We start from the raw sequence: 280,355 nt of genomic DNA, 5'->3' as shown, positions 1-280,355 counted from the left end.
TATAATTTCTAGGTCCATCCCTATCACTGAAAATGGCATTATTTTATTCTTTGTCATGCCTGAGTATAATTCTATTGTACACATATACATTTTCTTCATTCATTCATCTGTTAATGGAGATTTAGGTTGGTTTCCATGTCTTGGCTGTTGTGAATATTGCTGCAGCCAACACTGAGGTGCAGTATCCTTTCAAATTATGTTTTTCTCCAGATACATTACCAGGAGTGGAGTGGCATTGTTGGATCATATGATAGCTCAATTTTTAGTTTTTCAAAGAACCTCCATCCTGTTCTCCATAGTGGCTGTACCAGTTTATATTCCCACCAACAGTGTAGGAGGGTTCCCTTTTCTCCACACCCCTCTCCAGCATTTATTGCTTGTAGACTTTTTGATGATGGCCATTCTGACTGGTGTGAGGTAATACATCATTGTAGTTTTGATTTATATTTATCTAATAATTAGAGATATTGAGCATCTTTGCGTATGCTTTTTGGCCATCTGTGTGTCTTTTTGTTTTGTTTTTGATATTGAACTGCATGAGCTGTTTATATTTTGGAGATTCATTCCTTGTTGGTCACATCACTTGTAAATATTTTCTCCCATTCTGTGGGTTGTGTTTTTGTTTTGTGTATGGTTTCCTTTGCTGTGCAAAAGTTGTTAAGTTTAACTGGGTTCCATTTGCTTATTTTTGTTTTTATTTTCATTACTATAGGAGATGGATCCAAAAAGATATTGCTGCAATTTATGTCAGAGTCTTCCACCCATGTTCTTTCTCTGAGGTTTTTTTTTTTTAATATTTATTTATTTGGCTATACCAGGTCTTTTTTTTAATTTATTTATTTTTAATTGAAGGATAATTGCTTTACAATATTGTGTTTGTTTCTGACATACAGCAACATGAATCAGCCATAGGTATACATATTTCCCCTCTCTCTTGAACCTCCCTCTCACCTCCCATGCCATCCCACCCCTCTAGGTTGTCACAGAGCCCCGGTGTGAGTTCCCTGAGTCATACAGCAAATTCCCCTTGGCTATCTATTTTACATGTGGTAATGTGTATGTTTCTATGCTACTCTCTCCATTCATCTCATCCTCTCCTTCCTCCTGCTAACCCATGTTCACAAGTCTGTTCTGTATGCCTACATCTCCATTGCTGCCCTGCAAATAGGTACATCAGTACCCTCTTTCTAGATTCCACATGTGTACATTAATATATGATATTTGTTTTTCTCTTTCTGACTTACTTAACTCTGTATAATAGGCTCTAAGTTCATCTACCTCATTAGAACTGACTCAAATGCATCCCTTTTATGGCTGAGTAATATTCCATTATATATATGTACCACAGCTTTGTGCCTGGTCTTAGTTGCAGCACATGGAATCTTCAGTCTTCCCTGCAGCATGCAAACTTAGTTGCAGCATGTGGAATCTAGTTCCCTGACCAGGATCGAACCTGGGGCCCTTTTATTGGGAGCACAGAATCTTAGCCACTGGACCACCAGGGAAGTCTTCTTCTCTCCTCTAAAAGTTTTATAGTGTCCAGTTTTACATTTAGGTCTTTAATCCATTTTAAGTTTATTTTTCTGGATGGTGTTAGAGAATGTTCTAGTTTCATTCTTTTACATTAGCTGTCCAGTTTTCCCAGCACTATTTCTCTGTTGTGTCTTCTTGCCTCCTTCATTGTAGATTAATTGACCATAGGCACATGGGTTTATTTCTGAGCTTTCTATTCTGTTCCATTGATCTATAATATAAGAAGTATAAGATATAGACAGAAAAGTACACAATTCATAAGTGTACAAATTTTCACAAAGTGAAAACACTTATGAGACCTTGTTTTGGAAAAAAAGATTCCTGTTTCTCAAGGGTGGAATTTTGGGCAGAACAAATTTTTTGTGAACTGTCATAGATAAACACAGCTGGACATTAGTTAAATTTGTGAAAACAGATTTATTCAGAAACTGACAGTAGAGGGAAAGCTGAGCACAAGTTCTATTTATGCAGAGGGAATGGAGGAGAGGGAAGGAGGCAGTGAGGAAGGAAAAACTACAAAAAACTGGACAAAGGCGTTAGTCCACATGAAAGCCATCTAATTTGCTAACTGGCTTATTGACTGAAGCTTATTAATTATCAATTGAAAGTTAGGCCCCTACCCTCCCACAGAGACTGAGAGACAGGGCCCTATCGTCACGTGTTGCTGAAGCAAACAGTAAATGATTCTGGCAGCCTTGGGTTTTTATCAGGCAGACACTTTTAAGTTGCCCTTGAACTGTTAGAAACTGTTAGTATTAGTTCAAGACTTTATAGTCAAAGTTGAGGCCTTGCATCAAAAAAGGGCTCAAGGATTTATCTGGTGGTCCTGTAGCTAAGACTCCATGCTCCCTATGCAGGAGGCTGGGTTTAATCCTTGGTGTTGGAACCAGATCCCACATGCCACAGCTAAGAAAGAGTTCATGTGCCACAACTAATGATAGCTCAGTTGCTCAGTCATATCCGACTCTTTGCAACCCCATGAACTGTAGCACTCCTGGCTTTCCTGTCCATCACCAACTCCCAGAGCTTGCTCAAACTGATGTCCATCGAGTCGGTGATACCATTCAACCATCTCATCCTCTGTCATCCCCTTCTTCTTCTGCCCTCAGTCTTTCCCAGCATCAGGATCTTTTCTAATGAGTCAGTTCTTCATATCAGGTGGCCAAAGTACTGGAGCTTCAGCTTCAGCATCAGTCCTTCCAATGAATATTCAGGACTGATTTCCTTTAAGATGGACTGGTTGGATCTCCTTGCAGTCCAAGGGACTCTCAAGCGTCTTCTCCAACACCGCAGTTCAAAAGCATCAGTTCTTCAGCACTCAGCTTTCATGTATGGCCCAACTCTCACATCCATACATGACTACTGGAAAAACTATAGCTTTGACTAGATGGACCTTTGTCGGCAAAGTAATATCTCTGCTTTTTAATAGGCTGTCTAGGTTTGTCATAGCTTTTCTTTCAAGGAGCGTCTTTTAATTTCTTGACTTCAGTCACCATCTGCAGTGATTTTGGAGCCCCCCAAAATAAAGTCTGTCACTGTTTCCATTGTTTCCCCATCTGTTTGCCATGAAGTGATGGGACCAGATGCCATGATCTTCATTTTTTGAATGTTGAGTTTTAAGCCAGCTAAAGATCAACTAAAGATCCCATATGCCAAAACAAAAATCAATGATCCCACATGTTGCAACTGAGACCCAGGGCAGCCAAATAAATAAAAAAGAAGGCACACAGCTCCTTTTAAAAATAGTAAATAAATAAAAGAAGAAGGCTCAGAGGATGCTGGCTAGAGTTTGGTCAAGAAGAGAATCTTTGTCAGCACAACTGTCCCACAGATTGAGGACTTTAAAAATCATCCCCACCACCACATTATGCAAAGTAATTAGCTTTGTGCATTTCCAAATGCCCTATCCCACAAAAACCACACTAGGTAACATCTAATATGCCTACCAGCTTTGAAATCCTACAGTAATGTCACTGGCTATTTAGTCTCCATTTGAAGATAGAGATAAAGAAACAGGCTGAAAAGACAGTACACAGAGTGCTGGACAGGGGGTTGGAAGCTGTAGGAGGTTATGACCTTCCTCTGCAAATTTTCATATGAATGCACATTCCCGTGCCTGAATTACTTTGCACAGATTCCCAGGAAGACCAGGCAAGGAAAGTGGGCAGACCATGGAGTTAACCCTAATTAAAATTCTGTTTATGCCATTTAACTTTATTTCCATGAGCCACTTAGCTTCTCCTGGACTTGCTGAGCTTTGCAAAGCCAGTCTTTGGTGGTTCCTGCTCAAGGTACACAGGCAGCCATACCCTCTAGAGCCAGTTCTCTAGGGCTCTGCCAGCTGCATGGCCCAGCAACTGAGAACCTGTACCAACCAGCATTCTCCAGTCTACTCCCTTTCCCCACATCTGCTCCTGACAGTGAGTGTGGGCCTGAAGGACTAGAAGGAAAGGAATCAGCAGATGAAAGAAAGCAAGCAGACAACTTGATTAAAAAGCAACAAACTGCACAACTGCCATTCAAGCTTTGCCAGGGCCTCCATGCAAGAGGCATCCTGTCCAACTCCAGGAGAGAGGGCATTAAAATGGACTTGGCAGAGGAAGAAAGTACCTAACACAACTGAATATTCCCTAGGAAACACACTATTTTAATAACTAGATAAGGCTTAGAAGGTTTTGGACCAAGAAGAGATGTCATTAAAGTTCCCTTATACCCAGTAGGAAAGGGATTTGGCTGAGCCAATTAGATAGCTAGGAAAGACAAACCCTTCTCTGTTTATACTTCGTTGGTTTGAAACCTCTCAAAGGACTAGTTATAGTTGTTAACTACCTTCTGGTGGTGTAAGGAAAGCCCAGACCTTCAGGACCCAGAGGTCTGGCTACCATCTTGGCTAGGGAGAAAATGTGGTTCACTCTTTTGTGGAATTCTTCCCCCTAAGAAAAAAAAAAAAATAGTTTTTCTCAATAGTTATCCACATGCCTAACCACAGGAGGCTGGACTTTCTCCTGTTGGTAAAGGGAGCTTTAAAGCATTTCACATGGTGGATAGATATGATTGAGTTTCAAAATATTCATCCTGGTCCCTAACACACCTTTTATTGTTTTAGAAAATTTTTTGTTTTTTTTTCTTTTACTTTTAAATAAGCTTTTTTATTTTGAGATAACTGTAGATTCACATGCAATTCTAAAAAATAAGACAGAAAAATCCTATGTACTTCTTTTTCAATTTCCTCTTGGTAACAGTCTTGGAAAACTGTGCTACATTAATCACAACCCGGATACTGACAATTGATGCAGTGAAAAAATAGAAAAGCTCCTTCACTGCAAGGATCTCTCATGTTGCCCTTTTAAAGCAACATCTTCTTCCCTCTCACTTCTACCCCCTCCTTAACCCTTGGCAAACTCTAATCCATTTTCCATTTCTTTACTTTTGTCATTTCAAGCATGTTATATAAATGGAATCATACAGACCTGTGCCTTAGGGAATTGCTGTTATCACTCTGAAAAATTCTCTGGAGATCCATCCAGATTGTTGTGTGTATCAATAGTTTGTTCCTTTTTTGGCTGAGTAGTAATCTATCGTATGGATGTACCCAGGGTTTTTTTGTTTGTATATATATTTTTTTAACTATTCACCTGTTTGAAGGACATTTGGACTATTGTGAATACAGGTGGTATAAATAATCATGTACAGGCTTTTGTCTGAATATAAGTCCTATTTCTCTGAGCTAAATGCTCAAAATTGCAAATACTAGGGCATGTGATAGTTGCATGTTTAGTTTTTTTAAATAACCTTGAATCCTTGGAATAAATCTCATTTAGTCATGGAGTATATTTCCCTTTACATATTGCTGAATTTTATTTGATATGTTTTGTTAGAAGTTTTTGTATCCATTTTCCTAAGAGATATTGTGCTATAATTTTTTGTAATACTTTTATCTAGTTTTGATATCAAGATTTTTCAGTTCAGTCTCTCAGTTGTGTCTGACTCTTTGCAACTCCAGGAACTGCAGCACACCAGGCTTCCGTATCCATCACCATCTCCTGGAACTTACTCAAACTCATGTCCATTGAGTTGGTGATGCCATCCAACTATCGCACCCTCTGTCGTCCTTTTCTCCTCCCACCTTCAGTCTTTCCCAGCATCAGGGTCTTTTCCAGTGAGTCGGCTCTTCACATGAGGTGGCCAAAGTTTTGGAGTTTCAGCTTCAGCACCAGTCCTTCCAATGAATATTCAGGACTGATTTCCTTTAGGATGGACTGCTTGGATCTCCTTACTGTCCAAGGGACTCTCAAAAGTCTTCAACACCACAGTTCAAAAACATCAATTCTTCGGTGCTCAGCTTTCTTTATAGTCCAACTCTCACATCCATACATGACTACTGGAAGAACCATAGCCTTGACTAGATGGACCTTTGTTGGCAAAGTAATGTCTCTGCTTTTTAATATGCTGTCTAGGTTGGTCAAGGTGGTACTACTATATAAAATGAATTCCCTTCTCTTCTATTTTCTGAAAGAGATTCTATAGAATTGGGGCTAATTCTTATTTAAACATTCAGTAGAACTCTCCAGTGAAACTATCTGGGCTTGGAGATTTTGCTTGGGAGAGTATTTAAATTATATGTTAAATACTACCTTATAAAATTAAAAAATACTACACTATACCAGACCACCTGACCTGCCTCTTGAGAAACCTGTATGCAGGTCAGGAAGCAACAGTTAGAACTGGACATGGAACAACAGACTGGTTCCAAATAGGAAAAGGAGTACGTCAGGCTGTATATTGTCACCCTGCTTATTTAACTTATATGCAGAGTAAATCATGAGAAATGCCGGGCTGGAAGAAGCTCAAGCTGAAATCAAGATTACCGGGAGAAATATCAATAACCTCAGATATGCAGATGACACCACCCTTATGGCAGAAAGTGAAGAGGAACTAAAAAGCCTCTTGATGAAAGTGAAAGAGGAGAGTGAAAAAGTTGGCTTAAAGCTCAACATTCAGAAAACTAAGATCATGGCATCTGGTCCCATCACTTCATGGGAAATGTATGGGGAAGCAGTGGAAACAGTGTCAGACTTTATTTTTTTGGGCTCCAAAATCGCTGCAGATGGTGATTGCAGCCATGAAATTAAAAGATGCTTACTCCTTGGAAGGAAAGTTATGACCAACCTAGATAGCATATTAAAAAGCAAGAGACATTACTTTGCCAACAAAGGTCCATCTAGTCAAGACTATGGTTTTTTCCAGTAGTCATGTATGGATGTGAGAGTTGGACGGTGAAGAAAGCTGAGCGCCAAAGAATTGATGCTTTTGAACTGTGGTGTTGGAGAAGACTCTTGAGAGTCCCTTGGACTGCAAGGAGATCCAACCAGTCCATCCTAAAGGAAACCAGTCCTGGGTGTTCATTGGAAGGACTGATGTTGAAGCTGAAACTCCAATACTTTGGCCACCTCATGCGAAAAGTTGACTCATTGGAAAAGACCCTGATGCTGGGAAGGATTGAGGATAAGGGGACGACAGAGGATGAGATGGCTGAATGGCATCACCGACTCAATGGACATGAGTTTGGGTAAACTCCGGGAGTTGGTGATGGACAGGGAGGCCTGGCGTGCTGCAATTCATGGGGTTGCAAAGAGTCGGACACGACTGAGTGACTGAACTGAACTGAACACTATAACTATTATCCTAACAGTAGTTCGTTAGTCATTCAGTTGTGTCTGACTCTTTGCAACCCCAGGGACTGTAGCCCACCAGGCTCCTCTTCCATGGGATTTCCCAGGCAAGAATACTGGAGTGGGTAGCCATTCCCTTCTCCAGGGGATCTTTATTCAAATTATGCTTTGGGTAAATTGTGTCAACTTTGTTGATATTTTCAAAGAGCCAGGCCTTTTTTCATTTATTTTCTCTCTCTCATTTTTATTTTCAATCTCATTGATATATATTCTTTATTATTCCCTTCCTTCTGATGATTTGGGCTTCTTTTGCTTTTCTTTTTTTAGGTAGGCGCTTAGATTATTGATTTGATACATTGACTCTTTCCTAAAGTATAGCAGCTCCCAATTTATAGGGAGTAGTTCTATAAATTTCCCTGTCAGCACAACTTTATCTCTGTTCCACAAATTTTGATATATTGTATTTCACTTTCATTCACTTGAATGTATTTTTTAAATTTTTCTTGAGGTTCGTCTTTGGCCTATACATTATTTAGAAGTAGAAAAATGTCAAAACAGAGCAAGCGAATATGAAATTCTAAACTGTCGAAGTGATTCCCTTGTATAAGACTTTATTCATACAGGGTGTTGTTCCAGACATTCGGAGGAATGGTGTGTATCTTGATTCCAAAGATAGATTTGCAGGTCCTGGCATGAAGGAATAGGTTGCCACCTCATGTAGGAGACATGCTTTGTGATGGTTGGTGCTGTAGTAAAGGATTCTTTGATTGAAAGTTAACAGAAACCTGTCAGACTAATTTTGGGGAAAAAAGAAAACAAAAGAAAGAATTGGGGAGATTATTGGAAAATTTAAAGGAATTCCTGTAGACATCCCCGCAAACACTGAGAGTCATGGTAAGCTGGAAGCTGAGCCATCAAACTAAAGCAGCTCCTGTTCTCAGTTGTCTAACTAACAAAGAAACTCCTCTTTCCAGACAAATTTTCTCTATTTTTCAGTGCATGAGGGAAAAGGTAGCTATCTGGTCCTCCTGAATCTGCCAGCCCAACTACTCAAGAAAGACTGACCAGAATTTCTGTACCACAGTTACACAGTTCTGGTACAAAAAATCTTATCTGGCCTACCTTGGGTAAGGATTTACCTGTCATCCCATCACTTGTAACAAGTACACAGGCACATGGACTTCTGTCTTCTGCTCAGTAAAAGTTTCTGAAGCAAGCTCTCTGGAACGGATTTTGTGAGTGAGTATAGGGATGGGATGAACATGAATGACAGTTCTGACACAGTATGTGAGCCCTGCATCCACCTGTTGATCACGAGAAGGTCCACTGGGAGGTGTGCATGTTCCCGGATCCAAAATTGGTTAAGTCCCACCAACCACTACCCTCTTCTCTGATAAACAAGGAACTCCATGATGCAGTAAGAAAAAACAGCCTGGAATTTCTTGCTAGAGACTTTGAAGATATGGGTTAGGACTTAGAGACTAAAATTATGGGAACTTGGTAAAGGATTAAGCACTCTTAGCAGCTAGTACAGTGCATAGAGTACAGTACATACAGTACACAGCAGTCTTCACTAAATGTGATTGAGTGAATGACAGAATCTTCATAACGACCTGAAAGAACATTGTCAAGAAGAGACTCATCCAGAAATGAGCTGCTAGTGAAATTTGTTTTAAGTTTTTTAATTTCACAGAATACATATAAATATTTTTTACCTGAGAACCTAACAGATAAAACTAATATCCTCTCTGACTACCACTTTGAATTACTGCCTCCTTTTCCACTCTCCAAGAATAGTCACTGGTATAAGTTAGATGTATATACCTTGCTAATATTTTCACAAACGTATGTACCCACCAGAAATATGTAATACTGTATAGGTTTAAAAAAATATATGAATGGTATTAGTCTTACCAATTGCTCTTCAGTTTCCTTTTTTCATTAAAAAAAAAAAAAGTTTTTTATTTTTTCTTGTTGACCTAGAAAGAGACCTAGCTCATTCCTTTCAGTGAATACATAGGCTGCTTTGGTATGTATGTGCCACAGTTTGATCATCTCCTTACTGAAGGATATTTAAGTTGTTTTCATTGTTTTGTTATCATCAGAAATGCTGCAATAAACAGCCTTATGTTGTTTCTATATGCACATGTGTAGAAGATGGCAAAAAAAAAAAGTCACAGTCTCTACCCTCCTTGTGTCCACACAGTTTGCAATGTGATGCAAACCAGTTTGCAGCTCTTCCCAACAGATAAAGTCTTTTTCTCCTCCACTTGAATCTAGGATGACCTTGGACTTAATTCAGCCAGTGGAATGCAGCAGGTGTGTCAGTATGCCAATTTCAAGCCTAGACCTCAAGAGGCCTTGAATGCTTCTGCTTTCTATCTCTTGGAGCTTTGTCCAAGCACCAGGTGAATGCACAAACCCAGACCAGCCTGTTGGTGAAAGAGAGACCACACGGAACAGAGTTGAGCCTTGTCAGCCGAGAGCATCCTACACCAGCCAGCCCCCAGCTATCTCAGCACTGGACTGAGCCACAGGAAATCGGAACCTGCCTAGCTGAGTCTAGCCCACGGTGCCAACCTGGAGACCTGTGAGCTAAATAAATGCTTGCTCTAACAGTGAAAGTTATCTGATACAATGTGTGCAGATATTTCTTTAGAGTAGATTTTTTTCAAACTTTAGCTTGTATCAGTATCAGCTGGTAGGATTTTAAACTCACTGATTTGCTGGGTACCACTCATCACTCTGAATTAGTAGATCTGAGTGGGACTTGAGCATTTGCATTTCTAACAAGTTCTCAGGCAATGATAATAATGCTAGGGCTATACTTGGGAAGTCACTGCTCTAGAATATATAACCTAAATATGGTGTTGCTAGATCATGAATTATAAGCATGATTAATAGCTAATAGGTACTCCCAAGCTACCATCCAAAGTGGATATATCCTCAGGGTGTCCCTGGTGGCTCGGTGATAAAGAACCTACCTGCCAATGCAGGGGACTCAGGTTTGATCCCTGGTCTGGGAAGATCCCACATACCAATGGACAACTAAGTCTGTGCGCCACAGCTACTGAGCCCATGTGACTCAACTAGAAGCCCACGCACTTAGAGCCCATGCTCTGCAACAAGAGAAACCACTGCAATGAGAAGCCTGCACACTGCAACTGGAGAGTAGCCCCCGCTCGCCGCACCTGACCCGTGTACAGCAATGAAGACCCAGCACAGCCATAAATAAATAAATTTTTTAAAAAACACTTAAAAAAACCAAAGTGTATCCTTACAGAAAATTTAAGGGGTAAAAGAAAAAGCCACTGAAACAAAACTTGTAAACCGGATAATATGAAGAACAAATGTGAAAAAGAAAGTATCAGTGTGAAGGAGGAAGTAACTCAGTAATTCTTGGGGTTGGAAGGTGGAACAGGAAGCTGATTAACAGTAATATTTATGACTAAAGCACAGAATATGAATGATGAAGTAAACCTGAAATGTTAACCCAAGAAAATAAATAGTATTTCATAATACTACATATTAGAGTATATGCTAGAGCAGGACTAGAAGCTGCTCTAGAAGAGTATTCCTTTATCGAAGGAAGTGACGGAGGGAGAGAGATAAGATCCTGAGTGGTCACTCCGCAGCCTCATCCCTCACCTCACTTTCCTTAGTTCTCCATGCCAGTTTCCATGGTTATCTTTTACTTCCTTGCATGAAACCTCCTCTCTCCCACCACAGGGCCTTTGTACTTACTGATTCCTGTGTATGGAACGCTTCCTCTTTCTTTCTGCCTATATTCAACCAAGTTAATTTCTATTTAACGTTTTAGACCTAATTTCACTTAATCGGGAAAGCCTAATCTCCCAGACTAGATGAAATTTCACCATTATAAACTCTCAACACACTGCATTTCTCCTACATGGCACTTAATATAGTTGGGATTTTACCTTTATTTTTGTGTTTACGTGGCTAACGGCTGCCTTACCCTCCAGCCTGTGAGTTTCAGGAGGGCTGAGACTATGTCTCTTCTCATCACCATTGTAATCTCAATATTAACTTTGGCAAAGAGCAGATACCCATAAATATGTGTTGTATGAGTAAAATAGGGCTTGCAAAAAGCTTTTAGTGAACATGAGGTCAAGAGTACAATGAGAAACATTCAGAAGAGGGGAAAAAAAGGAGGAAACAGAAGTATTATCTTCAGGATACCACACAGTAGTGGGTCACAGAATAGCAATGATGAGCTCCCGTTTGTTTGAACAGCCATATCAAAAGAGTACTGGCCAGTGGACCTCTGATCCCCTGGAGAGAAGTTTCCCTTGGTGTACTAGTGGATTCTATCTAAGGTCGAGCCTTTTTCAGTATTTTTGAATTAGAAAGTTTGCCTATACCATGTTTGCAGATAATATGAGAGCCAAAAGGTTTATTTTGCCATAATTTAGATGAAAAATAATACCCGGAACTACAAAGCCAAAACCAAGAAAATAAAGGTCAGTAAAGATACATATTAAATCAATCTGGCAAGTACCTGATTATGGAAGAGAAGCTGGGTTTGATTACCTGGTTTATATAAAGACTTGATTGCTGACAACAAATTCATAATGAACAAATGCTGTGAGACAACTGGTAAGAATGGTAACTGTCCAGAGAATGGGAACTGATGGTCTCACTTTACTGGTAGATTTTTGAGTACTGTATCCAGTTCTTAGAGCCAGTTTGAGGCCTGGAAAGCTTGAGATAGGAAGAATAGCATCTGGAGACAATTAGCCTGCAAAAATAAACACTAGAGGAAAAACAAAAACTGACCTCGGATAGAGACAACTCACCAAATGTGTACCGCCAGCTCAGGAAGAGATACTCTTTCTAAAGCTCTCATGATGTTTTATTTTTAAGATTTCTGATAAGTTCTTTTTCATCTTATGTTCTTGTTTCACTTCTTATTTCATAATTCCTTGTTTGTTTTGTGAATATTGTAATTCATTTCTCTGAGAATTCTTTGAAAAAAACTTTTGTTTTCTATTAATCCATGTTTAACCAGTGAATGGCTTCTTTTCTTTTAATTTAAATATTTCTTACTTGGCTGTGTCAGGTCTTAGTTGCAGCATGCAGGATCTTTCCTTGTAGCACTCGGGCTTCTCTCTAGTTGTGGCATGTGGGCTCAGTAGTTGCAGTCAGTGGGCTTAGTTGCCCCACAGCATGTGAGATCTTAGTTCCCTGGCTAGGGATCAAACCTGTGTCTCCTGCATTGGAAGGCAGATTCTTAGCCACTGGACCACCAGAGAGGTCTCCCCTTTTTTCTCTTTTCCTGCAGATTATTTTAATGCTTTCATTTGCCTGAGCTGATTTCTTCACTTCTTGATTACTGATTTTGGTGCCAGTCTGTCTTAAAAATATTTTCCTTATGTGTTTCAGAAATTTGGTTTGCAGGTTTACTTTTAGTGGAAAAATTTCCTTCTTCTTTTGTCATCCTCTCCTTTTCCTATCATCCCACTCCTCTTCCGTCTCATGGTTTACTTTTCTTCTATTTGGTTTCCGCAGCTTCCAATCCAGAGACAGCTGAAATATTGGAGCTCTAGGCTTCTGCCTCACAGTGATAGTAAAAATCCTACCACCATGTCTGCCAGCTGCTTGATTAAGTTGCCTCCTAGGCCCTTAATTTCATGGAGAACATCTATTCTTCATTACCTTCACAGAAGCCATACTTTGAGTGGCCTCTGTACTTCTAAAACAGTAGAAGTCCATCAGGATCTTGGTTTTTGCTCTCTATATGGCTTTGTGCTTCTGATTCGAGAAGAGGTGAAGAGTGTATAACATACATAGTATAGTTTTTAAAAGAATGATAAAATGAGAATTTATTGTAACCACTCTTGGCTATGTCTTTTACTTTCTTTATACTTTTCTCTCTCAACTGAGATGTCCTTGGAGTAGTGGGGTCTCCTATAACAGGAACCTCCAATACCATCGTGCCAGAGTACACCCTGTCCACTCTGACAGCAGGTGGTGCTCCAGGGTCCTCAGTGAGTTTCACTGCAAAAACCTTTGGGTCCTAGGATACCCTGGTCTCTTCAGGGTTGTAGGCTTTATAAACAGCCCATCACTGTATAATTATTTAGCTCTAGTATCTTCTGACTAGATGTGATTACCATTATTGCCTTTTCCTTAAAATTAAATAATAGCTCAAGATGTTTGGGCTTCCCCAGTGGCTCAGAAGGTGAAGAATCTGCCTGCAATGTGGGAGACCTAGGTTTGATCCCTGCATCAGGAAGCTCCATGGAGAAGGAAATGGCAACCCACTTCAGTATTCTTACCTGGAGAATTCCATGGACAGAGGAGCCTAGTGGGCTGCAGTCCATGGGGTCGCAGAATCAGACGTGACTGAGCGACTAACACTTAAACTTTTTCAAGATGTTCACAAATTTTTCTCTTGACAGTAGCTTGTCAAGTCTGAATTCTCTCTACAAATTCCACGTGTAAGGAAAGACAGGCTCATTTTATACATTGTGTATGCTGCCCCAGTGCTAAGGCTTACAAGCTTTCAGAAATCTTTGGGAAATATATAAATATATTTATTGTTTATTTAAATAATTTGACTTAATACATAAAATAATATTAAATAGATTTAATACATAATATTAAATATTTTTATTTTAAAAAATACAATATTTAAAATATACTATATATAATATGTACTATATAAAAGTACATATAATATATATATAGTACATATATAGTATTATATACTATATTATAGTATAGTATTATATATACTATATATATAATATGTACTATATATATAAAATATATCCCGAAGTAATGAATGTTTAATTATCTTCAAAATTAACATCTCATTAACTGTTCAGTTAGGATTATATAACTTTTACATTTTATGGTCACTTGAGGTTAGGTTTCTTATTTCCACAAGAACCTCTGATCATCTACAGCTGTCAGAGATCATAGCTAACTACAAATTACATGATACTTTTGGATTAAAAGTTTTAAGTGCAAATTTTATTCACAGCATTTTTTTAAATTTATTTATTTATTTTAGTTGGGGGCTAATTACTTTACAATATTGTAGTGGTTTTTGCCATACACTGACATGAATCAGCCATGGGTTTACATGTGTTCCCCATCCTGAACCCCCCTTCCACCTCCCTCCCCATCCCATCCCTCTGGGTCATCCCATTGCCCCAGCCCTGAGCATTTGTCTCATGCATCGAACCTGGAATGGTGTTCTGTTTCACATATGATAATATACATGTTTCAATGCTATTCTCTCAGAACGTCCCACCCTCACCTTCTCCCTCAGAGTCCATAAGACTGTTCTATGCATCCGTTTCTCTTATTCTGTCTCGCACATAGGGTTATCGTTACCATCTTTCAAATTCCATATATATGCATTAGTATACTGTATTGGTGTTTTTCTTTCTGGCTTACTTCACTCTGTATAATGGGCTCCAGTTTCATCCATCTCAATAGAACCGATTCAAATGTATTTTTTTTAATGGCTGAGTAATATTCCATTGTGTATATGTACCACAGCTTCTTTATCCATTCGTCTGCTGATGGACATCTAGGTTGCTTCCATGTCCTGGCTATTGTAAACAGTGCTGCAATGAACATTGGGGTACACGCGTCTCTTTCAATTCTGGTTTCCTCGGTGTGTATGCCCAGCAGTGGGATTGCTGGGTCATATGGCAGTTCGATTCCCAGTTTTTTAAGGAATCTCCCCACTGTTCTCCATAGTGGCTGTACTACTTTGCATTCCCACCAACAGCGTAAGAGGGTTCCCTTTTCTTCACACTCTCTCCAGCATTTATTGCTTGTAGACTTTTGGATAGCAGCCATTCTGACTGGCGTATTCACAGCATTTTTAACAGCATTTTTTTTAATATGAGGCCTAGATATAGCAATATTGTTATATGTTTGATGTGGTGTGAAGCTAGACTTTCAGAAGTAAGGATTTTAAAGAGCTTCAGAGAAATGGAAGAAGCTGAAATGAGACATAAAGAATAGACATGACGAGAGAAAAAGGGTCCTGGGGAAAGGAGCTGCCTATTGAGCGGCTGCTGTGTGCCAAGCGCTGTTGCAGGAGCTAAAGATCCAAAGTTAAGTCGGCCTGGTAAGAAATCAGATTAGTTGGGTGAAACAAAGTGTTAAGTGTTACTAAGATGTGCGCATTGGGGCTCCAGGTGTGGCGAGAGCTCCTAGGGATGGGGCCTACGAACGCTTCTCTGAGGAGGCGACTCCGGGTCTAAAAGGAGGCAGAGGAAGGGAAACTGGACGGGAGGGAGAAAGATAAAGAAATATAGAGATAGAGACAAAGTTAAAAATGGGAAAGGGGAAAGACTCGATGCTATCGGCGCTCCGCCCATCGGGCCTTGACTGCTAGGGCCTGAGCGCAGTCACCGCCCCCTCCTTTCCCCTCCCCTCCCATCCCTTCCTTGAGCCTCAGTCGCCAGCCCGGCCTGCGGGAGCTCTGAAGCTGCCGGCTCGCTAGAGACACCATGCACCGGCTCCTGTCAGCCGTGACGGCCAGGGCCGCGACTACCGGGGGCTGCGCCTGGGGCTGTGGGCGGCGTGCGGCTCATCAGCGCGCCGGGCTGCCGCCACTCGGCTCCGGGTGGGTCGGGGGCCTCGGGCTGGGGCTGGGGCTGGCACTTGGGGTGAAGCTGGCCGGCGGGCTGAAGGGCGCATCCCCCGCGCCACCCGCCGCAGCCCCCGACCCCGAGGCGCCGCCTCAGGCCGAGCCGCTGCAGCCGCAGGAACTGCCCCTCGCCCCATGGTCTCCGCAGACCCCGGCGCCGCCGCACGCCAGGCACTTCGCCAGAGCCATCGACAGCAGCCGCGACCTCCTGCACAGGATAAAGGTGGAGCGGCCGGGGGCGTAGGCAGCCGGGAACCCGGCGCCCCACCCCCGGCGTCACCCCGGAATAATGAGGCCCCTTGGTGGTTATCCTTCGGGGCAAGCGGACCCCATCCCGGGCGGCGGGATGCCGGCTGGTGGCGAGAAAGACTTCCCGTTTTCCGTTCTCCCGGCCTTGGTCAGAAGCTGTTGGGAGGTTGCCCCAGTCGGGGCGGAGGTCAAGGTCCGCCTCGGGGACCGCCCCTTCCCCTTCAGGGTGCCCAGCAGGCACACCCCTCACCGTTCGCGCCCGGCCGGCCCGAGCCGAGGTGGGCGGGGCCCGGACCGAGGGGGCGTGGTGGGGCGGGGCCGAGGGAAGCCCTCGGGGAAGGCGCAGGCGGATCTGCGGCGGATTTCGGCCTGTCTTTGAACTGTGCTCTTGAACTGTGCTTTCCCCTTGGCTCTTAGGATGAGGTGGGCGCACCGGGCATCGTAGTTGGAGTCTCTGTAGATGGAAAAGAAATCTGGTCAGAAGGTAGGCTCAGAATAGCTTTATTTATTGGCTTGTTTTCTGCCAGTCGGTGAATGAAATGATGTGTTACTGTTCAGAATGAATCCCACGAAGTGGGATACATACTTTAGAGAAAAGTGTCTAACAGAATAAAGAATTGGACTTTATTCTGTGTTGGAATAGAATAGCAAGGTTTAAAATGTGACTCTGATGAATAAATTGGAGTCTCAAAGATGGCTTGTTTCTACCCCCACTTTCTTAAAAGACTGAATTTATTGCTTTCAAAGTTGTGTATAAAACAGCCTGTTAACTGCACGTTTGTAGATAACCCTTATGATTAAATAAAACATCAGAATGTAGTGTTTTTCTTTTTTAATTCAGTCAACAATTTATTGACTGTTGTGTAAAATGCACAGTACTAAGAACTGGGGATATACATGATTCCTTTTCCTCAATGAGTTTACAATCTACTTTATTTGTTTTTGTTTTTGACTATACAGGGCTGTCAGCTATATTTTCAGACAAAAAGCTAGCAACTTGGGAAGAGAGATTTCTAATCATTTTATGATACTTTTATCAAAGAATTTTGTAATTTGATTTACTTTTCCCTTGTGCACAAATTGGCCCAACTCATCACAGCAGGTTTTTAGAAACCCAGCTTTTAGGAAATGTTTCGGACATCATTTAAAGGAAGGAGTACTTTTAGAAGTTGATAGGAGCAGTAAGGTTTTGAATTTAAAGAAAAATGATTCTTTGTCCAAGTTTAAGTGTAGCCCAATCAACATTTATGAAAGATATTATAATAAAAATTATATAAATGTAAGCTCTGTAGGTGAGGGCTTTGTTTTTATGCAAGTATTTTTCTGCATAATCCACACTTACAGGTGAAAATAATTACACCTTTTCATTCTTTTAAGATCTAAGTTCTTTGTATATCTTAGATTGCCACACTTTTATCCTACAGAAGATGAAACCAAACTTAAAATATTTTCTAGAAGGAGCTTTATTTAAACTAGTTGTTGTTCAGTCAGTCGTATCTGACCCTTTGCGACCCCATGAGTCCTTGAGTTTTCTTCTGACCTGCAGCTGAATTTAATTGATGATTAGCTTGATTGGTTTCCTGGGGCATCTTTTCACATTTGTTTTATTAGTTGTTTTAAGGGATTTTGTATAAACTTGCTAAAAAATCAAGAGTAAATATAATCTGAAGAACGATGTTTTCCTTAAAGAATGTTATTTATTTAAAATATGGAATAACCAAATTGTTTAGATAAGCTAAGCATTAGTAACTGAATCATAACAATACTGTTTTGCACAGGGTACAATTTCAGTCTTGTTATAAGGTTAAATTGTTAGGCCTACTGTTGTCAGTATTGCTAAGGCTCATCCCTTATATGTTCAGTTTTGATTAATTATGCAAGTGGAATAGCTTTTTCTTTTGATAAGCACACAGAATGTTTTAAGATAGTATTATTTAAGTTTTTTAACATTCCTTTGACCGTGAGACCTATTACGACTTTTTGCTTTTTTCTCCCAAAGGTTTAGGTTATGCTGACGTTGAGAACCGTGTACCATGCAAGCCAGAGACAGTTATGAGAATTGCCAGTATCAGCAAAAGCCTCACCATGGTTGCTATTGCCAAACTGTGGGAAGCAGGGAAACTGGATCTTGATATTCCAATACAACATTATGTTCCTGAATTCCCAGAAAAAGAATATGAAGGTGAAAAGGTAATGAAACTCATAGTTCGTTTTTCTAATGACTAAGTGGTTTTCTAATGTCTAAGTGGTTTCAAAGGTTTCATAAGATTCTTTGATTTGTTTTTAAATTTTATTAATGGATTAAAGTTTTATTTTATCCTGATAATAACTGAGTGGATATTTTTCTGAAATTTGAGGCTAAAGATGTGTATATGACAACAGCAGCTTAAAGTGGAAAATATTGCTGAAACATTATTCCAAGGCTACTGACTTTTTATTATGCAGTTTAATACTGTAGTTGAATTTTCATGTTTTTACTGTTAGGTGTCTGTCACAACAAGATTATTGATTTCCCACTTAAGTGGAATTCGTCATTATGAAAAGGACATGAAAAAGGTGAAAGAAGAGAAAGCTTATAAAGCCTTAAAGATGATGAAAGGGATGATGGAATCTGACCAAGAAAAAGAGTTAAAAGAAAAAGGAGGCAAAAGTAATGAAAAGAATGACTTTGCTAAAGCTAAGGTAGAGCAAGATAATGAAACCAAAGGCCGAAATTCAAAACCTTGCAAGAAAAAGAATGATTTTGAACAAGGTGAATTATATTTGAAAGAAAAATTTGAAAATTCAATTGAATCTCTAAGATTATTTAAAAATGACCCTTTGTTCTTCAAACCTGGTGAGTGTTAATTTCTTAAAGTCATCATTATTGAATGATTAATTTTCAGAAACTCCAAAATGATACCATCCTTAGTGCATTCAATGTGATTGATGACGGCATGGTTTTGTTAGATGCTTGCCTTTGTTGTCTATAGTTCTTAACAAAGCCTAGCTTCAGGCAGTTAGTTGTTTGCTTTAACTTCACTGGAGGCTACCTGGACATTTAATGGGTTCTCAGTATCAAGATATTCATGGAAAAAATTAGGTATTGGAATAGCCCTCCAAGTAAAATTTGGACCAAAGTTTGCATGATGAAGCACTGCTGATTTTTTGTATTTTGTTAGTATTTAATATTTAAATTGTTCAATTTGTTTTGTGGGTTCATTTCTTAAAGAAATTAGCATACCCCAGCTTAATTTTATTTCCCAAAAAGCTGCTCTATAAAAATAATTTTTTGTGTATTTTTTGGTATGATGCCTGCTAAAACCACTTTATCTTTAAATATACTGCAGGCTTATGTCCTTGTATTCCATTTTCATTTTAAAAGTGGTTTGTGGAAATTCCCTAGAGGTCCAGTGGTTAGGACTCCACCCTTCCATGGCAAGGGGCATGGTCGGGGCATGGCGAAGAAATCAAAAAACAAACAAAAAAACTAATAAATATATTGGTCATTTTATTAATATTCTTGTGTTTGAGACATGGAATAAGCAGGGCCATTGCAAAGTTGGCTAAATTCGTTAACATATCATCCATGATCTTCACTTAAATGCTTCAGTAAAATATTCTAGTTTTAAAAGTATGCCAGTTTTCAGTAGGAAAATATTTTGCATGTTTTTGAATAATAATGAAGCATTTTCTTTTTTTTTTCCCCTTTGCAATGATGTCTCAAGGTAGTCAGTTTTTGTATTCAACTTTTGGCTATACCCTACTGGCAGCCATAGTAGAAAGAGCTTCAGGATATAAATATTTGGACTATATGCAGAAAATATTCCATGACTTGGATATGCTGACAACTGTGCAGGAGGAAAATGAGCCAGTGATTTACAATAGAGCAAGGTAAATGATTACCTCTGATATGTCTAGCTATCTTGCATCTTCACACTATGTTATCAATTTAAAGTCACACTTTGCTTGTCTCCATTCCATAATCAACTTGCCACATTTTGGGAGCTTTTCTTCATGTCTCTTTTTCCACCTATAATGTAAGTAAAATAAAATATATTTTATTTTTCATATATATATTCATATATATATATGAAATAGCCCAAGGTCCTTGGATAAAAGTTAGCAATAATAATTTAAGCACATGAATAATTAAACTAAAATTGTACCCATCATGGGTGTCTATAATTTGATCTTCCATCATCCTTTATATTTTAATTAATGTTTTATTTACCTTTTATTATTTTTAATTATTTTTTTAATTTTGAAATTATCTTACACTTATAGATAAGTTACACAAACTGGTACAAAGAATTTTCATATACTCTTCAACTAGATTCCCCACATGTTAGTTATTTTACCACATTTGCTTTATCTGTCTGTCTCTATGTTATTTTTTTCTCAGCCATTTGGAAATCAGTTGGCAATATGGTACCCCTTATACTTAAGTGGTACCCATAAATACTTAAATATATATTTTCTAAAACTAAGGGCATTCAGTGAATTAACATCAACATAATGCTTATATGAAATCTACAGACATTATTCAGATTTTATCACTTGCCCCAATAATGTTCTTTATAACACAAGGAAAAACTTTTTCTTTCTGGTGCAGGATCTAATCTAGGATCACACATTACATTTAGTCATCAGATCTCTCAGAAGTCACATGAATTCATTGTATTCCTTTACTGGTGCTGGTAATTTGAAGTGGTATATACCAGTTTTCTCCCCTGTAAAACTTTGAAAATCATTTTATTGGGATAATCAAGCTAAAATTTTGTCATAATTTTTACTAGTAATATATAAAAAAGGCAGTGAAAGAAAATCTTGTGACTAAAGACTAATACGAGTTTTACAGTTAACGGTGTTTTCCATTTCACTCTTATTATTTGGTTGGTTAGAAAGGTAACAACACATTTAACAAATCAGCTGTTACTTTTACCTTTTAAGTTTCCATTAGAGAACATGCTTTACAAATGACTTAATGATACTTGACTGGATGAAATGGTAGATGTTTTTAGCTTTATCTTCCCACACTAGCTTTGTTCAGTTTTCTGTTGTATTTAGTTAAATTACCAGCTTATTTAAAAGGATCAAATATGCATTGCAAATCAGCCTGAAAGAGATTTTTTTGAACCTAAAAGAAATTACGTTAGCAGCAAGCAATGAATTTTAATTTTTGAATGACCTGTAGTTTTTTTTTGTTGTTTTGTCCTGTTTTTTTTTTTTTTTTAATTGAAGTGTAGTTGATTTACAATGTTGTGCTAATTTCTGCTGTATAGCAAAGACGCTCAGTTATACACATATACACATTCTTTATTTAATATTCTTTTCTATTATGGTGTATCCCAGGAGATGGGATATATTTCTCTGTGCTGTGTTAGTAGGACATTGTTTATCCATTCTAAATGTAACAGTTTGCATCAACTAACCCCAAGCTCCCAGTTCACCCCTCTGCCTCCTCACCTCCCCTTTGGCAACCACAAGCCCATTCTCTATGTCTGTGAGTCTGTTTCTGATTTGTAGATAGGTTCATGTGTGCAGTATTTTAGATTCCACATGTCAGTGATATCATATGGTATTTGTCTTTCTCTTCCTGACTTACTTTACTTAGTATGATAATCTCTAGTTACATCCATGTTGCTACAAATGACATTATTTCTTTTTTTATGGCTGAGTATACATCGTGTGTGTGTGTGTGTGTGTGTGTGTATACACACCACATCTTTCTTTATTCGTCAGTGGACATTCAGATTGCTTCCATGTCTTGGCTATTGCACACAGTGCTTCTATGAACATAGGGCTGCATGTATCTCTTTGAATTATGGTTTTGTCCGAGTATATGCCCAAGAGTGGGATTGCTGGATCATATGGCAATTCTGTTTTTAATTTTTTGAGGAACCTCCTTACTCTTCTCCATAGCGGCTACACTAACTTATATTTCCACCAACAGTGTAGGAGGGTTCCCTTTTCTCCATACCCTCTCCAGCATTTGTTATTTGTAGACACTTTAATGATGGAGATGACCTGTAGTTTTCAGACAATGCTTATTATATCTAGGTCCACATTATATTCTACTGAAAAAAATAACACCTGAAGTTGTCAGTTGAATCTAGAAAAGATTCTCTAATAATGTTGGCATAGATGCATAACCTTATTCTGAGTTAAATCTAGGCATTTGATAACAAATACCTACTCTTCTATATAAGGGAGAATCACTGAACCTCTTTTCTCAACTGAAAATTAAGTCTCCATGAATGTGCAGACTGCACATCAGTTGTTGTTTATTGTCTTCTTGGTAAGTAATGCACAAATATCAAAACATGGCATGTGACCGTGAGTTAATTTCATCTTATCGCCCATTCTTTGAGAAAAGGCAGTGGGTGTCTGTTTCTACCGTTAAAGGTTTCCATCAGCTCTGGGTTTTTCTTTAGATTTTGCTTGTGCCCAGTGTTGCTAAAGGAGTAAGTGAGTCATTTTAGGTAGATTAAATAGGCTACAGAAATAAAGTAGGACACTAAAAGAAGAAGGAATGGTTACAAAGGAAAATGTTCTGTCTGTTTTCTTTGTTTTTATTTTACTTGATAGAATTTCTATTTGGGCCTCTAGAGCTCAACTCTAGAGGTGTGGATTCTTTTTTATTTTTGTAATAATTATTTCAAAAGGGCTTAGAGGCACCAGCTTCAAGTGGAAGTGCAGGGAGTAAAAGAAATCTTCTCAAAGATGTATGTTTAAGAAAAACAAAAAACCTTAAAGTAAAACTTAGTAATTGCATATGTTTCTATTTGTTTTATGGTACAGTTTTACAAGAAATAAAATTTCAAGCAAAAGTTTGCAGCTTTGTTATCTAGTCTACTGACCCCTTGGTATAATCATAAATATTATCTTGACCTAGGCTTTTTAGAGTTACTGTGTCCCAAAAGTAAATATTTACCATCTTTATCACTTCTCTATGTGAATGTGTGTGTGTTTTTAAAATAGCACCTCATAGTATCTGTCACCTGTTTGAGGTATTTTCCGAGAATCCCACCCTGAAATACTACCTACATTTCTTTGGCCAGAATTTTAGTGTCAGGCCACATTCAGCTGTAAGGAATGCAGATAAATCAGTTTTCAGCTGGGTGCATGGTTGTCCTGAATAAAACTAGAGTTTCTTAAAGAATAGGAACATTGATTCTGTATATGCAAATAGATATATTGATTCTGTATTTCAAATATACTCTGTATAAGCAAGTAAACTAACTAACCCTTTAAGCAAAGACCTACGGGGAATGGAGTGAATGTTCTTGCCATTGAAGGACACTGTTGATGGGAGAATCCTTAGTTAATGTATTAGCTTATTATTAGACTCCATTCATATTTCCTCTGTGTTTGGTATAATACTTGCAACAAAGATCACTTTCATAATTGATAGGACCAAAATCAAATGTTTTCTGAAGTGTTTGCTGTATTTTGACAGTATAAATATGGTCTTTACCTTCTCTTATTGACTTTATTATTAATTACCTTTATTTTCACAAGTATCTTCTAAGATTAAGCATTGTTCCTTGTGAAGCTCTCTTTTATGCCTTTAGCTGATGGACTCTCTCGTAGTAGGTTCAGCCCATGTTAATGCTAAATGTTAGAGTGGGATTGGTTTGTATAATAAGCATGTTAAATTCTATGGGTTTTTTAACTTCTTAAAGCAATAAAATACAAAGTGATGCATAGTTATTTGTAAAGGCATTTAAAAAGGATTTAAAATTATTTTGCATTTATAAGCTTCTAGATGTAGATTTCTACAGTACTATAATGTTGTTGTACAGAAACTATAGAGATTCTTCAGGATGACTGTTTTGTCATCTGGCATCATTCCATCAATTATTCAGTTACAAAGATATTCCAGTAATTGAAGAACTCGTGTCCATAATTCCATTCTTTTAGTGCAGAAATCCCTTGAGAATTTGAAATAGTGAAGTTATCATTCAGCTGATCAAGATTATTTTCATGAGAAGTCATTAATTTGTCCTCTGTAAAAAGGAATCAAAAGATTAAAGCTTAGAATTTATTTTAAAAGAGGAGTGATCCTAATTTCCAGCCTTGATATAAGTGCTTTGAAACGCTTCATTAAAGGTTGTATAATGCAAAGCTGATTATTAACCAAAATAGTTTTGTAGGTCTCTCCTAGTTTACAAACTTGGAGTTCACTCTAACAAATATATTTTTCAATGAGAAACCTATTTTTATTATTCTATCATGTTATTTTTTTTGAAATTTGATTGACTGGAAATACAGGTGTAATCAGAGTTCAGGCAAAAAGTAACGAGGACCTAAAATACAAGAGTGGCTATAGGAATGAAAGGAAGGGAGAAAGATTAGACAGAAAGCTAAGGTTGAATGATGGGATTTGTCATTACTGAATGTGAGAGAGTTGAGGGCAAGAGAGGCAGGAAAGGTCTTAATGGAGAGGAGAAATATGAGAAGGTTCGGAAGAGACCACTTCTGGACACGTTCATTTTGCAAAATGAGAAGACTAATGTATCAAATCATTGGCTCTGAGGGGAGCATATTTAGATCCTCTGTAGACTTTTTTAATCTTCAGAGCACATACCTGTGGTCACTCCTGCTTCACCCAATATTATGACTTGGACTTTTGGGGGACATATAAGAATCATGACAGAAGAAAAGGAGTCATTTTTCAAATTATGTGCCCACTATCCTTCAGAGTTATGAATTTTGAAGGGAGGGATGAGGCCCACTACTCATTCTGGTAAACAACATTGAGAAACAAATTTGAGAATCATTAATGCTAGTAGAAAATCCGGTGGTAAATTTGGAACAGGGATTGTGGTACAGCTGCAGTTTTGTAGTTAATTCCTATAGAAAAGAAGACCTGGGACCCTGGAACCCCTGGTGATGGGAGGGATCTGGGGAATCATGGGACTGAGAGCTAGAAGAGAGAGCGCAAAGTGGCCTGTGGGGAGTGTCAGTGATGTGGTGGGTCACAGTGCTACAGGGGAAGCTAGAATGAGGGGAATTAGAAGATCCTTGATAACATGCAAGAGAGCTGTCTAGTAGAGATGAGGAAACAGAAGCCATGTTCTAAGGAACTGAATGAATGGAGAGGGTGAGTGCATGGAAACAGCGGATGTGGACTGTTTCGTGTAGTTTGGCAATACATGAGAGTGAAGAGACTGGAAACGGGAAGCTGTAACGAGGATAAGGAAAAAAAAGTGTGGTTTTTTTTTTTCCCTTAGCATATAGAAAACTAGAGCATTTTGTGAACTAAGGTGAAGGCGTCAAAATTCCTATCATGGCAAGGAAAGCCTTTGTGACATGTACCCTGTCCCCGTGTCTACTCCTCTGGCATCACCTTTTGAAGAGCTCTCTGCTTCAGTCAAACTGAACTCTCTTGCTCCCCAGCAGAGTGAGGAACCATTTCAACAAGTCTTGCTCTCACTAGTGCTCAGGATTCCTCACATCCATCTTGCTAGTCATCCCACAACCTGTTACTCAAAGCAATATTGGCATCACTTTAGAACTGCAGGATTTGGGGCCCTCCCGAGACCTACTGAAGCAGAATCTGTGCTTTAACAAAATCTTCAGGCAATTCATATGGTGCTCTAAAATTTAAGAACTGTCCAACAAGACTGTTTGCCCTTGAGAGCAGCCACAGTGTATGGTTTCTCCTTTCTCTCAAATGCCTTGCAAGGAGTCTCCATTAAATGCTTGGCCAACAAATGATGCTTTCACGTGTTCAACATATTTCACAGTACTCAGTGAATGTCCAGTACTGTTCTAGATGGGGGAAATATCAATGAACCAGGTAGATAAGATTCCCGCCCTTATGAAACTTACCTTCTATGGAAATGTAAACTAAGAATCGCCTATATTGGTATGAAGAAAATAGAACAGAGCAGTGGGATATTCAGGAAGAGGCTGTTAAGGGGAGGTCTGTTTAAAATATATTGGTTTTAGGCCATGTCAGTTGAATTGAAACATGAATAATAAGGAAAGCTATGAAGGAAGACAAGATGTTGTAAGTGATGAGGTCAGAGAGGTAAGCAAGGGCTAAATTATATTGGACAGTGAGTATCAGTGCCATTAGACCCACTGCCCCTTACTTTAACAATATGTTTTAACACTTCCCTTACTATCTGAAATGAAAAGAGGAAATCATATAACCTATATTCAATACTCTAACTAAAATGTAAAAAAAAGAAATAAGAGGAATATTATATAATAGACAAATATGGTATATAATAGTCGTTTTCTATATGATAACGTTTACTTACCACAACATGCGAAGATGTAACAAAGTCAGCTGCAAGTTAATATGTAAAATTATTTTAAATGTGACAAGTAAATGCAGACCAGTACAGGTTTATTGCATTTGGTGCTTCAACTCATGTCCTTAGTGGCTAACTCTGGCTAAAGTTTTGAGCAAAATACAGTGTGGTCTTCAATTTTCACAAAGGCTGCATTCAAGAATTCATCTTAGAGTAAAAATGTGCAAAAAGTAGTTTGTATTTACATATAAAATGGAGGAGGTTCTAGGCTCAACTAGTTATAAACAGATTTTATTTTTGCTTACATGAACATCTGGTAGGATGGTTGATCTCACAGGATATAGATATAGGAGAATGCACCGTGGTATGGGACTTTCCCATACGCCACAGGGCATTTAGGACCCTTAGGCCCCACCCCCTAAGTCTCAGTAATAGCCTTCCAATAATTGTGACAGCTAAAAAAATGCCTCTCACAATTCCCCTTGGGGAGTTAGTACTGCCTCTACTGAAGGCCATTGACTGTGTCATAGACCATTGTGAGAAATTTGGGTTTTATTCTCATTACATTCATAACCATTGGAGGGTTTTTTATGGCTGGGAAAAGGAGGAGGCACAATCTGTGGCTTCTGCCTGGAGGACAAACTGCAAGGAGATACTACAATCTAGGAAGTATAACTGGTGAAACAAGGTTGTAGAGGTGATAGGAGGTGGTCAAAGATGCAGGTAGGAGAATTAGTCTTGAAAACAATAGGAAATTTTTTTTTATAGATTGCATGATGATGTAAATGCATTTTAAGATGAAGATGGGCGTTTCTAGCTCACTTTGGATGGTCTCAATCTTCTCAGTAAAACAAAGAATGTAGTTATCTGCTGACTAAGCCTGAAGTAGGATAGAGGGCTGAGAGTGGAAGAGATTGGGAGCCCCAGCTATGAAGAGTACACCAGGGAGGGGGCTTCCCTGCTGGCTCAGTGGTAAAGCGTCTGCCTGCCAATGCAAGAGACACGGGTTTGATCCCTGGGTTGGGAACATCCCCTGGAGAAGGAAATGGCAACCCACTCCAATGTTCTTGCCTGGGAAATCTCATGGACAGAGGAGCCTGGTAGGCTATATAGCCCATGGGGTTGCAAAGAGTTGGACACAACTTAGTGACTACAGCAACAACAGCAATACCAGAGAGTACCCAGGAAAAGAACAAAAGGATTTGAGAACAACAGCAAAGACCCTTAGGAAGAGTATGAATTTATAGCAGTCAGCTTTGTTATATGAATTCCTGCAACCTTTCTTAGTAGATACGGCGTACCTAGGTTTATTCAGGATTGATGGATTGGTATCGTGTAAGTTCAGAACAGTGAGGAACCGAAAGATGTGGTCTCACTAAAGACCACAATCAAAATAGTTGAAATGACTGATGATGTAGTTCAGCCTAGAAGAGAAAATCAGGGGAAACTAGTAGAAACTAAAAGACCTGGGAAAATTGAGAAGACTCAATGGGCATGGATGAAGGTTCCATTGAGGGCAGAGAGCAGGTTCATTTGGAGAGCTGGAAGGATTGGAAGTCATAGTCATAGGAAGAAATTTCTGAGTTTGAGACCCTAGTGATAAAACAGTTTACAGTGACGGTGAGATTCAGGTCTAACTGTGCTTAGGAATAGTCAAGGATGGATGAAGATGAGAGTCATTACAGGTGAGACAACTGTCAGCAAACTGAAAACCCAAGAATACCATTTTATTATGAATCTTGAAAGGCAGGAGCCTCAAGAGTTGTGTCCTTTATTTATTTTGTGATTTCATTTTACGTACCTAATGTTTATGGTACAGTCTCCTCATATTAGAATGGAAACCTCATGAGGTTAGTCTCTTTTGTTTTACACTTTATCCCAGCATCCAAACAGTGCCTGGCACATAGTACGTGTTCCTTGAATAACCATTGAATACTTAAGTGAGTAAACGTTTATTAAGTACCTATTATAAATATGCAGAGTGCTTTATACATTTATTTCTAACTCTGCAAAGTAGATGTTTTTGTCCCCATTTTACAAATTAGGACGGAAGCAGAGAGGCAACAGATTGCCTAGATGTTAATCCATTTCTGCTACATATAAACTATGTGGCTTTGGACAAGTTATGTATATTCTCTGTGCCTTAGGAATTGTAATAGTACCTATCTCCTAACATTGTTACAGGAATAAATTAATTCATATGTATGCAGTTCTTAGAACAATACCTGGAACATAGTAAGAAGTATATACGTGTTTATTAATCAAATAAAATAAACATAGCTATTAAGGGTGAGAGTTGGGATTCAGGCTGAGATTTGCTAACTTCTGCTGCTTCCACTACACCAAGAAAGTACCACATCCCATTATTATACATAGTATTTCTATGTTATTTTTAACCAGGAGATGTAGTCTTCTTATAAATATTAACCTTATTCCTGAACATCCCAATGGTACGTTTTTAGTTGTAAAATTTACATATAACACATGGTTCACTGAACCCAGGAACTGGAAATATCTAACAAACATTAGGTGTTTCTGCATCTGCACAGGGCAAATATATATCACGTGTACTAATCAGTACATCTTTTAACGGTATTAGAAGTTTCATACACTCAGCATGGGCAAGCCTTGCCAATAGAAAAAACAATCTGCTTTCTATACTTAGTAACTTGTGTTTAATTTTATTTGAATCATACTGAAAATTAGTGGTTACTTTTTGAGAAAATACATTCACTACAATGGAATACAATCTGTCTCATGTATACATTTTTCTATTCATCTTCATGTATGAAGTCAATACTAGACTATCACATTTTTAATGACTATTCTTATTTCATTTTAGATTTTATGTTTACAATAAAAAGAAACGCCTTGTCAACACACCTTACGTGGATAACTCCTATAAATGGGCTGGTGGTGGATTTCTGTCTACAGTGGGTGACCTTCTGAAATTTGGGAATGCAATGCTGTATGGTTACCAAGTCGGGCTGTTTAAGAACTCAAATGAAAATCTTTTACCTGGATATCTTAAACCAGAAACAATGCTTATGATTTGGACACCAGTCCCTAACACAGAGATGTCTTGGGATAAAGAGGGTAAATATGCAATGGCATGGGGCGTGGTGGAAAAGAAGCAAACATACGGTTCTTGCAGGAAGCAGCGTCATTATGCCTCACACACTGGAGGCGCAGTGGGTGCCAGTAGTGTCCTGCTGGTCCTTCCTGAAGAACTGGATGCAGAAGCTCTAAATAACAAGGTCCCCCCAAGAGGAATAGTTGTTTCTATCATATGTAACATGCAGTCTGTTGGCCTCAACAGCACTGCTTTAAAGATTGCTCTGGAATTTGATAAAGACAGATCAGACGTACCTTAACATCACAGGTGCAAAACAAGCTGTTACGGTTTTGTTTTTGTTTGTTTGGTTTTTGTTTTGTTTTGAAACATTGAAGTCCCAAAATATATGCAATTTTAAAGAATAAATTTGTAATAGGCTACAATTGAATGCAGAGAATTATGTACCTCTAATTGCTTACTTTTGTAATTGTCTTTTATTGGAGGATGAGTTCTTTATACTCAGGGAAGTAACTATATTTTTACTTTTTGAAAAAACTGTTAACTCTTGAAATAAAATATTCTGATAAAAATGTACTTTCTGAATGTGTAATACAGAGGAAATCTCATTCAACAGCAGACTCAAAATACTGTTCTTTTAATATGACAGCAGATGGTACTTCCCTGGTGGTCCAGTGGCTAAGACTTCATGCTCCCAGTGCAGGAGATCCAGGTTCAATCCCTGGTCAGGGAAATAGATCCCACATACTACAACTAAAGATCCTGCATGCCACAACCAAGAACTGCCACAACCAAATAAATATGTTTTAAAAAGAAAAAAAAAAATGACAGCAGAAACAAGATTGTGAGAAATGGTATATTAGTTCTCTATTGCAGCTTAAAAGAACTCACATTTATTATCCCATGGTTTCTGAAGCTCAAGAATTCAGGAGTAGTTTGACTGGATGGATCTGGCACCACAGTCTCTAATAAGGGTGCAGACAATATGTTGTAGTCATCTAAAGGCTTCTCTGGTCCCAGAGGAAATGTTTCCCAAATGCTCATTCACTCACAAATTTTAAGATCTGTGAACTAAAGATGTTATTTGCTCCCCAGCCAGACACAGGTTGGCAGCTGCTTGGTAAGTGCTCAAGGCCTAAGAATAGTTCTTGGCTCTTGGCTGTGTTCTCTAAACTCTTGGCTCTGCCCTCTGAATTACTCTTTTCATGAAAGACAACATGTGTTTGCATCTAAGTAGCTTTCTCAGCCTGCTTTCGTTTTTGGCCACACCAAGTCACATGTGGAATCTTAACTCCTGACCAGGGATCCAACCCATGCCCCCAGCAGAGGAAGCAGAGATTCTTAATGACTGGACCACCAGGGAAGTCCTACAACCTGCTTTCCTACTTGTACAAGTTTGAGGGTCCAAAGGCCTCTTTGATATTCTCCTTGCAGCCTAACTTAACAGTTTTCCTGCTCATGTAATTTTTTAAAGCTCTGTGAGTCCCTTACAAATCTCACTGGGGTTCATGCTAATAAACAGGAGCTGTGCCCCCAAATCTCTTCAAACTAGACCCCTCTCTAACTTGAGATTCTGCTAAGACAATTGGAGAAAACACTGTTAAGCTTCTATTAAAACCTATTGTTAAAATAGCTCTCAAGACACCATCTTCCTTCTTTCCACAGTCATAAAGGATTTTATATATCATACCCTCAATTTCATCTTTAGACTGTTTTTTGTTTTATTTTCTGGAAGTGCCCTAAATTTTATCTTTGCCTTGAAGCCATTTCTTAATTTTAGCATCTTTTGTCATTTGGAAAGTCTGGGAAATTTCTAAATCATCAGTTATTGATGCATTTTTTTGTTTAGTAGCCCTTCGTTTAGCTTCTCTCTATCCTGCATTGAAATATGAGCAACAAGAAGAAGCCAAGAGTCAATACTGGGTCTGGAAATCTCAGCTAGATTACCTAGTTCATTAGGCACACTGTCTACTTTCTGTGGTCTTGCAGGCAATAGTGTTGCAATAGTGTTGCTAAACTTCCTGCCACTTCACAACAGTAATCCTCTTTCTTCCAATTTCCAGTAACATTTTCTTACTCTCCTTTAAGTCCACACCTGCAGCCTCCTCAAAGGCTATCATACTTCTAAACAGTTGCTTCAAGGCTCCTCAGGCATTCACGGACACTCTTCAAAATCCTTCCAACTTCTAGTCACTGTTCTAAATTTACTCCCCCATTTTGGGCTTTTGTTATAGCTGTACTCTGCTTCCAGGTATCAAAATCTACAATGTAAAAAATAAGTATTTCAGCTATAATTCACTATTCACATACCTTAAAGTCAACCTTTAAAGTGTACAATTTAATGGTTTTAGTATATTCACAAGATTGTGTGCCCATTTAATTCCAGAACATCTTCACCCAAAAAAGGAATCTTAAACCCATTAACATTGCATTCCTCTCTACTCCCAGGCCCTGACAACCACCGATCTAGTCTGTGTCTCTTTGGATTTGCCTATTATGGGTATTTCGTATAAGTGGAAGTATATGTGGCCTTCTGTGTCTGGCTTCTTTAACTGTATTGTGCATTAATTATCTATTGCTGCATAACAAACTACTATATTTCAAAAATTCTCTGTTTTATAAGTTTGGGAGCATTTTAGCTGAGCAGTTCTAGCTCAGGGTCTCTCCTGTGGCTGCAGACAAGATGTCAGCAGGACTTTCAGTCACCTGAAGGCTAGAGTGAGGCTAGAGGATCTAATTCCAAGATAGTTCAGCCATGTGGCTATCGGCAAGAAGCTTCCGTCACTTGCTGCCTTTTTGGGAAGAGGTCTCAGTGTCTCACTACATGGACTTCTCCATAGGTCTGCTTGACTGTCCTATGCTTCCCTCAGATTGAGTGATTAAAAGAGAGAAGGCAAAAGCCACAGTGTCTTTTATAATCTAGCCTTGAAGGCCATACAGTAACAGTACTACTTATGCCAATTTCTCCTGATCACACAGACCAACCCTGGTTCAGTGTGGGAGAGAGCTACACAAAGGCTGAATAAATACCAGAAGGTAAGGCTCATTGGGAGCCAACTGGGGAGACCGGCTCCATGGATGGCTTATTATAGTGTTGACATACTGGGAAATTTTGTTGTAACAGTCATAGATGATCAGTATTGTAGACTACACTGAATTTGGGAAAATTCAAAACACAATGGAAGTTTTTTTATTCTCAAATAAAAGAGGCTTATTCTATAGTTCTGAGCTCTCACCCTGTTTCTTCACTCCACTTTGATCCATAAAGGTAAGTAGATGGATATTCCTGAGAGGTCAAAATACAGACAGCAACTCCCTACAACAGATCCATTTCATCTCCTTATTTCTTTCTGGCTTCTGACTTCTAGGTCTTCTATTCCTATTTGTCAAATTTTTCAACCCATGCTTCTTTGATAAATAGAAAATGCCTTCCTTTAATGTTATTCTTTAAATTTTAAACATCAATTATTGTGACAAAAGGGAAATAAAATTAACAGCAATTTAAAAAAATATTTCTAATAAAAATATCATGTTTTTGGACTTCCTGGTGGTCCAGTAGTTAAGAATCCACTTTGCAATGCAGGGGGTGTGCTTTCAATCCCTTTTCTGGGAACTAAGATCACATATGCTGCGCGCCACAGACAGAAACAAATTTTTTTTTAATAATCATGTTTTCAGTTTGATCATGTGATACCAGTGTGAGCTTTGAACCTTAACACAGACCATAGTGCGAAACGCTGGGACCTGCCAAGGAGGTGACATTTACACTGGGAGAGGAGGAAAGCGCGTTGTCTGAGTGTTCGGGAGAAGTGCGATGTGACTGGACTGGCCAACGGGCTACAGCCACGAAGTGTGAAGAGGTCTGTGAAGGTGGTTAATGTGTACTATGAACAGGGCACTTGCCTTAGACTAGTTTTTCACTTTTTAGGATTCTTGTTGACACTATGAGAAAGAGCTGGGAACTTTCTCAAAGTGAACCAGTGTACAAACGTCAGGGGTTCACTGACCCCACATTGAGAATTCCTATTTACCATAATAACTTATTTTCTTACTTAATGCTTTGATAAATGCTAGATAGAAACGTTAGAAATGCTTTGATAAATTTCCTTATCTCCCAAAGTGGTAATTGTGGTGTGGCTGATCCTTTAGGGAAAAAGAACTCAGGAGAATTTGACACAAGTTGCTTGCATTTTTGTTGTTGTTTTTTTTTCCTGAAATTTACAACTTGTCGAGGTGGTTATTGGCTACAAATGATTTGCTTTACCTTCCTATGGTAGAATAAAAAATTTCAAAATTTTGCTCCAGATTTGAAAGTTGAGGATCTGGAAATACGTCTTTGTAGTTTTTATAGAAAAAATGTAAATCTTCATTTAGATGGGTTAGAGTTTATTATTGCATTTTATTAAGAAAGAAGTTACTTTTGTAGGATAATAACCTCTCCTTGTAACCTTTAGGATTTTACAGCTACATTTTCACAACTATACGCATAAAGAATTATATTGTTATTTGCTATTGATTCAGGTTCAAATAGTCTGAGTTCTATTCTTAGGAGATACTGGAATAGCTACTTGATATTTTGTTTTGCCTTGGCTGTGCCATGAGGCTTTTGGATCTCAGTTCCCCAACCAGGGATTGAACCTGGGCCCTTGGCAGTGAGAGCACCGAGTCCTAACCACTGGACCACCAGGGAGTTCCCCTGATCTTTTATTTTTGTGGAAAAAAAATACTAGAAAGCATAAAAGTTTCACATGGCAAATACCCATGTAATCCCAATACCTAGAATTAAAAATGCTAACATTTAGTCAAATTTTCTTCATTTAAAAATAATAATGAGTAAAACTTAATAGATAAAACTGAAGACCCCTAGAACCATCACCCAAAGCCCCACTACTTTTGCCCTGCAGGGACCTGCTGTCAGGAGTTGGTGTATATTCATCCACTCCCTTGTTTAATACTTTCACAGCCAAGTATATACATATATACTATGTGTATACTATGTATACTATGGTGCTATTTGTATAAATGTAAATAATACATTTTCTACATTCCCTTTTTAAATTCAACATTGTTTGTTGTGATCTGCTGAAGTTGATAAATATAAATCCAGTTTATTTTAACTGCTATAAAATATGATATTGTATGACTGTATCACATTATATGGGCTTCCCTGGTGGCTCAGCAGTAAAGAATCTGCCTGCCAATGCAGGAGATGTAAGAGACAAGTTTAATCCGTGGTTCAGGAAGATCCCTTGGAGAAGGAAATGGCAACCCACTCTAGTATTCTTGCCTGGGAAATCCCATGGACAGAGGAGCCTGGTGGGCTACAATCCACTAGGGTCGCAGAGTTGGACACAACTTAGCGACTAAGTAACAACAACAACAACATAATCACATTATACTCTCCATTTTTTAACTGATTTTTTTTTTTTTTTACTATTATATAAAGAGCTGTAAGGAACATCCTTTTCTTTGAGTTGAACCATATGAAATTGTTATTTTTCCAGATCAAAAGATGCTTGAATATAGACAGTTTTATGTAGCTGAACCTAATTCTGTTGTTTGTATGCCAACACTGACTTTTAATTTTTGACTGAGCAATGGATAGGAAATGATATTGGATTATTTTTACTTGCATTTACCTATTGTTAGTGAAGTTAAACCTATTTGCATGCATTCATTGGCCACCTGGATTTCCTCTAATGTAAATTTCCTACATATGTTTGTGCCCATCCAGAATAGGGGAAATGAATAAAGCATTTCTTTAAAAATTGATCCTGGACATGCTCATGGGGTTGGAGAATGAATAGCCTTGATAAGTATTGGAGTTCTCCCAAAATGTGGTAAAATTTTTAATGGCCACAAAGTCCTCCCATTCGATTTTGCATGCTCCTATGCAATGTGATTTTGCCTCTCTTCTCAGCCAAAGGTGGTGTCTGTTTTCTTCACTCCCTTGAACCTGGGCTGGCCTTGTTTTGACCTATGGAATGTTGTGGAAATGATGTTGCATAAGTTCCAGAGCTTAGGCTTCAATAGATCTTCAAACTTCCATCTTCACCCTCTGAGAACTCTGCCTCCAAGACTTCCATGTAAGAAAACCAGACTAGCTTACTACATACCTCAGCTGACAGCCAGCACCAGACATGTGACTGAAGTCATCTTGGACCGTCCAGTCCAGTTGAGCCTCCAGATGAAGACAGCCACATGATGAGCCCAGGTAAGATCAACCCACAGAATCATGAAAAAGAATGTTGTCATTATTTTAAGCCACTAAATTTTGGGGTGGCTCGCTTTGCAGCAGTAGTTAACACAACTATGCTCAAGTGTGGTAATGAGGTGGGTAAATAATTTGAAAGAAAAAAATAGAACTTGAAAGTTCTTGATTTTGAGACAGGATCCTTTTTTATTTAAAAGAATACTATTAGCAGAGTGCTCACTATGTGTCAGGCATTGTGCTAAGAACTTTATATATGTTAACTCATTTTATCTTCAAAACAACCCCATTAAGTAGAAATTATTATAGTTGTTTTGCCCAAAGTCACATAACCATTAACCATTAGAACTCATATCAAATCCAGGCTTATCTGACTCAAAAAGGCTGTTCTAAAATTATCTTGTCTTCCCATAAAAAAAAAACTCTAAAAATTTACAGACCCAATAAAAGGACATTCTGTAGCATGCAACTTTATAGATGAAATATTTAGTAATAAAAAAAAATTGCCATATAAATTGAATAAAAATAAATAAATATTGGGATTTTAATTAGTAAATCTGGCTGCAAATAAAGAATATACACAACTTCTGTTATTATTATGCAAATTAAAGACAAAAATGGCACAGTAGTCATGCTTTTAAACACCACCTCTCTTATATACATAGCATTATATATAAAATGTGAAATGAGAAAATGAAAAAGATGCACATGGACTTAAGAATACAACCACAAAACAAGTGAGCAGGGCTGAAACTAGTGTCTCCTGAACTCTGGGTGCAGATGGCAGTGGCAGCTCCAATATTATGTTCCTGTAGAATAATCAAAACTAACTTGCTTCCCTAAGAAAAATTTAAATTGAGAATTTTTCCTATGTTGTTTTCTTCTCAAGAGAGAGACTCTAAAGAGAGTCTTAACCACTGGGCCACTGGGGAATTCCTAGTCCTTAAGCCATTTTGAGTTTATTTTTGTGTGTTCCAGCTTCATTGATTCACATGCAGTTGTTCAGCTTTCACAACACCACTTACTGAAGAAACTGTTGTTTCTCCATTATATATTTTTGCCTCTTTTGTCAAAGATTAATTGGCCATTGGTATGGGTTTATTTCTGAGTGCCCTACTCTGTTTCATTGATCCATATGTCTGTTTTTGTCCCAATACCATGCTGCTTTATTATTGTAGTTTTGTAGTATTATCTAAAGGATGGGAGCAGTATACCTTCAGCTTTGTTCTTTTCCCTCAGGGATTGCTTTGGCAATTCTCTTTTATGGTTCCATATAAATTTTAGAATTATTTCTTCTAGTTCTGTGGAAAATGTCATTGGTAATTTTATAGGGATTGCATTAAATCTGTAGATTGATTTGTGTAGTATAGCCATTTTAACAATATTAGTTCTTCCAATTCAAAAGCATAGGGTTTCTTTACATTTCTTTGAATCATTTTCAGTTTTCTTGATCAATTTGTTATATAGTTCTCAGCATATAAGTCTTTCACCTCCTTGGTCACGATTATTCCTACATTTTTTTAAGTGACTTTTTTAAACTTTCCCTAATATTTCACTGTTCATGTAAAGAAATGCAATAGACTATATTAATCTTGTATCTTGGTATACCTTGATGGCCTCATTTATCAGTTCTAATAGTTTTTGTGTGGAGTCTTCAGGGTTTTCTATATATAGTATTATGTCATCTGCATATACAGACAATTTTCTCTCTTCCAACTTGATACATTTCTTTTTTTGTCTGATTGCTATGGCTGGGACATCCAGTATTATGTTGAAGAGAAGTGGTAAGAGTGGGCATCCTTATCTTATTCCAGACTTTAGTGGGAGGACTTTCAGCGTTTCACTATTATTATGTTGGCTGTGGGTTCATCATAAATAGCTTTTATTATGTTGAGATATGTTCCCTCTATACCTACTTTAGTAAGAGTTTTTAATCATAAGTGGATTTTGAATCTTACCAGATGCTTTTTCTGCATCTATTGAGATGATGTAGTTTTTGTCTTTTCTTTTGTTGATGTGGTTTATCACATTGGTTGTGTATGTTGAACCATCCTTGTGACCCTAGGATGAATCCAACTTGATCATGGTATATGATCTTTTTTATGTGTTGCTGGATTCGATTTACTAATACTTTGTTGAGAATTTTTGCATCTATATTAATCAACAATATTGACCTATGATCTTCTTTTTTAGTGTTGTCTTTGTTCTGATTTTGGTACCAGCGCAGTAGTAGCTTCACAGAATGATTTTAGGAATGTTCCCTCCTCGTAAACCCTTTGGAAGAGTTTGAGAAGGATTGGTTTAACTTCTTTTTATGTTTGGCAGAATTCCCCAGTGAAGCCATTTGGTCCTGGACTTTTTTTTTCAGGGAGTTTTTATTATTATTACTATAGACAGAATCTCAATTTTCAAATTTCAACTTTGTATTCTATGACAGGTAGAATAATGGCCCCCTAAAATGTCCACATCCTTATCTCCAGAATATGTGAATGTTACCTTAGATAGCAAAAGGAATTTTGCTGGTGTAATTAAATAAAGGATCCTGAAATAAGTAGATTTTCCTGGATTATCCAGGTGAATGCAGTGTAACCACAAAGGTCTTTATAAGAGGAAGGTGGGAGGTTAGAGTCAGAGATGTGATGATAGAAGTAAAGGATGGAGTAATCTGGGACCAGTAACCAAGAAATACAGGTGGCCTCTAGAAACTGTAAAAGACCAGGAAACAGATTCTCCCTTTAGAGCCTCCAGAAGAAACAAGACACCTTGACCTCAGGTTCAGGAGACCCATTTTGGGCCTCTGATCTCCAAAACTGGAGGATAATAAATTCATGTTTTTTTTTTTTAAGCCACCAAGTTTGTTGTAGTTTGTTACAGCATCAGTAGGAAACTATATTCCTACTATTTTTAACCAAAATTTTAATATGAAGAATTTGTTATTGTTGTTGAAAAAAAAAATGAGAATGAATCCTAGGAAGATAGTAGCTTATTCTGGCTTCTTTCCACTTCTAAACTCATCCGTAATCTAGATATAAAAATTAAAGTGTGTTAGTCGCTCAGTCGTGTCTGACTTTTTGCAACCCATGGACTGTAGCCTTCCAGGTTCCTTTGTCCATGGAATTCTCCAAGCAAGAATACTGGAGTGGGTTGCCATTCCCTTCTCCAGGGAATCTTCTCAACCCAGGGATTGAACTCAGGTCTCCTGCATTGCAAGAATATTCTCTACCATCTGAGCTACCAGGGAAGCCCACAAGTTAGATTAACAATGATAAATAACCTTACAATCACCAAAGTGGCAAAAAAAAAAAAAGAGGGTTCCATTTATTTATGGAAGATGGGGAAAGGGGGAAAATACTCTCATATATTGCTGATAGAAAGCAGTCGGGCATCACTTGATTAAAAATATATCTTTCTAACCAGCAGTCTTACTCCTGTAAATCTAATCCACAGAAATAAAAGTGCTATTATTAAGGAATACTTAAATATATTTATGGCATTGATTATAGTGGGAAAAAACTAGAAACAAATTGCCCACCAATAATACTGAGTAAATTATGGTACTTCCACACCATGGACTGTTGTGCAGCCATTAAAAAGAATTAGAGAATGAAGTTGGATCCCTGCTTCCCTTTCCCATATACAGAATTCATTCAAAGCAGATCAAACCTAAATGTAAGAATGAAGACTATAAATCTCTTAGAAGAAAACAGGCACAAATCTCTGTGACCTAGGAATAGGGAATAATTAGATGTGGCACCAAAGCACAAAAAACAAACAAAAAAAAAATTAGATAAATTAGACTTGAGATAAATTAAAAATGTTTGTGTTTCTAAGGACAAAAGATGAAGAAACAAGCAACAGAATGGGAGAAAATATTTGCAAACCATATATATATGGGATGTGTATCTAAAATATGTAAGAACTCTTACAACTCAAAAATAAAAAGGCAACCCAGTTAACAATGGACAAAGAATCTGAATAGACATTTCTCCAAAGAAGATATACAAATAGCCAATAAGGATATTTAAATATGGTCAACATCATTAGTCATCAAGGAAATGCACATTAAAACCCTAATAAGGTAACTCTTCACAAACACTGAGATGGCTATAATTAAAAAACAAACAAAAACAGACAAGAATGTAGAGAAATTAGAACCTTTGTACTTTGTTGCTAGTAGGAATAAAATGGTGCAGGCACTTTAGAAAACAGGCAATTCCTCAAAAAGCTCAACAATTACCATCTGATCTAGCAATTCCACTTCTAGGTATATATATCTGAGAGAATTTAAAATATGTCTACACAAAAACTTGTACACATAAAATTCATAGCAGCATTATTCATAGTAGCCAAAAAGTGAAAAAACCTAAATGTCCATTGACTGATTAATGGGTAAACAAAATGTATATTCTTACAACATATTATTCAGTCAAAAAGGGAATGAAGTACTGATACATGCATGAATGGCCATGATATATATTTATGTTAGTGAAAGCCAGACACAATAGGCCATGTATTGTATAATTCCATTTATATAAAATGTCCAGACAGGCAAATCCAAGGAGATAGAAAATATATTAGTGGTTGCCAGGATCTGGGAGGAGAAAGCAATGGGGAGTGAATGCTAGTGAGTATGGAGTTTCTTTTTCTCATAATGAAAACTGCCTGGAATTATCAGATATTGGCAGTGGTTGAACAACACTGTGAATATAATAAAAACCACTGAAATTTACATTGTAAAGTGTTGAGTTTTATGGTATACATTATATCTGAAACAAAACAAAAACTAAACTTTATCAGATGACTTACAGAGGCAACCAGATAAGAAACCATTTGTTATCTGATCAAATCAGAAGCCAAGAATTTAACTTTAAGTTATTTTTATGTAATTTTTTTTCTAATTTATGGGATAGGTTAACCTTTCTTTACATTAAAAAATGACGACAGTGGTTAAGACTCTGCACTTCTGTTGCAGGTGGCATGGTGTTCCATCCCTGGTCAGGAAAACTAAGGTTCCACATGCCCTGTGGCAAGGCCAAAAAAAAATGAGAATATAAATGATAATATTAAAGAAAAACACTCAGTAAATAATAATGTATGTGGGAAACCTTTAAGTTTGGAAAAGTCTGAGTGTTCTCTTCTGAGCATTTTTCAAATCAAGTAATACTGTTTAATAATGAAATAAAACTTAATATACCGTTCAGTTCCCAGTGCCAAATATGTCTTTAAATTAACTCTTAGATAGGTTCTTTAAAGTACAATACTTTCTTTTGATACTATTTCCAAGAAAATTTGCAAGAATTTGCTCCCTGTTTATCACAGGTTTTGCCAAAGTTCCTAAACTGTGCAAGCTGAGGTGCCTTGGAGCAAACATCAACACCTGACATCTTTTGGAGACACCTGACATCTTTTGGAGACCACAGAAACTTCCCGTTCCAGGTAATTATGTTACATTTAGATAGCACCACATTTCCTTTGGTGATACATCTTTGTGAAGCTGGGTTTTGGGTCACTGCTGTGATAAAAATCTAATACTATGCAAAAATCAAAGTGGAAAAAATGAAGATGGCAGTGTCCAATGTGATCCAAATTTTGAAAAATATTCAGTACCCAGAAGGCACACTCATTCCATTAGCAGGTCATTTAAGAATACCAAGTATTACTTTGGTTCTAATTTACATGTAGTTTTTTTAATGGATACTAAAGTTGCTATAATTTAACTACTTAATAAATTTAACCATTAGGTGTTTCTTTTGGCCAAGGGACTCCATGAAAAAAATTACTGAAACTAAAGAGGCTATATACCAAGAAAGTTTGGGAAGCCCTGAGTTACCTGCTTCTCATACAATACACTCCAGTACTCTTGCCTGGAAAATCCCATGGACGGAGGAGCCTGGTAGGCTACAGTCCATGGCGTTGCTAAGAGTCAGACACGACTGAGCAACTTCACTTTCACTTTTCCCTTTCATGCACTGGAGAAGGAAATGGCAACCCACTCCAGTATTCTTGCCTGGAGAATCCTAGGATGGCGGAGCCTGGTGGGCTGCCGTCTATGGGGTCGCAGAGTCAGACACGACTGAAGCGACTTAGCAGCAGAAGCAGCATAAAATACACCCCAAACTTTCCACAGTTCTTCAGTTCTCATGCAACATCCCTCTGATATACCAATAAGTATTGTTAATGGATCAGTCTCTAGGATTAGGGATGTATATATAGGAACACCTCTTGGTTGAAAATGCCTGTCTTAAGTGCCTGGCTTAAAGATAACAGGTAAAACAGAAGCAGTTATCTTCCCAGTCTAATGGGCAGTCAAGGGCTAGAAAGGGAGAGATATACTCTACTTCCTAAGTCCCAAGGGTCACTTTATAAACCGTAAGAAAGACAATGAGACTACAGAGCCACTTAACATATTTTGCAGTCACCAGTGCTCACCTGTCTGGACCAGAGAACGCAGTACCATCTACTGCCCCCTGCCAGGACATCCTGGGAAAATCAGGATACTCTTGATTCCTCCTCTCAAATTTTCTACCCCTAAAGAGCTTTCTATTAAGTACAGCTCAGATGCCAGATATAGTTACTGTACTAAATTATGCAGAATGTTATGGGCACATAAATCCAAGGCATTACGCTGTGATTGTTACTGCATTAACTACATACGTCTATACATGTTTCCATAGTTACAAAACCAAACTACATTTAGAATTAATAAATAATGAACTTTCCATTTGTAAGCTTCCCTGGTGGCTCAGATGGTAAAGAATCTGCCTGCAATGCCAGAGACCTGGGTTTCATCCCTAGGTTGGGAAAATCCCCTGGAGGAGGGCATGGCAAACCACTCTAGTATTCTTGCCTGGAGAATCGCCATGGACAGAGGAGCCTGATGGGCTACAGTCCATGAGGTCGAAAAGAGTCAGACAAGACTGAGCAACTAAGCAGAGCACAGCACAACCCCTTCAGAGTAATCTGAAGAAGGACATAAAATAAATATTGAGTTTCTATTCCTGAAGTGAGACACAAACTAATCAGAATATGCTTTTAAAAATGTTTAAACCAAACCCACATACACAGTATATATAAATGTGTAGCATACTCACACATACTTTTAAAAAAGCAAAGAAGTAATTTGCCCATAATCAAAACTTTATTGAAAAACTGACACCAAAATAGGAGAGTGCTGCTGTATACCTTACAAAATTAAATGTAATTACATTATCTTGGTAGATTAACTGGAATTACTGAACTGATAAGGCTTTCTGCGATAGAACACAAATTCAAGAAGTTGTGTGGATCATTAGTGTTGCTTCCTTCTAAATGAACAGCCTGCAAAAGAATCACAAGAGCATATTAAACACAAGTCTGTTCTATCTCTGGTATAGAGTTTTAAGGATAAAAAGTACTTTTTATATAAAAACTTAGCCTTTAGAAATTTTAGATTAAAGACTCCATTAAGTCCTCTCAAATGTTATAATGAAATTTATTTATTTAAGACCATGGGTTAAAACTTTAATACAAGCTGTCAGAAGATACAAACTTAATTTTTAAGAACTATTCTGAATTCTTTTCTCCATAAACTAATTTTCATTAGCATTCATCTCAGATCTTTTAGGAAAACTCTGGCACATATGTACCCTTTTAATCATCTGTCAGCATGTAGGCACAAATTCTAAGATCATGGCATGAGATGCAGGTTTTGGCAATCTTGCAAGTACATTTTTAAGCAGAATACTGCACTTAAATATTGTGCTGACTTCAAAGTTAGATCTCACCAGGTCACACTAACTAGATCTTGAATTTGTTGCCAAATCACTTATAACTCTTCCAGTGAGAATAACATGGAATTCACAGCTACCAAAAATATCACAAGCCAATTTTAAATATCATTATTGAGTTGTAAATATCTAAATACTACTATGGAAAATTATATACATATGTATTATTTCTTCTCACTGCACAAAAGTGAAAGAATTAAAAGTAAGACTATTTTAATCATAAGTTGCTCATAGAAATCAAACCTCTAAGATATTAACTATAGTTATCTGTTGCTTAGCTAGCAATGATAAAAACTATCTTAACTCATATGTATCAAATACATAGGAAACAAAATATTTATATGTATTTATTCTTTTACTCCATTCTGATTTATGTCTACTATTCCAAGTTAAGCAAATTGACTAAATATAATACAACAAAATTAGATGTTCTAAACTAAGACAAATAACAGATTATGGAATTCTTTGCAAGGTCAAGAGTACAAACTTATCTAATTTAAAAGGGCACTCTTTACTAAAAAAGGGACACAATGAAAGATAAAAACTATTTTGGTAACTATGAATCTATGATTCCTTTTAAACTGATTTTTGTAAAAAGACTCTAAAATCATAAAATCTCATCACTGGGTTAGAAAATGCCAAATGAGTTACCTTCTGTGAGCCTGGCCTTTCCTCCTGTTGGCTGGCACAGCACTGTTGAACAGCCTACACAAAGCACTACTGTCTGAGCATGGCTGAAAACCGTGGTAATCTTATAGCAACCTAAAAAAAGGCAGTGTTAGAAATGAAAAGCAGAAGAAAACACAGCACCTGTTCAATGTACTTCTAGTAGAGACCTTGTAAAAGATTAGGAACTTCAGTGCTGTGCAAACCACATACGTAACAAACTTTTCTAGTAGCCACATTAAAAACAAGTTTTTTTTTTTTAAGATGAAATTAATAATACAATCTAGGGGAGTCTGTATTTCCAAACTATTATTGCAATGTGTAATCAAAGCCTTTTTTTTTTCCTATATCTTCAAAAATCTGGTGTGTATTTCACACTTTAAAGATACAGCATGAAAAAAAGAAAAAAGATACAGCCTAGTGACTACAGTTAATAATACCATACTGAATATTTGAAAGTTACTAACAGAGTATATCTGAAAAGTTCTTATCACAAGAAAAAAAATTGTAACAATGTATGGTGATAGGTATTAATTAGACTTATTGTGATCATTTCCCAGTATATACAAATGTCAAATCATGACATGGTACACTTGAAACTATAATGTTTTATGTCAGTTATACTTCAAGAAAAAAAAGAATGAAAAAGAATTTTTCCATTCCGACTAGCCACATGTCAAGTGCTCACTAGCGACATATGGCTAATGACCACCATACTGGATCCCACAGCTTTACACTGAAGAATCAATATACTTTTCATTGAACCATGAAAAAGAAAACTTACCATCTGAGCAGCTTAAAGACTTAATAAGTTCGATGCCATGTCCCTTGTGGAAATCCTATCTTCACAACCCCCTACCCAAATGTTTCTTAAGTGGATTATTATGAAAATAACTCTATGACATTCCAATTCTGTAATCCCACTTCTACTCCAACAGAGGGTCCTAATATCTAAATGTACACAACACACCATGAGCAGTCCTTATAGAAATTCTGTAAGTAGTCCTTTAGAGAAATTTTCCTTAAGAAAGGAATTAAAGTTTGAAATTTCACCTGGACATTTTACATCCATGAAGTAAGAATTTGGACTTTGAACCAGACGTTTCTTTTTATGTTTTTTCTTCTCCTCGTCCAAGGAAGGATGCAGTAAATCTCTAGCTAACTGAATAAAAAAAAAAGCAGAGTATGAGAACTAGAATGACACAACTCTGGCAGATTTAACCATATGTAAAATATACATGCAAAAATAGGAATAACAGTCATACTCAGCACAGACACACTTTAGTGTTTTTTTGTTTTTTTTTAAGCCTGTTAACTTTCATCAACACTTTTTATAATACTTGCGTTCTCGAGGTCCCAGTTAAGGGGCTTTACAACGATCCGGAAACAGATGGTAAGGTTAACTCCGTTCTTCGTAACTAATAACAGTCGCCAGAGAAAATAAAACTGTGGTGCTAATGATCCTGACCCTGGTGGACCCGCTGAGAGAAGAAATTGCTGAGGTAGACCCGGAGAATGTCAACAGCGAGGTGATTTCTGTTCCCTGGGTTCAACATCTGATCTGACAAGAACTCTTAAGTGGCTGACGCTTGACTGCCCCTGATCGAGTTAATTTGTATGGCAACTGCGAAGACAGTTTTTAAAAAGGAAACAAACAGAAAATCGCTTCCAAGAGGAGGCAGAGTGGGGCAAGAGCCACAAAAATAAAGGAAAGCAAGAAGACGTAAACGATCATAGCCTCGCGGGTGCCCACCGAAACTCAGCAGGGCTGAGTAAGGTACCCAGGGAGCAATCCCCTGCCAACCAGCAACTCCAGACTGCAGCCCAGGGCGGCGCCGGGCTTCCAGTTCCACGCCCTGGCAGGGCCCGGCTGGCCGCGCCGCCCGGGCAAGTCCCAACAAGTCCGCCACGCGCAAAAGAGCCGCGCCATCCCAGGCGCCGAGCGGCGTTCGGCAGGAAGCCCCGAGGCCCAGCGGAGCCATGGATCTAGCCTGTCCTTGGGGCCCTTCGGGCGACAGAGAAGGCCGACACAAACGCGAAGCCCGAAAGTAAACAACTCACAGGCATGTTGATCCTTTCGCAAGCCCAGCCCGTGCAGATCTCTGAGGCGACACCCCCAGCGAGCAGCACGCGACGAAGCGCGCGGCGTCAACTTCCGGGATAGAGGAGGCTGGGAGGAGCGAAGCGGCGGGCTCGTCCACTCTAGGCGCACCTCTCGGTGGTAGGGGCGGGCTCCGGCTGGGATCCGCGAGTGCCGCGAGAGGGGAGGTGCTGAGGCGCGCGCCCATCCGACACCGCAAAGCCGAGGATCTTAACATGCTTCAGGGCTAGGGCCGCCGGCCTCAGGTCTCTACTTTGGGCCCAGTGGTGCTTAAGGTCGGGCTCAGGCGGCTCACTGTCGGCTGGGAAGCTGCCTCGGGCTTCGGGAGCGCCGGCAGCGAGCTTCGGGAGCGGACCAGGGTGGGCGCGCTGGGTCCTGTCAGCGGTCCCGCCGGCAAGACACTCTCCGCTCTCCGCCGCTCACGGGGCAGGCACACGGGCGATGCCTATGTTCTGTTCTTTTATGTATTAAAAACAGTATTATTAATTAAAACCATTAACACGTGCCAGCGAGATTATGAAAGAGGCTCGTTTACTTGTGCATCCGGCTCCGAATTACTGGTTATTAAGTTCTTTGCGGGGTGTGGCTGTGCTTTGGGTTTGCTTGGCCTCGAAAAAGTTTTTAAGAACACCTATTTGCTGCTTAGTTCATTGTGTGGCTCCTTCCTATCCTCCGTGAGTCACACTTTCCAGAGTGAACAGCTAGGACTTGAAAAAAACAGCGAGTGTCACCGATGGCCAGACTTGAAACATTTTTGATGAAGAGCACCATCCTGTAGATTGAGCGAGTGCTGTCAAAAGCTAAAAAAATACTTGATCAGAAAATTGTCCTAGGTAGACGTTCTCGATCAGCTTTTATTTTTCTTCGAAAACATGATGTATGTGTAACGTATATTTTGGAAAAAAGCAAAAGAAATTTAAAATCACCATCCGGAGATAAATATTGTTAATATTTTGACCTATATTACTCCGATTTTTTTCACTTGCATATAGGTTTGTTTGGGGATTTGGTTTTACATAATTGGTATCATCTTGTGCATATTCTTTTATAGACGAATCCCCACACACACAACTTACTGTATAGTGAACGTCACTCCATGTTACTATATATTCTCCTACATTATGACTTTCAATGGGCACATAGCATTCATCCCGTGAATATATATCCTATGTCATCCATACACTAAAAAGACATTAGGGCTGGTTTTTAAATGCTTAATATTTAAAATATTAATGTTAAATAGTTTCAGACAGATTCATGTATGGAATAATACAACTGTGTATGCAGAATCATGGCCCCAAAGACTTCTTAATCCCCAGGACCTGTGCTTATATGGCAGGTGGAATTAAGTTTGCTAATTAACTGGCTTTAAGCTAGGAAAATTATCCTGGATTATCTGGGTAGACCCAATGTCATAACAATGGCCCTTAAATATGGAAGAGAAAGACAGAGAAATGTGGTGATGAAAGAGGAGTCTGAGAGATCCCATGTTGTTGGCTTTGAAGATGGAGTAAGGGGGTGGCGAGTGGAGGATTGTGGTTTCCTCTAGGAGCTGGGAAAGACAGGAAAAGGACTCTCCTCTAGGCCTTCCTTGCTGCTAAGTAGCTTCAGTCGTGTCCGATTCTGTGCGACCCCATAGACGGCAGCCCACCAGGCTCCCCCGTCCCTGGGATTCTCCAGGCAAGAACACTGGAGTGGGTTGCCATTTCCTTCTCCAGTGCATGAAAGGGAAAAGTGAAAGTGAAGTTGCTCAGTCGTGTCAGACTCTTTGCGACCCCATGGACTGCAGCCTACCAGGCTCCTCCGTCCATGGGATTTTCCAGGCAAGAGTACTGGAGTGGGGTGCCATTGATCAGCTAAATATTTGCCTAAGTTTTCATTCTTTTGTTGTAGTATTTATAAGTTTTTAATTAACCTGGGAATTTGCAGGGGTGAGGGTGGGTGGCTGCATCACACAGCTTGCAGAATTGCAGTTAACCCCTGGTCAGGAATTGAACATGGAGCACAGCAGTGAAAGCCTGGAATCCTAATCACTAGACTACCAGGGAACTCCCTGACCTGGAATTTCTTTCAGCACTTGGTGTGTAGTGGGTCTCAGAACAATGTCTAACGAGCAGGCCTAGTTATTGCTTCAGCTTCTTAACCAATGCCCAGTACAGTGTCAAAACCCTTTCACTTCTGAGATACTGTAACAGTGTGAGAAATAAAACTCAAGGTCAAGAAGATCTGGACTCTATGTATGACTCTGCCTGCTTGTCCAAAGCTCAGTGTCTCCTAACATGTCCCCACGCCCTTGCACTGATGACAGATAAAGAGACATGTAGGCAGGTGCAAGGGTGCAGAGTCCCTTGGCCTTGGCAGCCTACTCAGGGATCCTGCACAAGGAACTCCTGCCTGGCTTCCTAAAGGACTCTGAAGTGCCAGATGAAATTCCGTATGCTGCCTGAGAACTTTCCAGCTGTTCTCTCTAGCCAGGTCTGAGAAGGTGCTACTGAACCCTCCATTCAGCATCCAGCCCCCTTCACCTTAGAAGTGTGAGGCCATCTCCAGCCCCTTCCTCCTTTCCAAACTTCAAAGGCTGGGAGAACCCACAGGTGTTCACCTTAAACCAAATCAGAACCCACTGATGCTAAACTTCAAGCCAGCCAAAATCAGCTCTAAACAGATTGGTTCCCCACTTTCACCTGGGCTGGAGTTCCTCAGGCTTATGCTCTTCTCTTCCTAGAAAGACGATAAGAGGTTTAGTTTAGTCTCAGCTTTAAGAAATTCAGGGCGTGAGGTGGGGCTCTAATGTTAATGTTTGTTACCACTGCCTCTCTAAGTATTTTTCTGAGAAGTTCAGGGAAATCCATATTGTCAGCAAACTTTAACCAAGACAGCATTATTTTTCTCTTCCTTCGTTTGTCCACCTGTGGGCAGGTTGCAAAGCACGTGTGGCTCATTCTCAACACATTCTTGAAAGCAGCAGCGACTTCTGAAACCCACCTCTTTTCTGCACATCAGTTCTCCAACAGGGACACAAACACTGTCCCCAAGGCTCTGCTGTTGGGGTTGCAGTCCATCTGCCACTCATGAGGATGTTTGACACTTCAGGTAAGCTCCCAGCTCTAAGGGGTAAGAGTCTCAGATGCAAGCTCTAACGTCATTTTCTTTATTTTTCATACCAACAATTTCTGACTGAGGCGGAGCTCCCATAGGGCTAGTTCTATAGTGTGAAAGTAAGTGTTAGTTGCTCAGTCGTGTCTGACTCTGCTACCCCAGGGACAATAAATAGCCCGCCAGGCTCCTCTGTCCGTGGAATTCTCCAGGCAGGAATACTGAAGTGGGGTGCCATTTCCCTCTCCAGGGGATCTTCCCAACCCAGGGATCAAACCTGTCTCTCCTGCATTGCAGGCGGATTCTTTATCATCGGAGCCATCATGTTTATGTCCCCATAAAATTTGTATGTTGAATCCTAATCCCTAATGTGATGGTATTGGAGGGTGGGGCCTTTGGGACGTGATTAAGTCATTAGGATGGAGCCCTCATGTTGGAATTGTTGTCAAACCTAAAATCATGTGCCCAACACAGTGAGGCCAAACAAACTGAAACGCTGGAGTTGGGAACAGAGAGAGGTTTACTGCGCAGCCTAGCAAGGAGAACAGGCAGCTCCTGCTCAAAAGACCTGAACTCCCCAATGGGTTTCAGGGAAGTATTTTTAAAGGTGAGGGCAGGGAGTGACAAGGTATGTGAATCAAAGGATTGTGGTTGCTGGTGAAGTAACAGGGTGGTGTCAACAGAGGTCAACATTATCAATCCTCAGGCTTTGGGGGCTAAGTCTTCATGGTCATCAGGTAGTTAACTTCTTCCATTCTGTGGAGGGTTTTAGTATCTGTAAAACAATGCAGGAAATGTGCATCAGACACTGTTATCCAGGTACTTCAGGGAGGGACTAAAAATTCTGTGACTGCTGTATGGCTGATTTACTATTTAAATTCTTAGCAAGTCTCCTGGACCAACTGCTATTTTTGTCACTACATATTCACATCCTTTCAATAGTTAATTCTTGAGCCAGGCTTTTGTGACTCAGGGGAGGCCTGGAGACTACAGCTTTTCCACAAACAAGGGGCAGGCAGGCCGAGGACAGGAGGGGAGAGGTCTGTTCCAGGAAGGCCCCATAGGGCTCTGGTCCATTACAGAATTAGTACCACTAAAAAAGATGCCCCAGAGAGCTCCCTCACCACTTCTACCATGCAAGGATGCAGTGAGAAGAATGCCATCTGTAAACTGAGAAGCTCTCACTAGACACCAAATCTGTTGATGCCTTGGTCTTGGACTTTCCAGCCTCCAAAACTATAAGAAATAAATGTGTTTAAGCTAGCCAGTCTAGAGTGTTAATATTTTGTTATAGCAGCCCAAGCAGACTAAAGATAGCTGGCCTAGCAGAACATTTCACCTCATTCTTTTCTTTCTTTCTTTCTTTTTTTGGCACTCTATGGCATGTAGGATCTTAGTTTCCTGACTTGGGATCAAACCTGTGCCCCCCTGCAGTGGAAGCATGGAGTCTTAACCACTGGACCACCAGGGAAGTCCCAGTATTTTGTTACAGCAGTCACACAGACCGAGATAGCTGGCCTGGCAGAACATTTCACCTCATTCTTGGGGATTATGCCAGGTTATCTGTAACATACAGATATGTTGTTATCTGGGTCTGCTCTCCATCCCTCACCCTGCTCTTTGCCCAGGAGGCTGACTTTGGGCTGTATCAGCTGACTTCTCTTGCCCTCTGATTTCTAGACCCCTTTTGAGTGAGTCATCTGTGACCTGTCAGGATCCCCTGCCAGGATATGCTCCCCTTTTAGTGTAGAAAGCTTTGCAGATGGGGACCATCTGCTTTTCAGTCATAAGTCTAAACAGGTCACTGCACAGCTGTCCACTGTCCCTGTCTGTGGAACCCTTCAGGTCTGACAGATTGTGACTCCTCCTATTCCATGTTTGAGATGGATGTGGGAATCTTAAGGGAGATGGCCTAGAGTCATGGCCATGCAGCTCTCTGCCACTTTGTGGACCAGCAGCACTGGGGTCACCTAGGAACTTTTTGGAAATGCAGACTCTCAGGTCTCATTCAGACCTACTGAGTCAGAATCTACCTTTTAACAAGATCCCCTGGTGATTTGTGTGTGTATCCCAGGGTGAGGGGAGTCTTTCTACCTTCCCTGTGGGGCTGTGGGGAAGCCAGATTCCTACTACTCCAGGATAGAGAATCAAGCTTATTTCTCTAGATTGGAGCAGGGAAGCTCCCCACCTCCTCTGTTTCTCCAAGATACTTTTGTTCATTCTAGCAAGTCTCACTCTCTCTTATCATGTCTAGGAACCCTTTAAATACTCAAACTTGATTGCACATTAGAATCACCAAGGAGCATCCTAGGTCAATTCAATTAGAGTATTGGGTGTGGGACCCAGGTGGCAGTCTTAAAAATTCCCCAGGTGATTCCAAGAGGAGCCAGGGTTGAGAACCACTGCTTTAAGTTCTCTGAAGGGCTTCAAAATGTCAAAAGCAAAGCCCAAAAAGGACTCCAGGCTACTCTTGCTTAAAGGTAGAAAGAGGGAAAAATACAGAGAGAGAAACCTCATTAACTAATAATTCATAATACCCAGGCTCAGTAGCAAGGGGAGTTGTCACAGCACTGTCTTATGGGTCTTGATGATAAGGTCTCTGGTCTTCTCAGGGAAGAAACGGAGCTCCTTGGAAGCCAGGTGCTCTCTCAAACTTCATTGTCTTCCTACAACTCATAGTAAAGAGGTTTTGTGAAGGTACTGAGGTCAGCATAAATTTATACAAATATAATCACTCCCTCTTCTGAACTTACTGCCTACATTAGCCATTTCTCAATAACCACCGCTATCCTGCATGCTTTTTCTTTTTTACACTCTCATACTGAGTATTCATTTTCCTTATGTCTGTGTGTCTTTGTCTTCTCTTCCATAAAAGCGCAGAGGTTTCTCAAAATCAGTATTTGGTGTCATCTCCCCCACGCCTAGTATACTGCTTAGTAAGCATAGAACTCTGTCCATTGAGTGACATACTCAACAGAACTGACCTGTGGTCATTCTTTGAGGACAGTTTCCTTCCTAGTTTATCTTGAGCCATTTTTTCTAGTCATAACTTTACTAGGTTCTTCTTTTTAACATTTCTTTTAAGTTCAAGCTCATTTTTTAAAAAAAGTTTATTTTATTGAAGTACTCTTGATACAACATAAATTAACATTTATGTTGTTAATTTTTACTGTATGGCATAGTGATTTAACTATACATATATATCCATTATTTTTTATATTTTTTCTATTATGGTTTATCACAGAATATTAAATAGAGCTCCCTGTGGCTATACAGTAGGAACTAGATTCTTCTTTTTTGAAAAAATATTTTATTTATTTGGCTGCACCTGGTCTTAGTTGCAACATGCAGAATCTTTAGTTGTAGTATGTGAACTCTTAGTTGCCACATGTGGGATCTAGTTCCCTGACCAGGGATTGAACCCATGCCCCCTGCATTGGGAGCTCAGAGTCCTAGCCACTGGATCACCAGGGAAATCCCAGAACTAGGTTCTTCTTAAAGCATGCCTTTGGTCTTTCCTCTGCCTTGACTTGGTGTGATAAAAACATCAAATATGAATTCCAGCTAAGCCTTCATTAACTTGTTTCTAAAATTGGGAAAATAATTGTGTCACTGTAGGGTTAATGAGATATTAGAGTGAGATATGCCCCTGGAATGTGTGTAGAAGCAAAATAAATGGAAATCATTCTGATTTTCCATTAGATAAAAGCTGCTTAAAATACTAATAGGTCAAAGGGCTCAAAGTATTAGGAAGAATGGTACTCTATTTATTCACATTAAAAAACTGATTGAACTATTTATGGAATGTCTGCTATATCCAAAGCAGCAGACAATGTAAATCTGTTTCCTAGGAGCACAGACACTTTTTAACTCCAATAGTTGCTTAAACACTTAAAGTTGTTTCCCCATCTGTAAAATGAAAATATTTATACCTATTAGATAAGGTTAATTGAAGATAAAATAAGACAATGCATATAAAGTACATAGTATACTACACATGCTCAATAAATGCCAGCTGTAATTCCTAGATCTTGTTGATGATAAATCAGTTGGACGACTTCCCTGGTAGTCTAGTGGTTAAGACTTTGCTTCCACTGAAGGGGAACGGGTTTGATCCCTGGTCAGGGAGCTGAGATCCTACAACCCTCATGGCATGGCCAAAAAATAAAAACTAAAAATCAGTTGACTATGGGAATCTTCGACTGATGGTGATTTCCCTCATGACAATGTGTACAGGGCAAAGTTTGTACAATAGTTCTGCTTTAAAGGAGATTATGAATATGTTCCATCTGCAGAAAATACTTGCTGGAGTCTCACCTTTGAATTGAGGCTGAGAGATTGTTCTTTCAAAATCCAATAGGGGGCACAAGGAGCCACTTGTGCAGGACAAGCACTGGCCAACAGAGTGCTTTATCGCTCCACTTCCAGGGGCCTTCATCTGGCACATGTCTTCCCAGTCTGTTACATGGTCACTCCATAAGTAGCTGTGCAGAATAGACTATTCAAATATACAGACCATGGTGATTATGAGTTTTCCTTAAAGAAAAAGAGATGTGGCCTAGAAGGCACTTAAGAATGAGCCCAGTCTTCCCCAGATATTTCCCCCTAAATATTCTACTCATCTGAAACTAATTACAATAAATTACTTAAATTCCAGATTGCCCTTATATGGAAGTTAAATACCATTATCTGTAAATATATTTCTTATAGAGACACATGGTCAAGAAATCTAGTAGAAGGTCTATTGTCGTTATTAACAGTGCCAGCTCTGTCATCATTGGGTAGCGTGGATGCTAAAGCAGTGGGCACTGGTCGATGAGCTGGAGGAGTAGGGGAAGATGATTTGCTATGTTTGCTGATTTCTGTAGCTGTTTCCACCATGGCCAGTTTCAAGTACTAAAGTGAAGTCCCTTAACACAGAGTGGGGAAGAGATGAGCACAATATCCTAACTAGGTAATGCCAAAGTCTTATTTTATAAATATTTCCATTATCATCGAAAGTGCTAAAAAAAATCCATATTGACGATTTGGGGCTTCCTTTTCTCTTTCCTCTAATTAAAAAACAGAGAGTCAGAATGAGAAGTGGGAGGAAGAATGGACATGTGTATCAGCATGGCCCAATGTCACTTAAGATTTTTTGGCAACACAATGGCATCACAATCTTGATTTACAAAAAATCATAGCTGATTAAAATCTAAGCCTTTTTAGCTGTTATTAATCCTCATAGCCTTTATGCTATAATTCCATTTTAAGAAATATAAATTCAGTGAATATACTAAAAACCATTGAATTATACCCTTTAAATCAGTACATTGAATGATTTGTAGATTTTATCTCAATAAAGCTATTAGAAATACAAGTTCGAGAAAGAAAGACATGTGTTTTATTAAATACTGAATTTGATTGAATTTGATGGGGACTTCCCTGGCGGTACAGTGGTTAAAACCCCATGCTTCCACCGCAGGGGACATGGGTTCGATCCCTGCTTGGGGAACTAAGATCCCAAACGTTGTGCTGTGCATCCGAAAAGAAAAAAATTTGGTATTTTATTACATAACTACTAAAATTTAACAGATATATTACCTCATATAATTCTTTCAACACCTTTGAGTCCTACAGTCATTAAGGAACTGGGGCAAGTGGAGGAGTGAGGATACAAACTCAGGTCTGCCCAGGATGCCTGTGTTCATGTTGTGGTCTTTGCACCATGCCACACCATCTCCCTATCCCCTGCTATGTGTGAGGCTTTGTGAGTGGTGCCCAGTTGAAGTCAGTAGAGGAGTCTGCCAGGCAGGCAGACCAGCAGGACCACATGAATCCTGAGAGTAGTAACAGGTGACATAATAATTGAGAGAGATTCAATTAGAATCAATTGAAATTAGAAAGATCTAGAAGGTAGCAAAATGTAGGTGTCCTATACACAGAACAAATTTGATTATTGGCAGTGGTGAAAGTACGGGTGGTGGCATGGGGGAGGAACAGTGTGAGTGACCCAGACTGGCAGTGTCAGTCAGGGCAAGCGGCAGTTTAGTGAGTTCCCAGCTTGGTCCGCATTTCAGGTGTGATACCTGGAGAAAATAGACATAAACAAGGTAAGAGTCCTGATTTTGAAAAGGCCAGGGTCCTGGTCAGGTTATGGAAGAGGAGCTAAAACATGGGGAGTCAAGGACTCAGACTCTACAACAGGGAATTAGAACAAGGACTCAATACCAGCTTGAAAGCAAAAGCCATGAGGCCAGAACCAGGGCATCTGATCAGGATATCCTAATTATATCCTGAACTACCAAAACAAGGCTGTTTAAGGCCTTCAGTTAGAGACAGGATTTGACCCTGAATCTGGGGAAGGGCCAAAGCTACAGATGAGTGTCCAGCGGCCCAGTGATGGGGACTTACAGCTCCTTAGAAGAGACCAGTGCCTATCCAGCTGTGCCTTGTTTTGTCTCCTGCAACATGTATGACCAATGACAGCTGTAGGTACATGTACCCCTTTAAAAATATTCAGGGTTAGACACAATTCTGGGCGGGGCATCTACAATGCCAGCTGCTTCCTACTACACAAGAAAGCATTTCAGGAAGTGACTAAGAGAGAACATTGTTTTGGAATAACTATGAATCTGTTCTATTCAGTTTTATCATCAGCAAAAATCGCTTGTATGCATGTCTGATTTTGGCAGACCCGTGTGATGGGACCACCCCACCCCCACAGGGGCATCCCCATGTGGACCCTGCCTGTGCAACCAGAATGCCTGGCTTGGCCTCTCTTTCTGTGCCAGCCCACTTGCTTAGCCAGGGCTCCTTGGGTTTCATGTAACAGATACAGCTCAAGCTTGCCTGAGCTAAAATGGAGAGTGGGCTGGACATGGGCCAGGGCCGGAAGGGCAGCTGGGCCTCATGGGGGTCAGAACAAAGCCCTGAGAGGCCCCTGGGAATGTACACAGCTATTCTCTTGCACCCTCCCCTTTTCTTCCAGTGGCAACCTGGTTTCTCATCTCTACTTTTTTCTCCCTGACGCTGTTTGAGTCATCTTTCTCTACATTCCAGTTTTTCCTGCCTCCCAGAGCACATAGTAAAAATGACCATGCCAGCCCTTAATTGTATGCTGTCCTAGATCTGGGGCCAATAGTGACTGACCAGAAGGCCTGTGTCCCCATTCCAGATGTCCTGCAGAGAGAATCTGGCTGTCTCGGTTTAGGTCAGGAGTGTCTCCTCTAATCAGCTGTGGGCCCTTGGGGTGGTGTTGACTCCTGGAGCCCACCCCTGAGGGAGCAGATGGCATAGAAGCTCTTAAAACAGGAGACCCAGACTGAACGAAGACCCCCTAAGGTGCCTACTCCCTCCAAACTGTCATTAAGACAGCCAGTGGCTCTAAGACCCCCTCCACCCTATTCCAGCTGCCTCGCTGTAACTCTGCCTTCTCCCTGAAACGCTGAACAATACCTAAACATAGTTTGTTAACTGACAAGACCTTCATCACAAACTTCACCAAACTGATGATGAAGGTTTGCAAGTAAAACATGGTTTTTCATGTAGAATAATCTAGGAACTATACATTAAGGGGCAAAACCAATTTAAACTAAAGACCTACCAAGTACAGTGGAACTGAGCCTGTTTTACAAGGATCTACATTGCCTAACAGTTTATTTTTTACAGGTAACAGAATTACTTAGGTATATGTACAAGCAATTCATTTGCAAAGTGCCTTTTAAAACAGCCCTCATATTATATCTGAATGAAAAGTATCATGTTTATACTTCTCTAGGTGTCCAAAGAATAAAACCTGAAATCAGAGATTAGAAGCAGAAAACCTGGAGGTTCTAACATAAATGAATTTGTGCCTCAGATTAATAAGGTGGCATTAAGGGAACTATGGAGCAGGTGATTAAATCTGAAGGCTTTAAAAGAAACTTTATTTGGCTGCACAGGGAGGATCTTCATTGCGGCATGCAGAATCTTTGGTATTTTTTGCTGAGGGATGCCAACTCTTAGTTGTGGCATGTGGGATATAGTTTCCCAACCAGGAACATGGAGTCTTGGGAGCATGGAGTCTTAGCCATTGAACATCCAGGGAGGTCCCTGAAGGCTATACTTTTAGGCTCAGAAAGCAACCAAGATTTCTTCCTTACAATCTCCAATGATTATGATGATGATGATGATGATGGTATTATCTGAGCACTAATTTTGTGCCAGGCACTGTGCTAAGCATTTTACATAGATTATCTCATTTAATATTTATAACATCTTAATGAGATGGATAGTATTATTTTCCACATTTTACAGATGAAGAAACTAAGGCACCATGCTAGTTAAGTTCCCATAAATGGTAATTTGCAGAACCAAGATAGAAGCCCAAGTCTGGCTGAAGCTGAAGAACTTAACCAATATAAAATGTTTAGATCTTCCAGCAAGAAATATTTTTTATTGAAAATGAAGTTCCCTAATGGACAGAAGGAGTTCCTATCATTTTTTATCTCATGAGGAGTTTTCATTTTCAATGCATCTAAGAAAGTTTGTTTCTTTTGCTTTTGATCAGAGTACATCATGAGAAAAGCTGGGTTGGATGAAGCACAAGCTGGAATCAAGATTGCTGGGAGAAATATCAATAACCTCAGATATGCAGATAACACCACCCTTATGGCAGAAAGCGAAGAAGAACTAGAGAGCCTCTTGATGAAAGTGAAAGAGGAGAGTGAAAAAGTTGGCTTACAGCTCAACATTCAGAAAACTAAGAGCATGCCATCTGATCCCATCACTTCATGGCAAATAGATGGGGAAACAATGGAAACAGTGACAGACTTTGTTTTTTTGGGCTCCAAAATCACTGTAGATGGTGACTGCAACTGTGAAATTAAAAGACGCTTACTCCTTGGAAAAAAGTTATAACCAACCTAGACAGCATATTAAAAAGCAGAGACATTACTTTGCCAACAAAGGTCTGTCTAGTCAAAGCTAAGATTTTTTCAGTAGTCATATATGGATGTGAGAGTTGGACTGTAAAGAAAGCTGAGCACCGAAGAATTGATGCTTTTGAACTGTGGTGTTGGAGAAGACTCTTGAGAGTCCCTTGGACTGCAAGGAGATCCAACCAGTCCCTCCTAAAGGAAATCAGTCCTGAATATTCATTGGAAGGACTGATGTTGAAGCTGAAACTCCAATACTTTGGCCACCTGATGCGAAGAACTGACTCATTTGAAAAGACCCTGATGCTGGAAAAGATTGAAGGCAGGAGGTGAAGGGGATGACAGGATGAGATGGTTGGATGGCATCACCGACTCAATGGACATGCGTTTGAGTAAACTCTGGGAGTTGGTGATGGAGAGGGAAGCCTGGCATGCTGCAGTCCATGGGGTCGCAAAGAGTCAGACACGACTGAGCGACTGAACTGAACTGAAGAAAGGCACTGATGTCGAGGGGAATGTAAAAATGTTTAAGACCCTCTTGGGGTTTTCAAGGAGCTCAAGGTCACCTAATATTGAGCAAGAGGATATACAAATAGTTATAATAGAACACTGAATATGAGGTGCCATCCCAGTAACATCTTAGCTCCAGGAGATTAAGGGAAAGAACAATCATGTCTACCAAGTATATAAAAGTTACGATTTGCTGCATGTGAATGTTGTTAGCTGAATCATGTGAGGGACAGAAATCCCTTGTTAGCCAAAGTAATCAACTATTCTCAGGTGTGATTCTCAGCAGGCCCACTATGACTTCTGGTTAATCATGTACCTGTGTCTTTAAGTGAACTGTGAGTTGTGACTCTTTGTAATAAGATATAAGACTAAAAGAACGAATGGATCTTCCGTTTGATCCTTGTTGCCTGTTCTCAGTAAACAAGCACTGTCCCTAAAGAAAGCACCTCTACCGTGAGGTGTCAGCCAGCAAACCTGGGACAACAGGGAGAAGTGCAAAAAAAAAAAAAAAAGCTCTCCCCTCCACACGAAACTTTCAGTCTCAAGATCTTTCCAAAACAGCCCCAGGAATAAATGAGTACACCTGTTCTTTGTCCTTTGATTGCAGAAACAGACCACCATCTGCAGCCAGCTGGACCCAGTGGGTCTCGGTGCTGCCTGCCATCAGAAATCTGAACCGTGCACTGACCGCTTGCTCTGCGCTCCACTGCCAAGACCAAACCCGCTTTTTGTTCAGGTAAGGCGAGCCCAGCTGTGCTTTGCTTCACCCCTGAAGTCGGCAGTGGTCTGTGAACAGAACTTAGAGGCTTAACTGTGGCAGTAGAAAGCGGGATGAACTCCAGACTCTGGATAAAATAGTTCTAATGCTCCTTTTCATTTGTATACAACTTTACATGACAAAGGCCATCACAATCACCATTAATTAAACCTACCACTCAGTGCTCTCTGAGCCAGGTCTGAAGTAGTCTGCTCATTTTACAGCTGACAAAACAGATAGTAAGGCTTAGGGATTTGTTGAGGTGAAGTGGTGCTCAGCCAAGGAACCCTGCCCCAGTTCCCTTTCGAGTTCATTTTTTTTTTTTTTTTTTGGCCTGGAAAAGGCCTTCAAAGTGCCCAGTTCTTAACTCCAAGCACCTTAAGGACATCAGCTGGCAAGAGCTGCTTGGCAGTGGAATGACAGCTGTTATGATTGGAGCACAGTGTGTGGCTTGAATTATTTGAAAACAGCCAACTCTTATTTTTCTGGCTCTCAGTGGATGTTCAACACATATGCACATAAAGTTTCTCCCATCAGGCTAGAGAGCAGACCAGGACATGTGGGCAGTTGTAGCAATGCTGCCTTTGACATTTGACCTGGTAGAAAGCAGCCTGCTCGCTACCCACTCTTCACCCCTCTTACCAGATTCTTTACATTAAAATTTCAAATGAACTCAGACGTGAACCTATTCCAAGAGCAGGCCTAGTCCCTTATTGGTGGGATGTGGGGAAGAGGAAAACCGGAGGCCCACATACCATATGTCCATATAAAAATTATAGCTGAAGCTAACAAGCTAGTTAGCCTTGACACGCAGGTTAACTTTCCCTATCTTGACAGACTTGTCTTTATAATGACCTGTAAAAGTAGTTTGACTGATGCAGAACTTCTCAGAGCTCCACATCAGAATGGTCTGGTTCCAGGAGAGCAGTTCTGACCTGATGTCCTTCCCCACCCACAGGGCTGGCCCACATCAGAAAGGGCCTCATATACATTCAATGATGATCCCACCCCACATCCGTGCAAGTTCCTGCCACATCAGCACCCCCTCATGACCACCACCTTGGGCCTGTGGTACCACAATCAATGGCACAATCTACCCTTGAAAGGATAGATCAGGAAAAGAGGTTCATACTAGTTGAAGAAGCAGGGACTTGGGTAGGGAATTCTGGGCCTAAAAGCAGGGCAGGGCTCTGAGTGAATAAATCACTTGGCCTGTGGATTCCTTGCCTAGTGAAGAGCAGTGACCAGAAGAGAACAAGAGGAGGGCTCTCTAAAAAGTGGGCCCTAGAGAGGGGCCTCTTGCCAAGACCTAAGAGCAAATGATATCTGGCCAAAGAATAAGTCATCCAGAAGTGTGAGTTAATATTGGAGTCTATACAAATCTGGTTACCATAAATAATTTCATTTCAGCTATAAGACCCAGAGGCATGAGCTCTTTCAAATGTTATGTCTGCTGCCTTCCACAAATAACTTACTTACTCTGCACAATAGGCATGGTCTTCAGTAGGTATAAGGGCCAGAAACCAAATGAATCAGCTCTGTAATTAAGTATTTTACTAGAGAGGCTGAGCTCCCATAAAAATAACCAGGTGTCAGAACTCTAGGTGGTGACACTAAGTCAGGTACCCCTGCTACTGCCACCCCAAAATGAACAAACTAGGAAGAAAAAGAGAAGCATGACTCCCTGGTCCCCTGGAAATGTGCTGCCATGCTCTTTGTGGAGGGGTCCTTAGGTCAGTCAAGGTTGCTAGGACCCTGGGGACAAAACAGATCCCTCTGTCCACATCATTTTCCATAGAATCAGAGTCATAACCCCATTCCTGGGGCTTGAGATGAAAAGAGGTTGACATCACAGGCTTTCTTATTAACTCATATCTCTATTTTGTTTCAATTAATGATTTACAACATTTAATTTTAAGGGAACTATATCCACATATAAAAAGTATTTTTATCACCAAATTCTGAAGGCAGGACTTCCCTGGTGGCGCAGTGGATAAGAATCCACCTGCCAGCGCAGGGGACACAAGTTTGATCCCTGGTCCAGGAAGATTCCACAACTACGCCCGTGCACAGTACTGAGCCTGTGAGCCGCAACTACTGAGCTCACATGCTGCAACTACTGAAGCCTATGCGCTCTCAGGCCTGCTGGCTGCAACTGCTGAGCCTGTGTGCTGCAGCTACTGAAGCTCATGTGCCTAGAGCCCATGCTCTACAAGAGAAGCCACCGCACTGAGAAGCATTGTGTGGCACCACAATGAAGAGCCCCTGCTCGTGGCAACTAGAGAAAGCCTGTGCAAAGCAATAAAGACCCAGTCAGCCAAAAATAAATGATTAAATAAACGTATAAAAAAATTCTTAAGGCAAAAGATATAAGGAAATGTATAAGATGTATATTTTGATGCTAATTTGTGGCTGCTGTGTATGTCAGTGCCAACAGCATTGAATTCTGGATTCTTTTGTTTTTTAAAGAATGAGATTTAAAAATATATATATTTATTTGGTTGCATTGGGTCTTAGTTGCAACATGTGGGATCTTTAATCTGATATTTGAACTCTTAGTTGTGGCATGTGGGATCTAGTTCCCTGACCAGGGATCCAACCCGAGCTTCCTAAATTGGGAGCATGGAGTGTTAGCCACTGGACCACCAGGGAAGTCCCTGAATTCTAAAGTCTTGATTCAAAGGCCTTCTCCTCCTACAGTTTTGTTCCTAATGTATGAAGGATGTATCTCCTTAATGATCTTTAGATAGTGTTTATATACATTAATTCATTATTATTATTTTGCTTTTAAAATGGAGATAAAAATACAGTCCAAATCAGAATAAAACAGTCAATTCACACCATCAGATAGTGGTCACATCTGCAGTATGGACAGATACATTCTCTTCCTGCCCTCATAGACTTCTCCGCCAAAGATCCTCTATCTGTTCATACAGACTCTTTCTGCAGAGCCAGGGACAGTTTGTGTGCCTATACTGACCCCATTTCTGGTTGTCACTTGATAACATGACCCATCTACTTTTGTGTTGCCACCCACACAACTGTCCTACTTCCTGAAAGCATGCCCTCTGCCTCCCCACCACAGTTTAAATTCCCATGTTATCTGATTCATCCTCCTTGCCCTTCCAGTTCAGGTGAATTATAGGTCCAAAGAAGGTGACTTGGTGCTGTCAATAAGACCTTGCTGGAATGCTGCAGTTCTGTCATCGAATGACAAGCATGACTCTCAGATGATGTTGATAGCTGCTGATAATATCTGATGTCACTGATACGAGGAATGTAACTTTTCATTTATCCAGAATAGTTAGGGAACAGGTAGTTCTAATAAACTGCAATCTGCTTAACTATAGACTACCAGTTTTGAAAGAAAAATAAACCAATTTGGAAAGAACTATAAATAACACAACAGCACATTACTGGCAGATCATAATTTTACCTGGCATTGTAATTATTTATGTGTGTGCTCCACCTCCCCTGCAAGGCCATTGAGTTCTTAAAGGATGATTTGTATCGGTTTCGTCTTTATTCCCCTTATTGTATGTAGAGAGTTGCTTTATATATTGTATATACTAGAAAAAGTTTTTATTAAATGAATGAAAATATAGTTGATCCTTGAACAATGTGAGGAAAGGGTGCCTACCCCACACATCAAAAATCTGCATATAACTTTTCATTTCTCAAAACTTAACTGCTAGTAGGCTACTATTGAATGGAAGCCTTACCAATGACATAACAGTCCATTAACATATATTTTGTATGTTAATATGTAGTGTACATAGTATATTCTTATAATGAAATAAGCTACAGAAAATTTTATTAGGAAAATCATAAGGAAGAAAAAACATTTACAGTACTATACTGTATTTATTGATACTGTTTAAGTTATTTGTTTACAAGATGAATCTTCTGTCAGTACCTGCATCCATGTTATCTTACATGATACAAAACACTGTAGATGTCACACTTTTACCCAAAAACTTGGTTTACCTCTTGGTGGGTGTTGAGCCAAAAGACACAACCAAGCCAAAGATCAGGAAGAGGAAGTATTTATTACTTGCAGCAAGTAAAGACCATGCTGGAGATCTTTCCCATAGAAGTGTCTCCCCAAACAGCAAAACTAGAGGTGTTTTAAGCTAAAGGTACATGCATGTTTACGTAGGAGCTTGAGCAGAGAAGAATTCAGTACAAAATTGAGGCAGATGTCAACAGAGTCCAAACTTTAGTTGATTGAAGTCACATGGGTCAGAAAAGGTCAACATCATCATTCCTTAGATTCAGGTTGATCTGGTAATTTAAGTGCTTCAGGCTTTTCTTTACCATTGAAATACAACTGGGAGTCTTTACAGCTGATTTTTTATCTTTGCTATTGTTACTTATCTTGCCTGATGACAGTCATTTGTTCCTGCATTCTTTTGTTCCCTTAAGATTATTAATTACTGAGATCTGTCCAAGGACAAGCGCTGTGGCCAGGCTTAGATTACAAAATGACTTAGGCCAAAAGCAGCTTCTCTTTGTCAAGAAAGTCATGCCTCGTTTTCTTTCTCTGGGGACCTTCTACCCAATCTGCTTACAAAATCCCCCTTTAAGAAATTTCGGTCTTCAGTTTTGAGAGATATGGGACTGAAGGTAAGACTTTTGTAATTGCTTCCTGCTGAGAATGGATGTTTCCGTTTCATGAGTTAGAGGAGTGAAATTCTCTTGTTGCTAGAGCTAGGTCAGTTTTGGGGTCCACCAAAGTAGTGTCTGAACCTTGATTCAGTAGCATTATTCTAGCAAGTGTAGAAGAGGCACAGTGGGAGAGACAATTAACAGCAACATAGCGACATCATTAGCAGAGACTTGAGCCAAGAGCCCCCTAAACCAAACCATTTTTCTAATATTTTCACTAAACTGGGAAGGGAAACTTCGGAGAGGAGGTTTGATTTTTTCATGTGGATCATAAGGTGAGTCACATTAGAAAATTCATCAGGAATTAAAAACAGCGTTTGGTATATATTATAGCATAAGTTCCTCCTTGAGAGGCTGTTAAAATATCAAGGGCCAAATTTTCATCATAGAAACTTCTGAGTTCATTAGACAGACAGCCTGATTACTGTTGTTAAGGCTTTCTGGGTAAATTTTGCTAAAGCCTCTATGAGAGTGATGATGTCCTCTATGTTTGATTTCTTTCTTTCTTTCTCTCTTTCTTTCGGCCATGCCATGCATTTTGTGAGATCTTAGTTCCCTGACCAGAGATTGAACCCTAGACCCAGTGCAGTGAAATTTGAAAGTGCCGAGTCCTAAACACTGGACTACTAGGGAGTTTCCTTTAATGTTCGATTTTCTAAAAGCTTTCCTCTCCTTAGTGGCCGAAGCAGATGTACAATGCATGTTCTATAGGCCACAAAACAGGCCACTCTGGTCAGTAAAGTTTAAGTTAAACCATGTATAAGCCAGCATGACTTACCCCATACCTCAATGAGAAGATTTTTGTCATTTCCGCTCTTGATCTCAAGTCTTTCAATGCGCAAAAATATTTGTCCCTTGATGCTAGGGTGGTTGCAACCTGTCCTGGGTCCATCATGTCCCTTGGTGCTAGGCCTCCTTTTTGTTAATATAGAAATATTTGTGAGGTATCCACACTGGGGTAGAATTTATCAGGTATCTGTGAAGAGGCTCAGAGGTATGTTAGTGGGGAAACATTTTGTAGGTTACACATTTATCAATTGTATCAAATTATAATACAAACATTGTATATGTGCTTTTAGCTGTAGACTTAAAGCAAGCAGAGATACATGTCATGAGTAGTTATACTCTGTGACAACTTCACTAGATAATTTTCTTTTCCTCCTGAACATCAGGGCAAATGTATGGCTAACACAATAACTTTCAATTTTGATAGGGCCTTAACATGGGGTATTGGATCTTCATCTAAAAATAGATTGTCGTTGTAAGCTTCAGAAATAAACTTAAGAGTGTCCCTTTAACAATTCATTTAAACCTTATAATTATGTAACTTAACAATAAGTAGCTATCTGGAAGTTGAGTCTCAGACAGTAAATACAGACTTCAATTAACAAAACTAGATTTTAATATCCACTGAAACATAAATTTTTTTCTCTAAAGTTAACCTCACTTTTACCAAATGTAGCCAAATTAAGACCAATTTGTTTGCAGAATAAGTCTGAGTGACTGATCACTTAGCCTCTTTTAAGTTGGTTGAGTTGGAGCTTTTCATAAGGGATCTCAGATTGAAATGTTGAAAGTTTTCTCAAAGCCAGAAAAGCCATTCTGTGGGCCTGTCACAGATTTCACCTGCAACATCTACAGATTTGAGTGAATTCCACCATTTTCAAGGTCTCCAAAATATCTTGAGTTTCCTGCATCTGTTAGGAGGTGGCTTTCCTTATTTACCTGATAAAGCTGCTGGAAACTTAAGGATTTCTAATTTTTGGAGGAATCAGGTGGAGAGAAAAGATAAATGCTTCCGTTTTACTTCCAAATGTGTAATTTACCAAATTGCTGTTAGTCATAATTAGCTTGAGAGGGAGTGTATCATTATGTCTGGAAAACACAGATTAATATTTTAGACAAAAACCCTAAAAATTATAACCATATTCATCAGTTCACTCAGTAACTGATCCTTTTTGTTAAGAGTTTTATGAAGCCATCAGGTTTTCATTCAGTTTAGTTCACTTCAGTCACTTAGTCGTGTCCAACTCTTTGCGATCCCATGGACTGCAGCACACCAGGCCGCCCTGTCCATCACCAACTCCAGGAGTTTACCCAAACTCACGTCCGTTGAGTCAGTGATGCCATCAAACCATCTCATCCTCTACTGTCCCCTTCTCCTCCCGCCTTTAGTCTTTCCCAGTATCAGGGTCTTTTCAAATGAGTCAGCTCTTTGCATCAGGTGGCCAAAGTATTGGAGTTTCAGCTTCAACATCAGGCCTTCCAATGAACACCCAGGACTGATCTCCTTTAGGATGGACTGGTTGGGTCTCCTTGCTGTCCAAGGGACTCTCAAGAGTCTTCTCCAACACCACAGTTCGAAAGCATCAATTCTTCAGCTCTCAGCTTTCTTTATAGTCCAACTCTCACATCCATACATGACGACTGGAAAAACCATAGCCTTGACTAGATGGACCTTTGTTGGCAAAGTAATGTCTCTGCTTTTTAATATGCTGTCTAGAACTAGGTAAGAAATTAAAGAATCTTAATGAAAACCTGTCAACCTAAACCTAGACAGGTTTTCATTAGGATTCTTTAATTTCCTACCTAGTTCAATGGTATGATCTGAAATTTATCAGAGACCTATATTTTTCAAAAATTTCTTCCTAAGAATCTTCTTGAAGATGAAGCACTTTTGCAAAATATCAAAGGATAACAATAACTGTTTATAAATGGCAAAGGACTTAAAAAGATGTGAGTCACACCTGATTACAATGTAATTGACAAAGAATCTTGGTTACTGTTTTGACATAAAACATTTTAAGATAGCAATTAAAGTTATAACAGATATACCAGGACATATCCAAAGTTCAGAAATGTATAATTTCTAGAATGTCTAGGTTAATAACATATTGATAATATTTATTCCTACGATATGGTAAAGAATCCACCTGCCAATGCAGGAGACACAGGAGACTCAAGCTCGATCCCTGGGTTGAGAAGATCCCCTGGAGGAGGAAATGGCAATCCTCTCCAGTATTCTTCCCTGGAGAATCCCATGGACAGAGAAGCCTAGAGAGCTACAGTCCACAGGATCACAAAGAGTCAGAAATGACTGAGCAATTGAGCACATTCCTATGGTATAACCTCAAATGGCTTATCACTTATTTGACAGCACTTCCCATGTAATTTAACATATCAGATTATCCTGTTTAATTTAATGTCTCTCTCTAAGATTCTTCAGGATACTTCTGAAACATAACAGTTAGCCAGAGGTCAAAAGAACTTCAGTTAGAATTTAATATTTGGGGGGCTTTCCCTGGAAGTCCAGTGGTTAAGGCTCTGCATTTCCACCTCAGGGGACACAGGTTTGATCCCTGGTTGGGGAACTAAGATCCTGAAAGCCCAGCAGCATGGACAAAAAAAAAGAAATTGATATTTGGTGATTTTATAAAAATATCAGAAAGGTTTCAAGACACTTGGTCAAATAGGATCACAGATCACTGTGAAGCAGTACTTATTCACTTAACTAAAATGACAAAGGACTTCAAAAGCAAATACACGCCACTTAAAGGCCATAGGAAGCATCACTACAAACAAAGCTAGTGGAGGTGATGGAATTCCATTTGAGCTATTTCAAATCCTAAAAGGTGATGCTGTGAAAGTGCTACACTCAATATGCCAGCAAAGTTGGAAAACTCAGCCCTGGCCACGAGACTGGAAAAGGTCCGTTTTCATTCCAATCCCAAAGAAAGGCAATGCCAAAGAATGTTCAAACTACTGCACAATTGCACTTATCTCACACACTAGCACAGTAATGCTCAAAATTCTCCAAGCCAGGCTTCAGCAATACATGAACTGTGAACTTCCAGATGTTCAAGCTGGTTTTAGAAAAAGCAGAGGAACCAGAGATCAAATTGCCAACATCTGCTAGATCATCGAAAAAGCAAGAGAGTTCCAGAAAAACATCTATTTCTGCTTTATTGACTATGCCAAAGCTTTTGACTGTGTGGATGACAATAAACTGTGGAAAATTCTGAAAGAGATGGGAATACCAGACCATCTGACCTGCCTCTTAAAAAACCTGTATGCAGGTCAGGAAGCAACAGTTAGAACTGGACATGGAACAACGGACTGGTTCCATATAGGAAAAGGAGTAGGTCAAGGCTGTATATTGTCACCCTGCTTATTTAACTTATATGCAGAGTACATCATGAGAAACGCTGGGCTGGAAGAAGCACAAGCTGGAATCAAGATTGCCGGGAGAAATATCAGTAATCTCAAATATGCAGATGATACCACCCTTATGACAGAAAGTGAAGAAGAACTAAAGAGCCTCTTGATGAAAGTGAAAGAGGAGAGTGAAAAAGTTGGCTTAAAGCTCAACGTTCAGAAAACTAAGATCATGGCATCTGGTCCCATCACTTCATGGCAAATAGATGGGGAAACAGTGGCTGACTTTATTTTAGGAGGCTCCAAAATCACTGCAGATGGTGACTGCAGCCATGAAATTAAAAGATGCTTACTCCTTAGAAGAAAAGTTGTGACCAACCTAGACAGCATATTAAAAAGCAGTGACAATACTTTGTCCACAAAGATCCGTCTAGTCAAGGCTATGGTTTCCCCAGTGGTCATGTATGGATGTGAGAGTTGGACTGTAAAGAAAGCTGAGAGCCAAAGAATTGATGCTTTTGAACTGTGGTGTTGGAGAGGTCTCTTGAGAGTCCCTTGGACTGCAAGGAGACCCAACCAATCCATCCTAAAGGAGATCAGTCCTGGGTGTTCATTGGAAGGCCTGATGTTGAAGCTGAAACTCTAATACTTTGGCCACCTGATGCAAAGAGCTGACTCATTTGAAAAGACCCTGATGCTGGGAAAGATTGAGGGTAGGAGGAGAAGGGGACGACAGAGGATGAGATGGTTGGATGGCATCACTGACTCAATGGACATGAGTTTGGGTAAACTCCAGGAGTTGGTGATGGACAGGGAGGCCTGGTGTGCTGCAGTCCATGGAGTTGCAAAGAGTCGGACATGACTGAGCGACTGAATTGAACTGAACTGAAAGGCAAAGAACCTCACATAATCTGTTATCAAAAGCGGCATTTCAGGAAAACTTTGGTCTCTTAATAAAGGGCACAATACTCCAGTCCTATACCAGTCTATAGAATCTTTTTACCTAATTAAATTTAATCCAGTCTAAGCCAGTCCTGAGCATGTACAAAATTCTTTTCTCAGTGTTCCTTTTCCATAAACCTACAACTTTCTGTATTCATATTATTTTGTCCCTTATTTTGTTTTCTGTTAAAAAAGAAAAAACTTCTGGGCAAAACTACCTTTTTAAAAAATGTATTTACTTATTTATTTGGCTGCACCACATCTGAGTTGTGGCATACAGGTTATTTGTTGCTGCCTCAGGTTTCCTTTTAGTTGTGGCGTTCAGGCTCTTAGTTGTGTCATGCAGGATCTAGTTCCCTCACTGGGAATCAAACCTGAGCTCTCTGCATTGGGACCACAGAGTCTTAGCCACTGGACAACCAGGGAAATCCCCTCCCCTTTTTTTTTCTTTTAATAAAATGCATTTCCATTCCTCACACTTCTTTTACTGAAAACACACATCCTACTGTCCTGGCCTACTGAACTGTTTTCTTTATTATCTTAGTAGCTTTAATTACATATATTATAATATTAACCCTTAAAAACCTTAATCTCCAGTGAAAACCAAGAAGCAAGCAATTATAAATTGTCTATCATACTAGTATTTCCCACTTGGAAAACTTCTGAACACAATCCATAGTCTCTGCAAACACATTTTCTCATAAAGAAATTTCTTTCACCAATGTGGTACAGAATATGTGTTTAATAAACCCAAGCATCTTCAGTTTCTCTTTGATAAGAAGTAGGTAAACTTAGACCTGCCAGCAGTTACTGTTCCAGTATTTATCCTATTTGAAATGACCTAGGTAGTCAATGAATTCTCATCATTTAACTTATTTTAGTTTCAAATGAAACTAAGGTTCATTTAACTTAATTTAGTTGTTAAGCCAAACTTAAATTGGCTTCAATACCAGACATTCATATTATAGAAACTATTTCCTAGATCATGTGAACCTGAAATTCATTCTGACCAGTTTCCTTAACATCTGTGAGATTTTTCTAAGTGCTTAATTTGCTTTAAGCCAAACACATAGAGCTCATCCACAAATTACTTTTGATAATACGGTCTGGAGGTAGAGATATCATATCTATAATGAACATATATATACATTCATATAGACACAAAGATGTCATAGTTTTCTTCTTAAGTTTAAAAAGCTGCTTTTTTTTCTCTCTTTCAGTCCCAGGAATTAAAAATGGTCTAGATAAAAGTTCCTGAGAGCCTGGGTAGAACATTTACATCTCAAAGAAACAAGTTCCTTATAGAATGTTGGTGTTTTTACTATCTGCCTATGTATAGCCCAGTTTTAGGATGTCAAAAGAGCCCTATGTTGGCCATTTTTAGGACGATATTTCCTGGTATCTTTCCTCTTTGATGTTGCATTCCCTATTGAGGTTGTCAACTTTGACAATCTGGCTCCAGTATCTAACAAAAATTCAATCTGCTCTCCTGATACTTCTAAAGTAACCCTGGACTTCTCAGGGGAGATTAGGATGGTGTTTTGTGGAACCAGATGAGGAGCCCTTAGGCCCCATCAATTTCTGTTTTGGTTACCAGGAGCTGAAACAAAGAGGGTTAAGCTTGGGCCTTCCTTCTCCTGAGATGGGGCATCCCTTCTTCTGATGTCCTTCCCCTTTGCATGTGGGATCTTTCTCAGCTGCAGCATGCAGACTCTTAACTGCAGCATGTGGGATCTAATTTTGTGACCAGGGATCAAATCCAGACCCCCTGCATTGGGAATGTGTCGTCTTGGCCACCTATCTACCAGAGAAGTCCCAATATGAAAACAAAACAAACAAAACAAAAAACACTTACCTGTGGTGATAGGCTGATGTGCAATTTCTCCAGTAACAAGAGAGAGACAGACAGAGAAAGAGGGAGGGAAAGAGAGGCATACTATACGGTCCTGTAATTCTTTGAAAGCAAAATTATAAAATAGTAAGAAGGGACTTCCCTGGTGGTCCAGTGGCTAGGACTCCATGCTACCAGTGCAGGGAACCTGGGTTTGACCCCTGGTCAGGGAACTAGATCCCACCTGCCACTACTAAAGATCTCACACGCCTCAACTAAGAGTTTGCATGCTGCAACTAAAAAGTAAAAAAGTAAAATTAAATAAAACCAAAAACTAACGTCAGTAACTATCATTCACCTCATGCTTATGTAAGGATTGGCTGTTCTCTTCAAGTCTTGCACAGGATATTCTACATATATATTTTTGGATACTTATTGAAAAAAATCCACATGTAAGTGGACCCATGCAGTTCAAGCCCATGTTGTTCAAGGGTCAACTGTATAGAACACAGACTATAATTTACCAACATGACTTAATCCTTCTTTGATGACTCAGAAGACCCTCTGGGATCACACATTTCTTCAGGCTTGTTATTATGTGTATTTTCTCTGGAGATGTTTAATATGGGCCAAGTAACCGAAAGCAGAATTCAGTAATGACTGGAAGACAGAACTTGATGTCTACTGACTCATTCCAGTTCTAAGTCTGTGTGCATATGTCTCAAAGTCAAATACAGAAGAGATCACATTTACTACTGCCTAAAAGAAGCATCACATCACAGTGCAACTGTTTATGAAAATAGAAGGTTACAAATAAGGAGTGTTAACTAGCTTCTGTTCATCAACCTTAACCAGGACAAGGAAATGTTTGAAAAGTAGGACATCATTAGTACCATTAATATATTATTACCATTATTTTATTAAAGCCTAATCATCAGATTATAATTTACTAATTAACACAGACATATTCATCATTATGTGCCTAGTATATGCCAACCCCTGTGGTAGTCATTAGGGATACAATGTGAATATAATTCATGCCCTAGAGAAGTGTAAGTAATTCATCTTTAAAACCATTTTATTGTGCAGATCATTTTACAGAACTTTAGATGTCACTGTAATAAATTAGCTTGGGAGTGATGTGACAGTCTAACACATCCTATAACTCACTAAAAATATAGAATAACAGAAAAGAAAGAATGTGAGAATGTTAGCTTAATTACTTGATATTTGCCTTCCCTCCCCCCGCCCCGCCCCGGTCACTGCAAAACAGCATCCAGAATGTTCCTTTAAGGATCTAGGTTTTTGCACTTTCAGAATCCTGGGTGGATTTGGTCCTGCACCTAAGATGATTTTTATTTCAGTTACTACAGTATCTGCCAGTCCCCACAGGACTTGAGGGTAACACAACAGCCCAAGGCAGGGAGGGAACAGCCACTGCAGTGCCCCCACCCTTGGCTGACCTTTCTGTGGGTGTGATGGTGACAGAGGAGGCATGAGAGGGCCCTGCCCTGGAGTCAGGAGAAACCCAGGAGGCAGGGCAGTGTTCTCAGTCCAGTGTGTCGGACACTCTGGTAATGGACACTGCGTCCTTTCTTGATAGCTTTCTGTAAACATGCTGATTTTCATCACTAAAACTAAGGGTTTTGATTATATCAGAGTTTCCCAAATTATATTCTGCAAACCATATAGGTCTCATAAGTTGTTGTTTAGTTGCTCAGTCGTGTCCAACTCTTTGCAACCCTATGGACTGTAGCCTGCCAGGCTCCTCTGTCCGTGGGATTTCCCAGGCAAGAATACTGGAGTGGGTAGCCATTTCCTTCTCCAGGGGATCTTTCTGACCCAGGAATCAAACCCATATCTCCTGTATTGCAGGCAGATTCTTTACTGTTGAGCCACCAGGGAAGCCCATGGGTCCCATAAGACACTTCTTCAAAAAGTGGCCTGGAGCAGCACAACAGGGCAAGCTGCCCACCACACCCAGTGGTGCAGAGTCACAGGGCCCCTCAGCCTAGGAAGGGTTCTGACAAGCTGTACCTTCCAAACACTTGATAGCATTTCTCAAACGAGCATTTCTCAAACTCTCTCTTCTAGTTTCACCTACTAACATCTGCTGATTCACTTAGTATTCTGAGGTACAAACTTTGGAAACATTAGAATAAACAATCTCTTAAACTCACTGATTTTATAGCAATTTAAAGCAGAAAATAGCCTTAGAAATCAGAGGTCCTATGAGTTTAGGATCTCATAGCAAGCAGTGGCCAAAGGAGGTCCCTTTCATTTGCCAGTTTTCCACATTCTATATGCTAAAAACCACAGTGAATGAAATTTTACTGTGAGAAGGATTAGAAAAAGGATCAGTCATTGAAATCTACAAGTAACCTGGAAGCTCCAGGGTTTCCAGTTTGGTTAAACTCTGTTGTTTGAAGTTACTCTTGATTAAGCAAAACTAATGGTGTGCATCCATAGGCCAGTGGAAATACTACTGAGCAGACAATTATCACAATTCAAGAAGCTAATGAGAACGGGAGAGGGAGAAGCAAGTGGCACTGAGTCCAAAGTCAAGGTAATTAGCTCCTGGGTGACTAAGAGTGAATTACCTTTTTTTGATATTGAGTTCAAGATCCTTGAATTTTTTTTTTTTTAAGTATTGAGTCATATATTCCTTTGGTGTCAGGACTAAGAAAAGAGAATTGATGTTTGCTATACTGACCTCAGCGTCCAGTGCTCTGGATAGTGTCTCCTTAATGCCAACTTAAAAAAGCCTCACATATCACTTCACAATGGTCTTTGACTCTACTTAAAAGGACAAAGATAATTTTAGGCTTCAATTTCTTTTCATGCCATTTGCTTGAAAAGAGTCCTTTGAGTTGGTGGCTAAGTAAACAACAGTATTCTTGAAGCAATGACTTGGCTGTCCCACAGTCCCAGCTATAGTATAGCCTAACCCCAAAGTAATTAAAGAACCAAGTGATTTGCATTCTTTTTTCTACAAAACTACTCTTGAGTAGCAGATGGCAAACACAAATGTTTTGCTCTAGAGACATATGGAAACCTCTCTGTTCTGTAAAACCCTCAATGAATATTAAACGCCGAGTGATGCCATTCATTGCAGAAATAAAATGTTGTGATAATCCCCCAAACAGGCCTAATTAGGCCATATAGCTACTTGAGTTCCAGAAAGTAATAGGGGGCAAATTACTATGTGATTGGGATTTCATTAGCAGTTCTTCTTAATCTGAATTCATCCTGGCCCAAAAGAATCACCTACCTAGCCTTATTTCTCAGCATTCTATTAAGATTGTCACCATAATTTATAATTGTAAATCTTAAAAATGAGCCATCAAAGAGATCTGCTTGATTCCATATTAATTCTTCAGTTCTTCCTGAACAGCAAGAGCAATGAATTTCAAGAGAGACAGGGTGTTTTATCATAGGTTTGGGAGTATTCATGGCTCCCTAATTAATTCCATTTATAAGCCCTTGCTGCTGTTAAATTAGGGTGGCAGGGAGAAGTCTGTGTAAGGTTATTCAGGAAATGATTATCAGTATTAAGTAGGAGTTTGAGGCAGGAATCTTATTGAATATAGCTCAAAATACAAAACAGAATTTCATTCTCTTCATCCTTCAGGTTGACAACCCAATAAATTGTTGGCAACCCAGTAACTTGTTGCCATCACAGAAAGGACTGAGACTCTACACTCCTTGAAAAGAGAGAAGTACTGATAACTGAATCATAGGGTGGACTGAGTGCTCTTTAGAATAAGGAACTAGGTGTCTTGGGCTCCTTTCCCAACACCGCACTCTGCCTGGCCTCCAAGGGACCTGCTAGGCCTGTCGATAAATCTCAAATTCACTACGGTGTTTGGTTGGCCTTGGAGACCAAAGTCTGTAAACCAGAACCCCTAGGGTAGATCTTAGGACATATGTTAGGAGCCTGGGTTTACAAGTCAAAGGATTTTATAGATAGAAAGGGATTCTCTAGTCCAGCCCTTTTCATTTTACAAAGAGTAAATTGAGGCACAGAAGGGTCGTTGTCCTTGTTTAAGGTCATAGAACTTGTTAGTGGCAGAACTAGGAAAAGAACCCAGGTCACCTGATGCTTTGTCCAGTTCTCCCTCCATTACAAAATCTCAGGACAGGCTTGTCAGGGTCTGCCAGAGAATTTAGAAAGTTCAAGGCTCCCAAAGTGCTTAGCCTTAGCTGGTTGCTGAAGTGGGATAGAAAAGGTAGTTCAGTTCAGTCACTCAGTTGTGTCCGACTCTTTGCGACCCCATGAATCGCAGCACCAGGCCTCCCTGTCCATCACTAACTCCTGGAGTCTACCCAAACCCATGTCCATCGAGTCAGTGATGCCATCGAGCCATCTCATAGAAAAGGTAGCAGGTGTCTAAATGCCTATGTTAATTCTGACTTTAGGCACCCATCCCCTCCTCATGGAAACACTGTTTCTTTCTTGCCTCTTTTTCCCAGTTCAACATCAATCCATCTGTTTAAGAGAATGACAAGTCAGAATTTTCCTGGATTCAGCCCCCTGACCTCTCCAGAAATTCCAACATAACCAAACATGATATAAATACCTATATGCATTGGACACTGAAACAAGTATTAATTTTCATTGGTTGCTTCTACAGCCTTGTTGCCTCCTGTCTTCTCTATTTCTAACAGAACCTTGTGATCTAGGGTAAGTTTGACCCAATACTCAGCTTGAATCACTTAAGCCAGTTGGCACACACCATTTTCTTGGACCCTAGGATCAGTTCACAAAAGAGTAGTCAGGGCCCATGGAACTGAATTCCAGGGTATTTGAACTCCTGAGAAAGCAGATTCTTTACCTTCTGCTCTCTTTGAATCAAGGAGTCCCAGGAGTTTCAGGAAAACATTTTGCAACCACATGGGGTTGGCCTGTTGAAATAAGTGTTACTTTGAGGAAGCATTGCTAAGAAACCAAGAGAGAGAAACCAGGTCCCAGGCATGTCATCTGATCTACTGGATTACTCACCTGTTACTCGTTCTAGATCTGATTATTTTCGTATGTGATTAAGTAAGTTTTTTGGTTTTGTTTTGCTTTTCAGGGGTTGTTTTTGGCTGCACCATGCAGCACACCGAACTTCCCCTACCAGGGATTAAACCTGCGCCCCCAGCAGTGGAAGTGTGGAGTCTTAACGCTGCTGGAGAAGTCCAGGTAAATATTTTTATTATTTAAGTCATTCAGAATTCTATTATTTACTGCCATATGTATCTCAATACCTGTTATGATGCTGATTATGAGTTTCAGCAGATCTTGACTTCACCATTAGATCAAAGTCCATTTAGAGTTGGTTCCAAAAAGCGTTATTGAATCACTCATTTGAACAAGCAACTCTACCCAAAACGCAGAGTACTTACTGTGTATGTACCTTACTTGACACAAAATACTATATAGCAATGCCTAGACTAATGAAAACTTTACTATTAGAAAAGAAATAATATAAGCTGTATTAGAATAGATTTCTTCCAATCCACCTTATAGTAGAGTAAATTTCATGTAGTCATTTTTTAGCATTATTATGTCATTTTTATTTAACTTTTACATACAGTGAAAAGAAAAGTGAAAGTGAAGTCGCTCAGTCGTATCCGACTCTTTGCAACCCCATGGACTGTAGCCTACCAGGTTCCACTGTCTATGGGATTTTCCAGGCAAGAATACTGGAGTGGGGTGCCATTTCCTTCTCCAGGAGATCTTCCCGACCCAGGGATTGAACCCGGGTCTCCCGCATTATAGGCAGACGGTTTACAAAATATTTAACAATGTTTGGCATGAGCTCTTGACCAATCAGATTGAATGTCTAAACAATCAGAATTAAAGCCAACCAATCAGAATGGACACCTGATCCATCAGAATAAATGAAGTGTGTGTCAACCAGATATCTGCCTCCCATTCATCACTGAACTTTGCACTTGTGGGATCTCCCTTCAATTACCTGGGAAGCAGAGTAAGGGCAGGGACCACATGATAGATACCTTTGAATCCTCCAGGTAGGCCTTGCTGAGGTGGTTTCATAGTGTGAGCTTAATGACTATTTCTTTAAGTGGACATTATTCAACCAGTGATTGCTCAGGAAACATCAGTGGGTGGAAAGAGTACAGTGTGTCCCTCTCTGATGAAGATAATTATGGAATTTTCCCACTGGATTATCATTAAACAAATAGAATGTTTTGAGATGACACACAGTGGATAAGAGAAATTGATATTTTTAAGGAGTTATCATTCAATATGATCTTGACAACCTAGAGGAATAATATATAATCACACCTATTTTTAAATACAACAATAAATATTATTCTTACAGAATGAATAACATACAAATACAAGGTAGAGGACAACCAGAAAGGTATTGGTGAAGCTAAAAATACCTAGGTCTTAGTATAAACTGACAGTGTCCCAAATGTTTTTAAAAAATACCTAGAATGGGGACTTCCCCAGTGGTCCAGTAATTAAGACTCCACACTTCCACTTCAGGGGGTGCAGTTTCTATCCCTTGTCAGGGAACTAAGATCCCATATGCCACATGGCATGGCCCCCGCCAAAAAAAACCTAGACGGCTGGCATGATAGTCAGATGTTCATTCATTCATTCAACAACTTAACTGAGTACCTACTATGTGTAAGGCATCATTCTAGGCATGCTGGGGACACAGTAAAAAATAAGCAATGTCCCTTTCCTCGAAAGGGAGAAGACAAAGAAGTTCACAAACTGTTAGATAACAGAGAGAGAACTTATTCAATGGCTGAGTCATCAGTCAGTGAAAATAATCACCATGAAGGACATCTTTGTAGCCCACCGGGACAGCTGTGCTAACTGGCAGAGGACCAGAATCCATGGGGGGCTGGACAGAAGCATCAGCAGGCTGAGTGCAGGCAGAGGACCAGAGGTTTCTTTGTCCCGAATTTTTCAGGACCATATAAGCTCTTGGATCCTTGGAGGATACAATTAAGAGGAGGAAGAGTCCCAGTAATATTTGGTACCAGTTTTGCCAGTCCTTGAGAAGTAGGGAACTCAGCCAAGTTTAATTTCACTTAAGCAGTTAAGAAAGGTGACATTTCTTGCATTTAAGTGTCATGGAACAATTTTAAACTAGTTAAAGAATGCTTGAACTAATTTGAAAATTTGCCTAGAGAACACACAGATCCTCAAGAATGTGTTTGTAGATTCTTTTAAAAAATATTTGTTTATTAATTATTATTATTATTGGCTGTGCTGGGTCTTTGTTGCTGAGTGGGCTTTCTCTAGTCGCGGAGAGCGGGGGCTACTCTCTAGTTGCTGTGCGGGGGCTTCTGACTGCGGTGGCTTCTCTTGTGGAATGCGGGCTTCAGTAGTTGCTACACTTGGGCTCCATAGTTGTGGCACCAGGCTTAGTTGCCCTGTGGCATGTGAAATGTTCCCAACTAGGGACTGAACCCATGTCCCCTGCATTGGCAGGCATATTCCTAACCACTGGACATCAGGGAAGACCCTGTTCGTGGATTATTGAGGGTTGCTGCTGCTGCTGCTAAGTCGCTTCAGTCGTGTCCGACTCTATGCGACCCCATAGATGGCAGCCCACCAGGCTCCTCCGTCCCTGGGATTCTCTAGGCAAGAACACTGCAGTGGGTTGCCGTTTCCTTCTCCAGTGCATGAAAGGGAAAAGTGGAAGTGAAGTCGCTCAGCCATGTCCGACTCTTAGCGACCCCATGGACTGCAGCCTACCAGGCTCCTCCATCCATGAGATTTTCCCGGCAAGAGTACTGGAGTGGGGTGCCATTGAGGGTTAAAGACCCTCAAGATGAATAAACTAGTGTAAGAAGTGAATAATGGCTCTTGGAATTGTGCAACATGGCAGTCCTGCTTGCTACCATAAGGAAAGCCAGACCGAGGACAAAGTAAACAGAGGAGAGCAGCAACAAGAGAACAGAGGAAGATGGACCATAGCTCTGATCAGCTAGCCTGAAGCTCACACAGACCTCCTATCGGAGAGACCTCCTTTCAGCATCATCAGCCCACCTCATTAGAAAATTCACGAGGAAGAACTCAGTTTGACCCAGCCTGGCCATATGCCCATCTCTGTGGCTGAAGGAGTAAAGTACCATGATTCACAGCCACCAGTGGGGGAGGAGCAGCTTCCCAAAAGCAAGAAGGAAAATGAGTGCTGGCCTGACAAAAACCACAGAGGGTAAACTCCTTGGACGGCTAGATTACTGTAAGTCAAGCTGCCATGTACATATCAACTTTATCAAAAGCTTCAATAAACATTTACAGAATCAATTTGAAAGTGCTGGTGTGCCTAGTGTTCTGCAGTGACATAGCATTTTACATTACTGGGCAACTGGCAAAAAAAAAAATGTATTGATGTGGTTTTCTTAGAACATAGCAATGTGCCACTTGGAGAAAGAAAAGAAAGTGACAGCCAGCAACCTGTTACCTGTGGAACCTTCAGCTCTACAAATACACTTCTTGTCCAGTCTTTTGAGCAAAGTGCCTTGATTCAATAGTAGTTGCTACCATCCAAATCTGATCTCTAAGTAACATGTTATTATACAAAATATGAAAATTCATAATTCACAAAAGGAAAAAAATCAGATACTTCTTGAAGTAGTGTCATATATCAAAATGCTTGCATGGTTCAACAGTGGTGCATAGACTTACCAGCTAGAAAGTCCCAACGTTATACACACTTGCTAATAGAGAAAAACCGAGGAAGTGAAAACAGGACAAAAAAGTTAACAAAATTCCCCTAAGGAAACTTAGGGACTTTAAAATTCCTAACCCTAGCTTCTCTTATGAATTTAAGTTCTTTGCCACATCAGTGTGTTCTTATTCATACACAGAGAGAATGCCAACAGTTGCATGCAGGTAGTGGAACTAAAAGTTATTTTAATCAGTACATATTTTATAAAAGAAAGAGGATTCCAGTGGTCTTGAAGATTTTCCCCTTCTTTTCCAGAGTGAAGAGGAAGGTATAGAACTAAACTGTCCATGTTTGTTCAGCACTGTGCTGTGTATGCTGTGCTGTCACTTCAGTCATGTCCGCCTCTTTGTGAACCCATGGACTATAGCCCGCCAGGCTCCTCTGTCCATGAGATTCTCCAGGCAAGAATACTGGAGTGGGTTGCCATGCCCTCCTCCAAGGCATCTTCCCAACCCATTGGTCAAACTTGTGTCTCAGTCTCCTGCATTAGCAGGTGGGTTCTTTAACACTAGTGCCACCTGGGAAGTCCTGTTCAGCCCTGGCTGAGGCCCAGTTCACAGGACTTGCCCAAGCGCTCTGACTGGGGCAAGGAGGCTCAGCCTGTGCCAGAGGGCAGAATCTGTCCTCATTAGGGGATATAAACTGTGACTTTGACCTTCTTAGATCTATTCCCATCAAGTGGACTCTAGAAATTAGATATTAGATTAGCAACAACCCTCTGGCTATTGTACGATCAATAAGTGTGTCAATGACACATTTCATTGTTTTTTCCATATAGAAGGTGAAAGTAGTTACTAGGGCCAATTAAATTTGCTCCTCTTTCTTAACTCACAAGATTAAGAATGTAATATCATTGGCATTGAATATGAAGTCACAAGGCACTCAAGATGTGTTTTAGAAAAACCTGCTGTCTTCTTCAACTGTTTTCTCCTTAGTCTACTAATGGCTGAGTGCACTGGTTCCTTTAATAACTTTAACCTCCCAGAAAGGTGTTTCTTTAGAGTGAAGAACCATAGACAGTGGTTCTCAAATATTTTGGCCTCAGGATCCTTTTATCCTCTTAAAAATTATTGAGACCTCTAAAGAGCTTTTGTTCATATTTGACATATCAGAAATTAGAAGATAGAAGAGATGAGAGACAGAGACACCCCTAGTGGATAGAGCTTTTGGTCCCAGCCCTCCTTAGCTATTCACTTGCCCTTGTGATTTACCTGAGTCATTAAATCCCCTTCCCTGGCTGGGTCTCTGCCCCTAGCTACTGAAAGAGGCCTTAACAATACATCCATGAAACAATTAAATAATAGTCTAAGACAATAAATGACAGATTGGGTATAACAGAATGCTCCTTCTCCCCTATTTGTTATCCATTAAAATGAGAGCCTACAGAGGGCTGAAGAAGGTAACCATCAACACTAACATTGCTACATTGCCTTAAGGATTTCAAAGTAGGTTCACATTCAGTATCTCACTTAATTTTCCTACAATCCTATGAAACATTTGTTTTACACCAATTTTACAGATGAGAAAACTGAGGTGCAGAAAGCCTATGTGCTGTTAAGCAGCTGAGCCAAGACAAAATCCAAATCTTACCCTCCAGATTCCCACCGTCAGTTCCTGCCTCGAATGAATGCTTGCAGTTTTATCAGGCACGTGCCTGAAGAACAAGCCTCACAGATTTCAATTCCCAGATTCTTTTTGTCCATCCTCCTGCAGGAGGAGGGCAGCGGTCTGCACAGTAGATCCTTTAAAATACCCACTGTATTTAGCTCTGCTCTGGAGTTTTGAAGACGAGAATAGGAGTGGATTCAAGTGAGAAAGGCAATCATTCTTTTTCAGCTCGGTAACTGAGGGGTTGAGGGAGGGGAGGGGGCTTAGACGTAGTGCTGGACAGGAACTGGAGGAGAAGCCAGATAAGGCACTCTGCAGATAATCCACAGGCAGCGCCACGGCAGCACGAAGGAAAGAAAGCATCTCAACTCCGGGGCTCGGTGGAAGAGATGCGGGAACTGCGGACTCAGCCTTCAAGGTCCTGCATTTGAAAGGCGCCAGCACACAAAGAAACGACGAAGTTAAGCTCCGGTGGCAAAACACGCAGAGTTGGAAACCCGGCCTCCCTGCCTAGCTCTAGAGGAAACGCCTAATGCCGGGTCACCCAGCTTAGAAAGGATCCTCTTTTATCCTCTGGGGCCGCGGGGACAGCCTGCCCAAGGCACGCCCGAAGCGCCTCATAAGAACTACAAGTCCCATAAAACACCGGGACGCCGGCGGTAATTACGAAACCCCCGTGGATTGGCCACGCGGGGCGGGGCGCGCAGGCCTTCTCCGGTGAAGGGGGCGGGGGAAGGGGCGGGGCGAGCGGCGGCTCAGCGGGCACGCCCCCTCGCCCGCGGCCCCCACCCCGCCTCTCTCCGCTGCTGTTCTGGCTCCCCGGTCAGAGGGCCGGAGCAAGAAGATGGCGAAGACGTATGATTATCTGTTCAAGCTGCTGCTGATCGGCGATTCTGGGGTGGGCAAGACCTGCCTGCTATTCCGCTTTTCCGAAGATGCCTTTAACACCACCTTCATCTCCACTATCGGTGAGGGAGGGGCTGCGGCCGGGGACTGGGAGTGAGAAATGGGGGGCGGGTGCGAGGGGGCCGGGAGAGAGCGGTGGGAGGACTGCGGAGCCCCAGGGAGGGGACCCCGGGGACAGCTGGGCGGCGAGGGCAATGGGAGAGGGTGAAGGCGTGAGAGAGAGAGGCGGTGAGGACGTGGGGCTGAGAGGGTTGAAAGGAGGAACTTGGGGGCAAAGGAAGAGGAGGAGGAACCAGAAGAACAAGGACTAGGGGTATTGGGGGAAATGAGAGGGTTGGGGGTGTGACAGGGAGGGGGTCTTAGAGGGACAGAGTGGAGGGACACCGGAAAGCTCCTAGAGAAGGAGAAGGGGATAGTGGGTGTGAAATGGATTAAAAGAGGAAGGAAATGGAAGGGGAGAACGAAGGGTTGGGGAGTGGGAATGGGAGGTCCGTGGAGTAAAGGGACAGAGGACACAAGGGACAAGATAGAGGAGAACCCGGAATCCGAGAGGAATACGGAGGAAAGAGTGATTGAGCGTTGATGGGTGAGAGGGACACTGGCTGCCAGAAGTCTGGTCGGAGATACCATGAGGAAATTGTAGGAAAAGGTAGGAGATGAGTTAAGGGGACCCGGGAACGAAATGAGGATACTTGGAAAAAGTAAAGGAGAGCTGGGTGTGAAATAGAAAGGAAAAGCAGAATGTACAGTAAAGAGGTGGAGCAGAGAAGAGAGAAGATGGGAAAGGGAGAGGAAATGGAAAGTAGGACTTTCTCCAGTTACTGGGAGTGCTGGTTACCACTTCTCTTTCTTTACTCCCTCTGGATCAAGTGCAGGAGAAAGAGCAAAAAGTGACTAATAATGAGATACTGTCTATGGAGCATTAAATTGTTCTGGGAGTGTTAATGGGCGTTGGGAGGGTTGGTGACTTCTGGCATGGCATGATCAGGAAAATATGGTTTACTATCTCCTGCAAAGCAGCACTTCTCAATTTTTAAAATTCTTAGCCTTAAAGGTCTAGTAATTCTCAGCTGGGAAATGGATCTTACATTCTGCCTGCCTTTCTGTGTATTTTCCTTTTGGTTTTAATTATTACTTGCTAAACGAATCAGAACATGCAATGTACCCCCCAATTACTTTCAGTTGATTCTGATTTTTCTGGTCTTGGCTGGGAGCTGTCCTTCCTACTTTTAGAAGACTCTGTGTTCAGGTAACAAGATCTCAGACTTAACCTAAACTGAAGAAGAGCAAATCAGAGCTGGTTTTAAGCTGCCTGTACAAGTGACCTTAACATCATAGCTGCAGTTAATTAAGCACCTTAAGAATCTTAGCTCTTGGTTGTCTGGGTGATGTTGTGGCTTCTCATAGCAGCTCACTTAAGCATCTTTCAAATGGTTCTTACAGCATATTTCACCATGAATTGCTGGGATTATTAGGGGGGCTAGTGCTATGATAATGAGTTATGTTTTAAGGATAATTTATCACTTATAAAAGAGGAGTATTGGGGTATAGAGCACTCTTCGGTGAAGCACTGGGAAAGGCTATGGTTTGTTTGTTCTGGCATCTTTCTTATGGATTGAGTGGTCTGAAACCTCCTGGGTGTTATGATGTCTGGGCTTAGGGAAGTTTGAGTTGCAAGTTCTTGGCAGTCATTGGTGAGTGGGACTTTTTCTTTTCTGAGGAAGCAGATTTTAAATGTCATGTCTCAAGTGTATTCTTAAGAGATTTGATGGGAGCTGTTGTAACCAAAAGGTGTTAATTTTTGATGCTGGTACTCATGTCAAAACCCCAAATCACAGTTTTTCATTGTTGAGTGCACACTGAAGTCCAGAAGGTAAAGGACAGTCTCTAACAAGTCAAGCAGGTCGCCTTTTGTCCATTCTATGAGTGAACCTCCTAGAAGCATTCTCCTGCATCGAAAATGACTAAATCTCACTGAGGCTGTTTCTGTTAAGCTCCTTAAATGACTTTTGCTTGTTTGTAACAGTTTTATTAGTTTCCTCTTTTTTTAGTCTTAATTTTTGTCCCACTTTTTCTGTGAGGGTGTCTGCTTCCTTTTACAATAGTAGCTTTGAAAAAATCACTTTTTATTCTGAAGGAGTACAATCTTTCTTGCCTGAATTTTTTTTTTTTTTTAATGATTAAAATTCGGTTTTGTGGAGGGTTGCAGGAAAGTGAGCATCCTGAAAAAGTTTAGACCCGGAGGGAGGCGTTAAAGGGGGATGACTCTCATGTATGATGTTGGCCTTTGCATTTTCTATGGAGTAGATGTGGTAAAAAGAGGCTCTGAGCTGTGTCTTCAGTTGACATGGAGGAGGGGAAATCCCATGCCTCTTTTTTAGCCCCAAGAGCTCTGACAGGAAGTGGTAGCCCAGTGCCTTCAAACAGCACAAAAAATACATTACCTGCAACCTAATGCTTTGGAGTTGAAGTTAAGTTAGGAAAATAAGATGAATGTTAACATCATTCTAGTGAAATGTTCCACACACATTGACCACAAACATAGGCTTGAAGCATCTGCATCTCTAGCAGAAATATCCACGCCCCCAACCTTCACCCCTGTTTCCAGGGGGTCTGAAGTTGCTGAAGGGAGCGTTGGTGGTCCACCTCCTCCCAGTCACAATTATTTCTTGAGGCACCTCAGCATGGAAGTTTCCAGGGCTTCTCTGACTGGGTTTGGAAAAGATTTGCCACATGATTGCTGACAAAACTTGATAAGGTCTACATCACAGGAAAGATCTATTTCTTTATACCTGGGGTTTGTGTGTGTGTGTTGTGTGTTTCGGGAGATATGTATAAATACCTGTTTCTTCCCATGGAGTTACATTTACTGTCTTAATTTTGCTTTATTAAAATTTAGGTAGTTTTAGCAAAGGACACCTGCCACCTCTCCACCCTGTTTTGATAGGGATTCTGCCTTCATGAAAGGAAGGAGACAGTCATTTTGATTACAGATATAGTTGTCTCACAGATACTTTCTTCTTTCATGTATCTAAGGTTCTGGTATCTTCTCTGATATCCTAGCTCCCGTCATTTCCTTTCTGCTTTTGGGGGTGGTGGAGGGTATACTTCTTTCAACTGACTTGCTGGGAGTTGTCACGCATCAGTCAGGTAATATTTAACTATTGAGTAGAGATGTTTTATCCATTTGAAGTTGTAGGTTCAGTGCCTAAAACCAACAACCAACTCGCCTTCAATTCAGATGTTTAAGAACTGAAAAAGAAATTTTGATTGGCTCTTCAAGCCGCTTACATAATCATTCTGTTGTTGTTCTTCAGTCTCTAAGTCATGTCTGACTCTTTGTGACCCCATGGATTGCATAATCATTATCAACAGTGAATTAAATGTATGTAAAATTTATCATGAAGACAACTAAGAAACAGTAATGCAGTCTCTCTGAATTATATTTCCTATGGGATGTGGGTACATTTTAATATTGATACGAAGGCAGAGGGACATCTTGGAATGGCCTGTACTGAACCTGGTGCCGAGAGAACAGAGAAAACCCAGCCCTGTCTTCTAACAGGACAGTCTCGGCTTCTTCCCTTTACCGGCTCTCCCCTGCCCAGCCCCCCTCTTCCTGTTAGGGTATTTCCTGAGTGGTTTGATTATTTAGTATAGTCATAGTTGAACAGCATAAAGAGCCTTAGAAATTATCTACATGATGTCTGTGCCCCAGTTTTATAAATAAGAAAACCAAGCTTAGGTTGATGCTGTCAAGATCACGCAGCTGATCAGATGCTTGTAGAAGCATCTCTAGTGAAACCTCAAACCCAAGTCTGGATTGCTTCTCATAGTTGAGCTGCTGCTGTTTCTGATCAGCATGATCACCGCTGTAAATTCAAATTACTATCTTTTCCAGGGAGGAATTCAATTTTGCACACTTGCTCATATGTGAGGAAAGTTAAAGTGTTCCCATTTGGATCAGTTGTATCTCTTCAGGGAAACAGTAAATGCTAATACAACAACTCAGAGTCCTGTAGAAGTTTATATGGGCTAACTCAGCATGTTTTAACTGTCCTTTGCCCTTTCTTTCTATGTCTGTTGTTTCAGGTTAGGGAATCAAAGTGCATCCTGCCATTAAAATTCCTTCCATGTGCAAAGTAACTAATGACATTGTATTAATAGTGTGCTGGTAATTGCAGCCTAGTCCCATCAGAGCACTTTTAGACAATTGATTCCCTGACATTTTTTTCTTGGATACACTTTCTCTATGTTTAGGGGTTGGTCAACTATGGCCCACAGGCCACATGTAGCCTCCTGCCTGTTTTTGTGCAGTCCACAAGCAAAGAATGGTTTTCACATTTTTAAAGGGTTATTAAAAACTAACACAAAACAAGGAATATGAAGCAGACACCATATGTGTCTCACTAAGCTTAAAAATGTTTACTAACTGTTCTTTCACAGAAAGAGTTTTCCGACCCCAGCTTACAATTAAATACTGTTTTTGGTTGGTAGCAATTCAAAACTTTTATCAAGACTTATTGACTGAAAAACAAACTTTGTCATATTTAAATTTTTATCCAAGATGATATCAGCATCTGGCTGAGCATAATCCAGATATGTAGTACAAGTTGATTTTGATTTTCATCATTGTTTTGCTTGATTTCAACCTCTCAAACAAAAATATTCCAGGGCCAGGCAACTTCCGGCTTCCCTGGTGGCTCAGACAGTAAAGAATCTACCTGCAGTGCAGGAGATGCGGGTTCCATCCCTGGGTTGGGAAGATCCCCTGGAGAAGGGAATGGCCTCAGTCCAGTATTCTTGCCTAGAGAATTCCATGCACGGAGGAAGGTGCCTGGCAGGCTTACAGTTCATGGGGTCGCAAAGAGTCAGACACAGCTGAACGAAGAACACTTCAGGCAACTTCAAGTTGAACGTTTTGTCCGTAAAACCTTAGTTTAATGTCATTGTGCTCTTTCAGAGTGTCAGCAGACTTCCCACCTAAGTGATAGCTTTGGAAATAACACTGTTTCAAGAGTGTAATACCTGATCATGAAGGGTTAAACTCGTCTCCTCAGTTAGTGTTCTACGGAATGCAAAAAGCCATTCAAGAAATTAAGGTAGGAAACTGAGTCTTGGAGACAGACCTGGACATGTCTTAAGAACATGTGTACTTTAACAAAGAGCTTCGCCAGCTGTTCTGCATGGCAGCAAACCAGGGAGGAGGTTCTCTTGGCAACAGCACCAAAACTGTTTGGATCCTCTGAGAAATGCTGGGGGAAGTAGGTTTGGATATTGCCTAAGCTGAAAATGTCTGGTCTTTGAAGACAGGGAAAAATTTAGCGGTTGATATTTTAATGGAAACTCATAACTGAATCTGAGGAGAAACATGGAACCAGAATTGGAAGACCAGGGAGATGCCATCATGGCCTGAGGCTGACTGGCTCTAGGTCAGGTCTGCCTGCCTGTACACAGGACAGTTCTGGAGACAAGCTCTTGTGTGTGTTAGAATTGCTACGTGGGAAAGATGTGCAGGAGAGTTTTCACAGTGGGATGAGAAGAGGATGGGAGTGAGGAATGGGGAACTAGATGTTAGATGGTGAGTAATATTGTGGAGCATAGCATAATATGGAGCTACTGAGATGTAAGTAGCCACTGAAGTGGCTTGGTCGGTGTTTGGTGTTAGGAAGATTGCACAGTGAATTAAGAGCAATAGGTCTGGAGTCAAATCGGGGTTCATGTTGTGACAGCTGCTATTCCTACTTCTCTTGTCTTTAGTGAGTTGATTGTCCTTCTTGGGCCTTAGTTCCTTTATCTATACTACAGTATATTAATACTATGCCATCTTCTCAGGGATGCTCTGTGTTCCCTAGGGCAAGAATCAAATCTTACTCACTTTTTAAGTCTCCAAGGCCTCTGTTAAATGACTGATCAACTGGATGAGTGAATGGCTGGCTGGATGAATTATAAAGCACTATATGAGCCATACAGCATTGCTTGAATTTTAGTCATTATCTTTCATAGTATTCTAGATAATTAGATGATGTCAGAGATAAGATTAAAAGTACTTAATTTGAATTCCTAACACTATTTCTCCCTCTATCAAATGCTGTCTTTCTATAATCAGTTTTAAAGGGATATTTTAGACTCTAAAAGAAATATCACTTATCTTTCAGTCTCCATAATAAGCTGTTTAACACCCTGCTTCCAACCCCCCACTAACATAAATACCAAATAGAAAATGAGTGAAATCACTGGGTTTGCTTTAGAAGAGCCATTTCAGCTTTGTCTTTGCCCATTAGCTGCAAACAATGCAACAGATGCCTGTTAACAGTTTCATGCCCAGTTTTAATTAGCAGATGGAGCTGTGTTTGTGTTTGTGTTCTGCCCAGCACTGGTTTGAGTGACAGCATAGTGAGTGGATTGGAACTGGGCTGGGCCTTTGGGTTGAATAAAGCCAAATGCTATTTTGAAAAAGATGAATATAAACATTTATTACATAGAACTGCTTGTGTATCTCAGTGGAACAGCTTCATGTCTAGAGGAAAACTAATGTCTGCAGTTATGTTTTCTGCTCTTACTATCCTTTAGTAATTACATAATATGGAAAAATACCATTTTTTTTTGGTTTAAATGAAGGGTTTTGGGGATTCTTGAAGCTTACCAAGTGGCTTTCCCTGAAGATTGGTTTCAGTATTTCAGTATAGTAGGTTGAGGACTATGCAAAACTGGGGTGAAATGGGCTTCAGCCTGAATGCCAGTGCTGAGTTGGTAGCTGCCTCCAGGCATGCTGTGTTGCATAGAGTTCTCAGGTCCTGTCTGAGCTCAGCAAGACTGAGGACTGTGATGAATTCCCGATGTGAGTCGTGGGCAGGGGATGGAGAGAGTGAGTGGCAACATCCTACACATTTGCTGTCTGTTTCCATGCCCCACCCCCACCCCCATGTTATAAAAGAAGCATTTCATTGATAGTTTTGCTCTGCCATGTGTATTGATAGAGGATGTCACTGGGCACAGCCTGGCAAACTGTATCCTTGGAACTGATGAGTGTTTTTGGTTTTGTTTTGTTTTTTCTGAAGTGAATAGGTAGTATTTGCTTTCCAATATGTTGTGGCTAAATTTCAGTATTAAAATATTATCCGTCAGTGATTATTGGATATACTGTGTCTGGAAATGTGTCCTTCTCCTTTGTTCACTTTTAAATTTTGGATTCTTCTTATTTTGCATTGAATTATTAAGAACCTTAAAGGAAATAGGTGCCTGATTGTCTTCAGAGGAAGAAATGCCTGCGCTATTTTTTTTTTAAGTTACTTAGTTACTCAGGTCTTCCTTATCGAAGCACATGAAGTGATGGAGACAACTCAGAAACAGTTCTTACAGCAGCCCTATTCCTTGACTGTGACAAAGTATTTTCTTGCTGTCTTAATCTGTAGCATTCAGCATCAGTTTAATTACGCACTCTGGTGTTTACCTGTTGCTGAACCTTTGGACATTTTCCACAGAGCTCTCATCTTCCTGGGCCCAGAATTTTAATTCTTGGCTCCCAGGAGGAAGTGTGAAAGCTCTGCACGTCCCCATGTTCGTCAGATTAGGCTTACTGTCACCACGACAGGCTGGGTGACAGTGCTGCTTGCAGTCCCATGACGGCATTGCAGGACTTCAAAGCACTTTGCGGAAGCTCAGTAGGGTATGGAATTCCACCTCATCTTGATAAAAACCAACCACAAAATCTTAAGTGATATATAATGTTTAACAGCTTTCTGCTGGCAAAGTTAGGACTGGCATGATTTCCCAACTTCACATTGCAGTTTTGCATATCTGGGGGGAGAACTTGGCTAGTTATTTTAATAATTCATAGATACTTTCCTGATGTATAAAGTAGAAGGACAGTTTCTAACATATATGAAATATAAGGTGTTCTACTTAAAAATTGAATTATAAGAGTTCATTTCTGGGGAACTTCCCTGGTGGTCCAGTGGCTAAGACTCTGCTCTCCCAGTGCAGGGGGCCAGGGTTCAATCCCTGGTCAGGGAACTAGGTGCTTGTCCCAGTCATAACCCGTGATGAACAGATTAGGGCTTTGTCCACAAGCAAAATCATTTGAGTAAGTGCATTTCCTTTGTCTACTTACTATTGTTTTGAGAACTTCCAGTCTTATAGAAGCATAAAAAAGTAATGAAACAAGTGAAATAATTTCTTTTATATCTACAAAATTCCATAACAATGAAATGTAAAAACATTTATATATATATATGTATAAAATCAGAGGTGTGTCTCTGTCTTAGCCCTTAAGCCTTCAATTTGGATAAACACTGTTATATTTTATTTTATGTTGGGATCTCATGAATATGATTTACCACACATACAGCGTTCTGAAACACGATGGTGCATGTTTCTGATCAGTGGTGGTGCAGGCCCTTCCCAAGGACATTAGCCCAGGTCTGTTTTCTCATTGTGAAAGGAAAGTTCAGGCTTCAGGGGTCTTGAGAATCTCTCTGGCTGCAGCGTTCTATGAGTCTATGAAATCAAGTAGTGTCTGTAAAGAAAAAAGGATTTGTCCTTAGTTAATGATTCTGGGGAAGTTGAGTCAGGAAGATCCCCTGGAGAAGGAAACGGCAACCCACTCCAGTATTCTTGCCTAGAAAATTCCATGGATGGAGGAGCCTGGTGGGCTACAGTCCATGGGGTCGCAAAGAGTTGGACACAACTGAGCAACTTCACTTTCTTTCTTTTCTTTTTCAAGGTGGACACTAGTGGGGTTTTTTTTTTCCCTTTGTTTGTATCTGTAAAAAGGAGAAGCTGGGGTTGGGAACTGTAGTGCTTTATTAGTAGGCTACTAATATCAGATTATAGTTTCAGTGTGTCTGCCCTCTGATGCCCTCTCGCAACACCGACTCGATGGGCACGGGTTTGAGTAGATTCCGGGAGTTGGTGATGGACAGGGAGGCCTTGCGTGCTGCGATTCATGGGGTCACAAAGAGTTGGACATGACTGAGTGACTGAACTGAACTGAACTGAATGTTAGATACCGAGTCATTTTCACTAATTTCACTCGTTCAGTGAGCAGCATATTTCAGTCCACAAAATATTGAGAAGAGAAAGAATAGCAAATGTCCAGGCAATTTGAACACAGTGATGAAAAGGGCTTCAAAGAGGTTAATGTAGGATGTCAGGAAAGAGTAGAGGAGAGGGAGAGGAGGGCGTCTAGGAGAGAATGATGTAGAGGTTAAGATCAGAACCTCAGGAGGCCTTAGTTGGGTCAAATTTGGAGTGTCAGGAGGAGGGGCTCTCACTGCAAATATCAAGGAGATAACCCCTGAAGGAGCTCCTCCTCAATAGATGGGCTTGTGGCATGGGGTCAACTTGAAGGGTAATCAGAGGGCAGGTTGTGAAGGGACTTTAAACCTGTTCAGGAGTCTGGACTTTATCCTGAGAGCAATGAGGAGTCATTGGGGATTTTCTACAGGGAGACCAGTGAGGAGATAAGCAGACATCCTTGGTTGCCCCTTCCCTTCTTTGGCCCTTTACCATTTACAGAGCACTTTCACTAACGTCCCTGTTTAAACTCCTCAGTGATCATGTCCATGGACAGAGATTGTCTTCATGTTCTAGACGAGGAAGGTAAGGTTCTGAGAGACTGATAGACCCTTGATCCATCAGCTAAGTAGGTAGAGGAGCCAAGACTTGAGCCTTGAACTCAGTTCTGAACCACAGTCTGTCCACAACAACCTGCTCCTCTCAGAATGGGTCCTGAAATTTTCCATGGGACTCAATGCTCTGGCACTTAGCCCATAGTAGCGGTCACTTCCAGTGGTCATAAGAACTGTGTAAACTGACCAGCAAACCCTTGAGAAGTGTGTTGAGTTGAGGGGTGAAATCAGCCTCTCCCTGGACAAGGCCCAGTAACAGCTAATGCAAATACGCATCATGTTGCTTGCTGGCCGTGGAAGGTCAGCGGACTCTGGTTTCGGGTTGTCTCCTGGCTTCCCAACCCAGTCTCATAGGAAGCAATCAAATACATACACAGCAGAACCGGGGCAGGGGGAGACAGAGTTTAATTATGAATCCAAGTCTTTTGTGGAAAGGAAGCTAATTATATCGGAAATCTCAGCGTTGCTTCTCCACATGTGGCCAATGGTTTGTTATACTTGTATGTATGTTGTTGGTCTCAGCTAGACTGTAGAGTGCTAGGAACTGCTGCTTTAATTGTGAGCTTCCTTCCTTTGACAAATTAAATTTAAACTTTACATTAGCCTCTCCTTTCCTTTTTTCCAGAGTGAAATTGGCTCTGCTCTGGGTTTTGTTTGTAAAGCCGTGTTTGGCAGTTTTCCTCAGATTCACGGTGACATTGTAGACCAGTCTAACACCTGATTTGTTTGCTGACTCTGGGTCTCTAGAATGCTGTTGTTGAGCCAGAAGGTGGAAAGGTCCAAGCAGTGAAGCTAATTATACAAAGTCCATTTGCTAAAATGCTGAACTTGCCTCATTGGAGAGGGAGCCCCTGGATTCAAACTTAGCATTTGCATTCTTGCTTTAGAACAGGGCTGGGGGCCTCCTAGAGGTGGGCCACCAGCATCTGAGAGGAAAAAGTGGCAACATGGCACTGTGGCAATGGCATTCTTTATGTGACTTGGGGCAAGTCAGCAGCCAGCCTCCCAGGCTTCCTTTTTTCTCCATAAGCAAACAGGGAATGTTGTGCTAGATTCACTCTACAGTCTCTTCCAAAACTCTGATCCTAAGTGGTGACAGTGGACTCACTCACCACTTTTACTCACAAAATGGTAAAAACAGATGTAAGAACTAAAGGTAACGTTGTGTAGGTAAAAAAGAACTTGGACTTTTGAGACAGAGACTCAAATTCAAATCCTGATTCTGCTAATTCCTGCTTAAAAGCTTTGAGTGAATTACTTAACCATTTTCCTTATCGATAAAGGAAGAGTACTGCAAGAATTTTGTTATGTTTTATTTTGAGAATGCAATGCATTGTTGTGTGCATCATACCTTTGGCACACGGGAGACACAGAAAGGCATGTGTGTGTGACTGTGTAGGTGAACTCAATCTGAGTTCATTGAAGGTAGGTCCACACAGCTCTGAGAACCTTGGTGATTCGTCGGGGTTTCAGTGTTACAACACTTGCTTTTAATTAATAAGAGCTAATATTTACTGAGTGTTTACTACATGTCAGGTACAGTTTTAGGCATTTTACATGAATTAACATTTTTCATGGATTGACCCATTTAATTCTCATAACAGCCTCTCCGGTACATTGTTATTATTTCCATTTTTCCAAATGAGATAATTGAGGCACAGATGTTGAAGAACATCTCAGGGTCACAGAACTCATAAGTGATAGAACCGACTTGGATTTGAATCCAGGCTGTCTGGCTCCAGAGTCTGTGGTTTTAAGCCCTAAGCCTTTCTGCCCCATCAGTGACTCAGAAATATTAAAAAAGAAAAAGATTAGCTACCCCTGGTGGCTCAGATAGTAAAGAATCTGCCTGCAATGCGGGAGACCCAGGTTCGATCCCTGGGTTGGGAAGATCTCTTGGAGAAGGAAATGGCAACCCATTCCAATATTCTTGCCTGGAGAATCCCCATGGACAGAGGAGCCTGGCAGGCTACAGTCTGTGGGGTTGCAAGAGTTGGACACAACTGAGTGAGTAACACACACAAGGAGTTGATGTGGTGCAAGACGCATTATGGGGCTGCTCCTTACAGCTGGGTGACATCATCACATCCTTTAAACCTCCTTGGTCCCTGTATCCTCTTCTGCAGAGAACTATCGTGGGATGGTTTAATTAAGTGTACTGGAGGGAAGCATTTGACACAGGGCTACACATGCAGCCAGGCTCAGTAAATGGTGAGGGTTTGGTTTTTCCCAGGTAACTTAAGAAGCACCTATTAGAATAAGTTACATAAAAAATATGAATGGGAACATTTTGGTTACTTAATAGGATGTGCTTTAATTTTCTAGAAAGTTAATCTTTAAAGTTTAGAACTGTATGCGTTTAACTAAGCTCAAATGGGAACCGTTTCTTTAAACTCATTCCCAAAGTGAAGGTCCTTATGCCTCAGCTGGCATAAGGAGGTATCCAAGACAGCCCTTGGCCTTGGGTGCAGGATGTTAATGTGATGATATAAGGGGCGAATTCTTCAGAGCCTTCTAGCTGCTGCAAACTCTCAGGCATATTGAATTCTTCCTTCTGGTGAAAATATAAATAAAATCAGTATTGAATGCCCTGTCTGGGAGGGACAAATGTTTCAATTTAAATATTTGAGCTCAGTGCCCTCTGTTAGGGCCCTGAATTTTAAATGCAGTGAGTTTCTGAGTGAGGTCTCCTGAATTTTAACGAGTTTGTTTGCATACATGAATTTGAACAATACATTAAATCTTGAAACACCATAGCTGATTTTAATAGAGTAAATTATCCAACTTGAAAGTTAGTTAATAGGCTTTTCTTTACCTAATCAAAAGTCATTAATCATATTTTCACAGTATCGATACATGCTATTAGTTTCTTTTTAATCATTAAACTATCTCTGCAAGAGGATTAGGGAAATAAATGTGTCAGGGTGAGCGTAAAGCATGATCTTCCTCCCTTTTAACCCGTTTCCTCCTACATACTAAATGATTACTTGCACATGGTAGGAATAAAGCCAAAATTGGGTTTGGCTTTGTACAGTGTTTACTTAGACCAAGAAGGTGAGGTGAGATGCTCTTCTCTAGTTTAAAGGTATTTTTAAGCATTTATATATGTGTGTGTGTATACATACACGCACACATATACAAGGATGGTACAAGACGGGACAGGGACCAGGTCACAAAGAGCCTCAAGGGCTAGGGTAAGGAGGAGAGCATTATTCTGACTGTAGTTGAAAGTACATATGCAGGGTCATGTGCAGGGAAATGATACACATAATTTATAATTTTTAAAGCTGCAGTTGTTTTAAGATTGAGTTCCATCTTGGGGTTTAATGGCACTGAAAAACCATGCCGTGTAGCTTTCTGGTCCAGTCCATTCCCTAAAATCATGTTGTGTCCAGAAAAGTGTTGTGTTAAAAATGTCCAGTGAGCCAGTCTTACCTCCTAATGAAGCATAAAAATTGTGAGGGTTGGCTCAGCTAATGTTCTGAGCACTCAAATGTGCCAAAATTGTGAGCATGCAGAAGCTTTCAGGACATCCCACCTGATGGTGACCTTCTGGAAGACAGGAACCATGGCTTGCCTCTTCAGAGCTCATTTGTCTGATGTTCAGGCATGCGGTATCTGTGGGATAAATGAACTAACACCATCGATTTCCTTCTGAAGAATGGATTTGGGGCTCTTGTAATAGTGAGATCTCATCCATTAGCACATACATAATCTTCAAAGGATATGTAATTATCACCTGTTATTGCTTATGGTCTTTTTCTAGATATGAGTGATAAAAATCAATCTGTTTCTCTTTTGCCTAGAGTATTTGCCTATAGTCATAAATGCCTGCTGACTTCAGTTATGCCCACTTGTACATGCACAGTTTCTGGTGTGTGGAAGGCCCTGCCTAAATGTTGGTAGCCTGAATGTACAGTTGGTGGCCAGTAGCACCCTCCAGTTGTTCATGTCTCACTCAGATCGCAGCAAATGTCTCCTCTTTCCCCGTATTTTTCCAGCAAAGACCCCATGACTAACAAGAACTTTGCCAACATCCTTTCTTGCCATCTAAATTTCCAGATAGTTTCATCTTTCCTTGTTTCCTTTTCCCTTCTCTCCAAGGAGCCGGTGTTGACCTGTTGGTTGACACTCTTTCTTTTCTTTTCTTTCTTTTGGCCGTACTGCGCAGCGTGCGGGATCTTAGTTTCCCAGCCAGTGATTGAACCGGTGCCCTGTGCCCTGGAAGCACAGTCTTAACCCTTAACTGCCAGGGAAGTCCCTGGCTGATGTTTTTGATGGAATACCTTTCCACTCTCCCGGGGCCAGGCTCCGGCAGTCATCTTCCTCTCACGTCTTCTCGCTCCTCTTTCTCTGGCTCTGCTGGCCCTTTCTGCTCTGCCATTAATCCTGTTGAAATCACCCCCCATTTTGATAAAGAGATCCCTGAAATTCACTTCCTTAGGTCACCTTTCTTGTTGTTTAACTTCTTGAAAGAGAAGTCTTGTCACTTGCGCTTTCCTACCATCTCCTCACTCATTAACCCTTGGAAGTCCTGCCCTGCCTGCTTCAACACTGCACTCAGGGGGTCCTGTTCTCACTGAACAGGTCAGTGGCCTTTGCCCGATCCTTGTCCCCCTTGGCTTTTTAACAGCCCTTGGCACTGTTTATTACTTGCTTCTTGAAACTCTTCCTGCACCAACTTCCAGGAATTGTCTGCTCCAGTTCGTTTCCTACTGTTCTAACTGCCTTCTGGTTCCATGGGTAGTCTCATTTTGCCTTTTAATTGAAGTCATTTTCCAAGTATCTGCTCTCTATTTTTTTTTTTTTTCATTTTTTGGAAATTAGACATTCTAATGCAATTGTAATCACCTACCTGTGTGATTATGTGAGTGCAGGTCCCAGGTCTGCTAGTCTTCAGTGTATCTCTAGCACCTAGTATAGTGCCTGGCATATAGTGAGGGCTCAGACATCCACAAGTGATGAAGCAGGTAAGCTTGCCCCCTTTCAAGCCTTCCATGTCTGACTCTCCAGTGTCCTGTCTTGTGCCCCCAGCCTTTCCCAAACTTCTTTCCCAAACTCCTGCCCTTCACCCCAACATGAATTAATTTCCTCTTCTTATCTAGTACCCTTCATGAATTTTCATATATCTGTTAACACTACTGTTACATTTTTTTCATTTACCTACGTTCAAAAATCTGGAAATCTCTTTGTTCTTTTCCTCACATTTCTATATATGATTTGTTGCTAAATCCTTTCCATTCTTCTAGTACCCTGCTTTAGACCCTCAACGCTTCTCACCTGAACTTTGCATTCTCCTCCTGGGTGGCCTGAGAGCTTCAGTCTCACTGGGGCAGCAACCCCCTCCACCTGCTCCATTCCGTCTCATACACTCTGATCAATTAACTGTGGAACATAGCTCTGATTATACATCATGGTAATCCCTTATCCCTCCTCTGAAAAGTCTTATCTTTTACTTTGTCTAATTGAATATATCTTCCTCAGTCTGCCATTCCAAACCCCTACCTTGTGCCTTCACCTTTATTTCCTTCATCTCCTTTTTGCAGTCCTAGACTCTTAATCCATGGACTCCTATTAAACAGTGGGCAGTGACTGAGTTTCCACCTGACCAGTGAGGTTACCAGCTACCCTTCCATGAGAGAGCTTCCCTGGTGGCTCAGACAGTAAAGAAACTGCCTGCAGTGTGGGAGACCTGGGTTTAGTCCCTGGGTTGGGAAGATTCCCCTGGAGAAAAGAATGGCTACCCAATCCAGTGTTCTTGCGTGGAGAATTCCATGGATGGAGGAGCCTGGTGGGCTACAGTACATGGGATCGCCAAGTTGAACATGACTGAGCAACTAGCACTTCACTTTCATGAGAAGGAATGGCATTTTTAAGTTTCTGAGATGATGTGGTTCCTGCATTTTTGGAATGAAAATGCTCCTTTACTTATAAAATGATGGTACTAATAGATAGTCATTATTTATCTCATTATCCTTTGCAAAATTAAAAAAGCAATATAATCAGTTGAATTCTGGCTATTTTGTTTCTCCAGGGGGCAGAAAAACCTTTCTAGCCAATGTTCTGCCCAAGCAAATTTTATGGAATACAGAGTTCCTAGCTTAGTATATTATCTTTTAACTTCTTTCATTCTCACCACCACTACTCTTTCATCCTTTCTCCCTTTCCCCCACCTTGCCCCTGCCCCGCCCCCCGCCCCGCACCACTGGAGATTTTACTAATTCACAAAATTCAAGAGTCTCAGAATCACTGCTCTATCAGAACAGATGGTTCCATGAACACCCCTCATTCTGCCTGTTGACATCCTGCCTTTCCTTCTTGATTCCCCTCAAATGTTACTTTCGTTCTGTTGTCAGAGCCTTCTTTCTGCACTGGAAGATGCTTTCTCTTTCCTCAGTGGTACTTTATACCCTGTAGTACTTTGGACTTCTGCATGGCATTTCCCATGTTCTCCCTGTGTTCAAAGTAGAGCTGGCTTCTTTCTCTATTTTCCCAACTCCCCACCCCCACGAAAGCTTTCTTTGAAGCAGAAGCTTGTTTTATCTTTATGTTCTTTGCATTTGCCAGACGTTGTATTTGGCACATATTTGGAGCTTGGAAAAATTGTCGTTGAGCTGAAATTTCAGGATGATACTGATGAAATGATTAAGTAAAGCTCATCTTTGGAGGTAGGGGACCTCTAAAGGCACTAGTTTAGAATTTTTCTTCTGACAGTTCTGAAATTAGAATTACAGTCGCTTACTAAAATATGTTAGGAATGATGATCTGTTTATCTTTTAAAGATAAAACAATCTTAGACTGCAACCCCAGCTAGCTCTGGGTGGGGGAGGGGGTGGGGGGGTAAGGTCTGCTGTGGTTGAGATGGTTAAGAAATTAAACATTTCATTTGGCCTTTTTCTGTGGAACTTCTTGGAACATTGATTTTGATTTCATTTTGACAAGAGGAGGCCCTGAAAAGTCTTCTTTCCACCAGGTGATAAGGCTGCACTTTCTTTGTCTCTGGCTTTCCCTAGAGCTGTCAGCACCCTGTGAACATTGGCCTGATCTGTATAAGGAGGCTTTCTCTATGTCTACGAAAAAGCTATCTTTGAACTAGATACAGGCTTGTCACTTTTATTCTTCTTTAAACAAAAAAATAAATAAAATTTTTTTTTAATGAACTTGGTTTTTCTTCTCACTTTGCCTGTGCCTGCCCTGTCCTACCAGACCTTCCGTTACTGAATTTGGATTGTGGGAAAGCAAGCCTGGCTGGGAGATAAGACAGGTAGTTTCACAACTGGGCCTCCTAGTGTACACGCCCAAGGCAACCTCCTGTGCAAAGTTCCTTTTTCCTCCCCCACTTTTTTGGTCATGACACGTGGCATATGGGATATTAGTTCCCTGACCAAGGATTGAACGCATGACCTCTGCAGTGGAAGCTCAACGTCTTAATCACTGCACCACCAGGCAAGTCCCTCACCTTTGGGTTCTTGACCTCTTGTGATGGAGCAATTTTTCAACTTTTTCCACAGAAGCACTGACATCATTTTGGACTTGGGGACAATGGTGGGTTTCTAACATGGAAGACGCTGAAAGGAGAAGGAAGAGGAAGCCACTGCCTCTTCCGTCAAGTCTTTTCTACTGAAAAAGAGATGGAGAGGGCAGTGAATAGTGATGGCAGTGGTGGTGCCTACAGCTGTGGGTAGTTCTTGGCCTTCTTTTTCTAAACTGGAGGCTACTTTTGTGTTATGAGTGACTGGCGGGTAAATAGAAGACAAGAGATTGAATTGTCTCTCTCTTTTTTTTTTTTTTTGAATTGTCTCTTGAAGAGAAGGAAAGCTTAACATCATAAGCAGTGTGCTAAACAGTGGCGTGATGTGGTTCTGATTAGCTATGAAGAGCCAGAACTTAACTCGTCCCAAGGAACTTTTTCGTTTTTGCTGAAAGATAACCACTGCACAGTGACCCTTTGGAGTTCTTGCAACATTAGAAGATCAAAGCAGGAATAGAATTTGGGGAGGATTCTGTACTTTGTTTGAGACATGTGTCTTATCCAAAAAGGCCAGGATAAAAGTGAATGATCAGTTCCACCCTCATTGGCTTAAGTGTTTTACGTTAAAATCTCTTTTGGCTTTTCTGGCGTAACTTTTCTGACGGGAGCAAATGATAGAATATTGTTGGTAGATTACAAGTAGAGAAATCACTGGGATTAGGGGGAAATGCTTCACAGATGTTCCTGAAACTACAGCCAAGTGGAGTGGATTCTTACCCCTTTACGTGCTGGGAGCTTGGGAGATTACTGCCTATTATAACTGCTCTGCTCCAGATTGCATTCACTCTCTGAATCTCTCAGGGACAGGCTTATTGAACCCTGTCATACTTTAATAATGAGGGCCATTTGACAGGAAAGAATGTGTAAGGCTTTGGAGAGATTCTTAGTTTGAAATTTTCTTTATGTAAAGGATCTTGATACTGTATTTAGCAAATACTTCCTTTAAGTATAGCTTGTTAAAAGTAAAAGTGAGTATGGCAGAGTTCAAAATTAACTTCCGGTTAAATCCACTTATAGCTTTGGTGGATTTTTTGCCAAGCACCCACATTTTCCTTAGTGTCGCCACATAGCGACTGAGATAGTATCTCTTACATAGCAGATCTGAAGATGAAATACCCCTAGTTGATTGTTCCACATCACATGAAGTCCTGTCTTTCTTGGACGGTGCATTGTGGTCCTGCCTTCTGAGTTGGCATGGAAGCATCCTTGGTGCAGGGCAAGCAGAGCATGCTGAGCTAGTTCCCAGCAAAAAAAACAGACAGCGACATGAACTTGATATCCAGGTTGTTGCATTGGCCACTGTGTTTATCATTTTTACAGATAGTTTTTAAGGGAGGGATTTCACCAGCACATTTGCTGTTTCAGTTCATGTTCAGCTGTGACTCATTCTACTCTTAACTCCATTTTGCTTGGAAATTTTTTTGTGCTAGAAAATGTCACTTTCAACCAGGGGAGGGGAAATTCTGATTGGGGATCAGAAGAGCCAAGATACTGTAGTGATAATCTGGCATCACCTTTGACTCGAGGAAAAAATAGAGAACCCCTTACAAAGGAAAGTGTTGAAAAGGACACAGTGATTCTTATAAACAGCTGGGGGAAAGGAAAGTCACCTCTGAGCTTTACTGGGGGAAGGAGGTGGGGTGTGGATCAGGGAAATTACTATAGAATTTCTATACATGGCGGGGTAAGGGCCTCTGGACTTCCCCATGTGTTGCCCTATCCACTGAGACAGCTCTAGTGAATTGCCTCACGATTGGTGTATGAATAGAGAGAAACACACTGAAACTCTCACAGTTGATCCTGAAAGGCCCATCTTCATGTATAATCATCCACAGATGTCTGTATGTGATTATATATTCCCATAGTGAGCAAATGATAAATGTAAATGAGAACCGTGATAAAATTTTGCCTCGCTTGCTTGCACATTTTCAGAATATAATTAAAAGCACATGCCACTGTCAGTAGTTAACTGTGAGGTTCATGTTAGGTTTTTATAAGACTTTGGCAGAAACATAAAATATGTTTTAGTGTCAAAGTCTTCCCTCTTCCCTCTTTCTTTCCCTTCCTTCCTTCTTCCCTTCCTCCCTTCCCTTTGGAAATGAAAGGAAACTCTCTAGGTTCTGACTAATCTCTTTTCAAAACTAGGGATAATTCCAATTGCAACACAGATTAAATTAATTTTCATTTCTCTAGTACCTGAAATTGTACCTGAGTTATACTCGATAATTGCTTTCTAACATCTTTCTTCAAATAAAATTTGAAGGATAAATGTCTACGAGGCACTATTTCACTACCCCAAACAGGTGGATATGTGTGGAGGTGGGGTATGGGAAGGGAGACAGAGGTCAAGTTAGGGGAGCAATTATAATATGACTTCGGTCAATGGATCAGTACATGATAAATCTTTGTCCTCCACATAGTGCCAAATGCCCAGAAAAGCCACTGTACTGCCTAAAGAATTTCTGTTCATTTAGCCACTTGTGCTTATGCTTAAAACTAATGTGTTCCTCTTTTAAATTCATTAGGCTGTGCATTATGCCCACAGATAAAGCAGCTTTCATTTTAAAAATGATGACAAAAGCTTAAGTTATTATAAGGACGTTAAAAAAAAATGAGGAAACCAAACAGTCTTCCTCTGATTAAGGGGAATTCTTAACACAAGTTCTCTTTCCAACCACATTTGTTTATGAGTACTGAAACTTAAAATGAGTAAATTGTCTTCCAAATAACATTCTGCATTTTCCATCGATTCCTCTCATATCTGCTCTCAGGAACAAAACAAATGTAGCTTCATTCTGTCCATCAGTTTTGTATAATGTAGACATTTTCAGTGCTTAAAAATTCAAATTGGTTATTCCTTTCAAAGCCTTAACAGTGTGGGAGGTAAAGGGTCTGTTGAATGTAGTTATCCAAGAGCTTAATTCCAGTTTGGAAAGAGATTCCGTGATGGTGTTGAATTCCTTGGAAATGGGTGTGCTCAGTTTCTAACGCGTTCCAAAGCTTGTGCATTTGACAATGGACATGACCAGGGCGGGGATCGCCTGCCTCCAGTGTCAGCAGCAGTTCATTTCTCTTTTCTTACGTAACCATCAAGATTCGAGTTTCTGCTTTTGAGAGTTCACATTTCCATTTTCTTTTACCCCTCCTAACTTAAACACTGCACACTTTTTTCTAAAGAAAAACATATTTTCTATGAGATACATATATAGTATTTATTTTTCTTGTTTACTAGTGTTAGTAGTAGTGTTAGTTGCTCAGTCATGTCCAACTCTTTGCCATCCCACAGACTGTAGCCCACCAGACTCCTCTTGTCCATGGGATTCTCCAGGCAAGAATACTGGAATGGTTTGCCATTCCCTTCTCCAGAGGATCTTCCTGACCCAGGGATCGAACCCAGGTCTCCTGCATTGCAGGCACATTCTTTACTGTTTGAGCTACAGGGAAGACCTAGTTTACTAAGGTCTTTAAAACTAAAGGAGGGTCTCTAGAGCTCCCATGTCTTCATACCTTCTACCTCATCAGCGTATAATCAGGTGTCTGCAGTCTCTACAGGATTATGAGTTGCTTCCCCATTCCACATGGGCCACATACCTACTGTTCCTGTTTGGGACCAAATGCCATGGTGGTGCCAACCAACAGGGGCCCAGAGAGTTTGGAAGTTGAAGACTGATGTCTGCATAATTGATTCCCAGGGTCCTTCCTCTGTCAGACTCATCCCTCCTCCGCTTTCTGGTTTTGACCTCTGTCTTCTCCATCTGGACCTAGGTTTCCTCTTGTGTAAAATAGGGATAGTAGCCCTCATGAAGGCTTCTGTTGAGACTAGTGGTAAGGTATATTAAGTACATAGACAGAGCCTGGCACTAAGTGGGCCCTTGAGAAATGTTAGCTATTTTTATTAATGACAGCCTGTCCCATTACAACTGTCAGCATCATTGTATGTTGAAGGGGGAGGAGTCTCAGGAGAGTATCTTGAGGGATATTATTTAATAATGATTCCATTATATAGGGTGATCTAATCTGATGCTCATTTTGTTTGGCTACACTTTGTTCTCTGGTACAATTTGTACTGTAGCCATTCTGGACTGATTTAAAGTGAAGTTTAAACCCTTGATTTTGCAGGCAATTATTCCCTCGTTTAAAAGATACAGTTCTATTTTATTAATTTGTAATAAGGTAAATTATCAAACCCTGTTGAATTCTTGTACCCTTTTTTGAAGGGACTTTTTCTCTTTTGCTTCTTGGCCTTGGGCCAGTGAATCAGAGCATCTCAGGTAATGAGGAAGCAGAAGCTCTGGCCATGTCTTGCTCAAAAAATTGGGCACGTTACCCAGGCAGCATTTCTGTCATTGGAATTCTCTTTTGTCCCCTTTAAGTCTTCTTCACCCTACTCTTCTCTGTTAACTTTACCCACAACACAAAAACATACATGTACACTTTTTAATGGCTTCTTAAATTTAACAAATATTTTAGTGCTTACTGTGTGCTGGGCCCAAAAAGTTGTCATTTTTTCCCTTTCTCTCTCTCTTGTTAAGAACTGAAGCTGGAGTGGCTTTTCCTTATCAGCAAAGGAATTTGTAGAAAAGAAAGAAATAGCATGTGACCTTTGGTTGACTTCCAGAATGTTCTTTAAGCCAGTGTTTTTCATTGTGGATTGCAGCCCATTTTTGGGTCGTGGAGTCAGTTTAGTGTGTCCAGACCAATCTCTCTTTTTTTCTTTGGATGAAGGGGAAGAGACTAGACCAGAACATAAGAACAGAAAAGAAAATATATTGTTTCAAAACATGCAAACAGCTCATACAACTCAACAACAAAAAAACAAAACCACCCAATTGAAAAATGGGTAGAAGACCTAAATAGACATTCCTCCAGAGAAGATACACAGATGGCCATTAGACACATGAAAAGATAGACGTTCAACAGCTCTTATGATTAGAGAAATGCAAATCAAAACTATAATGAGCTGTTACCTCACACCGGTCAGAATGGCCATCATTAAAAGTCTACAAATAGCAAGTGCTGGAGAGGATGTGGAGAAAAGGAAACTCCCCTACATTGTTGGTGGGAATGTAAATTGGTGAAGCCACTATGGAGGATAATCCGGAGGTTCCTTAAAAAACTAAAAGTAAAGCTAGCATATGATCCAGCAATCCCACTCCTGGGCATATATCCAGAGAAAAACATGGTTCAAAAGGATACCTGCAACCCCAGTGTTTACTTATGTAGAATCTAAAATATGATGCAAATCAACATACCTACTAAATGAAACAGACTCACAGCTAATAGAGAACAGAGTTGTGGTGCGGGGTAGGGGAGGAAAGGAATGGGAATTTGGGATTAGCAGAGGCAAACTGTTATATATAGGGTGGGTAAATGACAAGTTCCAACTGTATAGCACAGCAAAGTGTATTCAATAACATGTGACAAACCATAATGGAAAAGAATATATATATGTATATGTATGACTAAGATTATGACATCCAGTCCCATCACTCCATGGCAAATAGATGGGGAAAAAGTGGAAACAGTGGCAGATTTTATTTTCTTGGGCTCCAAAATAACTGTGGATGATGACTGACCCATGAAATTAAAAGATGCTTGCTCCTTGGAAGAAAAACTATGACAAACTTAGCATGTTAAAAAACAGAGACATCACTTTGCTGACAAAGGTCCATATAATCAAAGCTATGGTTTTTCCAGTAGTCCTCTATGGATGTGAGATCTGGACCATAAAGAAGGCTCAGCACATAAGAACTGATGCTTTCAAATTGTGGTGTTGGAGAAGACCTTTGAGAGTAGAGTCCCTTGGACAACAAGGAGGTCAAACCAGTCAATCCTAAAGGAAATCAGCTGTGAATATTCATTGGAAGGACTGATGCTGAAGCTCTAATCCTTTGGCCTCCTGATGTGAAGAGCCCACTCACTGGAAAAGACCCTGATGCTGGGAAAGATTGAGGGGAAGAGTAGAAGGGGGTGACAGAGGATGTGATGATTGGATGGCATCATCAACTCAATGGACATGAGTTTGAGCAAACTCAGAAGATGGTGAAGGACAGGGAAGCCTGGTGTGCCGCCATTGGTGGGGTCACAAAGAGTCAGATATGACTGAGCCACCAAACAACAACAACAGCAGCATGGAGACTATTTAATTGAATAAATTATTTTTGTGTGTGTGAAAGAAAACTAGATTTTTTAACTCTTAGGCTTTTGTTGACGGAAGGCTTCCACTGCTAGTTTGACTTGCTGTGTTTCTGTTAGGTAATAAACCTATTTTGGGTAATAAACCTATTGTCTGTCTCCTTTTTTTGTTTTTCTGCTTTCTCTCTCCCTAAGTCCACTTAGAAAGGGAAGAACAGCCATTCTAGTTGTTGGAGCAACGGCGAAAGGTCCCACGCAGCAGAGACGTCTACAACATACGGTTTTGTGGTTGTTGCCAAAGTTTTAAGAGAATTATGGTTTCTGAAGGAAGTAAAACTTCCCTAACCAATATGAAATATTCAGTTTCTACTCCTCCTCCCAACCCAGGGTGTTATATTGGTTCTCCTAATATATCTACAGAATTTTTATCTCATTTCATGTATGTTTTTAAAAATCATCTAGATTCCTAAGCCTATCAGGTAACAGAACCTTAAATTAAAGGTAATAGAACTTTTACTTCAATTCTGTTTCTCTAGAAGAGACTGTATTACTGTCTTTTCTTCATTATAAAAAGAAAAGACATCTGTTTTATGTGTGCTAGGTACTGTTTTTGATTTGTTCTTTTCTCAATAATTTTATTTAGTGTTTGTGTGCCTTCCCTCCCTCCCTCTCTTTTTTTCCCTTCTTCCTTCCTTCCTTCCTTTCTTCCCTCCCTAAAGTTATCCAAATATGTAGCTTAATTTGTTAGGCATTAAGATGCATTCCAGTAAGATTGGCTTGGAAATATGTCAACCTGATTGTTTTCAGAAGTAGAAGTGATTAATCAGTATCAATAGTATTTATTGAGTGCCTAGGATGTTCTTGGCAAACAGGAGGGAAGGTTACAAAGAGAATAGCTTGTAAAAGATGAAGCTTCGCTTCCCTTCATCCCTTTGAACATGTATTGAGCACCTGGTTAATCAGCTGCATACTGTGTCAGATGCTCTGCCTAAATCTAATCGGGAAGGCAAAACTTATCATATGAAGCAACAAGAATAATTAAATGCCACCACTAATGGTATTCTAAATTTGGTAGAAATTTAGGGTCGAGAGTGAGCAGAGTTGACCCAGATATCTGGAGCACAGAGGAAGTGGAGTTACTGGACTACTTAAGTCACTGTCAGGATTCCAAGGGGGAGGATGGAGAATGTTCCAGATGGCAGGGGAATCCTGGAAAGACAGGGATTTGCTTTAAAGACAGGAAAGATCAGAGGGCAACATGAGGGAAGCATTTCTGAGGGTATATACTGAGGCACTGTGAAAAGTAGGGTTGACTATATTGGGTGAGGCCATGTATTTTAAGGTGGGTAATTGTAGAGACTCAGAAGCTAAAAAGGCACTCCACATCCTGAGATGCTTACCATCTACTCTGGGAGAAGGGATTATAAATAACTAACCGGAATGTCCTGTGAGTACCATGATGGAGGCTGGTACCATGGTGGAAGTAGTATAAGCAAAAACCTTGGAGTCACCGTGTCAGTGGCTACCCTTGAGCTATATTGGTACTGCTCTGGCTTAGAGCTTGGCAGCATCACTGACTCGGTGACAGACTTCCTTTTGGAAGCCTGGCTCCTGACTTGCTAGCATATTTCACCCTTAAGTTCACCAGGTCTTCCTTTCCCAAACTGCCCAGTTGACTGTGAAGCTGCAAGACAGTAATAGCAAGGTATGTACTGAGGTATGTACGTTACTGAGATATTCCTGCAAGATAGTAATAGCCAGGTATATACATCTCCAGCTGGAGATCCTGAATGTGCTTCTCCTTTAGGGCCAAGGTGTGGTTAGGGATCTGTCCAGGGACTTGCCCTCTGCACCAGGCTCCCACATTAATGGTGGAGATGTTTTCTTTAAAGCAACTGTTGAAAATAGTTATTTACATTATTTCACGTTTGAGTCTCCATTTATCTGACTCTTCTGTCTGCTTATTTATTTACCTACTTGATGTTGTTTATGGAGGTGTCAGTCAGCTTTTGCTGATACACAGCCCCCAAATCTTAGTGGTTTACAATAGTAACACACATTTAATTCTTGCAGCTAAAGGTTGATCATATGCTTGGTCAGTTTTCCGTCAAATCCATTTCTTCCCTCTTTTCCTGCCCAGGCTCCTGGGTCAGCTGGCTTTAGACTGGGTTCAATCAGTTAGAGACATTGGAGGGAGATTGGAGAAGAGAAGGGGAGAAACAAGGTATTTCTCCTCCCTTTTGGCCCCAGGTGGCTTCTTTAGCAGAGACTGTTTCTCTGGGGCTCCAGCTCCCATTGGACAGGGACACAGTGGTTCCACCCTTTTATCAGGTCTAGGCCTTCAGCTCCAGTAACTGTCTGCTTTTGTCTCTCTGGCTTGGGAGTGGTAATGGCTTCCTGCTGTTGCAGCAGAGAGGTTTACTTTTACCATCCCCTCTTTGCTGTACTTAGTTGCTTAGTCATGTCCGACTCTTTGCAACCCCATGGATTGAGGCTGCCAGGGTCCTCTGTCTATGGGGATTCTCCAGGCAAGAATATTGGCGTGGGTTGCCATGCCCTCCTCCAGGGGATCTTCCCAACCCAGGGGTCGAACCCAGCTCTCCTGCATTGCAGGTGGATTCTTTACCATCTGAGCCACAGGGAAGCCCAGGGAAGCCCCTCTTTGGTGCTCAGCAATTTCATGGCTTGTATAACCAATTCCCTGTATTAAATTCCTCCTGTGTAAATAATTGAAGTGGTTTCTCTTTCCTGATTAGACCCTAACTGATACATTGTTTCAAAAAAGGAGCATTTCGTCTCTATGTTGTATTTTTCTATAGTGCAGCCACAGAACTAGATATCAATGCATTTTATTATCCCACAAAATATCTCCTACTAAAGCAATGTAATGTGAAAAGAACACTGGTTTTGGAACCTAACCGAAGTCTGAGAACAGTCTATCAGCTGGTCATATTTTAATTTTTTGTGATCATTTGTAGTTATTTCCAACATAGTTTCTTTCTCATTATAAAGTCAGAATTGGAAGATGCACTTACAGTTATAAAGTTGTATAAAGCAGTCATCTCATGTTGGAAGAAATTTATGTACATTGAAAGAGTATTCTCTCAATGGCCAGGAAATACATTTGACCACTGATGATACCCTAGGTATCCTAGATTTTTTGGTTCTTCCTAGCTTTCCTTTGGAACCAAAAGCATGTTCCCTGGGGCAGCATGAGTTATCACAATTCCTGTCTTCAGGCTGACACGAGATGGATTTCCATCATAAGAGCAAAAGTTGCCTCTTGCCCCTTCTCCTTGAACACCCCTTATTTTGGGCCTTGCCTGAGGGGAGAGGTTTGCTTTGATTCAAAACAGACTTGGTGTGATGGAGTCTTTTCCAGTTTGAAAGATTCAAAGATGATCAGATCTGTTTCATATTAGTCTAGAATAAGAATTCTTAATGGAATGGCTATATCAAACATACTGAGAGGGCTCACAGAACTAATACCTAGTATTCAGGTCCACCCAGATTGGACCCATTCTTTTGTGATCTAGAGATGATCTAGAGCTAGGTTCAACTTTCAGTGCCCTTTCAGAAACTGGTTCTTCCCAGATCGTTTGTAATCTGAATTGATACCTTCAAGGCAAACTCTGAAAGGTGATTGCCCTGTTAGTGCTACTGGAGTCCCAGAATTCTTAGTGGATAGCCAAGTGAAGGGGGCTAGGCAAGCAAGTGAAGGGAGCTAGGCAGGCAAGTGAAGGAGCTAGGCAGGCACAGATAAACATCCCTGCTCTGCTCTTCCTAGCCTGTCATCTTGGACAAGTTACTCCTTTGAGCCTCAGGTTCTCTGATAGTGAAATGGGGGATAATAATGGCTATTTCTTGTGGTTATACCTGGAACATAGGAGGTACACAGTAAATGGTAGCTCCTTAATATCATTTCATCAGTAGCAGACATAAGAGTTGAGTAAGGGGCTCAAGATTCTACAGATGAGCTCCAGAGGGTAACTGAGCCTTTTAGTCTTTGCTCATATAACTTAAAACTGATAGTTTTTATTTGAATTTTTTTATTTTAAATTAAATTTTTTAATTGGAGTATAACTGATTTACAATGTTTGTGTTAGTTTCTAGCAAAAATTACCATTCTTTGTAAATGTGATGTTTGCTCATTTTAATTTTTAGCTGGTCATCACAGCTCTTAGAGTTCAGAGAAAATATCACACTTGACCTAGACTATCGCTTATATATTGGAGTGCTGGGAGGGTAGAATGAGTCCTTTTTTTTTTTTTTTTTTAAGACTGTTTTAAATACTAAGCTAAATCGGTTTCCAAACAACAGTGAAAAATTGCTATTACCATTTTTGCCATTTGTGATAGACAAATGCCACTTGTTTTCTCTGAGCCTTTGGGGAGATAATTATACACTTGCTTGTGGAAAAGATAGAATTAAAAGCAGTTTCATATCTTAGGAAATCATGTTTTCTGTTGGTTCATCATCTGCTGTTAGTTCATGCTTCTGAAGAACAAACCTTAGAGTATTATCTTTAACAAAAGATGTAAGTATGACATGGGAGTTTCGCATTATGAGATTTTGGGGCCTATTGGCCCGAGAGCTCCCTGGGGCCTGTAACTTTTCATCTTTGTAATCCTCAGCACATAGCATCTTGTCAGGCTCAGGACTTCCTGTCAAATGAACACTTAAATTTGTCTTTTCATTAGTAAACTTGATTTTTATTAATGTGACTTACATCTGACTAACCTCAGCTTTCTTGTATCTGTCGTATGTGGTTGAGCACTCTTATAGCAGTGTCTTTTATGTAGACAAAATGAAGCTGTCTCAGCAGTTTTCTGTTTTATAATTTGAGTCGTGGATTATACTCACAGACAGGCTGAGGGACCAGTTGCAAAGTCGAAAAGAGGGCCATGTCTGCCACTTCTCTGCGCTCAATATATCATAATTTTCAAACATGGACTGCAACATTGAGGCCTACAGAGGCTTATCTTAAGTCGAGTCAGTATCCATTTTTGTGAGTGCACAGCTTTTTTCTGTCACTTTCAGAAATTCATTCGAAGAACACCAGTCCAATGGGTGTGATCTCTGATGTTCCCAGAATGGCCAGTGACATTTTTCTTCATTCTCCTTATTCTGCTGATGGACCATTTGGGGTTGAAAATACACAGTCATTGTGTATCACATTTCTTAACTTCTTTGCATCACTGTTGTAGGCATTTCCTGACCTAATGACCGCGCTGTCCAAACCGGGTGCCCTGACATCGTGACCACCAGATGTGGAAATCCTGCTCCAGGCTTGCCCGAGAACATTGCTGAAATGACAGTGTGTCTATAAAGTGACCACACGTTTGCAGAGCTCTGTTTTTGTTTTTCACTTTAGTAACTGAGGGTTACAGTTAGGGTGTTGCCAGTGTACTTTTTGGATCAGTCAGAAACTGGGTAGATGAGTTTTAACATTTCAAAATACCACCTTTTCAACTGCAGAGGTCAAATTTTCAACTTGATGATCAGGTTTGTTTCATGTAGTTTTTTCTCAGCTGTTTATATGTGGCAACACTTGGGCTGGATCTACTCCTCCACACCCAAGAACCTGAAATTATCTATTCTCTGTACCCCCGAGTTTACTTTTAAAATAATCTGTATATACCTGCTGTTTGTTTTTTTCTAAACCACATTGTAATATGGAACCTTAAGTAGAAAGATGAGTTGAAAATACACAAAGCAAATTATTCACCCAGGCCATTCATGCCCTTTGTGTTTTGTGGGGGTATCATGAGCCTCAGCTAAGCAGCTTTTCAAGTTCAGCGAGCTCCCTTTATTAAAGCTTGCACTGTTGCCCTCTTCTGTTTTACAGCTGATTGGATTAATTGAATAAGATTAATAAATTGTAGTATGGCAAACTCAGAATTATCTTGTTAATTAAGGACAGGGATAGCATGGAAAAATGCCTTTCCTCCTGGGTGTGTTCTACCGATGCCCCCAGGACACATCATGTGTAAGCAAGCTCACATTTCTTTATCCCTTCTTTTGTCTTCCCACACATTTTCTTGCAGGTGACAGCAATAAACTGAAACTGAGGAATTAGAAAAGGGACACATTTGTCTAGGCTGTTTTGTAGATAACGGTTGCAGTCTTCAGTTCAAGACTCTTTTCAGGAGTGTATGAAACTGGTTATTTGGTGCGCCTCTTTACGCCTTCCCCCACATAGAAACAGTATTATATTCAAGGGTAAGATTTTGTAGGAGCAGTCCCCCAAAGCTTCTTTTTTCTAAAAAAAATTATTTATTATTTGGCTATGCCAGGTCTTCATCGAGGCATGCAGGCTCCTTCGTAGTGGCATGTGGGATCTATTTCCCTGACCAGGGATTAAACCCAGGCCCCCTGAATTGGGAGCTCAGGGTCTTAGCCACTGGACCACCAGGGAAGTCCGCCCCCAAAACTTCTTTAATCCAGAATTTGCAGTTTAGTTTTAGTGACTACTATTTCATCTCTAGCATTTGTAACATTTTCTTCAAAAATTGCTTAATGCAAAGAAATGCGGGAATATGTGAACATTTTAAGTTCATAAATTTGAAAATCACCTCACGGTAATGTACTTACCATAACATAACTGCTTTACTGTTTTACATATTGCTTCCCATATGTACATATATTTTCTACATATTTACAGACATAATGCCTTTTATAGTTTGCTACTTTTATCAAATTAGATCATAAATACTTTCCAAGTTTCTGTGTATTCTTGATAATGATCAAGGATTACTTTTAATAGACTGAAAATACTCTTTCGTGGTGAGAAAGAAGCAAAGCTTTCAGTGGCTTCTCTAGCATTGGAAATAGGGGAGGATCTGTCGGTGGGGAGGCAGGGCTGGAGGCAGCAAGCAGATGCCCTTTTCAAGGAAGTGTGTCTGTCTGTAGCTGCAGAAGAGAGAATATAACTCTTGGTCACTCACTCCAGGTGTTCTGCTGTGGGAAATAATGTTCTGCTCCAGGACTCAAGGAGACTTCCAAATGAGTTGTTTGCATTTTATATACCCGTTGCTTGGGGCAACTGCCTGATTGTGTGCTCAGTTACGTCAGACTCTTTGTGACCCTATGGACTTTAGACCGCCAGGCTCCTCTGTCCATAGAATTGTCCAGGCAAGAGTACTGGAGTGGGTTGCCATTTCCTTCTCCAGGGGATCTTCTTGACCCAGGGATCGAACCCACATCTCCTCTGTCTCCTGCATTGGCAGGTGGATTCTTTTACCACTGAGTCATCTGGGAAGCCCAACTGCCTGATTATGACTTGCTTAAAGAACATGTTTGTAACTTTGCAACACTTGCCTGAGAAGGACAGGTGTTAACAGACATTCTGTGATCCTTAACATACTTCTAGAGGATTTGGAAAGAGCTGTCTATTTTGAACAAAATGGGTAAAAACAAATTTCAGGTAAATAATTCTCCTATCCAAGATGGAGGACCAGTTGGAGGAAACTGAGGAGGTAGTTTCTTGCTCTAATGCCTGAGGCCTTAGTTATTGGACATGGGGGTAGGGGACCTTGAATAGGGTTTTCCACTTTGAAGTTGGTTTTATAAAAACACGCTGATTCCCAGAAAGCTGGGAATTTACTCCCAATCCACCTTACATACTTTCTGCACACACAGCCTAAAATCTCACCACTGGGGAGTCAGACTTTAAGGCAAAGAAAGTAGGTTTCTTTTAAAATACAGATAAACCTGAAAAGATCTGTCTGTTAAATAGATTTTTTTGATCAATTTTAGAAAACTATTTTATGTGGCGCTGGATGAATCTCCCAACCATTAAAGTATAGGATGACTTTAAATATATATGTGTGTGTATATATATATATATTTATTTATTTGGCCGCACTGGATCTTAGTTGTGGCACATGGGATCTCTAGTTGCAGCATGTGGGATCTAGTTCCCCCACCAGGGATCTAACCTGGCCCCCACTGCATTGAGAGCATGGAGTCTTAGCCACCAGACCATCAGGGAAACCTCTAGGATGGCTTTTAAAAAATGGTCTCTTGTCAGTATTGTGTAGGTCTCCTCCCCACTGCACCCCTCCAAAACACAGGGCTTTGGAAGTAGAAAGAATGATTGAATGTGAATTCACTATAGCATATTTTGGTAACCCACTCATTTTATGCTTTGAATCTAGTTATTACTCATTCTTTGTGTATTTGAAGTTTAAAGTGGCCATCAGCCAGGGGACAGGGGAGAAAAGAAAATATGACATGCTGCATCATTGGTCCAGACCACATCCATAAGTTAGAGAAGATCTTGGATTTACCAACCAGTTGTAACATTGTTTTCTGTTTTAAAAGTCAAACCAAGGAAGTAGTAGATGGCATAATCCTTTATCACCTTAGAAAGTTACAAAAATGTCTCAAGTATTCAGAGGTGGCTGGCTATATATATACATGAGATATGCATAGTAGGGTGGTGGAAGTGTTTACTGTATACATGAAAGTTATAGGATGTTGTCAACTTTGAACTTTTCTATCATAGGGAAGTGTGTTTCCAAATCAGGCTGATACAATCGTCTGAAAAAGTTTTTCATTTTTGATTAGGAGAACTATATTCTGTTTGTGCCATTTTTCTGGATTTTTGTCTCATCCTTTTGCTTGCATATACCCCATCTGTTTTTTAACCCTACTCATTAGCAATAGCTTATTATAATTATCCATCTGCCACCCTGACTGCAGAGAGCTGTTAGTACTGCTTTATTTTACTCTTCTTTTGTGGCATTGATGTTGGTTTTGACCAAGAAAAGGCGTTTTTGCTAACTAGATTCAGAGCAGTGTGAGTTTGCAGCTATGTTTGTTTATTTTGTAATCTCTGATCACTTTCCTTTTATCTAGGGAAAAGTCAGTGGGAAAAGAGGATGGGAGGGGTGAGGTAGGTATTGGAGGAGACAGTGTAAGACTTTAGATGATTCTTCTCTTCAGCCTCCAGTAATTTGGTATAGACCCTTACCTGCTCCCCATTAAAAGCTGATTTGTGTTAACTGGATGAAGAAATTTTTACATTTTGTACCAATATAAGCTGAAATCTTAAACAAGAGATTTGGAAATTTTCCTGGAAAATACTCAGTAATAAAATTGTAGCTGGACTTCCCTAGTGATGCAGTGGGTAAGAATCCTCCTGCCAATGCAGGGGACACAGGTTCAATCCCTGGCCTGGGAAGATTCCCCATGCCACAGAATAACTAAACCCATGTGCCACAACTACTGAGCCTCCACTCTGGAACCCACAAACCACAACTATTGAGCCTGTGTGCTGCAACTGTTGGAGCCCGTGGGCCGAAAACCTTAGAGCCTGTGCTCCACAATAAGAGAAGCCTCTATAATGAGAAACCCGTACACGGCAATGAGGAGTAGCCCCCGCTTGCTGCAACTAGAGAAAAGCCCAAGCAGCAACAAAATCCAGTGCAGTCAAAAAAAAAAGATTGTAGTTAAGGTTTATTTCAGCCCTAGTTGCTGACTAGTATATTACATTGATAACAATCTTTTTTTTTTTTTTTTTGGTTTTCCTCTTTTAAGAACTCATTCTCAAATGGAAAATATACATTTTGTTTTTCAGTAGTTACACCATGTAATGTTGTTACTTAGTTTATTTTTTTTTTCTTTATAGGTTTCATTTACCTCCAAATGAATGGAAAATGTGATACATGTCAAAACTTGGAAAAATTTAAAGGATCAGTTTTGCTACATTTTTGGTGCAACATCATTGGAATGTAGTTGTAATTTTTTCCAGTGGTAATTCCAGTGATTTGGCAGTATGGTTTTCCCATAGCAATAATATGTAGAATCTGAGATTTGCTTTTTTATCTTCGTCTTTCGGATAATTGCAGTATTCCCTTCACCCTTAAATGAAGGAGACTTGACCCTGAGGTGTCAAAGTACAAAGAAATTCCTCGGTTGGGACTCTAGTGGATGCCTGTTATAAAGGTTACAGTGTCAGAAACAGTGGATAGAGCAGAGGAGATGCAACTGGTTTCATTGGGGAGCAATTTGGTTTGGTTTTTGGGGTGATCATTAATTAATAATGGGAAAAAAGAACTCTTAGAGGCATTCTAAACCTTTATAACTACAAGGAATTCTGGTTCATAGGTTTTTTATGAAAAGAGATTTTATTGAAGGGAAAACATCTGTTCATTGAAAGCCTTTAAAATCCACATTTTGACAACTTCAAGCACATTGCTACTTCCAGATTGAGAAACACTCAAAACACATTTCCTTTTGAAAGTGCACAATTTGCAAAAGAGACTTGTGCATTCTTTGGCCATTCTCAGATGGTGAGTTGAATGCTGGATGATCTCTGCTGGCTCCTTAATCAGATTTAAAAATTCTCAGTCCTTCTAGGTGTTTCTGCATACTTTATCTGAGTTGTTTTAGCTGTGTTATTACATCTTGTTTGCCAGTTGTTTTTCTTTCTTGACGTTTTGGCTGTTCTAGCATTAAAAAACTTTAATTTGTGATTCAGTTATATTTTAGTACTTATCATTTGGTATTGTGGTGATTTATTATTTTGACTTTTCATTGCCCCAAGATATTTTAAAGGTTAATTGTATCTTTATATCTTAATCTATAAAGCCCTTTGAGATTCTCAAATACAGAGATTCCTTAAAACTATTCTTAAATGTTCTGTTTTTGTATCTGTCATGCATATATTTATGGCTTGAAGAAAAATAAGTAAATTCTTCCTGATAGAATTAGTTTACTAATTTGTCATCTTTTGTTGGTGTGATTAGATTTTATGGGTTCAGCTGTCTTATGAAGAATGCCAAGAATTGGATTTAATTCAGTAACAAGTAGGAAATTCCAAAACAGTGTAAAGATGTGCAGTTTTTTCAGCAGGAAATGGTGATAAGTATGAGTGTTGATTTACACCATAAATGGGGTTTCATTTACCACTTCCTATTCACCAAGTAAAAGAACCAAAGAAATCTGAAAACGTCTAGTCTGCCTTCTTTTTTAGTATATCAGGTGTTCTTTCTTCTAAGGGCAAATTATATTCACAGACCTCTTGTTAGTCCACCTTAAAAAAAAAATCCCCCCTTTCCAGTGTTAGATTTAACAAAACTTACATCTTTTGCTGCCAGTGATCATTTCAAACTGTTGTCACAATGTCTTCTAAATTTACTTTTAATGTGTTTTTCCTCTTGAACTTTAGATTTTCTAATTTTCAAATAAGAAAACAGATAGTAAATTTGAATACAAATGAATAAGACAAAAAATAGTTCTAAATATATGCAGCAAAGTTGGCACTTGGTGGAAATATGGCTTTTATGAACTTACAGAATGTGCTTCTTAAAAAGAACAATACCTTGAACTCCTCTTTCAATCTAAGTAACATTCTTAACTTTATTTCTACCTTTACACATTTTTTTTCTAAGTCTTTATTTTGGAAAAAAAATATTTTAAAGCTTCAATCTATGACTCATATTTTTTCCTATTTCATTAATCTGTTCTTCTAATTAGAGCTTTAGCTAATTATCCTGAAATTAGCTGCTCTAAAATTTAATTATTCTCCATTTTATTATTCTCCATGTTTATTATTCTCCACAGAAAAAGCACAAGCAAGTTGTTATGGTTGTCAAGTTATGGTTGTCAAGGTTTCAAAACTGGCAGGATCTATCTACGCTGTATCTTTATTATTAATAATAAAGCTCTTGAGTGAGGAAGTGAATGTAACATTTCTTTAAAGTGAATTTCAATATTTGAGAAACTTTTTTTTTCTATTTCTGGAATATCTCTGAAATGTAAATAGACAAACCACATAACTCATATTCAGATCGCCTGGAATCACAGATATTTGTTGTTCCCAAATGTACTTTTGAAACAAAGTACATTTTTTTCTCTTTAATTATAAAAGTGCAGCATTAAACTTCTGCTTCTTAAAGTCAGTCAAAGGGGATAGATGATCCATGGTTTTTCTCCCTCAGCGTGCACAGCACTGGGATAAACCCAGCATTGAAAGCTTGCATTGCTATCATTCACTGAAAGGCTAGATATCCCAGAAATCTGTTTGGTTTTTTTTTTCATGGCTCTCTTGACTTCAGCCAAATTGGACTTTTAGAAGAACATCAGTGGGAACCACATATCTAAAACCTCAGTTGAAGGAAGGTCCCTACTGTTTCTCAACTCCTGATTTTTCTCAGCCAGACAACAGACTTGCCTGAGTGACCTGAGATAGAAGAGCTATGTGTGTTGTAAACTCCAGCAGCCAGAGAACAAAAATGCATCCAGTCACAGCTTAGGCCAAAGGTCAAGACAGTGCCCTGGGCCCAGAGACTTAGTTCTGAAGGCCAGGAAAAGTCCTTTGTACTGTTTCCCACACTCCAGCAAGGGTATCTTTTCACCCATTCACAAGCCCAGGCAACTGCCCTGTTCTCTTGAAACAGAAGGTAACATTATTATATCTGTTGGCTGACTAATTTGACTTCAGTGTAAGAGAATTTTGTCAATCTGTCTTCTCTCCACGTTAAATCGTATCTAACTCGCAGAATGAAAGGAGGCCCAAGACTGCTCATTCCAAGCTTCCTTTCCCTCTGAGGACGTTAACTGTGGACTTGAGCCAAGTTCAGAGCTTCCATCCCTTTCTTTTGCTGGTCACGCCCTCCCTGGGCTGCCTCCAAGTCCACCACTGGTTTCTGAGAGCTGACTGATTGATAAGCAGTGCCTTAGGCAAGTACTTGGTCCATATCCCTAAGTAAAGCCTCACTCTAGCTTCTGCCAGCTTTTGCCCCTGTGGGTCACCCTGAACAATGAAAACATCTTAGGTACACTCCACCTTCTCCTTAGAGGTGCCTGGCAGACCCCCCCTGCTTACCTCCCCTCTCCCAGCCGAAGCCTCTTTCCTGTCCCATTAGAGATGGAAAATCAGGGCTCCTTTGTTCCTCTCCCACAGTGCCACTCCCAACAATGACCACTTGTGTATTCCTCCCTTGTCCTTGGCCCAAATGGAAGCTCCTTTTCCTCCAGGCAGGGAAGGAAATGTCCTTGAAGCCCCTATTTAAAGTCTGAGTGGGCAGCACACTTTATTTTTTTGGCTGCACTGGGTCTTTGTTGTGGCACATTGGCTCTTCGTTGCACTGCGAGGGCTTCTCTAGTTGTGTCTCTGGGGCTTAGTTGCTCCTGGGCTTGTGGTGTCTTAGTTCCCTGACCAAGAATTGAACCTGGGTCTCCTGCATTGGAAGGTGGATTCTCAACCAGGGACCACTAGGGAAGCCCCTCCCCCCTCAGTTTCTGAACTTGATCCAGTCTTGCTGTCACTCCATAACTGGTCACCAAGGGCTTAGTCACCTGATGCGAAGAACTGACTCACTAGAAAAGACCCTGATGCTGGGAAAGATTGAAGGCAGGAGGAGAAGGGGACGACAGAGGATGAGATGGTTGGATGGCATCGCCAACTCGAGGGACATGAGTTTGTGCAAGCTCTGGGAGTTGGTGATGGACAGGGAAGCCTGGTGTGCTGCAGTCCGTGGGGTCGCAAAGAGTCAGACATGACTGAGCTACTGAACTGAAAGGCTTAGTCTGTTGAACTGAGCACCAAGTCCCTCTTTGTGTCGAACGCGTTGGGGAAGGGATGGTGCCAGCTTTTCCCTGGATTAAATCTTCTCAGGTGCCTTTCATCTCTAAAATTTGGTTTGATTTTTCTCCTTCCATGAATGAATATATGCCTCCCTATGTCATTACCCCAGTAACTAATCATTGCTTATAAAAAAATATGAACAATTTTAGGCATACAAAAGTATACCTAATATAAAACAGTTTCCCATCCATGTACCGCCACTCACTTTTAGAAATTTCGAATTGAAGTAGAGTTGAAGTCCCAGGAAACCCTCCCTACTCTTCTGCTTCTCTGCAGAGATAGCAAACAGCTATCCGGATTCTACTGATAATCTTTCTTGTGCATTTTTAAAATACTTTAATTACACATGGGTAGATGTATTGATATAAATGATACCTTCTGTTGTTTTGGATATTACTGAAATTTTACAGCAGTGGTTGGATTGTGTGTCCGTGTTTGCGGTTGCTCTGTTCACTTGACTTTGTTCTGAGCTTCACTCATGTGGCTGATGTTCACTGTTCCCTAGTATTTCCTTGTGTTCCAGGGTGTTTTTGGTCTTGTATACCACAGGGCATTTCCATTGTTGCTAGTACTTTGCTATGATCCTTAGAGAGGAGGCCTCTTCAGGGAGACATGGAATTCTTGTACACATCTCTTTAGGAAGTCCTGATCTTTATTTATTTATTTGTTGAAGTCCTGATCTTTAAATGTCAGAATTTGATTTTAACCCCGTTCTGAATTGGTTCTTGTGAACCTAGGTAAGTTGCTGCACCTCCTGGGCTGCAGGTTTCCTCGGCACAGAGAGGGGACTGGACTAAATGACCACTAGCTACTTCCCAGGCTTAGAATTCTGTGATTCCTTTCCTTCTTCCCTCCAGGCCTGCTTGTGTTGCATCATATGTATCAGTGATGAGCAACTATTTACCATGAGAATCAGTTTAGAAGAAATGAAAACCTATAAGTGTGAGTGTGTATGCATGTATTTAAATTCAGAATCAAAAATGGTTTTGAGTCCCTTCTAATGTTTTCTTACAGTGTTTCTTACAATTTAGATTTCCTGTTTAATTCACTAGATGAATATTAATGAGACAACTGGCACTTCTTTAAAGTCATCAAAAAATTAATGTCAGGGCATGTTCAAGCAAGGATGGAGTCTTCTCTTGAGCATTGATGTTGGCTGTGCTGCCAGCTGGGTAGGCTGCATGCAGGCTGGTGGCTCATGGATTGCTCATGAGGTGGGATGACTCAGGATTGTCATTTTGAACATGATTTATTATATGCTGCCAAAAAATGATGCCTTCTAAAAGGCTATTGAAATGCAGAGGGCTTTTTGACCCTAAATGTAATCTCTCCAGAAGCCATGTTTTTTGAGATTGTATCCAGAAGCTGTGTTTTTTGAGATTGTATAGTTCTTTTAAAAGGAAAAAAAAAGTTGCTCTCTGACTGCCAAGATGAGTTTCGGTTCTTGTGCTGGCAGTGATGACCACCTCCTCCTCTGCAGTCTCTCTTCCTCTGGGCCAGAGCATAAGCCAGGTCTTTGGAGCTGTGGACTCGGGGACTCTCCTAGCAGTGAAGATCATGGTTTAGCCCAGAGAGGCTATGGCAGCTACTTGGGCTGCTCGTTGTCCTTATTTTCCTTCATGTTTTCTTTCTTGTTTGTGGCTGAACAGTAGGTGAAATTATCTTCAGAGGAGTACTATAGTTATCATGAAATTTAATAGCATTTGCACCAGGGTAGTAGTGATAGCTGTTAGGATTTATCTGTTTCATGTAGCTATGAATATAGAATTTTATTAAATAAACTTGCATTATTCTAGCAGATATTATGATTGATTCAACAGCTTTCCTTTCTCTCCTATTTTTAGCAGCCCTGGAGATCAGGGGGAGTGACCCAGCTCCAGGGATGGGCCTGGATTCATCTAAATTTAGGGCTGGGTTTAGATTAATCCAATCTTGGTAACTGCCCATGGCAGTGATTAGTTCAGGAGTTTAGCCTTGAAGCTCAGGCCCCCAGAACAGGCCATCCCCACGATTATAAATCCAGAAATGAGCCATGCAAGAAAGGTCACTGGAGGCTGTGGGGAAACATTTCTCACTCTTAAGAGAGAGGCACAGGAAGATCACCTCTTTTCTTTTCAGTTTTGCTGTTGTAGTCAGGAACTGCTGTCGGTCAAAGGATGAAATTGATTCTCCCAAGAGGGCAGAGCCAGAGGAGGTGCAGAGAAATGAACCAGAACTACTGGACTGAGCCATCTCTGAACCCCCACTCACCACTGGACTTGTCATATGAGTCAACAAATTACCTGAAGCTAGTTTGACATGGGGTTTCTGTTATTTGCAACAGAAAGCATCCTATTCTTATGACTGGCTATTCTTTTAATCCTGGAGTAGCCTCAGGAAGTTGTCTTTCCTTTAAAGCGACTGTTAATACACTATATATTCTACTGATATTGTCAAAACTAATGGTAACGTAGAGATCTTCATTTTCTTAGTGTCATAATTTCTCAGCATCCTTATTGTCACTAGAGTATGCTAACAAAACTTTGAACTTCTGAGGTTTTCTTAGCTCTCTCCACACTTAGAACCTTTACTTAATTATGTGTGTGTGTGCACTACGTCGCTTCAGTCACGTCAAACTCTTTGTGACCCTATGGACTATAGTCCACCAGGCTCCTCTGTCCATGGGATTCTCCAGGCAGGAATACTGGAGTGGGGTTTCCATGCCCTCCTCCAGGGGATCTTTCTGACCCAGGGATTGAACCTGTGTCTCTTAATGTCTCCTGCATTGACAGGCGGATTCTTTACCACTAATGCCCCCTGGGAAGCCCTACCTAATTATGTAGAGGTGTTTAACTTTTCATTTAGTATCTATGGTCTATATGTTTCTGTGTGCATCCTAGTTGGCAAAGAGAGGGTGGAGCCCTTACTTGATGTGAGAACAATTCAGAGTAGATTATTAAACCCAGTAACACAGTACTGAGCTGCTGTGTAAAGGCCAGACCTGGAGGTAGGGATGGCCATGGGCTGAGTGGAGACCAGAGGAGGGAAGAAGGGACAGGACCATAGGGTAGAGTGGCATCTTCAGAGAAGGCTGCCAAGTGCGGTGGCCACACACGTGCCGAGGGGAGGAGGTGCAGGGCCCAGTGAGAGAAACAGAGGTTGAAGTTGGAGAGAGGCTGTGAGGGTGGCGGTGTTGGGAGGGCGGTGTTTCCGGTGGGAAAGGCTGGATGGCCAGGCGGAGGACGTTGGATCCATGGCTTCTTGAACAGGGAGGTGACATTTCCACAGGGCTTGTTGAAAGCTCTTCTCACAGTGGCATGCAGGGGAATTAGACCAGGGAAACATGTTGGCATGGTGCTCTGGGAAGCTATTACCATAATCCATGAAGGACGTGACAAGAGCTGCCAGATAATAGCATCTGAGTGTGGAATATCTTACATCTGTGTGAAATTTCAGAGTTCCTACAGCATAATCAAACACATTATCTAGCTTCTCTAATGAGATCCTCTCAGCCATTTTTATGGATGGGAACCTGGAGGTTCAGAGCAGGTAAGCAACCTCCTAAAAATTGTTGATGACAGACCCCAACCTACAATCTAGGTCTTTTGACTTCCAGGGCCAGTACTTTTCAATTGTAATACACACTGGTACTTCCCATTGCTATGAAGTTCAAGTTGTGCTAATTTGATTGTGCTCTAAAGCAGAGGTCCCCAACCTCCAAGATGTAATGCCTGATGATCTGAGGAATAAAGGGCATGATAAATGTAATGCACTTGAATCATCTTAAAACCATCCCCCTCCCTCCTACCCCCATTCTGTGGAAAAATTGTCTCCCATGAAACTGATCCCTGGTGCCAAAAAGATTGGGGACCGCTACACTACAGTGTTTGTCTGTCAACTGACTCCTGACAGCAGCATCAGCCAAAGCTAAATACCAGTTCACAACTCTTATAAAACACTGAAAACTTCTGAAGAGTAAACAATTGTTTAAGTATCACCGATAATAGTAGAACCTCCTCAAATAACAGAAAGGTGATCCTTCTAACAAATTCAGGGAACAAAAGGCTGGGCCAGTAGAAGGCTTCCTCAGTGTTGCACATGAATGGAAAGTAACTGAGACTTAAGGGAGCCTCAGAATGGTTTTGTTAAATGAAGGTGGAAAAGTTGCCCATGACTTCCAACCACAGGTAACAACAGCCTTGAAAGAAAAGGAGTTACATCTTAATAAAGTAGAATAAAGAAAAGTAGTGACTTGGCAGGCATTTTGATAGACATCATCTTTTATTTAAAATGTGAACAAACTATTTAAGATGGAATGTTGGATGACTTTAGTCTTCCAGTTAAGTAAGTTGTCTTCTGGAGTTACAGTAGGTGTTTTGAAAGTCATGAATTTTTCTTCTTTTTTTACTGATTAAAAAAAAAAACAACACATAAAATATAGTTAACCATCTTAACCCTTTTTTCAGTGAGCAGTTCAGCAGTATTGTCTATTCACACTGTTGTGAAACAGATCTATTTCATCTTGCAAATCTGAAACTTGATGCCCATGAAACAACTCTCCTTCCCCCCTGCTCCCTTCAATCTTTTATAACCACCATTCTATTTTTTGTTTCTATAAATTTGAAAAATTATGAATTTTTAAAAAATGTTAGTATCAAGAAACATTTATTGATTTCCTACCAGGTGTTGGGCATTGTTCTTGATGCGAGGACCAAAAAGAGGTAAAGGCTAGAGAGAATCCCTAGAGGGTCTTTGTTACATTGGATTTGGAGAGATATAAAAAGATAAATCACAAAAATCAATGTGTGTTAAGTCTTAAATGAGTGATAGTCACAGTGAATTCTGTGTGATGCTAACAAGAATGTGCTGTGTTGCTCAGTTTTGCTTCAGTGACTGCAGACCCTGCAGTACTGAGGTACCTTAGAGGAGGGAATGTGGGTCAGATAACCTGGGGATGTTGGGTATGAGAGTGTATTTGTTAATATTACATGGTTATTAGTGATGGGACAGAATGAGAAGCTGTTCTACTAGATTAGCTTGGGTGTGATTGCCACCTATTTCAAGATTCTCAAGCATACCTAGAAAGGTTCCCTGGGGGAAAGCTGCCACATAGAGAAGAATGGGCAAATGCACTTGGTTTATGCCTTTGCCTTATGTGAAGCTGGAGCTGGCAAGCAGCCTTTTGGGGTGTTCTCAGTGCTAATATGCAGAAATAATGTAGTAATGTAGCCCTTGAAGACTTTTTCTACCTCTAAATAGCTGCATTTGATGTTTAAGTCACTTTAGAGCAGCAGTCCAACCTTTTTGGTATCAGGGACCAATTTTGTGGGAGAATTTTTCCACAGACCAGAGGTGGGAGAGATAATTGCTGGATGATTCACGTACATTTACATTTATTTTGCACTTTATTTCTGGTCTGTTGCTGCCGCTGATCTGATAGGAGGTCTGTGGCCTGGAGGTTGGGGACCCCTACTTTTAGAGAATGCATAGTTGACATGTTTTCTTGAAATGTCTTGGAAACCACTTTAAGGGGTTCTATAGAGAATGTAAGGGCTTCCCTGGTAGCTCACCTGGGGAAGAATCCGCCTGCAATGCAGGAGACCTCGGTTCGATTCCTGGGTTGGGAAGATCCCCTGGAGAAGGGATAGGCTACCCACTCCAGTACTCATGGGCTTCCCTGGTGGCTTAGTCGGTAAAGAATCCACCTGCCATGTGGGAGACCTGGGTTCTATCCCTGGGTTGGGAAGATCCCCTGGAGGAGGACATGGCAACCCACTCCAGTATTCTTGCCTGGAGAATTCCATGGACAGAGGAGCCTGGCGGGCTGCAGTCCATGGGGTCGCAGAGTCAGATGGGACTGAGCAACTAAGCACAGCACAGCGTAGAGGATGTGAAGGAGTAGAAACGTCTGAAACAAAAGCTGAGTGGCCAGATGATGAGGATTTAGTAAATTGCAACTGAGCTGTGTTCACTCACTGGTCCTTTCAGAAAGAGCAGCAGCCTGTTCTCAATAAATCATAGAGGATGCTGATATTTGTCAGGGACTTTGTGGTTCTTTGTATTTGAAATTGCTGAGTAGATTTTGAGCTACTGTAGTGGGGAGATAGAGCTTCCCTGATAGTTCAGTTGGTAAAGAATCTGCTTGCAATGCAGGAGACCCTGGTTCAGTCCCTGGGTCAGGAAGATCTGCTAGAGAAGGGAGGAATAGGCTACCCACTCCAGTATTCTTGGGCTTCCCTTGTGGCTCAGCTGGTAAAGAATCCACCTGCAATGTGGGATACCTGGGTTGGATCCCTGGGTTGGGAATATCCCCTGGAGAAGGGAAAGGCTACCCACTCTGGTATTCTGGCCTGGAGAATTCCATGGACTGTGTAGTCCATGGGGTCACAAAGAGTCGGACACAACTGAGCAACTTTTACTTTCAGTGGAGGGAATAAATAGGTGAGAGAAGAGTTGAATGTTTGAATGCTGGAATGGCAAATGACTGTCACAATGCTACCTGTCAAGCCTGTTGATACCTTATTAACCTTGGCTTCCAGGTTAGAATCACCTGGGGAACATTTAAAATTACCAGTGTGGGGACTTCCCTAGTGGTCCAGTGGATAAGACTGCTCTCCCAATGCAGGGGGTCCAGGTTCGATTCCTGGTCAGGGAACTAGATCCCGCATTGCATACCACAGCTAAGATCCAGCACAGCCAAAATAAATAAATATTAAAATAAAAATAAACATGAGTGTACCTGTGGCTGATTCTTGTTGGTGTATGACAGAAAACCACAAAATTCTGTAAAGCATTAATCCTTCAGTTTAAAAATTAAAAATAAAATAAAAAATAAAATTACTAGTGTGCAGATCCCACCCTTAAAAGTTAAGTCAGAATCTCAAAATTTGGGGAAAAGAGCAGGTCTAACCATTATTTTTATTAAGTTCTTCAGGTAATTCTAAAGTTCAGCCAGGTCTAAAAGCCCTTTTAGCTATTTACATTCATTAACGTGTATGTAAAATACTTGCTAACTGTATAAAATAAATCTACAGACTTTCCTATTTCTGCCTTCAAATAGATGGTTTTTGTTTTGTTCATTCTTCCTTAGCCAGTTGCAGATTCTAAAGAAATAAATGGAAGGAGGCAGAAGAAAACGGAAAGAGGTCTCATGGCCTTCTTTGGGGAAGGATGGGGCATGAAGGGTGGGTAGGAAGCTTTGTTTATCTGCATTTCAGGAAGTAGAAAATATGGCATGGTCTCAATCTATCTAAATTACGTAACTTTGAGGGATGTGATCCATTTGTGTCAAAATAACAAGGCATATAATACTTTGCATTTAACATGTGTGGGAATTCTTTGCAGAGTAATTAGCATTCCTTTCTTTAGCCTGTATTCAGGGGACACATACCGTTCACACCCTCTCTGTGTTCACATTTTCCAGTGCGTTGGAGAGCTTTTCTTCAATAGAAATCTTTGTCCTTTTCCCAATAAGACTTGAATTATATTTGAAGACATTGAGCATGTCTTTCTTTCTTTTTCTGGCAGGCATTGATTTTAAAATCAGAACGATAGAACTAGATGGAAAGAAAATTAAGCTTCAGATATGGTAAGTGAAAAAAAATATATATATGCAAACAGCATTTCTACTTTAGTCAAGAATTGAAGCAGGAATGAGATGGTGAATTGTGGTAAATTAGAGGTATCCCTGGGTAGCTAAAACATCTTTTCTTTATCAGAACCAAGGGGAAATGGGTAAGTATTCAAAGATGTCTCCACCAAGAGTGGGATAGTAAGGATGGTATCACTAACGCTCACTGCCAGGAGAGATCTGAGAACTCATTCTTCCAAAATGCTAATTTTAGAGGGGAGGAAACTAAATTCTAAAGTATGTCGGTTACTTTTTCACTGTGGTTGTTGTAGCTGTGAAATCAGATAAGGCAAAGGAGTCAAGTGGTAAGAACCCCAAACAAAGTGCCAATCTCAAGTCAGCCTATACACTAAGAACTTGGAATTCTTTGCTTCTCTTCTCAGGGCCTTTTTGTCCTCATTTGTAAATTGGTTGGTCAGACTGATGACATCTGAGTTCCTTTCCAGCTCTGCTATTTCCTCAGTTATTTGCCTATTTCTTTTCCTTCAGTTTAAAATGGGGAACCCTGCACTGGAGAATAAGGGAGGAAAAAGGCAGGCCTCTCATCTCTCATGTAATATGCAAGGCAAAGGTCTCCTTATGACCAGCCAACTCCAACTGGTTTAATTCCTGAAGATCTGTCAAACTACAATGAATAAATATGGTTCCTCCAGATTGCCTGGTTGAATATTTCTGGCTTGAACTCACACTCTTAGATTTTTTTTTGAACCTCCTATAAGCTGATCTAAGTTCTTTCAGTATGAGGCCTTCCATGGAGCCACATAGGTTTGCAGCCTTAAGGAAAGGTTTTGATGATGTTTACTGACCTAATGTGTGACGATGACAGCAGGAAACAAAGCTTAGACATTTAGAACATCATAGACTTCAGAAGGAAGCAGGTCAAAATAGTAAAGTAATACATATATGTCAGCTTTTTCCTTGGGCTGTTTTTCTTCTTTGAATTTCACAACCAGTATAGAACTAGAACATTATATTGAAATCCACCACTTTTCTTTTACAGGATACTGGGACATAGAGTGGTTAAGTCCATCTGAGGGCATGTGTCTGGGTTAGTGATAGAACTGGGACAACTACCCCAGTATCCTGGAACCTTGCATCAGCTTCATGTATTAACCCCGTATAGAGGTTCCCAGTATATTTCACTGGAAGACATTTTGAAGGTTACCACCTGCTGCTCTTTTCATCTGTTGCTATTTAATAAGAAGTCAAATATTTTAAAGGTTAAAAAAATTATTTTAAGGGAAAAGCAGAGAGAATGTCTGACTCTGTGCAGTATAGCAGGGTTCCCCAACCCCCAGGCCAGGGACCACTACCATGCCTAGTTAGGAACCAGGCCACACAGCAGGTGGCGAGGGTCAGGCAAGAGAGTGAAGCTTCAACTGTATTCACAGCCACTCCCCATCGCTCACATTACTGCCTGAGCTCTGCCTTCTGTCAGATCAGTGGCAGCATTAGATTCTCACAAGAATGCAAACTTATGTGAGGTACAAACCTTGTGAACTGTACATGCAAGGATCTAGGTAGTGGCACTCCTAATGAGAATCTAACACCTGATGGTCTGATTCCGAATTATGGTGAGTCTTCTAATTATTTTGTTATGTATCACAATGCAATAATAATAGAAATAAAGTGCGCAAGAAGTGCAATGTGCTTGAGTCACCCTGAAACCATTCCCCCTGCACCAGTCTGTGGAAAAATTGTCTTCCGTGAAACTGGTCCTTGGTGCCAAAAAGGCTGGCGACCACTGCTGTATAGTCTTGATCAGAACAATAAGGAACATTTCTAGGAACCTGTGGGTGATCAGCTAATTAGAGCTCCATGGCACTATCAGCACTCTTGGCAGCAAAATAGTCTACATTCAGTCTTCATGACCTGCATTCAGGATGGTAGGGTTTCTTCTCCATCCTCACTGCAAAGCTGGTTCTTAATCAAGTAGCATATTAGAATCAAAATATACTTAGTCTGCTCAAAGGTGCTTGGCTTCTGTTTTCCCCATTTGTTTGCTGGGTACCAAATAAGTGCCTGTGTTATCTAGTCCTGATCAATGAGAAGATGGCAGGATAAGATAATGGTGGTGTGAGACCTAGCCCTGCACTAAACAGCCAAGGCCTTGGATACTTGATTCTCACTCAAAGGTATGAGCTGTTTGGGCTTCCCAGGTGATGCTAGTGGTAAAGAACCTGCCTGCCAGTGCAGGAGACCTAAGAGACACAGGTTTGATCCCCGGGTTGGGAAGATCCCCCGGAGGAGGGCATGGCAATCCACTCCAGTATTCTTGCCTGGAGAATCCCATGGACAGAGGAGCCTGGCGGGCTACAGTCCATGGGGTCGCAAAGTGTTGGACACGACTGAAGCGACTCAGCATTCACATGAGCTGTTTAGTGGCAGAGCTGGGACCACAGCCCACCTGAGCCTGTCTCCTCTTCTGGAGAACATGGATGGTGGTAAAACTACCACATTGGGCTGTGGTGGGCATCATTTGCACACCATCTGAAAGTATTTTGTAAGGTATACATAAATGGTAAGGTGTTTATTAACATTTTAAATTACCGTATTTTCCTTGGGCCTTCATCTCACTTCAATTTGGTACGCACATATTAGAGTTTTAGTATATTTCCACAAATGCCTCCTTTTTAGAATCAAATTAAACAATTTAGTTTTGTCTTAGTAACACAGGAAGTGAAATTAGTTCTGGCAGGAAGTGGAAAATTTAGGAATATTGATTTTTCCCAGATACCAAGGAAATTTGACTTCCTTTATAAGAATTGCTTTGGTAAATGTAATTTGAAATGTCAACATTTTTCAGAATGTATTTTAATGCTATGTCATTAGCCAAAAAAGTAAGAATAAATGCAAGTTTATATAACTTGGAGGTGTTGTTCATATTTTGAAGTCTTGGTCAACAATTGCATGTTGAACTCCAGGGTCTCATTTAATCACGGGCTCTAGAGCTGAAAAAGTTCTTGAGGAGATCCATTTTAGCGTGCTCTACCGAGCAGAATTTGCACAGTAGTAAGTCCAGCCTGACTGCTTGCTTTGTATAGAAATCAGACTTCTCATCAAAAGAGCAAAATGCCCTAATGATTAGGCATTTATAGAAAGGAATTGAACTGCCTCTAGGAGTCCAAGAATTTACAACTATTCTCTATTCTCTTCCTTTTCCGGTTGATGAACACAGCGTGCCGGTTCCTAGCAGGGCTGTGCGTTTTCTTGTTGCTGCTTTTGTCATCAGAGTCCAGGTTTTTCACCCAAGTCGTTGAGAGCTCCTGACAGTCTCCCGTGGCCACAGCCGCCTCCAGCTCGCAGACGCACAACAGGCTCCCTTTGTGTCTTGTCCCCCTTCTCCCTGAAACCACTGCATTTGTGAGCAGACCGCAATTACATCTTCCTGCAGCTCAGAGTCTCTCATCAGCAATGTTGTTGATGATTTTTCTAACCACTCTTTCCTTTGTTTGAAATCTTAGGGACACAGCGGGTCAGGAAAGATTTCGAACCATCACGACAGCCTACTATAGAGGAGCCATGGTGAGTGTGTTTTAGGGTTTCATGGAAGTGAAACATGCATATTCATTCGTCAAGTTTATAGGATTCAAGTTGGAGTCTAGTACATTGGAGAAAATAGATTTTCTGATGTGAAAACAAGGCATTTAAAGGGTGTTTTATACTGCGTTTAGTATCTGTGTCCTCTACCATTGGTCTTCATAATATTACTCATGTATTTGGAGATGCATTAGAACCCCACATATTCTGAGTGATCATTTATTTTTGTGCTTTGTCGTTTTATTAATGCCTTTGCCAAATCTTAACAAACCACAAGCTCTGTGGCCAAGTATTCATTTCTTGCACCTTCTCCGCCATTCAGCCCTGCCACCATCATCCTTTATCTCTCACCAGGTCTACAACATCCACTCCTATTGGCTCATCTTTCTGGAGTCTCCTCCACCAGTCTTCTGCCAGCTGGCCAGGAAGTAGCCGAAAGATCTGTGACTATCTGAGGCTTAGTATCTGGTGAATCTTTGACTACCAAGTCCTTCCTTGCTACATACTTGGCTTATCCTTGTTATCATAACTTCGTCACTTAGCTATTTTCCATCCTAAGATGCTTCATCTACACAACCCATTCTATTGTTGGCTCATGGTAGATTCTGTGCGGTGCTGCGAGTGCAATGGTGAATAAGGCAGTGTAGAAGCTGAGCTCTACTGAACCAAGCCTAGAACGTCAGACCCAGAGCAGGGCTTTATCTCTGGCTTTTAGGCCTAAGTCACGTATAACTGGGAGCTCTCAATTATGATGAAATCCCATATGCTCAGAGAGAAGACTGCACTGTCGAGATCAGGTAGACCAACCTGGTAGACTCTAGGGTGCCAGCTGCCGTCATACCTAGCTTGTTATGTAAAAGACTGTTGGTGCTGAGAGTGGTGTGGAGGTGGCGGAGCTGTAGGGGTGACGGCTGTCCCTTTGCTGCAGGCAGTTGTGATCTGAACCCGCAGATCCCTCTGTTGTCATGCTGCTCTCCCCGCCTCGTTCACTGCCACTCACCCTCCATTATTTGAGTGCCAGTAACATCCTCCCACAGAGGCTGGGGATTCCTTTGAGGAATTCCTTTTTAAAGCTCTCCTACCTTGGAACTATATACAACTAAGCGTTTTATATATATATATATATATATATATATATATATATATATGTTCTCCACGCTGTAATACTTTAAGGTTGTAAAAGTCATTATTTTAAGAAGGGCAATTGTCACCTACTCTCTATTTTGCTTAAATTAGAATCCAGGGGAAGGGACTTACCTTGTGTGAAGAAGTTTGTTTGTTGTTTATTTTCCCCCAGAAAGGATTTTTAAGGGTAAATAAGAACATCTTAACAGGGATGATTTAGAATGGTTTATAGGTAATTTTGATTAGAGGCATCTTTTAAACACGGTTTTCTATTTTTTGGGAATGATGTATCAATACCACTTACGAGCTTGTTTTCACTAGACAGTGGGCAAGAACACTTAGCGTGTGGGCGAGTGTTTGCCTTGGATGTGTAGCTCTAGCTCATGGTACAAGGCAAGAGGTCAGTGAAATATGTTCTTTGAGATTTGAAGATGGTCTGTCTTTTTCATTTATCTACTGCCTAGGCATTTTCACATTATTGCAAGTAATTAGATATCATTGCTATTCTAAGATATATCATCCTTTCCATTTTGGTGTCAGGGATTTGTTGTCTCTTTTGCTTTGCTATGATGCCAGGGCCTTACACATAGTAGATGCCCCATAAATACTTGCTGAAGGAGTGAATCAGTGAAAAATTTCAGACCCAGAAACAATCTTAGACACATCCTCAGGAAACCTTGCTCTACTTGAGTCTTGGATCCTGCATGTCATCCATTTCAGTGGGATATGGGATGTTCATGTTCTCATTTCCACAAGTGGTGGTTCTGGCAGGTTTAGTTGGGTTGGCTCAGGTGCACAGCATAGTGGCAGGCACACTACTGAGTCTGCCACCATGACAGAGTCCTTTGGCCTGTGTCATACTATGTAAACATGTGTAGGCATACAACATTTGTAGGCATAATAGTAACCCTGATGGACAGTCAGGCTCAGAGGAGAAGAGGGACCATATTATTGCATTATCAACATTTCTCAGTACTATCTTGTGAACTCTAAAGAGGCTGTTGTTGTTAAAGGTGTGTATACTAGATATATAAAATTTTTAACTGATGTACCTGAATCTGTATTTCCAACTGATTCATATTATCAATTAGCCTAAAAATGTAGGAAGTAATCAAAGGGTTTTTGCTATTGAAACCAGATATAAATTAGTAATAGCTGCCAATCACTGAGTCCAAGCTGTGTCCTAGGTTCTAGGTAAGTTAGTTCAGTTCAGTTCAGTCTCTCAGTCGTGTCTGACTCTTTGCGACCCCATGGACTGCAGCACACTAGACTTCCCTGTCCATCACCAGCTCCCGGAGCTTACTCAAACTATGTCCATCGAGTCAGTGATGCCATCCAACTGTCTCATCCTCTTTCGTCCCCTTCTCCTCCCACCTTCAACCTTTCCAAGCATCAGGCTCTTCTCCAATGAGTCAGTTCTTTGCATCAGGTGGCCAAAGTATTGGAGTTTCAGCTTTAGCATTGGTCCTTCCAATGAATATTCAGGACTGATTTCCTTTAGGATGGACTGCTTGGATCTCCTTGCAGTCCAAGGGATTCTCAAGAGTCTTCTCCAACAACACAGTTCAAAAGTATCAGTTCTTCGGTGCTCAGCTTTCTTTATATGTCCAGCTCTCACATCCATACATGACTACTGGAAAAACCATAGCTTTGACTAGACGGACCTTTGTTGGCAAAGTAATGTCTCTGCTTCTTAATATGCTGTCTAGGTTGGTCACAGCTTTTCTTCCAAGGAGCAAGTGTCTTTTAATTTCATGGCTGCAGTCACCATCTGCAGTGATTTTGGAGCCCAAGAAAATAAAGTCTGTCACTGTTTCTATTGTTTCCCCATCTATTTGCCATGAAGTGATGGGAGCAGATGCCATGATCTTAGTTTTCTGAATGTTGAGCTTTAAGCCAACTTGTCTGTTATTCCATGTCCAGTTCTAACTGTTGCTTCTTGACCTGCATACAGATTTCTCAGGAAGCAGGTCAGATGGTCTGGTATTCCCATCTCTTTAAGAATTTTCCACAGTTTGTTCTTATCCACACAGTCAGAGGATTTAGCGTAGTCAATAGAGTAGAAGTAGATGTTTTTCTGGAACTCCCGTGCTTTTTCTGTGATGCAACGGATGTTGGCAATTTGATCTCGGGTTCCTCTGCCTTTTCTAAATCCAGCTTGAACATCTGGAAGTTCATGGATGTTCAAATCCCTTATGATTATACAGTGGAAGTGACAAATAGATTCAAGGGATTAGATCTAATAGAGTGCCTGAAGAACTATGGACAGAGGTTTGTGACGTTGTACAGGAGGTAGTGATCAAGACTGTCTCCAAGAAAAAGAAATGCAAAAAGGCAAAATGGTTGTCTGAGGAGGCCTTACAAATAGCTTAGAGAAGAAGAGAAGCTAAAAGCAAAGGAAAAAAGGAAAGATATATCCATTTGAATGCAGAGTTCCAAAGAATAGCAAGGAGAGGTAAGAAAGCCTTCCTCAGTGACCAAGGCAAAGAAATAGAGGAAAACAATAGAATGGGAAAGACCAGAGATCTCTTCAAGAAAATTAGAAATACCAAGGGAACATTTCATGCAAAGATGGGCTCAATAAAGGACAAAAATGGTATGGACCTAACAGAAGCAGAAGATATTAAGAAGAGGTGACAAGAATACACAGAAGAACTAAACAAAAAAGATCTTCATGACCCAGATAACCACGATGGTGTGGTCACTCACCTAGAGCCAGACATCCTGGCCGCGAAGTCAAGTGGGCCTTAGAAAGCATCACTATGAGCAAAGCTAGTGGAAGTGATGGAATTCCAGTTGAGCTATTTCAAATCCTCAAAGATGATGCTGTTAAAATGCTGCACTCAATATGCCAGCAAATTTGGAAAACTCAGCAGTGGCCACAGGACTGGAAAAGGTCAGTTTTCATTCCAATCCCAAAGAAAGGCAATGCCAAAGAATGTTCAAACTATCGCACAATTATACTCATCTCACATGCTAGCAAAGCAATGCTCAAAATTCTCCAAGCCAGGCTTCAACAGTATGTGAACCATGAACTTCCAGGTTCTAGGTAAAGTACTTTGCAAATAATATGTCAGTTGATCCTCAAAAATCCAATCTGGAGGACTTCCTGGTGGTCCAGTGGTTAAGAATCTGCCTTGCAATGCAAGGAACGTGCATTCAGTCCCTGGTTGGGGAACTAAGATCCCACATACTGCAGAGCAACTGAACCTACGTGTGGTAACTATTGTGCCTGTGCGTATGCTCCAGAGCCCAGATGCCACAACTGGAGAAGTGTGCGTGTCACAACGAAAGGCCCTGTGTGCCACAGTTAAGACCTGATGCAGCCAAATAAATAAAAATGAATAAGACATATTTTTAAAGTAAATAAACAAATAAATATATATATATATATTTTTAAAAGGGCAATGTGGAAAATATTCTGTCCTCACTTCCCAAATGAGTAAATGCAGACTGAGAGGGACAAAGTAATCTCTCCAGCATCTCCCAGGTAGCATGTGGTGAAGCCCAGGCTGAGCATCTCTGACTCCAGAATCTGTGCTCTTAACCACTACACTGTGTTCACTTCCTGTGCTAACTACTCCAAGTACTACTTGACAGACAGACAGCAGTGAAGATCCAGGTTGTCTATATAGCCCAAGAGGTAGTAGAGCTCTGGAAGTATTTTGGTTAATTTTAATATTGTAGGCAGCTAAGCTGTTTGAATCAGGAATTATTCAGGTTGCATTTTTTTGAGGCTTTTAAAAATTGTTGTAAATATATGTAAGATGAAATTTAACATTTAAGTGTATAGGTCTCTACTTTGATTTTTTTAAATTAAATTTGCTTATTGTAAAATCTTCTTTACAGTGTAGTCAAAGTTAAACATTTCCTTTTGAGGCTAGGAGGAGGGAGGATAAAGAAGAATGTTGTTTGCCATTTAAATTTAAATAATATTTATTTTTCTGCTTGTCAAAAGCTTACATGTAATGTTGTTCAGTCACTAAGTCATGTCCCACTATTTGCATGGACACCAGCACGCCAAGCTTCTCTGTCTTTCAGAATCTCCTGGAAAGTGAAAGTGAAAGTGAAGTTGCTCAGTTGTGTCCGACTTTTTGCGACCCCATGGACTGGAGCCCTCCTCCATCCATGGAATTTTCTAGGCAAGAGTACTGGAGTGGGTTGCCATTTCCTTCTCCAGGGGATCTTCCCAGCCCAGGGATTGAACCCGGGTCTCCCACATCGCAGGCAGATGCTTTACCCTCTGAGCCACCAGGGAATCCCTAGGATCTCCTGGAGTTTGCTCAAATTCATGTCCATTGAGTTGGTGATGCTATCTAACCATCTCATCATTTGTCTGTCTTCTCTGTTTGTCTTCAGTCTTTCCCAGCATCAGGGTCTTTTCCACTGAGTCATCTCTTAGCATCAGGTGGCCAATGTATTGGAGCTTCAGCTTCAGCAGTCCTTCCAATGTATACTCAGGGTTGATTTCCTTTAGGATTGACTAATTTGATCTCCTTGCAGTCCAAGGGACTCTGAAGAGTCTTCTCCAGTGCCACAGTTTGAAAGCATCAATTCTTCGGCTCTCAGCTTTCATTATGGTCCATCTCTCACATCTGTACATGACTGCTAGAAAAACCATAGCTTTGACTATACAGATGTTTGTTGGCAAAGTGATGTTTCTGCTTTTTAATACACTGTCTAGGTTTGTCATAGCCTTCCTTCCAAGGAGCAAGTGTGCTTTAATTTCATGGCTGCAGTCACTGTCCACAGTGATTTTGGAGCCCAAGAAAATGACATCTGTCACTGCTTCCACTTTTTCCCCTTCTGTTTGCCATGAATTGATGGGACCAGATGCCATGATCTTAGTTTTTTGAATGTTGAGTTTTAAGCCAGCTCTTTTACTTTCCTGTTCCATCCTCATCAAGAGACTCTTTAGTTCCTCTTCACTTCCTGCCACTAGAGTGGTATCATCTGTGTATTTGAAGTTGTTGACCCTTTTCTCGATTCCATCTTGTGATTCATCCAGCCTGGCATTTTGCATGCTGTACTCTGTATATAAGTTAAATAAACAGGGTGACAATATATAGCCTTGTTTTACTCCTTTCCCATTTTGAACCAGTATGTTGTTCCATGTAAGCTTCTAACTGCTTCTTGACCCACTTACAGATTTCTCAGGAGACAGGTAAGGTGGTCTCCCATCTCTTTAAGAATTTTTTATGGTTCGTTGTGATCCACACAGTCAAAGGCTTTAGCATAGTCAGTGAAGCAGAAGTAGATGTTTTTCTGGAATTCCCTTGCTTTCTCTATAATCCAACAAATGTTGGCAATTTGATCTCTGGTTCCTCTACCTTTTCTAAACCCAGCTTATGCATCTGAAAGTTCTTGGCTCATGCACTTCTGAAGCCTAGCTCGAAAGATTTTGAGCATAATCTTACTAGCACATGAAATGAGTGCAATTGTGTGTTCGTTTGAACATTCTTTGGCACTGCCTTTCTTTGGGATTGTAATGAAAACTGATATCTTCTAGTCTTGTGGCCACTGCTGAATTTGAAAGCTTTAAAAATCCCAAGAAATCATCTTAAAACCCCACATGAGACATAGCGTCTGTTAACATTTTGCTATGTTTCCTGAATTCTTTCATCTACTTGTATATGTGTGTTGTATATGATTTGTTTGTTTACATTTATATTTTATTTTTATTTATAAAGTTGGAAACCAGACCCTGAAAGATTTTGCCTACTATTTAAGGAATTTTAATATAATTATGAGTACAATGGAGAGATGCTAAAGGATTTTAAGCAATGAGGTGATAACTCTGGTGCCCTTATGGAGAGTGGATTAGAGGAGGTTAAGAACGAAAGCAGGGAGACCTAAGTCATCCAAGTAAAGGCTAATTGATGAAAATGTGAATAAGGTCATGCATGTGGGGTATCGGATTGTGGAAATATTGAGATTGTTGAGTCCATAGGACTTACTGACTGACTGGTGGTAGAGGAAATTACTCCCAGGGGTCTGCTTGTGCAGGCTGTCGGGGTTGAGTGAGTGAGTAAAAGTCGGTCAGTCATGTCCAACTCTTTGCGACCCCATGAACTATACAGTTGGAGAAGGCAATGGCATCCCACTCCAGTACTCTTGCCTGGAAAATCCCATGGACGGAGGAGCCTGGTAGACTGCAGTCCATGGGGTCGCCAAGAGTAGGACATGACTGAGCGACTTCACTTTCACTTTTCACTTTCCTGCATTGGAGAAGGAAATGGCAACCCACTCCAGTGTTCTTGCCTGGAGAATCCCAGGGATGGCGGAGCCTGGTGGGCTGTTGTCTGTGCGGTCACACAGAGTCGGACACGACTGAAGTGACTTAGCAGCAGCAGGACTATACAGTTCATGGAGTTCTCCAGACCAGAATACTGGAATGGGTAGCCTTTCCCTTCTCCAGGGGATATCTCAATCCAGGGATCGAATCCAGATCTCCCACATTGCAGACAGATTCTTTACCAGCTGAGCCACAAGGGAAGCCCTACAGGGTTGTATTGCGCTTCTTCAAAATGAGAGTAGAGAAAATGAGAGGGAGAAAGAGAAGATTTGGAGGGGACAAAGACAACTTCTGTTTTGCTTAGTTGAGTTTTCGGTGGCCAAATGGGCCATCTAGGAGCTGATGTCCAATCAGTGTTCTCCAGGGCACTCTGACCCCTGTCTTTGTCTTCAGCTTTATCTTGTGCCCTTCTCCCATTAGATCCAGGCACTCTTTTTTTGTTTTGTTTTATAATGTTTATTCATTTATTTGAGTGTGCTGGGTCTTAGTTGCAGCACACAGGATCGTCACTCTTCCTGGCAGTCTCTGGGATCTTTAGTTGGTACATGTGGGATCTAGTTCCCTGGCCAGACATTGAACCCCAGCCCCCTGCATTGGGAGCTCATCGTCTTAGCCATTGGACCACCAGTAAAGTCCCTCAAACCTGGGCACTCTTGCCACGCTGACCATCTTTACTCAGTCTAATAGGTTCTGGGCCTTTCTGGAGAGCAAGATAATTTATCCCGTTTCTGTGATATTCCAAACACTGAGGGCTTCCCCTCTTCACCCCAGCCTCTACCCCTGTGCCCAGTTCAAGTCGTCTCAGTCCTCAGGCCTTGGCTTTAATGTCATTTTCTCAGGAAAACCCTCCGTGAACCACCCTAGCCCCTCAACCAGATTAGATTAGCATTTTCACTCAGAACTCCTCGGCCCTCTTCATAGCAGTTGTCTAAATTATAATTAATTATATAACTAGTGGTTCATTGTTTTCTTTGCCAACCGTCCATAAGAAGAAGGGACTTTGTCTGTCTTATTTACTACTGATAGCATTTGTTACACTATCAGGCACATAGTAGGTACTCACTAAATATTTGTTGAAATGGATAGATAGATGTGGATCTAGCACTTAATATACCAGTGCAGTCTTGTGATATAGATTTTGAAATGGATAGCATACAAGTGTCAGCTGAAACATTCAGAAGATTAACCGTTTACAAATACCAGACATGGGGTCTTCCAAAATATGATGATCGTGCCTTCATTAAACTGTGTAACAAATACATTATATTTTGAGTGTCTGTGATTTACTTTTTTTGGATTAGTAACATTTGATCAGTTCATATAAAAAGAAATAAATCTAAAGTTGTGTGGTTACAATCTTAGAATAAGTGTAAGAAGCAAAAGGACTTCCCTGGTGGTCCAGTGATTAAGACTCCATGCTTACAATGCAGGGGACTCAGGTTTAATCCCTGTTTGAGGAACTAAGATCCCACATACCATATTATGTGGCCAAAAAAATTAAAAAAAATTTTTTTAAAGAGTAAGAAGCAAGATAATTTCTGCTCAGAATAAATAAGTGCACAACAGAAGTGATCCCCTCTTACCTTCAGTGTTATCTCTATTTTAATGTAAATATCCTGCTAGCTTTAATTGGTACCAGTTCTCATCATATGACCTCAGGTAGAAAGGGCATATCACCTTTACCATAATCACTAATTCATTAAAGGTTAACAGTGAGAAAAATGTTTACAGTATTTATTTACATGATGAGACAATGGAAGATTTTATTTATTTATTTTGTTTCTCTGTATTTTAAACCTTTATTATAAATTCCTTTTATAAAGACAGAAAAAGGACTAACACAGAGTTCCTGGAAGAGAAGAGTGCATTGACATGATATTCTTCGCTTTAAAATGTATAAAGCACTAAATAAAGATCTTTTTTTTTCCTCTTACAGGGAATTATGCTGGTCTATGACATCACAAATGAAAGGTCCTTTGACAATATTAAAAACTGGATAAGAAACATTGAAGAGGTAGGTATGGGAAAGACAGTGGAGACTGGAGAAGAATCCTGCTGGGCGCTTATAAAGGACTCGCTCCTTCTGTCTCCCTGTCACGTAGCTGAGCTGCTGGAAGTAGGGTGCGGGCAGGTCAGGCCCTCCGCTCTGAGGCGTGCCAGGGAGGGTGACATCTCTGGTACTGCCAGTCTGACTACTCCGTTGGCCGAGGGAGCGCAGACAGAGGGGCAGTTTCACAGAATTTTAAACTTGTCCCCAATCTTGAAAATAACTTAATCAAAAAAACCCCTGTTTTACACATGAGAAGACTCAGGTCAGAAAGAGGTAACTTGCATGTGCTCCTAGAGCCTTTAAAAAGGAGTTGTTGTCATTCAGTCTCTGTGTCGTGTCCGACTCTTTGTGACCCCATGGATTGTCTGGTTCTCAGGTTCTGTCTGTTCCCTCATACTGTTTGACTGGCAGAAATACATCTTTATTCTGGTAACTCATTTTGCCTTTCTAACATTTTGTTCATCTTAGATATTTAAAATTTGATTTAATTCCAGTTTGATTGGTATTAAGACCTTTTTTTAATGTCTCTGACATTTTAGACTCTGAAATAATTTCATACACATTTATATTAAACCATGTGAATTTATTGTTTAAGTAGTTCAAAATCCAGAATACCTTCTGCATTGGCTCTCTTGGTACTGAGATTCTCTCCTTTCTTTGACCCAGACTGACATTTAGGAGTTTTATTGTTGGATAACTATAGGTTTTATTTTTGTTTGTTCATGTGCCAAAGAAGACCTAAGAATGACTTCCAGGCCTTTGGGGGAGAAGTTATGCTGTAACTTTCCCCTCCTCTCATTTAAAAAATTTTTCTCTGAATCAGGTTTTGTGTTGAGTAAGAGATTATTTGTTTTACAATTAAATTTATGGATCTGCTTCTGACAGGTTAAGATTTGCCTATTGGGTAACTGTTTTTCTCATGTCGTTTCCTAATATACTGTTTTATCCCTGCAGCATGCCTCTTCAGATGTTGAAAGAATGATCCTGGGTAACAAATGTGATATGAATGACAAAAGACAAGTATCAAAAGAAAGAGGAGAGAAGGTAAATTTGAACTGAATAAAAGAAGATTGGAGTCTACTCATATTAAGCATTCATTTTCATACTATTATTTACTGATTTAAGTTTTTAAAATATCTGTATTTTAATCCATTAAAAAGCCAGCAGACAGTTGTAATCCATACTTGTATGATATGAATTAGTATTCAAGCTCCAACTCCATACACTGTGTAGTCATGAGTCATTCCTCAAGAATTTGCTCTTTTCTGGGAGATACAATTTGGTCCTTTTTCAGATTCGCACAGCTGAAAGTTCAGGCTGTTTCTTCCATATCTGTGTGCAAATGCCCAGTTCTGAAGTTAAACCAATTCCTTCTCTTTGAAAAAAAGTCAGAGGATAGGTAAAGTTTCAACAGTAATCATTTTTCAATTCATTATTTTTTTTCCCCAAGAATACTTTACTACACATTAGATTTAGGTCATTATGAATAAACTCATCGAGCTGTAGATATTTATATTTATAACCTTTTCTCTCTTTTGTGTCCTGCAAAACAAGAGTCTATTATACATATATATTCATTTCTATGACATTTTCCAAACTGACTTAAAGGCTTCAATTTTTTAAGTCTTGGAATTTTCTTTAGCTTTTTTTTTTAGGGGTACAGGCAAAATGCATTTTGTTTTTTAATCTGACTGTACACTTTTTTCCCCTGAAAACATTCACTTAGTCTTGGTGTTTTAAATGAACTGGGAATTCTTTGGAAATAGATGGGAATGTAGAAGAATTCACAATTTGCCACAATCAATAGAAACCCAAGCAATGAGATTTTAAGTTTTAGTATTTTAAGCTTTAGTTCTTTTATGCAGTTTAAGAAAATGTATTTATTTTATTTATTAAGATAATATTTATTATCTTAAATATCCAATTTATTAAGAAAATAATGAAAACTTACAATAGTAATTCTTGGTGATTTGTAATTTGAAGTCAAATGTATCCCAAATTTATGATAGAGGTGAGTGTTTAATATGTTTTCTAGTGATTATATTAGAGAACTAAAGATATAATAGAAAAAAAGAGAAGTACTCAAGTTATATTTTGAGTGGAAGTGGTGCCATTTTAGTTACTTATAATGATGGAATTGGATCTCTAAATTTCAAACACGATAGAAGAAAGCAAAGAAATTTGAGGACCACAGGAGTTCTGAACTAAGTACTCTCCCTTTGGGACTTTGGAAAACCTAAAAAAATATAAATGCTCTATATGTTCAAGAAGCTTGCCCTGAATTTCAGTGTTCCTCTTTTGTCTTTCAGTTAGCAATTGACTATGGGATTAAATTCTTGGAGACGAGTGCAAAATCCAGTATGAATGTAGAAGAGGTGAGAAGGAAATGTTTGGTGACTTGTTATGTAGTAGTGTTCGTGTCTTGGGTGCCTGTGTTCAACCCTCCAAGCCTTGATATTTCCTGACTTGGTGAATGCTTCCACTTCCATTTCATAAACTTTTGTGCTTCTGACTATTGTAATGACCTTGGTTGCTGGATTTCTAGTCCTTGTCTTTCACATGGCATATATTAGATCGCTTCATTAAGAGTCACTGGACAGAAGATGGGAGTTCAGGTTAAGTTCAGTTTTGCCCTTTGTTTGAGAAGCTGGAGATCCTGCTGCTGTGGTCTCTGCTCATTCATCATTGTTCATGTCATCCTACACTAACTTGTAGCACAGAGTCTTAATTTCTTTCATGTCTGCACTCTCAAGAGACAATTCAACTGTTAGCTTACTGAACAGATTCCCTTAGAATACATGCTTGAAGTCAGTTAAGCATGATACCTTTTAATACAATGGCATTAAGTAGATATAAGAAACTGTGTTTATCAGAAAATAGTTTTAATAAGTTTTCAGTGAGTTAACTGTTAAAACCAAATTATCTAAAGTCTTCTAAGAAATAGATTTTCTTTAGAAGGGCCGAATTTTGATAATATTTTCCTTTTTAAAAACATTTTTTAAATTGATCATAAAAATAATACATGTATTATGTGTTAATACATGTCATTTACTTAACAGTAATACTGAGGGTTTCGTAAACATTTACTTTCTCAAGCTAAGTCACTGTTCACTGTGACATCATGACTGCAAATTGAGACTTTAATGACTTGACTCATGGTCACTGATCAGAACTTTTTCTTTCTTTTAAATAACTAATGGTCATTTTTTCAGGTTGGTTAGTGGGTGTTACGGAGAAGGCAATGGCAACCCACTCCAGTACTCTTGCATGAAAAATCCCATGGACGGAGGAGCCTGGTAGGCTGCAGTCCATGGGGTCGCTAAGAGTAGGACACGACTGAGCGACTTCACTTTCACTTTCTACTTTCCTGCATTGGAGAAGGAAATGGCAACCCACTCCAGTGTTCTTGCCTAGAGAATCCCAGGGATGGCAGAGCCTGGTGGGCTGCCGTCTATGGGGTCGCACAGAGTCGGACACGACTGAAGCGATTTAGCAGCAGCAGTGGGTGTTAGGAAACAGGAAACTTCTTCTGATTTCTTTACTGGAGAATAGAAAAACAGAAAAATGCTTCCTTTTGCTTTTGTCAAAAGGATTTCCTCTCATGCAAAAGAGAAGAGCCTCTTCAGTCAACTTTAATGGTGGAGACAGGAGAGAAACTTGCTCTGAGATGTGGTAGGACTGTGCCACAGAACATTTTCTGTACCCTGACTTCAGTCTCCACTAGTCCTGTGCCCTAATCTCACCTGTGACTTAAAGAGAATATTGAATTGTGAATTCCCTGGCAGTCCAATTGTTAGGACTTTGCACTTTTACTGCTGAGGGCCCAAGTTCAATCCCCGGTCAGGGAACTAAGATATCCCGCAAGCCACATGTCATGGCCAAAGAAAAAAGAGAGAGCATATTGAGCTCTCTCCATGGAAATATTGACCTGGGGATTGCTCAAGCTGCTTATTCTAGTCAGGTATTCTGCAGAGATTAGCAGTTTTCCCAGAGCCTTAACTTAACCTCAAAAACTGGGATGGGATTACTTAGAAACTTTGACTCACAGGTGACCAGTGTGACAGTGAGACACTGACAAAATGATAATAGTAATTATCATATTGTTTCTTTTTGACTGGTTTGGGAATAATAACCCTACTGGACATGTTTTGGGACATGAGGAATTGTTGGGAACAGACTGCCATACCAGTGGGTTTAGCTTGGAGACAACTGAAGAAGCCTTAAGAATCCTGGCTCTGTAGAAACAAAGTCAGGATGATAAGTTTTAAAAACATTTGGCTTAGAAGTTGGGTCAAGACACACTAGGCATGAAATGCCACTGAGATTTTGTCATGCTACCATTTGAACTTATTTCCATAGTGGGAATTTAGTTGAGCGTAGAAATTGTTGGGATTTGGGGAGGTTGAGACATGAGAGGTTCTATGTTTTCAGGGATAAGAGTGAAAGTAATTTGAAAGAGAGGAAGTTGGGAATAAAGGGTAGAAATTTTTATGAAGATAGATTTCAGAGCTGTGAAAATGAAATGAAAGTGTTAGTCACTCAGTTCTGTCTGACTCTGCAACTCCATACATTGTAGCCTGCTAGGCTCCCCTGTCCATTGAATTCTCCAAGCAGGAATACTTGAGTGGGTTGCCATTTCCTTCTCCAGGGGATTTTTCTGATCCAGGGATCAAACCTGGGTGTCCTGAATTGCAGGCAGATTCTTTACTGTCTGAGCCACCAGGAAGAATTATTGCTTCAGTTATTAAGCAAATATTCATCATCTCCTATACCAGGAACTGTGCCCCCACTTTGGGGACACACAAATGCTGTAGAGCGTCTGCCTCGCAAGTGATCTTGGTGTTTGCATAACTCAACAAGTGTCATATTAGGAACTTGTGCCAGATGTTTTTGGGTTTTTTTTTTTTTAGTATTTTACTTATTTGGCTGCATTGAGTCTTAGTTACATCATGTGGGATCTTCCTTGCATCATGCAGGTCTTTTGTTGCAGTGCATGGACTCTCTCTAGTTGTGGCGCATGGGCTCTAAAGCATGCAGGCTTCAGCAGTTGCAGCGCTCAGGCTTAGTTACTCCATGGCATGTGGGATCTTAGTTCCCCATCCAGGGAGCGAACCTGTGTCCCCTGCATTGCAGGGCGGATCATAACCACTGGACCACCAGGGAAGTCCCAGTGCCAGATGTTATGTGCAGAAAATATTTGATGAATGACAGTTTGATTATATTGGAAAACCTTTATGATAAAATTGAAAAATAAGTTACAGTAGTCATGTGTCTACTGATTGCAATTATGTTCTTTTTCTCAATTAAAAACATTAAGGTAATATATTTTTATTTTATAATGAAATAAATCTACATTTCAATTTTAAAAGATAAACATATAATAATGAAATCTTTTGGTTTACCTTGTAGGCATTTTTTACACTTGCACGAGATATAATGACAAAACTCAACAGAAAAATGGTTTGTATAATATATAATTTTCTTTTCCTTATGCTGTGTTTAAATTTGTTTTCTTATTTATGTTGTTTATTTAATTATTAAAGAGAAGGCATATATTCACATTAAGTCATTTTTTCCCTGTCTTACCTTTTCACCCAGTTAAACTTTCTGTTTCCTCCAATTTTTTTATTTCTGAACTGCAGCTGTTTCAGTTCTTTCCTCTGGCTCCATAAGTGGTCTTTGATTGAATTTTGTTCAGAATAATTAAAGTAATAACGGCAAAAGTTAAATATTTTAATCTCTCTCTGTGTCTGTATATAACTATGATTTTAAAGTTGCTGAAGTTTGCTTCAATTTGAAACAATCTCAGTGATGACTCATTAGGACAACCTGAAAAGTTTGGTTTACCCTGAATCTTGCATGTAATTGTATACCTTATGTTACCAGCTCTTCTTGCCTCTAACAGGATTGCCTGTACCAGTATCTTAACATCCTTTCCATCATTACCCTTGACACTTTACACTCTTGTGGTTATAATTTCTTTGGACTGGAAATAGGAACTTCCTAACTAAAATGTTGTTAATATATTAGGTGCTCGCCTTAAAATATTTTTCCTATTTTAATATACCATTTCCAAAGAAATAGAAAACATAAGAGCTTAACTAGTTCCCTTCCTAATTAGACTCCTGAGTACAAATTCATGGGCATGGTTAGATATTTTTATTTTTTAGATAACTGGGCTCAAACCATGAAACTTTCATCTCCTTGGTAACTTCATCTTCTGTTTTTCAGAATGACAGCAATTCATCAGGGGCAGGTGGACCAGTGAAAATAACAGAAAACCGATCAAAGAAGACCAGTTTCTTCCGTTGTTCGCTACTTTGATGAACTCTTTCTGAGAGACTGCAGCACACCTTGAGGACCCTCTCCTGCTTCTCTGAAAGCACAGGTCACCCAGCCTCAGAACCATCCCGCCTGGCTGCTACTGAGAGCACCGCTGAACCTACACCTAGATTCTGCACACTGAGTGTGCAGTGGATTCCAGCCTTATGGCCCATCAGGATAACAGGCTTCTCTCTTCAAACGTGGAAGCCATGAAGTGGAGACACGTGCCAGACTTAACTTGTTTTTCCTCTGTTTTATTGCGTGTTGCAGAAGCTGCTGTCTTTTTCTTTTTCACTTTGCACATCAGTGTTAGCCTTTCATTGTTACAGCACAATCTGAGATTCATATCTGCACACTTCTGACATGAGGTTCTAGACAGATTTGCTTTTGGGAATGTTTTTAAAAAAAGAGTAGAACATTTAAAGCAGAGGTTAATGTGCTAAAATTTTAGAACATTTGGTCTGCTTCATATGGCCAAATGTTATTGCATTGATAGCATTTATTTAAGGGCTCTGGTTTTCTTAAATAAAAGAGTCATTTAATTCTGATAAAAGTTTATCTTACAAGTCCTAAAAATGCCCATCAAAGGCCACAGTTTATTTCTTCAGATTGTTTAGAGTTTTTCTTCATTCCTGACCTTTTTGCCAGAGAGTCTGAGTAGCTGAATAAATCATTTTTTTCAATTGATTACTTCTGCCTAATCTATTGAAACTACATTTGGAAATCATCTTAATGTCACTCTTCTTGAGATTTGTATTCCCTCTTCTTTCCTACATTTGACCTATTGTAATCACTCACCTAAAACATATTTGAACACTGCTGTCTATTTCTACATGTAAACTTCTTGAGCTGGAATTTTCCATAGGCAGAGAGTTAGTTTAGGGTTTTATTTCAGCATCTAATTGATGTTTTGTCACATCAGCATATGTCATTATATCTTTTCCTAGATTCGCTCTTAGCTTGCTGGTTTAGTAGTAATGTCCAGTTCTTACCATAATCCTTGTCTGAAGAGTTAGATTCAGACTCAGTTCACAGAAAGCTTACCCATAGGGAGAGAGGTTAACTTGTGTAATTTCATAGAGATAGTTGTTGGTAATGGTGAAAATGATTTTTTTAATTGGACTTTTATTATTATTATTATTATTATTAAGAGTAATTAGTCCTAGTGCATCCTCTAGGAAAAGTCTCACCTTTTCATTAGAGAAAATAAGAGCATGGTTTCAGTTTTACAACAGCTGTTATTGAATGTGTAGAACCCAGATCCATCTGTTCAGGTTCACTTTTATAGAACTTGGTCCAGCCATTTGGGCCAAAGCCAACCAAAAGCTTAGCTGCCTTTCTCATCATACACTGGTACTGGTAATGCCTTTTGTAGATGAAACCATCACATAAGGAAAAAAAGAAAGTATTTAGTATTAACTTACGTGCCAAATTCATTCTATTAGTCCAGCCTTCAGTGTCATAACACAGAGGGAGTAATAGGTGATTAGGGAATAATAATTATACTTCCTGTTAAGCCAGTTTTGTTTCACAAAGGTTACCATCATGTTTGGTGGTTAAGGCTGGAAGATGAAAGTGGAAATGAATTGCTTGTTACTGCAGAGAATTCTGCTTCAAATTAAGATGTATCATTGGAATACTTGGACCAGTCAGTCTTCACTACTTGTTTGAAAACTTAGGCACAATTTAGTGGCAGGAAATATATACCAGAGCTAGTTTTGATGGGTTCGCTAAACTTAATATTCACAAATTTTGGTCTCCTTGACTTTTTTTTTGGTACTTACTTATAGGCTTAAAAGCACCTACTGGTGTACCAGTAAAATCAGTAGTTCCTTGATCAAAAGTGGACTGTAAGTCTACCATCTTAAAATTAGATATTAATATATTTCTGAAATGAAGAAAATAATTTCCTAAAAACATCTTGTATTCACTAATTTTCAGAAAAAGATCCCAGCAGTTAAGCTTTCCGGATGGTAACAAGGTAATTTCTAAAAGGCAAGTGCTATGACACCACATATGAATGTAACCCTCTTAGTAATTTACCTCGGACTCTTTGGTGTCTTAACACTTTGGTTTATATCTCAGGGGTTGTCTGCAAACCAAAACTGACATATTCTGTGGTTAGCCTTTTTTTTAATTTTTAACAGAATGCTTTGCTTTTGTTTTGTTTTGTTTTTTCCTTTTCTGTTGTCGCATATGGGTTAATAACAAGTCTCCATGAACTTCCCTTTGAAAGAGCCTATAAAAGTTAGATGAGTCTAAAAGTGTTCTTTGAAGTAGCAGCAAACTGGGGGTATATACTCTGTTATATAGAAATAAATTTTCCTTGCTATTTTCTTACATCTAGCTTTGCTAAATTGTATATAATTTGAGCTAAGACCATAGGAAATTCACTTTCTGCATGGTAACACTGCCCCAATAAATATTCCACTTTGCTTAATAATGTACATATAGTGCATTATTTTTTCTATTTGTAGATGAATTTAGTGACAGATAATTGTCTTTTCCCTGCTGAAACTGAAGAAATCTAGTTTTGTGTGAACATTTTTGTGGTCTTATGGGTCAGGATACATGAAGATTTTTTGCAGCAGTGTTAGTGGTTCAGTGGCTGCATTTTATTATCAGTGTGCTGATTTTTGACAATGATTGGGCTAGACCTTTTCAAATAAGAGTCTTGAGGGTTATCAGACAATGCAAATGTGCTGTAACTAAGTAGCATGTAGATCAGTTAATTGTAAAATGTTTCACTGGGAACTTACTTTAGCTACATTTTTCTTCAGACAGATGATGGGAAAATAATCCACCTGTGCATCAGTTAGGCAGTGCTGCAGGCTTTCTTACTCTTCACATGAACATTTTGTGCAGTCTTTGTTACAAATTTTCAGAAGACTATACTCTTTACTTTGAAGGACTATTTTTTAATTATACCTCATTTAGCTAACTAGTATTCTAATACCTAGTAGAAAAGCAGTGAGCCAGTCTTTAAGTATCCAGCACAATTTAGACTCTATGTTTTGTTTTGAACTAAAGCATCATTGGAAAAGGTAGGAGGTAGTTTAGGATAGAACATACATGTCTTATCCAATAGCGCAGAAAAAAAAAGTATTATCTTCCTGTCTCCATTAATAAATTTAGCTGTGCAATATAGATAAATGTTTGCAGAAATTTCTAAATAAGAGATTATAACTCCATTTTACAGGTTCTGAATGCTGAGAATCTGTATTAAGGCTTACTGAGTTTTTCTTGTGAGCAGTAAGTGATACATGTAAGCAGACTTTCTTTCCTTGTTCATGACTTTGATTTCTTTATAAATCTAGTTCTTAATCTTGAAAGATGAGTTTCTAAGCTTAAAATTTTAAAACAGCATTTTGTTATGTTGGTTTACTTATCTCAGATTTTAAGCACTCCTTTCTCATGTCAGATTTTTCAGATTTTTTCTTTTAACAGAAAAGACATTCCTTTTTCCTTCTTGTTACATCCAAAGAAGGGGGTGGGGGAATGTCTAAAAAATTCCTTGTCCTGTGGAGATGTAGATGGACAGGATATGCTAATAAAATTTCAAGTACTAGCACAATTTTACAGTAGAAATGGTCTTTTTTCAGACTAATAAAATTAATATGTCATGATCACTATGAAAAAAATCTAAGTGAAATTTGCAGAAATGGAAATTAGCAAGCAATTTTTTTAGGTATATTTCCAGATTTTACTTCATTTTTTAACATGCTTGTGCCATACACAATTGCATTTCTTATTGCCAAGAACTAATAGAATTTCTTGTTTCATTTCTTACCTTTTTTTAAAATGTGAATTTAATTATAATTCATTCCTATGGCCTTACAGATGGGTTTTATTTTGTTTATTTGCAGCTGACACTGTTCCTTTAAAGCAAAATACCTTAAAGTTTTTGACTAAAATCATGTCCCGAGTGGGAAATGTCTGTTTTTTCCATAGAGTTGTCGTCCTGTGTATGTTTCAGCATACTTTACCTTTGCTCCAACAGCTTAATGTGGAAAACCTGCAGATAAAGTGGACCTGTCATGTTGTTAATCTTGTTTAAGCCAACTCATTAACTGTGTACTGATGATGATGCTGTGTTTTGGTTTTTTTTTTTTTTTAAGAAAAAAATGGATTTTATTCCAGATGAACTTTTTTTTACAGTGTTCGTCTAAAATAAAAACTACGTAATGAAAATACTCATGTCTCTCTGAAATGCACATTTAAAAAATGTTTCTTCTAATTTGCTAGGTATGTGTCACAAACCATGGTAGACCTGAGATATTTTAGCAAACTTTACATCTGACTTAGAGTTCTTTTTGTTGTTGTTTTTTGGGAGAGGGAAATTTTATTTATATTTTGCAACAGTTTTGATGATTTATAGTTGATTTACAATGGCATGTTAGTTTCTCTTTGTTCAGGCCTCCTTATATTTTGCCTAGATTTCTGTAACCTCTCCTAAGCAGTCTTCTAGTCTCTAATTTTCGGAGAAGGCAATGGCAACCCACTCCAGTACTCTTGCCTGGAAAATCTCAAGGCCGGAGGAGCCTGGTGGGCTACAGTCTGTGGGGTCGCTAAGAGTCGGACATGACTGAGCGACTTCACTTTCCCTTTTCACTTTCATGCATTGGAGAAGGAAATGGCAACCCACTCCAGTGTTCTTGCCTGGAGAATCCCAGGGACGGGGGAGCCTGGTGGGCTGCCGTCTTTGGGGTCTCACAGAGTCGGCCATGACTGAAGCAACTTAGCAGCAGCAGCAGCAGTCGCTAATTTTATTTTCCTCCTCTCCAGTTTTCACAGTGCTGAATGGTTTTTAAATCCGTCACTGCCACATTTAAACCCTTTAGCCTGGCAAAGTCCTTTGCCATCTCCACCTCTTTCTCTCCAGCCTTTGATTTTGTCACACTTGAACTCACACATATCTTTTGAACCTCATCAGTACTTATATCTCCAAACATAACATGCTTTGTCATTCCTTTCCTTAGGCTGCTCCTTCTGCTGACTCCCCACCCCTTTCCTGACTGACTTCTCCTTATCTTTCAATATTCAGTAAGGGTTTGGTAGGAAGACTTCAGCAACAACCCATCCATGGTTAGGAACCCTCCCCTATGTCTGCCCAAAGTGTCACTCACTGCACTGGATTGGAATCATCTGTTTACTTTCCTTCCCCGCTTGACTCAGCTCTTGTAGGCTGGGAACTGAGTGTTTGGTTTTTGTATTGACAGTATCAGACAAAGGACCTGGCATATAGTAGGTGTTTAAGAAATGTTGGGGAAAAACTCAGTGAATTTCAGCAGTCATCAAAATCAACTGTCACTGAAGCAAGTTAAGTATAAATTAGGAGTTGTTTGGTTCTCCATTTACTTTTTAATTTGAAGAAAGATTGAAAGTAAAGGGAGACTTCCCTGGTGGTCCAGTGGTTAAGAATCTTCCTTCCAATGCAGGGAAATCCAATGCCTGGTCAGGAAACTAAGATCCCACATGCTCCCGCAAGGGCCTCAACTACTAAGCCCGCACATGCCCCATGGGTGGCCCACATGCTCTGGAGCCCAGGTGCCACAACAGAAACCAAAAATAAATATAAATATTTTTTTAAAAAGTTGGAAGTAAATTCATCAGAGCCTCACTAAGTTTGGCAATAAAAAGAGAAGCTTCATTATCTGGCCCTCATCTTTATTTTCGTCTTTGTTAAATATCTTACACTATTTTAACCTTTAATAAATACAGAAGGATCTTCTTTTAATGAGACAAATCACCCAGAATGCTGTTTATATATCAGTAAATTGAGTAAATCCTTTCTTCCCCTCTCTTCAATGTTTCCTATTCACACAATTTAAGTTTTCTAATATTAGTTACAGGGATATGTAAGTATACTCCCATAGCAAGTATGTATGAAACACATCAATGGCCATATCAGCAAACAAAGGATATTGTGGCCATCAAGCCATGAACCACTGCATCCACCCGCCCCCCCCCCACACACACCCCGCAAAACAGCACCTAGAGGGGATTCAGGATGAAAAAAGGCAGGATGCTGACCCTAGATCTAGATAGGTAAGGTGCATACCTAAGAAATGATTTCAATGAGCCCAGACTCTTGCATCTTCCCACCCATAGAAAAGTGCTAAATTCATTAACATGAAATGCCCGTTTTTTCTTTAATTAACAGTAATCATTTTGATGTTCTGACTACCAGGTTTTTGCTTTTTCAAAAATTCCTATATATCTGGCTCCTTCCTTGCCTCTTTGGATCAGTAACTCAGAAATATCTGGGAGGCTGTCTTATGGGCTTAAGTCCTCAGCAAGTCGCTGAATAAAACAAAATTCTCAACTTTTAGGTTGTGCCTTTTTTTTTTCAGTCAACACAAGTAAAATTAATTAATTTGTGTATATATATTTGCAGAAACCATCATCCTTGATTTTTCCCTTTCCCTCACTCCATGTAGCTCATCAGTAACTATCTTTTGTTTTGCACAATTCCTAAATCTCTTTTAAGTTTGTCTGCTTTTCTCCAGACTCCTGCTGTTTCCCTGATTCATACCTGCAGATGCCAAGAACTTCTTATCTGGAATCCCATTTCCCATTATCTGCAAAGGAGATCAGAGCCTGCCACTCCCTTGGATAAGCCTGGAACTTGAGGTGAACTCTAACCTGCTGGCCTTTTTTGTCTCTTCTCTCCTCACACTCCGAGGACATCCTGACCTATTTTCTGTCCTCAGAAATGCCCTGCTTTCTTTCACTTTGAAGGCTTTTCTCTTGTCTTTCTATGTCTCTCCTACTTTCTAGCTTTACTAACTCCAAAGCTGAGTCCTGAATGAGTGGCTGTCATCTTCTTTAGCAATACCTCACAAATTTGGATTGGCTCTCCTTCTGAAACAGGAGAGAAGAGGGCAGGGTACAACCTTTGAAAGAATGACATAGCCTGAGGACATGACATAAACTGATCAGAACTAAATAGGTCCAAGATGGTGGATGAAGAAACAAATAGATCCAAGATGGCAGATGAGTTGACTTCCACTAGACTTTGAGCCTCATTATATGCTCATCGTAACACATCAGCAAGCTAAATGACACATCCAGCAGCACCATGATAGTTCTGAGACCAACCATCAAAGGCCAAAAGGTAAGCTGCGGCCCAGTCCCTGGAAATCCCCACCCCTTCCCCCAAAATAGTTGGAATACTCCTCCCACTCAGCCTGTGAAATTACCCAGCCCATAAAAAATAACCATGCCATATTTCAAGGCCACTTTCACCTTCTGAGATGTAGAAACACTGTGGAGTGTGTTTCTCTCTAAATAAATCCACTTCTTACTTATCACTTTGTCTTTCACTGAATTCTTTCTGCAATGAAACATCCAAAACCTGAGTTTCATTAAGTCCTAAAAACAAGTGTGTGATCTCAGTTAAAAGACCATGGGTTTTGACTGGGTTTGAGTCCAATCTGAGTCACATGGATTCAGTTCCCCCTTTCTTATATCCTCATAATCCTTCTCCTTGCCTGTCTTGGTAAAGAATCCACCTGCAATGCAGAAGACTCTGGTTCAATTCCTGGGTCAGGAAGATCTGCTGGAGAAGGGATGGGCTACTCACTCCAGTATTTTGGGGCTTCCCTTGTGGCTTAGCTAGTAAAGAATCCGCCTGCAATGCAGGAGACCTGGGTTTGATCCCTGGGTTGGGAAGATCCCCTGGAGAAGGGAAAGGCTGCCCACTCCAGTATTCTGGTCTGGAGAATTCTATGGACTGTATAGCCCCTGGAGTCGCAAAGAGTTGGACACACTGAATGACTTTCACTTGCCTGTCTGGTGTCTTCACTAGACCATAAGCTCGTGAAGACAGGACGCACAGCTGTTTCACTGGTGTGACTCCCAGTGCCTAACATTATGCCTGATACGTTATAGTCATGCAACTTGCATTTTGAATGAGTAAGTAAATGATTGAGTATAATCTATCAGCACTATCAGAAAATAAAGCTCAAGTGAATTCATTAGTATATTATGAATTACTAGTAGGTATGTCCAAGCATTACTGGATAAATTGCTAAAATGTGATATTTCTTTTTTACACTCCCACTCCTCCAGGTGCACACCCAGCAGTTTGTATTCTTATCCATAGCATGTGTCAGCCTCCTTCCCCCAGGTATCTTTTAGAGACTTAACTCTCAACATCACTTAGTATGTTTTCAAGTCTCTGGAGAAAGCTCGTAGTAAGTTCATAAAAACTTGGGAGGTCAATAGCATTGCTGCTTAGCTTCTCAGTCCTCACTTGTAAACAGAATTGCTAAAATCAGTGTAAAGTGCTTTTTAAACAGCAATGCATTATATAAATGTAATTCAGGGAAAGCTTAAAATAAGTGTTTTTAGTAAATAACCATGAATGCTGAAGACTGTCTTATTGGTGATTTTGATGGTTTGTTCTAGTTAATTTCTATTCCCACAGACATCTCTTAAAGATGTCTTAATATTGGGGGTGGGGGTAGGAGGGAGGTTTAAGAGGGAGGGGATACACACGTACGCACACACTCACACATATATACACATATGGCTGATTCACGTTGTTGTATGGCAGAAGCCAATACATTGTAAAGCAATTATCCACCAATTTAAAAAGATTTTAAAAAGATGTCTTCATAGATAGGGGGGCAGATTCATTACATTTTACATTGGTGGTGGTTGTTTAGTCACTAAGTCGTGTCCAACTCTTGCGACCCCATGGACTGTAGCCCGCCAGGCTCCTGTGTGCATGGGATTCTCCAGGCAAGAATACTGGAGTGGGTTGCCATTTATTTCATAATTAGAGCTGCTAAATACAATTGTCTCATATTTCTTTGGAAGGTCTAGGTATATTTTTTTGGAGAGTGGATAACTGATTGTTAAAACATCATTTCCCCAATGATGAAAACCTAATCTTAATTATAGGTTTTACATTGCCTCCCCATTTTTTAACTAGACTTGAAGACTAAAATTGAACTGAGATATAGTCAAGATATCATAAGTACAAATTCCCCCAACTTATAGCTCTCTATGTTCAGTTGCCTACTTCCAAAGTATTTGAGGCCCCTTTAATGGAGACACATATCTTGGTTAAAATTGAGGTAATCAAATCAAAATAGGGATAAAAGAATAAGCCATATTCTGAAGTCATGGCAGTAATTGTAATTAAAACGAAGAAGAATAGTTGCTATAATAGACTATTAGATTTAGCTCCAAGCTTCCTGGGAATTAAGATAAAGCCTGAATATGATAAGTTAGCTCTCAGGCTGAGCATATGCATTTGTCAGGCAAAACAAAACTTGTTTCCTAGCCCTGAACTTAGAAAGTAAATTAGAGATATTGAATAATGATAATGAATAGTTTTGTGACATTTGCAAGAAAAAATGTAGATAGCCATTTTGCTACATGAAAAACTGGGTTCACCTCTTGGTGGATGTCTGCAAAAAAACACAAGGAAGCCAAAGATCAGGAGAAGGAAGGATTTATTACTCGCAGCAAATATGGAGAACACTGGGGATCTTTCTCAAAGCAGTGTACAGACAGCAAAACTGGGGAAATTTCAAGGTAACTGTACATGCATATTCATGAAGGGGCTTGAGCAGAGGGGAATTCAGCATAGAGTTGAGACAAAGGTTGACAATAGTCCAAGCTTTAGTTGATTGAAGTCATGAAGGTCAGGAAAGGTCAAATGCAGCATCCCTCAGGTTCCAGTTGATCTGGTGGTTGAGGTTTCAGGCTAATCTTTACCACTGAAACAGAACTGGGAGTCTTTATTGCTGATGTATTATCTTTACTATTGTTGCTTCTCTTGCCTGATAACAGTCCTGCATTCTTTTGTTCCCTTAAGATTATTAATTACTGGGACATCCCTGGTGGCCCAGTGGCTAAGAGTGTGCTCCCAATGCAGGGGGCCCAGGTTCAGTCGCTGGCAAGGGAACTAGAGTCCACATGCCTCAACTAAGACCCAACACAGACAAATAAATAAAAATAAATATTTTTAAAAAGAAGGTTATTAATTACTAAGACCAGTTCAAGGACAAGCATTGTGTCCAGGCTTAGATGACCAAATAGCTTAGGCCAAAAATGGCTTATGTCAATAAAGCCACACCTGTTTCTCTTTCTCAGGGGATCCTCTATTGTATCTGCTTACAATTTCTTGTATTAAAAAAAGCTTAATTTCACACCAAGGACATGAGTATGATATGCTTCTATGAAGGCATTTCTGCATGGAGCTGAAGTAATGTAATTACATTTGACAAATCTGATTCAGGATAGAACCAAAGGAATCTATCTAATGGTGAATCACTTGATCAATTTCAACTATTGTCTCAACCTGAGTTTTAATAGATACTGGAAAAGACATTTCAAAATGAAGAAAAATTCTGTGGAGTAAAAGGAAAATATATATGTCTATTTTAAATGGACAAAGATGACATTTTACCATAAAGAAATGAGCCACAAAACATCTTCAGTCAGGTCCTAATTTTTGTCTTTTCAGCGTTGATTACCAAGAGCTTTATTCACGATAGATAAAGAATAAGCAGAAATGGCTAACACTTATATAGCACTTACCAAGCAGGCACAATCCTCAAAATAACCCATAATATGTTAAATATTATTATCCCCATTAAATGTGGCTCAGACAGTAAAGAATCTGCCTGCAATGCAGGAAGCCCGGGTTCAGTCATGGGGTTGGGAAGACCCCCTGGAGAAGGGAATGGTAACCCCACTCCAGTATTCTTGCCTGAAGAATTCCAGGGACAGAAGAGTCGGGCGGGCAACATCCAGTCCATGGAGTCACAAAGAGGTGGACAAGATTGAATGACTTAAGACCAGACTGTTAGACATGGAGATAAATCTTATTAGATGTGAATGATCGGGGAAATTAACCTTTTGGTTTTAATTTGTAAACCTCTCAGAAACTGTTCAATTAATGTAAAATAGCAAATGTTTGTGAATTCCACTTTTAAAATTATTTCATTTATTGAACAGGTATTTAGTGAGCACCCTCTTCTGGTCTGAAGGCAAGAATACTGGAGTGGGTAGCTCTTCGCTTCTCCAGGGGATCTTCCAAACCCAGGGATACAACACAGGTCTCCTGAATTGCAGGCAGATTCTTTACCATCTGAGCCACTGCTGTTGTGCAAGCAACAAAGAATAAAACAAAACCCTGCCCTCCAAAATTTTATGTATTAATGGCAGAGACAAATGAATAAAAACTGAGCAGGGAGATGTTCCTGTTACTATGGGGTGATCAAAGAATGCCTTCAAAACAATTTTTTTAAGACTTGGCAGGAGTGGGGTACAAATAAAACTAGCTCACCAAAACAACCTCGAGATGGGGCTTTTACAGTCTGAGAGTTATCGCCTGGGTCACAGCAACCCCAGCTACAGCTTTGTACAGTCAACAAATGGCATAATGTCCTTTAAAAAAAAGACTTCTTTGTTTAGAAATGGAATCCTGCCTATGTCCTGTGTGTTCTTCTTCAGCTGATGTGGAATCTTCCTGTCCTGGATCCAAAGGGGGTTGCGGACCTCCACTCCTCTTAGGCACCTCACAGCTGGCGTCCTTGACCAGCCTGATGTATACGATGGGTGGCAGCAGGGGACTGAGTGCTTTGGCTCCAACTCTAAAATCTCCAGTGATCTCTGCCTCTGGATCAGAAGCTACTATGCCTTGAGACATGTTAGAACTGGACATGGAACAACGGACTGGTTCCAAATTGGGAAAGGAGTATGTCAAGGCTGTATGTTGTCACCCTGCTTATTTAACTTATATGCAGTGTATATCGGAGAAGGCAATGGCAATCCACTCCAGTATTCTTGCCTGGAAAATCCCATGGACGGAGGAGCCTGGTAGGCTGCAGTCCATGGGGTCGCTGAGAGTCGGACAAGCCTGAGCGACTTCATTTTCACTTTTCACTTTCATGCATTGGAGAAGGAAATGGCAACCCACTCCAGTGTTCTTGCCTGGAGAATCCCAGGGATGGGGGAGCCTGGTGGGCTTCCGTCTATGGGGTCACACAGAGTCGGCCACGACTGAAGTGACAGCAGCAGCAGCAGAAGCAGCAGTGTATATCATGCGAAATGCCGGGCTGGATGAAGCATAAGCTGGAATCAAAACTGCCGGGAGAAACCTCAGATATGCAGATGACACCACCCTTATGGCAGAAAGCGAAGAGGAACTAAAGAGCCTCTTGATGGAGGTGAAAGAGGAGAGTGAAAACGCTGGCTTAAAACTCAACATTCAGAAAACTAAGATCATGGCATTCGGTACCATCACTTCATGGCAAATAGTTGGGGAAACAATGGAAATAGTCTAGTAGTAGACTATTTTCTTGGGCTCCAAAATCACTGCAAATGCCTGCAGCCATGAAATTTAAAGATGCTTGCCTCTTGGAAGAAAAGCTGTGAGGAACCTAGACAGCACATTAAAAAGCAGAGACATTACTTTGCTGACAAAGGCCCATATAGTGAAAGCTACGGTTTTTCCAGTAGTCATGTATGGATGTGAGAGTTGGACCATAAAGAAGGCTGAGCAAAGAACTGATGCTTTCAAACTGTTATTGGAGAAGACTCTCGAGAGCCCCTTGGACTGTAAGGAGATCAAACCAGTCAACCCTAAAGGAAATCAATCCTGAATATTCATCGGAAGAACTGATGCAGAAGCTGAAGTTCCAATACTTTTGCCACCTGATGCGAAGACCCAGCTCATTGGAAAAGACCCTGATGCTGGGAAAAATTGAAGGCAAGACGAGAAGGGGTGACAGAGAATGAGATAGTTGGATGGCATCATCGACTCAATGCATAAGAATTTGAGCAAACTCCGGGAGATGGTGAAGGACAGGAAAGCCTGCTGCTGCAATCCACGGGCTCGCAGAGTCGACCAGGACTGAGCAACTAAACAACAACGCCTCCAGAGCGGAAGCCGGGTGAGGCCTACCCCGCCCCGCGCCGCGCCCCGCCGCGCCCCGCCCCGCCGCGCCCCGCCCCGCCGCGCCCCGCCCCGCCCCGCCCCGCCCCGCCCCGCCGCGCCCCGCCCCGCCCCGCCCCGCCGCGCCCCGCCGCCCCGCCCCGCCGCGCCCCGCCGCCCCGCCCCGCCGCGCCCCGCCGCCCCGCCCCGCCGCGCCCCGCCCTCCGCCGCGCCCCGCCGCGCCCCGCCCTCCGCCGCGCCCCGCCGCGCCCCGCCCTCCGCCGCGCCCCGCCGCGCCCCGCCCTCCGCCGCGCCCCGCCGCGCCCCGCCCTCCGCCGCGCCCCGCCGCGCCCCGCCCTCCGCCACGCCCCGCCACGCCCACCGCCGCACCTCGCCCCGCCCCCACCACGCCCTCGCCCTCCGCCGCGCCCCGCACTCGCCCCGCCTCCAGTCCCCGGTCCTGCCCCGTTCTCGTCCCGGTGCTCAGCTGGTTCGGCGCTCTGCGCCCCAGTGTCCAGGCCAGGACCCCCGGCCGGCTTCTGCGGTCGCCATGACGGCGGCCGTGTTCTTCGGCTGCGCCTTCATTGCCTTCGGGCCTGCGCTCGCCCTCTACATCTTCACCATCGCCACCGACCCGTTACGCATCATCTTTCTCATCATTGGGTAAGGCGGTTGCGCCGGGAAACCCAGACCCGGGGCTCCCCTCCCCCGCCAGGGGTACCCGCGATCCCTGGCGCCCCACCAAACAGCTCGATCACGTTGGGCTTTAGAGCGGAGAATGGTTGGAAGTGGGAGAGCTGAGACCCCTTTCCCTGGGACTCCTTGCCCTCCTCCGAGGTCGGCGACCTCAGAGAGCGAGCTCACATCGTGAAGGAGCTCACACCGTGGGTCTCAGAAAACCCTGACGCTTGGCTCGGTAGTCTTTGCCTAGGGTCCGTGGGTTGGCGTTCGTCATACATTAAAACTGTGTAAACAATTGTGGATAACTTCAAATATGCATCTTTGATTTATTTTGGAGAGAGAGCGCCTCAGATTCAAACTGGCGTCTCTAATCCCAAGCTAGTTAAGAGCCCTTAAGCACCTGGGGATCAGGTGCTTTAAAACACACTCCTGCCCAACCCCTACCCGTGATCAACTGAATAGGAATGTCTAGGGGGTGGGATTCGGACTACGCATTTTAAGAGACCCAGGTGATCCAGGTATGCGGCCCAAGGGTAGAAACCTGTGAAAACTCCGCAGCACCTGTAGTACGTCTCCTTGCAGGAGCTTGGTCAATACTGAACTCCGGTGGCGAATGTGATCATAATGCCAGTTTTCACCTGTCTGGCAGCTCTTACTGGAGCTTCCCCATGACCCTCTGTGTTGTTGAGTCTCACTTGGCATCAGGAGAAACGGCCAGGCCAGGCCAGTGAGTCCCACCTTTTCTGAACTTTTTCACCTCTCACAACTGTACTGAAAGTGCCGCATCACAAGAGTCATTTAAAAACTAATATAGAGGGACTTCACTGGTGGTGCAGTGGTTAAGAATCTGCTTTCCAGTTCAGGGGACTCTGGTTCGATCCTGGTTGGGGAACTAAGATCCGACATGCCTGCCGCGGGGTAACCACGCCTGCTGGCCACAACTAAGACCCTATGCGGCCAAGTAAAACAAAACAAAATACAATAGAGATTTGGGCAGAAGGTCTGTAAAGCTTGTTATAATCATTAAACTCCACAGGAATGCTGTAAAAACCAGACCTGGAAAACTGATCTAGATCAGAGCACAGGCTATCAACATCTGGATTTTAAACAATTGTTCTGTTAATAGAGACATAGACATTTTCCTGGAAAAAGTATTTACACATCAGTGGACAAAGCTTTAATTAGGAAGCTTAATTAGCAAATAACGAAGTTTCCAGCCAGACAGTCCTTGGCAAATAGTCTTTAGATGTACTTACAAAAAGAAGGGTCACTGAAAAAAGTGATTTTTTACAAAAAATTTCAAATTCCTCTTGGACTACATGTTTGTTTCACCAGGGAAACTGCACATTGATTAAGAACAGTTGTACGTTTACTGTCAGGAAATCTCTTTCTTCTCAAGCAAGGTTTTGTTTTGTTTTTTATTTTTATTTATTTTATATGTAATTCTTTCAGCTGTAAGCAGTATCTCTTGGCTCTGTACATTTTATTTACTTTTAACTTTTTACTTTGTTTTGGGTTGTAGCCAATTAACAATGTTGTGATAGATTAAGGTGAAGAGCAAAGGACTCAGCCATATGGATACATGTATCCATTCTCCCCCAAACCACACTGCTATATTTAAAATGGATAACCAGAACCCACTGGGTATAGCACATGGAATCCTGCTCAGTGTTATGTGGCAGCCTGTACATTTTATTATTATTATTTTTGACATGTGATATGTGGGATCTTATTCCCCAACCAAGAATTGAACCTGCTCTCCCTGCGTTGGAAGCTCAGAGTCCTAACCACTGGATGACCAAGGAAGTCCCTTTTTTCTTTTCTGCTTTTAAATCGTTTTTGATCCTGTTCACTTATAACTTTTTTCCCTCCAATTTTCAGAGCTTTCTTCTGGTTGGTGTCTCTGCTGTTTTCTTCCCTCATTTGGTTCACGACAGCAACCCTTATTGGTAACAGAGATGAACCAAGAGAGAAATATCTGCTGATCTTTGGAGTGTTAATCTCAGTCCTTATCCAAGAAATGTTCCGGTTTGCATATTATAAACTTTTAAAGTAAGTTAAGTGTTTGGTTTACCTTTTTTCTCCAGTGTCTTTTGAATTATTATTTAGTAGTTTGAAACATTAACATGTTGTTGTACTTGAAGGTCCATGTCTTCCTACATAGTTCCAAGCCAGGGGATTGTACATTTCCAGCCTGAAAATATTGAGTATTTTAAGTTGTGGGCCCTCATTCCTTCCTTCACTCATTCAAAAAATATGTCTTGAGAATTTGCTTAATGCCATGCACTACTCTGGGTACTGGGGGATACATCATGATTAAAAGACAGTCTCATGGTGGTACCTTATAGTGGAAAGAGACAACAAATGAATAAATAAGAAAATACATCATATATTGCAAGGTAAGTGCCATAGAGAAAAATCAGGTAGAGAAAGTCATTGAAACAATAAGTACAAAAACTGTTCCAAATCAGAATTTATATGTGCTTCTCTTTGACATCACCTAAAACTGATGGACATGGGTTTGGGTAAACTCTGGGAGTTGGTGATGGACAGGGAGGCCTGGCGTGCTGCAATTCATGGGGTCGCAAAGAGTCAGACATGACTGAGCGACTGAACTGAACTGAAAATAGATAATTCTTATGGCAATTATGCTTGCCATAATTTTTACTGTATTGGGGGAAACAGGTGTTCATTTTGTGATAATGTCATTTGATTTCATGTCTGTAATAGAAAAATACATTAAAAAAAAAAGTCGTGGGCACGAGTTCCCTTTCTAGGCCAGGAAATAGGTCATCTGTAGGATCCATGAGGAACTCACGTGAAACCACTGTTTGAAAGCACAGCTTGAACTTGGAACAATATTTTCCTTCAGGCAGTCATGAGTTTGGCTTTGATTACATAGTAATGCTTAGTTAGTAGACTGATAAATGTGCTGTTTTTTCATTTCTGCAAATGAGTTAGTTAAAGCAGTTTATGAATTTCAAGGGTACAACCAAGACAGAAAGGACCTCAGTAGCATCTCTTGTAATCGGCTTCTGATACTTTGTTCCTGCCAAAATGCCAGGGCTTCTGTATTTTTTACTTGATGCTTTTAATAACAGATACTGAAATTTTAATAACGAAGCAATTTAAACCACGAGTAGAAAACCAGGAAGCCATTGCTAGAAGCAAAAGTAGTATCTTAGAAAAGGTTTAAAAATGAAAGTTCCATTAGTTCCTGGAAATATTAAAGAGCAACAAATAAAAATCAAAGATAACATTTCAGGGTCCATGGGAATTACAATATCCTTAAGAGATGGACATTCAGCTATGGTTGAATGTTTCTGGCATGCAGAAGTTAACTGCAGAATTTAATTTTTACTGTAGAATATATTAAGGTAATAAAAGCCTCCCCTCTTTCTCACTTCTACGTGCACAGGCAAAAGCAGTCTCTGGTGCATGTTTGTCATCTTATCTCTTTCAAGACTGTGCACTCCTCATTTTCTCACCCAGCCCTCAGAAGACACAGATGTGGCTTCCAAATCTTTTCCTGTGTCTGTTCTTTTATGTCAGTGGACACACCCCTTTCTGGCAGTGCCTGGGGTTTACCTGTGCCCAGGACCCAGCACGGTGCCCAGCTGTGGTCAAAGTGGTTCAGAAAGCAGGGCTCTTCCCACCGTTGACAGGACACTGTTCTCTTAACTCAGCTTCCGATTGCACTGGACTTTCTTACTCCAGCGTCATCATCATTGGCTCACATTGGTTTTGCGTTTTCTAATTTCAGTGGATTTTCACAGATCAGGTCCTGGCTTTAGTAATAACCCTTTAGGACTTGAGATTATACAACCTCAGTTACCTGAATTGGCTAACTGAGTATCTGCTGTTCTTTACTGTTGTGTTTCTTCATGATTTCCACCTGAAAAGCAAAGCTTTATTGGCTCTAACCCAAGGTTCCAAAAGACAACAAGCCCAAGATGAGTTGCCTTTTTTTGGGGGTGGGGGGGGTGGGTGGCTATGGCTTTGCTGCTTGTGGGATGTTAGTTCCCTCACCAAGGATTGAACCTGCGCCCTGGCAATGAAAGTGCGGAATCCTAACCACTGGACTGCCAGGGAATTCCCCATGGGTTGCCCTTTTTAATGAGGGCAGTGAGGGCATAGGACCACACGCGGAAGTATTGCTGTCAGTCTGCAGGTTCTCAGGCCAGGAAATTCAGAGAAGCCTCCTTGGCCTTCTGGGGAAACCATATTTGGTCCTCCAAAAGGACCTTTGGAGATTTGCAGATAAATAATAAGACAAATATGTATTCAGAGGTACCTTTGTTTGCCTTTACAAAATGCATCTGCAACAAACCTTGGGAATATGATAAAATATTTTCCTAGCTCATTTAAAAAATGTTGGCTGTTATATGGTTACATGTTAAAACAAGTTTGAGAATTATGTACTTTACTCATGACTAACATTTATATAGATACATTTAAGTTGCTCTCTTAGGCTTCACTAAATTAAACATAGGAACTTCAGTTTAATCAGCATTTTAACTATCTCCACTGCCAAGGTAGGTTTTGAACTTTCAAGTTTAAAGTACTGCCTCAATAAAATTTTTGCTACCTGAATTTGGTGCCAAGATTAAAATGTGGAGAGCTTGCACCAGTTTTTTTTATATATATATACATATGGGATTGAATCAAAGTATTTGTTGTTGTTTAGTCACTTCAGTAGTATCCAGCTCTTTTGTAGCCCCATGGACTGTAGCCTTCAAGGCTTCTCTGTCCATGGAATTCTCAAGGCAAGAATACTGGAGTGCGTTGCCATTTCCTTCTCCAGGGTATCTTCCCAACCTGGGAATCGAACTTGTGTCTCCTGCATTGGCAGGCGGACTCTTTACCACCGAGAGCCACCAGGGAAGCCCACTTATCATTGTAGTTCAATATGAATTTATTTCATGAGTCAGGCCTTAGGAACAGTACTTCATCCTGAATGAATGAATTGTAACTCTCAGCCTAGCAAAGCATTGCACTGTGAGAAATTGACATGTGGCCACAAATGATAGTTTTTTCTACCTTAATTAGAAGGAAAAAAAAAATCCAAGTTATGGTCCTGCATATTGCCTAAAATATACACTAGAATTTTTTTGGCTTGGAGTGAAGCTTTTGTAGTTTTAGTTGTCTGATAATGCTGATACCATAAAGATTTGGTAATTTAAAAAATCATTTATAGAAGAAGTAGTAAGATAATCATTGGTACAACTTTTTAAAAGGCATAAGTCTATTTTTAAAAATTTCTAAAATAGTGTATTTACATGCATATTCTGTGGTACTTTCCCTCTCTTACACACACACATGTAGAGTGAATCAGAGCAAACAAGAAAGCTGGTATGATTTATCATATGTTTTTCAAAGTTTATATTTCAAAAAATTGAGCTTTTTCTTTTTTATTCTTAGAAACAATAATAAATGCAAACAAATAATTTTCCATTTCAGTAAAATGGTCAAATTAAAATCACTGTCCCTCATGTCATCAGTTGTGTGTTGTGTCCATCAGGAACTTGGAAGCTGATGATGGTGCCTTTTACTTTTTCACTTCCTGATATTGGCACTGAGAACTCTTGGTGCCCTAGACCTTTCCTTCCTCATAGAAGGAGGACGTTTACTAAACTTTTAATTTTATAGCTTTAATATATTTGTGATAGCAGTACTTTGTTATACTAAATATCAAAAATCTTTTATTCATTACTGAGCAATTTATATAAAACAGAAATCCTCCAAAATTTATTGATTCTATTATACCATTATATCTGTTTGTTGATGGAGATTATTGCTATTATGTAGGTCTGTAAGCATTCGTTAGCCTTTCAAAACACTCCTGTGACAGGTGAGTTTATGTAGGCTACTTGCGCATTTCAGGTGGTTACTGTTCCAGAGAAAGAAGATCACAGTCATGTAAATTCTGGCTCATGTCCCTGCTACCAAATGATGCTTCCAAATGGAGAGCACTGAAATGGCAAATTGTTTCTTCTCCTTTTTTTTTTTTGGTCTTGTTATGTGTCATGTGGGATCTTGGTTCCCTGACCAGAGATCAAACCCAGGCACTCTGTAATAGAAGTGTGGGGTCTTAACTACTGGACCACCAGGGAAATCACAAAGATCTTTTTCTTTATGCTTATTATTATTTTGATTGAATTCTGTGTTGCCTTATTTAATACATTAAATAATATACATATAAAGCAAACATATATAAATATATATTTATATATCATATAAATATAAAAATATTTATATTTATGTGATGAGATAGGCTCACTGCAGTGAATATGCATACCTTGAAACTTAATTAACACAATAACCCAGAATATAAGTTCTGTGTTCTGGCTAAGTTTTTACTCTTAGAGTTAACCTCACTCATTTTTGTTTCAGCACTTGTTGGAAAATCATTCTAAAATGTTTGGTTCCTTAGTTGCTTTAAAAAATATATTTTATGGTAAATATAATTTAAATATCCTTTGAGTCAGAAACATTGTTGCAGACTTTCTCACCAACAAGGGATAGTAATAGTGACAGGAGTGGAACTGACCTGTCCACAGTCCTGACACATTTGTGTGGGGGGCAGGGCTCATGGTTACGTTTGCAGGTTGTCCACAACAGAAGCCTGGGTACGATCACTCTGAAGATCATTTCTTACTGAGCAGTGGTTCTTTCAGGTATTCATTTATCTTCTTTTCTGAAGGTAGCATTTTTTTCTCCCCTGAAGCCTGATTGGGGATATGAAAGAAATGTTTTAGAATCAGAAGACCATGTGATTAGGTATCCATATGAGAGTTCAGGCCATCAGTGTGAAGAGGATTTAAAAGTAAGGAGAGGGACTTCCCTGGTGGTCTAGTGGTTAGGACCTGGCTTCCAGTGTGGGCGTGCAGGTTCGATCCCTGGTCAGGGATTTAAGATCCCACATGAAAGATCCCCATAACAACAACAACAAACAAACCTAAAAGTAGAGAGAGATGGGATGAATGACTATCAATCATTGGTAAAGATGGCTTTTTTGAGCAATCGTTGCCTGAACTAGACTTTGAGGAGTGAGTACCATTTAGGTTCTACGGAGTGAAAGGTAGAAGGGAGGGTGACACAATAAGTCTAACCCAGGCAAAAATACAGCAAAGTACTAAGAAAGTGGAATTAAAGATACAATACTTTGGGAAGAGGAACAAGTCAGAGTGGTAGAATCCCATGGTCTGAGGAGCCGGGTAGGCTGCAGTCCATGGGGTCGCTACGAGTCGGACACGACTGAGCGATTTCACTTTCACTTTCCACTTTCATGCATCGGAGAAGGAACTGGCAACCCACTCCAGTGTTCTTGCCTGGAGAATCCCAGGGACAGGGGAGCCTGGTGGGCTGCCGTCTGTGGGGTTGCACAGAGTCAGACACGACTGAACCGACTTAGCAGCAGCAGCAGCAGATGCCATAGGATGTTGAATTGAATACTTCTAAGACAGACTGGTTCCAAATAGGAAAAGGAGTATGTCAAGGCTGTATGCTGTTGGCCCTGCTTATTTAACTTATATACAGAGTACATCATGAGAAATGCTGGGCTGGATGAAGCACAAGCTGGAATCAAGATTGCCGGGAGAAATATCAATAACCTCAGATATGCAGATGCTGCTGCTGCTAAGTCGCTTCAGTTGTGTCCAACTCTTAGCGACCCCATAGACTGCAGCCTACCAGGCTCCTCCGTCCATGGGATTTTCCAGACGAGAGTACTGGAGTGGGTTGCCATTGCCTTCTCCTGATAGGCAGATGACACCACCCTTATGGCAGAAAGTGAAGAAGAACTAAAGAGCCTCTTGATGAAAGTGAAAGAGGAGAGTGAAAAAGTTGGCTTAAAGCTCAACATTCAGAAAACTAAGATCATGGCATCCGGCCCCATCACTTCATGGCAGATAGATGGGGAAACAGTGGAAACAGTGGCTGACTTTAGTTTTTTGGGCTCCAAAATGACTGCAGATGGTGACTGCAGCCATGAAATTAAAAGACGCTTGCTCCTTGGAAGAAAAGTTATGGCCAACCTAGACAGCTTATTAAAAAGCAGAGACATTACTTTGCCCACAAAGGTCCATCTAGTCAAGGCTATGGTTTTCCCAGTGGTCATGTATGGATGTGAGAGTTGGACTGTTAAGAAAGCTGAGCGCCAAAGAATTGATGCTTTTGAACTGTGCTGTTGGAGAAAACTCTTGAGAGTCCCTTGAACTGCAAGGAGATCAAACCAGTCCATCCTAAAGGAAGTCAATCCTGAATATTCATTGGAAGGCCTGATGTTGAAGCTGGAACTCCAATACTTTGGCCACCTGATGCAAAGAACTGACTCATTTGAAAAGAGCCGGCTGCTGGGAAAGACTGAAGGTGGGAGGAGAAGGGGATGACAGAGGATGAGATGGGATGGCATCACTGACTCGATGGACATGAATTTGAGTAAACTCCTGGAGTTGGTGATGGACAGGAAGGCCTGGCGTGATGCAATCCGTGGGGTTGCAAAGAGTCGGATGCGACTGAGCGACTGAACTGATACTGAAGCTTAGGCATGGTGGTGGTGGTGCTGCTGCTGCTGCTGCTAAGTTGCTTCAGTCATGTCTGACTCTGTGCAACCCCATAGACGGCAGCCCACCAGGCTCCTCCGTCCATGGGATTTTCCAGGCAAGAGTACTGGAGTGGGGTGCCATTGCCTTCTCCCATGGTGGTGCTAGTGGTAAAGAATCACCTACCAGTACAGGAGAATAAGAGATGAGAGTTCAGTCCTTGGGTGGGGCAACCCACTCCAGTATTCTTGCCTGGAAAATCCTAGACAGAGGAGCCTGGCGGGCTGCGGTACATAGGGTTGCACAGAGTCGGATATAACTGAAGTCACTTAACACACAAGCTTAGTCATAAATATTGCTTTTTTTCTGCCTTATTAAACCCAATCCTGATGGTTTGTTTACTTATATTATTTTTCCTATTCTTTGTGAATGTCAGATAAAAGGAAAAAATTGGTTGGAAATTTTGGTTGATTTTAGTTAATTGAAGCTTTGTTGTGTTCACTTAAATGAATTTTAGATTTAGGGTATAATCTGATCAAAAACCTCATTAAGGATCTGAATATTAAGATACCTTATGTGTTTTTCTGATACACTACTTTTAAAGAATTATATGTGTGTTTTTATTTTAGAAAAGCCAGTGAGGGTTTGAAGACTATAAACCCATATGAGAAAGCACCCTCTATGAGACTGCTGGCTTATGGTAAGTTAGAGCTGCATAGTGTTGTGAAGATAAATCAAACTTGACCTAAAAGCCGTTTTTATCTTTTATAGCTTTTATAGCTTTATAGGATTCTAGTAGTATTTTACTACTGCATTGGCCTATTGGTATATATATTTTTATTTTTATAGCTTTTTAGAGCCCTTTTATAAAGGAAAGTGATTGCAGATGACTCTTATCTGTGTGTCCATTAAATATTAACCAAATTTGACAGTTAGGTTTTTTTAATATTTAACAGTTAACAATTTTCAAATGATGTTACTGTTACCCTCTCTGGGTTGATTCTGTGAATTTGTGCTGGGAAGGCTCTTCATATTAATACAGTTAATACCTTTTCATATTTTTCTTTCAGAATTATGGTTTAAAGGTTGGATCTAGGTTCCTAAATTGAGTCACCCAGCTTGACCGAGGGATCCCTCTTTACAATGCAATCACCCCTCAAGCTCAATTCCATCAAAGTTAATTCTGTAGACTCTGTTATCATGAATTAAAGTCAGAGCTTTAATATCATATCCTTCTGTCTCACCTATCACTTCAGAGCCTTCCTGGATCTCTTTCTATCCTTTTTCATTTCTCTGCTACATTTCACTGCCCATTTCCCGCCCCCTACACCTCGGTTCATCATTTTGCCAAGCACTTGCCTTTTCTGAGCCAACTTTCCACTGTTTCTCCAACAGCCTGTGTACCCTTTTTCCTTTAGCAAAATAGTGTTCCCTAGTCCTTGGGGATTTGATTTGAAGAGAAATCATAGTGTGACTAAGGTTTAACAGTGTTTTCCTTCCTCTTTAGTTTCTGGCCTGGGCTTTGGAATCATGAGTGGCGTATTTTCCTTTGTAAATACCCTGTCTGACTCCTTGGGACCAGGCACGGTGGGCATTCATGGAGACCCTCCCCAGTTCTTCCTAAATTCAGGTATGTGTCTGGTTTGAATGTTCAGATTTCTGGTCTGTGGTCATCCTTAGTGGAATTCCCTGGCTTAGGAATTCCAGTGAATAGAAATTTATGTTGTACCTTCTAAAGGCAAGGTACTGTTAGATGCTGTGATGAAAGAGACCTGGGAAAGTAAGAATTACTGTCAGGGTATTATCGAATTTTAGGGTGGATTTAGCTTGTATAAAATTCATTTTTCTGTTACTATACTAACAATTTTGCTGTATACTGATATATTATAAGTCAATTTTTATAGGCTACATGCTTTTTTGTTTTTTTCTAGCAGCATTATTTTTATTATTTTTTAAATTTTATTTTATTTTTAATTGGAGGATAATTACATTGCAATATTGTGATGGTTTCTGCCATACTTCAACATGAAACAGCCATAGACATACACATGTCTCCTCCCTCTTAAACTTCCTTTCTACCTCCCTCCCCATCCCACCCCTCTATGTTGTCACAGAGTGGGTTCCCTGCATCATATAGCATGTCCCCACTGGCTGGCTGTTTTACACATGGTAATGTATATGTTTCAGTACTACTCTCTCAAGTCCTCCCACCCACTCCCTCCTTGACTGTGACCAAAAGTCTATTCTTTGTGTGTGCACCTGTTTTGCGGCCCTACAAATAGAATCATCAGTACCATCTTTCTAGATTCCACATATATGAGTTAATATACAATATTTGTCTTTCTCTTTCTGACTTCACTCTATTTAAGAGGCTCTAGGTTCATCAACCTTATTAGAACGGACTCAAATGTGTGCCTTTTTATAGCTGAGTAATATTCCATTGTGTATATGTACCACAACTTCTTTATCCTTTCAACTGTTGAGGGACATCTAGGTTGCTTCCATGTTCTAGCTATTGTAAATAGTGCTGCAATGAACATTGGGGTACATGTGTCTTTTTCAGTTATGATTTCCCAGTAGTGGGATTTCTGGGTTGTATGGTAGTTTTATTCCTAGTTTTTTAAGGAATTTCCACACTGTTCTCCATAGTGGCCATACCAATATACCATTTTGCATTCCCACCAACAGTGCAAGAAGGTTCCCTTTTCTCTGCACCCTCTCCAGCATTAATTGTTTGTAGACTTTTTGATGATGACTGTTCTGACTGGTGTGAGATGATACCTTATTGTAGTTTTGATTTGCATTTCTCTAATAATGAGCAATGTTGAGCATCTTTTCATGTGTTTATTAGCCATCTGTATGTCTTCTTTGGAGAAATATTTGTTTAGGTCTTCTGCCCAACTTTTTGATTGGGTTGTTTTTCTGGTATGAGTTGCATGAGCTGCTTGTATATTTTGGAGATTAATCTTTTGTCAGTTGTTTCATTTGCTACTATTTTCTCCTATTCTGAGGGTTTTCTTTTCACCTTGCTAGTGGTTTCCTTCATTGTGCAAAAACTTTTTATTAGGTCCCATTTGTTTATTTTTGTTTTTATTTCCATTACTCTAGGAGGTCAGTCATAGAGGATCCTGCTGTGATTTAGGTCAAAGCATTCTGCCTATGTTGTTTTTGTTTTTAGTAGTTTTTATTTATTGTCAGTGCGAGGACTAATCTTTAGTTTGTCATCTTGGCCGCTTTTGGGGATGGAAAGTATTATTTAATCTTGAAATTGAGAGGAAGGAAAACAGTTCTTATTTAATGTGAGGTAATGTCACTTATCTAAAAAATGTGTGTAACATATCTAAAATTGTAGCTGTAACAACCCATCTTCCTTGTTCCTTAAGAACTGGGACATCAGCAGGAACTTAGAGTCCCTTGCTCCTCCCCAGTCCTCCCCCACAGGAAACTGTTGCCCTGAATTTGTGTTGTTCAGTCCCTGGGTTAGCCCGGTCTGAAAGTTCGGTATTTAACATGTATAGATGTTTTACTTTGAAGCTAAAACCTGGAAGTTTTACCTTCATGTGTGTATCTGAAAAAATATATTTAGTTTTCTTGCTTTTGAACATTTAAAAATAAACTTTACTGTATTCTTTAAAAAAAAAATAGATGAGTTCTTTATCCAAAGATGCCTGTAAAAAAGCCAACATATTTCAAACTGCTTTTTCATCCACCAGATGAATATTGTCCCCATGATACAATGATCACACGTTTCAGAGTTGGTAGCGTACATAATTAGTATAAAATCTCTCCTAAATTACACAAGAATCTTTCAAAAAATAGTTTTCTAAAATGCCACTGTATTTTTTTTGTCTTCATAAGCTGTATCATTGAAATAAGTGACCCCATGCACAGATTGTTTTAATTAATCATCTTTAATTTAACATCTTTACAAAAGTAATTTGTCTTCAAGGAGCTTATCATTTTGTAGGGAGAATAAGACCCCCCCCAAAAGTGATTAATCTTGTCAAGGCAGTTTGAGGTAATAACAGAAAAGATATAAGATGAAAAGTGTTAGCCGCTCAGTGGCGCTGGACTCTTTGCGACCCCACGGACTGTAGCCCGCCAGGCTCCTTTGTCCACAGAATTTCCCAGGCAAGAATACTGGAGTGGGTTGCCATTTCCTTCTCCAGGATAAGATGAGGTATAACCGAATTTAAAAAATTGCTGCAGTAAAAACTTGAGAGATATCCTGCATGTTACCCTCTAACCCAGGGGACTCTCGTTCATCAGTTCAGTTCAGGCCTTGTTATCTCCTGTCTAGATTACTACCATTAACCCCCACCTGGTTAGTCTTTCCTCAACACACTTTCTAGAGGTATCCATCCTTGATGCTGTCCCCAAAGAAATCTTCCCTGTGTAAAACTAGGTAAGGGCTTTTGAAGGCCTACAGGATAAAATCAAGGCCCTTCACATCTGGCTGCAAGTTAGAGGAAGGGAAAGTATGTTAGTGGATTGGGTCATACTGATTTAGTCGTGCCTCCAACAGAGCAAATTATCTTCCTTTTAAACATCTCATAACTAGAATATTTCTGACAATTTTAAAAAATGATCATAATAAGGAGTCTTAGTATTTTTTTAGAACAACTGTAATATAAACAGCTAAAACCTGTTAGCATCCAATATAAATTAATAAAACGTAGCCAGGATGAGGTGCTACAGTTTTCTGTATTTTCCTAAATCAGTGTATTTATTATACTGCTACATAAGCAGTTTTCATTTTTGCTTCTCAAGTAGGAGTCCTCTAATGAAATTTATTTTTCTACCAGCTTCTGTCACTAGATGGCGCTAATTCCCTTGATTAGGATTGACTTAAAATAATTCTTTTAGAAGAAAGTAAAAAACGTGCTAGCAATTTGGTGATAGTATTTGTGACTTCTGTAAATTCAAGAAAAAAATGTGTCTAATATCTTTAGCCTAGTTAGGATGGCAGGCTGACCATGCTATGGATGTGTACCTATAGAGTCAGGAATACCTGTTACTTTATCATGTAGTAGAGTTTATTTGTTATAACATCATTCTTTGGAGCATAAACTTTGAATTATACATTTAAGAAATTAGTTATTGCATTTAAAAATATCTCAAATTTGCATACATTTGTGTTTATTGTGTATATTATTTGCTGCTGTTACCAAGTATTTAAGCATGAGATCATTTTAAATTTTTCATTTAGTTTCAGTTCAGTTGAGTTCAGTCACTCAGTCGTGTCCAACTCTTTGTGACCCCATGGACTGCAGCACACCAGACCTCCCTGTCCATCACCAACTCCTGGAGTTTGTTCAAACTCATGTCCATTGAGTTGGTGATACCATCCAACCAATCTCATCCTCTGTTGTCCCCTTCTCCTCCCACCTTCAGTCTTTCCCGGCATCAGGGTCTTCTCAAATGAGTCAGTTCTTTGCATCAGGTGGCCAAAGTATTGGAGTTTCAGCTTCTGCATCAGTCCTTCTAATGAATATTCAGGACTGATTTCCTTTAGGATGGACTGGTTGGATCTCCTTGCAGTCCAAGGGATTCTCAAGAGTTTTCTCCAACACCACAGTTCAAAAGCATCAATTCTTTGGCACTCAGCTTTCTTCACAGTCCAACTCTCACATCAATACATGACCACTGGAAAAACCATATCCTTGACTAGATGGACCTTTGTGGGCAAAGTAATGTCTCTGCTTTTCAATATGCTATCTAGGTTGGTCATAACTTTTCTTCCAAGGAGTAAACGTCTTTTACTTTCATAGCTGCAGTCACCATCTGCAGTGATTTTGGAGCCCCCGCCAAATAAAGTCTCTCACTGTTTCCACCGTTTCCCCATCTATTTGCCGTGAAGTGATGGGACCAGATGCCATGATCTTAGTTTTCTTAATGTTGAGCTTTAAGCCAACTTTTTCACTCTCCTCTTTCACTTTCATCAAGAGGCTCTTTACCATACTCCATTACAAATGGCTAAGTAATAACCAGAATAAAAGGGAATGAGATCTAATTAGTATATCTGTTAGTACAAGTTATACACTATATGATACCTGTATGTACATAGGTTTTCATGTAGCAAGTAAGCATAGTTTATAAATTAAATGTATTTTAAGTTAATTCTTTTTGTTTGTAGTTGTGTTGCAGGCTAACATTAACTTTTATTAGAATCATTACCATTTCTTAGAAATTCTGTATAGAGGCAAGGTATGGGAATTGAATCTTAAGTTCAAGTCATATCCTGGCTCGTTAATTTAGTATTTTAGACAAGTCCATTTGATCATTTAATCTCTCATTCCATAAATAATTAAGTATTTTTATTCAACAGCCTAGTCAGTGTCTGTACTTTCCACTCACAGTGGGGAATAAAGACAAACAACTGGTTATAACAAAGCGTGATAAATGCTGTGATGAGGAAAAGCCATGAATGCACAGAAAAGCTCTCACTCACTCATTGTATCAGTACTTCTCCGTTGTAATACTCATCATATTTGTAATTAATTGGTCACCTGTGTAGTTATTTGTTTTTTTTCTCCCCAACTGGATGCTCAGCCATAAAAGGGCAAAGACTTTCTGTCTTGTTTCCTGCAGTATCCCCAGCACTTTGTGGAGTTCTTTGTTTCTAGATGAACTCATAAATATTCATTGAAAAAAAAAAGAAAGGTAGGCATTGCTTTGGAGGAAGTGCTATCCGAGTAGAAAGTTAAAGGATGAATAGTAGGTAGGCTGGCAGAGCAGGGTGGTTGCTGGGAAAGAATGTTCCAGGTAGAGGGAAGCAGTCTTCTTAGTAGTCCTGGAGGTAAGAAAGACATTGTTCATGGGGTACAGAAGTACTGGACTTCTGTCCAACCCTCAATTTCCTCATCTTTCATCAGGGGCAAAAATAATACCTAGCTCCAGGTTATAAAGAATTAAATGAAACTGGAGAGTATATATGTAAGTGCTGTATTAACTGTAAAATGGCCTAAGGGTAGAAAATTTGGTTCTTGAAGCATAGCATTTAGAGAAAGGATAATTCCTCTGATTTATGTGATATCTGGGTTCATCACTCTGAATCGCCTCCCTTATGATTTAGAAGAAAAATGTCTATTACTCAGTAGGAATATCTGATGTTTTATTTTTAAAACTTCCCTAAGCCATTTCATTTACATGATATTTTCTTGGCAGTGCTCTTGTCTAGGTAAGGTTTTCAGCTTTTTAGCCACTAAACCTTTTATTTGGAGAAGTCAGTATGGGTCAGATCGCATGTGAAGTATCATGCTCAGTTCTTTTTTATTTCTTTAAAGTAATTATATTTGCTTATTTTTGGCTGTGCTGGGTCATCATTACTGAACATGAGCTTTCTCTAGTAGTGGCGACTGGAGGCTACCCTCCAGTTGTGGTGTGTGAGCTGCTCACTGCAGTGGCTTCTCTCACTGCAGAGCACCAGCGTCAGTAGTTAGGGCTCAGTAGTTGTGGCACATGGGCTTAGTTGCCCCACTCAGTGTGTAATATTTCCAGACCAGGGATTGAACCTGCGTCTCCTGCATTGGCAGGCGGATTCTCAACCACTGGCCCACCAGGAAAGTCCTTGTGTTCAGTTGTGAGCACTGTGATTTAATAGGAATACTGAAGCACTAAAGTTGGTATAGAAGAACATCATTCGTATGGTGAAAAACCTAGAAGCTATATGATTGAAGGGCAGAGGAATATTGAGCTTGAAGAAAAATGAAAGTAAGGGGAATGTGGGAGATTCCATTTTTGTCCAAATTTGTCATTCTGCTGTAGAATTATACATCCACATCCTTCCATTGCCTTATGATGACTAGAATGTACTTGCCTACCCCTGACTTTGACCTCAGTCCTGTGACACGAATTGGCCAAATGGTGAATGTAAGTCACTAACTGGATATAAGTTGGTGACTTAAAAAGCACTTACATGGTTGGTTCTGCCCTCTTGGGATCTGGTCATGGACCAGAGAACATGCCCCATAGTTAATGCCCCCTTAGCCTGGACCACTGGATGAGCGTGTATAGAGCAGACCTGGGCCCAGCCTGCAGTGACAAGCTAAACCCAGCCATATAGCAACAGAGCTGTGCAGCTGAGCCCAGGCTCACTTGATCAGCCAAAGCACAGTCATCCTCTAGACCAGTGAGAATAAGAATAAACCTCTGTTGTTGAACCCCAGTGAGTTTTTTTTTTTAATTCATTCACTTTTTTCCCCACAGTATTTTAAGTATAATCTCTATAATGTGGCAGTTTGTTAAATGTTTAGACTTTTAAGTGAAAGCACTTTGTGTGCAAAACTATCTCTAATAACTATCAATTCCAAAGTGGTTGCTAAGTTGCTTCAGGTGTGTCCGACTCTGTGCGACCCCAGAGACGGCAGCCTAATGGGCTCCCCCATCCCTGGGATTCTCCAGGCAAGAACACTGGAGTGGGTTGCCATTGCCTTCTCCAGTACATCTAAGTGAAAAGTGGAAGTGAAGTTGCTGAGTCGTGTCTGACTCTTCGCAAGCCTGTGGACTGAAGCCTACCAGGCTCCTCCATCCATGGGATTTTCCAGGCAAGAGTACACAGGAACTGTTACATTATTAATGATACAGAGAAAATAATCAACTATAAAGCTTAATCTGCAATTCTTATCCTTTTCTGAATTTGTTAGAGTCTTAATTTCTTATAATAAGTGATCACAACCATCTCTGCTTGTGACACAAGGATACTTCATATGCTGTCATTCTTTGTCACCAAAGATGTATTTTCATTCTATGCTTTCTTTACATCAGTAGTGTAATAGTCACGTTGCTCAAATAACTGAAAATGTTAAGGTTATACTTTGTAAATTTCCTCTCCCTGAACCTTGGCCTGTTACAGGCTCTAGTAGCCTGTGATACGTTATCAAGTGTGCAGAGCCCAGGTGGCCGTCTTTAGGCAGAGCACAGACAGGCAGTTCAGTGAATTGCATCACAGAGTAGCTGAAAGAATGCCACAGGCTTGGGCTCTTCACGTGTGTTCCAGGTAACCTTCTGAGACACTGACGTTTCCTTGCTCCCGTGGCTGGGTGAAGAGCCCCTGCTGACCCCTTTGCAGCTCTGGCAGCCTGAGGCCTTGTGCTTCTCTCTCTCCAGGCCTCATGTCATCTTTTATTTATTTATTTGGCTGTGTCTGGTCTTAGTTGTGGCGTGTAGGATCTTCAGTCTTCATTGCAGCATGCCAGGATCTTTACTGGGCAGCATGTGGGATCTAGTTCCCTGACTAAGGATCGAACCTTGGCCCCTCGTAGTAGGAATCTTAGCCACTAGGCCACCAGAGAAGTCTGAGGCCTGTGTCATCCTCACATGTGAACTGGTCCTTATTTTCTTTATCTACTGCTGCCTTTAACATTTGGTGGTGGTTTTTTTGTGGGGGGGGTTTTTTTTTTTTTTTTGGTGTGTGTTTAGTTCCAGAAAAACATCTATTTCTGCTTTATTGACTATGCCAAAGCCTTTGACTTTGTGGATCACAATAAACTGTGGAAAATTCTGAAAGAGATGGGAATACCAGACCACATGACCTGCCTCTTGAGAAACCTGTATGCAGGTCAGGAAGCAACAGTTAGAACTGGACATGAAACAACAGACTGGTTCCAAAGAGGAAGAGGAGTATGTCAAGGCTGTATATTGTCACCCTGCTTATTTAACTTGTATGCAGAGTACATCATGAGAAACACTGGGCTGGAAGAAACACAAGCTGGAATCAAGATTGCTGGGAGAAATATCAATAATCTCAGATATGCAGATGACACCACCCTTATGGCAGAAAGTGAAGAACTAAAGAGCCTCTTGATGAAAGTGAAAGAGGAGAGTGAAAAAGTTGGCTTAAAGCTCAACATTCAGAAAACTAAGATCATGGCATCTGGTCCCATCACTCAATGGCAAATAGATGGGGAAACAGTGGAAACAGTGAGAGACTTTATTTGGGGGGGCTCCAAAATCACTGTAGATGGTGAGTGCAGCCATGAAATTAAAAGATGCTTACTCCTTGGAAGAAATGTTATGACCAACCTAGACAGCTTATTAAAAAGCAGAGACATTACTTTGCCAGCAAAAGTCCATCGAGTCAAGGCTATGGTTTTTCCAGTAGTCATGTATGGATGTGAGATTTGGACAGTGAAGAAAGCTGAGCGCCGAAGAATTGATGCTTTTGAACTGTGGTGTTGCAGAAGACTCTTGAGAATCCCTTGGGCTGCAAGGAGATCCAACCAGTCCATCCTAAAGGAGATCAGTCTTGGGTGTTAGTTGGAAGGACTGATGTTGAAGCTGAAACTCCAATACTTTGGCCACCTGATGCAAAGAGCTGAGTCATTGGAAAAGACCCTGATGCTGGGAAAGATTGAGGGCAGGAGAAGAAGGGGATGACAGAGGATGAGATGGCTGGATGGCATCACCGACTCAATGGACATGGGTTTGGGTGGACTCCGGGAGTTGGTGATGGACAGGGAGGCCTGGCGTGCTGCATGTTCATGGGTCGCAAAGGTCGGACACGACTGAGTGACTGAACTGAACTAGTGTCTTTTTCTTCAATGAATCTTACAGAGTTGTTTTTCATAGCCCTGATGAGCAGGATACTACCCTATAAAGATGATTTGCATTGGGAAAAAATAGTATTTTTTAATATCATTCAGCATAGTATCTTCCTTCATTTAGTCCTATAGGAATATTAATTTACCCATGACACGCAATATTAATAATTTGGGAGGAGAGAAAAAAAAATCCTGTCTTCAACTTTATCGATGAGCCTGGCCTTCTTCAGCAACCTCAGCTGATCCTCTGCAGCTCCATGACTGGACCCCTTGCATTTACTGACCTGCTCTGTGCTCACATATCACCAAGGATGCTCATCACCACTGGAGCCGCTTGTACCAGTTCACTCTTCTCCCTCTCCCCTGCTCTGCTGAAGAGAGTCACAGTGTTCCCCTCAGGGTTGCTGCATGGCTCAGTTTCTGAGGGAATTGTTCACGTTGCAGCACATCTCATTGGTGTTATCTGAGGTTTTCCAGCACTATCCCTGGAAGAGGTTTTAGCTCAGTTTCCCCAAACCACTTTTCTTACATGCATAGATGTTTGGAAATCTTCATGGTTCTTTTAAGGGATTAATCAAGCCTGAGGTTTATTTTAAGGGACGGAGCTATCAGATTTTACCATCTTTTTCATTCTCAAGTTCTTGGCCAAACATTTACTTGAATATTTTCATTTACAAAGATCTTCTTGAATGTTTCTGTCTTGAGACTGAAATGCCTTGTTTCAAATGGTAGGCTGTTTTTCCATTTCTCAGGGGACTTTCTCATTACATTCACCAAAATGATGATTTACAATACTCTGGACCTACCAGGATTTCTGGAGGACAGAAGACAGAGGGACAGCATCTTTAGAGTTGGGTACTTCTGTGGTCTCCCTCATCTCAGCTGAAGCACTTCCATCCTTCTTGTTGCTCAGGCCCAAAAGCTTGGAGTAATTCTGATTCTTCTGTTTTTTTCCGTTAAGTCACATCTAATCCAACTGCAAATGTTACCTCTAACTTCCATTTAAATCTCCATCCAGGTTCTTATGGGCTTGGTTTTGCTTTAGATATGGCTTTAGGAGTGGAAGTTTGAGAGCTGGTTTGGAGCAAGCATTTTAAGAAAAGATAAACCTGATGGTGGGTAAGGTAAACCTGCAACCATTCCAGGGCAGTATCAGACATGGGAAGGTCCTAGTTAATTTCATAAAGTCAGTGAAGCAGTCATACAAAGTATTTTTTTAATTAATTTATTTTTAATCAAAGGATAATTGCTTCAAAACATGCAAAATATTAATAAGAGAATCCTGAGAGCCCACACACACTGAATTAAGAACTTGTACCCCAGGTTCCTGTGAGCACTACCTTACACCCTACGTGCTCAATGGCAGCTCTGGCCAGTGAGTTTGGCATGGTTTCTTATGCAGCATTTTTGTGACAATAGTTGAACTATAACAGGGAGTTTCAAGTATTTTTAATGTGCCACATATGGAAAAAAAGAGTTGACTTTTGGTTCTTCAAAGAGCCTTCCTAGGCTTCTTAATAAGCAGGAGCTGGTAAAAGGTTTCTCAACCTTGTTACTATTGGCCTTTGGAGTTCTTTGCTGGGGCGGGGGGGCTGTCTTGTGTAGTGTAGAATGTTCAACAGCATCCCTGGCTTCTATCTACTAGAAGTCAGAAGTATCCCACCCGCAGTGTGGCAACCAAAAATGTCTACAGACACTGACAGGTGATCTCTGGGGGCAAAATCACCCCACTTGAGAATCACCAAATTAAAAGGCCAGATTTGGGTTCGATTTGAAAAGGGATTTTCCCACAGTGACTGTTGTGATGAAATAAGCTCCTAAACTGGGAGTAATTGGAAGTGGACCCTGTGTAGGATCTGCTTTTTCATTGCACAGGGGACCGGATCAGGCAGCATCTAAGGGACCTCCCAACGCCAACTCTCCACACTGATTGGAGGAGAGAATTTCATCATTTGTCACCATCCGCTCTGGGGCTTGTCAGCATAACATCGTTTCCTTGGCAGTCTGTTCAGCTCATGAACGTCCTTCAGGAGCATTTTCATAAATCTGAAATGATATTTCATAGTGCTATATTTGTTTATATTCAGATTGCTTTCAGGACATTTTCTTTTTGATCTGGTTGGTATTAAGGGCTAGTACTATGCCTTTCTTATGGTTGTATGAGATGGCGTTCAAAATGTCTTATTTTAATGTGGGAGAATGTTACTTGGTTAGTAATAAATGTGCATCTATATTACAATAAACTAGATGACAGAATTCTGTTACAGTTTCTAAAGCAAAAATGTAAAGTTAAATCCTTATTACAGGAAAAGCATTTTCAAAAGCACTAGTTGCGTTCTGGGGCCTGACTTGGGCTAGGTCACTGGAGATCGCTCCAGGATCTGGTGAGTTTCTGCAACCAGGAGGGAAAGAGGAGAGGCTGTCACTTTGCAGGACCTTGACGCCCCAGACCCTTCTCTTACTGGGGAAGAGAAATCAGGAGCCCTTTGGTAATCACATCCTAGCTCTGGGCAGTTGAGTTTGAGCCGTTGAGTTTGGCTTTGGGAAGTCCTCCTCTGCCTGTTGTTGCCACCACCTAGCAGCAGCAGCCCTTGGCGCTCTCTAGCCTGGTTATAGACATTCTCTGAAGTTGGCAGGGGAAGCCAGATAGCTGTTTCCATGCTGGCTGGACTCAGGATTAGGATCAGTAGCTATATTAGGCCGTTGTCTGTAAGGACAGAAAAGTAGATACTGGCAATGATGGAGAGAGGGACAAGCGTAAAAATGAAGATAGTTATGAGTTTGTGTGCTGGAACGCTTGGGCTGTGTTCAGCAAGGATTGATGAACCAAATAGTAAATGTAGCCTCTAAGACATAACACTGAAACATTTTTTTTTAGAAATAGGTTGGATTGAAACATTCTCTACCAAGAGAATGTGTAAAAGATTATTAGAAGAGGAAGTCCATTATCAAACTAGAATGCTAAAAAACAAACAAACTAGAAAGCTATAGTTTCACAAACAGATGTACAGTACTTCTTAGCACTCTTCAGCTTTCTGATTGATGTTCCCAAATATTAGAAATTATGGAAGCTCTTTTTATTACTCTGGATTATAGAAACACATAATTTTGATATTCTTATAGTTAACTTAGAAAAGTATTTTTTCTTTTTTTAAAAAATATTTATTTTATTTAATTTGGCTGTGCCAGGTCTTATTTGCAGCACTCAGGATCTTGAGTCTTCATTGTGGCATCAGGATCTTTGGTTGTGGCATATGGGATCTAGTTGCCTGATCAGGGATTGAACCCGGGCCCCCTGCATTGGGAGTACATAGTCTTAGCCACTGGGCCACCAGGAAAGTCCTGAAATTTTTTTATTTATTTTTTTACTATTAAGAGTATTAGAACAAAGCAATGGGAATTCCCTGGTGGTCCAGTGGTTAGGACTCTGAGCTTCCACTGCAGGGTGCCTCGGTTCAGTCCCTAGTTGGGGAACTAAGATCCTGCATGCCGTGTAGTGAGACAAAAGAAAAAAAAGAACAAGCTAAATTTTAGGATTAGATTCACTGATTAATTGAAGGACTTTTAGAATTTTGTATCTTTAGGACCATGACATGAGAAAGGTTTAGTAATTAAAAGATAGTACCCTAGTGATACTATTAACAAATCTTCATTTCTAATTGTAGTTCATTCCATTTACTAGAGAGAAGTATCAAAATAGTGTGTATATAGGTCTAGCTACATGTATATGACAGAATCATTTTAGATATTCAGGTCTCAGTTTCTGTTGGACCCCTAATCAATTAGGAAAAACAAATCCCAGTAATCTAAGCAGCACATTGTAATAGTAAAGGCTTATGACCATAGAAGCCATCTAATAATACAAACTCAGTTCAGTTCAGTCGCTCAGTCATGCCCGACTCTTCACGACCCCATGGACTGCAGCACACCAGGCCTCCCTGTCCATCACCAACTCCAGGAGTTTACTCAGACTCATGTCCATTGAGTCAGTGATGCCATCCAACTATCTCATCCTCTGTTGTCCCCTTCTCTTCCTGCCTTCAATCTTTCCCAGCATCAGGGTCTTTTCCAGTGAGTCAGCTCTTTGCATCAGGTGGCCAAAGTATTGGAGTTTCAGCTTCAGCATCAGTCCTTCCAATGAATATTCAGGACTGATTTCCTTTAGGATGGACTGGTTGGATCTCCCTGCAGTCCAAGGGACTCTCAAGAATCTTCTGCAACACCACAGGTCAAAAGCATCAATTCTTCGGCACTCATCTTTGTTTATAGTCCAACTCTCACATCCATACATGACCACTGGAAAAACCATAGCCTTGACTAGACAGACCTTTGTTGGCAAAGTAATATCTCTGCTTTTTAATATGCTATCTAGGTTGGTCATAACTTTTCTTCCAATGAGCAAGCATCTTTTAATTTCATGGCTGCAGTCACCATTTGCAGTGATTTTGGAGCCCCCAAAAATAAAGTCTGTCACTGTTTCCCCATCTATTTGCCATGAAGTGATGGGACCAGATGCCATGATCTTAGTTTTCTGAATGTTGAGCTTTAAGCCAACTTTTTCACTCTCCTCTTTCACTTTCATCAAGAGGCTCTTTAGTTCTTAGCTTTCTGCCATGAGGGTGGTGTCATCTGCATATCTGAGGCTATTGATATTTCTTCTGGCAATCTTGATTCCAGCTTGTGCTTCATCCAGACCAGCATTTCTCATGAGGTACCCTGCATATAAGTTAAATAAGCAGGGTGACAATATAAAGCCTTGATGTACTCCTTTCCTGATTTGGAGCTAGTGCTAGCTAAATAAATAAGCAGTCAAATAGGAATACACAGTGTTTTAATAAATGTCTGAGAAATCCTGTTTAGGTATTGTGTTAATAAAACATAGTAAACTGAAAAGATGGGCTTCTTTTCTGAAAAGGAAGTTCCTTGGGACTGTGTTTTGTTCTCTGGTATAGCCCTATTGTCTGGCCACGTGCTTAGTCGCTCAGTCATGTCTAACTCTTTGCTACCCCATGGACTGTAGCCCTCCAGGCTCTTCTTTTCATGGAATTCTCCAAGCAAGAATACTGGAGTGGGTTGCCATTCCTTTCTCCAGGGGGTCTTCCCAACCCAGGGGTCAAACCCAGGTCTCCTGCATTGCAGGCAGATTCTTTACCATCTGAGTCACCAGGGAAGCCTGGCCCATAGTGGGTACTAATGAATCTTTGTATGGATTAATAAAAGAGTAGGGAAGAAAGTAAATGTAAGAGTAATACTACAGTGTCAGATGAAGAAATCTACAGGAGTGAACGAGTGCATATTTAAAGTGTTTTATTTATTTATTTATTTTTGGCTGTGCTGGGTCTTTGTTGCTGTGCTCCAGCTTTCTCTAGTTGCAGCGAACGGGGGGCAACTGGGGGCTGCTCTTCCTGTGGTGCTCAGGCTTCTCGTTGTGGTGGCCACTCTTGTTTCGGAGCACAGGCTTTAGAGTGCACAGACTTAAGTAGCTGCAACGCATGGACTTAGTTGCTCCACGGCATGTGGGATCTTCCTGGACCAGGGATCAAACCCATGTCCCCTGCATTGGCAGGCAGGTTCTTTACCATTGGACCACCAAGACAGTCTGAGAATACATTTTAAACATAGGTACCCAGGAAGCTTGGATACGTGTGATAATTGCTTGCTGCTTTGCTTCACTGTCCAGCCTGTTAGTGCAGCTCACTAAATTGACGGTCCTGGCTTATATTCATCTTTGAATCTAGACATCATAGCACATAGTAGTTGTCATTTATTGAAAAACTGCGGTTTGCAAAGCACTGTTCTTCCCTACACAACAACCAGGGGCATTATTTGCATTTTAGAAATAAAGGAAACAAGCTCAGAGGAGTTAGATAGCGTGCCTGAAGGCACAGTGTGGAACCAGGATTCCAGCTGAGGACTGTGTGACTCCAGAGCTCATAGGCATCATCCCCGGTCAGACACTCTAGGTGCTCAGTAAATGTGTGTGGAGTGTAAAAAAAAAAGAGTAGGTTTCAGGATAAATTCATTAAGGGGATGGCATTGAGCTAGATGTTAGATAAAAGTAAGATTTGGATGGGGTGAAAAGGGCAGGCTGGTGGTGAGGGGTAGAGGATTCAGGCGAAAGGGACAGTCAATTAAAAAAATGAAAACATAGAGGCATAGACAGAGTATAAGTAGGAGTTCTGGTTTCCTACCACGTAGGATGTGTTTGAAGATGAGTAGAGGATAGTAGTTTGGGTCTAGGTTGCAGAGGGCCTTGGATGCTAACCTGAGATGCTTGGACTTTACTTAAGAGACAGAGTCAGTCCATCAGAGAGAATTTTTATCAGGAAAGAGCCTTGCATACAGAAATACCCACCTAGAATTTGGAAGAAAGTTCAAGGCTAGTGATTCCTTGAGAATGCTTGTCTGAAACAGAGTAATGCTCTTTTAGATGAGAGTGAACTGAAAAGTCCGTAAGTAAAAGCATTTTCCAAGTATCTGAACTTGACCATAGGAGGATGATTGGCTGGTTTCAATATTCATGGTAATGCATAGAGGAAAGGGCAAATAGAGCTGTCAAACAAAAGATAATCCAGGAGGCTGCAAATAAGAGTGTTTTGGAGTCTTAAGAATTGCAAGTTTTAAGACCCAGATTTGTAGTCTTACAAGAATGGATAGTCTTGAAAGAAAGTTCCATGGAAGAAAGAGATCGAGTTGGGGCCTTGTAAAGACAAAAGGCTATGAGGTTGTTAAAAGTTGCCTGGTAAGAATTGTAATCTACATAAGTCAGAAAATATTTGTCCTTGAGGAATCACATGTTGTTTTAGGGTAGTGGTCCATTAAGTGGGTAGACTGTCAAGAGTTATTTTAGGGTAAGGGTTTAAGAAGTGTCTTGAGTTATTGGCAGGTTTATGACTTCATCAGGTAAAAATATGATTCCATCTCAACTAAGCTATGCCTAAGTCACACTTCCTTAATGGCCTCCTGGCTCTATTTAGAGAGTTCTATTAGCAATACTGACTCCATTTTGATCTTCCTTTCACAGAGCTGATGAACAGATGACACATTAGTGGTGTCATTGCTTTCTCTTGACACTTGATTGACATGTAGGCTTTAGAAAAGCCTTAGAGTGTGAACATCTGTGTCTGTGAGTCACAGTTTCTACTCTGGTCTTTTCTGACATAAAATGAACTACTGGGTGTTTGCAGTTATCTCAACTCTATACACTGTCACACAACCAGGCATCTATCTTCAGGGAAACTGCCCTTTCATGGATCATCAGTGGGATTAAAATAAATCACTCTAGTTTAGTCTGCTATTGTTCCAAAGTTTTTTTTTTTTTTTAGTCCCCCTTCTCCTATACAGTATTTATCATTATTTGCTGAAACACTGTCACTAGATGTAACAAATTGCTTTCCTCCAACCTCAACAGTTATGTCTCTGTAATAATTTGCTTTTTGACTTTGTACAACTGAAATATAGGCATTTTCTCACAATATGCTTTTCCCCCACTCAACATTATTTTCTTGAGACCATTTATATTATAGAACATGTGAGTATTCATTGTGTGAATACACCACAGTTTATTCATTCTGGTAATGAGGGACATTTTTTGTTATTACAAATGCTCAAAGGCTAGTGGTATGTTGATTCAAAAACTAACTGCTGGGACTTCCCTGGTGGTCCAGGGGCTAAGAATCACCACTCCCAATGCAGGGGGCCCAGGTTCTATTCCTGGTCAAGGAACTAGATCCTGCTGCCACACTAAGACTCATCGCAGCCAAATAAGTAAGTTAAATTAAATTAAAAAAACTAACTAATTGTTTCAGAATATTGCTTCAGAGTCAGCCCTCCATATCTTTGGGTTTTGCACTCAGATTTAACCGACAGATCAAAAATGTTTAGGAAAGGGAAATTCCAGAAAATTCCCCAAAGCAAAGCAGGCAACTATTTACATAGAATTTACACTATGTTTACAACTATTTTCATAACATTTGCATTATATTAAGTATTATAGGTAATCTAGAGATAATTTAAGGTAAACAGTGGAGGTGAGGGATGTGCTGTGCATGGGTTATGTGTGCATTAGTCGCTGAGTTGTGTCTAATTCATTGTGACCTATGGTTGTGGTTCACCAGGCTCCTCTGTCCATGGGATTATCCAGGCAAGAATACTGGAGTGGGTTGCCATGCCCCTCTCCAGGGGATCTTCTTGACCCACAGATTGAGCCCAGGTCTCTTACATTACAGGTGGATTTTTTACCATCTGAGCTACCAGGGAAGCCGGTGTATAGGTTATATGCAAATATTCTGCCATTTTATATAAGGGACTTGAGCATCTGCAGAGCTCGGTATCTGTAGGAGTTCCTGGACCCTATCCTCCACTGATGCCAAGGGAGAATTACCAGCAGTGTGAAGGAGAACAGTCAGAGTTGAGTTTTTGCCAGGATAGTGGGTGTTAATGGTGGAAATGAGAAATCTGTGTGCCTTCCCCCTCCCTATGTTGAAGCTTTCAGAATATGCGGAACTTGCTTTCTGTCTCTTTTTTTTTTTTTGGCCATGTCTCGTGGCTTGTGGAATTTTAGTTCTTCAACCAGAGATTGAACCCCATCCCTCGGCAATGAGAGCACAGAGTCCTAACCACTAGATGGCCAAGGAGTTCCTGAAACTTGCTCATTTTAAGTAAAAAATGTCCAGGATGCAGGACACACACATACATGCATGCACACACGGTATTCCATAGAAAAACCTGTGTGTACTGATCAGATTCAGTTTCCATTGCTTAAGAAGAATCTTAAATAATTATTTCAATTTCTAATATTTTTATTCTCCCACTGGCCTTAAAAAAAAGATCCAAGGAGAAATTCCACTTTAATGAGAAGACTTGTTTAAATCAAAGACACTTGTTTTAATTTAGAAAAGTTTCTTGGGGACCTCACTGGTGGTCCAGTGGTAAAGACTCCCTCTGAGCTTCCAATGCAGGGGGCATGGATTCGATCCCTGGTCAGGGAACTAAGATTCCATACACCTCGCTGTGTGGCCAAAAAAAAAAAAAAAGTTTCTTGATTAATGCAGAAGGCCAACTTGCAAAAGCTGATTATATATCAGAGTAATTTTATTTTGTTCCTAAGAGAATCTCCTTGAAAGCCAGATCCAGGTTGACTTTTTGTTTCACCGGTTCACAGTCTAGGTGAGAAGCTGCTGCAGAGCTGGCCCCTGGTTCAGAAATGTTGCTTTCAGAATTACTGTTCAAGCAAATGTCATGTCAGGGTCCTGCTCTGTCAGTTGTAGGTGAACCCTCACAGTAGTGCGGTGCACCCCAAGAGCCTGCATCCAAGGATGTGTTCAGTGGACCTTGGGGTCTGCTGACCTGCGACTGGGCACTAATGGTTGCCTGTCTTCCAGCTTTCATGACACTGGTGATCACACTGCTGCATGTGTTCTGGGGCATCGTGTTTTTCGATGGCTGTGAGAAGAAGAAGTGGTACACCCTTCTTGTAGTTCTTCTCTCCCATCTGCTGGTGTCAGCCCTGGTGAGTATTGCTACCCTGCTCAAACTGGGTTTTGGAGCTTAAGTCCACACATCTGAAGTGACAGATTCCACTCTAAGTGAAATATACTCTCATGGGAAAATGAGGAAATTCAGAAGAAGTCACTTAAAAGAATGAATGAATGATAGATAAATCTTCCAAGTCTTACTATAGAAAGATAACTATTAATTTGTTGATCTCATAAACTATTTCTTTTTGGTAGGTGTCTTTCTTTTAATTAAGTTAGTCAAACCTGAAATAGTCTTGCATTATGCTTATGTTATAGAACACATTTTAAGCAATTTCTACATTATGGATCCTTTTAATATTTACATTTTAATAGCTTTTTATATCATTGCATAAAGTTATAGTTTGCTTAACTGATTGATCATTTGTTTTTCTACTTTTGGTTATTAGAAAGCTGTTTTGAACATCATTGTATATGAAACTTTTTCAATATGTTGTTCAGATTCTAAGGAATGGAGTTATGAAGTCAAATGGAATATTTTTAAATATTTTAAGATATTAAAGCCCTTAATGCAAATTGCTAAAATTCTCTCCAAAAGGGTTGTACTATTGTTACTCATTCTGATTAATATCAAGAGTGCCTGGGACGTCCCTGGCCATCCAGTGGTTAAGACTCCAAGTTTCCAATGCAGGGGGCTCAGGTTTGTTCCCTGGTTAGGGAACTAAGATCCTACCCACATGCCACATGGCCAAAAAGATGTGAGACTCCCCTCCCAAAGAGTACCCATCTACTCCCTCCTCACTGGTATTAAAATGCCAGTTTTCAAAAGAAAGTTGAAAAGGATACTTGACTAGGTGTATTTTTAAAGTGCTGTTTAATGCTTTGGTCTGACTTTAATCATAACTTGTCATATACTTACATCAGAATGATCCTAGCCATTGCCTCGTTTAGATCTTTGTCATTTCTCATCTAAAGTATCGAAAAGTTCCTTCTGATTGTGTCCTGCTTCATGTTTCTCTCCTCTCCATCCATTTAAAGCTCATATCAAGTTTTCTTATACTGGACTCTGCTCTCTCACCCATCTAAAGAACAATCTTCTTGCCTTCCCTACCTAAAACATTTCAGTCATACTAAAGTTACCCTTAATATGATACTAAAGTTACCCTTAATAAGATGGCAGCTGCTGCTGCTGCTAAGTCACTTCAGTCGTGTCCGACTCTGTGCGACCCCACAGATGGCAGCCCACCAGACCCCTCCATCCCTGGGATTCTCCAGGCAAGAATACTGGAGTGGGTTGCCATTTCCTTCTCCAATGCATTCATGCATGCTAAGTTGCTTCAGTCGTGTCCGACTCTGTGTGACCCCATAGACTCCTCTGTCCATGGGATTCTCTGGGCAAGAATACTGGAGTGAGTTGCCATGTCCTTGTCCGATGATGGCAGCTATGTAAAGTCAAATCTTCATGGAAAAATAATTGGAGAGAGAATGCATTACAGTATTAACGGTTTTCATCTCTGGATGGATTCTTTTATTCGTTATGGTTTTCAGCACGTTCCAAAGTTTCTACTGTGTATACTTTAATAATCAGAAAGGAAATTGCAAGAAAAAGCCAATGTCCTTCTTATGGATCTAGTCCGCCATTCATTCATTGGACAAATAGTGAGTGCCTTCTGTGTTCCAGGCAGTGTACTAGGTGAGCAAAACAACTTACAGAAAAAAACCAACATCCTTTACATATAGTGGAGAGAGAGGGACAATAAACAATAGACATAATAAAATGAAATATGTTAGAAATTGACTGGTGCTGTGGGAAAAAAGGGAAAGTAGAGTGGGTTCAAAGAGTTCAAGGGACTTCCCTGGTGGTCCAGTGGGGAAGACTCTATCCTCCCAACGTAGGGGACCTGGTTTCGATTCCTGGTCAAGGAACTAGATCTCATGTGATACAACTAAGACCCAGTACAGCCAAAATAAATAATTAAAAAAAAAAAAGATTATTGATTGTAGGGGCTGGGGATGTTGAATTTTTGAACTAGGTAGTTAAAAGTAGGCTTCATTGTGAAGGTGACATTTAAGCAAGGAAGTGAAGTTGGTGATGTGGCTGTCTGGAGAAGGAACATGACAGACTGAACAGCTAGTGGCAAAGTCCTAAGACTAAAGAACATGCTTGGCATGTTTATAGAAGCAAGAGTGGCCAGAACCATGAGCCAGGGGAAGTTAGTAGGAGATGTTGTCACAGATTTGAAATTGGGGATGGAAGTAGAAGTTGGAAATGAGAACCATATCTAGATAATGCAAGGCTTGGGCTTTTACCCTTAGTGAAATGGATTCATTGTGGGGTGTTGAATACAGGGACTTGATTTGAATCACATTTTAAAAGGCTCACTTTGACTGCTGTTTTCAGAGTAGACTGTAACAGGGGAACAAATTAAATCATCAAGAGAAGGATGGGGACAACTTGAGTGAGGTAGCAGTGGAGACGATGAGAAATGTTCAGACTCAGGACATGTTTCTGATAGTAGAGCTAACAGCTATTCCCTGACAGACTGGATAAGGCAAGGGAGGGAAAGCAGAGCCAAGGACATCTTCAAAATTTTGGGCCTGGGCAACTCAAAGGATGGAGCTGCCATCAGCTGAGATGGAGAAGCTTCTGAGGGAGAGCAGGAGTCCTCTTTGGGCATGGTACCTTGGAGGTGCCTGTTGGACATCCAAGGGGAGATGTCAGTTGGGTATTTGGATGAAGAAGTCTGGAGTTTGGGAGAGAAATCCAAGCTTAAAAAGGTCATTACAGGGAGTGAATCTAAGCAGACAAGAGAAGAGGCCAGAGGACTAAGCCCTGCCTGGGGCATTCCAGCCTTGAGGTTGGGGCAAGAGCAGAAGCCAGCCGTGGAGACTGAGAAGGAGCAACTTAGTGACGTAGGAAGAGAACCAGGAGTCAGGTGTCCTGAAGCTAATTGTATTAAGGAAGAGAGAGTGATGAGTTGTAGCAGAGGCCAGTGGAATAAAAGCCAGACTTCTTTGTTTGACATAAGCCTTTAATTGAATCTTACTGGTGCTAAACTTGCTGCTCCCCATAGTTCATATCATACACTCTATCTAAACTGACCCAGTGTGGCTCCCAGGTTGTTCATGCTGTTATATCTGCAGTGACAGGTCTCCCCACTAACCTAGATCAGTTTGGAAAACTCCTGTTCATTTCCTGTGAGACCTTCCTGGAAAAGGTGCACATTTCTGAAAGCACTATCCTAGCCTTTTTTTTTATAGCTGTGTTATAAGCCTTCTCCCTGGCCAGCATTATTTTATTTGATACAGCTTTTACATCTACTTCTCCAATTAGGGTTTGATCATCAAGGATGGGACCTTATCTTGTCAATCTTTGTATCCTGAATCCCTAGCACATAGGAGATGTCCGGTAACTATTGTTGAATATTGAAGAGTTTATATTATTCTCTCTGATGATTGAAAAGAACCCAGAAAATTTGAAAGATTACATACCAAAATGTTAACAATAGTTGTCTCTGAATGACAGATTTCAGAAAATGTTTAAGTTTTATGAATATAGCTCATGTACAGTAAAGTATATAAATCAGAAGTGTACATCTTTTTTTTTTTCCTAATCTTTTGGCTTCACTGAGCAGCATGTGGGATCTTATTTCCCCAACCACAGATCAAACCCACGCCCCCTGCATTGGAAGCGCAGAGTCTTAACCACTGGACCACCAAGGTCCAGTGTGTACATCTTGATGAATTTTCCCAGTGTGAACACACCAATGTCACTTAAACCCAAATGAAAGCTAAAACATCTGCTCCCATGAGCTTCCTGGTGCTACTTCACTGCTTCCCCACCACCCCTCCAGGGATAACCACGGTCCTGACTTCTGACTCGATAGCTTGCCCTGCCTTTTGGTATTTATTTAAACAGAGGAGTACAATGTTTGCCCTTGTTTCTGACTCCTTTCACTCGATCTTTGTTTGTGAGATTAATTTGTTTATAGCTATTGATTGCTGTTTCTTTGCAGAATAGTGTTCTATGGTATGACTATACCGTAATTTATTGCTTCCACAACAGAGAGGCATTTATGCTGTCTCCAGGTTTTAACCATTGTGAACAGTACTGCTTTGAACATTCTAGTGTATATCTCTTGGTAAAAATGTATGCACATTTCTTTTGGATATATACCTGGAGTAGAATTCCTTGTCATGGGGTGTACATATGTCAGTTGTTCATACCACTCACTGTTTCAGAGAGGTTGTATCAACTTATATTCCCACCATTAATTTATGAGTTGTATTTTCTCCACCTCTTCACCAACACTTAGTACTACAGTCTCTTTATTGTTACCCTTATCTAGCACTGGATGTGTAGTGGTATCACATTTTGGTTTTCATTTTCGTTTTCCTGATGGTGAATGAAGTTGAGCGTGTCTTCCTATATTTATCAGCCATTTGGATAATTCTCTTGTGATGTGCCTGTTCACATCTTTTACCCATCATTCTACTGGGTCGTCTTTTTTTTTTTTTTGGTTCTTTTTTGGTATTCTCTAAAAGAGGCTTTTGTTAGATATGCCTGCCTAGTCACTTCAGTCGTGTCCAACTCTTTGTGACCCCATGGACTGTAGCCTGCTAGGCTCCTCTGTCCATGGGATTCTCTAGGCAAGAATACTGGAGTGGGTTGCCATTTCCTTCTCCATTATTAGATATATGTATTATAAATAACTTCTCCTACAGTGTGGTTTGTCTTTCAGTTCAGTTCAGTCGCTCAGTCGTGTCCAACTCTTTGCGACCCCGTGAACTGCAGCATGCCAGGCCTCCCTGTCTATCACCAACTCCCGGAGTTTACCCAAACTCATGTCCATTGAGTCGGTGATGCCATCCAAACATCTCATCCTCTGTCGTCCCCTTCTTCTCCTGCCCTCAGTCTTTCCCAGCATCAAGGTCTTTTCCAATGAGTCAGCTCTTCGCATGAGGTGGCCAAAGTATTGGAGTTTCAGCTGCAACATCAGTCCTTCCAATGAACACCCAGGACTGATCTCCTTTAGGATGGACTGGTTGGATCTTCTTGCAGTCCAAGGGACTCTCAAGAGTCTTCTCCAACACCACAGTTCAAAAGCATCAATTCTTCGGTGCTCAGCTTTCTTTATAGTCCAGCTCTCACATCCATACATGGCCACTGGAAAAACCATAGCCGTGGCTAGATGGGCCTTTGTTGACAAAGTAGTGTCTCTGCTTTTTAATCTAGGTTGGTCATAACTTTCCTTCCACGGAGTAAGCGTCTTTTAATTTCATGGCTGCAATCACCATCAGCAGTGATTTTGGAGCCCCCAAAAATAAAGCCTGACACTGTTTCCAGTGTTTCCCCATCTATTTCCCATGAAGTGATTGTCTTTACATTCTCTTAATGTTGAATGTTGTGTAAAAATTAGCCTATCTGAATTTCAAGTTTTAAAGTTTATTTTACTCATTTGTACATTTTAATTTTCTACAATAATCACGTATTGTTTCTGTAATTATTTAAAAGAGATAATCTTATTAAAGAAACAAACTATAAAAGAGATGGACAGTAGCTTAGCACCCTACAAAGTATGTTAAAACTCTGCAGATTTGAGATCTAGAATTATTCTTAAGAAGAATCTGAAGGAGATCCTGAAGAGAAAATGCTCAGTGCCTGCCATGCCCACAGATGCTTCTTGAGAAAAGCACTCTTTCTGCATAAGGTACTGTCTGCAGAATCAGCCTTTTACCTTGGCCAGAGCTGGTAGAAAGGGGTCAGTGCTTTAGCCCAAGGGAATGTGCAGGCAGGGTGAAGGTAAGGACACTGAGGTGCCGGGGGGCACTCCCCCTGAAACCTTGCCGGGTAGAGGTGTATGGTGACAAACTGACCCAATCAGAGCCTCCTCTTTCTTAAGAAGAACCCATTTCTCCACCTTACCCAGGTTGAGCAGAGAAAGTATTCCTTCTCCTATCAAAGGCCAGTCCCTCCGTTTGGGCTCCAAACCTAATTCTTTGCTACCTTACTCCTTCTGTCCTACATCACCAGCCTTACCCTTTCTTCACCAGCACATAGAAATATCTGGGTTTTTGGCTTGCTTTTGTTTTATTTGGTTGTGCCGGGTCTTTGTTGTAGCATGTGGAATCTAGTTCCCTGACTAGGGATCGAAGCCAAGCCCCCTGCTTTGGGACTGCAGAGGCTTAGCCACTGGGAACCACCAGTAAGGTCCCTATACATATCTTAAATAAAACTCTTCATTATTGCCGGTTCTCTTTCTAGCCATGACTTTTTTTTCCTGGTCTGCATCACAGCAAAATTTCTGTCATGTTTCTAGTGCATTCTGGCTTGTGTCCAACCACTCTGCTAAGACTTCATGTTTCAAGATCAAAAAGGACCTCCATCACTCCATATCTAAAGGATGCTGTTTTTGTTTTTTTTTTTTTCATCTCAGCAGCCTTTAGAAGGAGTTGACCGCCCCCTCTTTGAAACATTTCCTCTTTTGACTTCTGCATCATGCTGTCCTGGTTCCCTCTCACCTCACTGCTTGCTCTTCTCAGATGCCTTTGCTAACTCTTTTTCAGTATGAGTCAAGCCAGTAGGGTGGTGTTGGTGCTTTTAATTTGCTCCTGCAATACTAAACAGCACAAACACTTTATAACTGTTCTCAGAACTGGAGCTTGACTTCGCTTTTCCCTCCTCTCTATAGTAGCTCTGTGGGTAATCCCATTCATAGCTGTGGCTTTAAGGCCATTTATGGACTGTGCTTCTGTATTTCTCCTTCTAGCCCAGGCCTTTCCTCAGAGTCTCATACTCATAAACCTAACTGCTTACCTGACACCTGTTTTTGTGGGTTTTTTTTTTTTTGACCAGGCAACACAGCATTTGGGATCTTAGTTCCCCGACCAGGGATTGAACCTGTGCCTCTGCATTGAATGCATGGACTCTTAACCATTGGACCACCAGGGAAGTCCCCTGACACCTGCTTTTTGAAATCGCAGAGCCATCCCACTCTTAGCATGTCCTCTTTGGACTTGGTTCCCACATATCACTCCTAGCTTAGTCTTTCCCCAAGTTTTTTAAGCTTGGTCTTCCTCAAGTCTTGCCTAGCTCTTTAAATAGCATCACCATTTCCTTAAAGCCAGAACCATGGAAGTCACTCCTGGGCTCTCTGTTTCTCTCACATTCCATCCACCAGCAAGTCCAGTCCTGTCACTTCCTATCATCCACCCTCTCCCTCTCCACCACCGCCCTGGACTCTGCTCATTCAGTGAGGAGTCTTCTTAACTATCCTCCCTGCTTTCACCATAGCCTCCTTGAATCCATTCTCTGCAGTTTAAAAATCTAAAATCGTTCGGCTCCCTGGCCTACAACCCTTCTGCACCCCTTCATTGTTCTGAGGATAAAATCCATACTTAGCACCAACATGCCTATCTGGCCCCTGCCTTCCTCTCCTATCTCAGTGCTTGCCCTCCATCCTTACACATCATTTATAGTGATTCTCAGATCCTCAGCTGCACCAAACTCTTTGCCCCTCTTGGGTTCCCTCCCTCAGTCTAAACCAGGCTGGCTCACACCTGCTCTTGTAAGTCTCAGATTAAATGCCGTTTTCTCATCACCTTCCTTGTTCACCCTGAGTAGATCACTTTGTTCTTAACCTTTACTAACACCATCTCAGTTGTAGTTATTTTGTCCTAGCATTTATCACAATGTGTAATTTTTTTTTTTAATTATTTATTACTTTGGCTGCACTGGGTCTTCATTGCAGTGTGCAGGCTCTCGTTGTGGCGTGTGGGCTTAGTTGCCCCTGGCATGTGAGATCTTAGTTCCCTGATCAGTGATCGAACCCATGTCCTCTGCATTAGAAGGCAGATTTTTAACCACTGGACCACCAAGGATGTCCCTGTGATTAGTTATTTGTTTCTTCATTCATTGCCTGTCTCCCTTACTGCTATAAGCTCCGTTAGGGTAGGCACTGTGGTCTTCACTAGTACCTTGTGGCACCTCATCAGTGGTTTTTAAATAAACTTTTGGAACCCTCAGCAGTTGTGCAGCTGAAAAAGAGATGCTGTTCCCTCTTGTTCCCTTGATTACGGAGGGTGGCTCAGATGATAAAGAATTCACCTGCAATGCAGGAGACCCAGGTTTGATCCCTAGGTCGGGAAGATCCCTGGAGAAGGGATGACAGCCCACTCCAGTATTGTTGTCTGGAAAATTCCATGGACAGAGGAGCCTGGCAGGCTGCAGTCCATGGGGTCACAAAGAGTTGGACATAGCTGAGCAACTAACACTTTCACTTTCAACATAGACTTGTCTTACTTTCTTAATTCTCAGAGCCAGTTAACACAAAAATGATTATAAACTGGACCCTGGTTATATAACATCTGTCTTCTATTGGGTATTTCATTAGGTCTGGCTTCTGATTACCTTCGAGAGTTGCCTTTTGAATACAGCAAAGCACAGGTTTATGGGCTAGTGTCTGTTGACCAGGTTAATTCCTGTGTGTCTGTGGGCCCATGACATACCTCAGATGTTTCGTGAAACAAACCTCCACTATTGAAAGTATTTCATATTTTTCATTATCTTAGGTTATTCCACGTATTTAATAAGGTTGCTTTTATTTTCCCTCTGCAGACTTTCATCAGTCCTCATTATGGATTAAATCTGGTGTTGGCATATATCATCATGGTGCTCACGGGCGTCTGGGCCTTCTTTGTTTCTGGAGGCAGCTGCCGAAGCCTGAAACTCTGCCTGCTCTGCCAAGACAAGGACTTCCTCCTCTTCAACCAGCGTGCCAGATAACCTCCGAGAACCAGCACTTCTCAAACAGTAAGCTGCCTCATTAGAGGAAGCACAACTGTGCCTTTTTCTAAACATCCCTTTTCCTGGTGGAATTTAGAAGAAACCAAACTATCTAGACACAATTTGACTTTCATGCAACAGCTTTCTGAAAGGGATACATCTGCAGTGTGCAGCCTGTGCATGTTAGAACTTCCTGGGGAAACAATACTGATCTCTGGGCTCCATCTCCAGATTTAATTGGTCTGGGCACTTGGTAATCCTTTAAAGCTTCCTAGATGACACCTATGTGCAGCCAGGTTGAGAACCATCGCTGCCCAAATAGGAACTTCCTGAGCACACTGTAGGTGAATAAAAATCAGATGTTTTGCTATCTCTTAGCTCAGCCTGCACTGAGCTAGTATCTGAATATAAATCCTGGTTAGCCTGTGTCTTTCGAGTTCTGAAGTCACAGAAGGCTAAAGGGCTATCATCTCTGTGAACTGTTTTTGTGTACTTCACTGGTACCCTGTTTTATGAGAACATGGGAGGCCGTGCTTCAAACTACAATAATAACTTGCACTGACACTATGATCATTTAGCCAAAGTAAGCTATTGATGAATAGACTGTATTTTTCTCTTTCCAATCTCGATTTTGCTTTTTTGAAGCATTACATTGTTTTTGAGCATAGGTTCCATTTCTTTAACTAAAACCCAATTGTTTTCCAACTTCCTGGGAAGATGATATAAAACCAAGAATTTTTGTGCAACTTCTGTAAGTCCTGGGCTTAAGGCTCTTCATGGGCTCTGTCCCGGGGCAGTGTTTACCAGCTGAGTGCTCACTGCTGGACTAGTTGACCTGAAGCCGGTTGTTCTATCTCTCAGCAGCTCTGCAGGTTGCTGAGTGATGTACCCTGGGACAGGCTTCACTGGAGCTGGCAGAAGTTTACTAAAAGCAGGAGGAGAACGAGCCAGTAGAGCTTGTTGACACTTGTAATCTGCTCCTGTGATATTAACTAGCACATTCCCCCCAAACAGTGTAGTGGAAAATTAGGAATATGTCTTAAATTTGCCAAATTCATGCTTTTATAACTATAGTGCATGTAATCTTTAGATCTTGTAAATGTCTCTGGATTTTGTTGGCAGATAGAACATTCCCTTTATAGGAGTATCTAAGATGTTTGTTCACCTTCCAAACGACTCTTTTGGTTTCCTCTGTAAAGAGGAATGGTGCCTTTACTAAGCTAGAAATTGTTCCCTGTTGATGACTTTTAGGGAACTGTTGGTATGAAATGGAAATTCCATACACGTTAAAGTGAGAACCTCAGTTAATCCCATATGTGCAGTAGAAGAGCCAGGCGAAATAGAAGCAGCAAATGAGACAGTTCACCAGTGAGGTGACAGATGGGAGAATTTGACAAGAATTTAACAGATATGTTTAAAGTGGAAATGCAGCCAGTATTTTGGGTTAGTCACACATCATTCTAAGAACCAGAACCTTACAAGTGAACCAGACCTTTATCAGTGAAATCCCCTCTCATGTTTAAATTGTTTGAATTTTTCAATCTGGGGATTCAGGAACAGTAGGGTTTCTGGCAAGACTATAAACAGTTCCATAAGCAATTATTGTTATTCCCCTAAAGTTTATTTCAGCACTGACACCAATGTTTTTGCTGGGATTTGCAATTTTCTACCTTTATACAAGATTTTCTTTAGACTAGGTGAGTTATAGAAGAGTCAGGGACATAGAGACTGAATAGTGAAATCTGCTGTGCAGAGTTGAAGGGAATTATATACCCATTGAACTGTGCTTCATTCCTATTGGAACATGGTGTTCTTTGATGAACAGGATAAGAAAAATATACAGTTGGTTATAACGGTTGACTTACAAATCTCTTGAATGGATAATCTGGTAAAATATTTGCTGATCTTTAAAGTGTAGACATATCTGAGAATGTTGATATTACTCATACTTGAGCTCTGAGGATGTCTTCTGTGCATTAATAGGTCAATATTAGGAATCTGGGATATTGTGAAATCTCATTTATATAAAGCATCTCAGGCAGGAAGAAAATTTTCTTTGATGGTGAGACTGTCGTTTTAATTCAGGAAATAATTTAGTAATTACTTAGTAATCTGTGATTACCTATGAATAAAGGAACTTTGTAACTCCTTATTTCTCTTGTGAGTGTTGCCATAGTCAGCTTAGGCACTGTTATTGCAAATAACCTTGCTTTGCCTGATGCCAAGGAAGCCCAGAGGGAGAGTAGCCTTCCTCTGTTGTGTGTATATATTGAGGTGTGCTTTCTTTTTATCTTTTTTCTTTTTTTTGCTTTTGTTACCTCTAAGGAACTTTCTGAGCCCTAATAGTGTTTGGAGAGGAGGTGATGGTGGAAATCTTTTATGTTCTCCTCCACACGGGGCTTTCTCAGTTTAGAGGGAAGTGAGGCTGTAGTTAAAGTTGACTGTGGAATGTGAATGTTGTTGTAGCGCTTGACTCTGTTGCCGTGTGAATCATTGAAATTGATTATGGTTCTCTAATAAATTTTTATTCTTTTTTAACTCATTTGAGTTAGTGGTTGTAGCTGGAGATGTTTTGTTACCCTGGATCGTGGCCTGTGTGACTGGCAATAGAGTAGTAGCAGCCTCTTTGCGAGCTTAGTGAAAACATGGCTGAAAGGAATGAATGGTATCTGCAGATTGTATAGAAGATGGCTTTTGTTCCCAACATTAATATTTTTCTTCTCAAGCACATCTCATTTTTTGCTGGGAGTGGCAGTTACGGGTCAAAAATGCTAGGTATTCTTATTGCATAGAGTTGGTGCAGAACAAGCAGTCATGACAGAAGTGTCTTCTTACCTGATCCTCTTCCCTCTGGCCTCACACTAGCCCTAAGACATGGATTAATGGTCAGAGTGGGCCTGAGGGCTCCAGAGAAGTCAGGATGGCAGCCTGTCTTAGGTGTCAGCAGCTGGCTCCCTGGGAAGAACTCCTTGAGAGTGTCGGCTTTTTGTTAACTTAGTTTTCCTGAGGCCCCACCATTCCTAACTCCAGGTAAACAGATGTCACAACAAAACAGTTTCAGAGTTCTTCTCTTAGAGCACTTTGAATATGATTGCAATGTTTACATTTCTCATTTAATAAAAGACTTTGCTTCATCCCATTAAATTTTAGTGTTTAGAGGGCTGGTCACTGTCTCTGTGTATAATATGTATCATTTTATATAAGTTATACTGTTATGTCATGTTTACTTGCAGCATCAGACCTTACGTTCAGTACACAATGCAATAGACTCTTTCCAGACCTGTATTTTTCAGTAAACAATAAAAAGATTGTCACGACTTGTTTCTCATGTTTCCTCTTCTTTGGAATAGTGTATCCTTCAGTATCTGTTACTACAATTTTTCCCTCTTATAAAATTTGATTGTATGTTGTTTGTAACTGGTCAACTCTGAGATTCTTTTCAAAGAGAAATCTTTGTTTTCTGATTTAAAATTCAAAACGCTGATTTCATTTCTGTTTGTTCAGAAGCAGTTTGGTGCAGGCAAATTCCTTGAGATGTCATAAACCTAGTGGAGGAGAATTCTCGAAGGTCCTGAATGCCCTTGAAAAAGTCTCCTAAGTAATTGTAAAATAGTAAATTTATAAACCATCATGGAATCCTGGCTAAAGATGGCAGTTGGTTGACCAAGATAGCACAGTTTAGTTTCTACCAGTGACCCTGAGCAGCCTGTAGAGTCATTTTTGTTTTTCCTTCCCTTGGTGTGGAGTCAGTGTGGCTAAAGGGCTGAGCTTGGCCTTGTAACCATCAGACAGGTTACACAGAGAGTTGTTAGGGCCTGAAACTCAATACCATGTGATGCGTCCTGATACTGGTTTAAAATGAGGCTGCTCCACATTTATGTTAACTGTGTTATTCGGTGAAGTATCCTCAGGAACCAAGGATTCTGGTCTAACTTCCCTGGTGGTCCCGTGGTTAAGAATCTGCCTTCCAATGCAGGGGATGCAGGTTTGATCCCTAGTCAGGGAACTAAGATTCCACATGCCATGGAGCAACTAAGTCTGCCTGCTGCAACTACTGAGCCTGAGCACTGTGACGAGAGAAGCCCGCGTGCCGCCTGGAAGTGCCCGTGCCTCGCAGCAAAAGATCCCGTGCCCCGTAAGGAAAGCTCCTGCATGCTGCAACGAAGATCTCAAGTGCTGTAACTAACACCCAACACAGCCAAATAAATACATAAATAATTTAAAAAGTAGTAACAAAAACATAACTTGTGAGGTAAGAGAAAAGGTAGGCTTTCCTCAGATAACAGCCTAGATTCATGTACAATTTCTCTGTTCCTTCTGCACTGAAATTGTGGCTCTAGTTTAATTATTATTTGTTTGATATTTAGTTGGAACAGGGATTTCCCTGTGACCAGCCTCAACAAATAAGAAACCTCCGATGGAAAGAACGACGTATTTTACCTTTGCCTCATTGAAAATGCTGAGTGAAGGAACCACTCCAGGCTTATGGTCTCAGCCTCAGGAGAAGAATTGGGGATTTGACACATTCTAAGGGGATGACAGTAGATTATGAGCCCTGGCTTTAACATTCAATAATTAGTAGGTGGTACTTGTTGCTTAAGTGTGGGTCACTGTAAATCCTGCTTCTCCCTAATAGTAGATCTATACATATTTTCTGTGCTTGAGCAAAATTAGAGATGGAATCTACAGTGTTTAATCAAGGCTCACCATGCACAGAACATTGTATCAGATACTTTATTGTGTGGGTATGTGTAAGAGAGAGAGAGACTTTAAAAGGGTAGAAAAGAACAAGATGGTGAGGATCATTGTTTTTAGAGAATATATAAGGCAGCTACAAAATGCACTACAAATTAGGAAATGATATAGAATAGCTTGAATACATAAGATGATACTTAAAGTTTTAGACATGAAGAAGGGTACCTGGGTCATGGATGTATATCAGAGGAAAAGGTGGGACTGTGGGCTGAACTCTGGGTGCACTCCAATTGACAGATAGAGGTAGGGTGATCACTGAGGAAAGAAGAAAAACCAGGAGGGCATGGTGGCCTGGGAGCTAGGGGGAGGTATGTTAAATGCTGCTGAGCAATGACTAACATGAGAATTCTAACTAACAATAAGAATTGATCTTTGCATATGGAGAGATGAAATTTTCTGGTGACTTTGATAAACGTAATTTAAGTGTAGGGGTGAAGACCTAAACGGAGTGGATTATAGGGATTGGGAGATAAAGAGGTAGCCACAGCATGTAGAATACAGATAACCATGTAATTATAACAGGGGAATTGGATGATAGCCCAAGAAGGATGTGGGAGCCAGGAGAGGGCATTCTTCTTTTTTTTTCTCCTCTATAATATTGTACTGTAACAGCATGTTTGTAAGAAGATGGGGATGATTCAGTGGAAAGGGAAAAATTGATGTAGTAGAGGGGATAATTGCCAAAGTAGAGTCCCTGAGGAGAGAATGCAGTAGGATGTTTTCAGCATTAAATGTTATATTAGATCAGTTAAAATGTTTTAAAACAAGAACTTAAACTTTTACTTTAGAAACAGAGGAGGGACTTCCCTGGCAGTCCAGTGGTTAAGTCTCTGCACTTCCAATGCAGGGAGCATGGGATTGATCTTTGGTCAGGGAACTAAGATCCCACATGCCGAGAGGTGTGGCCAAAAAAAAGTTTTTAGTGACAGGGGAGCAAACTAAAGCTAAAATAAGCAGAAGAAAGGAAGTCAGAAGAGCAGAGCATACAAGAATAGCATAAGTCAGATAGCAGAAAAACAGTGGAGAAATCAATCAAATGAAAATCTGGTTCTTTGAGAAAATCAATACAGTTGGTAAAACTGTGTCCAGATTGATAAGGAGAAAAGAGAGGGTACAAAATATGAATATCAGCAATAAGTGAAGATATCACCACAGTGTCTACATTATTAAATAAAAAGGGAATATTATGAAGAATTTAAAGGCAAATTAAAATTTTAAATGATGTAGACAAATTCCATTTTAATAAAGCTCACTCAAGGGATTTTCCTGGTGGTCCAGTGGTTGGGAATCCACCTTCCAATACAGGGGGCTTGGGTTTGATCCCTGGTTGGGGAAAAATGGCTACCCACTCCAGTATTCTGGCCTAGAGAATCCTGCAGACAGAGGAGCCTGGTGGGCTGCTGTCCATAGGGTCACATAGAGTCGGACACGACTGAAGTGACTTAGCATGCATGCATGGGGAACTAAGATCCCATGTGCCTCGGGGCATCTAAGGCTGCCTCCCACAACTACTGAGCCTGCATACTCTCGAGGCCATGCTCTGCAACTAGAAAAAGTCCTCATGCCTCAAGGAAGAGTTTGTGCAGCCAATATTTGAAGAAAAAAAATTTTTAATTAAATAAAAACTTACTCAAGAAGGACTAGAAAATCTGAATATCCCTTTATCTCTATAGACTATGTTTTTTCTTGCCTCTTAATGTGCCTTGTAATTATTGACTGAAAGCTGGACATATGTATTGGGTAATAGTAACTGAAGTAAGTTCAGTTCAGTTCAGTCGCTCAGTCATGTCTGACTCTTTGTGACCCTATGAATCGCAGCACGCCAGGCCTCCCTGTCCATCACCAACTCCCGGAGTTTACCCAAACCCATGTCCATTGAGTCGGTGATGCCATCCAACCATCTCATCCTCTGTCGTCCCCTTCTCCTCCTGCCCCCAATCCTTCCCAGCATCAGGGCCTTTTCCAATGAGTCAACTCTTCACATGAGGTGGCCAAAGTATTGGAGTTTCAGCTTCAACATCAGTCCTTCCAATGAACACCCAGGACTGATCTCCTTTAGAATGGACTGGTTGGGATCTTCTTGCAGTCCAAGGGACTCTCAAGAGTCTTCTCCAACACCACAGTTCAAAAGCATCAATTCTTCGGTGCCCAGCTTTCTTCACTGTCCAACTCTCACATCCATACATGACCACTGGAAAAACCATAGCCTTGACTAGATGGACCTTTGTTGGCAAAGTAATGTCTCTGCTTTTAAATATGCTATCTAGGTTGGTCATAACCTTCCTTCCAAGGAGTAAGCGTCTTTTAATTTCATGGCTGCAATCACCATCAGCAGTGATTTTGGAGCCCTCAAAAATAAAGTCTGACACTGTTTCCACTGTTTTCCCGTTTATTTCCCATGAAGTGATGGGACCAGATGCCATGATCTTAGTTTTCTGAACTTTGAGCTTTAAGCCAACTTTTTCACTCTCCTCTTTCACTCTCATCAAGAGGCTCTTTAGTTCTTCTTCACTTTCTGCCATAAGGGTGGTGTCATCTGAATATCTGAGGTTATTGATATTTCTCCCAGCAATCTTGATTCCAGCTTGTGTTTCTTCTAGCCCAGCATTTCTCATGATGTGCTCTGCATATAAGTTAAATAAGCAGGGTGACAATATACAGCCTTGACGTACCGTTTTCCTCTTTGGAACCAGTCTATTGTTCCATGTCCAGTTCTAACTGCTGCTTCCTGAGCTGCATACCGGTTTCTCAAGAGACAGGTCATATGGTCTGGTAGTCCCATCTCTTTCAGAATTTTCCACAGTTGATTGTGATCCACACAGTCAAAGTCTTTGGCATAGTCAATAAAGCAGAAATAGATGTTTTTCTGGAACTCTCTTGCTTTTTCGATGATCCATTGGATGTTGGCAATTTGATCTCTGGTTCCCCTGCCTTTTCTAAAACCAGCTTGAACATCTGGAAGTTCACGGTTCACGTATTGCTGAAGCCTGGCTTGGAGAATTTTGAGCATTACTTTACTAGTGTGTGAGATGAATGCAATTGTGCGGTAGTTTGAGCATTCTTTGGCATTGCCTTTCTTTGGGATTGGAATGAAAACTGACCTTTTCCAGTCCTGTGGCCACTGCTGAATTTTCCAGATTTGCTGGCATATTGAGTGCAGCACTTTCACAGCATCATCTTTCAGGATTTGAAATAGCTCAGCTGGAATTCCATCAACTCCACTAGCTTTGTTTGTAATGATGCTTTCTAAGGCCCACTTGACTTCGCATCCAGGATGTCTGGCTCTAGGTGAGTGATCACTCCATCGTGATTATCTGGGTTGTGAAGATCTTTTTTGTACAATTCTTCTGTGTATTCTTGCCACCTCTTCTTAATATCTTCTGCTTCTGTTAGGTCCATACCATTTCTGTCCTTTATCGAGCCCATCTTTGCATGAAATGTTCCCTTGGTATCTCTAATTTTCTTGAAGAGATCTCTATTCTTTCCCATTCTATTGTTTTCCTCTATTTCTTTGCATTGATTGCTGATGAAGGCGTTCTTATCTCTCCTTGCTATTCTTTGGAACTCTGCATTCAGATGGGAATATCTTTCCTTTTCTCCTTTGCTTTTCGCTTCTCTTCTTTTCCCAGCTATTTGTAAGGCCTCCTCAGACAGCCATTTTGCTTTTTTGTATTTCTTTTCCATGGGGATGGTCTTGATCCCTGTTTCCTGTACAGTGTCACGAACCTCTGTCCATAGTTCATCAGGCACTCTGTCTATCAGATCTAGTCCCTTAAATCTATTTCTCACTTCTACTGTATAATCATAAGGGATTTGATTTAGGTCATACCTGTATGGTCTAGTGATTTTCCCTACTTTCTTCAATTTAAGTCTGAATTTGGCAATAAGCAGTTCATAATCTGAGCCACAGTCAGCTCCCAGTCTTGTTTTTGCTGACTGTATAGAGCTTCTCCATCTTTGGCTGCAAAAAATATAATCAATCTGATTTTGGTGTTGACCATCTGGTGATGTCCACGTGTAGAGTCTTCTCTTGTGTTGTTGGAAGAGGATGTTTGCTATGACCAGTGAGTTCTCTTGGCAAAACTCTATTAGCCTTTGCCCTGCTTCATTCTGTACTCCAAGGCCAAATTTGCCTGTTACGCCAGGTGTTTCCTGACTTCCTACTTTTGCATTCCAGTCCCCTGTAATGAAATGGAAATCTTTTTTGGGTGTTAGTTCTAGAAGGTCTTGTAGGTCTTCATAGAGCTGTTCAAGTTCAGATTCTTCAGCGTTACTGGTTGGGGCATACACTTGGATTACCGTGATATTGAATGGTTTGCCTTGGAAACGAACAGAGATCATTCTGTCGTTTTTGAGATTGCATCCAAGTAGTGCATTTCAGACTCTTTTGTTGACCATGATGGCTACTCCATTTCTTCTAGGGGATTCCTGCCCACAGTAGTAGATATAATGGTCATCTGAGTTAAATTCACCCATTCCAGTCCATCTTAGTTTGCTGATTCCTAGAATGTCAACGTTCACTCTTGCCATCTCCTGTTTGATCACTTCCAATTTGCCTTGATTCATGGACCTAACATTCCAGGTTCCTATGCAATATTGCTCTTTACAGCATCGGACTTTGCTTCTATCACCAGTCACATCCACAGCTGGGTATTGTTTTTGCTTTGGCTCCATCCCATCATTCTTTCTGGAGTTATTTCTCCACTGATCTCCAGTAGCATACTGGGCACCTACTGACCTGGGGAGTTCATCTTTCTGTGTCCCATCATTTTGCCTTTTCATACTGTTCATGGGGTTCTCAAGGCAAGAATACTGAAGTGGTTTGCCATGCCCTTCTCCAGTGGACCACATTCTGTCAGACTTCTCCACCATGACCCATTTGTCTTGGGTGGCCCCACATGGCATGGCTTAGTTTCATTGAGATAGACAAGGCTGTGGTCCGTGTGATCAGATTGGCTAGTTTTCTGTGATTATAGTTTCAGTGTGTCTGCCCTCTGATGCCCTCTCACAACACCTACCATCTTACTTGGGTTTCTCTTACCTTGGACGTGGGGTATCTCTTCACGGCTGCTCCAGCAAAGTGCAGCTGTTGCTTCTTACCTTGGACAAGGGGTACGTACTCACGACGGTCCCTCCTGACCTTAAATGTGGAGTAACTCCTCTCGGCCCTCCTGTGCCCACGCAGCCACCGCTCCTGAAGTAAATAGGCCTTTAATATAAGTTTTTTGTCAGTGTGAGCAAGAGTTGGACGATGTTTAATGTTTGCTGCAGTTCTAAGTACCAGAGGCTTCAGATCCTTCTAGTGCCCTTGCTTTTGTCTCCCCTCTTGACTTTGGGCTTTCCTATGTGCTCCTTCTCAAAGAAAGTCCATGTCTTGCAGATCTTTGAACTGTAATCCACTGTTCTTGTATTGGAGCCCTGTTGGTTGACAGTAAGGTTGGTGTGGAAAAGGAGATGTCCTGTAATCTTAAGACTCAATCTGTTTTTTGGTGAGCCTACATTCCTTAATGTCTCTTAGTTCTTTTCCTCCCCTTAGGTGAGACAAGTGTGATAAAGCTCTTGTACTATTCTGTTTGTTTGGTTGGTTTTTCCCCTGGAGAGTAGGCCTTTGTTATGGAGAACACTCTGGGCATATTTTAGTATGACTATCCTTACTCTTTCCCTGCCAAAGCCATAGAGGGCTCTTCACTGAGAATTTGGTGGAGTTCCTGGAGGTAAAGCCCTCAAAAGTGTGGGGCTGTTAAGACTATTTTTTATGCCAATACCATGATTCCTTGTCTTAGGAATTTCTTACTTTTATGCTGTTCCATACTCAGACTTGAGCAGTTTGTCAAAATTAGCATTTAAGTGTTCCTACCAGTTTATGGTTCCACTAACTTTTGCTCTATGTAAGCAAATCTCAGCTGTGACTCTCTGGATTCACTTGTCTCTCCAGATTTCAGGATGAAAACAGACACAAATGGGTAAAGAAGATGTGCCATATATATTGAAGTGAAAGTCACTCAGTCATGTCCAGCTCTTTGCACCCCATGAACTGTACAGTCCTTGGAATTCTCCAGGCCAGAATACTGGAGTGGGTAGCCTTTCCGTTCTCCAGGGGACCCTCCCAACTGGGAATCAAACCCAGGTCTCCAGCATTGCAGGCAGATTCTTTATGAGCTGAGCCACAAGGGAAGCCCAATATATTTATATATGTGTGTGTGTGTATATATATAATACCATGGAATATTACTCAGCCATAAAAAGAACGTGGAGAAGGCAATGGCAACCCACTCCAGTACTCTTGCCTGGAAAATCCCATGGACGGAGGAGCCTGGTAGGCTGATATCTACGGGGTCGCACAGAGTCGGACACGACTGAAGCGACTTAGCAGCAGCAGCAGCATAAAAAGGATGAAATCTTGCCATTTTCAACAACATGAGGGTATTAAACTTTGTGAAATGTCAGCAAGGAAAGACAAATACTGTATGATTTCACTTTTATGTGAAATTTTAAAAACAAACAGAAACAGAGTTATAGATAACAGAGAACAAAACAGATGGTTACTAGAGGAAGGGGTGGGGAGAGGAAAGAAATAGGTGAGGGAGATTTAAGAGGTACAAGCTTCCAGCTGCAAAATAAATGAGTCATGGGTATGAAACGTACAGTGTGAGGAATATAGTCAATAACTGTAGTATCTTTGGATGGTGACACTTTGTAACTAGATTTATTGTGGTGATAATTTTGAATTATATAGAAATACCAAATCACTACATATGTAACAAGAACTAGCATAGTGTTATAGGTCAGTTATACTTGAGAAATAAACAAACAAACATACAAACAAATGGAAAAAGATCAGATATATGGTTATCAGAGGCGGGGAGTAGGGGGAGGGGGAAATTGGATAAAGCAGTCATAAACTACTATGACTTTCAGTTATAAGTTAAATAAGTACTAGGGATATAATGTACAACATGATAAATATAATTAACTTTGGTGATGGTGGTCGTTTAGTTGCTAAGTCATGTGTGACTCTTGTCATGTCATGGATTGTAGCCCTCCAGGTTCCTCTGTCTATGGAGTTTTCCAGGCAAGAGTTCTGGAGTGGGTTGCCATTTCCTTCTCCAGTAATTAACATTCCTGTAAGTTATATGTGAAGGTTAAGAGAGCAAATCCTAAGAGTTCTCATCACACACACATTTTTTTCAGTTTCTTTAATTTTTTATCTGTATGAGATAATAAATGTTCATTAAACATATTGTGATAATCATTTTCATGATATATGTAAGTCACGTCATTATACCATATACCTTATGTTTATACAATGCTGTATGTCAATCTCAATAAAATAAAGAATTGTTGAGGATAAGGTTGGAATAGCTTGTTATCAGCAAACAAACCAGTACAATCCTTTTGGGTGGTAATTTAGCAAAATTTATAAAATATTGATAAGATTTTGAGATGTGTGTTTTTAAATTGTTTAGTTAAGTTTATTGTCTTTAAAAAAAATTGTATTGGAAAATAATTGCTTTACAATACTGTGCTGGTTTCTGCCATACATCAACAAGAATTAGCCACAGGTATACATATGTCCCCTGCTTCTTGTACCTCTCTCCCATCCCCATCCCACCCCTATAGGTTGTCACAGAGCACCGGGCTGAGTTCACTGTGTCACACAGCAAATTCCCACTGGCTGTCTATTTTCCATATGGTGGTGTGTGTGTTTCCATGCTACTCTCTTTGTTCGTCCTCTCTCTTCGTTCGTTCTACCCTCTCCTTCCCCCACCATGTCCACAGATCTGTTCTCTATGTCTGCATCTGCATTGCTGCCCTGCAAGTAGGTTTATCAGTACCATCTTTCTAGAGTCCATGAGATGTGCATTTTTTGAGCCAGCAGTTCCTTTTCTAGGAATTTATCCTCCAGAAATAGATACAGGTACATAAGCATCTTGTAAAAGTCTTGTAACTGTAAAGAATTTGTAATGTCTGTCTGTCAATAGAGCTTTGCCTCCAATTGCAGAACACTTTTCAGCCATTTAAAAAGAATGAGGATATTTGGAATATGCTAGAAAACAAAAGCAAGGTATAATTGCTTCCATTCAGTATAATTTTTCCATTCAGTATTTTAATATGCCAGACATTGTGCTAGATACCAAGAATACAATAGTTAAAGCAGGTGAGATCTATTTATTAAATGTATGAAAATGAATGTTTAACACACAAACATACATTAATTGTGGAAAGATAAAATTAAATTTTTAGTGGAAATTTCCTGGTGGTCCAGTGCTTAGAGCTCTGCGCTCTCACTCCCAAGGACGTGAGTTCCATCCCTGGCTGAGAAACTAAGATCCCACAAACCACATGGAATGGCAAAAAAAAAAAAAATTGTTAGCTATGACTATTTCGAGAGTTAAGATTATGGGGGACTTTTTGGCTTTATACATAATTAGGGGATTTCCCTGGAGGTTCAGTGGTTAAGACTTTGCCTTCCAATGCAGGGGGCACAAGTTTGATCCCTGATCAGGGAACTAAGATCCCACGTGTCTTGGTGTGCAGCCAATTTTTTTTTTTTTTACTACATAATTAAATACTTGTATTTTTAAAGGATGAGTAGATATTATTTACAGAATCCGCCAAAACATAATCTAAGGACTTCTGTGATTTTTTTGTTGTCCTTATTGGAAAGTATATATGCGGACTTTCCTGTCAGTCCAGTGGGTTAAGACTCCACGCTTCCAATGCAGGGATGAGGGTTTGATCTCTAGTCAGGGAATTAAGATCCCCATGCCTTATGGCATGGCCAAAAAGATTTTTTAAAAAATCAAATAATTAAAATTGAAAAAAAAAGAAGGTATTATCAAAAAAAGAAGAAAGTATATGATATTTTATGTATCATAAAATATATGATACAAGGCCTTTCACACTCTGATCCCAACTACTGTCCTGCCTCGTACCCTTCCCTATCCTCTCTTCCCAGGCATTCTCAAACATGTCCCTGAAACCTCTGCTTACTGTGCACCAGGGACTCAAACCTCCACATCTTTTTTCTTGTTTTTAGCTCCACCCAGAAAACACGGGGTTCTTCCTTCAAGGTCCTGCTCAAGTGTCACTCTTTGTGAAGTGTTTCCTAATTAGACTCAGAAAAACAAAGTGACTTTTTCTACTGTGATTTCTTAACATTCATGTGTATATATATACACATTTTAAATCCAGAAATAATGTACATACAGAAAAATGCACGGATCTTAGAAGTGTACAATTGGATGAGTCTTGAAAATGTGTCTGCGTGTCTAACCATCACCCCAGTGAAACTGTAGAATGTTTACTGCTCCCTAAGTGGTTCCCTCCCTTCCTTCCTAGAGGCAGTGGCTTCCACAGAAGCAATGGCTGTTTCCAACTTCTGTCACCGTACATTAATTTTACTTTTAAACTTCACATAAATGGAATAACACAAAGTGTACTCTTTTGTATCTGACTTCTTTCCTCAAGGTAATTTTCTGAGATTCATGTTTTGGGGTATATCAGTAAGTTGTAACTTTTTGCTGAATGGTATTCCATCTTAGGGATATATGGTTTGTTTAGTCCTTTTGTTGATAAGACATGTAGCATCTTTTCACACAACTCTTTTATATATTATGGTTAATGGTTTCTGTCTGTTTCCTCAAATAAGATTGTGATGTCAGTTATCATTGAATACAGGTACTGTATCTAAAGCATGGTTGAATCACCATCACTTAATCTGTGTTAAAGCAGACGGTGGTTCCTCATTAAATCTTTGCTATTGAACAAGGAAGTATGAGAAAGAAAGTCAGCTGGAAGTTACTTTGAATGATAGAAGAGAGAGAAAGGAAAATACTGTTTCCTTTACTTTTAACACTTTTGACAAACCTGTAGGTTTCTCCACACCAAGCAGTTGTCTAGTTCTTGGTGGACACCAACTAAGTGTTCTACAATTTATTAACAACTCAGTTCTGACATTAACTGTCTGAAGATATTGCAGACACCAAAGGTTGAGGGCTCAATCCCAAGCCTGCCCCTACTTTAGACATCAATTGCAAGTCCCAGGTTGTCACCTGTATCTCTGACTATAAATTGCAAGTTCCCATGGCTCCTCAAGTCTGATATTTTGCTAGAACAGCTCGCAAAACTCAGGTAAACATTTACTTACATTTGCCAGTTTGTCATAAAGAATATTACAAGGGATACAGATGAACAGCCAGATAAAGCGGTCCGTAGGTCAAGGTATGGAGAAAGGACGCAGAGCTTCCATGTCCTCTGTGGGTGCACCCCTATCCTAGCGCCGCCGTTGGAAGCACTCTGAACTTCACTGTTTAGAGTTTTATGGAGGTCCCACTACGCAGATAAGATTGATTAAATCATCTGCATTGGTGATTGAGCTCAATTCCCAGCCACTCTCCCCTTCATGGTTGTTTCCTCTGGCAACCAGCCCCCATCCTCCAAGCTTCATCACCTCATTTTTTTTAAAAATTATTATTTATTTAATTTGACTGCACTGGGTCTTCATTGCTGCACTTGGGCTTTCTCTAGTTGCATCAAGCAGAGGCTACTCTCTAATTGTGGGATGCAGGCTTCTCATTGTGGTGGCTTCTTTTGTTGCAAGCACAGTCTTTAGATCCATGGACTTTAGTATTCATGGTGCGCAGACTCAGACTCAGTAGTTGTAGCACATGGGTTTAGGTGCCCCACAGCATGTGGACTGTTTCCAGATCAGAGATTGGACCCATGTCCCCTGCCTTAACAGGCAGATTCTTAACCACTGGACCACAAGGCAAATCCTTCATCACCTCTTTAGCATCAGCTGAGGTATGGCTTAAAGGGGCTTCTTATAAATAACATTTAGGATGTCTGTGCCAGGAACTGAGGACAAAGACCACGTACCTATTTCTTATTGTATCACATAAGATTAATCCAGATTTTACCCAGTGGCTCAGAGGGAGTGATGAGCTCCTGACCATGTTTGTTCTACATGAAAAGGATGTGCCATATTCAAGAAAACTTTTCAAATGGGTATGTGTTGAATGGTTGGGAAGCAGTGAAATTAAGATGCATGAGATCTGTTGTTGGATGTCTAGGTAGCTTGGGACACTAGTTTCAACAGATGAACTAACTGTTTATGTTACCTGCCTCACCAGAAGAGTCTTTGCTTCTTTCAAAGAAGCTGGTCAACTCTGTCACCATTGGCACAGAGCTGCTATAGAGGTCTCAGTGTGCCCTTGAACTTGTAAGCCCTGTGTTTGTTGTCTTCATTGCAGGTAATTATAAGTTAATATTTGAAATGAGTGAACTCAGGCAGAAAGAATGACTTTGACTTACAGTGTGGAGAGGTCACAGCGGTCATGTGAGTAGAGATCACACTCTCTCCTGGGCTCCTGCCAACAGGACAAGTCCCGGAGATGTGCTCCAGGCCTGACCAGGCATCTCCTTGATGCACCAGGGGGATAAGCTCTGAATGGAAATGCCAGGTGGGGCAGGATGTTATTTGGCTCTATGGGGTTTTTCTTCTTCTTCTTTTTTATGGCTTTATTGAGGTATAATCTATGTAAGAGAAATTGCACCTAGTCAAAGTATAAAATTTGAGCAGTCTTGACATATGTAGAGAAACCATCACCACCATCAAGATAGCATGCATTTCCATCATCTCAACAATTTTTCATATCCCTTGTAATCCCTTCATCCCCCACCTCATCCCCAGTCAACCACTGATCTGGGGTTTCTCTCAGTATAGTTTGCATTTTTTAGAATTTTATACAAATGGAATTTATATGTGTGTGTGTTTATGTGTTTATATGTGTGTGTGTATTTATTCCTTGTCTCCAGTTCGGCTTTAGAAAAGGAGAAAGTTCAGTGAACGTGTTCTTGGGAAATTTGGTTCACTGAATTAGAGGTGAGGGGAACATCCCCGGAGTTAAGCTGACTCCTTTGTCTGCTAGGGGCTTCCCTGGTGGCTCAGAGGTTAAAGCGTCTGCCTGCAATGCGGGAGACCTGGGTTCGATCCCTGGGTCGGGAAGATCCCCTGGAGAAGGAAATGGCAACCCACTCCAGTATTCTAGCCTGGAGAATCCCACGGATGGAGGAGCCTCGTGGGCTACAGTCCACGGGGTCGCAAAGAGTTGGACACAACTGAGCGACTTCACTTTCTTTCTTTCTTTGTCTGCTAGCAGTAGTCATCAAACTTGATCAAACTTTTTCTGAGCAGATGCTAGAGTTTAACGTTACAAAGCAGATTGGAGGCAGGGGGTTGTGGTTGACTTTCCAGAAATTGTTGTCACAAAGGCCTTTAGTGTCTTTATCGTGTAGGGTTTTATGAGGTTGTGGCATGATTGTGAAAAGCATGGTAAATTCTGTTACATGAAGGTGTTTCCGTGTCACTGGAGCTGTGGAGGGTGGACCTTGCACTGTCATTGAAGATCCTACACTTAGGGAGTTTTGTGGCCATGACTCAGCCCAGAGCACCAGCCCTTATTTCATTTTCCACTTGTAAGATCGGGGCAGGGCTTTCTCTTTCCCTGGGTTGTTGGATAAGGGCGTGAAGATGCACTGACACAGTCAAGAGTGTACAGGCGGGAGGCATTACTGAGTCCCTGGTTGACTGCAGTCTCGATGCTATGCTGACCTGCAATAATTTTCTTACGGTGAATAATTCTGTACCACAAAGCACTCTGACCCTTGTTTCTGTCCAGCCATTCTATAGTGGAAGGGCATGGGTGGGACTCTCCTCCATGGCGTTGCCCCAGCCTCACACCTTCCCCTATACCTCGCGACTGTTGAATCTGAGCCAGAGGACTGTGTCCAATGTGGATGTGCATGGTGATGCCACAATGATCCCCATTGCCCAAGTGGCACTTCTACTGCCTGGCAGGCGGCCCTGGAGGTATCGTCTTCTCTTGTAAGTGGGTCTCAAGCTTCTCCCCTCGCCTTGAAGGAAAGTGACTCCTTCTTACGTGAGGGATAGGGCACAGCTAACAAGTCAAGAGACATGGGTTTCAGGCATTTGCCCCCTTCAGGATGGCAGGCTCTGGAAGAGAGGAGACACCGTGTCCCATAAGGGAATGTTAGGACTCCGAGGAAATGGGGAGAGAGGTCCTGCACCTGGCCAGGGTCCTTCAGCGAGGTCCCCGGAAGTTAACCAGATGCCCTCGTGCCCATGGCCCAACCTTCTCAAAGGCAAGGATGCCCTAGGCCATGTCACTGTTGAGCACCTGGACCCCAGGGTGTGGCGGAGGGGCGTGGCCAGGGCAAGGAGGGCTGGGGACCCCCAGAAGTGGAAGAGTTGCAAGGAGAAGGAGAGCCATGCCTAATGTCTGCTGGCCTGCTTGCCTCAGCCTGATTTCCTGCCTGCCCTCTTTTCTCCTGTCCTCCCAGTCCACCTCCCTGGATTTCCCCATCCTCTGTCTCCTGTCCCCCATCTTCACTTTCCAGGGCTTTCTTCCAGGTTTATTTTATGTGATAGTCATCTAGGTCTAACCCTTCCAAAGCGTCTGTCAGAGGCGGCTAGGGTTCCATATCAGTACAGTGACTGAACCAGCCACTGGCTGGGTGTGGCTGCTGAGTGCTTGGAACGTGGCTATTGAAACTGAGAAACTCCATTTATTTTATTTTAATTTAAATTTAGAAGCTGATAATTGATTCAGTTATTTGGAAAATTTTATGTTGGAGCAACTTGAGTATGTGTATATGCTTTTTTTTTTTAGTTTTTTTTTTTTTTAACGTGGACCATTTTTAAAATCTTTGTTGAATTTTGTTTCCCTATTGCTTCTGTTCGGAGAAGGCAATGGCACCCCACTCCAGTACTCTTGCCTGGAAAATCCCATGGATGGAGGAGCCTGGTAGGCTGCAGTCCATGGGGTCGCTAAGAGTCGGACATGACTGAGCGACTTCACTTTCACTTTTCCCATTCGTGCGCTGGAGAAGGAAATGGCAACCCACTCCAGTATTCTTGCCTGGAGAATCCCAGGGATGGCAGAGCCTGGTGGGCTGCCGTCTATGGGGTCGCACAGAGTCGGACACGACTGAAGTGACTTAGCAGCAGCAGCATTGCTTCTGTTTCATGTTTTTGGTATTTTGGTCACAAGGCATGTGGAATCTTAGCTCCTAGACCAGGGATTGAACCCGCACTCCCTGTGTTGAGGCAAAGTCTCAACCACTGAACCACCAGGGAAGTCCCTAAACACACTTTTTCAACTGTAAACTTTTATGAAATCTAAATATAGATCAGAAATTTTCCGTGAAAATTTAGCATTTGAATGGAGATGAGCTGTAAGTATAAAATACACACCAGATTTCAAAGATGTTAGGGAAAAATGAATGAAAATCACTCACATCAAAATACATGTTGAAATGATAGTATTTTGAATCCACTGGTTTACATAAAATATATTATGAAAGTATCACTGGTTTTTGTGGGAGGTTTTTTTTTGGTGTGGCTACTAGAACTTTAAAATTTCACATATCACACTATATTTTATCATATTTCTGTTGGACTCTGGGCCCTGGATTGTCCATTTAGCTGCATTTAGATGAGGAGGTAATGGGTAAGCTGGAGGAGGACTGAATCTCCTCACCATCCATGGCTCTCATCAACACACCTCTTTGAGCATCAGCCCAGATGCACTTTGCATTCAGGTAACGGAGAGAAAGGCAGTGGAGAGAAGGGAGATAATTTCTGTTGCTCGTTTCTCGCTCCAGGAAGTGCTTCCTCCAACCTCCCCCACCCCTACCCCCATCCCAATGGGATGGGAGCAAGTGTAAGGAATGGGTGTTATGCAGGAGCTCTGTGCCTCTTTCCCTCTGGCCTCATCCCTGCAAATGGCTGTGACACCAGGAAGGATAACAAAGGGGAGGAACCAAAGAATCCTTGTGTTCCAACTGAAGAGACCATCAGGGCTTGGAGAGGTTAGTAATGGTTCTGTTCCAAAGCTGGACTCACTGCTTTATCTCCTACTGGAGCAGAGTTATCCTTGAACAGTTTACCTGTCTTGGTCCTAGGGCAACTGAAGTGAAAATCCAAAGCTTTTTTAATAATTCAAACAGTGATGGTGCCCATTTGTAACTTTTATAGAAGTGCTTCCTTTAGCAAACCAGAATGTGAAATCTGGATTTAGACAAAAGATTATATGGAGGGGGACAGCAAAAAGAGTCCAAAATAAGGTAAAAGTCAGGCAACCAAGAGATGCTACCAACCTGCTAGGTACAATACCTACTAAAGTAAAAAGAGACATGAGACCCGTTCCCTGTATTCAGGTCACTTTGGTTAGGAATGACTCCTCCTCTCTCTTTTTTTTTTTTCCAGTACTTTTAAAAATTGATCTATTTGGCTGTGCTGGGTCTTAGTTGTGCACACAGGATCTTCCATCTTCATTGCGGCACGTGGGATCTTTAGTGGTAGCATGCGAACTCTTAGTTGCAGCATGTGGGATCTAGTTTCCTGACCAGGGATCGAACCCAGGCCCCGTGCATTAGGAATGTGGAATCTTAGCCACTGGACCACCAGGGAAATCCCATGGCTCCTTCTTTTATATTCATCTATTCAAATATGACTTATTCTTCAAGGCTCAGCTCAGATACCTGCTTCTCCCTGAGCCAGTCAGTCCCTGATTACTCAAGACACCCAAGATCCTCTAAGTGTGCCTGTGTGACCAGGGCTGCACACGTCGGAGGCCCGCATCCTTGGTAAAATGCTTTAGGGCATCCGTGTGTTTTCCTTTGGAGCTGGGTTCTATGACCTGGCTGCAAATGACATCATTATTCATTCTGACTTGTTCCCTATCACCATAGACAGGGAACTGCAAACTACTATTGCTTTGCCAATAGTAATACTTTTAGCCTCACTTCCAAAAACTAGTCTGATCTGAAAAAAACATTTTATTGACAATTTCTCATATTTGTATGTCTTCATTACAGTCATTCTTAACAATAAATACAGAAGTCCTAAATGGACCATCATCACGGTGGCCAGTGGTCCACAGGGACAGAAGGTGGTGCCCATCCCTAGGGTTTCCCAAGGGTCAGTAGGAGGCCTTCAGGGAGCCGAGTGAAGGGGAGGAGACTTTAAGGTGGAACCAATAATTGGATCAATAGTCAGTGCCGTAAAATCCTAGCATGTCTGTTAAGGAAACAGGTACAGGTTTTTACTGTTATCATCATCATTTGACACTAACAAAACAGAGCAAAGGGACTGAAGATCTCCCACTACAGAGAGGCAAAGAAGCCAGAGCCTTGCCTGCGTCTCTGCCCCAGCCGGAGCTGGTTTTTTCACCTCCGCCTGCCGTGTGCCCAGCACAGCGCCAGGCCCTCCCAGGGCGAGTGGGAGGCAGAGTAGCATCAGCACCTCTTTCCTGTAGAGGCAGCTGGTGTCAGGGAGGGAGTGAGAACCTGAGGGAAGGTTTCCCCACTGCAGGGCTGGGTCCTCAGGAGTCCCACGCGGATTAGCAAGGAGGGCGACAGTGTTGATTCTTGGCACCCTCTCCCTGGCATTGTTTTATCTGAGCCAAGAGGTCCCAGAGCCTGGGCTGTGCCAAGCAGGGAGAAGCAGGAGATGTGTCGCTGTTTTCACCACCCCCGTAACTCTCCGTTTTCATCAACAGCCATTGTGCTAGGTACAATGACCTCTCTGTTCTCTCACAGAATGTGTCCAAAAAAGCTGTAGAAAGCTCTTTGAAATACAGCCCCACAGCTCTGGAGTGGTTTATGTCGGCTTCTGATTGGCGGTTATGGGCTGAGGCCAAGAAAGCATCATCTAATTCCCACTGCTCATTCCTGAGGGTTGTCCCTGCTGTCATTTGACCAGCATCAGGCCAGCATGCTAATGGCAAGACCGGATGCCATGCCAGGCTCTAGGGTAGTCAGGCATCTCATGTAGACACAAATGTCTGAGTCTCCATCGAGTCCCCTGTAACTCTGCCTAGCATCACTGCTACAAGTTGTGACAGTAGACAAGGGAGATTTCTCAGAGTCCGAGGGAGAAGGAGAGGGAAAAAGACATGCTAAAGAAACCTGTCACCTAGACAGGGAACTGCAAACTACTGTTGCTTTGCCAACAGTAATGCTTTTAACCTCACTTCCAAAACCTCACTTTAGATGCACTAAAGAGAACCCCCTATGCTGTCACAATGAGAGTGAGAACCATAAGGTTCTCGGTGAGCTGCAAGGTCCCAGCCAAGAGAGGTTGGTGGGGGTCTCCTTCTCAGTCATGGAACAGACTGATCTCCACAGGGCTGTTAGGTCGATGGGAGGAGAATGAAGGAGTTAAGTTGTCTCAGAAATTGTCTTTGTCACTTGGCAGGGAAGACCATGAAGGGTCTTTGTTAACATTCCATTATTTTTGGTCCCTGAATACCATGATGCTAGCCCCTGCACAAGTAACTTCCCGTTTTCATAGTTTGAAAATATATTGTAATTCAGCCATGACTTGACATTCTTCACGTCAGAGAACTAGGTAGGTCCCAATTCAAGGTTGACAGTAGGGACACCACAAAGGCAGCAGAAATGAAATTTGGGCAAAAGAGACAAAGATCTTCAACCATTTTGCTTCTGTCTGTTTCCTCTATATACAAAAGCAGCTGAGGTCATCTCAGAATTCACGTCTCCTCTAGGAGAGAGAAGGCAGTAATACATTTTCAAGGAACAGCCTAATTATTTATAAAATCTGTAGAGTACAAAACAGAATGATGCTCCTGACAGGAGATTGCGTTGGGCTTAATATTCCGTCCTCCTCACACTTCACAGCTTGACAAGCAACTTCTGATTCCAATATGATTTCTTTTCTTCTTTTTAAAATATTTATTTTTTTATTTATTTGGTTGTGTCAGGTCCTAGTTGTAGCACATGGGATCTTCATCACATCATGCAGGATCTTACCTTGTGTGGCAAGAAGACTCAGTAGTTGCAGCATGAAGTCTTAGCTGGCCCGAGGCATGTGGGATCCTAGTTCCCTCAGGTTCCCTGAGCAGGGAACCCATGTCTCCTGCATTTCAAGGAGGACCCTAACCACTGAACCACCAAGGAAAGCCCTCCAATCTGATTTCAAAGTGAGACTCTTCCAGATCTTATGTGTCTTCTCTCTCGCTAAGGTCTTTTTACTTAGTGCATCTGATCTGAAGGACAGGACTTGGAAAGTGGCTTACTATACTACCAAGGATATTTCTTGTCTTCTTTTTGTCTCTGACACCTTGACCCTTCCTGTTCCCCAGCACCCCCCCCCCCGCCAACTGTCAGTTGTACAGTCAGACTAAAGGTTTTGTCATAGCAGAAGGAAATTAAACAAGCCCTTCTCTGAGGAAAGAAATGGAGCCTCAAAAACAAAGCCTCAGCGGAGATTGCACGTTCTCGTCTATAAGCATGGACAAGGAGCAGATTCCCAGACGTTTGAAACCACACTCACGTGAACCCCTGGATGAAAGTGTTTTCCAGCCAGTAACAGCCCCAGCAGGCAATACAGTTTGTGCCCCCAGAATCCAGACCACTGAAAGGCCACACGCATGAAGCAGACAGCTCAGAGTTCCAGCCTCCTTGGCGAGTTCTTCCCATCCACACTCCCACTGGGGGTAGTGGCATGACAGCAGGCTGGTAGGGTCCCCCAAGGGTCTAAGGTGTTTGTGGGTTGAACTCCAGAAAACCCTCAGGTATGTCAAGTGTCCAGGGAGCCACAGCAGTTTGCGTCCAAAGCCAAGTCCTCCCTTGGATGTGCCTGGGCGTGCCAGGGCCTCAGGCATGGGCCTCAGTCTCCTGTATAATGGCTGGTTTGTAGATGACTCCTTTGTTGGCACCTTTTTTGCTACTGGAGCAACAAGAACATATGAATTTTGTTAGTCAAAGAGGAAAGCGAGGCAAGAACAGCCTGACTCAGCTATGGAATGAGGCAAGTCAAACTCTTCTCTTAGAGACCTTTCTCAAGTTCCACCGGTCTTGGGAGGAAATGCCCCCCAATAACCGCTAACCAAAATGGAACCTGTTCATTTTTCAACTGTTCTCTTTCAACACTTGATGATACTAGACCTGCATTTTGACAAAGGGCTCATTACCACGCTGCTTCAGATCTGTGATTCCACCAGGGTTTCTGACAACCTTTTATGTTTTTTTCATACCAGGAAAAATAGGCTATTTTAGGCAATAAGAACATGAGCAAAGGGCATTAATGTGAATGAGAAATCAAAATTTTCCTCAATTTTCTTTTTGGGTCTAGAGAAGAAAAACCAGATGAAAAGATCTTAGAAAGAAGAAGCCTTGGAGCTTGTGTTTAGGCACATGGGACCTCCCCTCCAAAACCAAGAGGCTTGTCCAAGGTCTTAGCAGTGGGAGCCAAGCTGGCAGACATACCTCCAGCCCTGAGCACCGTGATCTGCCAGCATCAGCCTCTCACGCCAAGGCCTCGATCGATGGTGCTTTGGAGATGGCACTCCAAGGACAAGCTGGTTCAGGTGGCACAGCTCCTCATTATGCACCCTGCCTTCCCAGACAGGTCAATTCTCATGGACACAGAGCCACCCACTCCCATTTCAAACCCAAACCAGCTCACCTCTTTCTCCTTCTGAAAAGCCAAATGGATACCGCCAGGACAATACAGATGCCAAGAACACAAGCCAAGGCCACGGAAAGGACGATGCCTGGGGAGGGGTAATGCACACACATTACAACCTTCCCTTCCCTTCATCTCGTCCCCATGCGTGCTGTCAGGTGACAGCTGCAGGGTCATCCACAGAAAGGTGTAACTTCCCCACCTCTGTTCTCCAGTTCTGGTCTCTGGCTGAGCAGGACTGGCAGGAGTACTCACAGGGGCCATTTGCAAATTGTAGTGATTATCCAGCAGGGGTTCTCAAACTTGCACCAGCATCATCTGAAGAGCTTGTTTCAAATGTATACTCTTTTTGAGCCCAAGCTTCAGAGTCTGATTCAGTCTGGAATCTGGCCCAGGAATCTGCATTTTTACTAAACACCTCTAGCTTATACTGATGTATTGATATGTGGTCCATGAACCACACTTTGAGAAACCCTGGGCTACGTAGTAAGAACTTACTCTGTTTTGCCTTGCTGGATTCAAGGCCCATTGAGATGCCTCTTCATCAGCTTTGACCTCAAGTTCTATTGCACAGTCTTAAGCAGTCCCAAACAGCCAGGGCCCATTGCCAAGGTCAACTGGCTGGTCACCCAACCTCCATATATTGGCTTTGGCCTAGCTTTTAGGCAGTGCTTTCCCACCTTGGCCAACAGGAGGTCTTGGATAGGTTCTTTGAATGTACACATGCTATAAAATGATTAGGTCTTTCATTAGAGGAGCATTTGATTGGCAGCTCATCTTTGCATCAGAGAGCGACTTGAGGGTAAGACACACAGGAGGGGGCCAGGAGTCAGAGGGACAGCACAGAGAAGCAGAGAGGATGAGCTGGAAGTCTCAGAGGCCCAGATCACACCGAGAATCACAGCGATCACCCAGCTGCAGCATGCATGGCCGGCCGGCCACATACCCGGACTCAGTCCTGTGCAGGGAGGGTCTGGCACTTTGGAGGGGAGAGGAAAAGATTGGAAGTTAATGGAGGCAAACCATGGCAGATTTGACCAGTGTGTTGATTGACACGCTCCCTTTGTTTGGTTGGAGGTATGGTGCTAATGCAGCCCTTCTGGGGATGTTCCCTCTTGGCTCAGGTGGAGGGAATTGCCCGCTCAGGGAATTCACACCATGAACCCTCCCCCCATGCTCCTTTATCATAGCAGTCTCTGTACTCGAGTAAGACTTCAGCTTTTCATGCACTGTGGCCAACTTGAAAGGTGAGGAAGGGTAAGAATCAGAGTCTATCTGGGTAGGTTCTTATCTACTTCCCTGGCACCTGCCTCTCGGCCTCAGCAAAGAACTTTCCAGGTGCTGGCTGGCTAGGGCTGGCAGAGCTTGGTTAGAACCTGTCACCAGACTTCCACATCCATCCCCATCCAGTGTTATTGTGGTTTTGTTCTGTTTTCACTTTGGTTCTACTGGACAAACTGGAGAAACCCATCCACCATACCAGCCTCCCTTCCCTGGTATGTGGAACCAGAGGACTGTGTCCTCTTCCATGAGTTATTGTTGGGGATGAACGGGGTGAGTTAGAGGTCTTCAGTGGGGCTGAAATAGTGCCCAGCGATCTAAGGAGAAATCCTATAGTCAGCCTGCTAAGGACCTCCCCAGGAGGGCCATCGGTGAGTCCGTTCTCGTGGGTAATACAGAGGAGCCCAGTCACAAAGCTCCCAGGTTACCCCAGCTGCTTGCAGGCTCTCAGAACTACTCCTCCTCCCAGTCATACCCTCCATCTACAGAAAGTCTCTGCTTACACAGACCTGTCTATCCACTGGTTTTCTGATCTCAGTAGAAACTTCTAGCTTATGTGTGTGTTTGGTGCGGGAGGGGTGGTATTCCAGTTCACACTGGAAACTGGAGTTGTGCAGATGGTAGCCACCCAGCCAGATACTCAGGAGAGCCTGTGCCCACTGAGGTGACAGAGTATGAGTATGAGATGCCAACCAAGTATGAGATGCCAGCAGAGGGCCAGGGACCACCTGCCCCTGGGGCACTTGACACCCCGAGGAACCAGACCTAAGACTGGAGAGTGAGGTTTTGCTCACCCCTTCTCCTGCCATCTGGCCCCTTCAAGTCTGGCTGATTCTCCTGGAGCTACCAGCCCCGTCTTCTTTCCCTACTATCTTCTTCCATCATCTCACACTGAGTCTATAACCTCACTGGTCCAAGCCCAGGCTCTAGGAGCCCTCGGTCTGGCTTCCTGGGTGGCCCCAGGCTGTTGTAAGGATAACTGGAGCAGGTATGGTTAGGAGCCATCCACAAAGGACAGGGTGGCCTGTTCTCTTGGCTCTTGCCAGCCACCACTGGCAGCCCACAGCCTCTTGGGCAGCAAAGAACGTGGCTCCCCTGGCCTGATTCCCTGCCCTGAATACAGGGACCAGTCTGTGGCTTGGGGAGACCCTCAGGACATGAGTCTCCCCCGGGGAGTGCATCAAGTGTTTGTACAGCACATGCTCTGTTCTCTACATGGCCTGTTGCCTCTGCACGCTATAATTTGGTGTTTTGTTTTGTTTTGTTTAAGGTACTTAAAGGTAACCAAGCCCTCCAGGATCTTGAAAACAGCCACCACTGAAAAGAACCCCAACTGGTCATGGTTTTTTTCAAGCCTTTCTGATGAAATGCACTTTTGTTCTTTGTTCCTAAAGTTCCAGATGCTTGTGGTACCAAACTAGTTCTTGCCATGTAAGACGGTTACTAGCAAGCCTGACCACTTGGTTAAGCTGTCCAAACTGGATGTTTCTAAAATTGTTGCTTTCACAGTCACCTCGAACATCCTGAGAGCCAGGCAGCCCCCAGACAGCTGAGAGCCCATCTCCAGGGCTGGAGGAGGTGCCCCCAGGCCATGGTCTTAGGGAGCAGAGCAAAGGCTCCAGAAGCAAGGCTCCAGGCATGAGGCTTTTCTCAAGACGACGTGACCCAGCTGAGTGGCTGTTCTGGAAGGAGAGTCTGATTTTCCTGCGTCACTGAGCAGTGTCCTTGGCTGTATTAGGGCCTATAAACAATAGCTTAATTTAATCCAGGGCTCTAACGTGGGTTCCTTGCTCCTGGATGATGACTGGTTAGGGCCTAAGTTGCCTCTCCTCGGAAACAGTGAAACAAGACCAAGCAGGTGGAAGATGAGGAAATCCCCAGATTCTGGGATAGAGGCTTCACAGCCAAGTGTTTGATGCAGCAAAAACAAAGCAGCTTGACTGAGCAAGTGAAGCATATAAGCCATTTGGGAAGAGAAATGGTGGCAAGGGCAGCACCTGGTAGGAATTCTGCCTGCCAGGAAGCCCAGGAAGCCAAGGACAGGACGATGATGTTGGATGCTCTCCCCTGCAGGTGAGACAGCACCAAGCCTCAGGGAGCCGGGCTCCTCTGTGGAACTGGATGCAGCACAGGGCTTAGGTCCCAGTGGAGGCAGAAGTCAGAGCATCTGATAACTGCAGGGCAAGCATGCATGCATACCAAGTCGCTTCAGTCGTGTCCAATTCTTTGCGACCCTGTAGACTGTAGCCCGCCACAAAGGGAAGTCACAAAAGGCACCAGGAGAACCGATGGGGGGACTGGAGAACTAGCACCCAGTAAGAGAAGCCAAAACCTGCATCCCTGCAGAGTCCCTGGGATGGTGCAAAGAATGGGCATCAAAGATGGTGCAGGGAGGGGCAGAGATTCATTTGCAGATTGATTAAACAAAGAAATGGTTCCTGAATGGCGAATGAGACAGGGAGTTCCCATAGAAGAACAGACAGGAAGAACAAGACAGGCTGGTTGATGGCAATGGCTCACGAGAGCCACAGATGAGAATGCACTAAAGGGGCTCCTGAGCTGGTAGAAGGGTTGCACACGGTACAGACATGGCAGAGCCACCTGCTCTCCAGACAGGGCTCTGGTATGAGTCAGGGCAAGCAGAGGTGGGACAGTACGACACACAGAAGGAATCACACAGGTATGGAAGAACCCCAGTGCCGCATGCCTCACTGGGGAAGGTTCAGACCCCCGAGATCGACATGCTGCTCGCCACAGGGTACAACTACCTGTTCTGGCTGGCTCAGGAGCTGCGTCTTCCACTGGTTTCTTGCTGGACCGAGAGAGGCTGGTTAACTGCATGTGAGGTCATCTGAAGCCTCAAGTGCACACACGGAAAAGTCCAGCAGGAGGAACAAGCACCTCCTGTATACAGCTTAAAATTACTGGAACAAGTCTAGCAATTTCTAGGTGTATTTGCAATTCTGCTTATTCAAACAGAATTTTGAATAAAAAGGAATATAGTCCTTTTCAAAATATTAAAGTATGTGCTGTTGTGGTAGATAACATGTTCTGTAGTGATTACATATGTACGCATTACATCTGTCTTTAGCAGGCTCCGGTCTTATAAAAGAGGCAGGGAGCATTTGGGTTTAGCAGGGATTTGAGAGTTTAAATATATAAAATCCAGTTTCAGCTGGTAAAATCCTTATTATCATGCTTAATATAAGTCATAGACTCAAGCAACTGAAATGCTGGTCCTCTCTTTGGATGATGTTTTGTTAAGAAAAGTAAAAGATGCCCTCTATAACCACAGAGCATAACCATCTTAAAAGGATATATTTTACTGGAGTTTTTTCTTAACACGGTGGAACCTATTAAATAACTTCTACAAATAAGTCTTCCCAAAAGAGACCACCAGATTACACGAGGGAACTGGTTTTCTATGACCCACGTTAGGGTCTAAGGGCTTTGCCTTCCAGATTGCAGGAATGCTGGCCCAGAAGAGAGAGCTATGTTGCTCTGAGGGGCCTAAACCCTGGCACAATGGGCATGGGTTATGACGCAGCACCAGTTGCTTCGTGCTCTCTGCCCCCTGTGGTGGGTCAGGCTGTCTGGGCTGCAGGATTGACTGTGCTGGGACCTCTCATCCCTGTCAGCTCAGAGGAGGACAGAAGGCCAGACAGCATCTGTCAGCAACTCCCTCCCAGACCTCTGACACTTGACAGCTACATTCTGATCTTAACGTGTTCCTCAACAAGCTGATTGATTTCAATGCTGTTGGCAAATTGACAGCAAAGCAAAATAAGACTTCCTAAAACTAAAACTTGACAGCCAGTCAGGCTTCTGTTCAGATGGTTCTGTGGAGAAGACACTGGTGGGGGAGGGGAAGGGAGCTGAGTCGGCGCCATCCTTTCAAACTTGCAGTGAGCACCAGGCACAAAAAGCGTGTAAGACGTCCATTGTCCCTGCTCTAGGGGCTTGTAGTCTATGGATAATATAGATTGTTTTTTGTACGTGATAATAGATCATTACTCTGTGTTATGCTAAGAGCTGTAACAGAGGTATAGAGAACAATAACTGTGTTCTGGCCACGCAGGAGCAGGAGACTGTAGGTCACCCTCAGGGGAGTGGGGAAGGATGGCAGGATATGACTGGAGCTGGGACCTGACAGAATGTTCCAGGTGAAAGAGGTGCAGGGCATCCCAGACTGAGTGACCTGTGTGTGACAAAGTCTGTAGCGTGCACACGTGAAGTACCAGCCGTGTTGCAGAAGACCCAACAGGGCAGTGTGGGGGAGGCAGGGGAGACACCCTGGAAGGCTCAGCTGATGCTGGACCATGAATGGTGGTCCAAGGTTTCTGCCTGACCCCTTTTCCTCCTGTCGGGGCCAGAGGCTTGTTGGAAGTGAAGAGAACATCCCTGGCGAGGTTTTCTCTTCTCCACTGTGGAGGAGAAACGTGGGGCTAACGTGGGGCATGCTCAGTAACACGTGGCGTGATGAACTGCATTAAGTGTGACTAGGACTCCATTTCTTAGCACATTTGATGATTATTGCTGACTATTCAGACCCTGTATGTGTGGAGGGGGATTCGTAGGTGAGAACTCTTCTGGTCTTTCATTTGGTTACTGGGAAGAATTGATAGTTTTTCATCTAATAGAGTTTATTTATAAATAGGAACTTTTAGAGACACCAAGTCGATAACTACAAAGCATACATTCTGGTCTCAAAAAATTAGATAATTAGCCATCTTAGCTTTGTAAGTTTTTTTTCACTTTCTCTCTTTAAAACATTTTATGAAACTACCCACGTCCCTGAGGGTCAAGCACATTCTAACCATGCTACTCCACAGCTTGGCTGAGCGTGAAAGCCCTACCCCTCGACGGCCCGGCTCTCTTGTCTAAGGTTCGCCTCAGCTGGCTCCGGGCTGCGAGGTATAGGACGTGCACCAGCTCAGCTCAAACCCACTAAAGACATGATTATAGAAACATTTTGGCTCCCTCTTGTCCTTCGAGTTTCCCTTGCCTTGACACATTGAGAACAGAGCCTGATAACATCAGTATCTGGGTTTAATTGGTCTGGCCTTACTACCCTATGGGCCCAGTGTTGATGTCTTCGGCTGGAAAGTTTCTCGGAACCAAGACTTGGGTCCCTAGGCTGTATAACTCTGCCTCTGCCATCTCTCTCCTTCCTCACATCGGGCATCTGACTCTTGTGAGATCTGGATGCTCTCAGGATGGGTTTTCTCCAAGACCCCACCTTGAGGACATAAGTCTTGTCGCCCTGCCTCAGCTCAAGACCTCATTTGTGCCACTTGGAAGAGGCACTTTTTTAAGAGCTGAAAAAAATGCCCTGGCACAACTTTCACCTCTCCCCAAAAATGTGGGCATTTTAACCAAAGTTAGGAAGAAACAACATACATGAGAGAAAAGAATCATACAGAAGGGACGGAGCAGAATAATGAGGGGATTCAGGCTGCTGCCTCAGAGGCATCTGGACTCCTGCTGGAGAGATTTGTTTGCTTCCTTGGAGGTGAATAGTTCTATCTCATTTACATCTCTTAGCCTTGGACCTACCCAATTATACTCAAATTTTAAAGGAAGATGGAAAACAGGGTTAGAATAGAATGAAGACCAGGGCATGTGATATAAAACCCTAGAATTCTGTGACCTGAGTGGGGGAAAGTCTTGGGCCTGGGAAAGTCATTGTACAAATGCCTGGGTCAGTGGTTCTTAATCAAGGGCAACTTTGCCCCTCCTCCCCAGAGACACTTGACTATGTCTAGAGACATTTTGGCTATCACAGGTGGACATGCTGCTGGTATCTAATGGATAGAGGTCAAGGATGCTGCTCAACATCCTACAGTGCATAGGACAGCCGCCACAACAAGATTATCCAGCTCCGAAAGTCAATATTGACATACCAAGACTAAGAAACCCTACCCTAGGGCTGTCAGAGACTCTATACCTCTTAAGGACAGAAACCAAGTTCTGTGTTCCTTTTCCAGCATAGTTAAGGAAAAAGCAGGGTCCAGTTAAGTGATTCAGTCCTAGTTGTTCCAATTTGGTTAAACCCTAGGTCCCCCCTCTCAAAGTCCATGTACTTTGTTTCTTAAAGGATTTTCTTAACATTACTTTTCTCCTGGCAGAAAACTCCAGAGTTTTCATTGTCCAACTGCATAGTTCCTGTTAACTTTCAGAGAAGACCCTGAATTAAATCAGCCCCTAATTATAGACATGTCCCAGTGAAAGAGCGTGCAGACAATTTGAGTCCAAATTGCTCAAGGTTCCTGCTGACAAACAAGCTCACCCCATCAATCCAAAGGGCACATTATAGTCTTTGACCTGCTCCACATTGGTGTGAGGAGGCTCTTGTGAATGAGGTGCCCCTGGGAGGATGAGGTTTGGTTCTTCATTCTTTGGGGCTGCCTCAGCCTTGCTTCCTGGGGAAACAGCCCCATTAGCTAACCAAGTCTTTGGGACTTGAGAGGGAGGGGAGAATTCTAGCCAGGTTTCTATAATCAGCCTCCAAATGAACAGGTTTGCCTTGGACAGCCATGGATTCTCACTCCGAGGAGTGAGCCTGGCCTCGCCTCTGGGAGCAGTAGCTCCAGGTGAGTGCCGCAGGACAGCTGGTGGCAAAGCTGCATTTGGGCTGTGATCTCCAACATCCTAAGCTGGAGCCTGTCTGCTTCAAGGCCCCTCAAGCTCCCCCAGCCTGCCTGGGAAGGTCTACTGAAGCGCTCTGCCACCAGCCTGATTGCACTTCCTGCTCTACAGGCGCCAGCTTAGACCTAAGCGGGTCTAAGAAGATGGCTAATTATCCCCATGTTCATTTTACACGTGGGGGTTACTTTTGGATGTCAAGTTCCTGCACGGTTTCTTCTGATCCTCTGTAACTGCCCTCACACACTGTCCCTGCAACATAAAGTCAGGATGGGCAGTTGTTAGTATCCACTTAGAACATGTTAGCACGGAAAGGATGTTGTTAGCTCACCTAGTCCAGCCTGTCACTTTATAGCTGAGGGAACCAAGGCCAAAGAAGGGACATTATTTTTCCACATCATACAGCCAGAAGGAAACAGGGTGTGACCTTGAAGCTGAGTCTCCTGACTGGGAGGTGGGGGTGGGGAGGATGTTCCTGTCACCCTATCCTCTGTGACTTGTAGAGACTTAGGGCAAAGAACAGAACTGACTGTTATCTTTGAATCACAAGCAAAATTCTACCTGATCTATGTCAGCAGAGTCCCTTATCTCCAGGAAGAGTTTTATTTTATTTAAGAATTGAAGTATTTCTGTGTAATCCTTGACTACTACCCACTTCATTTAGAAGAACAGGAAAAGAGAATGTTATAAAGTGGAACTTCCATGGAGTGACCCCTCTCCTGACCAATTAAGAGTCCAAGTTGGGGGTAGCTCAAGAGTCTACAGTGAGAAAGTGAACTTGGAGATTTGAAGAGTGTGGGCCCCTTACCCCCTTCCCTGGGCCCCCAACCTCCAGCTGTCTTCATGTAGGTACAGAGCAAGTCAAGATGTTAAACATCCATCTGGGGAGTTATGGTTACAGATTTAGAGGGAAGAACTGAGCTTCCGCAGCTCAGGAAGAAACCAAACTATTATGTCTCATTCCGTATAGATTCTGGGTGCCTGTGCAAGCTTCAGGGAAGTGAGACAAAAGGCGGTTCTGAAGATGCTTTCTTGTCTAACAGGCCCTGCTACATTAGACCATGAGCTGCTTGCGCTCAGACATGGGTTATGTCCATTTTCTAAAAGGAGCAACTCTGGACCATGGTGGTGCTAGTGCAAGACCAAAGATGGGCCTTGATGCCAAGCATGCCTGTAAGAAGTTCAATGTTTGACTTCACGAAAAGGGTCCTACTTGTGTATCTCTCTCTTCCCCATCTGTGGGAGATACCTAGACTTAATGAGGATTCTGGTCCATGTGCCTGGAGGCCCTGGCTTGTGCTTCTCTACAAAGGCTTAAGGAAGTCAAGGTGAGTGAAGGGAGACCTCAGTAAACCCACACTCAGTAGCTCCTCACATACCTGCCTCCTTTGCAACCAGAGTGCTCTTAACCCACCTCCTTAAGGGCATGAGTGCCAATGCCCAAGGGCAGGGCACCTGACTTCATACGGAACAGACATCTTGGCACCACACTGCCCACACACCACATCTCCTCACCTTGTCGGAAGGAGACATACACCAGCCTCTCGTCAAACTTCTGGACCTGCCGAAAGTTGTTGACCATCTCTCTGGGGGACGGGTCATCCATATGCGTGCAGTACAGGTCTGTCTCCAACTTCATCAGCTGTATGGAAAGAGCAGAAACACCCCCTGAAGGCAGAGTGATGCCCCCTTGCCTGACCTCAAGGGAAAGGACTGCCAGATCTCACCTCTGAGGTCTGGTGGGAGACCCCTGAGAAGGTGGTGGGAGAACTGAAAGCTGCCCCTCCCCTGCGGGTGTCTGAGTGCTGGCCCATGTGTCTTCCCACTTCCCGGGGCCACCGGGAGGGTGTGTACTGTCAACTCCTGATTGCACATGAAATCTGCCCTACAGGGAGGGAAATCTGGATTTTGAGGGGTTCCTCCACCTCCCAAAGAGACTGCATTCCTCTCCTGAGCCTCATTCAGAGCCCAATCTAATCAGAGGGGCCTGGGGCTTAGTCTGATGGCCCCATCAAAAGGAACAGAAAAAGGCAGTCAAGAACCTCACAGGTCATCTGACTACTAGTTTCATGGTATTTTCATGCACACGCATAGATTATATGACTGTTTCCAAGGCAATTTCTGGGTTAGAACATTACTGCCTCCCCAATCATTTCATCTCTTGATTCATCATGTCTTTATTCCTGTCTGCCTATTTGCTGTCATTTATCGAGGTTACTCGGGTACTCCATACTTCAAAGAGAGGAGCAGCAATGAGAGCTGTGCTGGGCTCATGAAGGTGGTGGGGCTGTGAGCCAGCGGGCAGACCCGCCTCCTGGGCAACCATGCTTCCTCCTGACGAATTTGAGCTGCGGAGCACAGACACGAGCAGTGACTCGGAACTCAGCTCTACCTTGGGCCTTAGCTGTGTCACTCACCGGCTGGTGACCTCAAAGTCTCCTTAACTCTCTAACCCTCACTTTCATCACCTAAGAAATGAGAGGGTTAGAGATGATTGCTAAGGATTCCATTCCCCAGTTTTGTACTAGCCTGAGCTTCTTGAGGGCTTCCCAGGTGGCGACAGCGGTAAAGAACCCGGCTGCCAATGAAGGAGACATAAGAGATGTGGGTTTGATCCCTGGGTCAGGAAGGTCCCCTGGAGGAGGAAATGGCAACCCACTCCAGTATATTTGTCTGGCAAATCCCACGGACAGAGGAGCTTGGTTGGGCTACAGTCCATGGGGTCACAAAGAGTCAGATGTGACTCACCAGGCACACACACACATGAGCTTCTTGAAGGCAGAGACCCTCATTTCCTTATTGCTGCACTCCCCACCCCCTGGGTTTGTTAAACCATCTAACCTGATCCTGTCTATTCTGCCCCAGGTAAGGAGCCATGCTCTTTCCTTCCTGGGAGGTGAACACTCCCCACTGGGGGACAGGTTAGGAAACACAGCTTAACAACTCATATTTAAAGAACTGCGAAGATAGATTCATTCTCCCCACTTGACTTGACAGCTCCGCATTTGAAGCTCCGCCTGTGATTTCCAAAGCACTTCCAGGCCCCTGTGGTATCTGGAGAGGTTTTGCATAGCTACCAATGAAACTCTGAGTGAGGTAGTCAGGTCGTCGATTATGATGCAGGCGGTGCAGGGTCCGAGGTACCATGTGGTCTACGACAAGGAAGAGCACGAGAGTTACCTGCTCCTGGGAAATTTGCACAGGGTTCCGGAACACCGTCCAGAGCACAGTGGGGTAGCAGGGAGGTGTAGTCAGGGACCCCCTGTAGCGGTAGTACTCTTCAGGCCTCTCCGGCAGCAGCTCTTCTATGCTGAAACCCGGAATGAACACTTCTTGGTCTGGAGAGACATGTTAGGGTACGAGGTCACCTTCCTCCCCAAGGCAGAGGTACAGCTGAGCCTATGAGAGCCTAGGAATGTGAACTAGCCCCATTCTGAGCCACCTGATTCCAGGACCTGGTCACAGACAGTACCTATCCCCTACCTGCATTCTTTTTCAGGTCACCCAAGAGCAAATATGCTGTTCTCCAGCAGAGGGTGAATAAGCAATAAGGACTCCTCACCTTTGTACTTTACAGCTTTAAGGTGATCAAAGATCTTGTCATATGCTGGATTGGAGGAGCCCACCTGCAACAGAGATGGGGCGAGTTGAACAGAGACAGAATTCAATAGACTGAGCCTGGCTTGACAGTTGTGAATGGAAGAGCTCTGCTAGGGGTGTCTGATCACCACTGCTGAGATCCTCCCCGAAGGATTCACTTTACCAGGACAGTCATGATGCTTCACTAGGCTGTTAGGGGGTGGGTGTGATGGTCCTGCCCTCTTACATCTCAGGACATCCTGTTTCCAGCTCAAGGCACTAAGGGTTGAGTATCCCAGGGCAAGAGTTATAGCTTGTGCTCCTGATTCTCTGGCTGTGACCTTGAAGGCCACAAATCACATGTTCTCTAATCAGGACTTAGGGGAACTTGAATGAATGCCAGCCAAGTCAGGCAAGTAAGGACGTGGAGAAACAACGAATGTGCTGTCTCACTGGGGGAAACAATGCAAGCGAATCAGGAGGTAGTCCTATTTTCTGGGGCTCAGAAAACAACTTATTCCAGGGCCCAGATAAAGGATGGAGCTTGGATACTGGGAACTGTATCAGGGGTTCAGGTGTCTGGATGGGGCAGCAGTGAATGAGTCCCCTACCCCCACAGGTCCGTGCAACCAGGCAATTCCATGTTTGTACAGTAGGGTTGGGGATGAGGACTCAGCTTTCCAGCATCACCTACGACATGCCCATTTCTGCTGTCCAGCCACAGAAAGTGCTGCCTCTAGGCTAAGAGAGAAGGAACCCTATGGGAGAATACCCCCTGCTCCAGAGTCAAGACACAGCTGAAATGGGACAGGTGTGCATGGAACCAGATGCTGAGTCTGACAACCTCCTGACTTCAAATCTCACAAAAAGTCCTTCTCAACATCTCTTACCTCTATGAGAACAGCTACGACCGCGAGGCCTTCTGGCTTGTCCTTGGCGACGCTGTCATTGGGGTACCGGTCTGAGTTGTAATAGACAATATGCAGCTGCAGTGGGAGAGATGAGATGAGCTGCTCTCCGTCAGAGATAGCGACTCGTAGGAACCTTTCACTTTTACAGGAGACTGGAATCCAATAGGAGGGACCTCCAACCCCAGCTAGATTAGGCCTCTCAGACCCTCATCTCACGGCCACTCAAGCTTTCTCTTTTCTCTTAGTTCTCTAGACTATATACTCCACCAGGGCAGTCTGTCCATCTTATTCATTCATTGTATGCTAATGTCTAATTTAGTGCCTGAAACATACCAGGTGCACAACAGATACTGGATAAATAAACAAATGGGCTTTTATACCAGCCACGAAAACACCTGGATACTTTGAAGCACTTCTCCCTTGTCATTTTTCCTACTTTTTCTGGAACCTGGGGCAAAATGGTCCCACGTGATTTGCCCAACCTCAGCCTGGCCACTCTGTACTTGGATCTGAAGGCTGAGACAGTAAACCTCCAACTGCAAGTTAATCTTATCTGTGCCTAGAGCAGGACATGCATTGACCTCTCAGGTGGAGACAGTCACAACATGGCTTTTATAAAGGTTTTATCAGTCATATTTGAGGAGACCACACAACAGAAATGTTACTCCATGAATGTAGACTCCAAAATACCACTTTAAACTCATTTTTTTCCCCAAAGTAGAAATTACTTGTCATTATGAAAGTGAAGAAAAGAGATGTTTTTGAGAAATTTGGGGTTTAAAAAATCTAGGTTAACTGTGATGAGTGATGCTGATAACGGGAGGTTATGCATGTTGCTGGGGGCAAAGAGTATATGGGACATCTCTGTACCTTCCTCTCCATTTTTCTAAATGCTCTAGAACCTACAATGCTCTAAAAAACAGTTTTAAAAAATTAAAAAACAAACAGTCTAGGAATCATCAAGACATTATTATGACAAGCTCTGAAAAGGTTTTTTGGTTTTTGTTTTTCTTTGATGTGGACCATTTTTAAAGTCTTGAATTTGTTCCAGTATTGCTTCTGTTGTTTTATGTTCTGGTTTTCTGGTCACGAGGCATGTGGGATTTTAGCTTCCCATACAGGATGGAACTAACACCCCCAGCACTGGAAAGTGAAATCTTAACCCCTGGACCACCAGGGGAGTCTCTCTGATAATGTTTAACCTGATTTTGAATCCTCAAGGTGGCATCACCTGTCCTCCAAAAAAACTGTATTAGTAGATCTCTCTATATATGACCACATGTATTTTTGTTGATTCTTTGTCTTTTGAGACTATAACACACTGAGATTTTATCTCTTTTTTTTTCTTCATTAATCTCTTTTTCCATCTTATGTGATTATAAATAGAATTCAAGCATATTTTAATGAATACAGCTCAATGTTCCCCACTTTTCAAGTGGCTTTTTCTAATGGAAAAAAAATTAAATCCAATTAGTTCTTTTTTCATTGGTCCCCTATGAAGGATTTCTTAGGGGCTCCTGCTTCCTCATCTTTACCCCCAAAAGATGTAGCCTCTGCACTGCCCCACACTATCCTGTCTTGGCACTGCTTTAAGAAATGGTGCAGAACTCTATGTGGCTAAAACCCCAAAGGTCCTATATCCCTATTTCTTTTTACTGCTGACCGTTGAGCTTGTGTTCAGTTTTAGCACTTTTCTCAGTTGTTCAGATGAAATCAAGAGGAGGTGAAGACTAATACAAACAGAAAGCAGTTCCCTGAGGAGAAGATTAAGAGAGGCTTATCTTCTTTAATCTTATTTTTATTTTATGTATTTATTTAGCCACATTGTACAGCATGAGGGATCATAGTTCCCAGACCAGGGATTGAACCCACACCCCCTTCATTGGAAGCTCAGAGTCTTAAACCACCAGGGAAGTTCCCAAGAGAGTCTTCTTATATAAACTCAATCCAGAAAAATTGTTACACTTTCAAGAGCCCTCCATAAAGAATCTGCCATTTTAGGGTCACCTTTCCTGGTGGCTTGGGTGGTAAAGAGTCTGCCTGCAATGCAGAAGACCTGGCTTCAATCCCTGGGTCAGGAAGACCCCCTAGAGAAGGGAATGGCAGCCCACTCCAGTATTCTTGCTTGGAGAATCTCATGGGCAGAGGAAGGAGCCTGGTGAGTCGCAAAGAGTGGGACACGACTGAGTGACTAACACTTTCACTGATGTTTTTTCTGTATTATTGACATTTATGGTCCATCTTCACCAAGCTCTTGGTCTCATGATGTGGCTTAATAGCAGAAAATACAATGACTGTTTTTAAATGCCTAAATCCTCTCAGCCTACACCCTAACTCCTTTACTCCCCTTGGGAAAATAGAGCCTTCCTCATTTGCAATTAGGCTGAAAGAAACAAAGTCCTGGAGGTTCAGAGAGGCACCCAGTTTGAAATACATGCCACTCCAGTAGGGCCATCCTATTGGGCCAGAGTTACAGCCCCTCCACCTCTTATAACTCTAATTAGACTAAAATCTTAAGCAGCTCAGCATTTAAGAACAGAGGAGAATGCTTGTGTCATTATTTATCATGATCAGTAGCATTTATCTCATTGTATTTCTTGCCGTGTAAACATTCAGAACCACACCCCCAAGTGCAATCCCAGTCCAGCTCGAAATGGAGCACTTCAACCACCCCCCACCCCCAGCCTCCACCGCACACTTGGAGTGCAGGAGCAAAGCTCCTGCTCCTCTTCCTGTTTTCTTTGGTATTTGGGGTAGCACCTCCAGGCAACATAGCACAGCATTGTGGTGATGTCCCAAGCTATCCTCAGTGAGTCTCTGCTTGCCACAATGCCCTGTGTGTTATAATGCCAGTCATCCCTTGATTTGTGGCTAGGTAGAAAAGAGTGACCCTGAACCCAGGTCCCCAAGCTCCAAGCACAATCCATGCCCAGGGAAAAGAAAGATGGAGTGGGAAAGACCCACGTAAACAGCATGATGTGTGAAGAAAACTGCGAAGTTGGGGGAGCATTTAGCCCAGTATGACTTGGCAGTGGGATGGGTCAGCCAGACAAGCTGGTGGGATCTTAATCTGTGTGCACAGAAGGGTGATGTCTAGAAAAGGGGCATGTGTGTCCCCCTGTGCCACCCTGGGAACCCTGCCTCCGGAGTAGCATCACTCAGTAAAAGACTTGGAGACAAAGTCTGCAAGTTCAGGAAAGGAAGGGGAGCGGGACACCACAGGTGAGCTGCAGCGTGGCTGGAGTGGCTCTGCCTCCCTGTGCTGTCGGCAGAGCTGGGGTGGGTGTGCGGAGCATGAAGGCCACCCCCACCCCACCCGCCATGCTGTGATCTTGTCTGCACACCAGCCAAGTGGAAGAGTGCCAGACCACCCACTCCAGGAATCCTCTGCCAGTTGGGCCACCCCACTCACCTCGGCAGCAAAGTGCTTCCCGCCGACAGTGTGCTCGGAGCCGTGAGGGTCGTTCTTGTCCCCCCAGTGTAGGTGTAGCTGCGAGGCATTGTAGCGGGCCCCGAGGCCCCGGACCTGCATGTCCTTGGGCAGTTTCACCTTCACTGCAGGGAGAGGAGGGGCAGTCTTCAGAGCCCTGGCCAGCTGGGTGCCACCTGAGAGCAGGTTGGCATCACCTGCCCAGGGCCCAGACAGAGGCAGGGGGATGCAGCGAGGTGGGGACCAGAGAGGTGCAGCTCAGAAACCTGGGCTCTTTCTCTGAGAACATCCCCCTTTCACTAAAGCAGTTCCAATGGCAGCAGCACCTTCTTGGTTCCCCTTGAAAAATGATGGCAGGAACTAATTTAGCCAATAGATGGGTGTTTGTTTACATATCCACGTATTACACTCTTGGCTATGAAGATGGAACCTACAGTGAAGTATCTGCCAAGCTAAGAATTGTATAACAACAACAATAATAGTTGCTATTTACGAAGCTTCTCTCTATTCTGGATCTTAACATACAGAATCTCTAGTCTTTACAGAACCTGTCAATATGCCCATTTTCCAGATGAAATCTCAAGGAGTTTAAAATTCTTATCCAGAGTCTTGTGACTCATAAATAGTCAAGCCAGGATTCAAACTCAGATTGAACTGGGCAAGCCCCCCAGTGAACTGTGTGACCCCTTGAGTCATTCATGATGCCCCAGAATTCACTCTCATACCATATCAATAGGTCAAGGGCTCAAGCCTGTCCCCAACCCCCCATCCCACCCCAAGAGATGTGCTGCTTCTAAGAGGTATTTTCCCAGCAGAACCACCTGAGCCCAGGGCTTGCAGCGTCTCCTGCAGAGAGTGGCCCAAGGATCCCTCAAGGGCTCCCCTCTGCTCTCCTTCCTGGGTGCCTCATCAGAACGCCGCCCCCCCTCTGCTGCCCCCCCACCCAGCAGATTCAGGAGGCCAGGGAGCCAAGGGAAGCTCAGCCACCACTGCAGGTCTCCGGGGTCGCTCCCTCACCTGAGTGGCCATTGTTGGTGAGGACGAATTGCGGACTGGCAGACTGGTTGTAGCCCTGGAAGGCCAGGGGCCCGAGGCTGGCGTTGTACCGCAGGATGTCATCGTGCAGGTCTATCGGGGACTGCAGCAGGCCTCCACAGGAAGGGTAGGTCTTGGACCAGCTCTTCTCCCCGTCGGGACCTGGAGGAGAGGTTCGAGCCCGTGACTTAATCAGTTTTCCACTAGAGTTTTTTCCTCACCTTCTAATTCTGCATGCAGTACAGTTATTCCTTTTCTATTCTTAATCCCCAGAGGTACGCTTTTCAGGGTCCAGGGACCCCAGCCTACAGAATCAGGGCATGCAAACGCCTCCAGACGGTTTGCTTTTGGAGTAATGTGGAGAGAGAGGGGCCAGAGCAGTCCCATGGCAGGAACTCCACTTTATTCTGTACATTGTTCATATTTCAACCCGATGTACATCCCTTCCGCATAAAGACCTCATGACTCTCAGCAATTTAGCATCTGTATATTGAACACCTACTATGATCAGGAGTTATTCTGGGTCTTGGGGCCACCCCTGCTTGCATTCTAGTGGGAAAAAAAATTTTTTTTAATTGTGTTTTAGAAGCAAAGGAAATTAGTTTTTTCTTATTTTTGTTTAAAGTTTAGTTTAAAACCTCTGGCTCTCTTCCCTTTGGTACTTTTAAAAATTGATGTACTTGTTGTTGTCATTGTTCAGTCACAGTCATGTCCAACTCTTTGTGACCCCATGGACTGCAGCCGGGCTTCCCTGTCCTTCACTGTCTCCAGAGTTTGCTCAAACTCATGTCCACTGAGTTGATGATGCCATCCAACTATCTCATCCTCTGTCACCCCCTTCTCCTCCTGCCTTCAATCTTTCCCAGAATCAGGGTCTTTTCCATTGAGTTGGCTCTTTGTGGCCAGAGTATTGGAGCTTCTGCATCAGTCCTTCCAGTGAATATTCAGGGTTGATTTCCTTTAGGATTGACTGGTTTGATGTATAGTTACTGTACAATATTATATGTTACAGGTGTACAATATAGTGACTCACAATTTTTAAAGGTTATACTCCATTTAAAATTATTATAAAATATAGGCTATAGTCCCCTTGTTGTACAATATCTTTGTAACTTGTCTTATACCTAATAGTTTCTACCCCTATCTTGCCCTGGTCCCCTCCCCTCTTCAGCAGGGAAGAATTTATTTAATCCATTGGAATGTCCCACTTGGAAAAATTGGTGTCTTAACTGACTACAACTCCAGGTAGGTCTTTGAGGCTGGTAATCTAGACCATGATCTTCCTGATAGGAAACCCTTGAGGACATTGGCTCTGAATACTCATGTCTGAAGATAGTAAAAACCCCTGCAACCTGATAGGGAAACTTGAAAGATAGCAAGTAATCACAGAACTAAATGCAGTGTTTACACTGGGGAAAAGAATGACAATATTACAAACTAATTATTACAGTCTAATTGACAAACTAGCAGTGAGGAGGAACAGACTTAACAAAGAAACCCTCCAGGGCTCAGGCTTCTTGCTAACTACCAGGTAATAGTCCTTCCCCTGGAAATGAAAATAAACAATCCAATCCCACTGCAGATATACTTTCTGACTCCCACAGGGAAAAGTCTTTCAAGAATGTCAGGCTGTGTTTAAAAGATTATCTCCCATGGTAATTAAATGGATTTTCAAGCTGAGGTTTCTCCAGAAAAGTGAATAACTGGCAGGTTATGGCTCGTTGGAGTGGAACAATTGTGCCCTGTGGGCTCTCTAGGAGTTGGGAATCAAGGTTTGCCACCTGGAGTTCATTCATCAGTATTTCAGCACAAGGAAAGATGTACTGAGATGGAGTGGGGAGAAGGAACACCACTTCTTCTGGGCACTCTTCCATAGACCACACCATTGTTTCAAAAGAGAGAGAGAGAGTGTGTGTATGTGTGTTTGTGTGTGTGTGTGTGTGCCTGCCTCACAGAATCCCCATCCCCTACCACCTTGTTCTCTAACTAAAGAGTGGGGAGGGTCAGAAGCAAAACTTGGTGCCCATGGTCATTTAAAATGCTATGAGAAGGGACTCCCCTGGTGGTCCAGTGGCTAAGACTCCATGCTTCCAATTCAGGAGCCCCAGGTTCCATCCCTGGTCAGGGTACTAGATCCCACATGCTGCAACTAAGAGTTTTCCACATGCCCAAACTAAAAAAATCCTACATGCTGCAGCTGAGAATTCCAGTGCTGCAAGTAAAGATCCTGCATTCCACAACCAAGACCAGGTGCAGCCAAATAAATAAATAAACAAATATTTAAAATGTTGAAAGAAAACTGTCAACCCCAGAACTCTATAACCAGTGAAAATAAGTATTATCAGGTAAAACTAGAGAATTTGTGACCAGCAGAAATACTCTGTAAGAAATGTGAATGAAAGTTCTTTAGGCTTTAAGGGAAATTATCCCAGGAGAAACTTGGAGCTTCACGAGGCACGAGAGAGCACTGGAAATAGTAAATAAATAGAGAAAAAAAAGAATCTTTTTTTAGATGCTATGAGGAGTTGGCTCTATGTCTGGACACACACAGGAGAATCCTCTAATTTTTCAGGCTGTCAACCTTCAGGTATACCTTTTCAGAAATGTTGGAACTTGAAGAGATTTCAGAAATGGTGGAACTTGAAGGGATTCCAGACTCTCTAGTTCAGTCTCTCACTGGACACCAGTTTTCTCAGCTGTCACATATCATAGTTTCTACCGGACTGTGTTGTTTTTATTTCCACAGCCTCAAAGCCCTGGACTCAAGGCAACTAAACTACACCAAGATGGTGACTAGGGGAGAGGAAGGCTGGAGGACACCCAGGCAGGCACTCCAGGGAGCAGACCGGGCAGGGCGGTTACTCAGCTGAGGGCAAAACCAAATTCCTTAGAGACCGCAGGGAACAGAGGTGAAGCCGTCAAGAGGTACCATGGAAACACTGAGGGTCAGGAGGAGGTGCAGCTACCAGGTGGCAAGCCTTCCAGAGTGAGGCCGCCAGCCTTTGCTCTGCTCACAGCAGCCTCTGGGCCCGTGGCCAGGGTGGCAGAAGCTGCCAGACAGGCCTGAAGGGAAGAAACTCAGGAAGTGAAGAAGTGGCAAAGCTGTGCATCCCGTAGCTAAAGGGAACTGAAGAAGAACTGTCTTTTCCCGAGCAGGGGTTCACCTGAAGGTTTCCTGAAAGAGAGGCCCAGGCCCTCCCATTTCACGTCTGTGAACCCCCATCATGACTGGGAGCACGTGCATAACAGGCACTGAGTAAACATAATCCCCAAAGGATGAAAGCCCCCAGAGAACAGAGAGCTCAGGAAGCATTATCAGGAGGAATTTTTCTTTTGTCCTAAGTAATTTTCCTTGGAAGGTGGCTAAATTAGGTGTTTGGGAGCAGAAAAGACTAAGGGTATAAAAGGAAACCAAAGAGACTTCCCTGGTTGGTCCCTCGTGGTCCAGTGGTTAAGACTCTGCCCTCCCAGTGCAGGGGGCCCAGGTTCGATCCTTGGTCAGAGAATTAGGTCCCACATGTCACAACTGAGACCTGGCACAGCCAAAGGAATAAATATTAAAAAAAAAAAAAAAAGCAACAGAGTTCATGGTTGAGAAAGAGAAATTCCTAGGAAAGAGAAGCGACTGTATTGGACCCAGATAGTGTAAAGAACCAGATCCAGCTGCTCCCCCCACTCACCCCCAACCGCCGCCCCTTCATGAGTGATCCCAAGCAGGTCACAGTCCCTGCCTGAGTCTCCTTCGCCCTTTGTACCAATGGGAGGGGTGGACACTATGTTCTGGAAGATCCCTTCTGGCTCCCAAGCTCTGAGATTTACTAAGATTACTGGGACTAAGCACCTTCACCTCTCTATCAGGCCAGTTGGAACGGATTGGAAAGAACAGCTCATGCCAAGGCAGCTCCTGGGCATGTGACGGGGTGCCTAGTGGGAACCAGCTGTGGAAATGAGGGCACAGGGCACTGGCATTCCCCAGGCTTGTCCAGTGCTGCCGGTCTCAGCTGCCAACCATGGGGTGGGGGTGGGGGGTTGCTCGTCCTGAGTGCCCATCACAGGCCCTTAGGGCGGCAGAGTCTAGAAAGCCTTTTCTTCTCCTTCTCCTCATTATGGTTGACTTTGGCTTAGTAACAGTTACCTTGCCTGGATCACAGAACTTCTGTTCCTTCTGTTTCACGGTTTATCTGGGAGATTTTGTCCAGGCCCATTTCCTCCCCCTCCCATGATCTCCTTGAAGGCAAGGACCATGTCTCATTCATCCCTGCCTTGCCCACAGTGCCTGGCACAGAGAAGGCCCTCACATGTTTACTGAGCTGGATTCTCCTGCTAATTTTGTGCTTGTTCCTCTCAGGGAAGTAAGTGCCTATATTAATCCCCCTAGCTTCTCTCTATTCCCCCACATACTTTTTTTTTTCCTATCAAAAGAGAAATGAAAAATGATGTCACTTGCTCAGGTTCAAAATTTACGCTCCTAGCTTTCTTGTGTACCTGCATGAGGTTTTGCCGTGTTTGGAGCCACTCATTGAAAAATAAATCCAGTTGCTGGCCACTGGCTTGGGAGATGATCTGCCAAGTATGGGATTTTATTGGAGTTCACGGTACCCTCTGACAGCATGTGATGGCTCTGTCCCCTTCTTACACGGCTAGGGACATTGTCAGAGCAGCCTCCCATCTCTTTGGCTTGTAGGTGAAAGAGGTGCCAGGGTGGGAGGTGTGCACCAAGGCACCCAGTGTCAGGCATGTCGGGAGCAGCTCCTTTCTGCCTCCAGCTGCTGTGTGGGCAACGTGTGATTCGTTGCTGCTCTAACACTGCCTTTTCGTCGGCAGCTACAGCCCTGGCTGTCATCTTTCAGCTTGTTCTCAGCGGTCACACTCATGCCAATGGCTGTGCTACCAGAAAACCTCTCCCAGGACTGACTCTTCCAAAAGAAGCATTTCCAGCTACCGTCAAAATGTGACTTTTCTCTTGAGTTGTGACTTTTCCCTCTTCCGTGGATTAGATTCCTCCCAAGATCATGATAAAAAGGAGATCATACAGATCTCTCCGTTTGTTTTCCCAACTAAAATCAAGGCATTATTTCTTTCCAGTTCATGAATTTTTCTGTTTAAGGCAAAACAGAAGCGGGCCAAATTTCTGTTTTGAGTTGTAACAGGAGATTAACATGGCACAGCTCAAAGTGCCTCTCATGCTTCCCAGCAAGGTGTTATTGAGGCCCAGAGTAAAGACTTGCGTTACCACAAGGACCAGGATGGTTTCAGGGAAAACACCAAATGCGTGGAGCCATAGAGAGAGGAGCAAGTGAGCCCCACATCCCCTGGCTTCAACAGCTAACAGTCCTTAGCCAATCTGCCTTCATCTCTACCATACCCACACTCCCCAACCCTGGATGATTTTTGAAACAAATCCGAATATACTTCATCTGTGCATATTTCAGTAGGTCTTTAAAATACAAGGGCTCAAAAAAAAATAAAAAAATAAAAATAAAATAAAAATAAAATACAAGGGCTCTTAGAACAAAAGCATACCATTACCACACTCAAAAAGTTAACCGTTCCATAATCTTACTAAAAGCAGTCAGAATTTTAAAAATTTCCAAGTATCTTGTATCTTTTTATTTGAAATAGATGATCTTTATTTTTAATAACTGTAATTAAAACTCCTCATTCCTCTTCTCCTATCTTTAAAAAATTTTATTTTATGGAAGTGTGGTTGATTTACATGGTTGTGTTAACAGCAAAGTGATTCATTATACATATACCCATTCTTTTTTATATTCTTTTCCATGATAGTTTATTCCAGAATATTGACTACAGTTCCCTGTGCTATGCAGCAGGACCTTGTTGTTTTCATATCTTTTTTAACGATTGTTTGTAAAATTCAGGATTCAGATAATGTACACAGAGTGCAGTTGGTTGTTGTGTTACGGACTAGATCTCAATTTGATGGTGCTAAGCTTTGTCAGAGGACAAATGACCCCACTCTTCCAAGTCTCAAAGGCTCAAAATCTCAGAGCCAGGCCAGTCTGGTCCATCCTTTGCCCTCAGGGTGGGTCATGGAGTCCCAAGTTTCCATCACCGCCACCACACCATGGAGTCCCAAGTTTCCATCACCGCCACCACACCTACCATCCCGAGGTAGGCCGTCTCCCTCAACTTATCACACTGCAAAGGATCCCCGCAGGGTCCCCGCCCCAGCCTTTCCTGTTGGCTGCCAGGTTCCTTTCTTGTTGCAACTGGGTTTAACCAGGTGTAGCCCTGCACCCGTCCGTCCACTCCCTTTCTCCACAGCATGCCCTGCCTTGCTCTTGTCCCCCAAAAAACAAAGCAGAACCACAGCCGTCTTTCACAGTTTCAGCCTGTCAAGGCCTTCATTAATTTCTTTCTTGTGTGTTTTGGCTGTCCCACAGGGCAGGTGGGATCTTAGTTCTAGGACTAGGGATTGAACCCACACCCTCTGCATTAGAAGGCAAAATCTTAGCCACTGGATCACCGGGGAAGTCCCTGTCACGACCTTCAAAAGCCCTTATACCTTCCCAAGGTCAACCGCCATTGTCAGGCCGGCTGCCCCATTCTCAGAACAACCTTCACAAATGTTCTTATGCTAAGAAAAATCTGCTTAAAATGCCTCCTTTCCTCTCCAGCTTTGCAAATCTTGTCCATCTTCAAAAACAAGCTCAAGTCCTGGACAAGCTACTCCAGCACTTTCTTGAATTGTCATTCAACCATCTCCCTTGTGACTGTTATCATAAACCTGTTCCAGGCTAGAATTCTGCCTTCAAGTTCCAAAGACCTTTGGAAACCTAGAAGCCAATGTCACATCCCTCCCCTGTGTCTGAGCACATAGTGGCATTTACTAGACACTTAATGAATGGTTTCTTAAGCTCATTTCAGAAATCTAGCCATAAAGGGGTAGAAGGGCATGTGTGTGTGTGGTTATAGGAAGATGAGGGTGACGAGAAGCATTTTTGTTTTTTAATGGAGAGACTTCAGCATACTTCCACGCAGAAGGACAAGGAAGCAGATAAGGAAGGATGGTTCCAGAAGAAAGTCATGGAGTATGGCCCTGGAAACAGAGCAAGGGAGGGGAGGCCCTGGTGGCAGAGGTAGAAATTACCCCTGGGTTGAAGGAGGCATGCGGTAAGTGTTAGCTGAATAGATCAGACCGGTACACTGAAGCCTTCCTGGAAAGGAAGCCCATAGACTGACAAACACGGCCAGAAATCCTGGAACTCACAGGCCTGCAGGGTGATCAGAGGGAAGACTGACTGTGGGATGACAGGCAGTCTCAGTTTCTCACATTCTGAGATGCACGCAGCCCAAGCACATCCATGAGCCTAAAAGAGTCAATGAGGTTTTTTAAAGAGAACTTGTTTTAAAATTTAAACAATAAAAATTTAAAGCAGACACAAAAGTAAAGAGCACAGTAAAATGGCCCCATGTACCCATCTGTTCATGACAGATTTAGTGTTACCCATACCCGCCACCCCATCCATTTCCCTCGACCGGATTACTTTGAAGAAAATCTGTGGATGCTTATGTACAACCAAAGGTAAGAACTCTCTAAAAATAATCTCATATCATCTTCACATCTAAAAACTGTTAACAGTGATTTCTTAATGTCATCAAATATCCAGAGCATGTTCAATTACCCCAGTTATCTCATAATTTTTTTTCCCATTTTTAAGTATAGTTGATATACAGTGTTTCAGGTGTACAACAAAGTGATTCAGTTATATATATATGTATTTATATAAGAATATATATATATATTCTTTTTCAGATTCTTTTCCATGATAGGTTATTATAAGATATTGAATGTGCTAAAGTTTCATGTATTTGTGAAACAGTTTGTTTGAATCACGGTCCAAATAAGGTCTATGTATCATGACTGGTTAATATGTCCCATAGGTTTCTTTTTATCTACAGGTCCTTCTTTTATTTCTCTCCAACATGGGTGTATTTACTCATACTTATGTACATATATATTCACTACTGCCTTGGGCAAATAACAATCTATGCAAGTAAATGAAGGATAATTTTAGTATTTTATAATGTTTGCAGACATGGTATAGGGGTAAGTAAAACACTTAATGGGGTTGAGTAATTTCTACATTTACTACATATACTACATATGTGACAGCATATATTATAATTAAAAAAAGCATATATAGCTCCATAGAAGACCAGAACCATGTTATTACTGGTACAGTTTGATTGCTGTTTCTTACTGATTATTCTTTCTCAGTGACTGCATCCTATGTGCTTAAGAATAACAGAAAATTTAATGAAGATGAATATTGTAACTTGGACTATATCTGACAAGTCTGAACCAAAAAAAAAAAAAAAAATGCATGCACTATTATTTTATTTCGATATTTGTCCTTTTGGGCTTTTCTAAGTCTGTCCCTCAGAGCTACCTGGCACCCCTGACATTGGTATTGTAACAAGGGTGTGGTGGTAGCCACACCCTTGGGGTAGACCCTTCAGTGTCTGTGTGAATGCCTGGGCAGCTGGTCCTGACCACTGTCTCTGGGGCCTTTCTCTTTGGACTGACTACCAAAACACAGCCAGATCAAAACTTGCCCCCACAGAAAAAAATATAGAGGCAAGGTCTTACACATTCTAGATGTTGACACACCTTTTTTTTTTTTTTTTTTTAAACCAACAGTCAAAATTTTAGTACAATAAAAGCTTTTGGTCAGTCCTCAAGGTTTGTTTTTTAAGAAGATCTGACTGGTAAAAATGCCCCTAGTCTGGGCATGTATATTTATTGAAAATGGCCGTAGATTGTGTATTAAATTTGAATACACACTTAATTAAACAGATACTTTCAATTTAAGAATGAGTATTCAAATGTTGAATAAAGGGGAAAAATCACTAAATACCCTCCTTGGAGTGCTGTTTAATTTTGAAGTTAATCCATTCATTTCTTCAACAAACATTCCTACTATGGGCCAGGCACTGTATTTATTTAATATGGAAGACACAATGGAGAACATGACAGGTCTGGTCTCTGTCCTCATGGAACTTACATAATAGGGACTTCCTGGTGGTCCAGTGGTTGTCTGCCTTCCAATACAGGGGGTGCAGGTTCAATCCCTGGTCGGGGAACTAAGATCACGTATGCCGTTCCAACCAAGCCCATGTGCCTCAACTACTGAGCCCATGCTCTGGAGACAGTGAGCCACAACTGAGACCCAACCCAACCAAAAATAAGTAAATGTTAAAGAAAGAAGAAAAGACTGATAATAAATTACAAATAAGCAAACCAATGTACATGAGTAAAATAATTCCAGTCTGAAATAAATGCTATGAAGGAAATAAGCAATGGCTGTGATGGCGAAAAATGGGGGGACCACAGTGGACCAAGTGGTACAGGCAGGCTTCTCAGAAGAGGCGCCATTAAAGTTGAGACTTAAAGGATGGGACTGAACCCACAGTGAGTCAGACCTGGGGAATGGCATGCCAGAGGGCAGGCACAGAGCACTCAGAGGCCCTGCTGCAGCAGAGAGCTTGTATATTTTTTGTGTATGTGATGTAAAGACTCAGGAAGAACCTAGGGTTCATCTGGCTTCCTCTTGGCTAGGCTGTGCGTTGCCTGCAACAAGGCTGAGTGGGTGTCATTTGGCACCTGCTCAGGTACACTCCTTGCAGGGAGCTGGGACCCCCCTTTCTCCAGGGGTCAACCATCCTCTGTGGTCCTGTGGCTGGAGCCACAGAGAACACAGTTAAGCCACAGAACCCCATTCAGAAGAGAAGGCAGCCTCTGTATCCTCTCTAAATCCATCTTAGTGTCACACATTATGGAACTTCCCTGGTTGTCCAGTGGCTAAGACTCCATGCTTCCAGTGCAAGGGACCCAGGTTTGATCCCTGGTCAGGGAACTAGATTCCATATGCCACAACTAAAGAGTTTGCATGCCGCAAGTAAAGACCTGGTGCAGTCAAATAAATACATAAATATTTTTTAAAAATGCCACACATTCTCAGGATGTTGTTAGGATGTAGAAGTCACTTTCTTTTCTTAATTTTTCATTTTTATTATTTATTTTTGGCTGCATTGGATCTTTGTTGCTGTGTGCAGACTTTCTCTAGTTGCAGTAAGTGGGGACTACCCTCTAGTTAGGATGCTCAGGCTTCTCACTGCAGTGCCTTCTTTTGTTGTGGAGCACAGGCTCTCGGGCACAGGCTTCAGTAGTTGTGGCACACGGACTTAGTTGCTTCAAGGCGTGTGGGATCTTCCTGGACCATGGATCTTCCATGGATCAAACCCATGTCCCGTGCATTGGCAGGTGGATTCTTAACTACTGGACCACCAGGGAAATCCTAAAAATATGTTTAATACATATTTTACAGCTCCTGAAATTCACTTCTGGAGTCAATTAAAAGATATATGGTTTCTCATACAAGTCCAGTGAGCTGAACTGTTCAGTAGTATGGGGTTCCCACAGTATCTGCCCTGGCTGGACTCTTGTCCCCGCTGAGCAGAAAGCCACACTGTGCTGACTCGATCTGTTTTCCTGCCAGTAAAGTGGAGAGGCATGGCCATAAAGCCCTATATCCTGCCCCAAAGGAAAGGAGGCTGGTAGAGGGGTAGGTTAATCATTAACCGGTGATGTCTTATGATTTTATTATAAACAGAGGTCAAGGAGCCAAACTGGTGTTGAAGCTTTTTCTTTGTTGATGTTAGAAGTGAAGCAGAGCAAGGGCAGAGCAAGGGCTGGAGGATCAGGGTTACTTATTATTTACAAAGCCTAAAGCTGGACAGCCAGAGCAGGCCCATTCTGCTTCCTTGGTTTTTATTGTTATAGATCAATAAGGAAGATTATTCTTATTTCAATAGAAATAAGAAAGTTTTCTAAGGATGCTCTAATCCATACTTTATATCAAACTTTTCCTTTTATTATTTCAGTTTGGGGGGGTCACCTTGAGAGGGAGGGGACTGGGACGGGGTAAAGTCCTCCCAAGCCGCTCTTTGGCAGCCTTTCTGGTTTAGCCGTGGCAGTGGGGCCAGTAGTGCAGGCTGGAGGGTGAACAAAGGTGAGCTGCAAGACTGGGGCCGTCAACTCAGCTTTCTGCTAGCCCTGGGGAAGTTCTTCCCCCACACCTTGCCCTATTTAGAGGGCCCCTCCCTCTCCAGTAATCCCTTTCCAGTATTGCTGGGAGAGAGGGGGGGTATAGCTAGGAGGAGACTTTGCAGTCATTTACTCTTTGGCTTCCAGGCATTTGTCAGGTTCTCTCTGGAGGTAAGGCTTTTATAGGGAGGAAGGTGGGGTTTCCTAGCTGTCAAAGATAGATGGTGCCAGCTCTTTGCTTTTGCTCCTGTCTCCGGCACCCTTTTAGGTTCTGTTGCCTTAGAGAGTGTTCAATGTGGTGAAGCTCTGCCCACTTCTCGGGACTCCTCTGAACCTGCTCTCCACCCTCTCTTTATTGCAGCAATGCTGAGACACACCCAGCTGCATCTCATCTCCCTGAAACACCCTCTCCCTGCCCCTCTCACTCCCCAAAGGCAGGACCAAGTGTCTCCCTGTCCTGGTGCTCCCATGGAGCCTTCACATTTGTCTTTCCTAGAGGCACCTACACTTACCAACCCCAGTAGACCAGTGGTTCTCAAAGTACAGTCCCTGGACAAGCATCGCCACCAGCATCACCTAGGAATCTGTTAGAAACCATGGGCCCCACTGACCCAGACACTCTGGGGGTGGCGCCCGGCATCTGTCACTAAATGAACCCAGTGGGTGATTCTGGTGCTCACTGACGGTTGGAAACCACCGTGCTGGGCTCTCAACTCATCCCATTCATTCCTGTATCCCTGACTCTTCCCTCTGAGCCCACACATCAAAGTGGTTCTTGAACAAAAACCACTAATAAGTTAGCCAAGTTGCTGAGGTGGTAACAGCTTAACCCCAGTGGGGAAACCTAGCCAGGCCCATCACCTCTCCATGCTCAGTACTTGTTATTCTCTTTGATCTTCTTTGTTCACAAAGTAATTTCAGTCACTGTAAACATGCTAAGTCCCCAGTAGAGCCAGACATCCTGCCCTACCCTCCTAAAAAAAGCGTATTAAAAATATTCTTTCTCCACGCTCAGGCATGGACCACCTCTGAATAGAAAGAACTGCACACACCATCTTTTTAATGCACTGTTATATGTGTCATTATGGAAACATAATTATGGTGTTTAAAGTCATTTTTATTTAACATTGAGCCATTAGGAATATAACTTCCTTTTCTAAATCTGTTTTCATGGCTCATTTCATGTCTTTAATCTTGCATGTGTGTGTGTGGTAAAATATACATAAAATTTACCATTTTTAACCATTTTAAAGTGAATCCAGTGGTATTAATTACATTTCCACTGTTGTGTAGCCATCATCACTAGCCCTTTCCAGAACTTTTCCCATCATCCCAAATGTATATTCCTGGTGGTACACCGCTGTAGAAAATAGTTTGGTGATTCCTTAAAAAGTTAAACACAATTATCATAATATCTAGCAATTCTGTTGTTGTTGTTTAGGGTCACTAAGTTATGTCCAACTCGTTTGAACTGCATGGATCGTAGCCCACCAGGCTCCTCTGTCCATAGAATTTTACAAGTAAGAATACTGGAGTGGTTTGCTGTTTCCTTCTCCAGGGGATCTTCCTGACCTAGGGATCAAACCCTACATTGCAAGTGGATTCTTTACTGTTGAGACACTGGGGAAGCCAAGGTATATAATCAAAGGAATTGAAAGCAGGGACTCAAACAGATACTTGTACACTGATGTTCATAGCAGAATTATCTGTAATAGCCAAAAGGTGGAAATAACCCAAGTGCCCATCAAGAAATGAAGGGGTAAATAAAATGTGGTATATACATACAATGGGAACACTGTTCAGTCATGAAAGGCTCATCTCGTTTTAGGGTACAACTTCTTTCCCAAGAATCGAACTCACTAGATGGGTTAGATGTTTGAGGAGAGCTGAGGTAGGTTTCTATACTTCCAAAGCATCTATTACAAAGCAAACTTATGATAGATGCTCAGAAAACAGTCACTGGTGGAGGAAAACTCTTTACCTTACTGGGTCTAGATGCAGAACAGTTGGTGTCAGACGTTGATATGTGTCAAACTCCCCTGGGGGGCTTTGTTAAAATACAGATTTCTTATCAAAACACAGATGGTTAAAAATCTCCTAGTTTCTGATTCAGAAGGGTTTGGGTGCAGTCCCCAAATCTGTATTTCTAACCAATTCCCAGATGATGCTGATGCTGGTCTGGGGACCACACTTTGAGAAGAACTGGTCTAGTCTAGCTCAGTATTTCTCAACTCTAAACTGTGCACTGGAATCTCCAAGAGCTTCTCAGTTTCTCCCCAGCCTCTGAGACCTGGTTTAATTGGTCTTGAGTGGAGTCCAGATACAGGAGGCTTTAAAAAGCTTCTCAGGTGATTCTGTTCAGGTGTGCAGCCAAAGTTAAGAAGCGCTGGTAGAAAGCCCTCATTAATTCGATGAGAGGTTGGGGTTGGAGCCAGAACTTTTTATTCTCCAGCGTCAAGGTAAGTTTTTTTTTAATTAATTTTTTATTGTCGTAAAATATATATAACATAGCTGGGTTTCCCAGGTGGCGCTAGTGGTAAAGAATTCGCCTGCCAATGCAGGAGACCCAAGAAACGCGGGTTCAATCCCTGGGTTGGGAAGATACCCTAGAATAGAAAATGGCAAACCACTCCAGTATTCTTGCCTGGAAAAATTTTATGAATAGAGGAGCCTGGCGGGTTACAGTCCATGGGGTCGCAAAGAGTCGGACACGACTGAGCGCACGGGCACACGCACATATAACGTACATTTACCGTGAATGACATTTAGTATATTCACAGTGTTGCACAACCATCACTGCTGTTTAGTTCCAGGACATTTTCATCACCCTGAAGGAAACCCCATATTCTCTAAGCAGTCAGTTCTCATTTTCTCTCTGCCCCTCCCCCACCCCCATCCCTGGGCAACCACTAATCTACTTTCTGTCTCTATGGATTTGCCTCTTCTGGTTGCCTGGCTTCTTCCACATACTATAATGTTTTCAAGGTTCATTCATCATGGACTCCATTCCTTTTTATGGCTGAAGAATATCCCATTGCATGAATATATCACGCTTGTTTCTCCTTTCATAGTGCTGCTCTTCATTGTAGTTTAAATATCTGACTTTGGTTAACTTGCTCTTGACTACTATAAAATAATCATTGACTGAAATGAAGCATTGCTGTTCCTGCTGTATGGGTTTTAGAACATAAACTGTGAACAGAGCCTGCATGAAACAAAGATGGAGGTATTACAGCCTGGTTTCCTGGAAGCAGGGAGGCTGTCACTTGTAACTAGCTTCTGAATGAAGAGGGAACACTTTGAACATTCATGATAATAAAGGTGTGTTCCATACAAGGTGATGAAGCCGTGTTCCCTGACACCAAAAGGAAGCTGATGGGAGAGCAAATAATGTGAGCCGGGGCTGCCTTAATGACAGCCTCCTTCCCTGGCAGAGAGGGTGGAATATGTCAGTCTCTTCTGGCTGCCAAAAAACTGCTCTCCTCTCCCTCCCTCTCCCCATCCCAGCTCTCAGCACTCACCTTTGTTAAAAGTGTGAGGCTGTGGGTGAGGAGCAGAGACTGGATTGGCGATCAGACAGCAGGTCAGGGGCCACCCTGGATATCTAAGTTGAAGGCGGCTCTGAACAAGCTATTTAGTTGTGGGCTTCTGGTATCTGTTTACTAGGACGAGGACCTGCGCTTTCCTCCTGCTCTGGTCCCTCGCTGCCTCTCTCATTTATTTACGGCTGCACTGGGTCTTTGTTGCTGCGCATGGCCATTTGTCTAGTCTTGGGCTTTTCTCTAGTTGTGGCGAGCAGGGGCTACTTTAGTTGCAGTGTGTGGCTTCTCACTGCATTGGGTTTTCTTGTGGAGCACAGGCTCTAGGCATGGGTTTCGGTAACAGTGCATGGCTTAGTTGCTTTGTAGCATCTTCCTGGATTAGGGATTGAACACGCGTCCCCTGCATTGGCAGCTGGATTCTCTACCACTGAGCCACCTGGAAGTGCCCCCCCACCTCCTTTTTTTAATGTTTATTTATTTATTTGGCAGCACCGGCTGTCAGTTGCAGCACTCAGGATCTTTGGCCTTCCTGGTAGCATGTAGCATTTTTAGTTGCAGTATGTGGGATCTGGTTCCCTGACCAGGGATTGAACCCAGGCCCCCTGCATTGGGGGCACAGAGTCTTAGCCACTGGCCCATCAGGGAAGTCCCCCTCACCGCCTCTTTGCAGCCACACATCGTATTAGAGTTGTCTACACTGCTCACTTCTGCACCTCCATTCCCCACTGAGATCTCACAGCCCCAGGACTCTCACTTCCAGGCCCATCTCCCACTGAATTCGATAGACTCTTCAGCCCTCATTTTTCTTGTAGCCCTTGGCCCCGGTGATCCCACTCATTTCTGAACCTCTCCTCTCTGGGTTTGGGGGATACTGTTTGTCTGAGCGGTCTTCCCATTTCTCCTGCCCCTTTGTGCTCTCAGTAGCCACCTGCCCTTCATGTCAGCTGTCCCATGGATTTTGTCTTTGGCTCTTTCTCTCTCATTCACACTCCCCTGGGGGAATCCTGTCCCCTCCCATGGCTTCAGCACAACCTCTGCCCTGTCAGGGTTTCCTCCTGAGCTCCAGAGCCATCACTTATGGGACACCTCCTTAAATCAGGCCTCCTGAAATCAGACATGACTGGAGAGGGGAGGCAGACAGGCAGACAGACAATCTGAAAAATAACCAAACCTGCCATCTTTCCCTCTCTCACCTTCCTCTCCCCAAAACCACCTCCACCTCCTTCGAGGTCCTCTATCTCAGCTAATATTGCCACCCACCCGCCAAAAGCCAGGAGTCACAGTCTACTCCTTCCTCTGGCCCCCATTTTCAGGCACAGGGAGGTGACAGTTTTCCTCTCTTAGCAGTATTTTTTTTTTAGGACAATATTTTGTCTTTATTTTTAAACTTTTAAAAAAATTGAAATATAGTTGATTTACAATGTTGTGTTAGATTCAGGTATACAGCAAAGTGAATCAGTTTATATATATATATATGTATATATATGTATACACTATATACACACATATATATTCTTTTTCAGATTCTTTTCCATTATAGGTTATTACAAGATATTGAATAGAGTTCCCTGTGCTATATAGTAGGTCCTTGTTATTTTATATATAGTAGTGTGTGTCTGGAGAAGGCAATGGCAACCCACTCCAGTACTCTTGCCTGGGAAATCCCATGGATGGAGGAGCCTGGTAGGCTGTCAGGATACATTTAACAGGAGGCTTCCTGTGTGCTGTTTTCAGTCTTGCATGAATTCTATGTTCCTTAACAGCACCTGAATACAGGTGCCAGAGAGCCGGCAAGCTGGCTTTCGGGGATAATAGAAATTCATGTATCTCATTCGTATGGAAATTCCATACGGTGAACAGCAGCCATTTACAAGTCTCCTCCTTTCTGATATGTAAAGTAACTTTTACAACCCCCTCTCTTGAGAATGATTCTAGCCTCCGGCTTTCTAGATGACTTGTTAGATCTTTGATCCCTATCTTTGCTAAAAAGGGCTATCTGGTAAGATAGTATATATATGCCCACAATATGTTGAATAAATGCCTTTGTTCCACCAGAGGACTGGTTGTCTTTCCTCATTTTCTCTCTCCCTCTCTCTCCCTTGCTCTCGTTCTCACTCTCTCACTCTCTCCCTCTCTCCGTTTCAGGCTGCTTCCACGGAGCACAGGTGTCCACTGTGTCTACTTACTTGCCCGGGCTTTCAAGACCTCTTCGAGAGGGCGCCCTGAGCCTACGTAGACAGTGCTAGCTCTTTGTCCTAGAGTTATATTGGCATACTGTGTAAACCAGGGAATATCAGCCTCTTTTCTTCCTTCTTTTCTTATCGGTCGACTCTGTACCCCCAAGTTCCAGTCCATTAAAGGACCACAACAGTAGGCTACAGTCCATGGGGTCTCAAAGAGTTGGACACGACTGAGCGACTTCACTTTCACGCACTGGAGAAAGAAATGGCAACCCACTCCAGTATTCTTGCCTGGAGAATCCTAGGGGCAGAGGAGCCTGGTGGGCTGCCATCTATGGGGTCGCACAGAGTTGGACAGACTGATGCGATTTAGCAGCAGCAGCAGCAGTGTGTATCTGTTAATTCCAAACTCCTCTAATTTATACCTCCCCCCTTTCCCCTTTGGTAACCATAGGTTTGTTTTCTATATCTCTGAGTCAATTTCTGTTTTGTAAGTTCATTTGTATCATCTTTTTAGATTCCGTATACGTATATAAGTGATATCGTATGATATTTGTCTTTCTCTGACTTACTTTACTTAGTATGATAATCTCTAGGTCCATTCATGTTGCTGCAAATGACTATTTCATTCTTTTTATGGCTAATATTCCATTGTCTATATATGTATACATATGTATGTGTGTGGGCATATATATGTATATTATATATATGTGTGTATATATGTATACACACACACACACACACACCAAGCACATCACTTCTGTACTTTTTGTGCCAAAATGGACAACCTGAATCTCATAAGAAACCTTCAGACAAACCCAAATGGAAGGACATTCCACATGATATCTGGTCTATATGCTTCAGAAATGTCAAGGGCATGAAAGTTCTAAAGAGACCACAAATAAATGCAATGGATTATCCTAATTGACTTCCAATTCAGAAAAAATGCTGTCAAGGCCCCGTATTGAGTTTCTTTTAAACTTGGCCTTCATCTGCCCCCACTGGATATCCTAATCAGACGCATAGCTCCATATCTATAGGCCTCACTGGCCTTGTTTCTCGAGCCCTCCACTCCCCAAGGTAGATCCAGATCCAGACATCTCTTTGCTGAAAGTTCTTCAGTGGCTCCTCAAGCCTTCAGGCTTAATCCCAAGGTCTGGAGTGCAGCCCAGAAGCCCCTGGTGATCTCCACCCCTGCACTGCAGCCTTTGCTTCTCCCACACTACCATGTGTCAAAAAAGTGGGGGTGGGGGTCTAAGACTTCACCCAGACTAACAAGTTAGCCTGCCACAGTTTCACAGATGCTGGTGAAGACACAAGACTCCTGAGTCGAAGCACAGTTTAATACTCACAGGGATGGCAGAGTGACATTTGCACCTGTTTCCTAAGCTCAGATCCACAGGGTGATGTAACGAGGGCCTTGTGACACTTGCGCTTGCAAACTGCTCAACATGATGAGTGTCCCTCCCAGCTTAAGAAACCCCTGTGTTTAGAGGAGGCAGTTAGCAAGCTCGCCCAACATTCGCCTCCAAGAGAGACAATATTTTCCTGGGCAGCAAACCAATCTGCTCTCTGCCCTGGAAGGAGACACTGTCTTGATCTTACAGGATGATTTCCTACATAAACATCTTTGAAAAGATAGTCTGGAACAAAAGGTGTCAGAGCCTCTGCTCCCAGGGGGAATATTCTCCCCATATCACCACTCTAGCACGCTGCCATCCTGAGTCTCTGACTGCACCCCACACTCTTGTCTGGTTTGGGAGCTCTGAAGTGGAATGCCATCCTTATCCCATGTGTGTAAACTCGAAGGCACACTCCTTGTCCTGCTCATCCCTTTGTCTTTCAAGAATCAGCTCCTCAGGCAAGCCTGACAGCCAAGTCACCCCCCTCCAAATGCAGGAATTCTGCCCCACCTTTGTGTCCCCAGGGCCAGTGTACACTATCTAGGACTTAATCTGCTCTGTTTACGTGTCTGCTCTCCCAGCTCTCAGTGCATGAAAGGCATGGCTGTGTCCTGCTTGTCTCTGAGCCCCAGTGACCAGCCCACAAAGGGAATCATTAAGGATCAGTAAAAGAATAAGTGAATCAGTGAATAGCCTGTTATTTTACAGCCTCTGGCAGTTTCTTGTTACTTGGAGGAGCAGGATGTAAAATGGATGAAGCTGGAAAATCTGCACGTGCTAAGGGGCAGGGCCGGCAGGGAGTACATAAGCATTTTCTATGATCTGGGAGAGGGACCAGAAATCTGTTTTGGGGGAGACCCTTCCCGTGTTATGGGACAGGGCGCTTGGCCAAGCCCTCTTAGGGACCCAGGCTTGAGGCAGGTAACTACCCAGTGTTGCTGTGAAAGAGCAGCCCCAGCTGTAACAGTCCCATTGCTGGTGCTTCAGGCCAAAATGTTAAGCCTTCTGTCTAGCCATCCAGTGATATAAATTGGATGTGTCTTTAACAGGTCTGTGCCCTTGCAAAGAACACTTTTTCTAGGAATTTAGCTACCCTGGACTGGAATATCGGTGCCTCACCTGTGATGTTATTACAGACTAAGCCAGTGGTTCTCAGCAGGAGCGATTTTGTCCCCTCGGGATGTTTGGTGACATCTGGAGACATTTTTGGTGTCATCACAGGGGGAAATGCTGCTGGCATCCAGTGGGTACATGGGCAGGCCGGAGATGCTGCTAAACACTGTACAGTGCAGAGACAGCCCCCTGCAAAGAAATCTGCTGCCCCCAGTGCCAGCAGTGCAGAGGCTGAGAAGCCCTGGACTATTGTGATAGCCCTGCCTGGACCACACAGATCACACATCGCAGAGGAGGTTTTTCTAAACAGAATGAAGCACTCTTCACTGTCAGTCATCCTGGGGCCTGGCCTCTGGAAAGAGGAAACACAGGAGTCACGGCCAGAAGGGCAGGACTGGTGCCAAGGACTGATGGTAGGCTATCCCAGGGTCAGAGATCGTGGTTGCCCTCAGGGAGCACCGATGACAGACACACCCGTTTTAGGTTTTTCTTTGATGCTCTTTGTGTTGCCCCAGGACCTCAGTCAAATTCTGTTAAACCCCAAGGCCTAGTGAGTTGTTTTTTTTTTTAAGTGACCATTTAATGAGTACTTTTACATGCCAGACATCATTCTGCATCAGAGGTGGGCTAACATATCCTACAAATGGCCAGATAGCAGGTATTTTAGGCTTTGTGAGCTATATGGTCTCTGTTGCTACTACACAACTCTGTTGTTTTTTTTTTTTTTTTTTAAAGTAGCCATGGAGAATATGCAAACAGGTGAATGGTGACTGTAGCTGTGTTCCAAGAAAATTTTATTTACAAAACAAGTGGTGGACTGGATTTGGCCCATGCCACAGTCCACCAACCACTGTTCTACATGCTTGCTGCTGCTAAGTCACATCAGTCGTGTCCAACTCTGTGCAACCCCATAGATGGAAGCCCACCAGGCTCCCGTCCCTGGGATTCTCCAGGCAAGAATACTGGAGTGGGTTGCCATTTCCTTCTCCAGTGCATGAAAGTGAAAAGAGAAAGTGAAGTCATTCAGTCGTGTCCGATTCTTCGTGACCCCATGGACTGCAGCCTACCAGGCTCCTCCGTCCATGGGATTTTCCAGGCAAGAGTACTGGAGTGGGTTGCCATTGCCTTCTCCAGTTCTACATGCTTAGCAAGTGTTAATTAAAGTGCATAACAAGCCTAGGACAGAGGCAGTATGTTCTAATTTAGCAGATGTGGTGACTGAGACCCAAATCAGTGCCGGGAACCAGCCAGGCTGCCGCTGACCTTGACCCTCACATTCTCCCCCACAGTAGCCTTTGGAGGGTCTGGAGCCTGGGCAGTGGGTGGCGGTTATCAGGTGGTGAGAGATGACCAGCGGATAAGCCCTGGTGATGGTCCAGAGCTAAAGGGGAGAAACAGCAGTGCAGGGATTTGTGACCTTGTCAACATTCCTGGGGGCGTCTAGAAATAACAAAAAGAGGGGATCTGATAAAAGACGTGAGCTTTCTGCAGCTCCCCAGGGTGGAATCTGACCTAAGTGAAGGCTCACTGGCCCCTCAATGTTGACCTGCTATGAGCTCATTCTTCACCTGCCAGCTTTCACAAAGAGGAAGTCCCTTCTGATATCTAACCTACAGCACTCTTGCTGTTATTTAAAGCTGCTCCCTCTGTTCTCAAACTTGCCATTTGATGGTTCTTCTCACACCTGAAGATCTTCATCCAGGCTACTTCTGTCTCCCTTCCAGTTCAGTTCAGTCACTTGGTCGTGTCCGACTCTTTGTGACCCCATGGACTGCAGCATGCTAGGCCTCCCTGTCCATCACCAACTCCCAGAGTTTACTCAGACTCATGTCCATGAGTAGGTGATGCCATCCAACCATCTCATCCTCTGTCGTCCCCTTCTCCTCTTGCCTTCAATCTTTCCTGGCATCAAGGTCTTTTCCAACGAGTCAGTTCTTTGTATCAGGTGGCCAAAGTATTGGAGTTTCAGCTTCAGCATCAGTCCTTCCAATGAATATTCAGGACTGATTTCCTTTAGGATTGACTGGTTGGATCTCCTTGCTGTCCAAGGGATTCTCAAGAGTCTTCTCCAACACCACAGTTCAAAAGCATCAATTCTTCGGCACTCTGCTTTCTTTATAGTCCAACTCTCACATCCATACATGACTACTGGAAAAACCATAGCTTTGACTAGATGGATCTTTGTTGGCAAAGTAATGCCTCTGCTTTTTAATATGCTGTCTAGGTTGGTCATAACCTTCCTTCCAAGGAGTAAGTGTCTTTTAATTTCATGGCTGCAGTCACCATCTGCAGTGATTTTGGAGCCCAAAAAAAGTCTGTCAAAATCTCCCTTCCAGAGGGGTGTGAAATGCAGTAGGAAGGTCAAGGGCTTTGGAGCCATTGACCAAGCTGCCAATCACAGCTCCACCACCTACTGGTTGTGTGACCTTGAATACAACTCTTAGATTCCCTGAGCTTCCCTTACAAAAGGAATGTGGTAACACCCACCAGGCAGGACCCCAGAGCTGTTGGGAGGAATAAATGTGGTAGCTTAAGATCAGTGTCTATTTGTGATGGACTCCCAAGACACGTTGGTTCCCAGGCCCTTCTAAATGGAATAGTCTCAAGTCTTTTTTTTTTTTTTTTTTCCCTTAAGGGCTGTTTCCAACCTTTTAAAGCAAGTCCACCCTTTCACCTCACCAGAAAACAAATTTAGGGCTCTGTGCATGTCTCCTTTTACTTCTAATGAGATATGTATGGAGATGTGGCGTTTCATTTCAGACCGGTTTCACCTCTGAAATCCTACCATCCCAGATCAAGTGCCACCTTCTCCCTGGTGCCTTCCCTGACACCCAGAGCCAAAAGCAAAGAGAGAAACAAACCATTCTTTCCTCATTCACTCAACAAGTATATCTCCAGCTCCTCTCCTGGGCTAGGCTCTGTGCCTCTGCCCGAGCAGCCTGCTGGGCAGGGTGTCACTCCCCACACACTATGCTGATGTCCTTCTAGATAACTCCCCTTGAGACAAGAAAGGGCTCCTTCTCACTCCGTACCCCTCGAACACTGCCTTGCTTGCAGCAGGTTTGTGCTCAAACACCACCATGGAGGAAAACATTCTCCAGTGATAACCTGGCACGTTAGCCTTAGCTGGAGAGGGGCACTTGGTTGTTAACCCAAGAGGTACCTATGCTTATCAAGGCAATTAAGTGAAGGGACAACATTAAATTCCTGCAGTTCTCAATTTTTTCCCCATAATGAGTTTTCTGACCAGGCATCTTTGCACACACAGTCTTCACTACAGACTTTCTGTGCTCAGTTTTACTCAGTAATGGGGCTTTTCCCTACTCTAGCCTTGCTGATGGCATTACACCAAGAGATTCATCAAGAGCTGGTTTGGGGGAGAATGGATACATGTATATGTAGGACTGGGTCCCTGAGTCCCTCCGCTGTTCACCTGAAACGGTCACACATTGTTAATTGGTTATACCCCAATACAAAATAAAAGATTAAAAAAAGCCTGGAGGCTTAGGATGGGGCAGTAGGAGAGAGGCTCGACAGGGAGGGGATATATGTATACATATAGCTGATTCACTTTGCTGTGCAGCAGAAACTAACACAACATTGTAAAGCAACTATACTCCAATTAAAAAAAAAAGAGAGAGCTGGGAGACTCTTGGGAAATTGCCAGAAAGAAGCACCCAGGGGCGAGGGGCAGGCTGTAAGAACTCACCCCAGCACCGCTGTGTGCAATGAGATGTCAACACACGTACCGGTAGCTCAAACCAGCGGAGAGCCTCACTCCAGGTTCGAGGTGCAGAAGATGGAGGTTGAGTGTGGGGTAAGGACACTTCTGAGAATGTATGATAGATGCACATGAATGTGGATGTGTGCGTGCATGCGCATGTGTAAATGCATGCTTACACCTCTTGCCCGAGTCACCAGGACTAAGCACGGGGCGGAGCGGGGCAGCAAGCAGCTCTCATCCGGTCCCGCCGCCTTGCAGTGCGGCTGCGCTCACTCGATGTTGCTCACTAGGTGCATCCTTTCTGCCCCACTTCACTCGCCCTCTTTGACCTGCTTTTCTCCTTCTGGCATCTATTCCCTGTTCTTCTTTCCAACACTCTTCTTTCTGACTCCTTCAGCTGTCCATCCTACTCCCAGGAATCTGAAAACGGTCATTAAGGCCCCTGGAGGACCCCTGTCATCTCTCCCAGCTGTGTGCTGCCTACAGTAAGGATGACTTGAGGATATTGATTTTTTTTTTTTCCCTAGCAACCGCGTTGGTCTTTGATCTACATTTCTCATGAGTGTGTTACAAGGAACCGTATCAAATGTTTATTTATGTCAACGGGTATTAAGTCTATTGTGTTTTCTTCAACCGCTAAGTCTTTCACTCTGATACAGAGAAGAAAAGCAAGTTATTTTGGCACAATTTGTTTCTGGCAAGTCTATATTATTTACTTTTTTGAAAAATCACTGCATTTCCTCAGTGACTTTTGCTCAGTGTTGTGATGTGTCGGGCAGAGTACACAATGCCTGGCATAAAATGAGCATCCGCTAAATGTCTGGGAAAATACACGAGACTGAAATCAGGAGACACAGATGCCAGTCTCTGCTCAGTTTCTCATGCTTGGGCCAGTTGACAACTCTCAGTTTTTGTTGCCTCATCTGCAAATTATTATGGGGCTTGGCTGCATCAGTGGTCCCCACTGGGGTCCCACCTGGGCAGCAATGGCAGTGGATGCTGATTTGAATACTTCACGCAGCCCAACAGAGACTAGCCCTCATCCACAATCAGGTTGCTCCAGCCAATGACAACATTAGGTGTCTATGTTTCGGGCTGAGTTATATCAATAGGTCAGGACTCCCATTGCCCCTCCCTTGGTTCAGACTCCTGTGTCCCTCTGGCCCCACTTCCTCCAGTGTTTCACACTCAATTTACTCTCCATGCTATAGCCAAGATGATCCTTCTAAAATGCTTTTCTCAGTTTTCTACTTAAAATACTCCATCTGTCTTCTGCTATCTCCAGAGTGAGGTCCCAACTCCAGCCGGCTCATGAGCCCCTCACTCTCTGGTCCATCTCCCCAGCCCCTTTCCTCCTCCCTGAGATCCTTGTTGGTCCCCTGGACCTACCAGCCTAGTTGATCCCTTACACCCCAAAGCTTTTTTAACCTCTTCCCTTTGCCTGGCTAGCTCTTACATGTCTTCCAGGCCTCAGCTTGGACATCACCTCCTCCAGGAAGCCTTCTCTGATTCTTTCCCAAGACACTAGGCAAAGTCACTCTCTTCTATGCGTCATCTCTCTGCACTGTAAGGCCCTATCTAATTCACTGTCTTCTCCCAGACTCTTAGTCTTATTCACGCTTTGTTCATCATTTCCTCAGCATCTAGTCTAATACTTGGCATTTAATATTTATAAATGTTTGTGGAATAAATATGTATCAGTTATCTTGGGCTAACTTAAAACTTTGATTGTTTTCAGATCTGTCTTTGACTAATAAAAAAATGGGGTGACTTCCCTGGTGGTCCAGTGGCTATGACTCCACACTCCTGTTGTAGGGGGTACAGGTTCAATCCCTGGACAGGGAACTATTAATAGGTCCCACATGCTGTACCTAATTAAGAGGTCACATGTCACAGCTAAAGACCTGTTGCAGCCAAATAAATATATGAACAAAAATTTTAGGAAACAATTGGGTAAAATTATTTCATTAATAGATTAATTTGTTAAACCTTTTAAATAGTGGTGTCCATGGAGGCGGGCAGAATAAAAGAGTGATGAATGTGTAGGGTACCATTACTCTCTGGTCCTTTCTAGATAACGATTCCAGAAATTTATTTGTATAACACTCTGGATCAGGAAAAACACCTGTGGACTAGAAGGGCATCATCAATGAAGAATCTTTAGATTTACAGATCACAGGAGAATGGGCAGTTACTCAAGTTGGAATCACGAGTTTGCCTCTGGGCTTCCTGGTGGCCAAAGCCAAAAGAGGAAACAGCCATTTGCGTGAGTGCCTCAGACTTGCTACAAAACTTCTTTTTTCCACAACCTTCAGAGTCACCTTTCCTCCTTTCTCCACTTCTCATGCAGTTCCCAGAAGATGGGGTGCCAAGCAGGGGCCTCACTACAAAAGCCCAGGCCCCATTCACCAGTGTCACCATTCCCTGCTGTAAGCAAGACTCACTCTGGTCATAACCAGGGAGCCCTTTCTGAGCCAACTGTCCCAGAGGTGGGGGCATCATGACTGTTTGCCCTGAAACTAACCACAGGCATCCTTACAAGGTCTGGATGGGTTTCCTCCCATTCACTCAGAAGTCACACAGCTGATGTAGTCTCAAGCTAATGATTGCAAAACCATTTAGAAAGCTAAAATGAGCTAAATGAACTATTTTATTTAGCGTTATGCCAGTTCTGAGTCAACCTTTATGGACATAAGGAGGTGGCAGCACGTCCTAGTTCCTTCCTGGTTGGCAAAAATCACATACTTGCCAGGTGATTGGAAAGCTTGTACCTTAAAGGAATACTTTTGTCAACTAAAAAAAAAGAAAAGCCCACATAGCTATGGGAACTCCCCGGACTCTACACACTCACCACCATGGCCCAGCTCAATTCCTGGTCAAGGAACTAAGATCCCACAAGCCATGTGGTATGACCAAAAAAAAAAAGATAAGCACCTAACTTATTTTCCTTAAAAATATTTGTAATACTGATCTAATACCACTTAGGCATATAAGTAAACTGTGGCTTGACTGAAAATTGGAAGAAGTTCAAGTTCAAAATCTAATATGATTTCTCATTATTCCTCTATGCTATGCATACGAGCCATTAGTTTTACATTTTCTTGCCCCCACTGTTTCACTATTTAGCTGTGGAAATTAAATCATTTCAGCTCCTTTCTCTGTGCTCCTAGCATCTAACAGGGAACTTCTCTGGTGAGTATTTGTGGAACAGCTACCATATTTCATTGCTTCTAGATACCATGGATTATAAGATATATCCCACTTACAGAGTTGCTATAATGTAAAAAAAAAAAAAAAAATTGCATCTGAGATCACTACAGTACAGGTTTTTGTCCAGAGCAGGTGCTGGCTCTCTTTCCTGGCCATGTGGCGTGGCTAGCTGTGTTCTTGGGCTCCCCAGCAGCGCCTGTGCCCTTCACCCGCTCTGCCCCTGCAGAGGAAGACAATAACAGCAGGAGAGGGGGCCCTTGCTCCCTCTGAGGAGACGGTAACCTCGGATCCATTCTCCATGAAAACCCAGACCTTCTCTGCCCAGGGCACCTTCACTCATCAGCTCTGAATTCAGCCTTTTTGCTTTCAATCGTTCCTTCTGATCTGGTTTACCCCAGGTGCTCTCTCCCCCCTCTCTTCATGCTGGGGATAGACTGCCAAGGGCTTTAACTGGCTGTTGGAGGGATGTGCCCTGCCCTCACCTGATTGCCTGGGGCTTGAGACCAGCATGCAGCAGAAAGGGCAAGTTTGAGCACAGCCAGAGGCCCCACAGAGCCCCTGGCAGACCCCCTCCCAGGCAGCTCTCACCCCACAGTTCCAAGGCTTGTCTCTGCCCCAGGTGTGTGGGGGACCCTGCATGGGGCTGGGCTTATAGAGCTCAGAATTCCCTGTAGCCCAGCCCCAGATTTCTTCCCAGCTCCACTCCTAAACCAGAAATCAAGGCTCAGCCCAGAGGCTCAGAGAGGAGGAGTGCATTTGCTGGGCGGGGCAGCCAGGGATGCTCCAGTGATTTTAGCTGCATGACTGAGGTGGCCATGGCTATGGAACTGGATATCTGTCCCGTAGATGCCAGGAAAGTGCCAGGGTGACATGTCTGAAGGACAAGCTTGGGAAGAACTTTCTGGCATGTGAAGCCCATGGGATAAGAGCTTGGAACCCTTGGGGTTTTTTTTTGCTCAATCCCTTTTTTTCTCACAAGGGAAACTCCTTTTGTTTTTTCAGAATATAGATGAATCTAGAGTGTTCTTGCCTGGAGAATTCCATAGACAGAGGAACCTGGCGAGCTACAGTCCATGGGTCGCAAAAAGTCAGACACTACTGAGTGACTGACGCTTCTTTTTTTTTAAGAAGGTAGTATGCTGAGACAGATAACAAGTCAGACAGGGAAGGACAAATGTGGTAGGATTTCATTCATATGTGGAGTCTAAAAAATAAATAAACAGTCATAGATACAGAGGACAAACAGGTGGTTGCCAGTGGGGAGGAAGGTAGGGAATGAAAAAGAAAAGAAAGGTAATTATGTGAGGTAGGGATTCCCAGGTGGTAGAGTGGTAAAGAATCTGCCTGCAATGCAATGACCACGGAGACGCTGGTTCAATCCCCAAGTTGGGAAGATGCTCTGGAGGAGGAAATGGCAACCCACTCCAGTATTCTTGCCTGAGAAATCCCATGGACAGAGGAGCCTGGCGGGCTACAGTCTTTGGAGTTACAGAGAGTTGGGCACGACTGAGCTGAAATAATGCTTATGTGAGCTGATGAGTGCTAATTAGCTTGATTGTGGTGACCATTTCACAACATATATGAAACTATCACATTGGACACCTTTAATATATACACAGTTTTTGCCAATTATACCTCAATATAGCTGAAGAATGATCTAAGAAAATAATAATAAAAATTTAAAAGGAATCCTCCTCACCCTTAAAAACTCAGACAATTCAGAAAAGCATGAAGAGGTAGATCCTTTCTAAGATCTACCTCTCAGGTTTGTTTGGGCTTGTAGACTTGACAAGGCAGTTAACCACCGATCAGCTAATAGAATTCCACCATAACCCCACGACACGAAGGGAAAGAAGGTGATTGGCCCCACTGCATGCACTCTATGCACCAAGCAGTGCAAGCCCATTTCTGTGCATTATCTTACTGCATCCTCACACAACTTGGGGAGAACAGAGATTCTCAAACTTGAGGGTGCATCAGCATCACCTGGTGGACTTATTAAAGCAGAGGGCTGGGCCCAGCCCCAGAGTTTCTGATTTGGAAGTAAATCTGGTATGGGCCGGAGAACTTGTGTTTCTAACAAAGTCATCCATGGTGCTTTCCTTGCTGCTAAAGGACCAGAGGTGAAGCATTTGCGGGTTTTCTCCCAGACTCCTCCCATGAGTTTCACTTGCAGTTCGGAGTGTCTGGGAAGAGCATCCTGAGCCCCAGGGGATGCTGATGCTGCCCCATCCTGGTGCCACTGAGGTAGATGCTGTTACAACTCCCATTTTGTAGTTGAGAAAACCAAGGTCCGGGGAGGTTAAGTTACTTTCCTAAGGCCATTCACACAGAAAGTGGCCGAGCCGCGATTTCCAGGAGGTCTGCCTGGTTCTGGGCTCTGTACACTTTTCACTTCTTCCTCCTGGTTTTCTGCCTCACCCACCCCTCGCCGCCACCACCCTACCCCCCACGACACCACCCCCGCCTTTAGGAACAAATGCTAGCTTCCCTATCTTTTCACCCAGTTGGTGAGGCCAGCTGTGGACATGAAAATGCAGGCACCCAGAACACACAGACCTCAATTCTGCAACTCAGGAAAGATGAGAAATGATGACAAACGGGTGGACCACAGCACATCCAGGCAGATCCTGGATGTCACAACTTCCACTAGAAGTAACTGGAACTATAGCATGGATTTAATGAATAAATCATAGCGGGTAGGATTGCTAAGCCTCAAGGGAAACCCCCAAGATGCAGGCATAGCGATTCAGTTCCCTGGTATGAAAAACATGTTCTGGCCCTTCTGGTTTTCTCTCCCCTAGGAGTGCTTTGTGCCTCCTGTCATTCATCCTCAGGTTGGCAGTGGGCATGGGGAGAAGGTACTGGGATTCTGTGAGTTGGCCAGGCTCTACCTTTGGTATAGATAAGAGTTCTCCTTAATGAAATCAGCCGTTTAATTGCATATGTTCCGTAACTGCTGTTTTAAGTTCTCCCTTTAGTTCTAAGTGATAGTCTTTTTTTTTCATTTATTTTTAATTGGATTACAATTGCTTTACAATGTTGTGTTGGTTTCTTCTGTACAACAAGAATCAGCTCCATGTATACATCTATCCCCTCCCTCTTGAGACTCCCCAACCCCACCCCTCTAAGTCATCACAGAGCATGGGCTGAGTTCCCTGTGTTATACAGCAGCTTCCCGCTAGCTATCTATTAGTCTGTTTTTTATATTGCCTTTGATCATGAAGTCACATGGTATCTTTAACCACTACTAAAGAAGAGAGAGGAAAGAGTTCTTCCTCCTAGCTTCCTTGCATGTGTCCCATGTCTAGTTCTAGCTCAGGAAGAATGTCCTGAATCCCAGGGATAGTTTGATTGTAGCAACCAAATATTCCAGCAGATTTAGGACAGAAGAGGGGTGGAGGTGGGAGCCTGAAGAACCAATGAGGTTCACCCTGATGGAGGAGCCCTTCCAAATTCCTGAAGGAAATCCTTTAAGATAAAGCATCTGTTGTCCGGGAGAGAGGAGAGCAGCTTGAGGAACACGGTGGCAGTGCCTGGTCATGGGAGTCCTGCCCCAGGCCAAGAAGCTGGGCAGGAGGGCCTATGAGCCCGGTACCTGGCACCCCCAGGCTAAGCTGCCATCTTTCCAGAGTCCCCACTCCAGAATGGAGGGGCTGGTCTGGTGAATGCCCCTCAGGGCCCTAACTCAGGGTGAAATGGGGCTTGCTCACCTGCCAGGACAGGAGCTTGACTTCCTCTTCCCCTTACATCCCATCTCCCATGATGTGCATACATGCTAAGGCACTCAGTCGTGTCCAACTCTTTGCAACCCCATGGACTGTAGCCCACTGGGCTCCTCTGTCCATGGGATTCTCCAGGCAAGAATACTGGAGTGGGTTGCCATTTCCTCTTCCAGGGGATCTTCCCGACCCAGGGATTGAACCCATGTCTCTTACATCTCCTGCATTGGCAGGTGGGTTCTTTACCATGAGCGCCACCTGGGAAGCCATGAAGGTTTGTCTTATTTCTCCCAAATAGTGAACAGTGGCGTTTGTCTGTTTCTGAACTACTCAGGTTGGAGGACCATCAGAGCAGTGTCTGGCATCCTCAGGGATGGAGCCCCAGATCTGTTCTCTGTTCACATGATGTGTTCTTGGCTCATTAGTTTCTGTACAGTCATTCCTTTCAGTTGCTCTGCTGTTTTGAACACACTGAGGGTTTTTTGGTTGTTTCTTGTGGGAGGGCTGAAAACTCTATCCGGGTAAGGATGACTCTCCCAGCCAGCTGGAATTTAACTCTTTTATTGAATATAATATACATACAGAAAAGTGCATGTATCATAAGTAAGCTTGATGGCTTTTCATACACTGAACACAGCACCCACACCAAGGAACTGAAGGTGACCAGTATACCCTTCTTCCAATCACCTCCACACCCAAGGGCACCCCTATTCTGCTTTCTAACAGCCCTTGAACAGGCTGGAGTCCAGCCTCCCCTTGTGAATCAGCCTGATTTGCAGTTGCCCTCCATTTCAGAGTTGGTGGCTCAGCAGGATCGTGTTGGGACTGACTGCAGGGGGCAGGGCACTGACTCAGCACATGCCAACACATACCCAATGCTGCTCTATCCCCCCAGGAGGGACACCTGGGGCAGGGTTGGCCCCATCCTGGCTGTCAGATGGTCCTCCTGTCTCTAAGAGGCCATTGGGGAGGTCAGTCCAGTGACTTAGTGTGGAGGGGAAGGGGCTTGAATTCCCTTTCCATGTGCTTCTAGAAGTCCTGCCATGTGTTCCTGGCAGCCGGAGGCCCACAGAGCAGGATGACTCAGCGGCATCTACGTGCAAAGTAGCTGAGGTCTGTGCCCTGGGAAAACCAGCACACGGCCTTGGGTTGGACTTGCCCCATTCAGTGCAGCCCGTGTTGTTTGGAAACTATTTCCCCCTGGCATCTATGCCAGGCTCTCTGTTTACCTGTGTGACTGTGAACACTGATGCCAGCTGCCAGCCTGGACCTGTTTGCCTCCTTAGCTATCCTCCATCCGGCCTCTTTCATGGGCCCCCACTGACCTGACTCCACAGCACGTGCGTGCTCACTTCACTAATAAAAAGCCAGGTTTGCCTCTGTGCTCACCCCCATGCATGTCTTGCATCCTTAGACTCTGCCCTCTGCTTCCTCAGCAAAGAGCCACCCTAACTGTCTGGGGTAGGAGGGACAGAGGGCTGGCCAACACCAGGGGTCAGGAAGAAATGCTTCTGGATTAGTCAATATGGCTGTACAGAGGCCCTCCCCAGGGAGCCCCATGTCATGCCTAAGTGGCAGTAAGATTTTCCTCCTATACCTCTTGACATGGTGTCTCTCCACTCTTCATGACTTCCTTGCTACACTCTGTAGCCTATCCTAGGCAGGGAGCCCTGGAGAGATGTGACTGGTGTCTCCACTCTACCTGGGAAGTCAGAAGAAGAGGTGGGGCAGGTTTCCTCTGACTGAGGCTAGAAAGGTCTTGGGAATCATCTGGTCAGAGGTTCTCTAACAGATTGCCTAAGGATCGCCTGAAATAGACACGTTTTTCAGGTTCCCTCCCTCCCCCAGGTCCAGGCTGAGGCCCAGAGATCTGCATATCTGGAAGGCATTCCAGGTGATTCTGATGCAGGTGACCTCAAGCCATAGCTTGAGGAACACTGATCAAACAACCCCTTCCCCAAGTCACAGGTGGGAAGAAAGCGAGACCCCGAGGGTTTACACCAAACCATATGGAATGAGGTCCAGACCTCAAGTCCCCCCTTCTTTTCGCACCTGCCCTGCTCCTGTCCCCTCCCACATGCCTGCCCAGGGCGGAGGGGTGAGGTGGGGTGGGGTGGGGGGCAGGCTGATACTCAGACTGTGGATTCCTCCTTCTTCAGGGCTCTTGCCCCGCCCTGCCCTCTTACTGCCATCACTGTAAACTGGACATTAAGACACAGAATGGTGTTTCTTCAAGGGCCAAATGTCTTCCTGCCTCTCTCCTATCTTTTCTCTTACATCCCCCCATCACCCCCTACTCTCCTTAAAACACAGATTACCCCCGACCCCACCCTTCCATCCATGAGACAAAGTGGGGAAAGCCTGGCCTCCTCCTCCATGCTGCCCTGTTTGACCCACCCTATCTTTCTGACCTTAGAGTCTATCCCTCCCCCCGTAACAACGTCTCTGTATGTCTTCCCTCAAATGCCATCTTGCTCTTTCTTGCCTCCACTCGTGATGCCATCATCAAAGTGGCCAGTAGCACTTCCTTCCCCATCCCCAAGGTCCACGTGAAAGCCCTCTTCCTCCAGGAAGCTTTTCTTAACCATCCAGTCCTAGCATTCTTCTCTGAACCGTCAGAGCACTGAACCGTTGACTTGTTATCTGCTTTTATTACCTATTATATTCTGCTTTGAATTGTGAGCTTTAACTAATTCCCAGCTACAGACCACAGCCTACCAGCCTACGCTTCTAATTATCCACCCACTTAGCAATGTGCTTTGCACATAATAAGTAAGGGATGTTAGCAGTGATGGAGCCTTGCAATGCTAGAGGCCAGGAAACCTTGGCCTGGAGGCAACTAACTGATTAGCTCAGGGAATTTTCTAGGCCTCTTGGGCTAACAAACCTCTAAAGGCGAACTAGAAAAGCCAAGTCAGATCTCTCTCTGGATTCTGCTTCCTCTGTTGTAATGAACTTCCCTGCCTGTCACCACCCCTCCTGTGCCAATGTGGCCAGTTCCACCCTCCTGCTCCCCACAGCAGTCTCTCTTGCATATCCCTTGTCACTCAGTCCCAAACAAGACATTATTAATATCCCTGCACTTGCCGGCGGACCCTGGGGCTTGGCCCTCATCCCCCATTCCAGCTGATGACCAGTTCCCATTCACTGCATACACAGGAGCTGAGCCTATTTCAGGCTGCTTATCTCAAAACCCTTTTGCACACCCTTGACATCCCTGTCTCTGCATTTAAGACAACCATTTCCCTTTAACTGAGGATTGACCATCACTGCTTGGTCCCTTGCTTGCTTACAAACATGACAACAAGAAGTTAATGCTAAATACACTGGCAGCTTAAGTTCTGGGCCCTGGGCCTAACTTTCAGAAAGGAGCCCTTTATTCTTTGTTTATTGTAGGATGAATGTCCTACAGAGGAGAAGGGCACTCTCCTGCTTAGGGCCCCTGCAGTCGGAAGGGAACCTGGGCATCCTCACCTGGGTGGTTTGCAGGAATCTGAAAACCTTGACACTGTGACTCGCATTTCGAATGCACAAAGCAGGCTCAGCTCCTCGGAGAAAGAGCTGTCTGTGACCCGTGCGGAGCAAGTCTCTAGGGAGGACTTTGTGTCCGCCTTTAACAAGACCAGAACTGCTCTCCCTAACCCCCTAAATAATCTCCACAAAACAAGAAGTTTCTCATTAAATACAGCCATCTCTTCAAAAAAATAAAGATCGCTACTTACCTATATAGGTCCACTTGGATCCTGCAAAGAAGAAAACAAAGGAAGTTAAGTACAATTGAGCTTGGACAAGTTAGAGAAAATATGACAGATTTTACTATTATTATTTGGGGGGTGGGGGCATGCTACACAGCTTGTGGGATTTTAGTTCCCCAACCAGGGATTGAACCCAGGCTCTCAGCAGTAAAAGCTCTGAAACCTAACCACTGGACCACCAGGGAATTCCCCAGATTTTAGTTTTAAATGGGCGAGATTGAAAAGGAGGTAGATGCTGAGAACTTCAAACTTTTTCACTGTGGAGAAAAGGGAATAAACCCTTTTGCACTGTTGGTGGGTATGTAAATTGGTACAGCCACTATGGAAAAGAGTATTCAGGTTTCTCAAAAAAATTAAATACAGAACTACCATATGATAGTAATCCAGAAATTCCACTCCTGGGTATTTATCCAGAGAAAAAGAAAACTAATTAGGAAAGATATATGCACCCCCATGTTCATTGCAGCATTATATACAACAGCCAAGATATGGAAATAACTCAAGTGCTGCCCATCAAGAGAGGAATCGATGAAAAAGATGTAGAATAGATAGATAGATAGATAGATAGATAGATACACACACACATACACACCATGAAATATTACTCAGCCATTAAAAGAATAAAATATTGTCATTTATGACAACGTGGATGAACCTAGAGAGTATTATACTAAGTGAAATAAGACAGAGAAAGATAAATACTGTATGATTTCACTTATATGTGGAATCTAAAAAAAATGAACAAACAAGACAAACAGTTATAGATACAGAGAACAAACAGTTGGTTGTCACAGGAGAGGTGCATAAAGGAGAGGAAATAAATAGGTAGGAGAGATTAAGAGGTACAACTTCCAATTACAAAATAAATGAGTCACCAATGTGAAACGTACAATGTGAGGAATACAGTCAATAACTGTAGTATCTGTGGATGGTGACATATTTTAAATGTATAGGAAAAAACCACTAATCTATATATCAGGAAATAACATACTGTTGTAGGTCAATATACTTCAAAAACAAACTCACTCATAGAAAAGGAGATCATATTAGTGGTTCCCAGAGGCAAGGGGTCGGGGCAGGGGGAACTGGATAAAGGTGACCAAAAGGTTCTAACTTCCAGTAATAAGTCCTAGGAATGTGATGTGTTAATACAACATGATAAATATAATCAACACTGCTGTATGTTACATATGAAAATTGTTAAGAGGATAAATCCCAAAGAGTTCTCATCACAAGGAAAAATTCTATGTAATTTTGCATGTGTATGAGATAATAGATGTTCACTAAACTTATTGTGATAATCACTTCATGAAATATATGTCACATCATTATACCAGACACCTTAAATTTATATAGTGCTTTATGTCAAGTATATCTCAATAAAACTGGAAGAAAAAAATTAAAAAAAAAAAAACACCTTTCTGAGAGTCTGTGTTGGAACTACTGCCTCTCAGAGTACCTGTGCTTCCAGGAGAGGCACAAGGTGGTGATTCTCTGCAGGGGTCCAGGGGTCAGGGAGGGGCTTCTTCATCAGAAGCCTCCTGTATATCTTAGAAAAGCCACTTTTCACCTTCCAAATAGTTAATAAATTCACAAGGCTCAAAACTCAAAAGCCGCCAAGAGGAACACAGTGAGAGCACTTCCTGCCACCCAACCTCCCTGCTTCATTAGACTCAACCAGTTTCACAGCTGATGGAACCCTTGCACAGTGTGACTGCATACAGGTATCTGTATTCTCTTCCCTTCTTTTTTTCACACAAATGCTGGCATCTGGGAAGTGCTGTTTTGCATCTTGCTTTTCCCCCACTTAACAACACAGCCTAGAGAAGAGTTCAAGCTCATTCCAAAAGGAAGGTTTTTATTTGAGGAAGCTGTCACCGTCATCATTGGAGTTAGAATTCCATGGGTGGCGGCAATGTGGAGGAGAGGTCCCGCCGGGAGTGTAATGAAAGTCACCTGTCACCTCCCACTCACATACTTCACTCATAAAAGTCCTTCATGCTGACAACTAAATATAGTTTTAAAAAGTCATTGCACAGATAACCAGCAGGGTCAATGGTATATAGCACAGGGAACTATATTCAGTATTTTGTAATAACATATAAGGATAAAGAATTTGAAAAAGAATATATATGTATATATGTATCTGAATCACTTTGTTGTACACCTGAAACTAACACAACGCTGGAAATTAACTACACTTCAATTTTTTTAAAAAAAAGTCGTTGTGGAGCTATGCTCTTGACACAACCTCCCTCTTCATCTCCAGGAAGAGCCTGAGCCCCTGAATTGAGACTCGGGGTGTCTGTCTCAGGACACATCACAGGGAGGGGCCTGTTAACTCCTATGTTTCTGTCTCCCAGCTTCAGCAGGTGCTTCCAGGATTCTGGGCCCACCAGGGTCAAGCTGCAAGAGGAAGACTCACATCTCCTTCCTCTCTTGGGAACTGATTTGCAGTAAAACTTACCTGACCAGTCACCTGGTGCTCACTTCTCACAACTGGGCATTTCCTACTCAGGCCAATTGTGCTTTTGAAAAACTTAAGAGAGTTTTGCTTGTTTTTCTTTGTAAACTGGTTCATCACCTATTTTTTTAAATTGCTTTTCTGTTTCATTTCTTTGTCTCAGTGTTTTTAATTTTCAAATTCAATTTTTTTGGTAATTTTTTCAAATTACACTTGTATGTGGTTTAAAGACTCAGATGGTTCTCTCCATATCACGTTTTCAATGAAATATCAGTCCCCTGACACTCCTGAGTCACTTTCCTGTTTCCTATGGCAACCACTTTGAATTCTTTTAACATGATTCTTTTGGCATTATCTCCACAACTCTATAAAAATATACCTATATTGAGCCTTCATGATTTGCTTAGGTTTAGGCATTATTTGTTGATAGCCCACTTTGGAAGAGAAGGACTAAGGGGTCTTTCACACACCCATCTCCTCGATTTCTAGATAAAGCAATGAAAGACCATAAGGCAAAGTGGATCAATGCCTGTTAAGAAATATTTCTCCACATTTCCCATCACTTCCCATAACTTAGAGAATTTTTGAGTTAGAGGGGGTAGTCCAGACCCCTTAGAGTATTTGCTGCCTTTCCTCATTAAAAATGCCCATAAGCTTGAACACAAGAAATTTAGTTAGAACACATAGTTAATTTCAGGAGATCCATAGAACTGTGTTGGTTTTTTGTTCTGTGAGTTTTTTCCTTTTTCTTTATTTTACTGTAAACTTCTTTGCCACAAGCATTTTTGCCACAAATTGTTGTTGCATAATTAACTGGCAGTAAGACATTTCTGCCATGAAAGATCAAATAGCTGGTTGACAGTTTTTGGTTTGGCAGTTGGATTTCCACTGCATTAGCATTCCAGTGCATTAGCATTTCTTCCAGTTAGTGATGTTATTGATGGCTTTATCCAGCTGACCAATGATGATCATTAGCGCCAAGAATTGGTTTCTTACTTTGAAACACACTACACTGGAGGAAAAAGAGGCCAAGGGCCTCAACCTTTGAGGCCAACATTTCCCACAGCTTTGAAACATCTATCAACAGATAGGTGACAAGATGCCAAGAATCCACCACAGGGTAGAGGCTTTCACACTGCAACACAAAGCTCAGGTACAAACATGCACCCTCATACTTGGAAACTGATCTCTCTCTTAAGGAAGGAAAAGTGCGATGCTGATTGAGGAGATGAATCAACAACAAACAAACAAAAAGTATAAAATACTATGAAGGAAAGACTTGAAAGGCAAATGCTTAGGTACAGCCCACAAGATAAAATCAGTTATTTGCACAGTATTACTATGAATCTACATACATTTTTAAATGTATTCAAATATTTTATATTTGTAAGAAAGGCTTTTAAATTTTTATGTATTTCTTGTGTTTCATTATGTCCTTTAAAAATTTTATTGGAGTAGATTTACAGTGTTGTGCTAGTTTCAGGTGTATGCAAACTGAGTCAGATATATATATATATATATATCTCCACTCTTTTTAAGATTCTTTTCCCATATAGGTCCATTACAGAGTATTGAGTAGAGTTCCCTGTGCTTTACATAAGTCCTTATTAGTTACCTGTTTATGTATAGTAGTGTGTATATGTCAATCCCAATCTCCCAATTTATCCCTCCTCGTCTCCCCCCCCGAGTAACCATAAGTTTTTGTACACCTGACTCTATTTCTGTTCATTATGTCTTTTTTGATGTCCTGCTTTTACTTTTTATTATTTTACTTTCTACAGCAAAATTGCCTTATGGGCCGATTAGTTATGCCTTGAAAATGCTTGTGGCAAAGATGTGTACCATGAAAGTACCCAGGACCCCACAGACCTCCTGAAACCTGCCATGGACTGGACAGGGCTTAATAGTCCCTAATTCACCCCATCTGAATCAGCAGTTGGATGAAGACATTCAGAACCATGGCGAGCCCAAACTTCTATGTGATCCCCAAGTTTACTGCTAGCCTCTTATTGAAACAATAGTGAAAAGGGAAGAAAAAAAAAAAAGTATGGCTTGGGAACCAAGCTACAGAAAACTTCAAACCAGTTTTGTGAACATTTTCCTTTGGCCTTCTGTTTGAGGGGTTTTATTAAAATACAACCATGGATTTCAGAGGCAGAGGAAGCCAGAGGATTGTCACTTAGCTGGCCAGAGCACTTGGAGGCCCAGGATGTAAAATCTCACAAGGAACAGGGAATTTCATCTCAATGCTTCCCTGGAGAGACACAGGCCACTCAGTGATCCTGGAGGCCACCAGGAAAAGACATCTGCGACCGCTGAGCGGTCTTGCATTGGTCAGAAATGTTAATTGCACCTGCACCAAATTCAAACCATGGCCTTAACAGCCTATACCTTCTGCTCCCTTCCCCAAAGCTTGCTAAGCTGAGGCTTCCATACTGTCGCAGCGCTCACCCTCAGATGAGGCATCAGCACAATGCTCTGGTAAGCTCAGTGTGATCGCGTGCCTCTGGGACTGTAAGGGCTCAGGCGGTGACACAGGCCTGGGGACATGTTCTTAAAAAGCAGCAGAGCAATCTTTCCTGCCCTCGTTTCTCTGAGTGACCCTGCTTGGACCTCAAGACTCGGTGCTTTGGCTATAAATGGCCGTGTCTGGAGGGGCTCGAAAGCCGGAGTCTGGAGAGGAGAGGCACCGTAAAATGAAGGGGAGGGTGATCTAGTCAGGGGGGTCTCACTGGATGAAGGTCATTGCCCAGTTTGGTTCATTGTCTGCTAGAACTGAGATCAAAAAAACTTTATAAAGGAAGGGTGCACCTTTGCTTTATTTGGAAATGGCCCCTCCTGGTTTCCCACCTCTTGCTGTAGGGGCAAGGGTCTTCACAGAATTAAACTGCCCCCCCCTTCCCCTCCCAAGGCAGGCCAGGCAAAGGCCCCTCCCTGTGGTTGCACCTCAGGAGCTTCCTGAGAGCGTCTGTTCTGAGAAGGTCATCAGTTCTGTCCTGAACTGGTAGGTCCAGGTGGATGCCTGTTAGAACCTGCAGTCCCAGCTTATCCCAGGCAGGGAGAACATCCTGGCTGCTTTCAGAGGAAATGATATTTACAAAGATTCAGGTCAGGGGTTCTGAGCCCTGCTTGCTTCCTGTCCTGGGTGCTAAAACCTTCCCTGACTAACTGACATCTGGGGAGCCCAAAGCTGCCCAGCTCTCCAGACATCAGGCCCAGGCAGAGCAGGTTCTGCAAAATTCATAGAAATGTTCCCCCACCACCTACCCCAGCAACTGACAGTTCCCTGGTTATCTCTGGAAGATGCTTGACTTTTATTATGCCCCCTCCCTCCCTGACCCCGAGGTTTGCCAGTGCCAGTCACTGAGAATTCAGGTGCTCCAGGAAGATCCCCTGGAGGAGGGCATAGCAACCCACTCCAGTATTCTTGCCTGGAGAATTCTATGGACAGAGGAGCCTGGTGGGCTACAGTCCATGGAGTTGCAGAGAGCTGGACATGACTGAGTGACTTAGCATGCACGCAGGCAGAGGGCAGACCACTTTCTCACCCACTGCCCAGCTTAACCCTCCTCCACACTTGGGTTAATACTGACACTTTACATCTCAGTGAGTTTTGCTCTGACTAAAAAGCCAAGAAACCTGCCTGAGGAAGAACAGAAAAAAAGCTGTGTTCTTAGAATCAAGGGGGTAAGCAAGCTGGTGACTCAGTGTAGAGTGAAAGTAGATTTTTTTTTTTACTGAAAACTTTCCCCAGCCCAACTGGAAGAACAGAAAAGAGAGAAGGGCAAGGAGGAGGGGGAGAGGAGGATCCAGAGGGTCAGAAAAGCACAGCAGGGAGAAGGAGCTGCCCCCAGAGTGAGGGGAGAAACAGGCTTTCAGAAGAGGGTCAGTAAAGGGCTTCTCTCTCGTCTTGGAGCTAAAAGGGAGATTTCAAGTCAGACTTTGGGTTTCAGTGCAGCTTTCTTCAGAGAGGAATATCATCAAAGTCTACAGTTTTATAAACTAATTTCCACTTTTATAACTCCTTTCTCCCATCCACTTTCTCCCGCACCAGATGAGGAAGATAACTACCAAGCATATCAATCCAGCTAGTGGACTCAAACTGAATTAAGAGAAATGACAAAGCTGCTGACAGCCAGGCTCCCTCTGCCTCTCCTACCGTGCCCCATGGGCACTATGCTGTCTGACAGGAGGGGGCTCCAGCTTTCATGCCTCTGAGGAGAACCAGCTTCTCACCACCACCACCCAGCCAGGGAATATGGACTGGCAGCCATTCTAGTCACTCTGGGCCCTTCTAGGAATGTTTCAACCTAGCCTGGGTCTAGGAATGGTCGCACCTACAAATGTCCATACAGTTTGGGGCAAATTCTGTCAAGGGCAGGAGCCACTATCTGTTACGCAGGAAGTTTCTGTAAGTCACCATCTACTCCTCCAGAAAAGGGCTCACCCAGCTGTGGAGACCCAGGCAGAAGCCCTCACCTTAGCTGCTGGCTGTCTACTGGCTTCCCTGATGGCTCAGAGGGTAAGGCTCCGCCTACAGTGCAGGACACACAGGAGAGCCAGGTTCAATCCCTGGATTGGGAAGATTCCCCTCAAGGAGGGCATGGCAACCCACTCCAGTATTCTTGCCTGGAGAATTCCATGCACAGAGAAGCCTCGGGGGCTACAGTCCATGGGGTCCCAAAAAGTGGGACACAACTGAGCAACTAACACTATAGATGCTGGCTGCAACTCACCTCCCAACCCAAGCCCCTCTACCATCTCCTGTTACTGGCTGGGCACCACCAGCCTCCAGCCCTTCAGGGTTCAAAGCCCTAACTAACTACACTCAGAAATAAGGTTATGTATGCTCGTCTGAGGGCACGTCTTGCACACACGTACACCTTCAGAGTAGTAGAGCCCTTCTGGAGAAAAACAATGATTAGGGATGAGATGCATCATCTCTTTGACTTGGAGGTAAAACTTAACGGTAAAGAGTCTCTCCTCCAAAGGAAAGCACCCACCACAGTGCGAACCCTCCCTGGTAAAGAGGCTGCTCAGGAACACCCCAGACATTCTGCCGTCTGCACGTGGATCGGGGCACCATATTTTACATCCTGGTTCTGTTTCTCCTCCCCGGGTTAGCAAATTCCCAAGCCACCTCTGCAGCGCTGCGGGGGTTGTGGGGGGTGTACTCAGAGAAGGCATAAACGTATTTTAATGCGAGGACAATGTGTGGCAAACCGCTCCCCCCACCACCCCGCCCACCCTGCGAAACCAGAACAGATCCTCCATTCCAAAGGAAAATGAAGCATCCTTTGTAAAAACGTGCTGTTGGAGACCTTGCAGGTCCTTCTCCGCTCCCCGCAAATGATTTTACTTGATCTTTAACGATCCGCGTGAGGACTCCTTCTGCCCAGGTGTGGCTGAGCGCCCGGGATTGTTCGGAAAGAAGAGGCAGAAGAAACTTTACCGTTGAGCGGGGCTGGGCTGGAAGGCTGTTCCTTTAAGACCACGAGCAGAAGCACGGTCGCCGCGTGCAGGCTGCAGCGAGGCATCTTCGGGCGGCTCCCGGCGCGGGCGGCGAGTGCGGGCTGCGGGCAGCTGAGCTCTTTCTCGCCCTCTGGCTCGGGCGCTGGGGCCGGTGGGGCGTTCACCAGGACCTTGTGCGCGCAGTCCGGGATCCACGGCCAGCACCTCTGTTCTTTGGGCTCCTGGCTTCCCGCGGGCTGCTTTTATGGAGCGACTCAGCCCCAAACAGATGATGTCATCGGGTGGGGGGGAGAACGCCCTGCCTACGGGAGGTCTGGCGCCCCAGTTCCAAGGTGAGTTGTAACCCTGACTTCAGCCGCTCTCCGCGGTGCAGTGGCCCCGGGCGCTCCTTGAGCCGGGGCTGGCGCGGAACCCAGTTCTCCGTGGAAGCCGCGGGCGGGTGTGGGAGAGATCCGCCTGCCTGGGCCCAGTGGGGAGGGGTGCGTCTAGGGACGCGCTTCAGTGGCCACGACCTTGGACTGCCATTGCCTCTACTTGAGAAGCCCCCT

General features: G+C 42.0%; 6 protein-coding genes and 1 non-coding gene across 24 annotated transcripts; 3 read left to right on the top strand and 4 right to left on the bottom strand.

Annotated features, from left to right (window-relative positions):
* The first annotated feature begins 15,642 nt into the window (after positions 1 to 15,642).
* LACTB (lactamase beta) lies at positions 15,643 to 29,987 on the top strand. Of its 3 annotated transcripts, none has more exons than XR_014058856.1 (6): positions 15,643 to 16,066; positions 16,510 to 16,576; positions 18,092 to 18,282; positions 18,577 to 18,928; positions 19,804 to 19,965; positions 29,185 to 29,987. XR_014058856.1 is itself a non-coding variant. In XM_081507497.1 (6 exons), exons 1-6 carry the CDS (start codon positions 15,704 to 15,706, stop codon positions 29,714 to 29,716), a joined length of 1,671 nt encoding a protein of 556 aa, XP_081363623.1. In that variant the 5' UTR covers positions 15,643 to 15,703; the 3' UTR covers positions 29,717 to 29,987. The 3 variants fall into 3 exon arrangements, 2 of the variants coding, with proteins under 2 accessions (XP_081363623.1, XP_081363624.1); XM_081507497.1 differs by having other exon boundaries at positions 19,800 to 19,965; XM_081507498.1 differs by having other exon boundaries at positions 15,643 to 16,285; positions 19,800 to 19,965.
* A 4,045-nt stretch (positions 29,988 to 34,032) lies between these two features.
* Positions 34,033 to 34,105, bottom strand: TRNAE-CUC (transfer RNA glutamic acid (anticodon CUC)). Its single transcript has one exon. It is a non-coding gene; the product is annotated as a tRNA-Glu (tRNA).
* An 8,640-nt stretch (positions 34,106 to 42,745) lies between these two features.
* RPS27L (ribosomal protein S27 like) lies at positions 42,746 to 46,208 on the bottom strand. The gene is made up of 4 exons (XM_081507544.1): positions 46,120 to 46,208; positions 45,112 to 45,220; positions 44,044 to 44,154; positions 42,746 to 42,943 (listed from the first exon to the last, which is right to left on the bottom strand). Exons 1-4 carry the CDS (start codon positions 46,123 to 46,125, stop codon positions 42,915 to 42,917), a joined length of 255 nt encoding a protein of 84 aa, XP_081363670.1. The 5' UTR covers positions 46,126 to 46,208; the 3' UTR covers positions 42,746 to 42,914.
* Positions 46,209 to 82,156: 35,948 nt separating this feature from the next.
* RAB8B (RAB8B, member RAS oncogene family) lies at positions 82,157 to 150,266 on the top strand. Of its 4 annotated transcripts, none has more exons than XM_081507540.1 (8): positions 82,157 to 82,299; positions 126,639 to 126,699; positions 130,206 to 130,266; positions 139,638 to 139,715; positions 140,706 to 140,795; positions 142,061 to 142,126; positions 145,161 to 145,211; positions 145,983 to 150,266. In XM_081507540.1, the coding sequence occupies exons 1-8, from the start codon at positions 82,176 to 82,178 to the stop codon at positions 146,073 to 146,075; spliced, it is 624 nt and encodes a 207-aa protein (XP_081363666.1). In that variant the 5' UTR covers positions 82,157 to 82,175; the 3' UTR covers positions 146,076 to 150,266. The 4 variants fall into 4 exon arrangements, with proteins under 4 accessions (XP_081363666.1, XP_081363668.1, XP_081363667.1 ...); XM_081507541.1 differs by lacking the exon at positions 82,157 to 82,299 and adding an exon at positions 82,431 to 82,886; XM_081507542.1 differs by lacking the exon at positions 142,061 to 142,126.
* Positions 150,267 to 157,354: 7,088 nt separating this feature from the next.
* Positions 157,355 to 225,596, top strand: APH1B (aph-1B gamma-secretase subunit). 9 transcript variants are annotated; one of them, XM_081507489.1, is made up of 8 exons: positions 157,355 to 158,992; positions 159,485 to 159,636; positions 161,536 to 161,706; positions 168,827 to 168,897; positions 169,705 to 169,827; positions 188,122 to 188,249; positions 196,832 to 197,026; positions 223,822 to 225,596. In XM_081507489.1, the coding sequence occupies exons 2-7, from the start codon at positions 159,524 to 159,526 to the stop codon at positions 196,997 to 196,999; spliced, it is 774 nt and encodes a 257-aa protein (XP_081363615.1). In that variant the 5' UTR covers positions 157,355 to 158,992; positions 159,485 to 159,523; the 3' UTR covers positions 197,000 to 197,026; positions 223,822 to 225,596. The 9 variants fall into 9 exon arrangements, with proteins under 9 accessions (XP_081363615.1, XP_081363614.1, XP_081363617.1 ...); XM_081507491.1 differs by having other exon boundaries at positions 157,851 to 158,992; positions 159,461 to 159,636; XM_081507488.1 differs by lacking the exon at positions 223,822 to 225,596 and having other exon boundaries at positions 157,574 to 158,992; positions 196,832 to 200,316.
* Positions 201,506 to 210,121, bottom strand: LOC145512841 (uncharacterized). Its single transcript, XM_081507480.1, has 2 exons — positions 208,842 to 210,121; positions 201,506 to 207,989 (listed from the first exon to the last, which is right to left on the bottom strand). The coding sequence occupies exon 2, from the start codon at positions 206,093 to 206,095 to the stop codon at positions 205,001 to 205,003; it is 1,095 nt and encodes a 364-aa protein (XP_081363606.1). The 5' UTR covers positions 206,096 to 207,989; positions 208,842 to 210,121; the 3' UTR covers positions 201,506 to 205,000.
* Positions 219,535 to 280,022, bottom strand: CA12 (carbonic anhydrase 12). 5 transcript variants are annotated; one of them, XM_081507483.1, is made up of 11 exons: positions 279,788 to 280,022; positions 271,839 to 271,859; positions 238,134 to 238,313; positions 237,099 to 237,241; positions 233,666 to 233,761; positions 232,759 to 232,822; positions 232,377 to 232,534; positions 230,688 to 230,838; positions 225,370 to 225,378; positions 221,271 to 221,358; positions 220,061 to 220,529 (listed from the first exon to the last, which is right to left on the bottom strand). In XM_081507483.1, exons 1-11 carry the CDS (start codon positions 279,870 to 279,872, stop codon positions 220,460 to 220,462), a joined length of 1,065 nt encoding a protein of 354 aa, XP_081363609.1. In that variant the 5' UTR covers positions 279,873 to 280,022; the 3' UTR covers positions 220,061 to 220,459. The 5 variants fall into 5 exon arrangements, with proteins under 5 accessions (XP_081363607.1, XP_081363608.1, XP_081363611.1 ...); XM_081507481.1 differs by lacking the exon at positions 225,370 to 225,378 and having other exon boundaries at positions 219,535 to 220,532; positions 230,712 to 230,838; XM_081507482.1 differs by lacking the exon at positions 225,370 to 225,378 and having other exon boundaries at positions 219,535 to 220,529; positions 230,712 to 230,838.
* Positions 280,023 to 280,355: the final 333 nt, after the last annotated feature.

This window comes from Giraffa tippelskirchi, chromosome 7 (assembly GCF_054371585.1).
Source record: "Giraffa tippelskirchi isolate mGirTip1 chromosome 7, T2T-mGirTip1v1.2.pri, whole genome shotgun sequence".
Taxonomy (NCBI): domain Eukaryota; kingdom Metazoa; phylum Chordata; class Mammalia; order Artiodactyla; family Giraffidae; genus Giraffa; species Giraffa tippelskirchi.
This window is presented reverse-complemented; position numbering and strand designations above follow the sequence as displayed.

What these genes read in the sequence shown, in the direction of transcription:
- LACTB (XM_081507497.1), top strand. Translation starts at nt 15,704, where the DNA reads ATGCACCGGCTCCTGTCAGCCGTGACGGCCAGGGCCGCGACTACCGGG. An exon ending in AAAAGAAATCTGGTCAGAAG is followed by an intron (nt 16,577 to 18,091) that starts GTAGGCTCAGAA and finishes TTTCTCCCAAAG; the next exon opens with GTTTAGGTTATGCTGACGTT. An exon ending in AAGAATATGAAGGTGAAAAG is followed by an intron (nt 18,283 to 18,576) that starts GTAATGAAACTC and finishes TTTTACTGTTAG; the next exon opens with GTGTCTGTCACAACAAGATT.
- RPS27L (XM_081507544.1), bottom strand. An exon ending in CATGGATGTAAAATGTCCAG is followed by an intron (nt 44,155 to 45,111) that starts GTGAAATTTCAA and finishes GCCTTTTTTTAG; the next exon opens with GTTGCTATAAGATTACCACG. An exon ending in AAAGGCCAGGCTCACAGAAG is followed by an intron (nt 42,944 to 44,043) that starts GTAACTCATTTG and finishes ATTCTTTTGCAG; the next exon opens with GCTGTTCATTTAGAAGGAAG.
- RAB8B (XM_081507540.1), top strand. Translation starts at nt 82,176, where the DNA reads ATGGCGAAGACGTATGATTATCTGTTCAAGCTGCTGCTGATCGGCGAT. An exon ending in AAAATTAAGCTTCAGATATG is followed by an intron (nt 126,700 to 130,205) that starts GTAAGTGAAAAA and finishes TTGAAATCTTAG; the next exon opens with GGACACAGCGGGTCAGGAAA. An exon ending in GGATAAGAAACATTGAAGAG is followed by an intron (nt 139,716 to 140,705) that starts GTAGGTATGGGA and finishes TTATCCCTGCAG; the next exon opens with CATGCCTCTTCAGATGTTGA.
- APH1B (XM_081507489.1), top strand. Translation starts at nt 159,524, where the DNA reads ATGACGGCGGCCGTGTTCTTCGGCTGCGCCTTCATTGCCTTCGGGCCT. An exon ending in GCATATTATAAACTTTTAAA is followed by an intron (nt 161,707 to 168,826) that starts GTAAGTTAAGTG and finishes TTTTTATTTTAG; the next exon opens with AAAAGCCAGTGAGGGTTTGA. An exon ending in CCAGTTCTTCCTAAATTCAG is followed by an intron (nt 169,828 to 188,121) that starts GTATGTGTCTGG and finishes CCTGTCTTCCAG; the next exon opens with CTTTCATGACACTGGTGATC.
- LOC145512841 (XM_081507480.1), bottom strand. Translation starts at nt 206,095, where the DNA reads ATGATCTCTGTTCGTTTCCAAGGCAAACCATTCAATATCACGGTAATC.
- CA12 (XM_081507483.1), bottom strand. Translation starts at nt 279,872, where the DNA reads ATGCCTCGCTGCAGCCTGCACGCGGCGACCGTGCTTCTGCTCGTGGTC. An exon ending in TCGTAGCTGTTCTCATAGAG is followed by an intron (nt 232,823 to 233,665) that starts GTAAGAGATGTT and finishes TCTCTGTTGCAG; the next exon opens with GTGGGCTCCTCCAATCCAGC. An exon ending in CTTTTCAGAAGGAGAAAGAG is followed by an intron (nt 220,530 to 221,270) that starts GTGAGCTGGTTT and finishes TTGCTCCAGTAG; the next exon opens with CAAAAAAGGTGCCAACAAAG.